General features: G+C 41.3%; 11 protein-coding genes across 28 annotated transcripts; 5 read left to right on the top strand and 6 right to left on the bottom strand.

Annotated features, from left to right (window-relative positions):
* Positions 1-59,080: 59,080 nt before the first annotated feature.
* nlgn3a (neuroligin 3a) lies at positions 59,081-190,966 on the top strand. Of its 4 annotated transcripts, none has more exons than XM_034232600.1 (8): positions 59,081-59,392; positions 85,154-85,837; positions 86,897-86,956; positions 95,870-95,929; positions 103,630-103,779; positions 147,221-147,406; positions 176,597-177,386; positions 188,404-190,966. In XM_034232600.1, the coding sequence occupies exons 2-8, from the start codon at positions 85,372-85,374 to the stop codon at positions 189,248-189,250; spliced, it is 2,559 nt and encodes an 852-aa protein (XP_034088491.1). In that variant the 5' UTR covers positions 59,081-59,392; positions 85,154-85,371; the 3' UTR covers positions 189,251-190,966. The 4 variants fall into 4 exon arrangements, with proteins under 4 accessions (XP_034088491.1, XP_034088489.1, XP_034088493.1 ...); XM_034232598.1 differs by having other exon boundaries at positions 85,149-85,837; XM_034232602.1 differs by lacking the exons at positions 85,154-85,837; positions 86,897-86,956.
* Positions 190,967-201,467: 10,501 nt separating this feature from the next.
* Positions 201,468-206,161, bottom strand: si:dkey-27i16.2 (regulator of cell cycle RGCC). Of its 2 annotated transcripts, XM_034232678.1 has the most exons (5): positions 206,009-206,161; positions 203,994-204,158; positions 203,303-203,383; positions 202,624-202,686; positions 201,468-202,040 (listed from the first exon to the last, which is right to left on the bottom strand). In XM_034232678.1, the coding sequence occupies exons 1-5, from the start codon at positions 206,028-206,030 to the stop codon at positions 202,033-202,035; spliced, it is 339 nt and encodes a 112-aa protein (XP_034088569.1). In that variant the 5' UTR covers positions 206,031-206,161; the 3' UTR covers positions 201,468-202,032. The 2 variants fall into 2 exon arrangements, with proteins under 2 accessions (XP_034088569.1, XP_034088570.1); XM_034232679.1 differs by lacking the exon at positions 202,624-202,686.
* A 1,162-nt stretch (positions 206,162-207,323) lies between these two features.
* Positions 207,324-210,907, top strand: pcdh20 (protocadherin 20). Its single transcript, XM_034232677.1, has 2 exons — positions 207,324-207,434; positions 208,215-210,907. The coding sequence occupies exons 1-2, from the start codon at positions 207,387-207,389 to the stop codon at positions 210,717-210,719; spliced, it is 2,553 nt and encodes an 850-aa protein (XP_034088568.1). The 5' UTR covers positions 207,324-207,386; the 3' UTR covers positions 210,720-210,907.
* A 4,073-nt stretch (positions 210,908-214,980) lies between these two features.
* plp1a (proteolipid protein 1a) lies at positions 214,981-221,651 on the top strand. Of its 2 annotated transcripts, none has more exons than XM_034232670.1 (7): positions 214,981-215,124; positions 217,059-217,245; positions 217,372-217,528; positions 217,862-218,030; positions 218,978-219,051; positions 219,162-219,227; positions 221,089-221,651. In XM_034232670.1, exons 1-7 carry the CDS (start codon positions 215,121-215,123, stop codon positions 221,251-221,253), a joined length of 822 nt encoding a protein of 273 aa, XP_034088561.1. In that variant the 5' UTR covers positions 214,981-215,120; the 3' UTR covers positions 221,254-221,651. The 2 variants fall into 2 exon arrangements, with proteins under 2 accessions (XP_034088561.1, XP_034088562.1); XM_034232671.1 differs by lacking the exon at positions 221,089-221,651 and adding an exon at positions 219,632-220,952.
* A 369-nt stretch (positions 221,652-222,020) lies between these two features.
* On the bottom strand, positions 222,021-225,953 carry rab9b (RAB9B, member RAS oncogene family). The gene is made up of 2 exons (XM_034232672.1): positions 225,882-225,953; positions 222,021-225,018 (listed from the first exon to the last, which is right to left on the bottom strand). Exon 2 carries the CDS (start codon positions 224,959-224,961, stop codon positions 224,350-224,352), a length of 612 nt encoding a protein of 203 aa, XP_034088563.1. The 5' UTR covers positions 224,962-225,018; positions 225,882-225,953; the 3' UTR covers positions 222,021-224,349.
* A 1,503-nt stretch (positions 225,954-227,456) lies between these two features.
* fut11 (fucosyltransferase 11 (alpha (1,3) fucosyltransferase)) lies at positions 227,457-231,967 on the top strand. Its single transcript, XM_034232669.1, has 5 exons — positions 227,457-227,649; positions 227,942-228,280; positions 228,419-228,799; positions 229,712-230,334; positions 230,501-231,967. The coding sequence occupies exons 2-5, from the start codon at positions 227,942-227,944 to the stop codon at positions 230,649-230,651; spliced, it is 1,494 nt and encodes a 497-aa protein (XP_034088560.1). The 5' UTR covers positions 227,457-227,649; the 3' UTR covers positions 230,652-231,967.
* Positions 231,849-245,684, bottom strand: znf185 (zinc finger protein 185 with LIM domain). Of its 4 annotated transcripts, none has more exons than XM_034232665.1 (36): positions 245,469-245,684; positions 244,520-244,585; positions 244,100-244,214; positions 243,901-244,008; positions 243,791-243,817; positions 243,604-243,660; positions 243,466-243,519; positions 243,309-243,380; positions 243,132-243,212; positions 242,893-242,955; positions 242,105-242,227; positions 241,619-242,023; positions 240,878-240,943; positions 240,686-240,757; positions 240,365-240,439; positions 240,065-240,139; positions 239,327-239,404; positions 238,914-238,973; positions 238,717-238,773; positions 238,444-238,503; positions 237,921-237,971; positions 237,773-237,817; positions 237,519-237,566; positions 237,181-237,240; positions 237,009-237,056; positions 236,345-236,401; positions 236,107-236,178; positions 235,918-235,980; positions 235,511-235,624; positions 235,196-235,240; positions 234,873-234,908; positions 234,096-234,167; positions 233,919-233,993; positions 233,671-233,727; positions 232,977-233,082; positions 231,849-232,435 (listed from the first exon to the last, which is right to left on the bottom strand). In XM_034232665.1, the coding sequence occupies exons 2-36, from the start codon at positions 244,527-244,529 to the stop codon at positions 232,334-232,336; spliced, it is 2,709 nt and encodes a 902-aa protein (XP_034088556.1). In that variant the 5' UTR covers positions 244,530-244,585; positions 245,469-245,684; the 3' UTR covers positions 231,849-232,333. The 4 variants fall into 4 exon arrangements, with proteins under 4 accessions (XP_034088556.1, XP_034088558.1, XP_034088557.1 ...); XM_034232667.1 differs by having other exon boundaries at positions 238,717-238,770; XM_034232666.1 differs by lacking the exon at positions 245,469-245,684 and adding an exon at positions 244,693-244,969.
* Positions 245,685-248,456: 2,772 nt separating this feature from the next.
* Positions 248,457-254,287, bottom strand: nsdhl (NAD(P) dependent steroid dehydrogenase-like). Of its 2 annotated transcripts, XM_034232546.1 has the most exons (8): positions 254,254-254,285; positions 254,083-254,163; positions 253,815-253,976; positions 251,911-252,057; positions 251,664-251,792; positions 251,028-251,170; positions 249,732-249,834; positions 248,457-249,202 (listed from the first exon to the last, which is right to left on the bottom strand). In XM_034232546.1, exons 2-8 carry the CDS (start codon positions 254,101-254,103, stop codon positions 248,870-248,872), a joined length of 1,038 nt encoding a protein of 345 aa, XP_034088437.1. In that variant the 5' UTR covers positions 254,104-254,163; positions 254,254-254,285; the 3' UTR covers positions 248,457-248,869. The 2 variants fall into 2 exon arrangements, with proteins under 2 accessions (XP_034088437.1, XP_034088436.1); XM_034232545.1 differs by having other exon boundaries at positions 254,083-254,287.
* Positions 254,288-255,274: 987 nt separating this feature from the next.
* cetn2 (centrin, EF-hand protein, 2) lies at positions 255,275-257,587 on the top strand. Its single transcript, XM_034232615.1, has 5 exons — positions 255,275-255,632; positions 255,838-256,002; positions 256,097-256,225; positions 256,491-256,628; positions 256,799-257,587. The coding sequence occupies exons 1-5, from the start codon at positions 255,630-255,632 to the stop codon at positions 256,886-256,888; spliced, it is 525 nt and encodes a 174-aa protein (XP_034088506.1). The 5' UTR covers positions 255,275-255,629; the 3' UTR covers positions 256,889-257,587.
* A 2,181-nt stretch (positions 257,588-259,768) lies between these two features.
* On the bottom strand, positions 259,769-264,032 carry gcna (germ cell nuclear acidic peptidase). Of its 2 annotated transcripts, none has more exons than XM_034232543.1 (13): positions 263,938-264,032; positions 263,484-263,586; positions 262,761-262,953; positions 262,594-262,666; positions 262,411-262,460; positions 262,202-262,268; positions 262,018-262,088; positions 261,519-261,938; positions 261,254-261,419; positions 261,029-261,173; positions 260,796-260,931; positions 260,442-260,646; positions 259,769-260,332 (listed from the first exon to the last, which is right to left on the bottom strand). In XM_034232543.1, exons 2-13 carry the CDS (start codon positions 263,571-263,573, stop codon positions 260,104-260,106), a joined length of 1,845 nt encoding a protein of 614 aa, XP_034088434.1. In that variant the 5' UTR covers positions 263,574-263,586; positions 263,938-264,032; the 3' UTR covers positions 259,769-260,103. The 2 variants fall into 2 exon arrangements, with proteins under 2 accessions (XP_034088434.1, XP_034088435.1); XM_034232544.1 differs by having other exon boundaries at positions 263,484-263,581; positions 263,938-264,015.
* Positions 264,033-264,830: 798 nt separating this feature from the next.
* ogt.1 (O-linked N-acetylglucosamine (GlcNAc) transferase, tandem duplicate 1) lies at positions 264,831-282,438 on the bottom strand. 8 transcript variants are annotated; one of them, XM_034232562.1, is made up of 23 exons: positions 282,273-282,427; positions 282,073-282,153; positions 279,623-279,803; positions 278,603-278,846; positions 278,229-278,297; positions 274,991-275,107; positions 274,813-274,892; positions 274,270-274,465; positions 274,010-274,150; positions 273,826-273,926; positions 273,563-273,716; positions 273,013-273,114; positions 272,717-272,914; positions 272,255-272,413; positions 271,051-271,140; positions 270,811-270,936; positions 270,550-270,720; positions 270,324-270,440; positions 270,005-270,175; positions 267,020-267,172; positions 266,668-266,920; positions 266,129-266,252; positions 264,831-266,043 (listed from the first exon to the last, which is right to left on the bottom strand). In XM_034232562.1, exons 2-23 carry the CDS (start codon positions 282,107-282,109, stop codon positions 265,863-265,865), a joined length of 3,165 nt encoding a protein of 1,054 aa, XP_034088453.1. In that variant the 5' UTR covers positions 282,110-282,153; positions 282,273-282,427; the 3' UTR covers positions 264,831-265,862. The 8 variants fall into 8 exon arrangements, with proteins under 8 accessions (XP_034088453.1, XP_034088456.1, XP_034088451.1 ...); XM_034232565.1 differs by having other exon boundaries at positions 279,623-279,773; XM_034232560.1 differs by having other exon boundaries at positions 282,073-282,438.
* Between the last annotated feature and the right edge of the window lie 5,920 nt (positions 282,439-288,358).

Raw genomic sequence — 288,358 nt, 5'->3', positions numbered from 1 at the left:
ACTGTTTAATCTTCACATCTTGTATTCATATCTATCATTTTGAGCACCAAATTATTGAAAAGTATTGATAAGAGTATCGAAAAATACCGATACCGATACCGCTTATCGGTATCGGTATCGATAAAATCCTAACGATACCCATCCCTAGGTCTAGGTAAACGAGGATTTGAAGGTTCCTCCCATTGACTTCCATGTTAAAAAAAGAGTTTAAAAAGCTGAATATTTCAAAAAGTATGAAATATTTGACTACACTGTGTAGGCAAAGAAACACTGTAATAACTTGTTGATGGCACTACATTTGCTTTCACGTTGGCCCTTTATCATACTGGGGGAGACACTGAAAAAGTCAAATGATTTCAGACTATACGTAGAACCGTATGAGATTGAATGTAACCATTTCAGCTTTCCTGGCATTATTCACCTCCCTAATCTTTCGGCTTAAAAGGATTAAATATACAGTATATGCAATATAAACTAACTATTGTGCCAACTTTAGCAGTCATACGATAATTTTACTATACACATTTCCTTTTGCACATTCTGCTGCTGCACCATAACATATTCCAATATGCTGGAAAATTCAAATGTTTGATATGTGGAAATACAGTGAGGATTACAACGCTGAGGATTAGGTTTAACCAGCTAAGCTTGCCTAATCACTACATGTTAAACAGGATTGTGCTCAGGTGAGTATGTTTATTAACATCCATCTCAACCCTAACAAATAATAAATACACACTTCTGGTCCTTACAAGCTTTACTTGATGCGCTGGGCGAGATGATAATGCTATATGGTTCAGCAAAGTCCAGCCATTTATCACTTGCCTCCTCACTTGTCAACAGCTAGATTGCTAGACTTTGGAATGCATGTGCAGAGTTTGGTTGTTAGTTCTTAAAAGGAGAGCGGTTACAATAAGCAATGAATCGTCCGTGTTGTTCTCCTGTCTCTGGCCAGTTTGTGTATGTTTTGTTGTGGTGGTGGACAGAGTGATAATACAGAGAAATGGCATGTGGGGCTTCTCTAGATTGTTTGCTCTAGCTTATCAGATGATGTGTCCAGACTGCAAAACCTAAGTTAAAAACTGCAGAGTCCCCGGAGGGATACACTTAGCTTCATTGTTTCACTTGACTGATCCCATATATTCTACAACATAATTATATTCTTGTACATACTTGCTAAAATGGCATGTTGCGTAACATACAGGGTAAAAATAATACTGTTCTTTGTAATTACCTGGAGTGTGTTGTCAGCCTCATGACTGCATAGGCTCATGGATAAACAAGAATACAGAGAACTCCTCAGCTTGTTATGTAAGATATGATGAACAGATCATCTGTCATGTTTGTTTTATTCATCAGAACTGAGCTTTGTTGTCACTTTAATGAAAAATAATAAAAATGCTATGTTTACTTTTTTGAGGCTGAGGTTTTTCTCCATTGATTTTATGCAAAACACTACCTTAACTGTAATTATTACAACCAATTATAATAATTACTGCACAATATCCTTAAGATAGTTACTAACTCAGTTAAAAAGATGTGTTTGGTAAAGTGAAGCGCCCCAATGTTAGATAGTGTTGATCCATTAGCTTTTACAGATCTGCTTTGTTGATAAAACGGTGCATAATGCCTTGTGACAGCTATGAAATAAAGTAAACCCGACCCTGCTTTGAGCAAGTATTTATCTATAAAGCCTAACATTTTGATGGCACAAACATTCAAAAGTGATGACATGCGCTCTCTTTCTTCATCTCGAACAAAATATAATTTCATGGTGGATTAACTACATATTGACCAAGAGTAAGGAAGAATAATCTAATGGCACAATTGAAGCCCCTGGGCATGAAGATCTCCATCTATTCACTATGTTTGAATACATTACTGAAAAAGAGAGAAGTGAGAGAAGGAGAAGGGGGGTCAGGTGAGACAGAGCTGAAGGAAAGTTAGTTTGATTCTGACTTGTGACCCGAGGACTGTCACACGGTTAATCTTGACACATTACTTTAGAAATTGCAGTTTACATTGCTTCACAAATCTATGATTAAATTCCACTATTTTAATTGCTCTATTACCATGGTAATTCACAGTGTAGGAAAGACTTACAGGTCTATCATGTTAAGACATCCCTACCTAAGATCTAATTCAAAAGTAGATACAGCTACGGCATGAACAGAAATGTGCAATCATTCATCCAGTTCCTCCAATCAGATTGTGGGGTTTTTCTTTTGTCCATACATTTACATACTATAAAATATATAGCTGGAGAATTCAGACTTGCGCTCTTCAATACATTTAGATGCGACTTGACTTCCCTAAGATTTGCTTTCCTCTAAATTATAAAGGCAAACAGTTGTTGAGATTTGGTAGCCCAGAGCAGTAAATATCAGAAAGTGCTGCACATGCAGGTTTGCTGTTATGAACAGTACATGAAAAATGTATTATGTAATGGGGATGGGCATGCCTAGGTCACCAGGGAATTAAAATGGTGAATGTGAAAACATGTGAAACAGCTGGCTTCAACTCACAAGATTAAAGAAATTAACTTATCACTGTAGAATACATTACACTCGAATTGAAGCTTAATGGTTGTTCTGCCTTATATACTGAATAAGTATGTTACTCAGCTTAATCTAATACATGCATTTTAAAACTCATACTTTCTTCTATTGTTTGTTTTTATACCATGAAATGTATTATATTATTAATGTATGTTCCCCCTGTTTATTCTTCCAAACTTTGGTGAAAAACATGGAGAAGATCTTATATCAAAGTGCCAGGGGTTGTTACAAAATAATGTATATGTATCCATACATTTTGGCAATGTTGCCAAAGCCTGATATTAAGGTTTAATTACAGTAATATATTATTTCTTTATTCATGTCACCCAGCTTTACCAGTGTGTTGTATGGAGCTGGAAATTATCCATAGGTTCGATGCTTGTTTATTTTTAAGGGTGTGCAGGATAGATCAGGCAGGCCGGTGTTAGGGTAGAAAACCAGGAGCGTTGACACCACAGGGCTTTTTGCTCAATGAAAAATGTTTAAACCTTTGTTTCACTGTTCTCAAAAAGTAACTTCAAACATAAAAAAACATATGAATTTATAACTTGCAAATGGTCTTATCTTGGCTGCTGATCATCTAAAAAAAAATGTGCATTGCACTTGGCAAATGTGGCACCATCATCAAGAATACACCCAAGACTTGCTTTTTGACTGACATTTTCATAATTAAACATTTGAGACTTGGAAATGTTTTGTATGACTTTCGGCTTAAATTGTCAAAAATGTTTTGAAAACTGGTCTGATCCAGGCTACTTTTGACAAATAATTGTGTGCATGATTTCCTCATTGATCCTCTAGGTACTGAGAAGGAAACCTAATGGGCTTTGACTTCACTATACCGGGATTTGGCGAGTGTATGGCAGCCGCCATGCAGGGTGCCATTGTTTTGAGCTTTCTGTCTATGTTGTGTCTGGAGCTCTGGCTCCCGGCCCAGAGATGCTCAGCACAACCTGAGCAGGGTTGGTTTTGGCTCCGAGGGGTGACTGATAGAACAGAGATTGTATTTATATACAACCACAGCATGTACAGGAGCTGATGCTTCAACAACTTCAGGACAAAATTGGATACTTTTTCATTACTGAAGCTAACAACCCTCTCCATAACAAGAAATCCATATTGAAAATAAAAACGTATACAGATGTAAAGGAACAGGCAGAATTGCTTCTTTGAGAAGCAACATTTGTATTTCTACTACTGCTTGAACAGCTTTGTTTGATTCATGTTAAAATTATAGGTCATGCAAGCAAAGAGTACAGTCTGTTATTCGACTGCAAAATGCTGCCGTTCTGATTCAGTTGTATCTTCCTGGTTGGCCATTTTACTTTGAAAAACAACAATAAGGGAAATAAAAAACTAACTTCTCTACTTGATAATTACCATCCATCCATCCATCCATCTTCTCCCGCTTATCCGTGGTCGGGTCGCGGGGGTAGCAGTTCCAGCAGAGAGCCCCAAACTTTATTTTCCCTGGCGACATCAACCAGCTCTGACTGGGGGATCCCAAGGCGCTCCCAGGCCAGCGAAGAGATATAATCCCTCCACCTGGTCCTAGGTCTACCCCTTGGTCTCTTCCCAGCTGGACGTGCCTGGAACACCTCCCTAGGGAGGCGCCCAGATGGCATCCTAACTAGGTGCCCGAACCACCTCAACTGGCTCCTTTCGACGCGAAGGAGGAGCGGCTCAACTCCGAGTCCCTCCCTGATGACCGAACTTCTCACCTTATCCCTAAGGGAGATAATTACCGATCTTTTTTATTTTTCTACACGGGTGGCCCCAAGAGTGTTTGTGTGTGGTAATAATGCACCATATTAAATTTAAATTGATCTTAAATTACATACTTTGCTTTAAAAACATAACTTTTCTATTCTTTGCATATCTTTTTGGTCATTATATCTTTATTTCTATACATATATATATATATATATATTAGGGCCGGGACTTTAACGCGTTAATTAAGATGAATTAATTACACAAAAATTAACGCATTTTAATCGCACTTATTTTTGCACCGCGGAACGTTTCTCACTGGATGAGTTTCAGGCGTACCGATTATACTGGAGCACCAACTAACGTTCATGACTTCAGACAACAACAAACCACAGTGAACAACAGTGGGAAATGTTGTTTTAAAAAACGGACGGATGGAAGCGTCGATAAGAGCACGGTTGTCTGCAAATTATGCAAAAAGGAATTCGCATATCACCGCAGCACATCAAGCCTCAAGTATCACCTCAATGCAAAACATATAGCAGCTAGCGTGGACGTTAGCCTCTTTTATCGCGTTCACACCAAAAAGAGCCGGTACTAAAATTAGTTCATGAGGACCTTTTTACCCCCACGAAAGTCCCTGCTAGAGAGCAGAGAGCTGCTAGAGAGCAGGGACTTTCGTACGGCTCTCTTGTGAGAAAAGAGCTATATTTCTGATTGGCTGGGCGGATTGCAAACCATGCCCCGTAAAACTCCCAAAAAGTGTTGTGAAGCCGCCATTTTATTATCCTCGCATTAGCATTATTAGCATTAGCCCAGCGCAGAAACGCAGAGAGACTAACTTATGGCAACACAAAATAAAACATGGGAGCGGTGGAGATGAGGAGGTGTCGGCGTTCTGGCGATTTACTCGGAAGGCTGCTGGGACTCCCAGCAGCTTCTACTGAAGCCAGTCCCCAACTCCGGGGACTTCCGGCCGGGGACTTTGGGCGGCAGTATACGCCGTGAAGTGGTTTGCGGCCTGCCAGTAAACCCAAAGCAGAAGAAGAAGAAGTGACGTCAGCGGCTTCATTTGCCTAATCCCCAGGTTCAAAGAGTTCTCATGAACCTTTGTGGGAAAAGTACTGCGGTGTGAATGCGCCTAATGGTATACTAAAATCCATGTGAAAAAAATTGCTTCTCACTGTTCTTAGGTCAAATATTTATATGTGATTAAAAATGCGATTAATTTCGATTAATTAATTACAAAGCCTCTAATTAGATTAATTTTTTTAATCGAGTCCCGGCCCTAATATATATGTATAAATGATAGTGCAGAATGCCATATAATCAGAACATACGGTCAATGCCAAGTGTTGTTTTGCTGCTAAAGATGAGCCTAACTCAACTGAAAGGAAACAACAGATGTAAGCAAGACTTGGAGGAAATTATTTACAAAAATAAAAGCATAATTCTCTTTTGAAAGATCTTTAGTAAATGCAAAAGAAAGCTTTGCCCATTGCTAAACAGGCATGAGAGCCAATCAGTTCTACACTATATATTCTAGGCTGTGATTCAGGCAATCTGCAGATCATATTTGCTTCACTATAACATTAGAGTTAGTCTTTTCTTTGAAGACATGTCCTGTCACGCCTCTCTGTATTTCTCTGCATCCGTGTTCACACAAAATCATGTTGATGGCTCCAAAGCTACAGAAATCATGCTAAGTAACCGACAATTACTTGTAATGGCAACGGAAGATGAAGAATATGGGCAATTAGCATACCTCTACCATCACAGCGAACAATTTCCATGATCACCAGCTGCTGCCGACTAGCGTGTACACCTGTCTAGCTAAAAGTCACATGCATGCTGTAAGCCACAGTGGCAGTCCGTGGCTACGTGCCCTCTGATTACTCCCAGTTATCCCCGGGTTTCTGCTGAGCTGACAGCCAAGACACACAGGCCAGATGGTCAGGGCCCCGCATCAGGACTAAGAGTTTACAAGGCCAATTCCAGAGCTACAAAACAATGATAATAAAATGGATTAATTATTGGAGGCTCTCCAAATTGCATATATATTTATATTAGTGTCCAATCACTCTACACGGCCCATGGCAATGTAAAGTTCTATCCTTAATATCATCAACATCTCCTATATTAATAGTCTTGTAAGGCTATAAGGAGTTTATTGATCAGCACATTGTTACAGGCTTGAGCGCACCCTATGGTATTAGATATGTTTTTATAGACAAGATAAATATAGTTAACTTTGATTGGTGTCAAGGTGAGCTATGATTCTGGCCTGTGGTCGCTCTGCTATTGTAAACTTCTTTAATTGGCCATAACGGAAAAAAGATGGTTGTCTAATCAAATTTATGACTGGGGTTCAAATTATAATCAGTCAATTAAAGAGTAGTTAAAGGGTGAGTCCTCTGTCGACCTTACATCACCATGCCAAACAAAAACTCCACTAAAACACCCCGTTTAGCTCATCCCATCTACCGAGAAATATCCACTTAGCACTATTTATCTTTAAAAACTTTGAACGTAGTTTATATCTTTCCTTCGCTCTAATAACTCTTATTTTAGAAAATAGACGTGATGATATTGATGGAGCGATAAGTTATTCATTGAATTTCAAGTGGGCATAATTTGGCAAACTTCACTCCACTATACAAGCTCGAAAACAGAGTTTCCCTCTCAGATGTATTAATAATGGAGGAACCATACAGCAACTCTCTTCCTGGACTCCAGAGACATGAGACTATTTTCCTTGAGAAATTAAGGAAATCATTGGCATCTCCCAGCCCCGGGTCAAACTCATCAACATGTCCTACATTGATCAAGGGGGATCTGAATGCTAATGAAGGTGTCCTTGAATCACTCGCATCTACTTAGGTTATATGTCCTAATTTAAGAGCAGTTTGACACTTCACTATTTATTCACCTCTCGTTAGTTTTATTTTCTGGAGTGTAAGGCTGAAATCTTGGACCAAACAGAACACCTTTTTCAAATGCTTCTGCACAAAATAACAATGTGTGTGCTTCTGTATTGGGACAGATTTGTCTGGACAAGAACAAAACGCATGAAAGGCTGCTTAAAATTAGATTACAGTAAGATTTCCTCTGATGCGTCCCGGAACAGAAGCTCTGGCTGCTGAATTGGATTATCCAAATGTATTTTGCATGACATGCAAGGCCATACACAACAGTGGCCTTCAGAATCTCTGTTGTTATTAAAGCCCTTTTTGAAGGACGACGTGTGAGAGAAAACCAGTCCATGGACAGATAGCAAAATACCCACAATTTCCCCATGGCTCTATGGTGGGCAACATATCAAAATTGTGGATAATACATTCGTATATCATTGTATTTCTTGAAACGACCTCCATTTGTAAGGATTCTGCATTGAAAAAGCTGCGTCACCAACGATGACTTTACCTCAGAAACCCATGCAGATATGTTGTTGATACAAACAAATACTTGAAAATAAATACTTGAAAATAGGAACCGTTGAGAAACACCCTGGATTTTTCTGGAGACTCAATGGAGCCTCAGTCTTAAGTCACAGTCCTTCGAAAACATGTTTTAGAATAATTTCAGTCATTTAGCTAATACAGCAGAATTTGAAATGTGTTCACGTCTGAAGCCTCTACATAGGTATGTGCTTACAGTAGTGTTGCACGGTGTGCCGATACTTACCGCGATACCCGTTAAAAACGTTACGATTCCTCCGTTTCATTAGTATCGGTACTTTAAGAATGACGGGGAAAAGTACTCCGGTGAGAAAGCGCCGTTTTAATAAGAGCCGTGTGTGTTCAGCGCTCTGCCTGCAGTCCCTCCCCTCTCAAGCACGCTCTAAATCCCTCCCCTCTCTCGTGCACGCACTATCAGCCAGAGCATGTGAGAAAACGAGAAGCATGGCTGCGAGTGAGTGGGAGTGCAACTGCCGCTGCGCCTCGGCTTGTTGACAAAAATAAGCGAAGTGGAAGTATTTTAGCTATATCTCTGACAGTGAAGGCAAGCCTACGGACACCACGAGGCCTGTCTGTAAGAAATGTTTTAGATCCCTGCAAACCAAGGGAGCCAACACATCAGACTTGGCTAAGCACCTCGCCGACCGGCATCCAGAGCTGTTTTAAAGAATGTAAAGACAGACAGGTTAGCGAATGTGATAGATAACATAATTACATCATGCTCAAGCCCATGCCCTCAAATCTAAGTCAAACACGTGTAATTTATTTTGTGACAAACGAACGTTTTCGTAGTTTGACGAGGCAATTAATGACAATGATAACTGTCTAATATGGCTATCTTTTTAGCTAACTTACCAATGTGGCTAACATCTGCAATGTACATTTGGTCAATAATTATTTATATTACTGTACTATTACATGTTAATAAAATATAAAGTTAACTATCAAAGAAATCACATAAACTCAAGTATAAAGAAGAGACCATGTTGTAAGAAAACACTTAACAGATAAACTACAATTGGATTCATCATGAAAATAATTAAAGAAAAGTATCGAAAAAGAATCGGAATCGCAATTCTTGACTTGGTATCGGTATCGAAACCAAAATGTTGGTATCGTGACAACACTAGCTTACAGTATACAAAGTTATCTGTGACACTTGCCATAAACTGGAGTCGGTACACTCAACTCATAGACCATATGATGCCCTTCGTCTGGGTTGTGTAACTTGTGTTCCTTGTGCGTTCCTTAAGGAATGCCAATCTCTGGAGAGCCACTACAGACGGTTCTCTGTGCAGGAGGCCAGCAGAGCGTGTGATATCTGCCCCGAGGTGCTTTGTCAGAGAGCTATTAATAGGTTCAAGGGACATCCTCCATTCCAACCCCCAGTACTCCCACAAACCTACGGCCCATTCGCAACTGTTCACACATGGGCGCACCTCTCTGTTGGTGTACCCGGTGAAAAGGCGATGTGCAGTCGGGTACAATGCTGTGTTTATACGAGAAAGGTCCCGCGTGGTAAGAGATGCTATGGTTGTGCCCTACAGGCAATGGAGCTTTTATTTCCTACTTATAATATCAAGAGGCTGTTCAACAAACAGTGGAGAGATAATCACATGTTATATATTACAAGAATTATCAAATAACTATAACATTTCTATCATTTTATAAAACTGTAATTGCTCGTACCCCGCCCTCACATAGATTGCTAAACATTTTTGGTACACAGTGTGTCTTGATAATAAAAGATCCCATTTGATCACTTCTGTGTCTTCCAGTTAAAAAAAGTGTTATGCAGCCCACATCCAGTGTAAAGCAGGAATACAATTGACATATTCCCTTTTTTTCACAGTTTGTATAGGTCACCTCAGGCAGGTAATAATAGTGTCAAGAGCCACTAAGGAAATCACATTATTTGGCTCCAATGGAGTGCAGTTTTTTAATTTCCACAACTTGTAAAATCACATGCAGTGAACTTCCTTTCAGGACAATTCACACTTTAAGTGTATGTAATTCTCTTTTAACTGTATTTATATTTTTATACATTGTAGATCTGAGGGCTGTGTGATTTACATCTGCTATGTGTTATGCATACACAATGTATGTTAAACATCTGTTATGGTTTTTTATATGCCTCAAAGTAGCCAAAGGCAAAGGCTCCACATGTGTTGGTCATAAACTTTGGAAAAGTTTACTGACGCAACCTTGTTATTAAGTGAGTTTGTTATTTCCATTCCACCTACACTGTACAGTGTTTACCCACAACAGCAGTCTGACAGAGCTGGCTAAGTAAATGTTTGTTTTTAATTTCCAATGTCACCACAAAAATAGAAAGTAAGACATCTAAAATGGCTTTGAAATAACACAACAAATCTGATGAGCTGATAAAGATTTTTAGACACAGATCCCACCTCACCTCAATCAAACTAAACTGAGGCAGTCAGACAATTGTTGACACATGGTCAATTTCTTTGAAAACATGGTCAAACCAAAAGACGGAGTGGATCCATAAGGGGGAAATTACAGCAAGCCGACAGAGGGACAAAGGCAGAAAGTAAGAGTGGAGGGAAAGATTAATCACTGTTACCCTGCAGCCTTTTTCTCCAAACCGAGCAGAGTTAACTCCCCCGCCTCTGTCCTCCTGGACCCAAGCTAAGATCCGAGCACTCTTTCTGCATTTCACCTAGCAGAACCCACGCAACATCACTAACTTTAGCCTGAAGCACATCAAGGTCAGTCTATGTAAAGGCATTTAGCTGCACTTCAATGTCCTTTCAAAACAAAGCTGACAATCAGCTGAAACTATATAATGTGTCGTAAATATTTGCTGCACCATAATAACTGTCTTAGCTGGATGTTCCTGAGACAACAAAAGTCACTCTGTCGTCTTATTACAAAGCTAATTTATTGACCATGACATTTCTGCTGTGTAAATGTCCGTTGTGCTTTTTTAGAAAAATTTTTCATTAAACAAGAATTGATTAGATGTCGACTCCATTACCACCTGGCCTTTTGGTTTTATCAGTGGACATAAGACTGTTAATCTATGAAGTGGTATTCAACTGTCGACCGACTCATACCCCGAGTTGTTACTCAAGGATGTATCCAATTAATCAACAAATGATTGGTAATTCTGTTCAGAAACGTGTTATTATTTAATCCAGTTGTTCTGCATTTCCATAGCGCTTCATTACATTATCCTGTGTGTATGAAAGCTGACATGGAGGTAAACAATAAATCACTTTCCAATCGGACATGGGCAGCGTGTTCCAAACTAAGGTTGGAATTGTCAGATGGGCCATTAAACTTTAGATAAAAAGGGCCTGCAGTGTGTGCAAGTGTTCAGTCATTACTCATATTTTTGCTGTTCTGTATATGACTTTCTTTACTTTGAAAAAGAATGGACATATGTTGAGTGACTCTGTGATTTTGTCTTGCCTTAAGGCCCTGGTAAATCTGCGCCAACTCAAGTCCTTGAACTACCGCATATGAACTGCCTGAATCCAAATTTAATAGAGCAAATTCTGGCCCCGTTTTACGTGAAATCATGTAACTTCAAATGGTACACAATATTGTTTATGTCAGTGCCAAAAGCAATTACTGCTGCTTTTCAAAGGCAAAGTATTTATTCATGCAGAAATCATAAAATCAGTTGTGATGCTGAGCCGGGCGAGAGGAAGATGTATGGTTATATTAGTATGTCTTTCCATGAACTATCTACATTAGTGGACATTATCAGAATACTAATAATACATTACGGTTCGCCCAGGGAGCACAATGGAGAATGTCTCCTTGTCGAGGTCAGTCCACGTGATGATGAAAACCAGGGACTCAATAATTAAGTATATAATTAACACAATAAATCTAGGAATATAATTAAAATTGTCTATTGCAGTACAACCGTAAGTTGATTATTGCATAGGCTAAGGTTAGCCTAATTTGTCAGTGAGGATCTGTCAGTAATGACAATCCTAACCTTGATTTGCTCTTCTTGAAGTCCAATTACGTCTGTGTGATTGCTCATAGTGTTACTGCATGTAAATCAGTCTATGCTCACTCTGCTTCATTTTTCTTTCTCTTGCTGTGTGGGTGAAGGACAATGTAATTACATTTAAACTGTATTGCATCACATTTGGGTTTCATTACCAAACACAACATCTGAATCAGTTTTCAAGTATTGAAAACCTTGCCTCAACATTTGCCCAGGTTATTATTTTTATTTTAGCCACAGCTTGGGCCAAGTACTTCTGAAATTATATAATAAGATAAATAAAGGGGTGGGAAGGTCTTCGTATTGTTTTGGCGGTTCTTGGTTACTGAATGCTGCATGACACTGTTAACAGCCATGTTACCATAATATTCCACATTCTTCCTTTGTATTCCTCCTCAGAGGGAACTGTTCGTCTGGCACCTGTCTGCTCATCAATCTTTGTCCCTGTTGTTATAAATCAATCACAAAATCTGCAGCACACACACACTGAGCCTGTTGGAGGTATGGCTAACACACAAACAAGCCAACCAAGAGACATGGCCTGAGTGTAATCCGTGTGAAAAATCGATGCCATTATGTGACATGAAACAAGCTACTCTAAATAAATGGTGTCACAATAAATATTGTTTTATTAGATAAGATACTTTTGCTACATCATACCATATTGTGGACTATCGTATAGTCAATGTTCTCCATGCTCAGTCAGTGGAATTACGTCTCTGTGTGTGTGTGTGGCCTAGCATTACTATACTTGTGGGGACCTAAATCTGTTTACACAGTCACGTGTGGGGACTCGCCTCCCTTATGGTGACAAATTGGAGGTCCCCATGAGGGGAATCATTAATTTTAGGGTGAAGACTTGGTTAGGTTTAGGATTAGGGTTAGGGTAAGGGTTAGGGTTAGGCATGTGTTGGTTATGGTTAAGGTTAGGATAAGTCTCCAGGAAATGCATGTAAGTCAATGCAATGTCCCCTGAAGTGATGTATACATGATGGTATGTGTGTGTGTGTGTGTGTGTGTGTGTGTGTGTGTGTGTGTGTGTGTGTGTGTGTGTGTGTGTGTGTGTGTGTGTGTCCCATAGGGAAGATAACATTTAGCTGACTTGCATTAACCAAAATGCAGAGCAATGACAATCTCAATGACTTTATTTTGTAATCCAATGAAAGGGAAGCACTCTGTCAAGGAGAAAATAAAAGGAGAATATGAGTCGTGAAATTGTGGAAATGGTCCTGGGAATAAAGAGGTTGACAAAGGGGGCATCCATTTCAGAATAGGCCCTGTTATTTTCATTAATGTCTAAGGAGGACAGATTGGTAGGAGTAATACGGGAAGGCATGATGCACGTTTCCATTCCCATCACTCTGTCATGCTTGTTCCATGGCAGACTGAGGCTCAAACCCATCAGCGCATTATCATATATGTGTAGCTGCTGTCTGAATCAATGACACGGGCATTATCATGAAAATTAATTGCCAGCTAACATCAATGAAACTCAGACAACTTTCACCACGAGCTTTCTCACTTTTCCTTTTTAAACAGTGTGTCACTGTGGTTTTAGCCTTAGAACATTTTATACTAACGTTTCCCATATGACAGGCACCCACTGGAAAACATGTGCAGTAATGTAATGTAATCCACATCTCGATAGTAATGCTAAACATATATACCGTCATTTTACTGAGATGCTGCTTGATTAAAAATGTATTTTTGGCACCTGCTATGTAGGCAGGAAATGCTCTTCTTCACTTTCAAGCAGTTTCACCCTGAGAGCAGGCACCACTGTGCTATTAGACATCCAAATATAAATTGCAGGTAGGTGGTTATGCTTTTCCGCCCTCTCTGGAAGCTGCACACTCTCCAGATTAGAAGACCAGTGCCACCTAGTGGTTCCACTCAAAGCAAAGGTCCAACTTGTGTTTTGCAGCATGACTGATTCAGTTGATTAAAGCTCAGTTGATACATCATTATCACATTATTAAAGTCAGTTTAAAACTAGCTTGTTCATTGGTTTAGCACAGTATTGTACATGTACAGTGGTGTGTAGTAGCGATGTTCATTACAGAAATTGTAAATGGTCTGCTATGTTTTTATCAATCCCCAAAGAGGACTACAATACCTCCAATATGTGTCAAAGATGTTAAATGTTATGCCTATCAACTGTAGTGTGTTGCCTTGGTACTGCAGTAATATGACCATATTCTAATATAAGTTATTATTAGTTTTATAATGGGGTATAGTGCCATACTGTATAAGCAATAATGTTAAGGGTCAGTGCTTCAAGTCTCGCATCCCATTTTGACTTTATCTCTGCGTTGATGTGAAATCAAAATCTTGGGTGTGGGTTCTACAGCTTTGTGAACTCAGGAAACCACTCAGCCAGTCAGTGTTCATCAGAGTAATTATGTGTTGTTGTGCCCACTGAAGTGACTCACAAAAGAACAGCTGCATGTGTTGTTGGGAATTCAAGACATGCGAATACAGACAAGCACATCTGTGCTCCATCCAGCTCCTGTCAGGTCAGGCAAAGTGTAAAGCAATTGGCAAACTGAAATTTAGCAAGTATGGTAAGTAAATCCTAAATAGCTTTACCCTTATTCCTCTCTGTTTTGAAATCTTACCAAAGATGAGAAGAAGTCTAAAGAAATAAAGTTTTGCTCGATTTTGAGATGGAAATGCAGATCTTCACCTCCTAGGAATGAGGAAGGCCCTGCTAGCAGCACATTGACAAATACAGTACTTGTTCAGAGTTAATACTATTAGTGTCTAAAGAGAATAAACAGATAGGAGAATGCCAATGTGAAATCCTATTACACACTCGCTAAAAGAAACGAGAAGCGATACAACTTTGCTAGGACCAGTCTCATAAATTATATATGACAGGTTATTTTCTTTTTTTTCTTTTAACTACTCTGTTGACACTTCACAAGGTACAGAAAAAATGAGTTGCTTCAGTGGCTGGAATGAAAATGCTTCAGCTCTAAACTACAAATGATCTCTGAGTGCAAATCTGTGTGATTATTATTCAAATTTTTGAACATTGTTCCGCAAAATGCATCTGCTCTATAGCACATACATATTTGTCAGCATAAAAGCTTAATAAACAGGAGCAGCGAATTAGAAACTGATCTATTATCGAGGAATTAAAGGTGCGATGGCATGATTCAGCAGAGGGTTGTACTGTGAGCGAGGGCAAGTCTTATGCTTGTTGCTGAAATGAATATTCTAAATGAGGAATTGATTGGACATTATGAGAAACTAGCACTCTTAATTTGCTTGTAGAAATGTGTCAGAAAACAGATTTGCATATATATTACAAAAGCTTCACGATATAAGTAGCTGGGGCAGAATTCAAAGCAGCGCAGCCGCAAGATTGAATTAAATACTAATTGAATCCATCAGTTATTTCGAATACATTGAATTGTGTTTCCTTAGTGACCAAAAAGTTGATCAAAGAACCAATTATAGACCCTCTCCGGCTGGAGCTTTTTAGTTTCCAAAGACATCTTTTAGAATTATTATATTTGTTGCAGTACTTATTATAGTTATTTGTATTTATTTTAAAGAGATTACAAAACATTGGCAAACATCTTAGATTCCTTTTGACAGAAACTATAAAGTATCTCTTGCTCTCTCTCTCTGACTCCTCTCTTCCCATGTCTCTTATCATACTCTCTACCACGCACTGTATTGTTCAGCTGATGATGAATGACCATGGCTCTGGAAGACAAAATGAGCTCTCGCTGAGACCACACCAATGCCACACTTTCAATACCTCTTCAGAAAGATTCATTACAGTAATTAAAGTTCTGTTTTCTCACATTCTTCCACAGAAGTCAATCCTCGCAATCATTCCAGATTCTCAAAAGAAACAAAGCCTTTCGTACTTCTCTTGGCGTTAGAAGTGGTTGGCTAGACGGGTTTTCTATTTTTATCAGGGTGGACATCACCATCTTGGATAATCAACTCCAACAGATTGCGTTCGGAGAAACAAATTGCTTCATTTAAGCATGAAAATGATTGAGCAAAAAGGATGACAAACACAGCGGAGTGCATTTATCAAAGCTGTTTACACAAGACACAAATCACGGCTGCTGGATCCACTTGAAAAATGGCTTTGTTATAGTTACAATTTATCATTGACATCTTATATTTGCTAAAAAACAAATCTGTGAGATGGAGGTCAAGATAGATTCCCATACGTCAATCATTACCACTGAGTGGAATTACTGAGAGGTCTCGTGTTTGCGGCTCAAAGCATTTTACTTTAATTTCATAAGATCTCCACGTATACATCCACGCTTTTGTTCACTTGCATATCAGTTAAATGTGAGTGGTTCTGTATTTGCATACAGCCACATGACACATTTAGAAAATACCTTAAAGGCAACGTGTGCTGATGCATAGGTAAAGGGAATTTACTGACTTTTCTGATGGAAAATAAATATCTACTGTTTGCAAATGTTATATTTTAAACTTTAAATGAAATATAACATGGCTTTATTTTTAAGAATTTAAACTACATTATAGAAAAAAAAGCTAATTCACATCCTTCACTCTCACTCATCATGAGACTAAAATAACTTTCGTTAATTGTTTCCATTTTCCAACTGCCATATTCAGTTGTCATGTTGGAAGCAGTTTCTGGCAGGAGCCGGAAAGTTTCTTGAGAATTTGGAAGATATTCAAGTGAAGTAAAAATAATAGAAAATAAAGAAGTGTTTTCAGAAGTAATTTTGATTTCTGTCACTCATCCGTCTCCTGAAACAAACACTTTTTTTATTTAATCAAATGTATCTATTCAGTCCGAGTCAAGGATGTGACTAAGACATTTATCTGGGACCCTTAAAAAAACAATTTGCCTTATGACTAAATAAAAACATTGCACATGTATTGCTAGAGGCCTACATGTCCACTATATTTGTGCAGTCACTGTCTGCTGTTAGACTGCCTGATGAAGATAAATTGTCTGGTCCCTGTCCTCTCAGCTCCACCAGGACGCTCTGAGGACAGGGACTGCCAAACTGAGTTCAGAGGCTATGTGGATTGAATGGACAGAGTCCTCCAATAGCACTTAAGCACCTCTAACTTTTGATGCAACTTACAACCACCTGTACTGCTAGGATGAGCTCATCCACCATTGTTACGATTATTATTATTATTTTTAGCTGGTCTTTTTTCAGTAGCTAGGTAGCCAGAAAGCTTTGCAGGAAGAGGATACTGACCCACATAACTGTAATAACTGTAATAACTGTAATTGGTCAACTGTTTCTCCAACCAGCAGAACCAGGCCTGTAGAATAATTTAAAGCTTGGAACATTCTACAATTGTAAAGAATAATTTCTCCCCAGGCTGATATGCAGTGTTTCACTGCATTCATCTCTGACAACACCAAGCATCACTGTTGGTTAGGAGTGTTCTCTTTATACATCTGGTATTACATCCAACAGTGATGCAGTGAATTGTCTATGCAGCAAAACTTAGTTATCTTCATGTTTTTTTTATAAAGGATATTTTTTTACGGTTCTTAAAACTGAATTAAAAGCCATATTAAAGCAGCAATAAGCTATTTGCTATGTCGAGATGTGTTGGAGTTCTATGCTACTAAATAGTGTGACAGATCGTGTAAAGCTATTAAGCGGACAACAATTATAATAATTCCATTTTAAATCACAACAGGATGACAGCAACACCACCAAAGCACTGAATAGGAAACTGATGGAGGACAAGGAGGTGGAGTGGGGAGTGTCAACAACAATGATGCCAGTGTCCACAACGCATTGACCGAGAAGGTCAATCAAGAAATTAAATTGTTTCCCTGAAGCGGGAAAGGAACAGGTTTGTGTCCAGGTTGGCCAGGCACCTGTTTAAAACTGGAGGAGGCTTTGAATCAGCAGCCCAAGAAAAGCACACAAAAAGTATTAAAAGAGCTCCTCCTGTCCATGACAAAGCATCTCAAGAACTGACTGTCACAGCAAGAGAGGAACCGGAGGACTTCAATAAAGACAGGACTGAACCTGATCCCACTCCTCTTTATTGGTTGAGACAAAAGGCTGACCTTTTCCCACGATTTGCAGCAGCAGCAAAACCATACCTACCTCATCCACTCCTCCAGAGCACATATTTTTATAAAGCTGGCTCAATTGTAAGCAAAGCTTGCTCTTTGCCAAAGACACGTTGGTCTTACTGTCAAACAACCTAATGGTGATTCAGTGGTAGGAGGTCCATGTAAAAACTCCTGGTAGGCCTGGCTTTTATGAACCACAGAAGATGTCATATAAAATAGGCCCACAATATTCCCTGTGTACAGCCTCCACAGACAAATGTTGTATATGTTTTTTGATTGACTTACCCTGTTGGCGAATTTGGACCGAGTGAAAAGGCATGTTTTTCTTCATAATCACATATTATTATTTTGGTTGTATTACACATTTTCCTAGGCTTTAATATTTTTGGAAAGATTCAATGAATAAGTCAGTGACAAGGGAACTATTTATTTTTTAAGTGTGACCAATTTCAATTTGTATGCAGAAGCCAATATTGTGAGTAACCGCTGACAACAAAGCAGGTTTTTTTTATTTTACTGCTAATATGGGCTACAGTCTATTTATTCAAGTCGTTTTATGGGCTTTAGCTGTGATGTTATGTGTTCGCCCATGTTGTACCAGTTTTAATTTAATTGAAGGAAAATCCTTATTTCATTTCTCATTCAATTTGATATCATTTAAATAATGACAAGTTTGAATACATTTGACAGCATGAGGCTACCTGGACATTTTTCTAACTTTTACAATAAAGCTCTAGTTTTTTAAAACGTATCCACAAAGTTAACAGAGAAAATGTTGTCTTTTTAGTGGGTTCTTTTTGGAACGGTCAGTTTTATAGGTCGTTGAGGACATTGGTGTATTGTCTTAACTTTTTTAAATGCCTCTGTGATGTGCTGCAACCCATTTTCCCCTTGGGGACTAATAAACGAATACTACTACTATACTATACTACTATTGCCAATATTAGCAATCTTTAAGTTTAAGCGCAAGTCAAATATCAAAGGACACAGAATATACTGCATGTGTTAAGTATTTATATCATGAATGTGGACAAACTCTTGCACGTACACACAAAGCTGGACAGATCATTGAACTATTATTTTGCTTTAAAAGGAGACTTAACACCATGACAAGCTCAGTGATCATTTTCCCATTACAGCTGCATTAAGTGCCAGTACCACACGGCTTTCTAAACTCACAGTATAGTCACCATAACAATCGCTGGGGTCCATCTCAAATCATAGATGATGGTTTAATCAGAGGAGAGTTTAGCCTGCTGCTCCCTGTTTGTCTTTGACTTGATCGTCACGCCACACAAATTATCCACCCGCACTTGGTACTCGTGAGAGATTAATAAAACAATGTGTGAGGAGTCTCGGTTTCTTCTTGCCTTTGTCCTTGAGATTTCCACAGGTGTTACTGCCAGCCCACACAGGCGGACACCCCAGAGCCTGAATCTATACGAATTTGCATGCCAGGCTTAGGCCGCTATGGAGACACTGATGAAAAGGGAATGAAGGTCGAATGAGAACTGTGCTGCGGTGAATCCGCTGAGGGCAGAGTTGCCAGATAGTTCTAGACATTTCAACTGAGAGTGAAATCTACTATTTGCACCAGCAACAACCCACATTACTGAGTGTGGTCATTGCTGTAGGACAAAGACTCTTCTTTCTGATAATGAGTTCTTCTATTGGGACAGGAGATAGGACTATAGGGGAAAGAGCATCTGGCTCTACTGCACAGTGAAACAATTATTTAGGATCATCATGTAGGTGCACAATATAGTCCTAAACTTCAGGGTTTGGGAATGCCCAGTTATAAAATCCCAGCAGAAACACTTGATAACTGTTCCTCACCCTTTGGCTTCACCAAAATAAATAAATAATCTGGTCCACTCATTGCGAAATCAACATCAGTTTGGAGAAGTTAACTTTCTTGCTTATCAGAGCTTTCCTTGAGAGTTTACTACCGTTTCCTGCTCGAGTGAGATTTCATACGACATTGTGTGTTTGAAAAACAAAAGCTTATGAAATTGGCAAGGAGATGAAAGAATGAAGTCTGTGATTTGGAGAGTGGTGTGTATGCTTGAGAGATTTTCCACACAAGTCTCTTCATTTCCCTGGAAGCAACATTAAATCCTATTCAGCCAGGCCAGCCATATTTTTGGGATTGTCGTCCAAACAATAATTTGGAGAGAGCCCAGTTGTAACCCTCATCAGGATTTATTGGCTCATCACCAGTTGGTTTTAAGGTGCAGATGATAATCTTCTCATCAAAATGAAATTCATCGTCCTCGCCATCACAGATGGCACTAAATGCATAAAGTGCTAGTTTCTTACATTAGAAAAGCATTGTGCTTTCTTCACTTCAGCACATATTTGGGTTGATAGAGGATAAGGATTTATTTCTGAGATATTCATACCTAACTGCACAATGGTTATATTAACTTTCATCTGTTTACTTCAACTGTAATGGACAGCAGAAGTACTGAGTTGATACATGTAGAAGCCTTTCTGCTTTTGATTAATACACTTGTAATATTACAATAATTTTCCTGGATAGGAGTGACTAATATGGTTTGTGGGTATATTTACTGTTACTGTCTTAAGCCTTTTTATACCGCTGCGTGCCTGAAAAGGTTGTGTCTAGTAACCTTTTTTTCAGCAAAGAATGTAATGGGCCTCAGGTAGAAATCTACAGGCCTGACACAGCATCATTTGTTGTCGAAAATATTTGACACTGAGCAAGACTCTGTTTCTCTCAGACCAAAGTATAGCTATAAATTGCTTTTTGTGAGACAAGACCCAAGCTCCATTACCCTCGGTGAAAAACCATCTCATGGAAGGAGTTGTCACCTTGAGGCAGATCTGTTCCCACGACTGAGTGACAGCACTCCCCCTCTCTTTCTTATCTGTCTCTATTCCTCTATCTCCTTTTCTATCACTCCAACCCCTTGCTCTGCAGTCTGTTTGGATCAAACCGCTCCTGCAAGCATCTCTGATTCTCAATCAATTTCAGGAACAGCGCACCTCTCACTGTTGTCTGTCAGTCTTCAGAGCACCCACTGCTGGAGGGAGTGGAAGCTGAATCCATCAGGGACGTAAACTGATAGCATTCACCATTTACATACTGAATAATATCACTTCAGGACCACTGCCATCCCTCCTCCCCCTCAATCCTATTTTAGGTATACTGTATATGCAACCTCGTTGAAGAAAAGCAGGAACTTAAAAGCTTGGCAAGTTAAATCAGAGCTCTTTTTATGAGGAATTTATCCCAGGCTTCCTCCCAGCATGCATTCCTGTGATATAGAATACAGCTCTGTCCGCTCCGTGATCACATCTGTCCTGCAGCCTGATTAGATGCCATGTGAAGAGCACAGTGGCCCTTGATACATTTGAAAGGCCTGTACATGCTGACCAATTATACCAGTGTGCCTGCTGGAATCACTCAGGCAGTGATGCTAACAAACAAACAAACAAACAAACAGACACTGATTGTGACTGGAAAGTAGAGAGAAATGTTTGTTGTAAACATGTTTTGATTTGAGTGTTTGCTTTTGTTAGACAGTTTAAGCATTGGACATCCTAAATGAGCAGGCTCATACATTATGAATGTTTTTAACAGTGCTAGTGTTAAAGGATAGATTATAATAGTACCATATACGTTTTGAGCTTGTATACATGACACAACCATTTTCATCATTGTATAAGAAGACTAAGAGTCTAGCGGCACTGTGTGGTACAGTGGTGGTTGACATTCTGCAGGGAAATGTTCACAATGACAATAGTGATGTTTGAATGTGAATGATGTCCACCTTCTAAGTTTAGCTTGCTAGCATGTGCAAATGAGCTCATTTTAGTAGTGTCCCAGTCAGAGGTGGGGCGAGTCGCATATTTTTTGACTTGCTTGACTAACATTGATAAAAGACTTGACTTGACTTTGACTTGGTATTCATGACTTGAGACTTGACTTAAGCTTGAGACAGATGACTTGAAAGGACTTGACTGTTTAAAATTAAATATTTGCGTTTGTTTTTGTAGTGAGATATTACGTTTAGTTTTTTCGAAAAACGTGATTATAGCGCCATGCGCGCAAACCTGGCAACCCACTAGAAGGCAGGAGTCTATAGGTTACTTACGTAACCCCAGTTCTCAGAGTAACATGAAGTGAGATGTCCCACTATGGGATGCGCCTCATCGCGGAGCAAACAGAAGCATCAATCTCATTACGCCAATCCTGATTGGCTGGTGATCTTGACGTCAACGTCAGGGAATCACCCCCTATAAGTAGCTTGCGCCACGACGCATGCGTCATTCAAAATAAGCACCTCTTCTCGCTTCACCATAGCAAGGAGGGCCGTCTGGTGAGACATCTCACTTCATGTTACTCTGAGAACTGGGGTTACGTAAGTAACCTATAGTTCTCATTCATAACACTCCGTTCGATGTCTCACTATGGGAAATTGTAACTCCCGTATTGCCAGACGAGCTTATCTCGAAAATCACCAACCAACCAGAACTTAACAGGTAGAGTCCCGACTCAACAAGGTGCCCAGCACTGCTCGGGCCACGCTTGGAGCGGAGACGTCTAGCCTGTAAAAGCGGACAAAAGTGAGCGGCGAGGACCAGCTCGCCGCTGCACAGATGTCTTGGATGGAAACACCCTTGAACAAAGCCCAGGATGTAGCCAGGCCCCGAGTCGAGTGAGCCCGCAGACCCGAAGGTGCTTGCAAACTCTGACTCGTATAGGCCAAAGCAATTGCCTCCACAATCCAGTGGGAGAGCCGTTGCTTAGTAACAGGCTTGCCCTTGTGAGGGTTAGCCCAGGACACAAAGAGTTGGTCATTAAGACAAAGCTCCTTTGATCTGTCCATATATGTGCGTAAAGCACGGACTGGACACAACAGATCCTGCTGCTGTTCCCCGGAGGAAACCAGCGGCGGAGGAAATGCCTCAATGTCAATTGGGGTACACGAACCAACCACCTTTGGTGTAAAGGCAGGGTTGGGCTTCAACAACACTCTCGTTTGCCCTGGGGCGAACTGAGTGCATGAAGGATGTACAGACAGCGCATGAATATCACTGACCCGCTTGGCGGATGCCAGGGCCAGTAACAGCACTGTCTTGAGTGACAGATGTTTCATGTCAGCTCCTTCCAAGGGTTCAAATGGGGTCATTCTGAGCCCATTTAAAACCACTGCCAAGTCCCATAAGGGCACCAGTGACCTGGAGACAGGGAGGAGCCTGCGAGCTCCCTTCATAAAACGGCAGACCAAAGGATGTTGGCTAGCCGTCTTACCCTCAAAGCCCACATGGCATGCAGCAATAGCAGCCAGGTACACCTTGATCGTGGAGAAAGCTCTGTGTTTATCGATCAAGTCCTGTAGAAATAATAAAATCACCCCGACAGGACATTGAAAGGAGATGTGTCCTTCTTGAAGGCACCACTCCTCAAACACCCTCCACTTACAGTCATAAAGAGACCTGGTGGAGGAAGCTCTCGCACTCTGAATAGTGTTTATCACCTTCTGAGGGAGTCCCACTGTATTCAGATTGTACGACTCACGGGCGGAGCCATCAGGATAAGTGTGTGGCGTTGCTCCTTCACTCTGGCCAGAGTTGGGGGTATCAGAGCCAGGGGTGGGAACGCGTACAGAAGACCCGGGGGTGGGAACGCGTACAGAAGACCCGGAGGTCAATCGTGTACGAGTGCGTCCACGCCTAACGGTGCGTTTAAATCGTGCATTAAAGAGAACAGCTGTCATTGAGCATTTTCTCTTTATGCGAACAGATTTAACGCGGCTCTGCCGTAACGCACCCACAGCGGACTCACGATCCTTGGATGTGGAGTCCAGTCTGCATAGAGTGGTGCACCTCTGGACAGTAGTTCTGTCCCGAGGTACATCACTCCTGGTACATGCGTCACTCTCAGAGAGAGGAGACGTCTGCCGCTCCAAGGGATCAGTTTGTGTGCCAGTGTGTGTGACTGGAGACAACGCAACCTCCCTTGGCGGTTCATACACGATACTGTGGTCGTGTTGTCTGTCCTCACGAGGACATGGTGTGCTCTGAGAGAAGGCAGAAAGCGTTTTAGGGTGGGGAACACCGCTAAAAGCTCCGGGTGATTTACGTGCGCCCGCTGGAGGTCTCTGCTCCAGAGACCCCTCACCGGGCGACCTTCGTAAATACCCTATCAGCCTGTCAGACATGCGTCCGTGGTGGCCACCTTCCGTAGTGCCATTACGCATTTCATAATTACCAATACTCTCCGCACGCCGTGGCGCGCGGGGTTTAGTTTTATTATGAGACCCATGTTGAGCAGGTGCTTTACGAGGACATTTGTCTGCGTAATCTGACTCTGCTCGGCGGGCATTATAGATAAAACCCTCCTTTCTAGGAGAGAGAGAATCTCTCTCTCCAGAATATGGGTTGACTCTCCCCGGGCTTGTGAATACAGATAGCCCGAGAAGCGAGGGGGAGTGACGGTGACTTGGAATCTGTAGCTCCGTGTAACTGTCTTGAGAAACCCAAGCAGATGTCGTGAGCATCTCCCGCTGTATGCTCCTTAGAGCCAGCTGAGATGTCACGTATCTTCCCCTCTGAGTCTCTATTTGTTGTGTTATGGGGCCCTCCAGTGTCTGAGCACTGTGGTGCCCCATTTCGACAATCCCCACCGACACAGCGCATGCGTGTGGCGGTGGTGCCCTTACGGCTCCAGCAGGCACTGCGCATGCGTGGCGGTGGTGCCTTCACAACCCCAGCCGGCACTGCGCATGCGCGTGACGGTGGTGCCTTTACAGCTCCAGCCGGCACTGCGCATGCGCGTGACGGTGGTGCCTTCACGACCCCAGCCGGCACTGCGCATGCGCGTGACGGTGGTGCCTTTACAGCTCCAGCCGGCACTGCGCATGCGCGTGACGGTGGTGCCTTTACAGCTCCAGCCGGCACTGCGCATGCGCGTGACGGTGGTGCCTTTACAGCTCCAGCCGGCACTGCGCATGCGCGTGACGGTGGTGCCTTCACGACCCCAGCCGGCACTGCGCATGCGCGTGACGGTGGTGCCTTCACGACCCCAGCCGGCACTGCGCATGCGCGTGACGGTGGTGCCTTCACGACCCCAGCCGGCACTGCGCATGCGCGTGACGGTGGTGCCTTCACAGACCCGTCAATTGTCCGCCCTTTGAGAGAGACCGTAGCTGCTCTCAGAAGGGGAACAGTTGACGGACTGTTTATTGTTTTTATTGTTTTTCTTTGAATTTTTTCGAGCTGCGCCCTTGGCTCGAAGCCTGGATGCGTCAGCGGAAAATGATTTATGACAGAAAAATCAATAAGTGTGTGACATGTGTTTATGCGGACTTGAGGATGGTGTTGAGGCATCTCTCGAGGCGGCGGGAACACATTTAGAGCTGGGGAACCGTAGACTTCCAGCTCTGTCACAGAGGGGAGAAGGAGGGGCTGTCACGCCGCTCGCTTCTTCTTCCTCGACTGCTGGCCGAAATTCTGGGTTGGCTGCGCCTGGGCTGCAGCCGGAACCGGAGATTTTCTAGGCCAGCTCGCCCTCGTCCCCTGCCTGGGCTGGGGACTCGGGGCGGACTGCGACCTCTGCGTTTTCGGTATTTTGAACCGAGCAGGGTTCGGAGCAGCTTGGACGAAGGGCTGCCGCTGCGAAGGCAGCGGCTGGGCCCTACGAGAGAGGCAGAGGTGGAGGGCCTCGTCCTCCTTCTTTTTCGACTCGCATCTCCTCTGCATGGAGGCAAGAGCGGAGCCGAAAATCCCCTCGGGAACGATGGGCATGTCAAGCACATCCTCCTTTTCCCGGTCTGGGAGGTTGGTGAGGTTGAGCCATCTAGCTCTTTCCTGCACCCCATTGTTTTGCCCGTGGCCTGGACGGCGCAGCGTTGGACACGGAGACAAATGTCTGTGACCGCGGCCAACTCGTCCAGAACGGCCGGTCCAGGATTACTCGACATATCCTCACAGAGATCCGCTTGGTATGCGGTTAGCAGTGAGGAAACGTTCTGAGCCCTGGCGGACAACGCTGCGGCTCTGTAGGACCGTTCAGTCATGGTCGACTGGAAACGGTCCACCTTCGCTGGCAGCGTGGGGTTCCTGCTTGGTGACGGGCCCATCCTTGGTAGGAGGTGGGCCACCAGCAGTTCCATCGGCGGTATGCGGAGCAGGCCGAGCCTCTCCATACCGTCGCAGTCTAGGGAGGAGGCACCCTGGATTGGGGTGGATTGGGGCCTTGTTGGTAAAGGGTCGGTCCCTCCACGAGACCGACACCTCATCCAACATCTCCGGGAAGACCGGGAGGAGTTGCCTCCTTGTCCTCGTTGCTTGGGGAGAATGTTTCCCCTCGTAACGGGACCTGGCGGTCTCCTTGGCCATTTCGGGCCACAGGATGTCTAGCCTGGACGCAGCACGCTGACACGCGGCCTGACGGTCCATGCTCAGACAGGGCGAAGCTGGTGTGCTATCGCCCGGGAGAGCAGCCATCGCTCCCGGCTTTGCCGTTTGAGCCGATGACATGAAGATATCTTCTTCTTGCTCATCCGAATCAGACAGGTGGGACTCAGAGGTGTCCTCTTCGTCCTCCATGTAGTCTAATTCCAGGACATCCTCCGCGGGCGAGACCATGGTGAGGTCTCGCCGGGAGCTCCCGCCTGGTGAGGCGTGGGGCTCCGTTCCCGCGTCTCTTGCCGCCACCGGGTCCCGGCCTGACACGGCGTGGGATCCCGGTTCCGCAGCTGCCGCGGTTAGTGAGCCCCAGACCGACACAGTGAGGGGCTCAGTCTCTGCGGCGGACGCCCCCGTGTCTTGATTGCCAAACGGTGAATCAGTGGACATGAGGGAGTCCTGTTCCAACAAGCTAGCTTGGTGTGCTAGCCGTCGGTGGAGGCTCTTTTGGGTGAAACGGGCGCAATGCCCGCACGAGCCGGGGTTGTCGATAGCCTCCTGGGCGTGTTCCAGCCCGAGGCAGGACGAGCAGACCTGGTGTGAGTCTGTGCCTGCTATCTTCAACCCGCAGCCGCATGACCGAGCCTCCGAGTCCCTGACTCCTCTGGTGTGAGGGGGAGAGGCGTCCATCTTGTTCGCCTCGTGGCGTGGAGAGGACCCGCTCGTAACAGGTACGTCGTTGAGAGAAAAAGTGTTACCAACCCGTCCTTAATCCGGAGAAACAGGGACGGTGTGGGTCCTTTGTTCTCAAAGAATATTGACTGGTGTGTCAATATACTTCTAATCCTTTTCTCCTCCGTGAGAGAGAAAAAGAAAAGCGTCCTCGCTACCGTGGTGTCGGTAGTAAGGGGAAGCTAGCTAGCAACGGGTGCGTAGCTAGCTTGAGAAAAATCAAAACCTTACCTTACTTTCCGGGGAAAGAAACGGCGAGGTCGATTTTAATACTAACTGTTGTTAGTATTACCGTCTTCTTGCGAAGCAGAAGGAGTAGCCGGCGAGCGCCCGTCGACCGAAATGGTTATATTTGGGTTCAGTCTGTGGACTGTTAAGCTTGTCCGGCTAGTATAGAGATGTGCTCTGAAGCGAGAAGAGGTGTTTGAATGACGCATGCGTCGTGGCGCAAGCTACTTATAGGGGGTGATTCCCTGACGTTGACGTCAAGATCACCAGCCAATCAGGATTGGCGTAATGAGATTGATGCTTCTGTTTGCTCCGCAATGAGGCGCATCCCATAGTGAGACATCGAACGGAGTGTTATGAATGAGAACTCAGTTAACATGGCAGCAGCTAGCTTTACTCCACAAATAGTGAAGTTTGGATTCAAGGATTATTTTGTCGATGACGGTAATAAGAAGAGAACAGCGGTATGCAGGGTCTGCAGCATAAAGATCAGTGACACGACCACCACAACATCCAACTTCATTCGTCACTACAAAAAAAAACCACAGAGAAAGGTGCGTGCATGTGTTGTGTTAGCTAGAAAGCTAACGTTAAGTTTAAGCTACGTTAGACTTGGTTTCAAATCGATTAAGCATTGCAAAGAGAAGACAAAACGGTAAATGAACACTAGAACCGCCAAGGGATTCGTTTTGACTAACCCTGATACTGACAGGCTATCAGGAGAGGGAGAGAGAGAGGAAAAGAGATGCCTCGTTTATTTCCCCTGTGTTATTATCAGAAGTTACTGTAAACTTTTGAATAATGTAGTTCTACTTTTAGTAGTTTGTTTAAATGTTTTAATTATGTTGTTTTTGTTTGTAGAAGTACATCATTCCTTGATTTATTGTAAAATGAATCTGTGTGTTTTGTAGTCTACTTAGTTTATAAGGAAATGATGAAGAGGAACAAATTAAATTATTTGAAAATGATATCCATGTAGGTGCTGACGCTGTTGGCGGTTCTGGCGTTAACAGAAATTTAAATTAAATATGTGTAATGGCAAAAGCCATATATGATTTTCTTACCTGGAATTCTGCCTTTTTGAACAGACTTTTTCAGTCCTATAGCTCTATTGTCTGCAGTTCTAGGGTTAATATGAATCTAATATGATTCTCATCGGTCTAAATTATATTTCAAATGATTATCTGTGTATGTAATGAAGATCATAGTGTGGGTTGAATCCATTTTCATAACCACTGTCTTTGAACTGATTTAAATGCGGAAACTGGGCTTATTCATCAGAATTTTGTATGACTTGACTTGACTTGCTTGACCTGAGCAATGACTTGACTTGACTTGCTTGACTCTCACCACAGTGACTTGGGACTTGCTTGATACTTGTAGGTCAAGACTTGAGACTTGCTCATGACTTGCACATGTAGGACTTACTCCCACCTCTGGTCCCAGTATATTAAATAAGCCATAAACCGGTATTGTATAAACATTTTAACTCTAACCTGCATAGTCAGTAGGAATCATTCTGTGGTGACCATGAATGGTGGTACGATTTACCATTCATCAGGGTTGCCAACTTTGGGTACCTGGCTGGAGTGAGATTTTGATATCATGGATTTAATTACACCTATGCGCACTAAATGACTGCTATCATGTCAGCAGCTGGACCTTAGCATATATATAGGATACATATACAATATATATTTATACACAATATTGGACACAGACTATAAAGGGCACAAAGTTTCATTCACTAATGAAAGTCAAACACATGTTTGTTTCCACTGTTTTATTGTGTGCCTGTCGCGATAAGCAATTCATTGACTTGAATTATTATTATATATTATCATTATGTCAGTGGTCTAAAATGGTCATACAACGGTGCCGACAATATTATCGTTTATCGCAATAATTTCCAGGAAAATGTATCCAACAAAATTAATTATCGTGAGAGGCCTATACACAGGGGCGGATCTACCGGGGTGGCATGGGGTGGCAACTGCCACCCTAAACAATAGCCTTGCCACCCCAGCTGCCACCCCAGTTGGCATCTTTGTTTTGAAAGAAAAGTTGTGGCTCATCGGACATTTATGAGAGAAAATCTCTAATGTCCGAGTGCAAGTGAATGCAGCACAATACGCGAGTCTTGTAACCCCTCCCCCGGTCCTGGCGCGAGAGTGGAAATATGATTGGTGGCGAATTCACTTGAACGGGGGGACGGCGCAAAACGAGAAGCCTTTCGGACCCAAGCACTGAAGGAATGAGGTAGTTGCGGTCTACAATGACAGAGAAGAGAATGTCAAGTTTGGCTGTACTCAGCATTGAATCAAAACGCACTCCAGCTGTTGATCTTAATACGTTTGTGAGGCGTTTTGCTGAACAAAATAGTAATCGCCGCATTCAGCTGTAATAGACATGCCAACTTGATGCTCTGCTCACGGATGACTCGATGAGAATAACAAACTGTTAAGATGATGACCTTGTATGCGTGTATATCTTTTTTTCTTTGTGGGGGTCTGCCCCCAAAAAACAGTTTTAAGTCCTGAGAAAGTAAAATAAGACGGTGTGTAAAACTACACTGCCCAGCCAACAGAAAGTAACCACTTTGATTTAACTAGGCCAGTAGGTAAGGGCTTTCCACTGGATAATAACTGCAGCGATGTTTTAGCTGAATACACGTTTTTTTAACCCTAACTGATGCAGTTAGTCACTTCTTTAATGTTTGTTCTTTCTGATGTAAAGTCAAGGTTGTAACTGTATATCAATAATGATATAATTAGTTAATTAGTATAATAGTTAGTTTTTCAAATTTGAAGGAGGGTGAGCAAGCATCTTGATGAACATTCATCATTAACTCCTCCAAAAAATATAGTTTATTCAATAATAAATGAATATGTGAATCATAACAGTTCTTCACTATATCTGTAAAGCTTCTTTGAGCACCTGTAAAAACGCTAACAAATGAAATCTATTATTATTATTATTATTATTATTATTTATTAACAGTGATTGACAGCTGATAGGAATAATATGATTGTTAATAGTATCATATTCATTCAGACAAACATCAATGAGACAGTTAATTAATGTACTTATTGCAACAGTCTTCATAGATTTGGTACCCCTGCTGGTCTAAGAGTGATTTCATTTCATTTCAAACCTTTATTTATCCAGATAAATCCCATTGAGATCATTGAACTCTTTTACAAGGGAGACCTGCTCAAGTAGGTTCCACATGAAACATAAAAACATTAACAGAACAACAAAAGGACAAACTCATTCAGTTATTGTTCAGTTAAAATTCATTAAATGATGTCTGCCACCTTATACTGTATATGTATATGTACGGCTTTACTGATGTGCCACAATAATATCACTTATGTCATTGAGTTAAAATATTAATATTGTGGCTTTCCAAGTTAACATTGATTGTAGGGGTGTAACGGTTCACAAACATTTCGGTTCGGTACGTACCTCGGTTTTTAGGTCACGGTTCGGTTCAGTACGTTTTCGGTACAGCAGAAAAAATTATCACAAAACATAAACTATTTTTTGGGTTTTTTAAATTATTATTAAACTGTGAATAATGTATTCACTCAAATAAATACAAAATATAATAAAATAAACATTAAGGTGCAGCATTTCGATGAACTGAAATAATCTGTATTTGAACTGTACTGTACCTAAACAGCCAGCTTGACATTAGGACTTGCTTGTCATTGTATTTTCATGTTGTTCTAAAGAAAGATGAACTTGTCCACATTGCTTGCTGAAAGGGCAGATCTGCTGGCACTAACAATGTCTCCTGCTGTGGAGAACACCCTCTCGCTAGGCACAGAGGTAGCAGATACAGCCAGGTAGTGCTTTGCTAACATGGCAACATAAGGATACTTGGCGTTTGTAATAGCTTTGGCTTGGTCTGAACTATTTGCGAATGGTGGAGGCTTAAATGCCAGTGGGAGTTGGGTTTGCACTTCAGTCTTTTGGTACCGGAGATATTCACGTTCGGGTGATGCCTTTTCAAATGAGTGTGCAAGTTTGATGTATTGCCAGCCGCGTAACAAATTTTAGTTGAACAATGCCGACTAACAGCTTTGGTTCGGTCCACCTGTCTTTGTCCGTCATCCTTGTACGTAACTGCAAAACCAAAATGTTCCCAAACCGGAGACTTCAATGATGCTGGAGGATTTTCGAGCTCAACTTTATCTGCGTTCGTCATTTCGACAGTTCCTCAAATTACTGACTACATTTGAACGCATCCCTGTGACCAGCTCTCATAGTATGCCTCTCGTCCAATGAAATGACTTGGTCGCTCTATGATATATAACTGAGATTACTTCCAGAAAGTTTTTCATGTTCTCAATTTTTTACGTTTAACGCTATATTCGTTCGGTACACACGTGTACCGAACCGAAGGGCCCGTACCGAATAATTTCAGTACGGGTACGTGTACCGTTACACCCCTAATTGATTGATATGATTGCGATTTAAATCAGCATATACTTCTGCCAGGGGATGCCACCCCTCAAAATCTCCTGCCACCCCATGAATATTTGTCTAGATCCGCCCCTGCCTATACATGAAACACACACACACACAAACAAATCTACAGACTTACTCCAAACTGCCAAATATATTAATTAACACACTCTCACTCTCATATACTCTTTGACTCTATTTTGGTCTAGTAGAACAATAAGCAGCAGACTTTTACTTTTTATCATTTCTACTGGATTTTAGATCTGCGCATGCGCAATACGGGTCGGGTTGACCAACCGGCTACCACTGCTCTGCTGTCTGTTAACGTTGTTAAGAGTGGTGGGAGCAGCTGTCAACTCAACATTGTAAATAACCAACCAAAAACGATCGCCGGTTCATCTTGTATTTGGCGTGAGAATAGTTTGGGCAGCGTGAGAGCGTGAGAGCGTGAGATTGAGAGTGAAAGCGTGTTTTACACGCCAGATGCGTGAGAGTTGGCAACCCTGCATTCATTAGGTTGTGGTGACCACTGTATAATATGTCATTCAAACTACACAGGCTGGTATGGTTCCGCACGGACACATTAGTTGGTACCTCCTGTGTATATAGTATATACTGTGTCCTCCTCCTTTTCTCTCTCTCTTGGCTACTCGGACTGCAAGCCAGCAACATGTCATTTTCTGCTCCGCAATAAAGTTCACTTTTGCACTTCCATTGCACCGCCTCCGACTCCCTATCTCTCGGCACTACATTGGTGACCCCGACAACGTCTCGTGAAGTTTCCGGGACGGACCCGTACACGGCAGAAAAACTCAGTTTTTCTTCTCCAAATGCCGGGGATGATTGGAGATGTCCGTGGCTGCCACCGGCACGCGGAATTGCTGGGGACGTTGCTCGCTCGCCATTCCCGCATCGGCCTTCCGACTACAGGGAGACCATGCACGACCTGCTGGGTAGGGATGAACCCGATTGCTACCTCGTGGGGCTGTTTTCTTCTGGTCGTGCGCCTGCACGTCCAGGCTGCGCTAGCTATCGACGACTAGCAGCTAACCTCGTTGGCTGACGGCTACGGCTAGCAGCTACCGATGGCTGCCAGCTAGCAGCTAACGGCCACAGCTAACGGCTAGCTGCTAACGGCTATCGACCTTTTGAGCTTTTTCCCTGGTACCTGAGAGGAGGTTCGACCATGTCTGGTCGGCCTCGTGTGGATCCTCTCACGATTTCACCTACCTTTTTTGGACCGTGGACAGTACGGCCCTTTTTGAGCTTTTTCTGGTGCCTGAGAGGATGTTCGACCATGGCTGGTCGGCCTCGTGTGGACCCTCTCGCCTTTTCATCACCTCGACGGCGGCTTAGGACGCCACCCGCGCTCTCATCGGCGCCTGGGTGGCGCGCTTCTGGACCGCGATCGCCTCGACAGTTTCGGACGTCGCCCATGCCTTCGTCGGCCCGTGGGTGGCGCGCTTCGGGACCCTGCCTGGATCTCCTCTTACTGCGGCTCACGGTTCACCTCGACGGCGGCTTCGGACGGCGCCCCGTCTGGCCTCTCCCCTGTCCACGGCTCCTTCCCCCCGGGGATGCTGCTCCTGCCCCCCGGGGACACGGCTCCTTCCTCCCGAGGACTTCGTGCCCGCCGCCGCTGTGCCCTCGCCTGCGGCCGGGCAGCGCTCCGTCCTGCTGGGGGCCACCGGGTTATTTTCGCCTTATTTTCGCTCAGCGACCCGGCTTTCACCGACCGGCAGGTGGAGACTTCATTCGCCACGACGCCTACTGCGGCCCCCTTACGACGGCCCGCCCCCGGTGGGGATGCCCTCGTTAGGGCCCCTACCCTCTCCTGTGGCCCCCTTCCGACAGCCCGTTCCATGGCTCGGCCCTCACCTGCAACCCCGCCCTCCTCGGCCCCTGTGGTGCTTCCTCCCGGACGCGAGGATTGTGCCATGTTTGAATTCTGGGGGTCTTGTGTGGTGACCACTGTATAATATGTCATTATTCAATCTAAGAACTACAGGCTGGTATGGTTCCGCAGGACACATTAGTTGGTACCTCTTGTGTATATTCTGTGTCCTCCTCCTTTTCTCTCTCTTGGCTACTCGGACTGCAAGCCAGCAACATGTCCTTTTCTTCTCCGCAATAAAGTTCACTTTTGCACTTCCATTGCACCGCCTCCGACTCCCTATCTCTCGGCACTACATGGTATTATTAAGTCTGGACCAAAGTATTTGACCCACCTGACCGACCTGCAGAGAAAAAGGGTCCCACCCACTCTGTTTCAGTAAGTGTTGAAGTGCAGGTTTAAAATAGAAAGAGTAGACTGTTGCAATGTTTATTATTGATTAGCCTCTCCACCTATATGAGCATCTGCAAGCATGCACAGTAAACACAGGACAGCAGCATTATGCGATGTAAATACATTAAATCTAACTATGAAACGCACTTTTAAATATCACTGTGCTCATGTAACGCACGACATTATTATAGGTTGCTTTTAGGTCATGTCAGAGTAGTTAGCTACTTAATCAACCGGACTCAGTGTCACATTAATAAAGCCCCAGAGAGGTAACAAATACGTTTTTTCCACTCTCATTAGGAGTGTATCCGCACTGGTAGAGCAGGAGGAAGCTGCTGGGTAATGACGTTTAGATCACAAGGTAACCATTGTATTGAAAAGACACAACCTAGAATTAACAAAGCGCGATTTTTCACGCTCAGAATATTATGAACAAAAGGTGAATGCATTTCCCAGTCTTATCAGGGTATTTGAGAAAAAGCACCTTGTTTGTATAAAGAATTAACAAAACGAAGGCCATAGGGTTAGGAAGACAAATATGCATTCACTAGAAAAACTGAAATGCAATGAGGTTGGAAAATAATGAAAGTATATCAATGTGTTTTGTGGTTGTCATTGACGTCTGATGAAAGCAGTGTGAAAATCAAGAAGAGGAATACAAGGATTCATCCATTTAGTTAGGTCGCAGTGGTTAAAGATTTTCAGTTTTATTGAGGGCTTAAAACAAGAGAACAGGGATTATGAACTGAATCCTTTGTAATTGGGTCCACTGGGGAAAAGTCTTAGAAACAATGAACTTCAGAAGAAGCAACAGTCAAGGTGATTGGACAAAGAGGTAGGGCGGAGGAGGCAAACATGTTGACATGATGAGGGGATGAGGGCATTTCACATGTTGCACAAACTGTATTTCTGTCCTTGTTTACCCAAGCTTATAACACACTTACCTTTTATAATCCCTTGCAACACAGAGGAAAGTCATTCCTCTCCTCCACCTTTGCGGAAACAGTTGTCTTCGTTACATGTCGGCCATGAATGAGACGTCCTCCTCTCCGTGCACTGTCTCCAACTACCTGAGCCTTTGCGCCTCCTCTAAACTCCTGCTTTTGGTGCCTGGCTTCGGCTTGAACATCTTCATCCTGCTCTCCCTAGTGTCCAGCCTGCTCGGCCGGAGAAGCAAGATAAAGAAGAACGTGGCGATGTTCATCCTCGGGAGCACCAGCTGCAACCTGGTCAACCTCAGCCTGTGGCCCCTGACCATCCACTGGCAGCATCACGGCCGCTGGCTGCTGGGCGCTCACATGTGTGATGTCATGGTGGGCGCAAAACACCTGACAAGCTCTGCGTCTTTCCAATACATCTCCTTCATTACCTTCTCTATTTATCTGACGGTGGTATGCGGCTGGGGACCCCTGGTAAACAGCAGGGTTTTCCTGGCCCTGCAGCTTATCTTCCCTCTACTTCCTGTTGGGCTCATGGAGCTGATCGAGTGGATCCAGGGCAGCAGTGTCGACCACCTGGATCCTGTCAACCTCACCTGCTTCTCCTTCATTAATGATGAAGTCATGAGGATCCTGCTGATGGTGAAGACGGCCCTGTGTCTGCCATTAAGCCTGTATTTCTACGCCCACATTTTACACACCATCGTCCTGAGTGCTAAGCGGACGCAGAGGAGCCAGAGATCTAATGTGCATCTGGCTAAAGTGTTCAGCCTCATATCTCTCATTACCTTTACGGCACATGTACCTGGTAAGTAAATGTTACTTAACAGTTTTTAGTAGGGTTCCTACAACTCACTAGTTGGATTTAAAGGATAGGTTCATAATTTTATAGTCTGTAATACATTGAACAATTATTGACATACCCATATGTTGTTATTAGTCACTGTGATTGTTCCTCTTGTCAATTGATCCCTTTTTAATTTCCTCATGTTTCTCGATCAGACTGCGCAGGCCTTCATCTGTACTTACTTAAGTGCACATGTCGCACTATACACAGTTTGTGCCCATTTAGCTACAATACATATTTTCATATTTTTTTTTTGTTCATACTTTTTGTATTAAAAAGTAAACTTCATATCTAGTGATGACATTCAGAGCTTGTTATGTTCAGTGTGTTTTCCTTTTAAAAGTGTGTAGGCCATTTTCTTACAAAATAAATAGCTAAGACTTGGAGTTAGTTTTTATTAATGAATAAAATAAATGCGATATGTATCAATAAATACAAAAAGCATACCTTGGCATTTGAAAGAGAAGGTCAAAATTACTATTGACATTACAAAAACATTTGTATTACCAAGCATTCACTTCAAAACATGAACATTTATGAATAAAGTACATATTTGTTGGGTTTTTAAAAATAGTATTTTCTGCCTCTTCTCTTGCTGGATAAACTGAACTAAAACGCATACCTTACCTTTTTTATTTTTCCAGTTATTTCTTATTTTTAATATATACTGTTTGCTGAATATCTTTTAGATTCCATAAGGCGATAACTGCCCTAAGAGGTTTTTAAAATTTCACAAAATGTGAATCAAAACATTCTATGGCATTGTAATAATTACTAGCCTGTCTCAAACTCTCATTCTGATTGTGTGTTTAGGTGCTGTGTTTGCGCTGATGAAGCATACGTCCGTGTGTCAGGAGATGGTCAGAGACTTCCTGCTGGACCTGCCTTTGCTCTCCAGCCCTGTGATCCTGCTCTGTATGAACAAAGAGCTGAGGAACCAGTGTCTGCTGCTGCTGCGGCGCAACCCCAACATCGACTCAGTGAACACAAAGTCTATCAGCAACACAGACAAGTAGCACAAGAAGCTCAATATGGTAGAAACTGACAAGATCCAGCGCTAGTTCATAGAATAATGATTTATTCATACATTAAATCGAACTTCTCATGCCTAGACTACATGTTTATTATGAAAATATATTCAGATTGTGTTGTTCCACAGTAGTAGAAAAGTAAACAAGAACTAACAGAAAATAAAACAAGTTAAAAACAATGTTTTGCAATATCATTTTTTATGCCGGTGTGTGTGTCTGTGTGTTTGCTGTGGGTTGGATGTAGGTCAGTGTGTAACTTCACCTCCTTTTACAGTCTCTCTGAGACCAACATTACTGCCCACAAGTCTACGATCAATATGTCTGAGTTGACGTATTTCATACACAGCAGGACAACATTATTATGTATTCATGATTTACACACCACTGGGTTTTTCACTCTAACAACTACAACTCTGCTCATGTCTGACCAATGGTTATGCAGTGACATCTAGTGGAGATGTTCTAAATTGCACTTACATCAAAATCAGAGGTATATGACAATGAATATGAGGTTAAACAATTCACAAAATCTACTTTTTTACCTACATTTTTTCTTTATTTTGTATTATTTATTATTTTCTACACCTGTTGCAGAACCGTTAACTGGAATTTAACCACTTTCAACCTCTGATCATCTCAGACTTACTTTCTTTCAGGGTGTCCATGTGATTAAAAGAGAAATGTTTGGAATGAGATTTCAATCTAGTATTACAGTAACAGTTAAATAGGCTTCAATAACTCATAAAATAACCCAGATGCCAAATCGATGCCTTTGATGTAGAATAGGATTTCCCTCCAGGCACATTCCAGCTGTGCAGTACTGCTTACGGTCAGTAGGTGATGCTGTCTGCTCACATTTGAAATTGCAGTTTACAGTAAGCCATGAATGACTGAATAATATTCATTAATCTTCGTGATAGATTCAGAGAGAAGGATGCAGCACTCGATAATGAATATGCATAATGAGCTTCCTCACTCATGGTTTAGATAATCCAAGCACATACAAGTTATGTATTTCCCTGCAGCCTGTTCGCCTTAATTTCCAGGAAGTTTCTCTAGGTCACCCACAGCATGGAGCTCCCACCACTCGACCTTTAACCTCGGTAATTTCCCAGGGGTCCCCGCGGCACGGAGAAGCGTATAGAAAATGTTAATTACTGCTGTCTCAGGCTACCCACATATTATGTTAACTAGATGAACCACAATTAACATATTGCCAATATAGTCTCATGTTTTGCACAGTGGATGGCATAGTGCAGTGCAGCATTGCAGCGTTTTGTTAACATAAGCAAAGTCATTCAAACACTGAGTGCTCACTCAGATCACTTTAAGTATATGGAAATGTAAATGCTTGAAAATATTGTGTGATAATTAGACAAGCATGTATTTTTAATAGCAACAATTGAGTCCTCATAATGCTTTGATTTCTCTCTAACCTTAAACAAAAGCATCATACATGAACTCATTACCATTTATTAAGTTATATGGTAATCACTTGGCATACTAAGTCATTCAGCATGAAGTACATGTGTGTTTGTACTCTTGTTTTAAAACCCCATTCTTAAAAGCTACTTCATGTGAAGTTGAACTTGAAAGAAATACTCTTTAGAATGAGTCAGTTAATGGTTTTACCCAGAATGTTGTGCCAACTAACACACTATTACAATAACTCTAATTACTAAGCCACTTGTTATGCAATTATATAAAATGTCTCCCCTGTAAGGCATTATATAAGATCTTTCCTTGAATCAAAGAATCATTTCAGTCTGCAGCAAGTGTCTTCAGTTGCCTAGCAACTCCAGCACTGTTGCGGACTAATGCTGTCTGGTGTGTGGAGGTAAATCGGGGGGCAATCTGATTTCAAAATAGGTTGCATGTAGGCGGGGGTCAAACTTTCCTCATGCTCGAGGAGAGTTTTTCCCAAATGGTGCTAGATTCTTGTTTATTGTGTTGTTTGTCTTGAAAAAAGTGGGAATGTAGCTCACTCACAATTACAAACAGATTAAGAGACTATAGTCCAAGGACAGCATATCAGATAGCATCTAGTGATGGGAAAGTAACATTTAGCTGCTGACCATGTAGGCTAAAGCTTACAAGTTCTCCCAAATGGGGAAATTAAGCATGCTTGCCACCTGAGCTGCCAAGTCCCCAGGCAAGCTGTGGCTCTGTTCAAAGCATGGAAATGTGCTTTGTGGATTGCAGCCATGTCCTTACTCAGTGGTATGTATAATTGCAGAGGTGGCTCTAACGTTCACATGTGAAATGCAAATGCCTATAGGGATTGTTCTTCCTTTCCCAGGTTTCCTGCTTCTTGTCCGTTACGCTTGGCTAAAACAATTCCACATTGCCTTCAGCAAATCAGCCTCTCTTTCGCACTGCTCCCTCTATTCCTCTGTTCATTAAAGTTGCATGACAGATTTTTACTTTGATAACATATGCATATTGTATGTCATGCCGCCGAATGCAGGTAGCATCACGAGGCTGAAAAAGTCCACATTCTTTATACCCTGGCTTTGTTAGCTGTCATGTGCTTCTGCTGTGTCCTTCATATCTTTGTGTCACTGCAAGTTGTGACACACTTCAACAAAAAGAAGATACATTTTATTGTGATGTTAAAACTCGTCCATCAAGTGTTATGAAAGGGCCTGCGTGCGTTATCGGATACGCTATTTGAATTTCCATAGGTTGTCATGCTTCCCATCCTATCTACTGATGTCAGGCTGTTTTCCCAATGAACATGCAATCTGTGATGTGCCATCTCAGAGATTTGATTGCAAAGAATAAAGTATAAGGGATTCTATAATTGGACAGATGGGAAATGCAATTTTTCAAACTTGACAGCCATATGTTTAGTGTTTTCCATATTGATTTCTAATCAAAGTATTTTTTTGTTTGTTTACGTGTAAAGAACCATCTTATGAAAGATTTCAGGATAGAATATCATACAATGACTACCCACCAGCTTTTGATTACTGAAGTTACAGCTGATTTATATGAAATAATAACACAGTACACACCAAGACAAAATATAAAAGCAGACCGAAGTTATGTTCCATGAGAGCTAAAGGTGTTAGAATGATTTGTTTTCCTGCACAGCTCAGCCAGTGTAAAGAAAAAGGTAGAGCAGTATAGAAGTGATTTATAGCACCCTGATGTTAAACAATTAGATAAAATATATTGGTGTTTACCAGCATATCTGAGGCGAGGCCCGACAGGATAAGTAATTTGATGCTGTTGAACTCCATGGGAAAGTCCCAGCCTCTCCCTTCTCTTAGTCTCACTTTTTTTTCTTCCTTAAAGCTTTCTGATGCATTTGCGCTACTCTCTTCTTGCCCCGAAAAATCACTTTGTCACATAGCGACGCATCATTTCACATGCTACATTTTTAAAAACTGGAACTGGAAATCCTTTCTCAGCATGCAATATCCATTAGGGAGGAAATTATTCATATGACTCCCCCTGCATTATTAAACACTTAATGAAGAGAAATATGTGCCCCTCACGCTCTCACCATTGTTAGCCGCCAATACTTCTCTCTCAGGATTTCAGGTTCACATGTACAGGATCCCACTGCGTCTATACTGGATCATCTAGAGTGAGAAATTACTTTTGATCACATGGTAATGGGATTTAAAGTGGCCTCATTCCTCCATCACCTCTGGAAGATTCACTTCATGGTGGTCCCATAAATCTCCTCTCTGGAGGTTGTTGGGTCTACGTTGATGCTTTTTACTACGCTTACGTGTTATCGTGGGATTGTGGGGAAGGTTTTTTGGTCTTAAGGGCAGCCAAAAATGAATAACTAATACTGAACCAAAAGCTGCACTCACCCTCTCTACAGTATGTGCTTCGGCATCTCTTACTGATGCACTGCAGACCACCAGTTTGAAGGGTTGAGATACAATATAACACACGGGCGAAATGCAATTTGGACAGACAGAAAAATATCTCGGAGCATCATCCAATGCATTTATTCTTGAGACAATTGTAACCGCTGAAAATAACTGCAACGCATCAAGTGGATATGCTTGTGTCAAATACCAATTGTCATAGGGCATTACAGTCAAGCTGGCTGTGTATGGCGTGGTGGAGCTTGTTGTTGTTGTGTTGTGCAGCAGGAGCAGATGGAGACTTTGCAGGTGGGAGAATCAGGCTTCTGTTCTCAGTAGCAGTGGGGAGAGGAGGAGCTGTATGTCTGCAGCTTTTACCCCTCCAGGGTCCCTAATATTGCAACATCAAGGGGGATAAATGGACCTGTGAACGTGACACTAACTAAGTTCAAGGTTCAACGATTTGGTCGCTTTGTGTAGTTTTTTCTCCCAGTGTACACGTTTAACAGAATATATAATCATTAGTAAACATTCCCTAACTGGAGCGTACACATGTCAGTGTATGTTGTCTCTTTAGCATGTGAATTCATTTTTTTGTGTGCAAACAAAGCCGTGTACGCATTATGGTAAATGCAATCAAGTTTTGACAAGTTGCCAGAGACATTGTAAATGTGCAGATGCTGACCTTTTACCATGTATAAACAATGCTACTCATGCTGCAGGGTTTTCTACACCCCACAGCTTGTACGGGTCACAAAGAGCACTTTAATCTGTGTACACATGTGGAAAACACTAATTATTTTGTCGGGAATGTGTGGTTAAACAAAATAAAGAACGATGAATAACCTTATCTCGGCTGCAGAGTGAGTCGGCTTGGACTTGAGTGCTGGACCTTCCTTTCGAGCTGGCCTCCATTGGCTCTGTCTTTTTCTGTTTCCAGCAGCATCCTGTAGAACCTTACCTTTGTTTGCCCATCTGCCCTTGTGGGTTTTCCTCACTTTGATAAATAATTGACTTGCTCTCCTCCTTTGATATGTACTTTAATGCTTTTTTCACCAACCTTGCACTCATAGTGCTCCTTCGCCTGCTGAGTTTAGAGTGCACCTCAGCAAAGTCCCTGATTTCATGGTGACAGCCTCCTAAATGTAATATTCACATACTGTTGAATCAATTTTTCATTTTCAAAAAGAAATAGATAAACAAAAACACACAAATTGCGTGCCTTGGGTGACTCAAGTATTGCTAATTTGCCAAAGCAACAGTGAATGGTGCCTTCTCTCGACTTCTCTTTGTGCCTGGTACGCTGCCTCATTGTCAGTACAAAGGCGTTTTATGTTTTTGTTTCATAGGATGTTGTTAAACTACATACTGCACATCTACAGCTCATAACATTTAGTGTGTTGTTGACAAAAGTTATTGCCTGCTCACCGGAGCCTCATTTATTGTATGCTCCAGGCAAGAAACATTTCAAAGTGGAACAATTGCCTTTTAGAAAAGCGTTTTTTATTTGTTGCATTGGCAAGTGATGTATTTTTAATGGCATCGCTTGACATACACTCTTTATACACCCAAAACAGTGCTTTGAAATGTTTAGATGTTCTCTTCCAGAAATCACATAATGGTTTTAAAGTCTGAGTTACAAAACTTCAATTAATAACTAATATCAGTTATTCAGAATGACACTGTGGATCCATACTGGACACAGGCTGTTGATTCAGCTTTTAATTGCATAAGCTGCTAAAAGAACATCTTCTTGAAAGAAGGGGCCATTTCAAAGAGCTGACAGTTAAATAAACAGTGATATCTGAGAATGCAAAAGTTTGAGACACCGATGCTTTCTTCTCCACCTGTGAGACTTTGCTTACGCTCATCTGGTGGCGCAGCAGACAGAGGAAACCTGCCAATTAGTTTCCTCTGTAAAGCTGTCATTACTGCCAATGATAAAGGGGATGGAGGGCCGCACAGGGGATACGCTGCTCTAATTTGTCCTTTTGTAACAGAAGAGTCGAGAATCCATTTTGAGGGGTGTTAAACATATGATTGAGTTTTACAATAATTCCTCGTACAGCACAGGGAGCCCTGCGTTTAAGTCCAGAGAGCGATGAAAACCGCTCTATTCATTCCTCTTATCTTGTGTCTAATGAAGAATATAATGCATACAAACACGACATTGCACACTTGAGGTAATCCCCACAAGAAACAAGAACACCAACTCTCAGCTACATTTTAGAAAGTATAATCAAAAAAAAAAGGAAGAAGAAAATAACTGCATATTTTTCTGCTTAAGACAATTTGACACAAAAGTGATTACGCATCCAGGCTAGGAAATGTGAAATAGGAGCACCAACGGGACGAGGATTCATAAACAGGTAGTGAAAAGTGATATTCTGTTGAAATGCTAATTTTTGGAGGGTTTTGTTCCAGAGGCATGCAGGGTGAAATTGGCCTTTTAACACATTGGCATACTAATATCTTGAAGTGCCTCCACCTTCAGCCCGCTCAGAGTAACCACAGTGCTATAATTGACATGCAGTTCACAATGGCAATGCCTACATTTGCATCAGATAGAATTAGACCTTTCTCTAAGGTGTGTCACATGTTTCTGTGTCTTGAGGTATGGAAAAGAGGGACTGTTGTTGATCGCTAAGTTGGTGGTGCCGCTGCTCAGGTCTGTTGGTTTGCATTGACCCCCGCTGTTTGATTTACTACAAATGCTGTTGTTTATTCCCCTTTTTCCTTCTGTTCCTTTCTTTGTTTTTCTTTTGAGATAAAGGTATTTGTGATACAAATAATTGCACACCGAAAAATTGCGCGCATTGTCTGTGAAAATAGCTTCTTGACAACGAAGTAGAGACATTAATTCATGTGATGTAGGACACTTCTACACTCTAAAAACGAATTCAGGCGACCTTTCACCTCCACTTAATTAAATGCATGGTTGCAAGATAAAAATGTGAGTTAATTGATTTCGATAAACATTTGAAGTTGCAAACATTAATTAATAATGTTGGTAATTACATCAACTTAATATTGTGTGTAATTTGAACTCTGATTTCTGCGTTAATTGACTTAAAACAAAATTCAAGTTGTAGTAAGTAATGCAATTGGCTTGATAACTTAATTGTTCTACACCTTGAGTTAAGGATTTCAAGTCCACTCCCACTTAACATGCCGGGACAAGTTCCGACAGTTAAGACAAATAGAAATATACAAAGGACATTTTAAGGTGAGTGTCATCTCTTGTCATTTAAATACAGTAGATAGCCTTGTAGTTGCACTGTATAGGCAAATTGCTGTTTGACCAAAATTAGCAGCCTTTGAACTGTGAATAGTTCTGTGAGAGGATACAAAGTAGTAGAGGCTACTGTGAGAGTAAAAATACTTTGGTTACTATTGTGATCTCGCTTTTTATTAAAAATGAATCTCGGTGAAGCAGATCAAGGACATGCTTCTTGAGGTAGTATCCTTATTTAGAGTTGTCATTGAAATGCAAGTTGTTGGCAGTCACCCATTCAGAATATATTCATTTAGGTCATTTCTCTTTTTTCCCTTTTTCAAAAATAGCACAATACAAATGAAGAACGCAGAGAACTATAGCTATCCGCTGCCTTGTCGTGTACCTTAGAGAAAAGGAAGAGGACCTTTTCAAGGAGTTTAGCGACGTAATTAAAAATCTTGAAATAAAATAAAATCCACGGGCACAGTGTAAAAACACAGGACAAAAGCACTGCTCTGTTACATTTTGAAGCATATTGCACTTTTGGCCACACCCCAATCAATAATATCTTAGCAACGTTCAGCATGGATAGGTGTTGACAGCAATGGCATGGGAAAAGGATTGTGTAACATTTGAAAAGTGGCTTCTGCTCTTCACTTAACCAGTTCAAATATTGTATGGAACCTGCAAAACAGATGAGAAGATACACTAACACTTGCACGGTTGTGATTGACAAAATCTGTCCACATGCATTTAAAGTTTTTAAATTTTAAACACCAGGCAAAGTACTCAAAAGCACCTCTGTGTGTCTTCAGGACCACATTGCCATGACGACACACACATGCAGACTCAATAGGTGAAAACAATACCAGCGTTGCTTTAGCAGCTGGTAATAATGGCTCTGAATTCGCTAAGAGTGACAGTTTAAAAAGTATGCATTACCTAATTCATTATCTCTTATACGCTAACCTATTATTTAATGTGCTTCAAAAGGACATGAATATCGCCATCATCAGTGACCGGTCCACCCCAGGATCTGACCATACGATGGCAACCATCGTGGTGGAGGGAAACAAATGAATGAGCAAGCATTCTGCGTTAAATGTGTTCATGCTGTTTGAAATAATGACTGTCGGCAGTGTAAACATCTTTGTTACATCTTTTGTAAAATGGATGTGTGTGATCTGCAGATTGGTGGCCATTGAGAGTTTGTTTCTGTAGTTTTACAAACACTTTACAGATTTGACATATTTGGCACTGGTTTTAAATATGCAAAGGCCTCTAACTTCGATGTGATGGCAGCATTTATTTGCTGTGTCCCCATGTCCCATGGTAATATGGCTAATGTGTTTATTTATTATTTGTGGGGAAATTTAAATGTGTGTTATTTATCTTTTTTTTCAAGATTGAAATGAAGCTCAGCGCAAGTTCTTTCAGGAAGACTGGGTGTATATACATTCACTCTGCAGCTGCATATAATCAGCTCATCACAGTCGTTCTCTTTAACCTATTACATTTCACCTCATTCTCCAGCAGCCAATCAACGTGCTGCAGCCAAACTATAAAATGGTTCTCCTCTCTCCTGCAGTCAGCTGTGATTTCAGGTGTTCATGCACCTTATCATATGGCATGTGTCAATAAATGTTCAAACTAAATGAATTCTCTCCTGATTGAAACATCATGTGTTGAAATAAACAACTGCAGTTCAAAAATAAAAAGTGAATTGCCTAATATTTTTGTTGTGGAATCAATTAATTTCTTTCTTTAAAGGCAAAAACATGAAAAAGCTAAGAAAAAAAACTATTGAATACAATATATTTGGAGCAACTTAATTTATAAATGGTTGTCAACTTAAAAACATGTGTTCACAATGATGGTAATTAAGTACATACAACTTAAAATTCCTTTTAAATCATGTGGTAAAACAAGTCGGAACAACTTAATCTTTTGAGTAATCAACTTCAAAACGTGTGTTTATGCTACCAATTATTAAGTAAGTGGTAATTAAAAACACCTCTGATTGTAGAGGAAAAGCCTTCTCCCCTAACTCAAATAACTTTGTTGCTTTAAGACAATTTCATTAGAAGTTGTCTTAACTCAATAAACATTGATGCAAACTGTTGCGTTGATTTTCTTTGTTGAGCCAAGGCATTTGTTTTTAGAGTGTAGTCAGTTGTGCATGTCAGTTGTTTTTGTGACCTTATAAAACAAAACGATGTCTAGGTACTTGGCCTCCCTCATCATAAGCTGCAGGTTTTTGAAATGTAACCTGAGAGCATTACAGAAGTAGAAAACAGTTATGTTGATTGGTTTTCAATGTAGTGAGTCGACAGCAAAAACACATGGATGTTCTTTTCGTTTTAAACTATAGGTTATATGTATGTGTTTTTAATTTATTGGAATATTAAACAAGTAAAATCCCAAGTCCTCAAAGGCCAAGTTAAAGTGAAATCCACATGTTTACATCCTATTTTTAGCAGCATAATGTTTGGCAGCAGCCAGTGTGTTTCCAAAGTGCTGATTCTCTGTCTGTTACTTCAGACGAAAATAAGGAGCCCCTCCCCACGCCCCTCTGCGAGATATTTGGTTAAAAATAACGCAATGGTGCTCTAGGAGGAGATGCAGGTGATGGGGGGGGCTAATGGTTACACAAGCCAAATAAATCGTTATGTCATCATAAGATGGCCAAAATCTGATCAGCTCATTTTCAGACAGGTTTTTATATAAATGGATCAGGACAAAAAGAGAGAGAATCTTTTTCCTGAAACTTTCAGAATCTCTTTCACAGAGGGGACACATGTTGACGTAGAAAAGACATGAATAAGTGGATTTAGCATATTAGGTGAAATATGTTACCTGGGAGTTATCCTTACTTTATTTGAGTTTTTGTAATTTATTTTGTCTTAGAATACTGACATTTGTCTTAAAACGATATGCTGCCTTGTGTGAAGCACTCTCTAACAGCGGTTAGGAAAAGCTCTGTATAAATAGAGATTATTGTTGTTGAAAGAACAGCAGCCCCTGGGGTTTATCACCGTTTCAGTGCTGACACAGTGAGCTACTTATACCTTAACATTCAGCTTGAAAAGGTAGATTTGAATCAATCAAGCATCATACAGCATGGGCTCTGTGTTGTAGTGTGCAGGCTGTGGATGCATATTTGTTTCAGTGAGTCAGCTCTACGATTGGCATTCAGTTGAACTCCCTGCAGGATTTCAGGCAATAAATATGGAAATCTGAGCATGAGAGCCAAGCTCTTGTCTAGCTGCCTTTTTGCCTATTGCACAGTTTAGTCAAGTATCACTTCAGCATAAACAGACTGATAGCAAACAGTAAGATTGGAGCTTTCTCAACTGGCAACTATTTACTTCAACGTGATTACCCGGAGAACATTTTACACATAACAATTAAACCTTTCCAATTTGCACAATCCTGGTTACCTTAGTTTGTCAGTAATTAAACGTAGAAGATATGATAATGAGTACAGGAAATCATCAGTGCGCAGTCGGTTTTGCATGTTGGATGTAGCTTCTTTTAAAGACTTGTGTTAGAGAGGGACCAGCAGAGCCCTGGGCGCTTGGCACAAAAATATCCCTAAATCCCCTCTCCCACCCTGGGCAGTGACACATGCTGTGACTAACCCTTTTCTGCAATAATGGCGTTAAGATGATTGTACAGAGGAGCGTGTCTTAATAAATACAGTGTGGTAGTAAACATTGAACCAGTGAAAAGTGTGTCTGATGAGGACATTAGTATTAAAAGCATGCATCAACAGCTTGATTATAAGTCTTTGTTTCCTTGACTATTGGGGTCCAGGGGAGATCTCCTGATTTTCGAGGTTACCTGCAAAATGCCTGTTGTGGCGCGCTGTAATCAGCCTCTGCCTGAGACCCAATCACTGCTGGAGGAGACTGTCTCATACCATACCATGAATGTGTTCTGAAAGCACAAAAAGCAGTTCAACCAAGCTGAAAATGGATGTTTACGAGCAGAAATGATGAAAGGGTATGTACAATAAACAAGGGGATTAAAGTGAGTTGACTGTGGATATGAACTGGGTTTGAAACCATCAGTATTACAGCACCTTCAAGATTCCCTGAAAGACTGAAAAGCTGAATTTTCTAAATTGCCAAACAGCCTCTTTATGGAGCTTGGACAGGAAAAACATCTTGGCATCAGATTGTATTCATTTAGCCAATATTTCTTCTTATTTTAACCTTGCTTTCTTCAGATCATTTAGGGTTATAGTCATCTTGTGACTAACTACTGCATCACCATGTTTTGAATTAAACTGTTGACCGTGGGTTTGTAAATTATGCTAATATATGTGTGTGTCTGTATGTGTTCTGAGCGGTTTGTCCGCCATTGAGATGCATAAGCAGGAAAACAACAATCTGAGAGGGAAAGTAATAAATTACAAGGTCATCATAACATCACATTTTCAGCCCGACTGCCAGGATGAGAAGATTGTCCGTTGAAGAAGAAAACATTTTGTCTGGCATAATTTCACAGCAAGATAAGGATGAAAAGAGTTAAAATGCATGCTGTGGTAACATCTGCACCCTCTTCTGTATTCATATTCGATCTGCAAACTAAAGGTTGAAAGTTGCTGGGTAAATTGGTCAAGCTCCAGCAGCGATTACAGTGTTGATCTCTGGGGTAATGCTACGAAAAGGGGAAATAAACAGGCTGCAAATTACTCAAAATAAAGCTGGAATGATTGTATAGTGTTCATGTGAGAACTGTGTAATGCTTTGCACTTGACAGCTGCTACAGATAACTGACGGAAGCACTCGACAGAGCAGATCAGGAAATCCTGATTCATTTGTAACGGGTTCAACTAAAAATACATTTTGTCAGCTTTGAAGTATCCCAAAAGTCCAACTCTGCTCTGACTAGTTTCCATGTGGTGCTTCATATTGAGTTTAACTTTTTTGATTTTGTGTAGTTCTGAGTTTTCTCAACAATCTTTATAGCACATAATTCTTCATACAACCTTGATCATGTTGTATAATTATTACTCCTGATTTACACATACTTAAGTTCATTCTGTATCAGTACATACAGACATGTATTATGCAGGGTGGTACACAGTGCCTATAAATAAATATTCTCCTTTAGAGTCTTCATGTATTATCGTTTTATAAGACTGAATTTGAATAAATTAAATACGTTTTTTATATACACTGATCAACAGAAAATGGCACTTGAATGTCAAATAACAAGAGAAATAGAGAGAGAGATATACAGTATTCTGTAGAAATGGTTTTAAATGAATTCTTATTTACAAGTGAATCAAATATACAGTATATGTTATATTATATAATCAGTTAAAAGGCAATCATATGAGTGGAGTGAGTATGGTAGCAAAACAATGACGGAGGACTCTTCAAGTAGCTCCACATTAATCCCTTATGATTCAGTTTTGTAGAAAGATTAAATGGGAATTTAAACTTTTTGTTTTTAACATACTGTACAAACACATTAGCTAAATGTACCCAATAGCATATACTAGCTCCCTGTTGGAAGTCGGTTTTGCCTGTACCCCGATAATGTTGCAATATCTTCATATAGAGTACTGGGCTGTTGATGGACAAAGCTTCACGGGTCGCAGGTTTCTGTCGCTCTCACACCGCTCGGTTTGCACAGGCCATGTCTTGCCTTGTTTTTCAGTTTGACTGTTATCTGATTATGTTTGGCTTTCATCCATGTGTGGATAAAACAACCACTGTGACTGTTCCCTGCTGAGGGAGTATTGGACTGTGGATCAATTTTTCACCCCACGGGCTACAAAAGCGACAACAAATGAACATGCAGCAAAGGAGAGCCCAGCAAACTTGTTTAAGCATTTTAAGTGTGAATTCACGTTCAATGGGTCACCTTTAAGCTATAGTCTCTCTTCAGTGCTTTAATCCGAGCTTCTCCTATTCTTTTGGGATCCCAAATGTGTTTTTGAGAACCCATTTGTCCAGCTGACAACACCTGAGCACACAACATGAGAGCCGAGGGCTTTATCTGTTAACACTAGCAATTTTAAGCGGCATTATCCTGCTCATTATGTGCCCGCTTATCAAACATATTAATCGGTTCACAAAAGATATCAGTTTTAATGATTTTATAACAAGCTCAAGTAAATTAAGAGCATCTGGGGAAAAGGACTTTCACAGAATTAAAACCACTAACACACCAGAGGCTATCCAAAACGTTTTTTATAATGTATCGTTTTTCACAATATTACTCTAAAAGCCACATTTGAATTGTTCTGCATAGGAAATGTGTCCTTTTACTAGTCCTATTAAGGCAGGCACAGCTCTATTAACAATTTGAATGGATGACAGGCTTCAGGAATGTGCTGCAAGGACACCAGCACAGAGACACTGAAGCAGAGCGATATAAAAAGTGAAATGTTTTCTGAAAGCCACAGGCGTCATAAGACCCAAGCACAAGGCACAGCTTGAAACAGAAAACTAGATTGTTCCAAAAAAAACTAGATTATTGCTACATTAGCGGGTTGAACTCACCATGAAATCCCTACAGGCCTATAAATGCAACAATTAGCAAGTGAAGTGTTAACCTTTACATTTGTTCTAAGAAAAAGGAACAGATGGGTACAATAGTCTTTAAATTAGTATCTTTAGACACGGAGATCAACTGGACGGTATTCTAATTAAGTTTGATGGTTTACCAGATCATTTTGGGTTCATTTTAAATGTTATTTTGCTGTCAGGAGAGATGGCTCACTTTCCAAAGGATCAATGGTAACCTCTATTGCCTGCCTAACCTGCCTCCAGTCACACAAGGTGATAATAGAGATCAATGTATAGGGAAAGCATGCTTTTGAACCAATCAATGCTTTAGAAAAACTTCATAATACCGTCAGGACTTATATTGATGAAGGCTCTACATTCACATTAAAGTGACAAGAAGCCTAGAGCAGTGTGCATTGTAAAATACAGCATGAGTATCACTTTGCTTTCCATGATCATTCATCAGCGTTGTAATAAATGTCAGGTGAACAGGCCCACTCTTCCTATAAAACATGCTTCAAACAAATAGCAGACTCTTGACCACAGCAGGTCATAATTGTACTTACGTTTTCATATTTTTCTCCACAGTGATTGGTTTACTGAAAATTTATTATACACACTGTGACCTACTGTACTGATGGTCAGTAATAAAGAGGAGAAAGAAAATGTGGGTTATTTTCATGGAGAAGTCACCTTTGGATCCTGAAACCTTTCAAAGTTCTATTAGCGTTCTATTAGCGTTCTATTAACGTTGTGATTCTGACATCTCTGTCTTGATTTTCAAATCTTGCTGTGAGGATGTAACTAAACCTTTTTGGGAGGGTAACAATCCCATGCAGCATTAACAGATTGAATTATTGATCCTCCTGCCAAGGATATTGTTGTTCCAGCAGCCGGAGAAACAACATAATTCAGCTGGGTGAAAGATGAGCACATTAAAACAGACAGTATTTAAAATATATAGCGTCACCGATGCAGAAATAGAGAGTAACTGCACATCAGGTAAATGTGTTTGTTTTACTTTGGAGGACAAGGAAAAAGATGGTCCCCTTTAGATAACTTTAAATTCCTTTACAGCTGAAATAATTATTTATTGATACATATTCATGGTCATCGGGATGTCAGTTAAGATCTCTTGTTCTGCTGGCCTGTCTTGTTTATTTATCTTTACCCCTTCCTGCATCTCCTGCTTGACATTTCTCCTTATCTTGACTGTACAGTATTTGACAGACCTGAGCTTTGCTTTTTCTCCTTCCTGTTGTCTTCTTTTTTTAACTCTTCTGTGCCTCTTGTATTCTGTGCTGCCTTGTGCTTTTATATTTCACGACAGTGTTGCCAGCACGATATATATCACAAATGTCATTTTTATGTTCCTATTTTTATGAGACAACTGCAAGATTTGCCATGTAGGTAACTCTTACTCATTTACATTTTTATCGTTCATAAATGGCCATTGACTGTAATTAACAAGCTTATCAATTCTAATGAATCCTTAATAAATATGCAATTCTTCTATAGCAGACAGCACTAATTTCCTGGCAGTTTACCTTTGTTTTTTAGAGTGAAAATACGTGGAAATAAGAGCAGTGTTAAACCAACCAACCTAGAGACTAAATCATTTTCAAATATATTCATAATCCCACCCTGAAAAGTGTTCTGTGCAGTCAGCTCCATCTGTTTCATTCACCACATGAGGGCAAATCAATTTGAACTTCATGTAGAGCTCATTTGGAAAAGTATAATTTAGACACCATCCACCATTTATTTTAAGCCCGCTTTTTGACATTGTTATCCTCACACTTACTTATAAGGTGTAAATATTATTCTCCAGCATGCTTTTGAACTAACCCATTGCCTCAGGCACAACATTCCTCTGCTTGCCACTGAGCTGACACTCTCCTTGAGAGAAAAGTTGTCCTTGTGAGAATGAATGACTCGCCTGCACCTGTAAAACCTCAAAACAACCAACGCGTTGTTTCTGTACACTGCACGATTAAGAGCTCATTTCGATACTCATGCAATGTTCTCCTGTGTTTCTTTATTGTATTTGTGTTATTAGTCTGTCTTGCTAATTCAAGTCAAAGTTTGGTTTTGGTCTGAGCCTCTAAATAACAAGATATGTTACGGCTGCATCGCATTCTGGCCTGGAGGAGCTTTCCTACCTCCCTTAAGATTTGTTCTACCTGTAAGAGTGTTGAATTGCATTTGAAAAAACCCAGCTACATTGCTCTTCAGTTGTGAAACTGGTTAACCCTGGAGGATGTACTGTACCCCGTTTTCTGTTCCAAATACTACATTTCAGCTATCACCAAGTTTAACATAAAAGGGGTATGAGTGATTCTGTAATGTGGCTGTAATTGTTGCTTCAAATGACCTCTATTTAGACTTGAACTGGTCCCTTTTATTGTATATTTTTATATATAGAGGACTTTTGAAGATACATAATGTTGGCCAAAGTCTGGCACAACTTTAATAAACAGATAAACACATAGAGGACAAAACAAACATAATATCAGAGACACAAGGACGATGGAGGAACGACGCAGAAAGACAAAGCACTGATGATGCAGTAGTGATCTTAATTGGATTTAAAGGCCAAGGATAAGAGATGGGTTTTCAACAAAGATCAAAAAGTGTCAATGGGGAGAGCCGACTGATGTGGAGGGATAAACTGTTCCATAGGATAATGCCGCCCAATACTGTGGGTTTAAAATAACGCAGAGTCAAAGAGATGGCTTTCTTTCCACAGCATTACACTAGACACATATCCACAGTCACAAACATTTCAGATTGTTAACATAAAAATAAATCCATTAAGCCCCTGTCACACTGTCCCGAAATTGACACCCGATGGACACACGAATATGGAATTGTGAATTTCGCACGAAGATGGCCCCGAACCACACACAAAGGCAACATTTACATTACATTTAAGACATACAACTGCAACGAAAGTACCAAAAACAATTATGTTACAGTACTATGATACTGTACTGATATCTTCAGACTTTGTTCTTTACTTTATCCCAGAGCCGTATAATAGAAGAGTTACGACAACGGAAGTCCAAAAACGGTTATCGTCACGTGGTTCATGTAGAAGAGGATCGTTCCCCGGAAGTTCATGGCGGGCAATGTGAATGCATTGATAACAGGAGATAGAACTACGATTTTTGGTAATTATTAGTGAATAAAGGTTTTGATTTGCAATATTTATACAACAAATCGATATGTGTATGTATTTACATCAATATGTTTTAAAAAATAAAATAGAATTTGCTAATATTAAGTGATAATATTAGGATTAGTGTGAACAACTAGTTAACATGTTAGGCTAACAGTGCCTTGGTTAAAGAGCCTGTTGCTGTTTATTTATAGCTTTGAATTCTTTAAAACCAATATTATCTTCTTAAACTTGTATGGTAGTCAGGAGCATCACTTTCTAATGTTTATTGATATATTTAGAGGGAGGGGATCTAAAGTAATGCTTTAAAATTCAGATTAGATTAATGTCTACCATTTTCTTAAATTCATGGTAGTTTCAGTAATCCTATGGTAATTGAGGACACAAGTTATCTAAATGACTAATGTCATCTTTATGGCTTTCAGAAAGGACAGGAGACCGACAGGTGACTATCAAAGGACTAGCAGCAGCAGCATGATGATGTTAAATGTGTTGTTTTAGGAACATCCATTGCAAATACATGGAATTCAATAAACATTGAATAGCATATCATGCAGTTTGTCTGTGCCTTTTCCTCCTTGTTGTCCTGGTTTGCTGTGCTGCCTCCTAGTCGCCACCATGGTTTGCTGTGCTGCCTGGGGATGCTCCAATCGCTCAGAGAAAGGAGTACGAATGTACAGCTTCCCCACTGACACAGAGCGGAGGAAGCAGGAGCAATTTCACGACCAACAGCAAAAAAATATGTGATTTATATACAAACACTGCATTTGCACTTTTTCACAAAACGAAAACCACACCATTGGGAAAGCTTAATGTTTTGTTTAATACAAAAAACAGGGAAAGGCTTGAAAAACACTGAGAGTTGAGACTCAGGGTGCAGGGTGAGGGTCTCAGTGCAGGTATTCAGGCTCCATTGAATCCCCCTCTGGTTCTTGTGCTAAAAGAGGGATAAACAGACAGGAGAAAGGGTTATACACACACAGCACACCTATTGGATGGGAAATTGCCTTGGGGAGATAAGGTGTGGTCTTTGTTCCCAACTGAAGTTATGGAACTTTATTATTTGTGAGTTTAACAAAGTATGACAAATGGCATCAGTAACATATGTGATATGAATTTCTATAAAGTTGTCTCACATTCTTGGTCATATTCTATATACAGTATGTAATGAGTGTAACATGTCCAGTAAGTATAAAGTGTTTCCTAATACTGTGTATTCAACCACTATGGAATATGTATGTGGGCAGACAAGATTCAGACACAGTTGTTCTGTGTGTGAAGTAACCTCAAGTCACTCCGCAGGCACATTTTGATGCAGACCAGTTTGTCAAGACAAAAAAGGGCAAGACTAGGCTGAGAGCAGAGGCTATACCCACCATCTTCGTGCATCGCCCTGTGGTCAAAAAGAGAAGGGCCCCTGCACCACGATTCACCCCGGGACCTGTATCTACAAAGCCCATAGCTCATGATCACAGCGATAGTGTGAAAGGTGACACAGGTATAATAAGTATGAACTCTTAGTAACAAAAGTAATATTTCTTATTTTTAAGTGGTATAATATTTTAAATGTTCGAACATTTACAGTGCCATGTCTTCTACTTACATTAGTCTCAAAGATTGAGGGAAGAGGGGAAGGGATCACTGCCCTCCACCTGCCAGAGGAGCGCAAACAACAAAAACAAGCAAGGTGTCCCGTCATGTACCTGGAAGTTTGGGTTGGCAAAATGGAGTAAGAGAGGGACTTGAAAAACCTTGGTGGCTCTCTACTCCTGTTGTTACAGTTGTCTTGGTTACAGCTCTCACGTGTTTTTTTGTTGCCATTTCCACATCTTTAGAAAATATGAAATAAAAAATTGAAGTGAAATCAACCTCATCTCTGGAGAACAAACTTTGATTTCTCTGTCTTGTGAGTTTGCAGTCTTGCTCCTCCACCTGTAACATCACTGCCCCTCCACCTGCCATACAGTAGGTTACTAACAAGATTACTTATATAATACAGTGATAGAATACATGTTTAGTATGCTTACTTATATAAAACAGTAGTATTAAACTTACCTTGTGTTTTCACACTCACTTAAGTTCCTCTCCCTTTGCCATCAATCCAAAATCAGCTGAGCTGCAACATTATACAGACAGGTAATAATCAACATAATCACAAGGACACAATAGGCTTGTTTGAGACAAGCGAGACCTGCGCAGCGATCAACGTCTTGCTAGTGCGTTGCATGATGGTTAGTCATTTTGTCCGACTTGCTCTGGAGGCTCGCCTACATGAGACGTTAAAATCTCGCGGGACAAAGACGCCCGCAGCCTTGAGAGCGAGGCGCGGCGAGGCGGCGCAGTTCCTCTCCACGGGCTGCGGAAGCTAAATGCTTGATGGGAAACGACTCGCTGGTATTTCGAGCTGAGCGCTCATTGGTGGTTTTTACCACGTGCTGGTGATGAAACTCTCCAATTGGCTCGGCAAAAGTTTGTTGTTTTGTCAGTTTTACGTCGCCACATCCATTCACATTTTTCATCATTGTTCCACAATGTTTATCATAATGAAATTAATATCCATATATTTTATACTATACTTGCACTGCTTACCGCTTTCATACTTTATATATCTTAGCATATTCATACACACTGTTCATACTGTTCACAGGCTGATATCTAGTGTATTCATACCCCTCACTGTTTATTCATCATTCAATTCATTCTATATTTTATTCTGTCTATTGTGTACATTACTTTTCATTTTACTGCTTGTTGCACCTGGTTAGAAGCTAAACTGCATTTCGTTGTCTCAGTACCTGTAATATGTGCAATAACAATAAAGTTGAATCTAATCTTGAGCAGGAACAAATGTATTTACTTAGTACATATCTGACATTAACGATTAAACACATGTGTGCATTCTTTATAAATGCAAACCGAGTCAAGCCGACTCCGGAGGTGGCGGTATGCACCTTAAAGTTGTTTGCAATCCGCCAAATAACCGAGAGAAGAAGAAGAAGAAGGCGAAGAAGAAGATGAAGAAGAAGAAGCCGACTCGTAGCTGTCCGACTTCAGGCGAGCTTTTTGAGACCTCCCCCGGCTGCGATCGGCTACTCTCGTCTACTTTCGAGGCGAGCCGCAACGCGTCTCAAACAAGCCTAATATGGCTCTGCTAAAAACACTCACTCTTACACGCACCAAAGTTATATTTATCTAATATTTAACTCCCTCCACCCCCGCATACAATCCCGTTTAGAAGCCCCTCTTCTCTAATTCAACAACGTTGGACCAAATGACATTAAGAGAACGGAATTTACAATTAAAAGGTTGTTCAACGTCTGTTGCTAACTTGCTTCGGTATCCTAGCTTGATCTGTTATCTGTAAACGTTAATGTAAATCAGTAGATTTAGGGATAATCCACTGACATCCTTTAATACACATGTTCATTTGAATCAGATGTACTGATAATATCCGCAATATAAATCTTTAAACTTCTTCTTACCTTTAAAAGTCCGTCACGAACGGTTATTATGCTGCAACTCTACCGCTCTGCTCGCCTTGGCGCTAACTTCCGGGGAACGATTGAGAGGCTCCACAATCCGCCATTGCTGTAAAAAAGTGGTCCATTGGAGTGAACGGAGATGTCATAACTCTTCTATTATACGGCTCTGCTTTATCCGTCGTTATATGTAGAAAATATTACGTTTTCTCCGTAATGTTGTTTCCATAACAACAACAACTTCCTGTCAACTGTCCTTCAAAATAATATATTATATCCTTTTTAGTTTCACAGAACACAAATTGGGTTATTTACATAATATGTTTACATGATTTTGTTGTGCAATAAAACAACCCGATGGACACACGATAAAGGAAATGTTCAAATTCGGCTGTGATCGTAGCAACATCGGGCCATTCGTGAGGGCATCTTAAGCCTTCGTATGACCGCCGGTGGAGTTTCTCAGGCTCCGGCAGCAACTTCGTGAGCGGTGGCAAAATCTTTGGCATACCAAAAAATTGCCGAAGGACCTTGCGAAGGTTCATTTTCGTGTTGAATTTGTGTGTCAATGTTGCCCTTCGTAAGGCCATCGTGAGGGCATCTTGTTATCATCGGTGCCATCGGGGCATTCGCCCCGATCAGAGTGAGGATGAATGCACCGATGATAACACGAAGATGACACGATTTGACAAGATGCCCTCACGAGTGCCTTACGAAGTTGCCGCTCACGAAGTTGCTGCCGGAGCCTGAGAAACTCCACCGGCGGTCATACGATGGCTTAGATGCCCTCACGAATGGCCCGATGTTGCTATACGATCACAGCCGAATTTGAACATTTCCTTTATCGTGTGTCCATCGGGTTGTTTTATTGCACAACAAAATCATGTAAACATATTATGTAAATAACCCAATTTGTGTTCTGTGAAACTGAAAAGGATATAATATATTATTTTGAAGGCGAGTTGACAGGAAGTTGTTGTTGCTATGGAAACAACAACATGACGGAGAAAACGTAATATCTTCTACATATAAAGATGGAGAAAGTAAAGAAAAGAAGCCTGAAGATATCAGTACACTATCATAGTACTATAACATAATTGTTTTTGTTACTTTCGTGGCAGTTGTATGTCTTAAATGTAATGTAAATGTTGCCTTCGTGTGTGGTTCGGGGCCATCTTCGTGCGAAATTCACAATTCCATATTCGTGTGTCCATCGGGTGTCAATTTCGGGACAGTGTGACAGGGGCTTTAAGGAATGTCAGCTGTAATTATAGAACACTTCTCAGAAAAATAAGGTTTATTATGGGGGTGTGGCTGAACTGTTACAAAGCCTGATGAATGGCACTCAGCATCTGTTGTCGACACACACAGGCAACCACACTACATTAATGTATGACATTTCAGTCGAGTGAATAGGCTTTTATAAGCTTAAATATCATTTGATCAAATGTATAAAATCCCTGATTATCCCTCACAAAATACTGTAATTAATTTAAATTGAAATATATTTTCTCTCACCTCCGTTTTAAATCTTCTTCAAAGAAGAGTTGATTGTTTAAAGTTTTCAGCCCTTGTTTTTCTTGCATTTATTTATTGGCTCACAATTACTACTGTGGAAATCAAATAAAGGTTTGGAATTAGCTTTAATAGCCTTGAGGTAATTTATTGAGTGAGAATTGCAGGATCAAGCGCATCCCTGCAAATAAAACCTATTTAGTTTAGCTTCTAACCTATTCAGCGTTTAAGGAACTTTTGCATCACCTCTTCATTCATTAATTTTCTCCAACCTCATAAAAGACCAATTGTGTGATCTTAAGATTATGTTGTTTTAGCATATTTTAAGTAGGCTAGAATTGAAGGTTGATTTAGAGGTGCATTTTCTAAAACGCAAATGTAAAAATGGACGCAGCTGCACTAGAAGGAAGCATGCCTTTTAATAGTGTGTGAGAAACAGTGAAGAAGGGCCCTCACATGAAAAAGCCTATTTTGATGACCTGTCAAAGACGGCAGCTCATAGTTTGGAGGCATAAATCCTCTGCTCCTTTTCATGTATCATGCGTGTGCCCTTGGTTACCTTAGTAACTCTCCTCTCCATCTCCAATCGGCGCTCCCGAATGCCCAGCCGAGAACGCGCCGCGCGCTCCCGCGAAGCTCGTGTTGAGCCGGAGTGTCTTGGCAAAAGCATCAAAACGCACCAGGACTAGAAGGAGAGCTTTCCGCTGAAAAAACAACAACAACACGGGACAAATGCAGTGAAATAAGACTGGAGTGAGGATATTGAAAGACGGTACCGCTTCACAGGAAGGTCATTCCCTGAAAAAGCTAAGCAGTGCGCAGACTGTACGGATATTTGGAGTATACCCGACTGCAAGTGAAGAAGACCCCGAAGCTGTGGAACATTGTCCCGGCTTTTTATTTTCTGAAAAGCAAGGCATGGGGGGATCCACATCTCGACAAGGCAGGTGAGTCATTTTATGATACTACTTGATGAGCATTTGGGGGTAAAAACCTGAAGGCTGCGTGCGTAGTGAGAGAGTTAGATGCAGGGGCACCGGGATACTTGGATTACAATTATACCAGTTTTGTTTTTAATTATTACTTAAATATGATAACAGGTATTTTTGTTTTAAGCTACATCGACGAAGCGCAGTACACCGGCACAAGGCACGTACACTTCCAAAACGCATTTAGATTTGTGTGACTTGAACGGACTAAACCGAGGCTCATTAGAGGCAGAAATGTGGGTGCAGGGTAACTGTGTCTTTTACCCACTCTGCCATACGTAAGATGTGCAAACACCCCGCTGCACACGTTAATGCAGGGAGTAAAACACATGCGATAATTGATCAGAGCACTTGTTACTTGGGCATGAATATATCTTGTGTGCGTGATGGAGCAGTGACGCGCAGCCAGGCTCTCTCTCCTTCCCTCTCCCTTTTAACGCAAATGAAATAGCCCGGTGGCTTGCTTTAGGCAAATTAAAATGTAAGCTCTAAAGTTTAGGGGGAATCAAACGAAGAAGTAAAGAATCAAATCGCCCAGGATGACATCAGATCTAAAGATGTTTGTTTGCATAACGCGAGTGCGATCTGGCACTAATTTGCAGCAGGCTACCTCCATCTGTTGTGGTGATGGAGCAGGATGGTCCGCCACAAGCGTACCTGGGGGTTCCGATTTTCCTATTATTATTTTTTAAGTTTTGCTAATAAGTTGTATATTTAGTATTTGTCTAGCAGCTATAATGATAGTGCACACTTCTTTCTAATTTAGAGTGACACAGAGTGTATATGATCTTTTATTATATGCATATTTCCATGCCTACTGATCACTGTAATTATTTCTGAGGCTGCAGCATAAATGTAGGCCCTCTTCATCATTGATCTTGAGTTGTGTGATGTCTGCTACATTCTAGTGAGTAGCCTTACTTTGCCATCTTTATAATTCCCATGACAGCTGTAAAAAACACATGCACACACTGCTTGTGTAAAAACGGAGTATATTGATCATGCAGGCCCCCATGTGCCTTCTTCAAATCTTAGAATTCCTGACACATGGGAAAATAAGTGTTGTTATAGTCAATAGAAGAGAGAATAATTAACTGAGAGTTGAATCCCAAAAAATGGAAAGAGGGAGCGAAAATGTCAAGCAAGAGTTGTCATGGTGATTGATTAAGTACGCTATGTGTCCCTGCGTTTGGGAAATGATCCAGTTTTTTTATTTGGCATGCACACCACACTATTGATGAAAGAAGCTCTTAATGGGCGATAATAACTCAGACTCATTGAATTCACATGTTGTTGTTGCACGCATTTAAGAACCACCCTATGAAATTTGATTAGCACCCTTTGGAATTTGATTTGCAAGCAAATTGCATTCATTTATATTGTATGTGTGCCTTCAGTATCATGTGCAGGATTATGCATGCTGCTGCTGCTGTTGCTGCTGCTTGTGAATTCTCTCTATGGCCTTTCAGAGTTTGTATTCCAGTCCAGCAAAGTGCTATTCTTCAAGTGCCCTGCTGTTTTATTATCCATTCCTTATATTCTTTGCTTAAACAAAATCTGGGTTTGTGCTTGTGACAATCATGGCTGCTAAAAACCGAGCTTTGGTGTTTCAGCTGTTGGAGTATAATTACCGAGCTGCTTGCTGAATGTGTTCATTAGCTGGACATTTTGGACCTAGGACCTAGGACCTAGAGAGGAGGTCAACACGTGATCACTGACAAGCCCAAACACTCAAACACACAACATTTCAAAGTGCAGCACGAGTCTATTGTTTATCCTGTGAGTCTCAGAACTGCTCAAGAAAACCTCCATGAGACTCCCTGTCTGCTGCAAAGGTCAGCGAGGCTTCGTTCTGACCTAAAGTGAATACACCTGAGTACACCTTGGCCTGACTTAACATGGACGAGAGGCCTCTTGTTCTTAGCCTTGAGTTTCTTTCCCCGCATTTTCTCGTTATTGCTCAGACGCTTGGATGGAAGGTGTGCTAGCGCTTGTGCGTGTTGGAGCGCGTGTGCAAGTGTGTGCTCCTGTGTGTATATGCAGAGGTGTGTTGTTGCACATATGAGAAAGACTGAGGAAGGTTATTTGTGTTTTCTAATATTCTTCATTGTGTTTGACGTGTTGTCTTGGAGCAGCAGGAGCAGGAGTTGAATAATTTCCCAAATGGATACCTTCTGACCTTCTGAAAATATGTCCTATCGCTGCCTATCCCACACCGCAAGAAAAGCCTGTCATTGCTCTAGCACTGTTTTCCCTACTTGGCAATGTCATACACACACAAAAAAGACAGTTGTGTAATATTTGGATTTAATGCATATAGGTTTAGTCTACATTACCAAGCAAACGAGATTCAGAATTGCATGGCCTTGATGAAGGATGGTCTTAAGACACACTATAAAAATGTCATATAAAACAAACATATACAGAGCCTTTCATCTATCTTTTTTTCTCTTTTTGCAAGAGTGGGGATAAGCACTTAAATCATACATGATTTAAAGTACTTCTGTTTTCTTATTCGGCTAAACAATGGCTCTAAAAACTGTCGGGTTAAAGCAACAAAGTAATTTATACCGAAGTAAATTTGTATCATGGCGTGGCTAAGCTCTCTCAGAATCTGACTATCCACAGATATGTGGTGACTAATGAAGGAGGATAAACTTGTCTCTTCATATTTGCTCAGGAGGATGAGCTTTCATCGTCATTAAATCACACGTTTTGTCACGAAATTACCGAAAAACATCCTGATTGTTTTCTTAAAGTATTACTTGAAACCAGTGACATCCACTCGATACACTTGTGTCATATTAGTTTTAATAATGAATAAGACGAATTTGTTAAATCTGTGAAAAGATGAAGGAGTCTTTGTTTGACTAACAAAATGGTTTTGGCCTGAGGCACAAAGATACGCCTCAAGTCTACTGCACATAACATATTTAACAGAGATTTTACATTGTTCATGGCCCAACAACATCTCCCCTGACTAACAGGTTTCCCTGCCAAAGACCAATGTCTGCTTAGTGAACAGGATTCTCTTCACCATTCTAACTACAAAGCAGATGTCACACAGTATGTCTCCACTCACTGTCTGCCAGAAGTTATCTATTCATTATTTATTTATTAATCATAAAATTCACACTCAATAATCACAGACAGCGGACAGAGCCTGCTGAGTAAAAATCATGGACCTAATCGAATAAGCGGCAGAAGTGAGGAGCAATTTTCGATTGTTTTCCTTTTGAAAAGGAGACTTTTAAAAAATGCATTACATGGAGAGAGGCAGGGAGAGGAGGGGGCGGGAGGCTGCGATGATAGGGAGAGCGGCTCTCGGATGCAAATCTGTACTTTAAACTTACATAAGCTTAGCTTGGGATGAAGCTCAGTTCATTTCATTCATGTGGCACATGCGAACAACATGAATGACCTTTCTTAACTCTGGTGTACAGGATTCAATCCTGTGAAGCAGTGCATGCAAGTTTGTTTACATCCCATTGATTTAACTTTGTCAAAGTGTCACACTTTCTTCCAGACTAGGACTGTGGTTTGCACAGTCTACTTGCACATGTGGTATGACATGACACAACAAATAACTCTCAAATGTGTGTATAGATTTCTGAAGCCCCACACTTTTTGTCCTCTAAAAGTCCACATCTGCAGCTTGCCAGCTCATTTGAATTTTAAATGATCTGTCAAAGAGAATTTAAGGCAAGTCTGAGAGGAACAAAGAAGCAGTCACTCTGTCCTTACTGTACTTTGTGGCTGACAGGGTGAAACCCTGCCTGTTTGTTTTTAAAAAGTCTACCTTAATCCATATGAATCAAATTGCATTTTATTCCTCTTAATCCACCCTGAGATTAGACAGACAAGTGACAGGGAATCAACATTTTAAAATCCCTGGGATGAATGTTACTGTCCAGGTAAAGTTGATGTGGCAGAGTGTGCCCCCCTGTCAATTCCCTGGTTTCTTATCCAATGAAGTCATCGCTAAGCCCCGTTCTCTCCTCATTTTTCTTAACATAAGTGAGTACTGTGTGGGTCTGGCAGGACACAGAAGCAAGGGCCCGTCTAATTCATGGGGTAAATTAGTGAAGATAAGGCCTGAGTCAGTACCTCCAGCTTCCCATAGATCCCCCTGGGGCCGGCTCTTAAGGAGCTTAGTAAAAGCCTGTCGTATGAAGACATGACATGGAGCTGGCTAAATGGGCTACGTTGGAGTGTCTTCCATCAACCTAATATTCATATATGGGTCACTGTCGTTCAAGCTTTAATCCCATTCAATGTATTTATTCTTGGTTATTAATTCAGAGTTTTAGGAAAATAAGGCACTATGTATAAGAAAGGTGAAATAGGCTGTATTAGTGAGGCTCAAATGCATACGCACCAAACTGACAGAACACTTAGGCCCACTCATAAGACCGTGTTGTGTAACAGTGTGTGCCACCAAATCAATAATGAATGCTGGTTTAACCGTAGTAAAAGAACAAGTAAGAACTGCTCCAGAGTCACTGGGTCACATACACTGGGGAAACAATTAGAGGCTTCCTCGCGCATCGCACTGCCACAGCTTGTTTTTTTTGTTTTTTTTCAGCAGCGTGCATTTCCCGTAAATGTTCTCTAGGGTCCAGCAGCATCGCAGTATGGCTGCTGGAGAATTACAGACACTGGTCTGTCAGAGTCTTTCCCAGACTGAGCTACAGAAAAAAAGGCAGTGTCAGGTCCCTGTGATGTATGTGGGGCCACGTGAAGTGGAAAGCATGGTGACTGATAGGACACCAGTCTTGCGGGTGTGTGTGAGTATGTGTGTGCGTGTGTGTGTGTGTGTGTGTGTGTGTGTTAACCTCATAATGCTGACAGATTACAGATTTAAATATTTTAAATCTCACAGAGCACATGCTGCTGGTGATGAAGAGAGTGGAAATGACTGCAGTAATGCAAGAGATTAATAGAGATCTTTCCTCACTCTCCCACACACACACACACACACACACACACACACACACACACACACACACACACACATACCATGTATACATCACTTCAGGGGACATTACATTGACTTACATGCATTTCCTGGAGACTTATCCTAACCTTAACCACAACCAACACATGCTTAACCCTAACCCTTACCCTAACCCTAATCCTAAACCTAACCAAGTCTTCACCCTAAAATGAATGATTCCCCTCATGGGGACCTCCAATGTGTCACCATAAGGGAAGCCAGTCCCCACACGTGACTATGTAAACAGATTTAGGTCTCCACAAGTATAGTAATGCTAGACCACACACACACACACACACACACACACACACACACACACACACACACACACACACACACACACACACACACACAACACACACACACACACACACACACACACACACACACACACACACACACACACACACACACACACACACACACTCAAATACACACATGCAGAAACTCTTACTGAAACTGGGTAACCATTGTATACTCTATACTCTTGAGACTCTTGAACTACAGTTGTTTTATACTCTTTTGTATATTAACTTCATATTTCACACAAACACACACACTTACACACTCATATTATTGGAGACTTGTGATTTAGATACTAAATGTAGCCAAATTAGTGCTGACATTGACTCCAGCGTCTGTGTCATGCTGCTTTATCTTTCTTGCTTTCTCAAGGCAAGTTGTAAATATTGTAAAAGCCTTTTATTTGTATCCCTTTTAAAAGATATGTCTTAAGGCAGACTCTCCGCTGCTCTTTTGACCTGTATTTGGGACAGTACACAGAGAAGGCATTAGCCACAGATGTTCAAATATATGGCTGACTGAGATTACTGTTTTAGCTTTTATATTTTTAGATCACTATTTTGACTACTCAGGAGACCGAATGAAAACGTATTGTGTATAATCAACCCAGTCTCATGGCATTTCGTGTTCACCAACACGATTTTTAATCTATTGATTCGTGTTCACCAACACGATTTGCCCCTTTTTTTTCGTGTTGCACAGCACGATTTTAAAAGCAATGTATTTCTACTGCCTGCAGCACGTCTTTTTCTCCGGTCGGGTCGTGGGAGACCGGAAGCTGTGTGGTTCATAAAAACATGTTCTTACTCAATATCAAGCCACAATTATTGCTTTTATTTTAAATCGTATAATTTCGGACTTTTTTTGCCGTCTGTGAGGAAAATAAATGGGGCTCAGAGCCTCAGAATACTGAAATCTGTATTTTTAAATATTTTTTCCTTCTAATTCTTTATTCTTTTCAAAATAACACACTGTTATTTACTCACCAATAACACACAATTATCCTTGCTTTTATTTATTGGTTTAATTCCATAATCTCTGGCTTTTTTGGCGTCCGTCAGGAACTGAATTTCAAAATAAAAATAACCGGAAACAGACGTAGGCCTATAAGGGACATTTCGAGCATCATTGCGATTGTCAAAATGTCTGAGTTTAGGATGGCCGAAGACACTACACTACCCATAATCCCCAGCTATCGTTTAGGACTACAGTCCCCGTAAGGTTACGCAGAGCATCAAACAGCTGTGTGAAATGGAATGAAACCACGCCAGACTATCCAAAACTGGAATCGAACGCCCCCCCAGACATGCTGGCTATTGTGTTTCGCAAAATGTTCTATGGGACGTCTCTACTGAACGTTTTTGTTTTTCCCACAATTAGAAGTTGCCAGTATTAAACACATTGGTGTTATCAAATGTAAAACATATAATTAATAAATGGGTGAAAATCGCTTGTGTCCATAATGCGCAGCATTAATACCCACATGACAGCTCATTGTTACTTTGTAATTATACTCCACTACAATTCAGAGGTTAACCTGGTATTTTTACTCCACTGCATTTATTTGAGTTACTTTGCAGATTCTGATTAATTATGTGAAATATAAACAACCCTTAAATCAGACTTTAGTTACACCTGAGTAAAATTCAGGTAAGGTGATTGTCAAGTGCCAACAATCAGGAGAGATATTTGATAGTTGGTGCTTGAGAAGACTAAACATTTATCTGCAATTGACATGAATGGAAACGAGTAATAAAGTATATTCATTACTCGTTATTCTCTATTAATAGTTAATTAAAGACTGTATATTATGGCTATTTTGCACATCCCTTTCAAGATTTCAAGATTTTCAAAGGTTTATTGACATATCATATACACAACTACGGTGTAGTTATGCAATGAATGAAAAACTTGGGTCACAGGTTCCTCAACAGTGCATTACAAGACATCTATCAATATGTGTGTACCTCCACCATTAAACTGTCATATTCTGCACATTTCTTATTCTATCTACATACATAAGAGTATAATTAATATGTATAATATCAGTTAAAATAAGTGCTTCAACATAGTTAACATTGCAGGAAAGCAATACATTAGACGTTAAGTACTTTGTCAGGATTAATATTTATCTGTAGATAGATACCCCCAAAGTGTTTTTCTTATTTAAAAGAAGACCTTAATCTGTTATTTAATGTTTTAAATAAAGGTTAATTCGTTTTTCTGTTTTGCACCTCCTCCTATTAATACCTTTGTACATCCTGCACTAAACTGTTTTATTGTTGAGATCACTTATAGTATCTTCTTGATTTTTTATATTCTATATTTATACTTTCCCCCTATGAAAGTATGTACTCTTAATATTTTTTTAATCAAATAAAACACAATAATTCAATAACGTGCTTTAACCACTAGGAGGTGCACACAAGGTACACACAGCCATAATAACTTTGTATTATTAGTGTAGGACACTTGTGTTTTCGTACAACATCTGAAGATGTGTAGTTTTATTCATGCTTTCACATAATTTTACAGCATATTGCTATACTATTTCAGACTCAGTATTTACATTCTTACATTCAAAGAAAATCGGTAATATCTTTAAAAATTACAGTCCTTTTATATCAGCTGTGCACCGTTATGGTGTAAATATAACCTATCTGTGAATTAGATCAAATGTAAAAGTCAGCCGAATTAGTGTTGATACTGCAAGGAGACGTATTGTGTGAAGAGAAATTGAAGATGTTGTTTAATTGTTGAATATATTTATGATCCACGTCAAGTATTCAGTTTCGGCGGCATTTTCTCAGTTTTTCCAAAGGTCTTCTCATCAGGGCTCTATAAATAAAGAACTACGGCAGATCTGTAATATACAATGCAGCCGAACCGTGTATTACAATGCCGTTATGTGATGACTTTCAAAGAGAAAAGCAAGAGCGCTCGGAATTAAGTATTATTTTATTCTTTTAAAATGTTTTCCGGATTTCATATCATATAAACACCAAATCCCAGCATGCATTGCGGCTAAAACATCCAATAAGCGAGCTTAAAACCATAGCTGAGGATCTTGGGTAATCGCTCGAAATGCCTACGTCTGTTTCCGGTTATTTTTATTTTGAAATTCAGTTCCTGACGGACGCCAAAAAAGCCCGAGATTATGGAATTAAACCAATAAATAAAAGCAAGGATAATTGTGTGTTATTGGTGAGTAAATAACAGTGTGTTATTTTGAAAAGAATAACAAATTAGAAGGAAAAAAAGATTTCAAAAATACAGATTTCAGTATTCTGAGGCTCTGAGCCCCATTTATTTTCCTCACAGACGGCAACAAAAGTCCGAAATTATACGATTTCAAATAAAAGCAATAACTGTGGCTTGATATTTAGTAAGAACATGTTTTTATGAACCACACAGCTTCCGGTCTTCCTCGACCCGACCGGAGAAAAAGACGTGCTGCAGGCAGTAGAAATACATTGCTTTTAAAATCGTGCTGTGCAACACGAAAAAAAGGGGCAAATCGTGTTGGTGAACACGAATCAATAGATTAAAAATCGTGTTGGTGAACACGAAATGCCATGAGACTGGGTTGGTATAATGCATGTAATTTATGTAAAGCATTGCATATTAATGCCTTTGGTTGGCCTCTCTTTGGACTATGTTGTTTTTGTACTCGGGGCTGTAGCCAGACTTTTAGATAAACTGAGGCAATGAGTCCAAATGATCGCACTGCAACCCCTGCCTCCTTAGAAACGATTGACTGGCGCCCTCAAAAAATGAATAATGATTTTCTCCTGCATTTTCTTCTTTCATTTGATTGTTTGTAAACTGTAGCTTTAACACCTTCTCCCCAATGCCAGAGATACAACTCTGCCGGAAAAATACTAAATCCCTTGGTTTGAGCTTTTAGTTCAATCCATTTTTAGAATAAACACGATGCAAGAGTACACTTAAAAAGCAGTATGATTTGAGGAGTAAAATCCCAACTTCCCCAAAATAATAGTGAAAACATGTCCTCTGTGTCTTCAGTGGTAGTTACACAATCTTTACTGCTGCTCACATTTACTCAAACACTCCACATACATGCAAATCAGGTTGACTGGAGACTCTGAACTGCCTGCAGGTTTGAATGTGAGCGTGAGTGGATGTCTTTGTGTGTTAGCCCTTTGATGGATGTCCACTGTGTCCTGATGTACTCGAAGTCTCCAGTAACCTCAATAGGGATATGTGAGTAACAATGTCTTTAAATAGTAAGCAAGCACATCTAATCAGAGTCCCAGAATAGTATCATGTTTTACAGTGTGGGAGCTTTTTATTGTTCCTTTATGACATTGTAAACCTTCCTCCTAAATAGGATAGTACCTGCTTTGGGATCACTTTATTTTGGTGCTTACATGTAGACCTGCACCTGACTGCGGTCTATTTATATCTCTTGCCAGCTTGGCAATACTTCCTGGTAGCCTTTGAGGACAGAGAAATTCCTCCATCAAACTCAGGGTCCATCTGTGCCCACATTCCTCCCAAAAGGAGCCATCCTCCACAATTATAGCGTTCTTCCATCACTCTGTGTAAGAACAGGCTCCAGGAAATTGACTTGATATTAATCTGAAAAAAATGACCAAGAAAGGAAATTAGAAGGGGGAGTTTTCTCTGACATTGATTGGGTTTTAAAGGAAAGATGCACACATTGCATGGCTCATGGAGCTTAAATAGATATTTTAGTTTATTGATCATTTTAAAATTCATAGTATATGTCGAGCTCTAAAATCCATGCTGAATGGAGTTTATTTGACCTAATATGTTACATACCGATCCAGATTCACCTGAAAATCTGGGTCACTACAAAAATAGCTTTGTGGCTCACTCTCCCAAGATGGCAGCTCTGATGAATTTGTGGCTGTAGGTCACTAGGACAATGGTTTGAGTGAAAAAGTAAGGATAAGGGCAGGAGCTTGCTATTTCATTCCTGCCTTTAATCTAGAAAAAAGTTTTCTTTTGGGGGAGTTTGTTGATGCGGGCAAACACAGAAGACTAAAGGGATCCTTCAGGCGCTTTCTGATCCTTTAAGAAGCACAGATTTGTTTTGCGCTTTAAAATCCTTAATCACATATTATCTGTAGAACACATATGTGGGATGCAATCCGAACAATGATTATTAATATACTGTATATTCTTCATGGACTACAGGTACTGTGTGTCATATTAAATACAACTTGCAGTATTTTTTTTTGGTATCCTGTGAAGTGACTCTTGTTTTGTCTCTTGAGTCACTCTAACAGGAAGGTAGATCTACGATGAGAGACCCTAGAGTTGTAGTTCTTCTCATACGTCCTTTTCAGCCTGCAACCAATATGAATTTTAGCTGGGTTTAGCAGGTGTTGAATGACATAATAGTGGTGGGCAGTTCAGTCCTGAAGCTGAGGAGTGCAATGATACTGTTGGATAGAAATGGTTCTCTGAGAGCAGCAGGAATGGAGCAGGGATCAGAGTGGATAAGAGCAAGGACAGAAGGAAGAGTTGAGATTGAAAGGAAACAAGAGGTTGGACAAAGGTAAGCCTGGATAAGTCTTTGACAAGTGAGCTCTGGATTCAAGAAAGCCAGTCAAGTTTGTTTTATTCATGCTGTGGAGAACTACCGCTTTACCATCCATTTTTTTTACAGCGATGCACAAACAACAACCAGAATACCAATGCTACCAAATTGTATTTTGTACTCCCTCTTTTATGTGAAGATTTCTGATTGTGGCAGATCTCCCTGCCAAGCTGAACATTATTTAATGATTCAAGGTTTTCCGACTCCCCAGAATTTACTGGCATTCTCATCTCTTATTCTCTTTAATCACATCCACTTTGAATCCAAACCTGCTTCACACACATTTAAAATTCTCCAAAAGCCTTTCTGTAACTCCAAAGCAAACTATTTGGTAGCCTGGCACCCAGTAATATGTTAACTAATGGGGTGTTGAATGAAGTTATTTGCTATTTCTGCTGAAGAATAACAATCCACTAAACAGAATATTGAATTCACATTATTGTAGACTCTCCTTGATTTGTATGACCAAGATATCTCCCAAGTCTACTTCTGTAATACATTATTGAAAGGAAGAGGCATTGTGTATTTCACTGAGCAAAAGGCATCCGAACTGCAAAACATATTTCAGCAAGACTGCCAAGCTGCTGCGCTTTATTTTACTTGATTTTGCTATTGAAGAAATAGCTAAAGGAAAGTCATTACCCAGCGTACACACACTTGCAAGCTGCACCCGAAGACTCCTCGGGGTTGATTCTAATGATACCCATGTGATTTATCCAGCAGATCCATGATCAGTGTGTGAAAAGAAATACAAAACTGACCTAATAAGCCATATCTGTGCCTTTGTATCCCACTGCTTTTTGAAAGAAGAGGAATCAGGGAACCTTATCACAAAAGACATCGAAAATGTGACATATTTCCTCGGGGATAATTGTGCTTTGTGTCTCGGTGGCCCACTTTACTCCATATTGATGCTTTGCTCCTCAGCTGCATCACATATAAAGTAATTTTTTAGGCGATCAATTAGCAAAGGTTTAGAACACACAACGTGACGGCATAATGTCCTCTATTGAGGAAATGTTTACTCTTTGCGTTTAATTGTTTAGCACAGTGAGAAAATACGTGTCATATTGGGTTGTATGAAGATCCTCAGTTCCCCTTTTAATCTGAGGGTTGCACCCTGTACCCATGCAAAAACACAACGCTGCTAAAGATAAAAAGCGACCAAAACAGTAGAGCATGTATACAGTGTTGAATGGCTCATAGAGGATATTTATGTAATCTTGTGGCACCAGGGCTGAGTCAAACCCGACTCAGAGCCGCTGTAGCAGAGAGAGGCCCAAGGACAGTAGCAAATGTACTAAATCCCTCGTAGACACAGAAAGTTAAGACACGCAGTGCTGCAATAAAACAAAGCCCAACCCATTTATCTGAGCATCCCACACAACCCCTGGCCCAGATTTACAGCCCCAGGCATCCAGAGCCACCAAATCTTCTGGCAGCCACTGCCACAGATATTGATAGGAAGAGCGGGAATCCCACCAAGGAATTCTGAGCTGAAGAGGTGAACTTTCCAAAACATGAGCTCTCCCTTAATGGTTCAGAAACAAACTATAACATGATATTAAATGTTATGTACTATAATCACATTGTAAATTGGGATACAATGTCCTATTGATTTTTGCTCCTTCTCTGAACTTGTCTAGCAAGTATCTTGTACTATGTGGCATTAAGAGTTTATGGATTGTTTGACAAAGCCCGGTCTTTGATGAGCATGTCTACCCCCCGGAGACGGAACACAGCCGCTATTCTATCAAGAGCAAAATGCCTGTTTGGAAACAAATAAAAAACAGACCCTTTCTCATCATTAGATCTAAAGCACTTAATCCTGCACAAAGGCAGCACTCCTCTTCCGCTAAAAACATTTGCTTTGTTTCTATCACATATGGATTTCCTTCTTGGAGTAAGTCTGCATACCAAGTTGCTAATGCTAGCTTGTGGAGTCAGAGTGCAATCTTCACCATTATGACTTTCTTAAGGTCAACCCAAGGGTGTGTTAACCGTATACAGATGCCTTTTAAATAATTCAAAAGTAGAAGTGTAGCGCTGAGATAGAAAAAGGAATGTGTCTTAACAAATGCTTTTCCTCCTGAAAACTTAAAGCATTGCAATTTGCCACTGTCATACGGCCGGCTTTGCATAAAAATCCGGATTTCATTCGAGTAAAAAATGTTCCTGATTTATATTTTTTCACTGGCAACTCATAAAACATGAAAATGTACAATACAAATCACCCACACACATAAACTCAAAATGAGACACACCTACACAGGCCAGTATTTATGCTAGCCAGGCTTTCTGTTCACTACAGAGATGAATATTGGTAAGTGCTCATGTGCTGCTCTGGCTCTGAGGGCTTTGCTTTTAGTGGCTATGAAAATAGCAGGGAGGCCTTGTAGTCACATGAAATTTTACAGCAGTTGTGTTTGCTCCTCGCAGAAGCTCCAAGGCTCTTCAGCTCGCGAACAACAATGGCCTTGTTGTTCCTTCTCATCTGCGTTCATGCCTGGTAAAATGAACATAAACTCTCTCCCCTCTGCAAGCCCGGTAGTAGCACTTGTATCTGCACAGTTCAGGCACAGAGGAATAGTTTTTCAAAGTGTCACCGTTTAGGGCATGGTTTGGATGTCAGCAGCCAACTGAATAAATAATGCGCCCTCAAGTTGCATTTGATGTAGCAGGATCCAATCTGATATGACTTATCACTCAAGGTAGCTAACATCCAGATGTTAGAGGAAAACCCTTTTTTCCCCTCAGGTTGCTAATGAAACATGGAACAGGCAGGATGTTTATAGCTGCTCCACCAACAAAGACATTAGGGGGAATGTTGAAAAAAAGTAGATGAGAGAAGTTGTTTCACAACAGCAAAATTGATTCAGAAATCGTTCTTCATGTGAAAGTCTGCTTGCATGCAAGGAGTTTGAGTACATATACAGTATCTACAGTATGTGTTGTGATTGCTCTAGGCGCATTTGCTTCAAAGTAGGCAGAGTAAAGGAAGAGAGATACAGTAGTAGCTCACAGTGCGTGCTGTGTGCAGTTTTTGAGGAAGTACAGACAACCCAAGGCCGAATTTGCCTGCAGTGTTTGGACATGGCCTACTTCTAAGCATTCAGTCATTAATGTGGTATTCTCTGTTTAAAATACACAAATTGGATTTTAATTCATTCCCAGAGTTCTGTGTTCAGAGGGTCTTTTCATCCCAATACATTCAGTGCTGAAATTCAACACAATGTATATACATTATGCTGTTGATCAAATATAATGGATTTTTAGAAGTGTTGACATCCTGTACGTGGTGCCTTGCTAAATGACCTTGAGTACCCTCAGCTTCATAGGGTGTGTGTGTTCGATACCGTAGTGGCCTACTCTTGTCTCACGGACTTTGTAGTGCCTGTGTGTGTTTGAATAATGTCCTGCAGGAGACACTCTAAGTGCAGCGTCTAGGACTCAGGCGTCAGCAGTAATATCAGGGCAACCTCTCCTCTCTCCTCTCCTCTCCTCTCCTCTGTGTGCAATGGCATGGGGGATAGTGAAGCATTAGAACTCATGAATTATAGCCATATTGTTAGCTCAATGTCACGGGACATAGTCGTGTTTCTGGTACCACCATGGCATCCGTCAAGCACTAAAAAAGGAGGAATTAGGGATTATGAAATGTGTATTAAGGGCATCACTGTGCACACTGTTTTGGACTTTCTTGATAAATTGAGCCAATTTCACTGAATAATGCTGCACTGAATTACGATGCCACATTTGCCACAATCTGTTGTGAGCTTAAGGCTGCTCTCCTGTTTGATCTGTAGGCTGCCTGGCTGTGCTATCACAGAGCCAGGTACGACGCTGTACTCTGTATCATAGTAAATGGATCTGTGCGTTTCCTAAAGACGGGCGGGGAAAAAAAGAGAAACCGGTGCAATAACAAAAGATGCATTACCTAATAGATTTGGCAGAAATACAGAGTTCAGGGCGGTCTGATAAAGCTGGGTTACAGAACTTTAATCAATCACTAAGAACACGAGCCAATTTAGGAAGAAGCTTGACATTCAAGATAGGCTTTCAGACAGGATTAGAAATAGTGAATGGAGAGTAGACATATCTGCCAGGGCGAACCCAAAGGACTGTTGTCAGGGGACATGTTCCCTCCTCCATGTGTGATATTGAGGCACGTCTCTGACTCACCCCCTCACACAAACACTCCCACCCCCTTTCATATCTGAAAAGTCACATTATGTCTTCCCGGTCTTGCCCCTCAGTTACACAAATGCAGATTTGGTAACAAGACAGCGCTGGTCTCCTCTGTTGTTTACATACTTCTTCAAGAAAGGGCGCTGTCATTTAAAATGTCCCTCGGAGCTCATCACAGTCTGGAGGAGTCTTTGGCCTTTCTAATAATATCTAGAATATCAATGTGTAAATGCAGTGAGCAATAAGACGGCGGCTCTTCTATGCAGACAAATGGGAGAGTCTCTGGAGGGAAAACAGCTGCTTTCTTTGCCTCGAGGACATGGTTCTGATGGTTTCTTTCTTTTTTTAACCAAGCTACACAAATGAAGCCTTTTCATTTGCTCTGCAACACATTCAAATAACTGGACACCATAAACATGTAAAGATAAATGTGAATATATCCTTAAATTGAATTGTTAATGAATCTATCTTTTTTCAAAAGCTTTCAGATTCCCTGAAGGGAAAACCTAGCATTTAGCTTCAGCCCTATAGCCTGAGGTTCAACTCCGGTGATTGATATCACCTCACTAATCCCTCCACATCTCCTCTAAATCCACCTGGCTGTAGCTCGGAATGAGCCTGTAATGTGATGAATTAACATGTCAATGCTCCAAACCACATTAACATCTCCGATTGTCATATTTTTTTTATGTGGATTATTAATTGTTGAAATGAAAGCAGTCAGGATTATATTTTTTTTTAGATTTATAAATCTATTTTACGGCTTTCCTGATGCTGTGAAGTACTATACAGCTCGTTTTCAAGATCAGATGGCATTTCACAGCAAACCTTTATCTGAAATGTCAAATATTGTATGCCATATAGTGGATAGATATTAAAGAGCTATTCACCTCTTATTAATAGCTGATAGAGGCCATGTGGCGCGGCATGTATTCGTTTGGTCTTTGTTTACGCTGAAGATGAAGGTCACCCCCTCATTAGTGCAGCAGCATCTTTTTTGATGTTGTGATATACATAGTAATCAAGCGTGGCTCACATCGCTGTTTACTGTTGACCTTTAGTTAAAAGCACATCACTGTCGAGTCGATTCCAAACTTAATTATGCTCCCATAAAACTCCAGGCATCATGTACAGTGGACAGACCCCATTTAATCTGCTGTCATTAGGCTACAGTAACCCTGTGCTCCCTCTGTACTGTAAATAGCGCCAACACCATAATGCTCATGAACCCATTATGCCTGTTTCATATAAGAAAATATATGCTGATGGTTTTGCCGTGTCAAGCTCACTTGTGTACAACTGGGCTTTTAGCTACAGTATGTATTCAGAAATCCTGCTTGTCACACAACAGTACACTTTGGCACCTCTCACTTCTCTGCAACTAGACATTTGCATGTCAATAGCATCAGTCTACCACTGTGCTTTTGGCTTTTGTGAACACTCTGAAAAGAAGCCATGTATTTGGGGGTCTTTGAAAGGAAACATCAGAATAATGTGTTAGGCGTTGCCGACTTCATTAACATGTTATTTTCTCCAAATTCATCACGTCTCATTTGATCATCGATCACGATTAATGACTCTAGGGCGTACAATTCAGGACAGTTTGTAAAGCACATGCACCATTTAAAGCATATGCCTCAAGGGAAATGGGCAGCTACAAACTGCTCTCTATGATGCAACACTCAGTGATACTTATAAATCAGATCGGATTAATGAATTCCCTAAGACTAGCAGTCTAACAACATGTTTTACCTAAATGTGGAATGTCTCTGGGTTTGCACATTACAGTAACTGCTGCAAATGCTAACGCACCTAATGCATTGTTAGCTCATTAATTTTACAGGCAGCATCTGGGTCATGTCTCCGCTTGGTAAATGTATTATTCTTTGGAGCCCTTTCACACCTACTGATAAAGCTGATCTTTCAATTTTCCCTAAGAACTGCAGCCTAGTTACCTTAAATTAAAGCTGTTATTTTGCTCATGAGGCCATGAACAGATTTATTTTCTCAACATATTAACAGTACATAATACACACACACAAATGCCCAAAGCTTTTACATTTCACAGTGAAGAGCCAACAGCGCTTTATTGTAAAACAATAAAATAAAAAATAAATTAATGTTACATTATTCTGGACAAGTTGTTCTGAATTTGTAATCATTGTCTGCAGAAACATAATTCAAAATGCAGTGGATGAAAGTGGTGAATTACATGCACTCAGTGCAGGGCTTCACTGCTTTTGAAATGGTGCATAGCTAAGTGTTGTCCTCAGGATGATCAGTTCTTCAAAGGACTGGCTTTGTATGGTTTATGAGGATACTTCTGTTTGTGTTTTAGCTTATGTGATGGGGTGTTGGTGGATGGGCAGCATATTAAAACCGCAATACTGCATTTTCTCTATCCTAAGCAGGACATATCCACCAAATTGTAGAAATTACTGCTTTGTAAATTACGCACATCCAGTTTTAGATGTATATTGTATGCTGCAATGACGATGTCAATCACGTTATCATTAAAACCATTCCTCAGGCCTGGGGGAACTCTTTTATTCTGTGAAAATAGTTGCTCTGCAGTGGGCTTTACTCTTAGTTGCATATCTGCATTTGATACAAGCTCTACAAATGATTATTCAGGCCAAGGACGACTACATGGTCTCCTTAACCCAGAGTAGAAAGGTCAATACTAGCCATAGGAGCCGATCCATCTAAGATTTTATAATGCAGTGCCAGTGAACTTAGAGCTCTGATTGTGAGAGATCAACTCCCTGTTGTAATTACCAGCCAGACCTCAATTAACTCACAGTTCAACTCTATATGTTTGTCAAGTGTAGAAAAAAGAGAGAAATGTTTCCCCCACTCCCATCCCTGTCAATTATTTGGTATGGCTTGTATTATGTTCAATGTGCTGCATAGTGTTAAACAAATTACTTAAAAAAAGACATGCTTTAAGCATTCAATACAGAGATCAAATTGGAAATAGGGATTCATCCAAAATTCATACTCTCATTAATTTCAAACACCAATCAATATTAATGTTAAGTGAGTTCTCTTCTCACGTAGTAACTCCTATCAACTGGCGGTGAAGTCCATGGAAAGCAACATTTTGTTACTCCTGCTGTAACATTACATCACGAGTAATACACAGCAAATCGCATTTGAAGTGATTGTAATAAACTTTGATTTGCTTGAAATACGTAGAGCCATGCCAGCGCTGTTCAGGATCCTTGCACTTGCCTGGATCTTTATTAGGGATGCATCCCAGAAGGCTAAAAATCCATCCTCCTTTCAACTGTAAGCCAGAAATTGATGTTAGTGCTGCCATGTTATACGTGCTGTCCTCACAGTGAAGGAGATGAGAGCAGCAGCCTGAAATATCTGCTGAATTCTCCTTGGTATGCTCAAGTGTATCCTCTCTAGGAATTCAATCACTTTTCACATGTTCTCACCAAGTCCGATCAAATGTGTATCACTTTCGTAGATGTGTGATGATATGACCAACTACATTCAGAAAGGTATCTGCGTTAATAATGCAAACATTGAATATCTGATTCACTGACATTTTGTAATAATATGCCTGATGAAAATGCTCTTTGGATATTTACCCAGTCATGATGCTGAAATGAAACACATTGAAGCAAAATCTGGTCCACTCTTCTTCTCTTTGACTCTGAGCAATACTCATGTGAAATTGGTGTTGAAGATGATAACACTAAGAGTGTACAGCCATTTACAGTAGGTAGCTTTCTGTGGCTGTACTTACACAGCGGTGCTTTGAGCTGAATGCTGAAAAATCCACATGCTTACAATGAAATAATGCTGCACTGTTCAACATACTAACATTAACTGAAGCACTTAAAACTAAGTACATCTGAGGCTTATGGGAAGGTCAGTTGGATATCATTCCATGTCAACCCATCCCTCACATTTTACTGGGATATTTTACCGACCAAACCAGTGCTGAGTTCAATAAAATGCAACAATATGTGCAAACGGTAAGTAGACTGCATTTATTTATCTACAGACCAATTAAAACCCTTAACAACACAAGCCAACAGCCACACACTCATTCATACACTGATGGAAGAGGCTGCAATGCAAGGTGCCCACCTGCTCCTCGCTAATGGTTAGGGGTTCATTGTCTTTCTTTAAGGATACCCCCAGCAGAATCTTCTGACTAGACCAGAAGTCCTCTCTACCTCCTGAGCCAAGCCGCCTAGATATCCAATGGGAAATGGTCTGTACTGGATTATTTGAAATGAGTAGAATAAACACAAGTGTCCTATTTTAATTAGACTTCCCTTGTTTGTGGTAAATGATTTGACGTTGTTTCTTGAAGACATCACAAAGACCGCTTTTACCTCTTTCGTTAGCAGCACTTTAGAGCTGTGTTGGCAGGGTGATAGGAATCGCACACAAAACACTTTGTCCCGAGATCAGATCCCGCCCTGCAATTGGCATCTGTTGGAGGGTGGATAATAAGTATACCATGTGTAAGCCCTAATGTGTTTACATACAGCAAAATTAGAGACAGACCCAATACTAGCTTCTCTTCTCAAAGAATCCCTGTGGGCTACTTGAGTGATTTGCTACTTTGAGTTTTTTCAGTAGGACTGTCTAGTGGGACTCTGCAGTGGATCAATAAGAGTTAGGATGATGAACTGTTGGGGAAATTTCTTTATTTATCAATTTAAAAAAGAAATAAGTACGCTCCCTAGTGCTTTTCCGTCTAATTGAGTCAGTTTGCTTTGATTAATATCCCTATTCTCCAACATATTGTTTCACATATCGTATCAATGCCTAAATCGTATCTGACATTCTTAGAGATGCACAACCAGTCAAGAGAAAAAGAGGCAATATAGATGTAGGGACAGGCCGACTGCCTCAACCTGCAGCTTTAGGACTTCTAGATCAAATCTGTCATTTTAGTCACCAAGAGCAAACAGTTGTTTCAAGCACCGTCAGCATTTAACAGAATGGCCATTATTTATTTGCTGTGTAGCCGCACGATTCATCTCAACATGTACTCACCTGGAATCTGTCTTTATTTGGCCTGCCAAGCTCACCCCTCCGTGTTTCCTTGGCTGTTTGGCTGGTAATGATACTCAAGGCAGCCTTTATCCAGCAGCCAGGAGAAGGAGTGGAGACACGGCTTAGCAGGCGTCCACAGCAGCGGCGCCTTCATTCCTCACCATCTCCCTTTCGTTTCTTTAGAAATATGTCAGCATCTCCGCGGTGATTAGCAGTCAGAATGTGCTGTGTCTTTGTCCTTGATTTAATGCCAAATCTCCTAAGTAATAATGACTGCACAGGCTCTGTGTCTGATGGAAAAAGCAAAGGAGCGGAAGTATGGGCCCTCATCCCTCACTGTTACTGTATAGTAGCACTGGTTCCCAGCTGGAGCCGTATGAAGTCCCAGTTTGCTTTTGACATTTTATGAATGCTGTTTCTGAAACATGCCAATCTCCTTGATTTAATATGGCGGACTGTTGTTTGTCAAGGCAGGGAGCTTGTATGCGGAGCGTGCCGGTGAGAGGAGACGTGCAGTATGTACATTCCTTATTGATTTCTCTGTGTTGAATTTCATGTTTGCCTATTTAGGAATAAACATGTGTGAGCGGACAATTTACAGATATATCTACCGAGTTATTGACAAGTAGGAGGCAGGGAGCAATCCTAACGTAAGCTAAGCTTGTCTCAAAATGGAGCACCGATTTAGACTTTCTGGAACACAAATTGAACGTGAAGACACTAAATTAAGTTATGTCGTTGCCTCTCACATTTTAATGAGTTCAGCTGAGGTAACCACCCAAGTACATAGGTTTCTGCTTCCTGTCTTGTTGCCTGTCTCTTATCGTTCCTATAATGGCACTTTCAGCCTTTGTTAAAATGTAACAGCACCAGAAGCATTTGTAATCAGTGATTACACTCTCTCAGGTCAGGATGGCTCACTTCATTTGAAGTTAGATGTTCCGGAGGACTAATGCAGCTTTGTGAATGCCTTTGTTGCAGTCTAATAACAGAGCGGTGAGAGAGTCAGAAACTCCATCTACTGAGAACTTTTATTGGTTCCTTTTTTAACAGAGTCCATTCAGCCTCTCTCTAAGGGATGTTGGGGCGTAGGAGTACATTTGGCTCTGTGCTCATACTTGTATTGCAATGCAGAGATCTCTCCACTGTAAAAGAACAAAGGGTCTTCTACACTAAGCTTACACGGCTGTGGGCTCCGACCAAAATAAAGAGGAATAAAGTCTCTGTATTTTCTTCTAAATACAGAATCTGCATGGGGACAACTCACGTGTTGTACTGTCGGGGTGCTTTTGAATATTGATGAAGTAGGATGGGACTGGCAGAAATGAACATTTCCTGTTAATCAGGAGCCAAAGAATTGTGGAGGATGGCGTTTAACGGCTTTTACTCGTGGAGTGCCGTCTTGCATTAAGGGCTAATAACCTTCCTTAGACTCAGCTCAGCGCCCCTCTATCCTCCCCCCGCCCACATCACCGGCACAGTTGTATTTATTATGTGCAGCAAGGCCACGGTGATGAGACGATCAATATTTCTGGGATGATGAGGGAGAACTCATGCAATCTGTCTCTTTCTGTTCCTCCCTTGGCAGTGCTTCAGCAGGTAGAGAGATCAGAGCCGAGAGGACCTCTGAGATGCTGTTGGAGGGGAGACTGATGAAGTCCTCTGTGCTGTGTGTCCTCTAAACACACACACTCCATCACACTGTCCTATGTCCTTGCTACGTCCTGATTAAAAATGTTGACCTGATGTATTTTATCTCGACAAGAATTAGTGTTATCGCACTTATTCTGCTGCTGTGTTTGCAGATCTAAACATATCTGGCCTCAGTCGTACTGGAAATTGAAAGTCGTGTATCCATGGTGAATAATAAGGTGCCCTTTTGGAAACTTTTCTTGGGAAGTCACATTTCTCTGTTAAAGGAATCAGTGTTGATTATTAATTGTATTAATTTCAATTCAAGTTGAACATTATTTTAAGAGGACATTTAGACAAAGGTCATCCAACACCTTCTTCAGTGTTATTTGTTTACTAATTCGCCTAAAGTCTTTCCCACCATTTTCTCTCTCTTCGATGTCTAACTATTTTCTATTATTTTATCCATTATCCATTGTTATTAGTTGTAGTTTCTGAGAAATCATGTTTTCCACATAATTTCCTTCAGACGACAGGTCTCAAAACTGGGCAGCGGTTGCCATGGCGAAGAGCCCAGTCACAATCACAAGTTCAATACTATGCTATTGCTATACCTGTGAATATAAACCACCAGAAGTGCAATTTTAACCCCCAACCCCAGAGCCCCCACCTCCTTGAAAAAGGTATTACCTAATTTCAGTCAGACAACTCCCGTGTTTCTTTAACATGTTTATTAGAAGCAGCATATAGTTGAGTTTGGCGTCTAGGCTCGGGCCTCATCACTCCACATATATATACATAGCACGATGAGTGATGATTAAATAACTAACAACGAGCCTACAGGTGGAAGCTGGGGTGGAAGCTGGTGGTGGGGCAGGCAAGCAGCAGCGACGTAGAGGTAGCTGCAGCAAAGCAGCAGCAAGCAATGCATAGAGAGAGATCTGGCAGGTTAAATAGAGCGGCATATTAAGGAGACTCTGTTTGGTTGGTTGTAGAGTGGCAAGGGGCGTTAGGTATGAATGCAGCATAAGTGCTCGAGTTGACTGCCTGAACTAGCTCGCAGGCTTTGCCCCATTCATGTTTTCAATTCAAGGCTTTATTGTCATTTGCACATTAGCTACAGTGTAGATAATGGCAATGAAAAACTTAGGTCACAGGCTCCTCCAACAGTGCGACATGTTTTAAACTTGTACCTGTGCATGCAGGCATTCTGAAATGTACCCGCGGTATTCTGTCAGGAGATGCAGTTACTTAAATCAACTAATATTAGAAGAGCTGTGTGTAAAGAACAGGTTGTTAGCCGCTAGGCTAATTTATGCAGTCTAAAATGCCTTAAGCTTAAACCAACCGTCGGGATTAACCCCATGCATTCGCCCCTCCCCCTCCAGGTAGGCCCATTCGGGCCCCCCTGTTAGTCGAATCCCTAACGTAATATAATCTAGTGAACTGATGTTTGTTGCTCGAATTCACCTCGGTAGCCATAATTAACATCTCTCCAAGTTTGAATGTATCCAGGGATGTATTCAAGACCTTTTATCTAAGAGCCAGATATGTCCTGTTCTTAATGTTATTTATTGATCATTTAAGCAGGAGCATTTCATGCTGATCCGCGCTATAGAAGAGCTCTAAATGTGAGTAAAGTGATATTAGCTGTGGGAGAAATTCCAGCACCAGGGGCGCCTGAAAAAGCTTCTCTCACTTTGCAACTCTTTAATGTTCAGTTTTAGTTGAAACTGTTTTGGAGAGGTGTTTATTCAACTTAACGGTCATTTTGCTGTAGTTTGCGGGGCTATTTCATTTTATAGCATTATACTGACAGGTGTTTCCAATATTTTGTCACTGATATACTGTAAATAGGTTTTATTGATGGAAGTGGAGTGAATATAAATGGGATGGAATACATGTTATAAAAATCTCTGTGTATAAGGCGATACAATTAAACAGCACATCAAATACAGCCTTTTAAATGACCATTACGTTTGATGAACACTTTTATAGAATAGTTTTTTAACAAAAGCTGAATCGTATAACTTATGTGGAAGTTTTTGTTATGTAATGTAATTAAATAGTTAATATATGTTTTTGTAGGTGTTATTTGTTGAGCGGTTTGTACTCTGATAAAGGTCCACCTAGGTTCAAGTGTTTCACTGTAGCTGAGCCCATAAATGCTGTGGTATGTAGCACTGGTCAATACTTTACACTTGTCTTTTATGAAAAATAAACAGGATAGAATAACTTTCAACAATATAGTTCATAGTCTTTGGATATGGCAGAGTCATCTGCTAGGTTTTCAGCTCCTGCTAGAAAGGAATCCCGTTGAGCAGTGAGGGACTTTGTTAGCTTGACTCTTCTAAATGTTGACACCTTTGCAAGCCCTTAGCCTCCAGCAATGCATGCCTTTTAGTCCCCAGATTGGATATGGATGGCTTTTCATGTATTATCACTTAGCAGGTGCTCACTGCACCAGAGCCGAATTGTCCACCACACACATGCAAGTGGTGTGGCCTCAGTGAGAGTGGGTTTACCTGACATGTTTACAAAATGTACTGTATCGGTGGACTTTCACAACTTCCACAGGCAGGCTCTCCATAGCTCCATGTCTGCCGCAAATAGGGAAAGCTGCCTAGCGGTAACAGCACCTCCAGGAACGTCAGGATTGCTTTCTCTCAGTGGTTAGTGGCCTTCCAACAGCTTGTGATACATTATAAATCATTTACACAGTCATTTTGGAATGCAATATCCTCCTCTAAATGCTGGCTTTTCTTCTCCATTGTTATTAGAATGAATACTGCAGTAGGCGCACAAGGCTGAGGGGGACCCTTTAGCCACAGAAATTGAAAATTGATCAGACAGTGTGGGAAGGTGTTGTCCCTGACACCACTGGATCACCATGGGACTCTTTATTAGCATTTTAAGCAATGTCATTGGAGTTAGCTGTGCAGCCTGTAGCCTCATCCTCCTCTGGTTCTTCTCCTGTTCATCCCAAAAAGAGATCTCTTGTAACTGCAAACAGGGGAGATTACATTTAAATTGTATCTTGTTCATATCTCTACCGAAGGGAGGTGTAGGGAAAAGACTGCATGACATTAAGCCGGGCATGACATTTTTATCATGCTCTTATGTTTCTGTGTATGACTCCTGCTCTTGGATTTTAGTTATGTTTTCCTAGTAAATGAAACTAATCTTAAAGTAAATGTTCACAACTTCCTTGTTGTCTGTTGTCCATACATTTTGTACAGGCTTTGCAGGCTAGAATCTGTGTTTACTTTCAGACAGGCCTTTAAAATATCTCACCACTCAGTTTTTTTTGGTTGCAAAATCCCTTTTTTTTTTTTACTACTATTACTTATTGTACTGCATCTAAACAGAGGAACACTGTTTGGTAAAAGTTAAACTCAAAAGGATGTAACTCTGGATGATACCCACTTGATTTGACTCCGACTGCAGAAGCCTCATATCAGCTTCACATAAACTTTGCAATTAATTTTTCTGCAATTTCCCCCCCCCATCACTTCCATTGTAAGCATTATGAGAGATGGTATGTTAAAGCTTAGCATAAACAGTAGGAATGATAACATCAATCAAAACCTCGTTTAGTGTTCTTACGGACATCTGACATTTGTTTTAAGCCAGATGTAAAGAAAAATTGTCCATCTATCTATACATTTTGGCCTTTGAAGTAAAGAATAATTAATTACCCACTGATAGTTGATGCCTTTCACATTTTACTTGTCCTAGTGGAATTATTACGCACATCTTGAGAAGTTGCCCAGCAGTTAATTGCAATATCAAGCTAAAGGCAGGTTGAATTTGTGGATTGATGATAACAGAAAGAGCTCTGTCATGTTTATGTGAGCTGTTTTATGTCATGCCAGAAAGGGACTCCACAAGTCAATCAAAATGAGTGAATAAAATGGGATTGAACCGGTGGGCTGTCAGGGAGATGTCATTAATTGTCTTGTCCTCTTCTCTTGCAGCACAGGATAGAAGATAGAAGAGAACGGTGAATGAGGACTTCCGTGCGGAGAGGCATCTGTGACCGTTTCTCCTCGTCTGTAAGTCGGCGGGCTCCAGTATCGCAGCTGATGACTGTCCCTCAGGTGGCTGGACTGCAGGGCTGAGCGGGACGTTTTTTTTTGCTGAGGGGGGTGCCCCGGCTTGTATGTTGGTCACTTGCAGTTGCACTCGCTCACAAGGACCATGTGGTTCTCTCCAAGGAGAAGTCGTCTCCCCTCGCAGAACTGGCACAGTGCCCACAGTTGCACCAATGTGTCCTTGTGGGTGTTGAGCTTTTGTTGGTGTTTTGTGGCCGTGAGAGGTCAGAACTACCACCCAACTGTAAACACGCAGTATGGGAAACTCAGAGGGGTAAGGGTGCCCCTGCCCAGTGAGATTCTGGGGCCCGTGGACCAGTATCTGGGGGTCCCATACGCCGCGTCCCCAGTGGGAGAAAAGCGCTTCATGCCCCCGGAGCCCCCTTCCTCCTGGTCAGGGATCAAGAACGCCACTCACTTTGCTCCAGTCTGCCCACAAAATATTCACAACGCTGTGCCAGAGATCATGATGCCTGTATGGTTCACCTTCAACCTGGATATAGTCACGACTTACATACAGGATCAACACGAAGATTGTCTTTATCTCAACATCTATGTTCCAACTGAGGATGGTGAGTGCGTGGAGTAAACAGGGCCCAACTTTTCCTCCTACTCTTCTGTCTCTGCCTCCTTCTCGCTCTGTCTTTCTTCTTTAATTTTGGGTCACCTCTGTGTTTTGCGCTGAGCATGACCTGTTGTCTGGCGCATGCCGTGTCCGTGTCCATCATCTCAACCTCCCATCTTGACTTGGTCTTTCATTTAGTCTTTTCATCAACTCTCCCCTTCCATGCCACTGTTAGAGGTTCCTCTTTTGATGACTTAATGACTTATTAATATGACTGAATAAAAAAAGAAAAAAAAACAAAGAAATCTAATCATACAAGGAACAGATTGGAAATACTTGGTGCACCTTCCTACCCTCACTGTCTTGACTGTTCTGGGGATCTTAGCCATTAGTCATTTGTAGCCTGCCTCATAAGTGAATGATCTACTACTGTAGGGTTGGTGAAATATTCTGTCTGGTACACGAGAGGCCTGTGGCATCAGCCTGACCTATGTAAGACCCTTTACTCTCCTTGCTTTATCCAGTTTGTCCTTGCACAAAGCTCAAACCAGGTTTTGTGCAAAAGGCAAACATAGATTGGGCTCCACCTTGACTAAGATTTCTAGATATTGACTCTTTTTAATGGCCCCCATTATTTTTGCCACTTTAAGGAGACACACACAGGAAGAAAATGGGCTTGAAATGTTAAGTGCTCTGAGAATCAAATGTGCAATGTCAAATAACACTTTCACTTATCAGATTACAATGCAAACCGCAAAACGTTGGAAATCTAGCCCCTCTGCCTGCTGTGTGGCTGTAATGGGTCTTAAATAGAAGTGCATGTGAATATGGGCTTCCTGTGTCCCAGGATGCAGCAAATTCATTCTACCATTTTGGAATATTTCTGCAGCAACACCCCAGTTACTTTCTCAACAGGTCCTCTGTTGTTCTTGTTGTTAATGATGACTGGGATGGGGAGGGAAGAGGGTGAAGGTGGGGGGTCTGACTCAGTCTGAGCTGTTGCATGTCACATGCAATCTTTTCCAGAGTTCTCTGTTATTTTGTAGTTTTTCCATTCATTTTACAGTCAAAAGAATATCCAAGGAATGTGCCAGGAAACCCAACAAGAAAATGTGTAGAAAAGGAGGTATGTAAAAAAAAAAAGAAAGACAACACGGAACGAAAGAAAGGAATTGAAAGAGTGAAAAGGGGAGGAGTGATGGGTGCATCCTTCCAAAGCTGACAATATCACCACCTATCAACTCCCAAATCAAAGTGCTAATTGAGATGAACGTGGGACTCGTGACTCAGATCAACCTTGACATGAGTGTAAGAGATGTGTGCGTGTGTGTGCGTGAGAGTGTGTGTGTGTGTGTGTGTGTGTGTGTGTGTGTGTGTGTGTGTGTGTGTGTGTGTGTGTGTGTGTGTGTGTGTGTGTGTGTGTGTGCGCGTGCTGAATTGTGGTTTTACTACAAGAGTGTGTGAGGCAATGAACATGCCAGTCCCTAAATAAATAATGACGCTTTGTCAAGCAGTAGATCATGATGTCTAAGAATAACATGTATTTTATTTATTTTACATGATTGTATGGCTTTTTCATGTTCAGAGTGGAATACTGTTTAAATCCAACGGTTTATTAAATCAGAAGCATGAGTGCCGCTTTGAAATACTACAAGATAAAACTCGACTTGGTATGCAAAAAACTTAAGTAATGTTTCAGACTGCTCTGACAGCACTTAAGGACACCAGCTTATTGGAAGTATTTGTCAAACATGACACCTGAAAGCGTCAGAGCCTCAGCCGTTGATTACATTTCTACTCAAATCTGGAGGGCCACCTCTGTCTTACATTTATGATTCACAATTGTTCTAATAGGGGGTTGGTGGGGTATTTTATTGGCATGACAGCTTTCATCCATCCATGTGGGAAATACTAAAACACACAGTCATGGAGAGACACAGCCCAATTTCATTAGCTACAGCTAAAGTCTCTGTTGATAACAAAAGAGGGATCAATCTCTAAGCCTGCCTGAAGGCACTAGGAGACCTTACAAGTTGCCTGAAGACTGACCCTGAGCATACCTCGCTCCACAGCAAAGATTCCGTTTCAGCTGAGACCTCGGCTGTTGATTTCCATGGAGGCAGGAAGCAGCTATTGGCCTGACTCGGTGCTCTCGTACATTCTGCTTTGGTAAACCAATTTAGTTAGAGACAGACTGGCCCTCCAGGCACTTCTGCTTCTGAATTAGTCCCAGTTGTGGAATATACACAGAAATATCTCTTTAATATTCCCCTTCCACGTGGAATTTTTCAATTATCTTCCCCATGTCTGGTAATGAGAAAATGGTTTATCATAAGTTTCATATGTTGGTTTTGTGACACATTATTGTGCATAAAAATGATTGCTGCATCGTTCTTAATGCACAAACACAAAGGTTGTAATTTTCAGTCTGGCTGGAAACTCTCTTTATTTCAATTGCACCGCTTTTTACACTGCTTTCTACTAATCTTGGCTTATGTTGAATTAGCGGTGCAAATGAAGCATCATTTATCCTTCCTAGGCAATGTAGCAAGCAAGCTCTGAAGCATACTTTCTTGTTTTTGTTAAATGTTTCCAACGAGGAAGTTAAAGTCATGTTTGACAAATTTAAAGGGAATTGGGAAACACTTTAATGGTTCATCATCACTCCCCCCATTAAATATTTTTAATTAGTGCCATTTCAACAGTTAGATATCTTCCATAAAATTGGTATTAATAAAATGGGTATATATTTAAAAGTATATTTAAAGTGTTGCGATGCTTTCAATAGAGACCTGTTTAATGGAGTAGAGTCATACACACCGTGCATATTCAGTACTAATAACACCTTCACTACCAATTTTACAATCTGTATCTCTATGAATGTGGTTCCTCTGGAGGAGAGAGTGATTAACTTACACAAAGAAGTATGATATTTGACTTCTGATTAAATGGTTGTGTGATTGTTGCCAAGCAACAGTATGCAGTTGTGACTGTAGCGGAGGAAATGGCTATCTTACCTAGCGTGAAGCACCTTTGTAGCAATAGTGATTATTTTATGCAAGCAACAACCTCCGGGTCTAAAAAGAGAAGCCAATAAAGAAGTATCTTAAACCTGCATTCTCTCTATTATCCAGGAGTCTAAAAGAAGTTGATAGATAGAACATTGTGTAGAAATCTGTAAGAAAATGACTTATTTATAGTTTACTTGTCTCCGTACACATTTTCGTGATGAGTTTGTTATCTAAGTATCTAGTCTAACGTTTTCTTTTTCTTTGCATGTTTCTATTCAGAGAAACATCGTTTAGCGCGTGGATACCTTGTCATCTATATTCATTAATCATTACATTATTTCAGTCTGTATTTAGTTTATTTAAGTTTATTTTGAGATTTTTGTTGCAGTTTATTTTAACCTAAAGCTTTAAATCCGAAAACCCATTGGTGATGCCATTATCACTTCGTCCACCTGTTACATACAAGACAGGAGGCTAGTATGTTACCATTTGATCAGTCTGGAGCTTGTGTACATCTAGATAACCCTTTAATGAATTAGAGGTATGGTTGTACGAATACACTTGAACAAAATCTTGTTTTACAAGAGTTTGAGAGTTATTAAGGAAGTCTGCTTTTCAGATCCTGTGCTATTAGCATCCTACTGGGTATTGTGCAGGGAAACCACTTATTGTGCTGTTATCAAATATGTAGCTCATGTTCCTTCATTAAACAGGGTGAAAGCCCTTAAACTGCACAGTCGTGCCCTGACAAATAATCAGAGACTCATTAAAAAAAGAATGGAAGGCTCTATAGTAGATGTTCCTATATTCAGTATCGTTTGTTCAGAGCTTGGATTGTTGTGCAGCTAATTTTGGCTGTGCAAAATCAACAGCCCACTGGTCTTTGTTCAGGAACAAATTGATGTTTACACCAACTAAAAGGCAATTTAGAGAATGGCTGTCCTTTCTTTAGCTAGACTAGCGCAGCACTGCGTGTCCAAGATGTCTGAGCAGGTAGTCTAATTTGCAAGATCAGCATCGCAGCCCACTCCTCTCTCTGAAGTCGCCTTATAGTGTGCACACAGGGCACATAGCAGCAGACATGTAAGCCTTGGTTATATCACTCAGTCATTTTCTCTTCTCTCGGTCAGAGTGAATGGAGTGAAGAGAGGGGTAATGATGTGCAGCTAAGCACTATTCAGCCTCAGAGTGCTAGATTGGCTCGAGATGGGTCCATTTTGTGAGGACAAAGCCTTATGAGGTCAATCGCTTCTTTAAAAGAGGTTTACATTGTACAACTGATTGTCAAACTGTAAAAAGAGATCTATAAATTCACATCCTTCTGATGAGATCCTCATTGAGGCGTTTTGCAGGTTATAAGGAGCACTCACTGTGCTGCATGCTGCCTGTTTATACAATACGAGCATTATTTTCTACGGGGTTTTACAACATCCCGCTTGTAAATAATGTCCTTAGGGTCCTTCACACTGCTCTCGCTGTATATCACAGTTCTGAGATATATCTGAGATCAACCGTCCTGACTTCTAAATGCATGCCTCATCATGAGTCTATTTGAGATATGTGCGGTGGAATCTGTTGTACGCTTTGGCTTGATTTGGACCACTTAACTATCATTCTTATGCAGCCCTCACAGGCAGCAGGCTGCCATGTGTTATAGAACCAGTGCCAGTACTGAGCAGCCCTATCAGTTGCCAAACCTGTAGATTAAGTACCCGAACAGAAACACTAGACAATTTTTTCCTCTTACCAGGATGACCTCCAGATGCTAGAGCGCTATGAAAGCTGGAAAAGGAGCCCTGATCCCGGTTAGCCTGCGTCTAGGCCATGGCGCTCAGTTACACACCATGGTAATCCCGTTCGTTGGCCAACTCACCCCTGCCTCGGGGAAGAAGGGGGTGCTGCCGAGAAAATCTGTACGCCAAGCAGACAGCACAAAAACTTTCCAAGAAGAAAAGAACAAATATTGGCTTTTGCTATTTGACAGAAAATCACTTCCATAATCTTCTGTGACCATCTATATGGCACAGTTTGTGACCCCAGTGAGTGTAGGCTACCCAGCCAACAGCAGATACAGTCACACACTGACTTGAGATGCAAGACGCGACCTAATCAGGAAGTGCCTATTCAGAAGCCTTCTGCTGCTGAGCTGTCCAGCTTCCACGGTCAACCCAGGGCTCAATATCTCAGTTCTGTTTGTTGTTTATCCCAAAACAAAGAGGGATTGAGGACACAGCCTGTGGAAGCTGTGTTAAAGGAGAAAACACAATTGATGTTGTACTTCCGGTATCTTTATTAGCTTTATTAGACGTGTGCTCTTGAACTTGAATGTCTCCTTTAACTGGATTTAATCATTCACCACATGTTTTCCGTGCATTTCCTTCCTCACAATACCTTTGTAAAGATGCAGCACAAATCAGGTTTGAATGCTAACAGTTCTCTTCTTTACTGCCGTTGGGGATGTTTTGACACATTTCTTGGTGTGTTACTGCCTCCAATGTGTTAAAGGCTAAATACCTGCATTGTTCTGGCTTTCAAAGGCTTTGAATGAATCTGAAATCAGTAATTATGCATATTCAACTGTGGTGCAGCAGTTACTTTACTGACTGCTGTGTCTTACAGAAGATTAAGAAGCCTGAAGCCTGGTGAGTCTTGATAGTTTTTCTAAGATATTTGTGCAGCATAGTCTTTTTTTCCTAATAAGGAGAACAAATGGTTCATTAAGGATCCGCTGCCGAGGTAAGAGACCTCAGTGTGTTAGGCTGCCACCATACTCAGAAGCCTGCGGTCTGTGTTAAACATGTCTCTTTCCATTATGGAGCTTTGGACAGGCAGAAAGACAACTTGGCTGCCTTTTATTTGTTTGTTTTTTTATTTTGGGAACAGCTGAAGCACAGTGTGAGTTTTGGCTGTCCTTTACTGCAGGATTACAGCCTCCTTAACCTTTTAGCTACATTCTCCATCATTCTCTCTTATGTGTCCCTCCCAAGCTGTTCCTTAACCTCTAGACTGGGAGAATGACTGAGAGAGCTGGAGAGAGACAGACGGAAAGAGAGACACAGAGCAGGAAGACAGGAGGAGAGAGTGATCCGGGCCCTCTGAAAGAGAAAAATGGCCACCTGAGGATTAGAGACTGAATATAACTGCTCCAAATGGTCAAGGCTGCAACATTTCACATTTCACTAAATCCCTTTCCACATTCTGACCTTTCTGATATTTAACTCTAAGGCCCATCTATTGTCAGCAAACCTTTTTCCAGCAAAGGAAAGGCAGTTAACATTCAGCCCTTCTGCGATGTATTGAGTGAATTTTGGATTCAGTGAAGAAGTCTCTAGAGCCTGAAAGCAGTCTATTTCTGTGTGTGCGTGTGCGTGAACATGCTTGGGGTTATTCATGTAAAAATACAATCAACTAGCATATAGGGCTGCTCAATTAATCGTATTTTAATCGCAATTACGATTATGGCTTGCAACGATTACGAAAACAACGTAATAAAAATAAAAGGATTATTATTATTACCTTTTTTTTTTTTTTTATTACTTTTTTTTTTTTTTCTCAGTTGAATTAAACTTAATGTTCAGGGTAATCAACTGTTAAAAACATAATATTCACGTTTTTTCTCCAACAAATTGATGTTTTCAAAGTAAATGGATAATCGTTTTTAATAATCGTGATATCAATTATTGACCCAAATAATCGAGATTATGATTTTTGCCATCATCGAGCAGCCCTACTAGCATACTATCTTTTGTTTGCAATTCCAACCTGCTGAATTGTTACATTTTATGCAGCATTTACGTAACAAATCAGCCCATCAAAGGTGTTTTCTTTGAACCTGATTTGAGAAATACGACAGGTTTCTATTTTGCTTGTCGAGAAACATGAATAAAAGCTGTTATTGTAGATGCAACCTGTTTTCAAAAGATGCAAATGTTGACTCCTGGAGGCCGGCTACGCAAAGAAACTCATCAATCCATTGTTGTTTAATTTAAACGTGTCACTCTTTCGCTGTGGCATCGCTTTATCAGATTCAAGGTCAAATATAGGCTCACATGCTGAGTCACTGAGGATGTCAAATGTTTGAAGCGCCTGTTATAGATCCAGCGTCTGACACACACAGTTTCACAGAGAGCAAGATTCAAAGTGACAGAGCTTCCCTGTCGACACCTACCATCTAATCTTTGCCTGTCTGAAGCGCGATCACTCAATAGCATCACTGTTTTACCAGCACTACAATAACCTTAATCGCTAACAAGCCATACAAAAGGCTGTTTCAGCAGGTGAAGCATGTTTATTTGCCGGGCTGCTGACTGTTATTTGGCTAAAACGTTTTTGAAGCCCATATGAGAGAGGCTTGACATCTGATAGCTTAATGGCAGTCACTTCATAACGCAAGGATGATGCATCTGACTGACCTGGTGCTGTCGTAAACTGTTCAGTGGCATTTCTAGACATCAGCACTTTCTAGAACAATGCAGTCTCCTTCACTTCAATGAGATCCCCCTAAGCAGAGGGCTTCATATGTTGGGATTGAAAAACGACCTCAATTTTTGCTGCAACATTCAAATACAACAAACCAACATTAGATTACTTTGTAATGTGAAAGCTAGATTTCTGCTGGGGGATTGTTGCACCAAGAGATTAAACAATCCAGAATTTTAAAATCCAGTCCTGTATCTGAAACCACTCACTTTAAGCTATTTTAACCAAAGTTGCTTTTTAATCGAAGTATTGAAGTTGATGTGCCACAACAAGGACCAATTTGTCTTCAATCCATGTGATGGATTTCTACCTTTTCTCGCTTGCTTGCCATTAATTCAAGGGAACAAATGCAAACTAAGTATTTTAGATTGTATGTTGTTAATTGATTATACATTTTGATTACATTAGTAAATGACTGAGGAGAAAGTTGCCTGCCACACCTGGCAAGCCATTCACTTTACCCTCTCTTATGGCTTAATTAAATCCCAACCGTCAAACAACTTGCTGATGCAACATCAATAAGTTGCCTTAGTCATATGGTGGTTTGCTTGTCTAAAGCTGATATAGCAGCCCATAGAGATTGCATTATTCATCACGCACAATTGTTAGACTGAACAAGGTCAATGCACTGACTGTGGAATCAACACATTTAAAAGGCTTCTGCACTTTAAGAGCTTGAATGTACTTGGTAAATGTCACGACACTCAGCCTGTTACATTATGCAATATATTGCATCTATCAATTAACAATGGATGAGATGTTCAAACACGCCGGTGCATTCATTCAAATAAAAGCTATTTAACTAGAGCCTATGCCCAAGAGGGTTTTATCGCGTCCGACTCCACCCAACTGACTGGCTTGCCAACATGAAGACTCTTAGAGACTTTTAGGGAAATATTAAATGTAGCGGTTGTCATTATGATCCTTTGGGGAGGGCTTCATGTGACTAGCAATCCAGAAAAAAGAAAAAAAATCCCAGAATGTTCCTATTTGTAGATCATGAATACTCACAGCAAATGCAATGATACACAGGCTATTAGTTGTCTTGAAGAATAAGGTTTATAATCAAGCCTAAGGGTAGAGAAAGAGTGAAGTGTACATAGACCATGGTTATCCCCTAGGAAATGATTTATCCATGGAAGCAGCTGGATGTATCTTGATCTCATGATCAATGCACTCAGTAGATGACGTAAAAGAAAAGCCACATGATGTTAGATAAGGTGTTTTTTTCAACACTCTGGGAAACGCTAAGAATCTTAAGAAAATCATGAATGCTTTAAGAAAGTTCCTTTACAGTCAGGCCATTTTGTTTTGATATTAACTTGTATTCATAGAGGCCTAGTGATTGCACCAGAGGAACAGTTCAAGGTCACTGAAACATTAGGATTAACTGTGTCAAGCATGGCTCGGGAGGAAAATCTGATCTGACTGTGTTGCTACATAAAAGGTCAGGGTACCACCAAAATTAAAACATTGAAATACAACATTTAAAAAAAAAATTCATGTCAGAAAAGGATGGATTGTTGATTTGATGGAATGTTAAGATTGGCCTACTCCATAAGCAGCATTGGTATCAACAGGCTCTGCTGGTGTAGGCTTTAAAAAGTGATTATACATGGATATCACACAAACCAGTCTATAATACAACTAAGTAGTAGGTCAAGATAAGGTTCGTTCACTAGAGGGCTAGATTTCCATACTAACATGTAGCACAAGGACAACAGCATACTGCCTACTGTTCAGGGCAAAGAGACAAGTAGCTGCACACATCACTGAGTATATATAATACACGCAATCTTCTGATTTATTAAAATCTCTACCTCCTCCAGGGAAGTTTCCACCCTGCACATGCTTTTGCTTGAAGTTAAAAAACGTGGTTCTTTTAACAGATTTTTGTTTTATTATTCTTGAACTTGCCAGTAACCACATTTATTTTTAATATAATTGTATTAGCATTTGTATGGTCTCTTAAACTCAATGTCCAAGTTAGAAATTGACGTTAGTTACCGGAGGGAATATAAAGTCACAAAAGACTTGTTTAAACACACTAAAACCCTGTTCAAAAAGCCGTTTAAAAAATGCAATTACAACCCCTCGAGTTGAATGTTGTAGCTGTTCATTTTTACAGCAGTCTCTTAAGCTAAGGGTTTTGATACGCAAAATAATTCAGGGCTTTATGTCTGATCAATCTAAACATGTTTTACTCGAAATGCCAATGGTGTATGACTCTGCTCCAAATATGCTCTTATAAAAGTGTTTATTGTTTACGTTACATTTTGCAAGGGTTGTTTTGATTCTTTTGTACCCAGTGTAGTCTTTTCAAATGTCTATACTATTAAAATGGCATTTTTTGTCTTATTGTACTTGAGCATAACAAGAAATGCCTTTTTTTGCTGGGAATTGTGTTTTTGAGTCAACATTCTTATTCATCACAAAGGTCTCAAATACTGCTTTGAATTAAATTGCCTCTTTTTCCATCTGTGTGTTGCCAAACATGCTATTTTGAATTTCCCTGTGCCTCTCTATGTCTCTCCCTGCTTCAATAACAGGGGTCCATGCAAAAAAACAGGGCGAGGATTTATCGGATAACGACGGTGATGAAGATGAAGGTATTTTCCATGGTGAACAAAAATGGTGCATGATTATTAAAACAATGTCATCGTTTTCAGATCATTCATGTTTTTTTGTTTGATTTATCTTTGTTTTTCTACTTGCAATTGCAACCACTAAGCACCCCCTGTCACATTACAATCTTTAGAACAATGTTGTATTTAATCAACTGTTGGTGTGTGTGTGTGTGTGTGTGTGTGTGTGTGTGTGTGTGTGTGTGTGTGTGTGTGTGTGTGTGTGTGTGTGTGTGTGTGTGTGTGTGTGTGTGTGTGTGGGTGTGTGTGGGTGTGTGTGTGTGTGTGTGTGTGTGTGTGTGTGTGTGTGTGTGTGTGTGTGTGTGTGTGTGTGTGTGTGTGTGTGTGTGAATGTGAGGTCTTCTGGGTATCAACATCCAGCCGATGAGTAGTGTTTGGCTTCAGAGTCAGATCGGTTGTAGTAGCTGTCTAGATAACCAAGTCCGGGTTGTATTTTAATATCTCACAGTGACTGGAGCAACTGTTATTACAAGGGCAGAGGCAGTGGTACGGTGTGGCCAGCCGCTGTGTTTCTGGTGATAATGGCAGAGGGAAAGTGAAGCAGCAGTATAATATCAGACTGTTCTCTGGGTCTACCAGCAGATTTAGATGAGGAGCGGCAGTTCAGGAGTGCTGCCGGAGAGGATTAGAGGCGAGAGGTGTAGAAAATGGGAAGTTGCTGCTCAGCAATCGCATTGTTCACTTTCCATATTTATCTTGGGATATTCCTGGCTCAGGGTGGATCTTTGCCGAGATTAGAATGAGAGACGATTCTTGTGCTGCAACAGAAACGGCTTAAGTCTCTGAATCTAAATCAAACCCTTGATATCGCCCCGCCCTTGTCTTCCTTTGCCACAGTAGAGCAGGTGATGCAAGCCTGATGTCGGGTATCAAGGTAAAGCCCTGAATTTATACTGTTCGGTATGGACAGATGGGATTTTTGCACATTATGTGTATATTTGGTGTGCAAGATTGTATGTCTGGAGAAAAGCTGCTTGGGACCTTACCGCCTGTTTAGGGCATATGGACTCGTTACTTGGCAGGGAAGCTGAGATGTCACAGCAAGTTGGCATATTCCCTCACTTATATGAGTTGTACATTGGCTTAATTCATGTCGGCCTCGCTGTGGGTCGTGCATTGGATATTTCATCCTGTGGCGTCCAGGCTTCCTCCCAGATGTTTACGGGTTTTGTAGTGAAACTCCTTCCTCTCTGCCTCTTGGCTCTTCTTTCAGAACGAAAGCTGACGCTGGCCTTGACCACTGAACAGGAAGCGTTGCCATGGCACCACTTTGACACACAGGTGTTTCTTCATTCGAGCTGTTGCAACTGAAGCCAAATTGCCTTCAGTTTTCAGCTTGACTGTATGTATATAAGCGTGCATGTGAATTGTTTGTGTTCCTTCGAGCAAGCCCACATGCGTCAGTGTATGTAGCCCTAAGTCCGTTTAAAATTGCTGACAAGTGCCGATCCCTTTGTCTGGCAAGTCTTTGCATGCGCTCACAGAGGCTTGGACTCCAAGCTGTTGTGCAAGACTAGTCTTACTGAAAATGTGACAAGTCTATTCTTCACTGAGCGCGACTAATGCTATTTACAGAGCATCACCGTAGAAGCACAATACGGTCCCAGCAGAATCTCTGCCACAGCACTGTAACTAATGCATGTGTGACAGAGTTGGCCATCAATCCCTAAACATGATCCAGAAGATTTTCATTGTTCTGCTGAATGTCTTTGTTTTGAAGTGTCATGGCCAATAACATGATTCTAGCATTTAGTGACAGCCCTCTGTAACTGTCCCCAAAGAGCACTGTTACCTCTGTGAGAAAAATACTTAACGCTGAAGGATGGCCGAGTGCATTGCACAAACTACAAAGTCCTTCTAGTCTTACATACTACTGCTCTCACAGTTGGCTGTACTGTCATAGCGAGTAATAGCAGTCTCATTGTCTACAGTAAATGTGCTGCACACATTACTAATGAAAATCAAACATTTGTATTCAAGTTAAAAGCCAAGTAGAATCAAAGCACAAGCAGAACTCCCACTCTCTCACTCTTCAGCTGATGCATCTCTTATCCACATATTCTCATTCAGTCCAGTGAGCTGCCGTCTTGTCTGTTTTCTGTGTCTAACCCCCTCCATCTCTCAGTCTGTTCATCCCAACATTACCATGCTGTCTCAGTTGGCAGTCTGTCTCTCCTGGGCTTATTCCCTCCATCCCTCCCTCCACCATATTTGAGCCACCCTCCTGTTATAACCCTCCAGACACGCTTTTAAATTCGTTTTATTGGAACAATAAAGGGTTTCTCAAAAGTAAGTGACATATGTAATGGACAAGCGATACATAAATTCACAATAAAAAGCTCCAATAAAAACATTCTACTAAGACCTGGAGATAGGCAAAATTAAATAGCGAGTAATATAATGACCTTTTTTAAAACTCTATATCTCTCTCGGTCCCCTGGCTGTCCCACAGGCTCTCCCTCTCAGCATCCTTTCCACCAATCTTTCCCTTCAACTTTCTATCTGTTCCTTTTGTGTGTCCGCCTGTCTGTCTGAGCCACAGTCAGCCCCCTGGCACCCCCAAAGTGCATTCAAATTCTACGCAACACTCCCTCCAGCAACACAAGCGTGCCGGCCAAGTTGCTGTGATTTACATCGGCCCACAATCAAGACTCAATTTTACAGAGGCTGTTATTGCACTGTAAAAAAGCTGTGCAAGCTTTCAATCAACTACCTGCTGTTGTTAGATAAAGGTGGCCATGTAAATAGAGGAAGTCAGGCTGTGTAGGAGCTAAATCTCCCAGGTGGAACATGGCAGTGGTGCTGAGGTACTGTGCCCAGTGTTCGGCAGAGAGCAGCCGTCCCCCACTCGCACCACTGCTGCCTCGGCCCTCTCCCACTGATGAAAAATAGGTGTGTGCATGTGTGTGTTTGTGTGTGTGTTCTCAGTCTGTCATTTGGCACTTTGAGACTCTAGCTCTAATCAGGAGGAAGGCTTCCACCCAGCATGAGCGTGCACACACTCAGACACGTACACCAGCATCCATTAAACCAGTGATGCATGCACACGCGCACACACTCGCACGCATAAACAATGCTTGCATCCAAGATCTAGAAGCAAGCTCCGAATACACAGCATACACACATACCCCCGCCCCCAGAGGAGCTCTCCTTGGTTGCTGTGCCAGGAAGCAGAGCTGAGCTCCACCTGCCTGGGTATTACCATTAATTCCATTGCACAGGCCTGACTGGATCCCCATCCAGCAAAGCCCTCAGCTCAGGCAGGCTGAAGACTGGTGAATCGACAGCGGGGGCAATTCACACTCCATTCTCTCCATTCTGCCACTATCCTATTCTCTATGATGTGGCAGGGTTGAGGAATCATGTCCCTTTGAAGCCCATTTATGCAGAGATATTTGGATGATACTGCTCAGCTTCTTTTCAAGATAAGCATTGCTGCTAATGGCTCATCCACAAGGGCATCAGACGAGCCATTTCAAAGCATCGGAGAACCACACTGTCTATGTTTCCCAACTTGTCCTTTGCTCTTGAGTGGCAGGAAATAATTGGGAAGGCAAAAACATGTAAAAACAGGCTGCTTTTGAACATTCTGGAGAATGGAAGAAGAATGGAGATGGACTTTGAATTTGCTCACTGAGGCTGAGGGAGTTTGTGTGCACATCTGTAACGCCTTTAGTGCAGTAATGCCAGCTTTTGTGGCTTGCATCAAGGACAACAGCCTTCCCTCAGAGACCAAAGAGTAAGTCTTGGTTCAGTCAAGGAGTAAACAGCTGTCTGTGAGTCTTAGAGATGACAGCACCTCTACAGCCTCCTCCTCCCATTTAGATCCAGGCCAGCTGTAGGAAGCTTTTGCCAATAGTCTTGTAGGCTTGCCTTTTATTTTACTCCTCCAGCGTCTATTCTGCTCTCTTTTCTCTCCATCCCCGCACTCACTGCTCTCTGTCTGCCCCGTTGGCAACATCATATTTAACACGCAAACACACCAGCCAGTGAGCAGGAAGTCACCTTCACACAAAGGTCATTCCACCTATTACTTTAACTGTAGCAATGTCAAGATTCATAGCAGAGGTGCACACTCTCTCCTTCTCATATGTCATGTTTAGATTTTCTTTATATACATAAGTCATACCTCTCAGAAATGTCAAGTGTTGTGGAGAACACGGTGAAATCTGACACGCTCTTTTCCTGCCATCCCGTCACTCCTGATGATGTGCAGGTTCTGAAAGTCCACTAGCTTGGAATAGCAACCGCAATTATTATTTTTTCCTTCCGTGGTTTCCTTCCAGTTTCTCAGAGGAGTCCAAAATAGAAAATGTATTACTGTGTGTTCTTTCACTTCAGCCTTTTTCCCCCTCCAAGGCCTAGTCACACACAGAGCTAGCTCATTTGATCCAGTATAAAGGGAATATTAAACAGACATTCGGTGACATTCAGAATACTCTTAGTGACTAGTACAACGGCACACACTACTGTATAATTCGCTGTAATTACACTGCCTGTTTTGCAAGGAGCTCCACAGTTAAACTAAATGTGCTTCTCAAATGTGAACATTTCCAGTAATGGACTTGTCGTGAGTGAAGCGTGAAGCTTGGCATGACAAGAGCACTACAGTAGGGTGCATGTCATGTCCCTGCCACATCAGGACATTGTCACCGTCCTCCACCCCTCCCACCTCAAACCTCACTGATAGCCGCTGACAGCCACCATGTTTCACCAAGTGTTGACACAGTGAATGCCACCGACAGTTATCTCCACTCGCCTTTGTCCCGTCCCACTCTGGAGCGTCAAGGCCGGTTCTGGGGCCGCTTAACGTCAGATATATGACTGACTGTTTTCAGTGGAGTGTGAGGCAAAGGACAAAAAGGTTGAGGTACAGTGAGGGGAAGAGGAAATAAGGATATGGAGGAGGAAGGAAGGAGTGCTCCCAGCCCTCCTGGTGGGTTACACTTGCAGCAGCAACACTTAGAGGATCGGCTCAGGCCTGAGTTATGCCTCCCACTGACACTCCAATCAGTCCAGAGCCACTGTGGTGGGGCACCTATGAAAGGTGGTGCTCAGGCCCTGTTGAAACTCATGCCCTGTGTCACATATGTTGACCGTCCCCCACCCTTAAGCCGGTGCAGTGAACTGGCGTTTTCTATTTATGTATTTATTTCTCTCTACTGTGTTACAATGCTGTTCGTATAAAATGTGCTGGGAGTGTACTGTGTGTCACCGTATAGTTGGTGTTGCATGATGTGATTGAGAGGAATATCTGAGCAAATGATGCGTTACATGAATAATTGTTCTGTCCAGCTCACTCTTCATTGAACGTCAGCTTTCATCTGCATTTCTGTCACGTATAGATTTCTTTGTTCATCCCCAAAACATGAGTGTATTTTTATTTATTTATTTTTATTTTCCAACTCGTTGTGCATGCGATATGTATTGTAAATATTCAAGTCTGTGCATTAATGAACCTCTGTTTCTTTTTCTAGCACAAAGCAATGTGCTACTGTTTGATGCTGTGAATATGTGTATCGATGTAATTATGTGTTTGCCTCGAAGACGTTAGTGGATACGGAGGCAGCTTTTCGAGGTAGCCACTTAGTTACCTGTTACACCAGATGAAGCCGTCCGCTGCAGCCGATAAAGCTCAGATCTGATTGGTTAAGAAGAGCAACTCACCTCATTACCTCCATGTCATGTGGTGCTGCAGCCCGCATGTGGCTGGAAAGGATTATTATTCCTCACTTTTAACTGGAGTCAAATTAAGATCTGTATATTTCCCTCTGACACAGTGATAACTATATATCACATCAGTGTGACGCCCCCCACATCAGATCAAGCCAAAAAATAGATTAGACCAAGTTCAGTGTCTTGTATCGCTCACTCAAAGGGATTTAACTGTTGTCATGGCGACCCGATATGAATCAACAAAAGAGGTGACTGATAACATTGACATGACTAATCTCTTTTTCTTATTTCTGCCCCCTGTTCCGTCACCCTCTATGCCATTCTCTTGTATCTGTGGCCCATTTGTTTAAGTAGCTTGTGTAGGATATGCTGTATTTCTCCCTCTCTGACTGTACCTATCATGCTTCCTCACCCCATGCATCCCCTCCTCTTGTCTAAGATAAGTGTGTGCATAGAGAAGTGTCAGCTATAAATCACATTTCACTGTGTAGCCTTCTCAGATACCAGCAAGATAAAGAAAGCCATAAATAAGGGCACATCATATACAAGTTATTGCTTTGCTTTTAAACGTAACGGGGCCATGAATAACCAAGGGAATAACGGGAAGAGAAAGAAAAACATGTGAATCAAGGATGAGCTCTGCTATAGGGGGTACAGAAAAGCTGTCTCTCTACAAAATGCATTTCAGTAGTTGTCCTTGGTGTTCGGCATGCTAATGTGATGGGGTGCATAACGACGAGCGCTGCTGCAGATGGATGCAGATTGGGCTATGCAGGATGTGGTCGGCGATTAGCTGTTCTTGAGGATTTTTAATTTTGGCTCTCAGTCGCCATAGCAACCAGAATACAATACCGACCTTTTAAATCTGAGCCCATTGCTCCCACTTTCTTTTTTTCCCCTCTGTTTCTGTTTTATAGCTTTATTATTTTCTTTCCTTTTTATTTTTTCTTCCTTCCTTCCTTCCTTCCGCTCTGTTTTTCTCCCTCCCTCTCTATCTCTCTCTCTGTCTTCCTCACTCTTTGCCCTCCCATCTCTTCCCTTCTCACCACTCTCAGAGCTTAGGGGGGAAAAAAGAGAGAGGCAGGGAGTTGGACAGAGATGGAGGGAAGGCGGGGGAGAGACAGGGGAGAGTCTGTGAGTGAAAGCGATACAAAGTAAGGGAGGGGAAGGCGAGAAGCTACACAGAATGCGGGGGGGAGCAGGAGTGAAAATGAGAGAGAGTTTCTTGTCTTCCAGCTCTAGCTAGCCAGCCAGTAATTCAGTCAATTCCTCAAACAGAGGCTTTTTTCTTCCCCTATACCTCTGGATGTGCTTTATCTGGCTGGAGTGTCGCTCCAGCTGGGTATCAAGCCCTGCTTTGGGTATAGAATAAACAACACTTTAGCAAAAACTGAAGCACAAATGTAACTGCCTGCGATGCCAAGCAGGGCCGTGCAAATAAATTGTTGCACAGAGATAGGCCTGTGTAAAAAAGAGGCGCATTGTGTAATTAGCCGGTGCGTTTTCCCTGTCACTGTCAAGCCAGATTAGCCTTCTCCCTGGTTAGAAGATGTGTCAGCGTACCTCTCTCTTTATTCTCCCTAATGGCTTCCTGTGTGTCTATATCGGAAAGTGGGTCTGCCCCCTGGAAGGCAACACAAAACCAAATATAACCCTAATAGTTTGGTTTAAATAGGATAAATACTTGATATGCTAAATGACAAGCCGCATTTTCAGCTGAAACGGCCAATTACTATAATAGAGTAGAACGCATCGTAATGAGTGGGCATTAATTTGTTTCTCATAGAGCAGATATGAAAGACTATTGCCTTCCGTTGCTTTAGTAAGCCAGCAGACTGTATCCTTACAGCTGGTATCTGAGAGGTGACCGTCAGCTTGTCTGTTTGTGGCCACCATGCACTGTATCTGCTGTTTCTGAATCTGAGCCGACCCTTGATCGGAGTGGGTGGACGACATTGTGAATGTGTTAATGATGGCCGCTCTTGCAGACATCCGAGACACTGGGGCCAAGCCTGTGATGGTCTACATTCACGGAGGATCCTACATGGAGGGGACGGGGAACATGATCGATGGGAGCGTCCTGGCCAGCTACGGAAATGTCATCGTTATCACTATCAACTACCGCGTCGGAGTCCTCGGTAAGCAGCTTTCCTTTCTTCTTTTTTCACTTCACCTTCTCCCTCAAGGACATTTTTCTGGGCCATCTTTATAGGGCAGCTAGGTGTAATGAGCACTGCTGATTGCCACACACACTCCAAATAAGAGCAGGGAAGGAGCACATCACTTAAAGGCATCGACTGGTTCCTGTGCTTCTTGTTGATGCGGTGCTCGTGTATCAAAATCACAGTAATTGAGTGTGCTGAATGTGGGTTTGTTGTTGTGACTGGGGTAAAAGAATAAATTAAGAAATTATTGTAATGAGGTTGAAAAAAATGATGAGATGGGCGTGATGCCGGAGAGATAGATGAGAGGAGGAGAGTCTGTTAGAGAGCGAGGGGTTCTCTCCGAGTTGCATTTGGTTGCAGATTGACTCACACAGCTGAATCCTCTTTCAGACACTTGTGAGTGTGTGTGTGTGTGAGAAAGAGAGAGAGAGCTCCATGGAAACAGCTGCAGCTACACAAAATGGAGTTTGTTAGCACACTTCCCAAGCTTTGCACCTTTTCCATCCGTCTCTCTGACACAGCGGATTTCTCTCCTCACATTTCTATATATTTACATGTGTCATGTACCGGCTACAACACACTTTGCATATCAAATCAAATGTCCCTTTTTGGAATATATTGCCTGTAAGATTTGGTCTTTTGCAGGCCGCTGTTTACATAAAGGATAAGGAAAAGAGTACTTTTTTTAATGTTTCCTTTGGTCAACGAATCCCATGAAATAACCTAAACTAAAATGAATCATCTGTGCTCTTCGCTGTCTGTGGCTCACAACCCAAAACCTGTTGGTTGTAACTAAAGATGTTAATCGTTCATTTGAAAAATATATCATTTCATTTTTCAGCTTTAATTTCAAATAATTCCTCAAACTGTGGATAATCGTTTGGTTGAAGCAATTTATAACAAATGTAGTTTAACACAAGCGACGTATAGAGTAATATGGAACCAACTCGTTGCTGTCTTCAAAGCTTTATCTCAAGTGTGCTAACATTAGCTAGCATGATCCAGTCTATGTGTACTAGAACATGTAAGAAGTCATTATTACTGTAAGGGAAACTTCTGCAGCAATGGAGAGTCAGGACTCAGAGAGACACGAGGAGAGTTGGAGCTTTGATGTCAAACACTGGTGGTTTATTACAAGTATACGGCCGGAGGGTTCATATCACAAGTCACAGCAGCCAGAGGTTCTGACTGCACGGGTAGAGTTGCCACATCAATTCTGAAGCGCCTCTCTCTCTCGATAGCTCTTTTAACTATTACAGTGAGTTAATCAACATATTGGGGGAGATAACGTAAACATCTGAGAACACTGGAGATAGCCCTAACATCTGGAGACACTGAATAACTTGTCTGTGGAGCTTAGGCTAGAAGCCAGCGTTCTCACAGTCATAAACTATCTGTGACCGAGAGTTGACCGGTCATAAACTGGGAATATCAGCATAAGCTGAGGCCTCCCATTCCTTAAGACAGATAACAGACGTCAGGGTTGGTCATAAACGTCAACGGGCAAAAAGGTTAGATATCTTAGGAGTCCAGGAGAATTATTCCCTCACAATTACTATAAATATGCTATTTGTACTTAAGTGAATCTGAATATATAACAACATCAATAGTCCCAGCCTGGGATGTATAGGTCGCTTCATGAATCTCAATGTGCACAGGATGATAAACAAGAAAATAAAAGAAGAAGAGAGAAAGAATATGCTAAATGTGGATGCTCCCAGTCTTTCTAAACTATTTTATTTAAATTGTTGTATATTGAGTTTTTTAACTTGTTCAGGCCTCTTAAATGTATTCTCATAAAAATGTTTAAAGAGTTCAAAATTACTATTTTTTAAACTTTTAAAGCTGAGAAATACACAAACTCTGGCAAAGTGGCACAAATAGAGTCAAAAGGAAAACATATAAGGGACACTAACATATATCAGGCTTTGACGTTGGTACTTTCATGGCATATGTTGACAACAAGAAAAATATCAATATGACCAGCCTTATCCTTAAAGGAGCGTTCTGCCTCGCTTTGCTGTTGAGAGAGCTCCACGTGTCACAAAGAGGTGGAAAGTGACTGAGGACTGCTGCCTCCTTATCCTCCAGGACATTGAAATTACTGGTGTGGTTGAATCACTCATTCATCTTGAGACTCTCTTTTTGATGGAGATGAGAGCGCTACGGCCTATCGATTTTGTCATCAGGAATGCTCGCCTTGAATGCGCTGTGTTTTTCTCTGTCATTTTTTGTGGAATATCATTTTGAGTGTTGTAATCAGCCTTCCGGGTGGTAAGGTAGTTGGGAGCACTCGCTTCCTCGAGCTGCTGCCGCTGGTTTAACGCTGATCACGTAAACCCAACACAGATTCATGATCATATTTCTTTCATGGCACTTCAATTATGAGTCAGATGTTTCTTTTCTCGCTGCCACATTTCGCTAAATGTCATTCTACATGCATGCACACACACCCTCAAACACCACATGCGAGAACTCGGAGCATGTGCATGCTCACATACATGCTAATAGCACACATTGAGCAGTAGGACCAAGCAAAAAATAATCTTTGGACACGTACATTCAGATGTGGATTAGCACAAACACGCACACACTCGAAAACATGCACAGACACACACACATACGTACAGTTCACAAAGCAGCTCTCTTGGTGAGTTCCCCAGCAGCCATTCGGAGAGATGAGCAGAGAAGAAGTGATGCATGTAGTTGAGCGATAATGTCCATCGCTGAAGCATGGTCTGATAATCTCCCCATGGTACGGCTTTAAACTGTTATTACAGACGCACTCACATAAACCAAATAAAACCAAGGCCAGAGAGAAATAAGACCGTGATGGGCCAATCAACACTAATCTGTCTGGAGATTTTCAGTCATAAACAGTGAATACTCAGAACATGAGGAATCATAATTACATGTCTTCATTTTATTTGTGTTTGCAGTGTTTTATTGAATACGGGTGCCGCTAAGAGTTTCAGCACTAATCTAGTCTAGACAGCATTAAGGGGAGTAGATAAGCGGTTTGTATTGGACATTAGCCACTGCACACTCAGTTGAAAGCTTGCAGTGAAACATCAGGACTTACGACAGATAGATGAGAGCAAATACTCCAGATCTTACTATGGCGTCCACTCAAGTACTGTGCAGCAGGACATCTTCCATTTTATAGAAGAAGAAGAAACTCGTCATTTAGATTCCACTCTGGCAGTTTCTTGTAGCGACGCAGAGTAAATAAATAAATAAATGAATATTAATGAACAAATGAAAGCTCTTTTAATTAGGCTGCTTAAAGGGATGAGGGAATAATGGCGGCAGAGAGAATTAGACAAGATAATGAGTTTAAAGTGAAAGCAGACAAGGCAACAAACTACGCTTTCTGACACTAATATAGCTCTCCCACTGTCCCTGGGCAATCTGAATATGGCATTAATAATGCAGTAAACACCTTTGGAATACACACGACAATGTGAATAGTAACTCTTCTCACAGAAACAATAGGTCCAGACTGTTGGGCAACAACAGCCCTCACAAACAAATCTGTGCTGAGGGGATTTTTAATGTGAAGTATGAAAAAAAAAATTCAGCAAGCAAATTTCAACAAATTGGACAGCGCCAAAACCTTGGTAAATGTCAGCGATGAATGTTTTATGTATCTATTGCATTCATTTCATTCCCCTTCCACCATTTTGGCAGCAAGACCTTTTCTTCCAGCTTTTCAACGGAGCAAAGATATTGAAAGATGGCGCTCAGTGCGTCATGAAACATAGATTTAGCATTTGTTTGGTGTTTTCCGAAAGACGGGCTGCAGTGGATTCCATTGTGGTTATATAATATATGCATGGTGTCTTATGATTCTACAGTGAAACACAAACACTCGCAGAGAGAAAAAAGAAGCAGAGAGAGGAGAAATACTGTATGAAGAAGAGGTAACATGGCAGAGAGTTGTAGTCGCTGCCACTCCAGTTCCAATTAAAGGAGTCCACTACGTTTCTAGCTGTGCTCTATCATACCCCTGCAGCTTTATGCCCTACGCTGCTGTAATGGTAATTATTGCTTCAAAGGGTGGCCCACAATCCTCCTGGGGCCCCATTTGGAAACTTTCATATCTGAACCTTTCACTATTTAGATGAATGAGAATTCATTTCAGATTGAATCTTTAATTACTTATTGACCCACCGCAGTATGAGTAACACCAGAAGAGATATGCAGAATAGAGTTTTACGCTGTCCGCGCAGGACTTTCCAGTCGGGTCAGCGCGAAGAGCAGAGTTTGTTTACCAAAGAGAAACAGTGTGTGTTCATTGATCTGTGTGTGTGTGTGAGACAGGTATTGTGTGTGTGTGTAAGTTGTGTGAATGTGTGTGTGTGTGTGGTCTGTAATGCGCTAATGATGTGTAATGAGTCCCAGTCAGAGGGGAGTATCTTGTATCACTGCTCTTTACAAATATAATTACTCAGTGGCTCTCCAGAGCATGTCAATTTCCCAGTCCATTGGGGGGGGGGACTTAATTACTAGTTTCCAAATGCATTTAAAATTAACAAAGGCTGTCTCTCTTGCCAAAACTCAAGGTGAGATGCCTTCCCTTACTAAAAAAAAATAGAATGGTCAAGTGCAGTTGTTGTCACCATAGACAGGGTTTATTTGTGACCTTTGATGTCTATCTCTCATATCGCTCTGATCGCAGCCATTTTATGGCAGGGCCGGCGTCACAGCTATGGACTGCCACCTCAGTCCACCAAGTTATTCAGGCCTTCAAAATAATAGTTTTAGATCCAATCAGAATAACCTCAACCTCACTGTAGGAGTGTACATGAAAGCAGCGCAGGTGCTGCCGCATTGATTAGTTCAGGTGCCAGAGTTATCCTGCGAGTTGTAAGTGACTCTGCCTTTCTTGCTTATGTCCCTCTCCTGAACTAAAGATAGTGACTCTTGGTAATACAGCCAGGGATTTAGGGAGCAGAGGAAATGTGTGAACAATATTGCAGAGCAAAATATAGCCTATCACACACGTTTGTATAGTTGTTTTTCACTTACTGGAGAATTACTACTGAGCTCCAGTGAGAGCCGAGCAACTCCACTGAGAGCTGAGCAGCACACAGTGTGCTCGTGGCCTCCTGACCCAGACACTGTAGTCTGCTGATTGTTGGTTAGTAGTAATACTATGTCATCAGGATACTTCCTTTCTGAGCTTCCAAACCATTGCCCTCATTTACACGTGTCCTTTCAAGTGTCTCACATCCAGATTGAGTCCAGATGTGATTTAATACACTTTCATTTACACTGATCCACATATATGCATCTCCATTGTTGAGACTACACATCTGCAATCTGCTGTTGTTTTCACGGGCTTCAGGCCTATCAGGGCGGCCCCTTTTCCGGTCAGGAAGGAGAGGTAATGTACATAGAGTTGTTTAGTAACAGCAAACACATTAAGAATAAAACCAGTTCCTCTTGGATGCATCTTGAATGTCTTTACACTTAGAAGCGACTTCACAAAGATTTTATTGCGGCTGCTGATGAACTGCGCATTACTTGAAAATTGTATTTACCTTGTCTCAAGGTCCGATTCACAAAATACATTACGCTAATGATATTACAACACCAACACAGCCTTAAAGTGTAGCGGCTGAGTGCCATTTGCCCTTTTTCGTCTGATCCCAATTATCCATGGCAAAGTGTAAATGTGGCCCTTGTGCCTATAACACAGTAAACATAACAAGGGCAGAGAGAAACATTAAAATGATATTTTTAGAGTACCAGCTACAGGTCCTGGCCGACGAGGTGCAGAGGCATTCCTCAACACTTCATACACAGAATGTAAACGTAACAGCTAAAACCCTTTATCAATGGGCTTCAGTCACCATCCAGCCCTGAGAATATTCAATCATTTCACTGTAACTGCATTCAGATATTAGTGCTGATCTTGCACTAACTGTTTGCATATTAACTTATTTAATATGTGCAAATAGCCAAGAAGCACTGAGGTGTGCGTTACACCCTTTAAAGGGTGCTTTAAGAATGACAAGATGTGTTGTGTTTTATCTGTGCAGCGTTATCTGCCCAAAATGCTGTCTTATCTTTTTGTGAATGTCACCTCTTATTGTCCAAAACACATTGCGTGTCTAGGAGAAAAAAGGGGACTCTGTTGTTGCCGTGTATTCTGCATTGATTCTGAATACTCGGCCCCTGCTTCCATGATTTTATTGAATTTGTGCACAGCTTCTTTTCCCATGATCCTATGCGGGAAATAATCTGTCTGGGTGCGTCTCCTTTGTCACATTTGATGTCTGGGAGCCCAAAAATCGCTCTGTAAGTTACTACAGAATTAAATTCGGCGTGACAACCTCCTGCGTGGCGAGGGTGAATCGACATAAAATAAAGACAAGAGCCTCCCTCACAAAATGTTCCCAGTCTCAGCCATTACGGTTATCATCTGATATATGAGCTTGGCGCCATACGGAGGAATACTCAAGCAGTAGGTGGAAGAAAAAGCGAAGGCAGAGTTAGTTCTCTTTGTGTTCTACTATCAGGAGGAGAGCTGAGATGGATATTTACTTGTTTTCATTTGGATGAATTCATCCAAATGAAGCAGAGAACAAAAACATTTATTCATCCTATTAATGTCAGGGAGTGAGGGATTGAAGTAATGGTTTTCATGCTCCAGTCTGCAGCAGCTTGTTGATGCTCCTCTCCTACAAATCACTGCCAGGGAATTAACTCTTAAGCCGCTCTTGCCAAACTCACTGCAACAAACGTCTGGCTCTGTAAGACAGGGCCGAGATTGGGGACCCGGCACTCGGATTTACACCGTCCCCTAAGAAGATGTTTGCTGTCTAGCTTAAAACTCTTGAAAAGTATTGATTAAAACCGAAGGGGAGTAGCACTGAGGGGCATTAGTATCCCTTTAGATAGTAATGGTGCAAACAGCACTTACACAGCAGGACATCGAATCTTCATGTAGCATGATCTTTAAATATAGAACTGCTCAAGCATTAATAGGCTCTGCGTTATTAACTTTTTTAATAAAATCGTTTTGGAATATGTTGTTTCTTAAAAAGCACTTAAAAATAATGATTACAGTCTTGAAGTATGTCCTCAGTAACTGCTGTGGCGCTGTGCTTTAATTTGCTCACAGCACAATCTGCACCACATCCAGGCAGTGTCATTTCAAATGCTGGAGACTTTCCTGGTTGAATGAATTTCACCGATTGTTGAAAGAGGCGAAACTAATCTAGACTAATTTTGCTGTCGCTCAGTGTTGGAAACGTCCACCTGGGTTTCCTTGTAATGTTGACCTCATGCAGTATTTCTTAAACCCTGACAGACATTTTCTTCAAATCTTTTTTATGCTACTAATTGTGGTAGTCAAAAATAGCCCGTTGATGTATTTAGGTTCCATATTTACCTCTCTCTATATAGTGGTTTATATTTTTAATGGAGGGGTTCGCCATTAAGATTACCCAGCCACATTTAATGCAGCGTTAATGATTACATGTTTTATTGTTATCAGCCCTGTTGTTTGGTAACTCCCCTGCAGTCTTATCAGAGGCGTTTTAAGTTATTGCTAATGCAAATCAAACATTTCCTACTGCCATGAGCCCAGTTTAAAAACAACTAACTGGCAAAACCCACTGTGGCATGTACAGTATGTGAAGCAGACACAGAAAATGCGTTGAATCGTAGTAGGCACTGACCTGACTAAGATAGTCTTCACAAAACAAGATGTTATTTTTAAAGGTACAACGTCCCTTTGTAGGGGATCAGCTTAAAATGTCATTCAACTGAATATTTAGATATCTTAGGGTTTTTTTCCCCCTAAAAACAATTACCTCCTGATTGTCTTTGCTCAGCTGTGAATAATTCATTTGTTGGCTGTTGCTGGATTCATCTGCAAAAAGAGTGTGCGTTACAACATTTTAAAGCGAAATATGGACATACTGAGAGAGGAGAATAAAAGCAGTCTTTAAAGGAGACCTCTCATGCAAAATGCACTTTGTGATGTCTTTTATACATAAATATGTGTCCCTGCTGCGTCGGGGAACTCACGCAGCGTCAGAAGATAAAACCCTCTCTCTTTTCCTCCGTACCCAAATCTTTTTAAAACGGGTGTACAACGAGCGGATACAGATTCCATCCGAACTGACGTGTCCATCCGAACTGACGTCGGCGGACCCACTGACCCCAGAAACAATGCCTGACGTGTTTTGGACGTAATCTCATCTTTGTTTACATTAGCAAGCCTCGCTAACACTCAGAGCTAACCTGTACTGGAGAGCACATGTGTTTAAAAAGCAGGAAATAAAAAAAGGAACCCGCAAGAGAAAAAGCATTTGAGCTCCATCCTGTTTCAGAAATAATCCTTGACGTGGTTTAAACAGGATGGCGTTTTATCACAGCAGAATTTAACTTTATCTCCGGTATAATTCTGATCAGGCATTAGCTCCGCCTCTTTTTTCTTTTTTTTCAAGCTAAGGACCCAAGATCCGCGTTTCTCTAACAGGGCTTCAAAAGAGGGGTTTGAGCAGTATGAGGCATGGCTACAATGGGTGAACTGTTGAAAAAAAAACTTCACAGACATGTTTTGTATAGGTATGGCCCCACAATATATGTTTCACATATAGCATGATAGGTCCACTTTAAGATAACTTATTTGTTTACCTTTTGATCAGTTCTAATCAAGTTATTGGGCTGATTTCATGGATATTCACTCAATTCAAACTTTGACACGGTCAGCTCTACCTTGCTGACAGACAAAAGCTTAATTACTTTTTCCATTTTCCATTGTGATGAAGCATATCCACTTTAAAACAGCTGAAGTAAAAATACATTCAGGTACTATTGAGTTATTGTTTCTGTAAGTGTAACCACCTGCTCAGGAACATCGGCGTTGTGTAAAGATGTTCCACGCTGACTGAACAACAAATCCCCCCCTCACTTGAACCCATATTGCTGATTTACTTTTAATGAGAATGTGTCCTTCTTTTTCATCTTACAACAAATGGAAACGGGAACAAAGCTCATTATACTTCATAAGCATGACATTTCAGAAAACTGTGACATTAAGAAATCAATTTCTACGGTACAGTAGTGATTTCCACTATGCAAAACAAGCTTTGGTGCCCTGAGATGAAAACATCTTTAGATGATCGCAGCACTTCCACCAAAACAGTAAATATGCATTACAAAAACATCAAAGAGCTAACCCGACAATTGCTTTCATCTGGTCAAGGGGTCCTCTGCTGCGGCTCATGTAAAAGTGGAACACTTCACCCGGAGACGGCAATATGAAATGCACAGATGGAAAGGTTCACTGAAGGAAAATGTCAACCTTGTGTCAGTGTTTGTAGTCGAGATGCTTTTCTGATGGATGTTTGACCTTTACTATCAGTGATGGAAGATTCCTGTGAAGCTTTCATTTGCATCCTTAACATTAGTAAACATTATTCTTACTGGTGGCACGAAGAATTAGGGTTTTGTGTTTGGAGATTTGAATGCATCCTCAAAGAAGGACGTAATATTTACTGAGCAGCTGTTTTGTACTCTACAGCAAGAGATTACAACCAGTTCCTCTTGGATGCATCTTGAATGTCTTTACACTTAGAAGCGACTTCACAAAGATGTTATTGCGGCTGCTGATGAACTGCGCATTACTTGAAAATTGTATTTACCTTGTCTCAAGGTCCGATTCACAAAATACATTACGCTAATGATATTACAACACCAACACAGCCTTAAAGTGTAGCGGCTGAGTGCCATTTGCCCTTTTTCGTTTGATCCCAATTATCCATGGCAAAGTGTAAATGTGGCCCTTGTGCCTATAACACAGTAAACATAACAAGGGCAGAGAGAAACATTAAAATGATATTTTTAGAGTACCAGCTACAGGTCCTGGCCGACGAGGTGCAGAGGCATTCCTCAACACTTCATACACAGAATGTAAACGTAACAGCTAAAACCCTTTATCAATGGGCTTCAGTCACCAGCCAGCCCTGAGAATATTCAATCATTTCACTGTAACTGCGTTCAGATATTAGTGCTGATCTTGCACTAACTGTTTGCATATTAACTTATTTAATATGTGCAAATAGCCAAGAAGCACTGAGGTGTGCGTTACACCCTTTAAAGGGTGCTTTAAGAATTACAAGATGTGTTGTGTTTTATCTGTGCAGCGTTATCTGCCCAAAATGCTGTCTTGTCTTTTTGTGAATGTCACCTCTTATTGTCCAAAACACATTACGTGTCTAGGAGAAATGGAAGATTCCTGTGAAGCTTTCATTTGCATCCTTAACATTAGTAAACATTATTCTTACTGGTGGCACGAAGAATTAGGGTTTTGTGTTTGGAGATTTGAATGCATCCTCAAAGAAGGACGTAATATTTACTGAGCAGCTGTTTTGTACTCTACAGCAAGAGATGACTTTGTATTTCTTTCACCCCTGCACATGACCTGATACTGACTCAGGGGTAGAGCTGCAGTTTGCAAGTTTGACATACTTTTTTCATTATTTCAGGTGGTCTATAATTGAGTGTATTTGAGTGTGAGACTAAAAAAAAAGTACCCGCAATTGGTGATGCAATGCATGCACAGTGGCAGGTGTTCCCAATGCAGCCATTAAGCTATTCTTTCACCTTTGGTTCACGTGGCAGAGGCTATTAACGTGCACAAATAGACGTTTCAGAGTTGTGTGTGAATCTCTAGCTGGCCTTTGCCTTTGCTTTGAGAGCCAGATTCTCTTTTAATAGTCATCCCAGTAAATCCCCAAATATATTCACACCAACAGGGGCTTTTGTGTGACCTGCTTTACTTGGTCGTGTTTGGACCGGTTTATTGCCACGTCATTTCAAAATGACCTTGCTTTCTCAAGAATATAAATTGAAGGTTCTTTCAATCTTTATTATGTCATTGCATAACATATGAGCTACATGGAATTTATAGATGTTGTAATTGATGAATTATCTTCCCCTCTGGGTCATACTAAACTACTTAAATACCAAAACTAACATTTCTAAACATATCTGAACAAGTTCTACACACTTAATCCAACAGTGAAGGGTCAGATTGTAACATTAAATAGCACAAAACCATTCACACTATCAAGCTAAGGTACTTTCAGGGGCACAAAATGCTACAGAAGAATTATTGCAGTCTGGGTAATGGGAACTGCAAATGACTGTTTTGTTTCTCCACTGAGATATCGACTCCAGGACGGAGAATCAATTAAATGAAAACAATACATATCATTGTAGGAACTCTTTGAACAAATACCACTCTGTCAGAAGATAGCACCAGCGAGATCTATTGTACACCCGAAGGTGAATATTTGTATTTCTGAGACTTTTATAACTTGATTCTTTTCCCAACTCGTATTGGGCTTCTTGTTTATGGAAAGATCTATCTGCGGAGATTCATTGCTTGAATGCTTTGTTTGGCTTTCCACTCTGCTCTAGGAGGGAGTATGGGGCTCCTAATGGCAGCAACTGCTTTTCTTCTTAGTGCATTTGTCCTTGAGGGATTTTTAACTTCACAACCGAAAAACACACAGGCACTTCTTCTTCCTCGGGGCAAAGAATGTACAGGCCTTATCGAACGGAAGCCAGCATGTACACCTTCAAGATGAGCCCATTGCGGCGGGTTTGATCATTCAGAGAGGAAAAAAAGAAGTGTGCGAATATAAAACTCCCACTTTTTTTATGTTCCTTACTCCTGCTCAGCAGCTGTGTGAAGGGTATTAAGGGGGAGAATTAGAAAGCGGGTACAGGAAGAGGAAGGACGGGGGGGTTAGATTTGTCCATCATCAGGTGTGCCCTGAGACAGGAATGATGTGTGTAAGAAGATATTGGCCAGGCTGGTAGAAGTACTTGCTTCTTGTCTTGTAGAGGCATTAATCATCGCAGTGGCCAAGCTTAACCGCCAAGGTCAGCAGTCCTCGCATATTTGGGAGGCGCTCTCTTCAGCTGCCACCACAATGCACTGCTGCAGGGAGGCTAACAGGGGAGGGAGGCAGGAGAGGGTGAGGAGCAGGGTGTTGAATTGACAAGGTGAAAGGAGGAGGAGAAGAAGAATGGGGAGGAGAACAAGGTCGGATTAGTGGGGACCCCGGGGGGGCGTGGTCAGCAAAGAGTGCCACTTGAGGTGATAGTGAAGGAGATTGCTAAGCAAAGGTAGGTGGACATTTTGGGATAATGGATTAAAGTGGGCAGCACAGCTGGGGAGGGGAGCAAAAATAACAGCCTGTGATGCACTTGTGCTGTGGGTGGAACTGCACCAATCAGAGGGAGGAAGGCTGGGAGGGACTGTGTGAACGAGGTCTGTTCACAATGCTTTTAATCACACCTCTCGAGTAGGAGTTTGGTATTATTAGAATAGGACAGAGGTGAGAAGGACTGCCCATTCAGAGAGAATCGTGACTGCTTGTTGCTTTGTAGCTTTGTGAAAGATGCCGGATGATAAAGGTGCTGCTAATGTGGCAGAACTTAGAGCCAGACATCCAGTGTAGTACGACTTGCAAAACAAACTATCCACCAGCGACGTGCAGTCAGGGGAGGCAGGGGAGGCAGAGCCTCACCTGTCATACTCCAATGTAACGGAAAAACAACTAAAGAAAAACTAAATAGTAATAATAATAATAATAACATGTCTCCACTGATCTGTGTTGTAAGTGTGATTTCTGTATGATTCCAATCGCTTCTTATAGTCAAAATCAGCAAATTGGCCGAGCTCCGCTACAACTCCTACATGGGAGCGATGAGGAGTGAGGCAGGGACGAGCTCTGCCTCACGTAAGCCCACAGTAACTGGCTGGAGCGCGGACACTAATGTAGCGCGGGCACTTATTTTGTGAGCGCGCTCAAGCCAGTTACTTGTGTGGTGAGGTGAGGCACAGATGAGCTCTGCCTCACCTCAGAATGCGTCACCCCTCAGAAACTGGCTGGAAAGCGGGCCCTAAGCGCATGCCTGCACCATCTCACTGTATGTCACCAATGTAATGTTTGTAGATCCCTTTATTACATTTATCCTCGCCATCCATAGTCTCTAAATAACTTATTTCACGTATGATATTTAGGCCCGCTGGTCTCATCATACAACGGCAATGAAAAAAGCACCAGGAGAGGCAGCCATAACCTCTGACGCACTGAAGTGGGCGCACGTGAGCCCACAGGTTCTTGTTGCTACTGTTATTCTACGCAGAGACGGTAGACAAACAACAAACTAGACTTTTGAAACTAGAGGAAGATAAGGAGGACTTTTACAAAAATGTAATGGAGATTGTTGTCCAGAAGGATAGCATGGACTTCATCTTCAAGTCAAGGTAAGACCACAATTGTAATGAACATGGGATCTTACTAAGAAAGAACAATCCAATATTTAGATTTTGGGTATCCTTTTGTTGAACAGTCTGTTTAAAATGAATCGAAGCATCAGACTAAAAATGCTTTTGAAAATAACCGAACATTTCGATTAAGGTCAAAATATAATATTTGTAAATCTGACTCTGAAAGAGTCAGTGCCTCACCAGCCATGAACCTCACCGCACGTCACTGCAATCCACAGAAGCACCATAGTAAGAACTAATGCTGTCAACATTATCGCGTTAACGGCGGTAATTAATTTTTTGAATTAATTGCATTAAAATATTTAACGCATTTAACGCATGTGCAGAATGGCCCGCCCCATACATCCCACCAGTGGCAGCGCCAGGGTATGGCTGGGGTAGGCTACACACCCATACCAAGAAATGGCTTAGCCCCACCATGAAAAATGATGTTAAAGTAAGCAAAATAAAGTCCGCCAACTCGCGACGAGTAAATTGCACAGACAGCAGTTAGTAAGATTGATTTCAGTAGCCACTTGTCTGGAAATACCGAAGACCAGAAACGGTTTTGAAAACTTTTGTCACGTAGTGATCGTCTTCTCAATAGAGCATCTTTGATAATGTCTTCTGGCCAATCAGAATCAAGATAACGGCGTGGTGTTGTTGCAGGAAGTCCCGACGGAGAATACTTTTGCTGTAGTACAGGGGTGCACATAACTGGTACGCAGGTTATGTGCGTAATCTGAAATGCGTACCGTCACTTGTGTCACAAAGCGCATTTGCGTACCGACGTACTTGTGAAGCTTTTCCAGAAGGCGGTTAGATCACCGGACGACAGAGTCGGTCTCCGTGTGCACACAGACAGGGCTGCTGTTAACGTCGGTCTGTACAACGGAATTGTGCCAAAAACTACGCCAACCGGCTGCGGAGGGAGACTCCCCCCCTTCACTGGAGAACTGCGCTAAAACAGCTGATCACAACGTTCACACTCTGTGGTCACGAAGTACTCCACTAGCCCCCCCCCCCGTCGACTTTCCTGAAGTACTCCCCCGTTGATAGAAATCAACACGTAATAAATTAAGACCCCACGGTTTGATGATTGATGGGTGCTCTCTTTCATTTTGACACACAGACAATTTTTACAATAAACATGTTAAATGGATATATCCGCCTTCTTTCATTTATCTTTCCATTCCCACAACAATATACATAAAGAAATGGCATAGTTTGGACATAGTTCGAATGGTGATTAATCATGATTAATTCATTTTAAAGCTGTGATTAATCTGATTAAAAATTGTAATCGTTTGACAGCCCTAAGAACATAGGCAAACATCCAAATTAGGTTATATTACACATTAGGATAGCTGTATATTTCCTTTGAGAGAGTCTTTTATAGGGCTATATGTGTTTTTGAATGTGTCATAACCTCAAGGAGGTCCATCAAACGTGTGTAAGGGCAAATCCTCTCAAGCGCCAAGAAGAAAAACACAATCATTTTCTCTGCGGTGGGAAACAGAGGTGCAATATATCCTTACAAACTGTGGTGAACTGAGCCGTGGCTGATGTCCAAACTTAGTCCAACTTCATCTCCTACACTATTTAGGAGCCTTGATTGTTATACAATTGATCCAAGTGGGATTTTCCACCATCTCCTCTACCCATCCATCCTTTTCAACCCCACGAACGGGGAGATAATCTGGAGGGAAATGTAGAGAATTACAACACACTGGAAGGGCTTTGTTGTAGTAAGCCAGTGTACAAGGAATTGTGCAGGCACTGCCTTTGCCTGAATGCCTTCTGCTTATGTAACTTAAGCAGGCATTTGGAGTAGGTGAGCGATGTCTGTATCCTCTGCCTGTCTGTAGGCATCATACATCAATGCCAAAAATAGATGATGTATCAGTAGTATCCATGTGAGCATTGTATTACGTGCATTGGACATGTTAGCCTTATTTGTATGACAGAGCTACATCAGTGATGCAAATTAGTCGCTTTTCGGCGCCTCTCGCTTTTTTAACGCTGATTTGGGTGACTTGTATAATTCGTGGAGAACTGAAGAGTTTTCGTTTTGGGGGGAGGGGGTGGGTTTGAAGTCCGTCAGTCCGACTGACGGACAACTTCTCACTTCAAAAAAGAAGAAGAAATCTAGACCGCAAAATAATTAAACAAGGGAGTGCTTGTTTTTCCTGGCCAAGGACAGGTTCCATGAACACAACACGAGCGTAACGTGTCTTCACGTGGTATATGTCTCGTCTGAAAGGAGTGCTGACGGAGAGCACCGAAACACCGCTCTAGCTCTTCAAATATTGCAGTACCCATAAGGAGCCGTACACATGCCGCAGTGTTTGCGTGGCTGCAGGGGCGGTTCTAGGGGGGGCCAGTGCCCCCTAACACTGACCTCTGACCCCCCTGTGGCCCCCCTAACAATGAAACGGTTTTTTAAAGTTTTTTTAATGTATATTTTCTGGTACTCGGTTTGCCAAACACCGCAGGATTTTGTTGCTGTAATGTGAGATTGTGCAGACACCCTTATGTAAAGTAGAGATGTAACTGTTCATTGCCTTTATTTTTATATAAATATGGTGTTAGTGCAAACATTGCACTATAACTTAAGCTGAAGCTAACAGTAATAACTATAAGATCTATCTGAAATAAATAAGTGTACTGCAACAAATACCAATAACTGTATTGCATTGTTTTCTTATGCGTAATTACTTCATACTGTCTAGTTCTCTTTTTCGTCCTGCATTTATTATGCCCCCCTCAGAAAATAACTGGCCCCCCAGTGGCCCCCCCAGTCAAATTGGTCTAGAACCGCCACTGCGTGGCTGTGTCTTTAGTTGTAAGCACAGTGGCGATCTGTTGTTATTAGCATCTGGTTAGCTAGCTATGCTAACGAATTTAAAGAGTTTTTCTACAACCAAGTGGAAGAGAGCTCTCTCATGAGAGGCTCAAATAACCTCAGCTCAGTGAGGTTAAGGCACACCTTGATATGATCATTATAGTTATTAATGAGACTAAATGAAAAACAGGTATAAAATACTATATGACAGTAACAAAAAAGTTGTTAAAAATAACAATAATAGAGTTTAAAAGGGGAGTGATTTGTAAAATATCCAAAAAGAAAAATCTGCTTACAGTTCTGTTTAATATGGGTGTTGAAAGATGTATCCATAGATCTCTTAATTTTGCTCTCAAAGTGCACCAGATTTATTCTTTTAACTTCAATATTTAAAAAAAAAAAATCTTCCCAGGGGGGCATGCCCCCGGACCCCCCTAGAGGAGGTGAGGTCCCCCCCCCAACTTAAATCATGGATAGGATACTAAATACATTTGCACACATCTTGTGTCCATATCTTTCTGTTTTGGTGGTCATGCCACACCGTGCACGTGCATGCATGCATGAGTCATGGTAAGATATCTGGATTAAGAGGTTGCTTTTTCTTTGCACAGAATGAACGAAAGGCCAAATGAATGGGCTGTGATTTTAGTTTTTTTAAGCAGAGGTTGAGTTCAATAATTTGTACGGCCCTCGGAGGATGTTGTAAAAATTGAAAGGAAAAAGGTTCCCCACCCCTGCTGTAAATAATAATAAAAACCCTTGATTTATAGCTTAACATCTCTGTCTCCTATTGATCTGAGTATATTATAAAAAATAGCCAGTTAATTGAAGCATTATAGCACAGGCCTTTGTCAGATGGTTTATTACGCTGTTTTTTTTCTGCTTCGAATAGTTCTCTCTTTTTTCACCATACCTGTGTTTGCAGGTATGTCCAGGGAGCTTGGAAAACACTGGATGGTTAAGGTCAAGGACAGATTGTGCAACATTTTGAATGAAATACCAATGTATATTTTAAAGGTTAGGAGTGGCTCCTTTAGAAATGTGCCCATGGTCATAGGCTAATGTGTGAAAGGGAATGGTGGATAGTCCGGAAAGTTGGAAGAAAAAATGAAATTCAAGATGGCCATGTAAAAAATACTGCAAATGCCAAAAATACCGAATACTATATGTGTTTTCTCATGATTTCTTCTCATTTATTTCACTTTTTAAAATGTAACATACAAAGTCAGAATGTTTTTCGGTAGAATACAATGTGCAACTTGAGGGTTCAGTCAATACCACCCTGTGTTTGTTCACTGCTGCTTAACTGGACCCGAGTGTAGACACACACCATATGCATTATTCCTGACTTCAAACAAACCTTTCTTTTAGTCCTTGCTCAAGCAAATATAAAACAATAACATCTTCTGCCAGAATGGGAAGGGGAAATTCACTGAAGCGGCCACAGACAAAAGATAGTGAAATAACTAAACAAAATCCTCTCTTAATGAGGCAGGACTTACTAAAGTCCAGGGAGCTTGGCGTTTAAAAGACACAGCATCCACAATCTGGAAATATAAATATCTATACAAGCTTGGCAGTGAAAGCAAATGAAAACACTGATCAGTCAAAGCAAAATAATCAATTCTTTGGGAGTCCTTCATGTCACAGCCCCAGATTCAGCACCCTGGACAGCGGTCATGACTTTCAATGATTTAACTTAGTGGTGGCTACACGTTTGTGTAAATGATGAAACATATATTGAGAAGAAAGAGACAAATGGAATATGTAAGTGCATATGATGCCTTGAAATAGGTCAATGCGTGATGTAGTTTGAGATATGTTCAATTCAGAATAATGCTGACTGAGAGTCCAACTGTTATATGTATATGATTGTTTAATGATTTAAAGTTCATTGCACCATTGTCCAATCTCAGAACAAGTAGAACATCCTTGAAACATGAATGTCATCCTGACAGGCTGACCTAACTTGGGTGCTTCATGTCCAGAATTTAAAATTCCTCGTCAGCGTATTGTCTAAGATTGATTTGTTTTGATTCTTCTGTTTTTAAACATTAACAACAGCAAAGGAAAGGTATCCCCTAACAGCAGCCGGATGGTGAACATCCAAGTACAGCTTGACTCACAGAGGAAGGGAAGTAGCGCAGATTCGTTTGAAAAGGATATTAACAGAGCAAGTCTGACGTGCCTGTAGATAAACCAGAAGAAAATATGTAAGACAAATATAAAGGCCATGCTGACATGCAAAAGGAATCCAGTTGAAAGAAGGAAGCTTTCTGCATGCACATGGTTAACGTGCATGCTTGCAAGTGTAGATGAACACTTTGATTCTGCACACGTCAGACAGTCTTTTTATGCGTAATGTTTGTCAGAGGATTTAATGGTTTTCAAGAGTCATATACATATATATATAAATATATTATACAAGTTGCAGTTGTATGAAATTGTAAAAACAGAACCATTTCATTATAAATAATTTAAATTCAATTTAAGATTTTTTTATTTTTTTTATTTATTCTACTAAAATCATACAAAAACAAAAACGTATAATTCATACACACAAATGAACATAATTAGTATATGCGGGAGGGCTGAAGCATAGCTTATGGGGAGTAGCCCTCCCGTGCATCATCATTAGCATCAATATAATAATGGCATTTATTTCGTCAAAAACGTATAGAAATTAAGGAGTACAACAAAATAAAGAAAACTAATGAAAACTGGAAAAAAATAAAATAAAAGTTAGGGCAAGAAAAAAGTAAATGCATATATAAATAATACTGGGAATATCCAATATGTGTTAGCTGGAGTAATCTGCAAATAGAATTGTTTTTACTTTAGTTTTGAATTGTTGATGACTAGTAATACTTGAAATGTCTGGGTGAAGTTCATTCCACGTTCTAACTCCGATTATGGATAAGCTGTGTGATTTGATGGTTGTTCTACAGGGCTTGCTACACAACCAGTTAGGATGCCTGGTTGGGTATTTCCTGACTGTGGTTTGGAACTGCTTTTGAATGTTAGTAGGCATTTTGTTATGGTAAATGTTGTGCATAATCAGTACTGTTTTAAGCTTAACTATATCAACACATTTGAATAGATTGAGTTTTTTAAATATGGGAGTTGTGTGTTCATATTTACCAACACCACAGACTATTCGTAATACTTTTTTTTTAGATGTTATTATTTTTTGTAGATTTGTTGAGTACGTGTTTCCCCATATTTCGGAGCAGTAATAAAGATAGTAAATGAATTAGCAAAGTGTTATTCAATTTCATGAAAATAAAGAGTATACACAATTATAATGTCCTCTATACCTAATGCTGTTGAATTGAACTCTTTTTCCACAGTGTCCATCCTGTATTGATTTTCCAGAACTGTGGAAAAGGCTCCTAATCAACAGCAGGGCTTAATTGAGATTAGTCCTTAGAACAGGGAGAGGCTTTGTTCCTCGCAGGCAAAAGAAGTTCAAGGGATTCTTGTAAATATCATGCAGAACTGATGTGAGCGTCAGGTACTGCCGAATGCCAGTTTTTCATGAATAATAGCGGCAGAAATGTGTTGATAAATCCTAAATGTCTTGTTGGAGTTGCATGGCTTCAGGTGTTGGCTGACATTCTCTCTGTGGAGCTGCCTGTCAAACGGATGCTGGGCCTCTGGAGCGCCTTCACTGTCTCTTTGGCTGATATTTTCCAATAGCTGCTTCTTTTCAGCGATATGAGTGTAATACTAACAATCTACAACCTCTCTAGCATATTGTAGCAATAACCCCCCCCCCCCCCCCCTGCCCTCCTCCCTTATGTTCCAGGGTCTCATTTGTTCCTGTTATGTTTACACTGATAGAAGCCTTGCTGTGTTTCCCATATCAAACTGTATTAGTTTCTGTAATCGCTAACACAAGGTAGCGGGCTAATAAAAGCATCAGTGGAGTATGCAGCGCATGGCAGCCGCTCGGGGAACGCCCGCCGCCGAGTAGCAGCTCTCATCACGTCGTGGAGGATTGTGGGTTCCTGCTCCCTTATATTGGCCAGGAGCCCATGTGAGTTGTGACCCCATGCCACTTGTCCTTTACACTCACTGGCTGCATGCTGGCAAGCTGACCTTTATCATTAACCCTGCTGTGTGCTTGTCATTTGAAGTCTTTATTATTCACGCTTCCCTTTGGGTATATTGTATACCAGGGAGCATGGACAAGGGCTGCAGAGCTACTTAGCACATTTACACTCAGTAATTATAGCACTTAGCTGCTGCTGAGAGAAACCAAGCAGTGGACAGTAAGAAATATAAAAACAACAACTCTCATACAGGCAGAAACACACATGCGTACCTCATTTATCTGACACAATGCACACATTACTACTAAACACACCCACATGCATTTGCTTCAGCACAATATTTGCAAAGAATACAGAAATGCAAACAAACGGAAGCATCATCTGCACATGTGTTCATATTATTAATTAGTCTCATCTCTTCACTTTAGTCACAGCTCCTCTCATACAACAGCATTTCTTCCATTTGTTTGTCTTTGATGTTTAAAGCCCAGCCACATAAGAGGCGCCACACACTGTGGCTGAGGCTCGGTTGATATTCGTTGGACACTCGTCTTTATCCGCGGCCGTGTTAATCAGCAGTTATTCTAATTAAACTCAGTTTGCATTCGAAATGCTTTAAAACATGTTCAAACACTTTTGAACGACAACTGCTTGATAGCACACATTGCTGCTTCCTTCCTGTACGTGGATGATAAGAAGAGCGTGTGCAAAAATGAGTTGGCAGGGATGTATTTTAAAGTGCAGTTTGACTGTGTTATCAAACCACGTCAATCCGCGTCACACACGTTCCCAATGATATTATTCATGAATGTTTTCTACCCCGATCCCACATCCATTACATCTTTATCACAACTATTTTCATTATCATGCGACTCTGGCACTTGCCTTCACTCACCCTCATTCTGCTGCGTGCAAAGTCAGCAGACTCCAACAAAAAGTAATCCGCTGCCTTTACTGATGGGCTGAGATATAGCTCTCATTGCTGCAGAGACGGCCGCTGAATGTGGCACGCAGGCGGTTGACACCCCACTTCTGCTCTGTCAACTATTCAATTTGAGCACGACACTATCAACGTGAATCCTTCCAAATGACCTGATAATGTTACACATCCAATTATAGTGTTTTGGTGTGGCTATCACCAAGGCATTTCCATTTGTAGCTTTGGATGTAGGAATATAAACTTTGTACTTGGAGCCAAATGATACAGCTTAGTTGTGCATACTGTTTCCATGTGTACTTGTTAGTAGCCCTGTCAAAGCCGTATCTGCCCTGCATACCATATTACATCAAAGTTGGCCAAAGGACAAATTACAGAATGCTTTCGCCCTGCAGAATTTCTCATCATTAGTAACAGAGCGGAGGAATGCTATTTAGATTACGTTGCAAATGCGTTTTTTCTCCCCTCTTTGAGCCTGTCTCAATCAATTGAACAAACCGGCATGATATTTGATGGCCTGTGAGCTCCAATTATTAGAACAATATTATGGTTGGGCTAAGTCAGGGGCACCCCACTGGAATTCCAATAGTGTTTGGAAGCTATTTGTATTGGTGTTAGTCCTTCAGGGCTTGAGAAGGGCATACAGCTCAATAACTCAATTCTTAACAATTAGCCCCTGACATGTCCCCCAGAAAACAGATAGAGAGGACTCTAGTGGATGATCATTTCCAAAGTATAGACATTATTGTTTTAAAGCCCCAAACAGCATTGCAAAAGAAGTCGCAGCTCCGTTTTCAAATCATACTTGCTCATTGATAAGATCGTAGCTGATAAGAGTGTGATTCTTCATTGCTCAGGCCTTTATTTTGTCTGCATCAGCATGGATCTCATCACAAGCACCAAGTCGCTGCGTTTGTGATTAAAAAAAAAAGCAACCGGCGGTTCTCCAGGGTCACTAATTATCAACAGCACACTTGCAACATTTGAAATGGCACAGACCTTATCACTCCCAATTATACATGTATTATGCTGTAATCAGAAGGGCTCATAGATGTGAGATCAGATTGCCTCTACCTCTGAGTGTGCCTGCTGCTCTCTCCCCCCCCCCCCCCTCCTTGCTGCACACCTCCTCAGCCGCGGACCCAGCAGAGAGTGTGACCTTGGACCGGGGCCGACCTTGCTGCATCACCGCGGTTTGATGTTATTAGATTGTCCAGGAAGGAGAAAGGTTGAAAAAGCAAACGCAGTCCAACTCGCCTCCGTTTGGTCTTCGGTGTACTTGCAAGGGGACAGGGAGAACAAATAGAGCTGTCTGGGGGTGTTTGACTTTAGTGTGCGTGGGTGCAAATGTGTGTAATGTGAGGTTTGCACGTGTACAATGCTTTTGTATGGGTTTACGCACTTAAAGCATGATTTGCTAACATATAAGAGGTTGGCATTGCCATGTCAGGTGAGAGCTGCCAGGCCTGAGGGGATGGTTCTCAGCCGGGCTCTCCTTTGGGTCCTGGTGGGCCGTGCGCTGTGGTTCGATCGTAAAGAGGTCATAGCTTTGTGAAGGAAGCCCCAGAGGCCAGCTAGAACAATTAGAAATATCTGTTTCTGGGTCACTGGAGCACAGTGACACGACTGGTAATGCTATCCAATGCTACCCTGAGAGTGAAAGTAGAGGAAGTTGTTTCACTTTGGCTTTTGTCTGATTTGCGATGTGATTTGGTGCTGAAAACACCATGCATGCTGCCTTGTACACTCGCCACAATCATTTCGATTTCCAGGGTTTTACTTTAGACTGTATATTCTAATCTTATTCTCCACATCTCAGCAGTCCTTAAATCTGTGCTGCAAACACAGCAGAGACAAAACAAATGCATGAACCCGGCTACAAGGAAGCTAAGCCTAATGTAAACATAGCCATCATTTCATATAGGCACAGCACAGCATGTACCAATGTGAGTAATATTGCCACCAAAATAGACCTCAGTATTCTATAAATATTTAATGAAATCTAAAATACAGGGTCCATACTGCTCAAGAACACATGTGTAATGTAATTCATTGTTGCTGTAACACCGCTGTGAGTCTAATGCTTTCATTGGAAGCAAATTGCCACGGGCCATAGTCCTCACTCTGAGGCAGCATATCTAGTGCTTAATATAGCAGTAAACAAGTTAACAATGCTTGACAGGGATTAAAAAGGATATGGATTCCTGAGTGGCAGAAATGTAATGACACAGATCATATTAGTTAAACATTGTAAGCTTAATTCAGATTTTAAGATGCGTGTCCCTGTTGTTTCTGACTCACACAGGAACCGTGTAATTCTTCGACTTTCTTGGAGCTCGATTTATGAGGTTTCCCCCCCCCCGGACAACGCTGATATATGTTGGATGTTTCACCTTTTATATTTTTGTTCCTAAAATATTCAAAGGGCACAGGGTGGATGAGTCACACTGTGCCATCTGTTATATATGAGTGTGAACATGAAACGATATGAATTATCATAAGTGGTATAAGGGCTGCATCCAAACAGATTATCTCCTGACTCAATAATTTTTGCAGGATTGTATCACAGCAGTCTAACTTGATCATCCGCCCCCATCATTTTAGACATGAATTGTGAATCAATTATCCTCCCAGCCAGAGCCAGCAGGGTTCTAAGCACAGCCCGGTATGATTTGGTATCCCAGCTCTGGCACCTCACTAAGGTAACATTTTTCATGCAGGATTATAAAATGCTGACTGCATGCTTTTATGTGCTGCATTTGCATTTTAATGTAAACCCCCATTTACATTTACTAACAATACCACAGTGGTCAAAATGTAAATGGTAATACCAGCAATTGGGTAAGAATAAATAGTTTGGAGTTGGAAATAGTACTTAAAGTCCTTTAAGGACAGGGGAACTCACACTTTTTCCGAGATCTAAAGCTAACACATTTTTCTGTGCAAACAAGTCAAGGTCCAGTGCCATTAGCTGGTGGCACGACTGCTCTAATGCCCATTTCCCCCCATGTTGTAAAGGGCTAAATTAGCCTCCTCTGGAGCCAATTTAGCTGAATTAAGGAGCTTAGAAAGGTCATACTTACATCTCATTTGAACCCTAACCATTGCAATATGAGTGCTTTTCTGTGTTTGCTGACATCACCAGCATATAAATCCAAACCTAATAAGACCAAATATTGAGTGATTCATTCCTGATCCAACATCATCCAGAAGCTTTACAGGTGGCGGGGGCAAAAGTTGCAGGTATTCAATATCTTTGTGGTATTTTCCTCAAATTAGCCCTCCTATCCACTCTATGTGTGGCCACTGAGCCACCTCGTTAAGTTAAATAATGAATGAATTGCACGGGTAATTATGAAAAGTCTCACACTGCTCACAAGCGGGACTAATGCTTCTGCAGGTTTAAATAGAGCTGGAGCCTGCCACTCAAGGCTGTTTCCCTACGCCATCCTGAGGACAGAAAGGTGGACTCTCAGGCTGAAAGAGATCGGTATGGAACAAACCTGCCACCATTGCTGCATGTTCAGCCAAAAGGTAGAGATGTTAGTGACAGTGAGCCACCACTCACAGACAGGAAGAGCAGTTAACCACCTGTCTCCCAACACGGGAGCGTAGTTAACCTACAAAAGGAAAGGCGGTGTCATCAGCATATGTCTTGAGAGCATTTATAGACATAATAAAGCATTAACCATAGCACAGCCAGTTAGTGGACACTGAAGTGAAAGAATATATGTAGGGTGGCAGAATGGGGGATGATTTGATCATGACAATTGGCTTTATTCCTGCTGTGCACCTGCTAGCCGTTTGCTGCTGATGCTATCATGGAGCCAGAGGGGCTACTGAGGCACTGACTGAAACAAGATATCCTGCTAATAAGATTCACAGTCCTTCCTTCCATTAGAACATGTCTGTTTCCTTCATATTACTGGCATTGTTGTTGGGTCAGTAATCCACCCTCGTAACCTCTAGGCAAACTGACTCCGATGGACACGGAGTTAACAACAAAGTGTGTCAGCTCGGAGATGGCTAGCGGGGGCTGGGAGACGAGCTGCAGTGCTTGTTCAGGCCGTGGCCAGACTGAGGAGAGGTGACATTGTGCCTTGACTACCCAGAAACGCTACAAAGCAATCTGTATAATGAGTGGTTTCCCCTCTGACTGAGAAGTCATTCCATTCATACGTCGTAGCTCGATACATCCTTCCCAGCTCGAGTCAGCCCTCACAAGCCTGAGGGGAGAGGAGGAGACAGGGGGGGTGACACTACACACAGAAAGAGAGAGGAAGTGTTCACCAGGAAAATGGAACATACACTGTATTTAAATGAAATAAATTATCACATTGATTGAGTTGCTTTGATAATAATATTGCAATTACCGAGTAACCATGTTAGTTTAAATGTGAGAATTTAGTGTTTGGAAGTTTTTTTCTAATATGCTAATACAATTCCCTGAGCACATTTGTCAGAAATTGGTTACACTTATTTGCGTCCTTGGTGTATAACAAATATCTGAGCTCATGCTGTTGTTTACACTATGTCTGTTTTGAAAAGTGTGAGCAAGTGCCCTAGATAAGCCCACAGGCTTATGCGGCACGCAGCCGCGGTTCAAACACATGAACTCATGAACGTCTGCCATCAAATGAAGCAAAATAAACTCAATTAAGGGAAGAGATCTTATGGGGATATCATCAAATTAAGTGACTGACAAGCCAAGTAATCTGGAGCATAGCATAGCATTTTTCCATCTGTACCACTCAGACGTGTCCTTGGAAAATGGTGTGTGTGTTGATGCTCAGCTGATCCAACGGGAGGAGAGCGTAGCGACCGGGGCGGGGGTCATGTACGAGTACAGTGACAATATCTTTCGACAATGTCCCATCCTAGTTTTGCTTCGTCAGCGCACTCTTTAAAGCAGGGATGTCGTATTTAATCAAATTACCTGCGAGAGCTGCTCCTTGCTTTATTAATTTATTGATGCGGGGTGAAGGAGCGCCGATGAGCTCCTTTGGGATGAGAGTGTTTGTGCTCTCGGAAACGTGAACCAGAGAGGGGTGAGCTAACACGAGCTGACAGTGGCAACCGCCCTAGTGCTCGGCTGGGAGAGGACCAGTCGGCTTTTTCACTCGAGCGTCGTTAGGGAACCATTGAGAAGAGTCATCTGAGGCTCGGTGCTGCTGCCGTTCCAAGAGAAATGGGTCACGTTTTGACCGTGGATGTGGAGCGTTTAAGGCTCAGAAGCTGTTTTGTTAGGAGATGGTGAGCATAGCGTGCTATTATCCACTCACATCTCCCTGCAACAAAGGGCGCCGTTGAATTACTGCTGTCGATAAAACATATATGATTTGATGAATTGTGGTTTAATCTTAGAGCTCCAAGGTTAAAACCCCTAATCTCATTGTCAATCAAAGCTTATTTTGTTATGAGAATAAAACGCAAGCAGTCAACAAATTGTCGCACATGAAGCAACATTAAAAAGACTGGACGCTGTTCTCTCGCTGTGTGCTTTGGCCTACGGGCTCTCAGGTGTACAGTGCATCTGGCCGCCTATAGGGCGCGTGGAACAAAGCCACGGTGACATTTTATCTGACGGTAGCTCCTGTGGGGCCTGAGCCATGCTGCCGAACTGTCAGGCAGATTTCAGCACGATGAGGAGGGGGAAGAGAGCCAAACAAACAGAGCCCTAGCACAATCTCTCCTCGCCAAGCAGTGCAGACGAGCACAGAAAGACGTCCCTGGGGACCGCAGGAGGCCGAGATGAAACAGAAAGCGAGATCTAACCTTTTTGTTGTTGCTGGAATCTAGTTCTTTAGTGCCGCTAGATTAAAAGGAAGAACGGCGGAGTGAAATTAAAAAAGGAAGAACTTCAGCTGTTCCATCGTGGGCACCCTCATTGGAAACAAGACTTCAATATCAATTGAAAGGGAAGAAAATGAAGCAAATATTGTCATCTTTTGTATAGTGCATGCCCCTTGTGTTCCATGCAACAATACATCACTCTCCCTCTATGGTAGAAGTGTTATGGTAATCATACACCCTATTTCAAAAGCTTTTCATCCATTTTTCATTTCCCACTCTTCACGGGGTGAGGGAACAGGCATGTTTCATCAACAAAGGAATATGTGAAACCAAGCCAGCCAAGCACCCTCTCAAGGTAGAAGGTAATACATCCTGCATATTTACAAACCTGATGGTTTCAGTTTCTATGAGACAGGAAGACATTGAACCGCCATTATCGACTTGCCAAATATGTTCGGTTTTGCTGAGCATTGTCACCACATTGATTGCTTTTACTTAAAGTCGGTTGCATTCTAGTTATCTTCTTTTCATTGTGTGATGGGAAAATGGGCACAGTTTAAAAGGACTGACACACAATTGTCTTTTGGAACATCTGCAATTGGAGCTCCTAAACATGAGGTGAGGAATCTTTAATGTGATAAATGCAGATGTATAGGGGTCTAATTAGGTCTGCGGCACAATGACGTTCCTCCCTCCTCTGTATAGGGTTGGTATTGACCTCCTGATGCCTTCACGGGCAGATGAAGAGATACCCACCACTGATGTTAAGCTGGAAATGGAGCTGGAGCCCCAGGAGGCTCTGATCAAATCCCCAACTTAGCGCTCCACTGTGCACTACGTAGCTCATTTCAGTCTCACATGGCCCAGTCTGCCCTAGCTTATTCCAAAGTGATCCTTTTGCAAGATCCTCCTGGTGTGAAGAAGAGTGGGGTCGCAGCAGAGAGAGGCAGAGATCAGATGGAGATATAAGAGGGAGGAAGCAGAAAGCGAGTAGGTAAGATAGTGTTTGAGAGGTAGTTTAACATGAACAGTAGAGGGGTAAGTTAGCTATAATGAGCTTCAGTGCACACTGTTGTAATGGGCTCTAGTGCACCCTAGTTACTAGTTATGAAGCAAACACCGTGACATCATCTTTTCAAATGGTCAAACATTGGACAATATAAACATATATATCACCCAGCAACCATCAGTGTTTTTGCTACTCACTATTTTACTAAAGAAACATGAAGGAGATGGGTTTTGTCTTTTCAAAGGGCCTATAATGTATGGCAAATGGCAATGTTTGAATTTTCAGTATACATAAATAAAAAAATGTACTCCTATCTAATCACCTTTAAAATACTCTCCTTAACAAAATACATAAAAGGCACTTTCAAGAAATAAAGATAGAAGTAAGCATGTTCTATTACTGTAGGTAATAATAACAAAACTGCTCAAAAGTTAAAAGCGAAAAAGATATATTATTTATGAATACTTTTGTACATAAATGACACCATTGTTAATTTAATTTCTGTTCTTCTTTTAACACCGGCATATTTCCTAATCACTCACAAATGTTCGTTTACCACCCAACAAAATAATGAAGCTGCTCTCTCTTCTAAACCTGACACACACACACACAACTTAATGTTTTGCCTTGGAGCAAAGTCCACAGTAAAGTGTCCTTCAATATCAAAATTCACTTGAAGGAGTTTGAAGGTTTACTGCTTCAAACATTTGAATACTGGGCTTAACGCTGGTTGTGTCGGTGACAGACACTTCAAAATCAGCGCCGGCTCCATTTGTTAATGGTGTCAGGCTTTTAAGAACAGGGCGACAAACAGCTGGTGAGGAGGTGGAACCTTTTATACCTGAACTCAATTTGTCAGCACTGCTGCTCGCTTGTACCTCTTTCCACATCAGAGAGTACATGTATGCTATTACCGTTGGCCCAAGTGACTGCTCATATTGCTTGCATCGTTTCTGCACTTCATCAAATTGATATTGTGGGAAAGCACATGGGCAGTGCCCAATCTTTATTTCGTAAACACACCCAGAGCCTCTGCCAGCTCCCACTGGCTAGTGTGCTGGCCGTAGACCTAGTCAGTGCGCTTGGCTGATAATATGAATGGTAATGAGTGACTGCTGGGATTGAAAGCAAAAGTGCTGTCATAATTGAGTTAGATTAATTAAAGGAGCTCCACTGTACTCTTACAGATCAGTGCATCTTGTTAGAGCGCTGTGCTATGGGTTGGGGCACCGAGGGGGGGTGTGTTTGTGGCCAAAGTGTTTGTGTATGTGTAACCTGCAGATTTTGGGTTAGGTAGTTTGTTGTGTGAGGAACTAATTGAAATGAGAGGCGATGTGCGAGTCTCAGCCAACATGGCCGGTCCATTTGTCAGAGTGACATCACTGCACTCACACCCCATCCATCTCCGCCCGGCGCCACAGAACCATGCTCCTCCTGGTGATTAATATCCATACCTCCCTCCCAGCACTGCATACACCCCCCACTCCCAGCACTCACACACTAGCTGCTGTTGCTGCACACATGCAAACCCACAAACAAATACACACACACACACTGTTGGAAGCCCTCTCTCTTCACTTATGCTAACTGTGGCTGTGCACTAACCCACACTCAGTTACCCTCTCATACACACGTCGCTGGAGCCCAGGGCACAGCCAGCCACACATACACTTCCTAATTGTTCCAAGAACATACTGTCCTTGCTCTGGGGGGCATATACTTGTTATCGATCCTGGTTGTTCTTACCCATTCCAGTTGTTTATTTTAATATTCGTTCAAATTACTCTTAGTTCTTATGCTTTTCTAATTTGAATGCAAAAAAACATCTTTATGTAGTTTTATTGATATGTGGGCTTCCATAAATAGTGATGTGTCCTAAATAGTCAGGCAATTTGTTAATGTCTTTGTTAAAAGGGTCCATATTTGGTAATTGCTAATATGTAACATTATAACACTACACAGTACTAGCTGTAATCTTATATGATGCATTAGAAAATACTGCAGTTATGTTTAATGGACCCACAATCATTTTCATACAATGATTCAAAGCTGCTTCTAATCATTATTTAAATCAAAGATTAATCTGCAGATTATTTTCTGGATTAATCACTTTTGAAAATATTGTGAAAATGCCAATTTGCAAATCATCTACCTATCAGATTCAAACCAAATAATATGAATCAACTTTATGTTAAATAAGGCAAAGACAAAAAGATAATCCTCCCAAATTAGAAGCTGCAACAAGAGGAATTGGCACACAAATATAAACTAACAAGATTTGATTATCAAATTGCTTAATATGTCTCTGTTGATAAACGAATCAAATGATACTCTAATTCTTTCAGCTATGCAATGATAACAACATGCGGTATCACTAGTTTTAAACAAAGGCTGGTGATCATTTATGTTTTTGCAACCGTCACATTAAAAGACCAGAGCCAACAATGTGTCTAAGGTTTTTAAGGTTACTTCATTTTCTTAAAGAAAAGCTTATTTCTGAATTCATCTTTAGCACTGCAGTTTTTTTTGTAAATGTTACGATACGATATACTTTATTGTCCCCGTAAGGAAATGTGTTCTGGACTCCGTCCTGCAGTTCTGCATACATGTACATATACAAACATAGTAAACATTCAAATACATACACATATCATCAGTCATACACCGTTTGAACAAACACAATACACACTGACAATGGCGACCTATTGCACAACCCTTATGGCCAACATTTTAAAGGTTTTCATTACATGTGAATGTTAAGAAGCTTAATGGACAGGTAGGAATGAGTGCTTATAGCGGTTCAGCCTGCTCTTGGGAACCCTGAATCTTCTACCAGAAGGTAGGAGCTGGAATTCTGGGTGGATAGTGTGGGTGGGATCAGACACCATTTGTTGTGCCTGTCTAATAATGGACTAATCATATATGTTTTGGAGCGATGGATAAAATGTTACACACTAAAGTAGAAAGTATATATGTATATGTTCAGGGACTTTTTCTGCTTAAGATTTAGTGTGCTCAAATGTACAGCAGCAGGACAGTTTATGCAAGATTGATTTGAAATGAACAAGTCTCAGATTTCATCATATTAAAGGAACATGTCCTCCAGTGACACACTGTGGCTGAGTAATGGGTTCTAATATTATTCTGACAACAATGGTCATATGGAAAAAAGATATATTAGACTACACAGACAATACTTTAGTAAGACCAATATATTGCCCATTTTCCTCTTTTCATTAGATATAGTATCAATAAGAAAGATATTGAATACCACCAGATCCATCGTTAACACTTTTTGATTGCTTATTTTGGAATGGCACAAACACTTACAAGTGGAGCAGGTCCAAACTTTGCATTCAGTCTGTGATAAGCATAATCAAAAAGCAGGTTTCCTTACAAATCCTTGCTTCTTGTTCAATTTGGAGTCAGTTCTAAAACAGAACACAACCCCACTGGCAGCCGCACCTCTTTTTGTAGCCAACAATATTATACTCTTCCAACGACAAATAAAACATCACTCACACGTTTCACCAGAGTACTAAACCTCAGGAAAACAGATGTTCATTTAAATTGCTGTCGTTGATTTACAACTAAAATTGGCAGGGTTTTTACAAATGAACAAATATAAGAATAAAGGATTTACGGTAGCAGGAACAAAACCTTTAGAGTTGGCTGCCTGGGATTCTGGTGGGTAAGGGTCAACCAAAACTAAACTCATTATGGGCAGCTATCAGAGCTACTCTAACCTGAGGAGAGGGCCTTTGAAGATCCTCTGAATGATGACCTTTCTGCACTACCCTGCTCCACTGATGTGCTTTGATAAGCCAGCCTCTGATCTCCTCTGTGGTATCACGGCGCATCACTGCACAACTGCTCCGTCCTCCCAGAGCTCTGTGTTGCTAAACTTTCTCACCAAGCTCTCAACATCACCCGGGCTCGTTGTCATATTTCACACCATGCCTTTGAACTTGTGCAGCCACAGGCCAAAAAGACAGAGCACCATATAGTGTTGTTTTGCTCCAACAAAGAGAGTATAAAGTAAGAAGGCATTTTCTTATTAATGTTGGACTTATTTAAAGGCAAATGATTGTTTATGAAACATGTCCCCAGGATGCATGTTCCTCCGAGTGGAACCAAAGCGCTGCTTAACCTCACAGTTGTGAATCTCCAGCCCCAGCGCCTCCCCCTCCCTCTGTGGGAGCATGCAGGCCCGCCTCCGCACCAGCTGTGAGATGCAAAGCTTTCCCTTAATGTAAAAGCATTTCGCTGTCTTTGAGAATCCTCTGTCTGTGCTACTCACTGGATGGAGGGATGTGGAGAGAAAGAGAGAAGGTGATAAGTAGCGGGAATAGAGATGGAGGCAGGGACGGAGAACAGAGAGAGACACTGAGAGCCGAGGAAGACGGGAAACATGACAGGGAGCTGGAGCAGAGGGAGAGTTGGTGGAGGGAGGGTGGGAGGGCAGCAAGGGGGAGATAAGAAAAAAAACTGAAAGCCGACAGCCGCTATAGCCGATGTGCGATTGATTGAGTGGCATGCAGGTGCCAGGGGTCATACATATGCAAACTGCTCATTTGTAGTTGCTGCCAGGGCTGCTGTTCACGGGAGCCCTTGAATAGTGTTGCCTGACCACCGGGACACATCACACAATCAGATTAAGCAGCCCCCAAGTCACATGCAGGACGACCGACAGCTGCCCAGGCACCATCAGTGCCGACTTACAGTCTGTTTGTCCTCCCTGTCTGCTTTAACAGGCCCTTGTCTGTCTGCAGGAGATCTGGGTTTTAGGGGCTCAGATATGTGTCAGATGAGCTTTCGTGTTTGTGCGGCGCAGATTTTCCCTCTTGACATGTTGTTGTTTGTATTTTTACCCAGCGCTTTGTTGCACACGAACCACATTTTCCGTTTGACTGGCTCGGTCTGTACACTGCAGCACAGTATACCAGATGATCTTCAGCATCATCAGACCAGCAACATTTCTCAGGTGTATAGTGTAGTCTCCGTGTTGGTTCATGCTTAACACGCTGCATCTATGTGTGTCCTTTTGTGCAACGGAGATAAATATTCATGCTGAGCCATTTAGGTTTCTGTTAGTCATCGGCCTCTTCACATTTACAGCGCGCAGTTTAGCGAGCATGTTATCATTCAGTTTGAACTCGCCCAGTGTCGAGGGGCAGGGCCTTGAAACATCGGAGGACTTTCTTGCTATTTAAAGCACTCGGATATTTTCTTAAATTATTGATCGGCGATGAGCAAGAATCAGGCGCTTTTTCATCATTGTTCCCCAGTTTGATTCCTCTATTACGCTACAATTAATTCATACGGAACTAGTAACTTGTAGGGGTGACAATCAAAAAGTATTGGGTTCTTTATTTTCTCTTCCACCGGAAGCAAGCATGTGGAGTTGGGTAAATGGCCTCCGTTGTTCAGGCTACCATAAAGAGGCTTTCTTGTGCTTGCCTGCCCCTTCTCTTGCTCTCTGTTTCCCTATCTATCCTACCCTCAAACCAGACTGCGCTGCAGCCATGCTATTGGGCAGCGAGCTGTAAACAGGAGCTGTACACTGATCCAAGTGGCAATCACCTCCGTTCAGACCCACGCCCCCTTCCCTTCACCCAAGTTTTTTTTTTAAGTCTTGTTGGAGTGCTGAAATGTTCACCAAGAAAAAGAGAATGAAAAATCTTGTGGGAATGGTTCCCTGCGCGGAGGATGGTCCGCTGGGTATGTCCTTTGCTCATCATGAACTCAATACACAGGCCCTTTATGTGGCTGTGTGGAGGGTGGCCCCCTTCCCTCCTCTGCTTCGCATCCACACCCAAGAGGCTCCCATTCAGCCCAGGCCTGGCTGGGGGGAAGTTGGAGCTCTTTTGTAGTGGGGGATTCTTAGGGGAGGCTGTCAAGGCTGCAACTGTGTGGGCTTTTATTTCCCCAGAGAAGAGAAGGGGGGAGAAACGATGGGAGAGAGAGGGCAAGAGGGAGACGGGAGGGAGAACCAAAGGAGAGTTTAGACACAGACGGCCTTGTTAACGGGCACCCCCAAAGAGCGAGAGGATGAGAGGAAGAAAGAAACAAGGAGAAGGCAACGCAAACGCAACAATGAATCCAGCAAAAAGCCCAAAAAACTTTCCCTCAGTTACGTCACCGCTGTTATTCCCTCTTTTCCTCTGCTTTTCCCTATCCGTTCCCTCCATCTGTCCCTATGTAAGCGCTCTCTTCAGCTCAATAACAAGCTTTTGGCCTCTCCCTCACCCTTCCTTGCCCTCTTCTCACCCTCTGCCATTACTTTACACACATTCCATTATCCGGGAGACCAGGCTAAGAGAGATGTCTGGGGTCGGAGCAATCATTATCATCACCTCTTTCCGCTACACTCTGAGTTATAGCCCACCGTATAGGAAACAGATATTTAAATCATAATCAATAGAGCAATATCAATGCTGAGAGGCACGGCTAAAGGAAATCACTGCTGGGGCTCTGCAGGAGACGGAGGCGCTCCGTTTATACTGAGATAGTGGCGCATGATTATTGATAAAACATGATCAAGCCAGAAAATGCATTATGTGGCATCCCGCTCTGCACAGTTTTGGGGGTCTATCTTTGGAAAATAAACGTATCCGCTGATGCAATGATTGTGGCGTGTGTGTGAAAATGTGTGGAAGTAGAAAGGTGTGGAGATCTCCAGGTCTCTGCTGCTGCTGCTGCTGTGTGTGTTGCTGCCGGCATGTTGGCTAAAGCACAAACGCTGCAGAGAGGGAGCGCTGCCATGCCGTATACATTAACTGACCCTTCTGCTCATGTTAGGGTGACACGGGCAGCTTGGTCCCTCGTAGGGGGAGCAGCAATACACACATAATGTTGTGTCCCGCAAGGACGATGCAAGGTGACAGGTGCAACCTGACCTGGCTGCGACCAGACCGAGGTCTCTGCTGCCACCACAGCTGATATCAGGACTGAATCTCTTGACTCTATGCGGCCACAAAGAGAAAGTCACGTCTTCATACAGCGGGAGTGCACTGCATCACCTGGTCCTCACTTATAAAGCCCTCCACCATCTGGCCCCCCCCTACCTCACTGACCTCCTCACCCTCTACCAACCACCCCAGTAGTTATACACATGCCACTTCAATCTCATTAGTATGCATATAAAGTGACAGGTGGTGTGACAGGTCACACCTCTCCCTACTTATTAAGCCCCACCCCCTTCCGGTATAAGCCCCGCCCCATCCAGCGGAAGTCCCGCCCCCACTTCCGGTTTTCAAAATAAAAAATAATAATTTAAAAATTAGAAAAATAAAATGCTGCCCCTACCGGTTTACAAAATAAAATAATAATTAAAAAATGAATCACATTAGTATGCATAGGATCAATGTCCCGCCTCCTAACCACTTCCTGTGCCCCCTAATCCTGTATACAGTATTGACTGTAACTTACAAATACTTGCAAATAACATGAAATTTGAAGAAATTAAGTTAGTTTTTTAAAAAGAAATAAACTCAAATTAAATAAAAACAGCCATTAATTTTCACTCACCAAGACATCTAAAAACATTATTGTCCTCTCTAGATTTGATTCAGGGTTTTTTTTTAAATGGTGTGTGCTGGCTAAGGATGTTTCTTTTCAAGTTTTGGGAAACTGTTAAAGAAGTATCTGTTTTGCAAAGAGGTTATTTTCAAAAGATCTTATTTAGGTTTTAATAGTGATACCTAAGGGTATTCTCTTTTAGTATAAGGATTTGTGAACTAATGTGTAATTACTTTTATTAACTATAATTGCACAGGATCATTCTAAGAAGAGTGAGAGGGCTAATGAGCCAGCACCATACCTCCTCTATGCATTTTCTTGACCTGTATCTGATCTTGAAAAACTTGACTCTTTTAAAAAAAGTTATTTTTCATCTATCATTTTCAACCATGCAGCAAGAGATCAAATTTAAGAATAAGTAATAGTTTGTCACGATTTTACGGGAAATAGTCAGTGCGTGATGTCACATCTTAAAGACAGCTTGAACTGGATAAATGGTTAGTCTTTTTTCAAACATACCGTACGTTCTGCATGTTAGTATATCTGGCCAATCGATTTAGACCCTACTGCCCTAGACGCACGCACTTGCCCTCAATAGGGAAGTCACGCTTTGGGAAGAGGTGTTTCATTTCACAGATCCACCTTGATTGTTGTGTGAGAGGTGAAGGAAGAGGGACGGGGGAGGACAATTCAGAGGATGAAGAAGCAGAAAACATAACTTGTTTTGTAAAACGGACAGCACGTCAGTTTCAAGAAAAGACGACACCGTGTTTATGCATGACATGCAAAATATCTTGAAGCCCTGTAAAAAAAAAAAAAGGTACAAGTATATTGTGTTGAAAATATCGCAAAAAAGTCGTAATTTGTATAATGTATTAGTTGCATGTTGTATTTTGCTAGAAATCACTATGTAGTTTTTAAAAATATATAATGGAAAAAGGAGAGAAAGACCAAAAACAAAATATCACAGTATGTTGAAAAAATATGAAAAAGTAATGTGTTTAAAATAACATGAAGAAATCAAAGTAACGCTTCTAAAAAACATATATTTTAGAAAAGTAATGTGAGTCATGTCAAGTTATCAAGACTGCTGTGTTTCATCGAAACAGTGTTAAAATCACAAACTTGCCTTTTAGAGAGACATAAAGAAAACAAATTCCTTACAAATTAATGAATATTTTACCCGGTTAAAAAGGTTTGCATCCATTAAAGTGTAACTAAAAGTATCTTAGTAACACAAGAAAAGAGAATAAAGCATTGAGCAAATAACTCTTAACACTGGAAATGTTATAACATATTAAAAGGGCTTCTTGTGCTATATACACAATTGTCCTTCATTCAATTTGTCACTTAGGTTGCAAATAACCAACATACCCACTGACAATGGGGCATAAAATCAGGTTTTTCCCCTCTTTTGGGTAGACTGAGCTTGTGTCTAATCCGTTCGAGCCAAACCAAAACACGAGTAAAAGGAGAACAAGACTTTTTCACAGGCTGTGGAGAATGCTACTGAATAAGTCAAACAGACCAACACAGAGCAGAAAGGGGAACATTTTGTCGCCACATTAACATACCGACTCCTCTATCAGTTTTTGCATACATAAAAAGTGTATCTTACAGTTCCTTTGTGAGAGAATTACACACAAATCTGCAGTGTCACTAAAAAGTTTTACACAGGGACTGACATTCTGTATGGGGGTTTCACACGGACACAAACTACTTCATTATCTACTTTTCAGCTTTTATACACAAAAGTGTATCCTTCAGTAACTTTCTCCGAGAATTTAAGCATAAATCTGCCAAATGTTTCAAAAAACAGCCTTGTTTCACTGAAAATGACTCCCCCCATTCAACGCAATAAACCCCACCCTCCACTCAGCAAATCATCTAAAACGAAGGACCCCACTAAGACGACCGTTGTAAACTAGACATGGAGCTGAGAAAGACTCCCCCCGCGAGTTGCAGCCAGGAACAGACTCCTGGACTGCCACCATCATCACTACCATTTTGGACACCCGAATCTTGCAATACTACTGCTGCTGATTTTGCTCCTTGGGCCAAAACGTCACTTGTTCGATACATTGACTTTTTTCTTTAAAGTAAAATAAAAATGGGAAACTACTATGCAAAACGCTCTGTATATATTGATCAGAATGTAGTCAATACCCTTTTAATAAGTGTGGTGATGAGGACGATTGAAAACAGAACGAGTAGTGACCCCTGTGTAAACAGAATGGCTGAAGTTTGTAAACTGGAAGACATTTTGGATATCGTTCGTTCTGGCAGTACTATTCCGGGTCATTGGGAAACGATTGTAAACGAAACATTTAAAGTGGTCCTGGAATCTTCATTTTCCGAAACATTCTGTAACATTATCTCAGAAATGAAACAAACATCAAAAGTGTATCATGTGCTCTCAGTGTATGCTCTGTTTGTAGATGTAATGCATCTATGTGTAGAAAGCAGCATACACATGAATATTCTGACTGAAGTGAAAAAACTCCATCACAATATCTCCAGTAATATGGGGAATTCTAAGCTGGAGACGGTCCTGCGGATGTTGCAATCAGTATAACTATTTGATTTTTGTGTGTGTGAAAAAATAAAAAAGTGTTTTTTTATATTTAAAAACTGTTGTCTTCATTATAGCAAGGGGGAGCGTGTCTGATACATGTGTATTACAGTCCTTCTTTTTGTGTTTTTCAGTGTTTTTCTGTGTGTCTGTACACACAAAGCACAAATCATTTCAAACAAACCCTGAATCAAATTTAGAGAGGACCATTAAGAGTCAGATTAATGAAATTAATGGCTGTTTTTATTTAATTTGAGTTTATTTATTTTTTAAAAACTAACTTCCTTTCTCTCACAGAGAGTGTCTTAATTAACATAGGCATTTACACCCAGGCTATCTCACCCCCCCACATCTGGTTGTGTGTGTGTGTGTGTGTGTGTGTGTGTGTGTGTGTGTGTGTGTGTGTGTGGTGTGTGTGTGTGTGTGTGTGTGTGTGTGTGTGTGTGTGTGTGTGTGTGTGTGTGTGTGTGTGTGTGTGTGTGTGTGTGTGTGTGTGTGTGTGTGTTTGTGTGTGTGTGTGTGTGTGTGTGTGTGTGTGTGTGTGTGTGTGTGTGTGTGTGTGTGTGTGTGTGTGTGTGTGTGTGTGTGTGTTGTGTGTTTCCCCTCCCCTCGCCCACCATTTGGTCTGACAGCTCCGAGGTTTTTTATGATTTCTCCCCCACATGTCCTGACTTGTCATATATACAGGATTAGGGGGCACAGGAAGTGGTTAGGAGGCGGGACATTGATCCTATACATACTAATGTGATGTGTGTCGGAAGGGGGCGTGTCTTAATAAGTAGGGAGAGGTGTGACCTGTCACACCACCTGTCACTTTCTATGCATACTAATGAGATTGAAGTGGCATGTGTATAACTACTCACCCCGGTCCCTCAGATCCACCTCAGCCGGTTTGCTTTCAATCCCCAAGGCCAAACTCCGGAGCTTCGGGGACAGAGCCTTCTCTGTGGCAGCCCCGAAGCTCTGGAACTCACTCCCCCAAGACCTCCGTGAGTCTGAGTCCCTCACCCTGTTCCAGTCCCGCCTCAAAACCCACCTCTTCAACTCTTTATCTATAAAGCCCCCCCCCCCCCCCCCCCTCTTAATCAACTTCCTCCTGACTGCTTTTCTGTTGTGTTTTGTTTCTTTTTGGCTTTGTCTCTGTTTTTTGTTTTGTTTGTATACCCCCCCTCCCAAATGTAAAGCGTCTTTGGGTCCAGAAAAGCGCTATATAAAATTAATATATTATTATTATTAATATATTATTATTACTGTCGAGGAAGAGCAGCTTTAAGACATGAGACAAAGACACATCATGTAAACAATCAGGACAAATGACAGTTCTATCATGCGCGCACATAATCGATGTTATTAGTTCATACAGTTTGTTTGCCATGAATATTTAACTTTCATGTCTTTCATGTTTCCAGCGTGTTAGTGTATTCTAGAACCCCGAAGGCAGGAGAGACTAAAAAGAGTCAAGGGAAGCTTATAAAAGTTAACAGCATTTAATTACACAAAAGATGCGGTGGAGTACAAATGAAATGTGCGAGTGGAGGCGCTCTCCTCATCCGACGGGTCAGTCCAGGTCACAGGTGGAAGAGGTCAATCCTTGGCTTGCTCTTCCTGTTGTCATCGAAGGTCTTCTCCTATTGGCCGGCGTCGTCGGGGGCGGGTCCAATGCAATTTCTGCCTTTTTCTGTTGTTAAATTATATCATTCTGGTGTCTGTGGTTATTTGAACATTCCCTAATAAACGTTATTCAGCGGTAATAAATGAGTGCTAAACCCAGTGTGCTCAGTGTACAACATCACATGTAATTGCACCTTTAATTCACGGTTTGAAAATGGAGCATTTCGCCACATGCTAATGCTAACCGGAAGTGAATAATTTTCAGAATAAAAGTATTAAGTTAATAGTTAGTGAACTTCCGGTTTTTCAGAATAAAACTGATTTAAATTAAATAGTGTATTTAATTCAAATTACGCCATACCAACATTGATTTTAATTTCTAACAAGCGTCAATTTCAGATGTTATTTGCTGGCATGACCTTTTGCAACTTATATAACCGGTATTCTCAACAGATCTTGGTAAACACATTTTGGATTTGGCATACATGACTCAAGAAGGTTAAATGAAGATCAGTCGTATGATTTATTTTCTCAAGTGTAGTTTATCTTCAAGGCATTTCTTTCCATTTTTAGATTTCCCTTTTCCTTCGAGAAACATAATGTTTACCATTTGAGCTTGATATCCTATTTTAGCAGCAAATCATATTCAATATTCGTATTCAGCCTGAAGGTATAATGCTTGGGCTTTGCTATTGATACAAAAAACAAAGCATCCTACATTTGATGTTGAGGTTCTCACAGAACTGGCATTATTGGTTATGTCACAGAGAAAATTAACTTAACACAAATTGATTTGTATGAACTTGACTTTCAACTCAGACTATTTACTATCTATTGGTCACTTTATGTTTGTAGAATCCACTTGACTGTGACACTCATTGTGTATACTGTGTGTGCCAAAGTGAATTGGTCAGATCATTTAAATGAGAATGTTTTGAATTCAGGCAGCTAACAAAGATGGATAAAAAAGTATTATACTTTATAATTAAATGCTTATGGTAAAGTGATACCTTGTCCATAGTAATAATCTCAATTGAATGTTGGGTTGAGTAGTGCAGTCAAGCAAATAGCCAACCGGACCAAATACTTGAGAGGGACAGGTGGCGCAGTGGTCTGTGCGTTTGATCATCAGATCAAGGGGGCGTTGGGGAACTCCAGTTCGAAACCCGCTCCCGCCCCACTGCGTCAGGCCGTTGTGTCCTTGGGCAAGACACTTCACCCGAATTTGCTCCTGTGGGTATTGTCCACAGTAGATGACCATTATCTGTATGTGTAATTTGTAAAGCTCTTTGATAAAGCGCTATAATAAATATAAGGATTATTATTATTATAAGCACTGAGCTACATCCCAGAATCCCAAGGTCCTGTGTAGGAGTGAGCTGTGAGCAGATAGTGCTCTGCCAGAGCCCACGCAGTGCTGATGAGACAGAGATCATCTGCTAGATCTGGAAATCTATAACCCTCTCCCTGGTGAGTAAGGATGTTCAGAAATAAGATAACTCAAACCAGTGCCAAATGCATAGTGTGTACCGTGGCATTATGTAAACAGCCAGTTCCTGTACCTCATTCTAGCAAAGTAGATTGAAGGTCCGGAGGTCATGCACAAAACAAAAACAGACCAAACACCTCCGGAGTACAATCATAAAGTCAGCGGTCTGCTATAAATGTAAAAAATAGAAATAACCATGCACAAAAACAATTACATTGCTATCTTAATTGCTTTCCAAAGAAAATACTTTCTGTCACCTTTCCAATTAAAACATAACCAGTAGCTATATTAGATGTATTTTTAAATGGCGCCTGCAGCATGTCTTGTTGTCTAAAATATTGGATTCTACCTCTACATTTTAATGACCAGTTTCATTTATAGATGCAGGGGAATCAACACGGCTAAACAAAACAAAACAAATACAAAAATAATAGAGAATTGAGCAGCGCTTTATTCAGCCAGCTGGGGATCCAAATCCATTTACATGTTGTCATTTAGTAATTCCTCATATTACATTGCCAAATGGGTAACATTTGCTATATATTTTTTCAATTAGGCTAACAGTTGCACAGAATCCCTTTTACATGCCATTCTCCTGACATTTCCTAACCCATGTGACATACACTTGGTGAAGTGTGAACCATTTCGCAAATGAGGGTTATTCTGGGAGAGTCATGTCTCCTCTCTCTCCACGGCACCCGGGAGAGGGTTGTAAAAGCTGTTGTCCTTTAGTTATGGCGGAACACAAGGAGGAGCCGCGAGAGGGAAAGGAAAAGCTCTTCAATTGGAGTCCTCCTCTCCCTCTCTGTCTGCGTCCCTCTCTGTTCCTCTGCCTGTCTCTTTCACTCTCTCTCTCTCTGCGTGTGCCCTGCTGCTCTGTCATCCTCAGGGATGTGTCTGAAGGAGACCATCTGTTGATCCATTTGTCTCCTGCTTTGCTTCCTCTGCCACCGCCTCTCTCCTATCGATGATCAGGCCTGGCCTTTCCCCTCTTTGTAACTGCCAACAGGCACTCGGGGCGAGGCGGGTGTGCTGTCGGGGTGGGGCAGGGGCCTGTGCCCTCTGTAGACTCACACAAAGAGAGAAAATCAGGATTGGTGGACATGCCATCCTTTTTTGTTCACATGAGCCCGGAGCAGCTGCTTTCTAATCAGTGTGTATCTAAAGTGAGCATCGCTGCTGCTGACCAGAGTCAAAAAACACACTTTTATTTATTTATTTCTGCATGGTTGATAACAAAACTATTCCCTTTTCCCCCCTTAGGACTTAAACACAGAGCTCATCATTATATAGAGGCATAGACCATGAAATAGATGTTAGAAACAATGCTGTGTTGCTGAAAGACCATCACTGAAGGCTGGCAAGCATTTACCACCAACACAAACGCATGCGAGTGTTGCCACTAAAGAGAGGAAAGGGGGTCTTGGTTTCCACGCACATCTTCTAGCTGTCACATTAGCATGTCTGTTCAGGGGTTTGATGGACACTGAGTCCACCGTGGGGACTTCATGGATTGCTTGCCTTTGATCTTCTCCCACGACTCTCCATTACCCATCATTCAGCTGGGTTTAGGCCCTGGAGAGCAGCTGGGAGAAGGTGGTGTGTTAACATGAGCTCTGACGCGCCCATGAGAGACCCACTGTCCAACTCAAGGCATCATAAAGCTGATTACACAGACAAGGGAGGAAAGAGCACATGGATGCTGCCTTTTGTGAATGGTTAGACTGAAAGTATGTGTAGTTCCGAGTGGAAACACTGAAGCATGTCAGAGGAAGGTGGTGTCTGATAGGATATGTAATAAGGTTGCAATCCATATGGAGGGTTTTGCAGCATCAAAATGATTGTAAATCTTATTATCACGTATTTTTCTCTCCCCTCTGTGGAGTTTTCATAGATTCCTGTGGTTTCCATCAGCACTGCTCAATATATCCGATGATGGGTGCTCACCCGGGGAGACATGCCATTGATTTCCCATAAGGTGCAGATGACATGTGGTCACACGTACTCCTATTTTACCAATAGCCGTATCATCCAATAAGTCATGATTTCAGCGCTGCTGTCACCCGGCGTGACGGTTCTTCTGACCAAATCGAGCAGCGGTTAGTCCCTGCGGATAACCTTTTATGCTGCAGGAGCACAGGGAGGATGAATATCTGTGGCATATTTAATGTGAAAGTTGCAGACTACCTTTTTATTGTAATTTAGTTTGAAGGCAAATCACTGTATGCATTGAGGTGACTTTTTTAATGGTGTAATATCTGTATGTGTTACAGGCTTCCTCAGTACTGGTGACCAGGCTGCTAAAGGGAACTACGGGCTCCTGGACCAGATCCAGGCGTTGAGATGGATCAGCGAGAACATCGGCTTCTTCGGAGGAGACTCCAACCGCATCACTGTGTTCGGTTCTGGGATCGGAGCTTCCTGCGTCAGCCTGCTCACCCTCTCCCACCACTCTGAAGGTAAAGTACGGCAGAGATGTGGAAGGAATTGGGGGGTGGGGGATACAGCAGCTCATGCCTGCTAGTGTGTAGGCTGGCGATGCAGCTTGAGAGTTATTGAGTAATGTATTCTACTGTACTGCACAGCATGACGAAAGAAGCAGATGTTTGCATTTAAATGATTGTGATATTCATTACCATCCGGAAATTGAAACTTCTCGGCAGATTTCAGACCAAATGTGGGTCTTGATGTACTCTACCTCGTCTGCTCTCTCTCTCTCTCTCTCTCTCTCTCTCTCTCTCTCTCTCTCTCTCTCTCTCTCTCTCTCTCTCTCTCTCTCTCTCTCTCTCTCTCTCTCTCTCTCTCAGGAATGAACATGTAGGTATAATGTGTCTTTGTAACGTAGATAAAAAGGGACATGATTTCCCAGTGAGAGCTTTTCGGTGGCATGCTAAATGACACACACGCTGTTCTCTTTTGTAAACAATGTTGTTTATCTGCTGGTTACCTTAGTGCTGCTTCATGATGATTAACTGCCCATCTCGACCAAGTCTTTAATACTAAACCTGGACATGTGATAAATATCCCTCATGTTATTACTTATAGGTAAGTTCATACATGAAGTGATTATTTTTAGCTCCGTCCATGAGGTGCACCCTGCAGAGCCAAAAGGACATAGCATCATCTTTGACCTGGAGTAATTGCACTCAGTCACGTATTCAACCAGCCGTTAAAAAAGCCGGCTGATTGTTTTGCGTTTAATTGATTGTAGCAGTGGGTACATGACAGGTTATTAGGCTATTGAGGTGCTGTTGTATAGCATGCTGTTTTTGTTCCCGCTGTGTTTATGTGGATGTAATATTCCAAATGAGAAATCTTTACATTCAGCCACGCTCACAGCCTGCTTGTGAACATGTTCACAAGCCACAAACATGCTGCTTTTGACAATCACGGTTGCAAATGTAACACAGGTCTTTTACTCTGCATGAAATGCAAGTGAATAACATTAAAGCAATCGCTCTTGCACGAGATAATGAATGGTCTTAGGCGATATTGTGGTCAAGAAGCTATTAGGTGGCTAACGCACAACCACCACACACATACACACACACACACATCTGAGAGTAGAATCTGTGTTCTCAGATTTCTGATATTAGACTGACGTGCATTTAAAAGAGGTCATTTGAACTCCTCTTCTCCGGTCCCTATTACAGTGCCAGGGATTTGTGATGTGTTTTGCATTCTCCAATTTGCATTAAAGTGTTACTAATTGCCTTGATTTCCTCCGATGAATGATGACTGCTTTTGGATTGAATTTTTACCATAAATGCCTTTTTTATTCATACTCCATAATGTTACGCTTCATGTAGCATGTTATTATACTGCCAGTGAAACCATCTCCTCTGCCTCCCAGTAAATTGGATATTACCGGGTCTGTTTTTTCCCCTGAATGGAAATGTATGCCCCACTGATGGGATACAACAAAAAAAAGGAAGTCAAATTTGAGGGATCCAAGGAAATTGAAACAGGAAGCCTTCTATCAGGCTAGGACTCTTGCTGCGAACGTTACCAATGGCAATCAGATTTCACACAGTCTCTCTCAGAGCACAGATTGTTGTAATTATATAAAGTTTAGGACTGGAGTGGGCTGCATGATGTGACAGGAAATCCGAGTGACATTTTTTATTTTTGCACCTGCTTTCACAACCGCCGCTGTACCACCCCTGCCGTCGTCCTCCTCCTCTCCTATAGTCTTAACGGCTGAGGTAAAAGCATGTAGGATGTTCTTGTTGCCAAGACTATGAAATTAACAAAAAAGGAATCAAAGTGTCTGGGTCTGCATGGCAGTGTGAAAATTGATGTTAAAATCTATCATCAAGTGAATTACATACTGTGGCATGAGCAAACCTGGTCTCAGATGGCCTCTAATAATGGAGTTGTGTGATCATCTCCTCTCCATGTTAGCAGACTGGAGTTTTCTACTTTGCTCTCTAAATGAAAATTGAGTCAGGAAAAAAAGATTGTAAACAATGCGTCATAGTTCCAAATTCATTTCCTGATTGTGTTCTTCATTGCAGCGTCTAGATATAGAGACCGTGGTGTCTTATTGAATGCGGCATGTTTGAATTCAGAAGTAGCATGCGGTCGGATATGATGAACATAGAATATGACTCACAAACATTTCTTTTCACCTGATGCTCAGATTCAGGATAACGAGGCCCAGGTATAAAAGAGAAAAAGTAAATCAGTGATGACACACTGTTCTGGAGCTCCCTGGTATGTCAGTGTATTTAATGACGGTATTCCTGCTCTTACTGTACACAGTCTGTCATTACTGCCTACAGTGCATTGACTCTCCATCTAACAGAGACTTCCTGTTATGCCTGTTGGTGGCATAGTGACAACTTACTTCAGATGCTCCATGCTCCTCCTGAAGCCTATTTAATAAGCTGGATCCTCCTATATCATCCTAGCCCTACGGCCTCTCTCTTTGATTGCCTTCTCCTCTGGCCTGGCCTTGGTGGCGTCTCCATGTGGGCGTGCCGAGGGATCCAGTCACACAGGGTACATCCATCACCTCCCCCCCCCCTGACCTGCGTGGATGCTGCCCTGGACGTCCTCTCGTGAGGGCTAGATCTTTTAGACCCCGATCCCTGCCCTGCCTCCTCCATCTAATCTCCTCCTCACTGCACCCATCTGTCTCCCTGCCTTCACAGACAGTAAAAGCATGCAAGGGACACACGCTTTCTCTCCATGTGCCAGTGTGTCTCTCTCCCTCTCTCTCTCTGGGTTTCTGCTCCTTAGTCTGCAGCATGTGTGGTGCGTTGCTATTAATAAGATGGCTGCCTTGTCTTCTATATGCCAAGCAATCTAGGCGCACATCTGAGACTTTGGAAGCAGAGTGGTCATTAAAAGTGCAGTCCCTCTCGGCAGGAGAGTGTTTTTGAGCAGCTTATTAAATGTAGCTCAACAGTTGTGTTCCCAAAGAGGGAAATCTATGTCCCCATCTTCTTTTTCACCAGCTTCAAACAGAAAGCGGCGGAAGAAGTTCAGGAGCAAGGACATTAGCCAGTCCCATGTATTATCTATCTGGCATCGCGCAGGCACTAATTGAACATGCAGATTTGGCTTTTTTCCCTATCTCCTAATAATCATTACGATATAAAAAGTGAGATAGCTTCTCTGCACATGAACAGAATACCAAGTAGCTTGTGACGCAGACCTCTGGGTTTGTACATATGTATCTTAGCGCAGTTGTTACATTTGTTTCTCCATTCACAACCTACTTAGAGAAAACATACTGTGTATCTACGCAAAAGTGTCTGCATTAGTGTGCACGCCGACCCCTCTCTTCACGGAGCACACACAAGGGAAGGGCTAGTTGTCGAGCTGCTGAAGGTCGTTTGGTTTCTTTTTTTCTCTTCTCTTCCTGTAAGCAATCAGGATAAAAGCTCCGCTTCTGAGGAAGTGCTCCCCTTTTAATGGAACGTCTTGGACATTAAAGACAGCTAGTGTGGAGGATCCTTCATGCCAATGTCAGCTTTCATTTTTATTAAGACTTCTGGGTTATTGAGGACCATAAATGTGCATGTTAAATGCTTATGTTTTATTACAGCAGTGCAATGAGTACCAAGGCTTTTTAATGCAAGACACCAGAGAGCAAACAGTGAAACCCCTTGAACCATGAGTATCGAGAGGGCAGCGTGACAGGTGCTCGGTTTTTAGCTAAGGGTAACAAGTTTTGAATCCATTTAGTGTGAAGGATAGCACAGGAGGTGATTAAGTGAAGGAGTGCATTGTGGGATGTATAGAGATCGAGGATCAGAGAGATTGAAAAAATCAAATGGCGTGTCAGGTAATTCTTCTCTAATCTAAAATGTTAACTTTATTAATGGTGGCTTCTCGTAGTGAAATACTGCTGTGGATTTTGGACTAAAATTAATGATTCATGGAGTCTTGAAAGGGATGTGAGTTGGAAGTCATATCAATTAATGTTTTTCAGTGTAGTCTCCTCCAGCTGATTAGATAAAAACTGGAACATCTCTTAGAGGGACTTATGATTACAGTAAGGCACAAACTGTGGTTTCCTTTATGACCAAATTTGATAAAGTATGTGCAGTCAGTGAAACATCTGAAGGCAAAATGGCTGTCAAATAAAAGTTTTAACAAACTAAAAAGAACCATAATACCCCAGACATTTAGAGCGGCACTTTTTACTTAAATCGGATATTTAGCTTGTTATTTTTCAGTGCTATTCATCCCTAATACATTTATCACAACAATTGCACTGGTCTGACCTTTTTTCTTTAACCATCTGTTGTTGTCGGTGTTTCAATGATAAACTTCCCCCAGGTTTTGTTGTTTCTTTTAAAACACCTTTCTCCTCTCACCCTCTACGCATCTTCCTTTGAATGGTAAACAAGACAAACACTTAAAACGATACTTATACATAAGCACAAAAACAAATAGATAAAAGCACTGTAATAAAGAATTACGAATTTTGAAAATATTCATAGTAATCAAAATCAAAATGAGAATTTGTAACATGTTAAATTGTTAGTTTGGGCTGAATATTTCATATTATTGAAATTGACTGGCCCCCTCATTAAATAGTAGCAATTGCTTTATCAATCCTAAATGTGCTTTACTATTACATAAACTGGCTTTAGGTGTTTATATAAATCAAATGTGTTAGAGCGGATTCAGAGGCTGGCATCTTTTATTTATATTTTTTTCTAATTTCCGTGTGTCACCTCTCAAACCTAGATTTTTTGGGAAGATAAAGTGTAATTCATTTTGTTGTTTTCATTTATTTAAGTCTATTTCAATTTGTAACGAATTCCTTTCCTCTATGGTTTAATTAATTATTAACTAAGTAACTATTTTCATAATGAAAAGATTATTTTAGTAGCTCCTTGAAGCAAAAGTCAACAAATATAATATAGTAAATCAAATATCTCTGTTTTTCTGTGGTTTTACAAAACTGGCAAAACATTGAGAGGTGAATGATCCTTCACTCTTTCAAATATTATATTCAACCCTTTGATGCACAAGCTATGCAAACCCCTTCTAAGGGACAACATGGGTCAAAAATGACCCGTATTGACCTACAATGTTATTTTGTGAGTGTTTCGTAGCTATATTTTTGGAAATCAATGTATGTAATCAATTCATATTCTAAGTATTTATTTAATATCTTGTTTTTGATCACCACACATCATTATTTTCATTCTACATTTCTTGATTTAGGAAATAAAACCGTTTTTGTACTTCTACATCAAGTTTGAATACATGGGTAAAAAATGACCCATGTAAGCAATGTGTTATAAATTATTAAAATAAACATACTATAATAATAATAATTATGCTATAAATAATTATTTTAGCAGTGATTTGAACCAAACAATACATGTGGCTGGGGGATTTGTGCATTTTAGTCTTTTGCTCCTGTCCATTGCTCCTGTAATATGCTTTTGGAGGCAGGGGCGTGCCATCCATGCGCCTCTTTATACACAGTATAGACAAAAGTATTGGGCCACCTACATTACACCTACAGGAGCTTTTATGACATCCCATTCCAAATTCTTAGGCATTAATTTGAAGTTGGTCCCACCTTTTGCAGCTATAACGGCTTCCACTCTTCTTGGAAGGCTTTCTACAAGATTTTGGAGTCTGTCTGTGGGAATTTTTGCACATTCATCCATAGTAAATACATGTTTGTTCCAAATCACTGCTAAAATGATTATTTATAACAAAATTATTATTATCGTATGTATTTTTTTCATTTTTATCACACTTGTATACATGGGTCATTTTTTACCCATGTTAGTTCCTAAATTAAGAAAGGGATAATGAAAATAATGATTGTGGTGATCAAAAAGAGATATTAAAAGAATACTTGGAATATTAAATGACTAAATTAATTAATTTCCCAAAATATAGCTAAGAAACACTCAGCCATGCATGAAATAACATTGTATGTCAATACGGGTCATTTTTTACCCATGTTGTCCCTTAGAAGGGTAGTGATACAAAAATGATTTTTATTCAAATATTAAGAAAGGAAAAATGAAAGTAAGAAGTTGTGATGATCATAAACAAGTTAATTGAGGAATAACTGGGATTTTGAATTGTTAAAGTAATTTGTTGCAAAGATATTTACAATTAAAACTCACTCGGGTCACTTTTGACCCATGTTATGTATTAAAGTGTTAAATCTCTTAATATGTTGGTTGTTTCAGTGCATTTTGATTGACTTCACCTGCACAACATTACAAGGCGGGTTAGTAACAGACCTCTTTGTAAGGTGTTGTGAATTCACCACACAAATACAGTGCTGTCTCTGGCATGTATTTACCACAAGGGCCTATAGAGGAAGGAAATAAGACTGACAACTATGTTTATTAGAGCACGGATCAATCTGCCTCTGTCAATCTTGCTGATACAGTGCTGCCGTTGTGGGATTCAAAGCCTGTGTTTACCGTGATCACCTAACCTCTGCTCTGACAATAATTTACCATGTACATGCAGGCTCGTAGTTTTCCTTTGAGGGAACAACACAACTACTTGTGTAGTAAGGCTGCTGGGAATTGTGAAGATGTGTTGAGCTTTGTAAACTTGTGTAGCCATTCATTGCTGTATGTTGAGATATCGACAGGTAATCTCAGACTAATGTAAATGCTGCTCCAAATTACCCTGTCTCACCGAGTGGGGAAGGAAGCCAGCAGGCCATATAGATGAAGAGTGGGTGAGCGTTACACTACATCACTTCTTTAACTGTAATGTTACATCTGGCTATGACCTTTGAAAATAACACGTGTGGGTTTCCTTCCTGAAACGAGACCCAGGGGAGGTTCTCCATGTGGAATGGCCTACAGGCCTGAGCGCTCTTTAATGCCCCTGTGCCGAGCTGTCACCATACAGATCTGGAGGTGTGATCCATCCACGCTTAATTTCTGTGGGCTCGGGCATCCCGTATCATCCATCCCTCTCCTGTAGTCAAATAAAGGCACCTTGCAGGAGCTGGAATGTGAATTGGTGTCAGAGGGAAAGATAGCTGCATAACCACGTCCCTGGGATGTTATTCATACACGATTCAGCTGCCATTGTTGTGCAAATGCCTTGTGCTTGAGAAAACCAGGGACAATTGTCAGAAGTTCAATAGACCCTATTTCTGAGATGTCAAAAGCATTCAGCAACTCGACACTGTAAAGTTACCTGGGTGTTTGGGGCACCAGAATGCCTCCATCTCCAGCTTTGATTGGGCTGTTTGCTGAAGGGTGTCTGTGCATCTCTGGGTGTGAAAAAGGGCTATGCGAGATGAGAGAATGGGGACGCTCCTTGTCAGGTGCCGTATTCTTCCACCTCGATTGACAAGAGCGATAATTAAACCAGGGGGATGCCATCTCTGTGGAGCAAGAATGCTTGTATTTATTTACGCTGACTACTTGGCTTTGTTGTCTGCCATATAGTGCGGACGTCATTGTGTGGAAGAAGCAAACTGGTTTTAACAAGTGGCCTATGTGGCATTTTTCAGTCACTCTTTGAACGGCAGTGTGTATGACTTTGTATAGCAGAGAAAAACCAAATAAATTGCTTTATTCTTTTACAAAACAGAATTCATAAGAAATTGGAAAGGGCCTAATGCAGGTACAGTAAATAGGTTTTATTCTCTTCACTACTCAGCGTAGCAAAGAGAAAATGAAGCCAACGTTTTGAAGAAAAAAAGAGTAGGCCCTGTAAAGTAATGTGTGGGGGGAGGGGTGTTATTGGGTTAAAGATGGCTTTGCTGAGGTCAGATAACCACTTTTAAGTAACACTCTGGAAAATAATATCCAGTAGGGCTGTCCATCAGAATGAGGTAGCTTTACCTATCCCTAGCCAGAAGAGAGCCGAGGAATGAAGAATTGACAAATGGCCCGAAAACAGTGAAGGCAGTTCATTCAGGTAGTCCAGCCATCAGTCTGTCTCTGCTTGCAGCAGGTAGTTGAGCCTATAAAGCGTGGAGTTATAGGTGTTAAAGAGCCGAGCAGCAGGTCAGAAAAAGAAGCAGGGGATAATTGAGTACTTTAGTAAATCCATGCCTCCATCAACCAAGGTAATAGCTCAGAGCATTGCATATACCTATAGCCTCAGATCCACAACCGTACAAATGGGCTTCAGCAGCTTGAGCGACATGTGGCACACATGGGCTGTCTCAGCAATATTCTCCAAGACAATACAATAAGGCCCATCTGGTGATGTATCGCTGAGATTGCTTTTGGAATCTAATCGCAGCTGATGAACGAGGTGACTACAGAATATGTCATCTGTTGATGACCCGCAATCCCCAGCGAAGACGCCGGAAAGTCATTAGTTCAGGTAGATGCCATCTATGAATCATTCTTGATAAATCATTGTCAAGGGCGCATTCATACACCTCCTAATGAACAGTGACAGCAGAATGTTGGAGGGGGGACGCTGGGTGCTCCGGGCTGTGCCCCGCCGTTCTTTGATCCTGTTAGGCTTCGGATCAATTAAACCAATAGCTGCATCATATTGCTCCCAGACTGTCTCGTCTGTTTCCTCTCTTGATTGGTCTAATGACTTGATGGAGGTTTCTGTTTGTCTGTCTGTCTGTCTGCTACCTCGACTCCACTGCCTTAATCTCTGAGGCATTTTCCTTGGCTCCTTTTTGCTGTTCCTCATAGCAGTTTCTTTCTCTTTCCAGTACCCACCCTCCTCCATGTCTCTCTTTCGTCTTCTCACCATGTCTCCCTCTCTCTGCCTCGGTCTTTCTCTCTCTGGCACCAGTGTAAAGCATCCATTATAGAGTGATGCATGGGTGTCTGTGTGAGTGGGAGAGAGGGACTTGGCACTCCTCCTGCCCCACCTGCAGAGGAAGCACTGACAGCTGAGCACTGGGGGCTCATCTCTCCCCCTCCTCCTCCGCCCATCTCCACATCTCCACTGACCTCCCTCCTCCTCTCACACCTTCTCTATCTCTCACCCTCCCTTTATTCCCTGTTGTTCCACACATATTGGCCCAATTCCTGCCGCCACTCACTAGTTTCCCTTTCGCTGTTTTCACATTTCATTATGTCGATCCATCTTTTCCTTTGTACAGTCTGTTCTCTCTTTTTGTTTACTTCACTGCACATTTGTATTTGTTTCTTTTTTTGCGCAGAATTGTATATGTATTTATTTATTAGGGCATTCTGCACTAGGCAACACGGCTGCCTAAATGTGTCTTTAAATAGACTGTTTCCCCGTTTGTCTGCCAGATGAACAACCATGGTGTAATTAGCTGAACTTTGCCCTTTAGCAATGACCACAAGCGCTCTGTGTTTGCTTGTTGCTACTGACAGCTCACCTCTGCGGCTAGCTGGGTCAGTCGTTCAGTTTCCATACATATGATTATCCCTGCTAAGAGAAAAGCACTCGTTGTCTCTCCATGAATAACAAAATATATTGTGGAGCTGCTATGAAGCCACACAGGTTTTGATAACATGTGATTTATTTACATCTTCTGCAGCAGAAAGGGAACATTACTGCTACTACATAACTGTTTCTGAAACTACTGAATTACTTTTGAAATAGGAAAGGAATGGCTATGTGCACACTAATTCTGGTATAACCGCTTCATCTGCACAGAGAGGAAAAATATTTACTGCATGATTATGGGCCTCCAGGAATATATCATTCAGTTTACACAGAGCCTGCTTGCTACAGTCTGCGCTTACAGACAGAATGATTTGAAAAGAAAATTGTTTTTCAATTTTTGATAAGGAGGTGTCGCATAGGAAAAACATCATTCCAATTACTTTGCTGTACGACAAAGCTTGTGTGATGTTCTTACTGCGAGCCTTTACTGTAACAATGTGATATAAAGGATGGAATTCATATCAAATCAAATCAAATCAAGTTTTATTTATATAGCACATTTATAAACGATATAATAAAAATAGCCTACAGTAGAGACACTTTACAGCAAATACAACAGCACAGATTGTTCAGAATATCAGTATGAGAAAAACGACACCCTCTGTCCTTAGACCCTCACATTGTACAAGGAAAAACTTCCGGAGAAAAACCCACAGTTTAAGGGGAAATAATGGGAGATCCATCTGGATCGTGATCACTGACTTGATGTGCTTTAAGTGCACACTTTCACTGTCCACTGTGTGTGTGTGAACATGTGCACGCGCAGTCACAAGCTGTAGTCTGCCTACCAAGACGTTCAATTCTGGTCAGTGTAAATGCATTAGCCTTAACCGTGAAATTTGCATAGTCTGAGCACAATGAAATCCCCAATGAGAGGAACTTCGGCAAACATGCTGACGAGCTGAAACCTCTACTACAAAGAGCCAACATTGTGCAACCTGACAAAAAGACTAAATCTTTAGCTTTCAGGCCGCAAGGCTGTAATATATTTTTAGCTTAGAGAGGTAACATACTCTATAGATCCCTTGCAGTGGTAAAAGAGAGTTACTCGCGAATGCAACTGTCACAAGACAATATTGCAAATTGGCTACTTCACAATTTTAAGGCAATTTCTCAAGTTGTCAAGTTACAAAGCTTGTTTTGGTTAATACCTGGACAGGGTGGTTACCTGTTGCTGAAGACTGCAAATACACAACTGCAATTTGACACTTCAAAAATGCATGTTACAAATACAAAGGTATCATCTCAGATCAGAGTTTCCACTAGCGTTATGCTTTTAAAAAACTAGCTAACACAACACATCATCCAACCGTGTGTGACAGTGAATCATTCACACCTTTTCCAAATTGAAAGTGGGGTGAGAATCTGTCTGACATAGAGAGGCGTTGGATTTTAACATGAGAAAAGAATGAACCTGTTCACCTCTGGGGCTACTTCTGGAGATTTGTGTACTGTTTTTAAGGTCAGATATAAAGCTCACTATATTCTGCCAAAAAAGAAATATCGAAAAAATTGTTCCAGTATTACATTTTCATATTATTATGTTAGCCCACAGTGGCTGGTTAGCTACAGCTGCTAAACTGAAAAAGCCTTCAAGGGCACCCTAAAGCCTTCATGTGTAGGATTTTAAAGTGTCTGATGCTTTTAACTGCTGAATCTGATCTGGGGGAAAGAAAGCATAGCAACCATTTGAGAATAATCTATTGTCCTTGTATATTTTCTGTGAATATTTAGTTTTTTCCGTGACCTGGTGTGGTTTCATTATAAACTAAAAAGTGTTAACATGGTGGCCATTTTCTTAAGCTGAAAGAAATAAATGATTCATTATCTCTTTGAAACAGCAATGCTTTTACTGGAAAATATTTGTGTAATTTGCTACTAATTATAGGGAAGATAGAGAAAATGTGTTTGGGCAGTGTGAGCTAAATTAGGTCAGTTTATAAGCAGTTGAGTAATTCCCTCATAATAACTTTTTCATTTAAATAATAGTTTTAAACCTCGATTGTCTAATTTCTATAACAAAAATAACATATATCATTAAAATATATCATTAAAATATATCATTAAAATATATCGCTAAGAAGCGGTTAACACGTAAATCATCTACACTACAGGTTTTAATGTTTCCAGGCTTGGGTCAGCTATCATTAAGGCGTTTTGGTCCCATATGATTTCAGAAATACAAAATACAAACAATCAAGGAACAAGAAAGAGGTTCCTACAAAATGATTGAAGCTGCCGGAAGGCTTTTATTTTGAAGCAGCTGCAGGAAGTTCTGAGGAATAGTTTGCTGACAAAGCACATCAGTGAAGTGGATCAAAAACCAGTGAAGCTCCTATCTGTTAGATACAAGGTTAGAACAGGAATGTAGGAGTAAAACAAAAGTCCCAGTGTGACTCTTACGATATCCATGAGCTAACAAATGCAGATTAAAGCAAACACTAAAAGGAAAAATGTTCCTCAAAGCCATTCACGATGAGCAGTTTAGTATTCAACACAGTGGCAGACGTAGCCGTGTGAAGAATGAACAAAAAAAGAAATTGCAGAGTACTCCAAACTCTGTATATTTTCACACCCAAGCACACCTGGCTAATTGCTGCATAATATAAATGTAGGCTTTCAGAATGAGAAACTCTGGTGCAGTCTCGTGTTCAGAAAGGCTCTAGATGTAATGCTTGGACTGCCAGGGTCCTACCTTACCCTACAACTGTCCCCCAGAATGTCATTTCATTGTTTGTGTTGACAGGCACATCAATAATGCATTTGTGTGATGGCTTTACTAGAGGTTATGGGGAATAAACAAACAGAACCATTTGTATTTTATTTTTACTATTTCTTAAATATGCATTTATTTATTCAATCCGTCTCCCATGCTTATCGACCAATGTGCTTTACACTATAACACATCGACACCAATATATCACTTTTAGCCTACAATATTATGGGGTTCAGCAGAAGTATTTCATATAGGCTACCATGTACTCTGGAACGCTGCATGCCAGAGACTTACTTCTTGCCCAGAAGCTATCTGTGTTGCCGGCTCAGGTGCAATCTTATCCCTTTTTAAAAGCTTTGTAATCCAACCTTAAACTGCAGTGACTTTTTGGAGTCTTCCGTAAAAAGAAAAATCCATAACGATAAATCCAACACTAAGTGATTAAGTGTTTTTATGAAATCATTTATCAAATGTCCCCTGTTGAAAAGCTGTGTAATTATATAAATGCTCAGAATCACGCTGGTCTTATTTTAGGAACTTTTAAGCCTCAGAAAACACACTTTGAAGAAAAGTTGTGGGCTGAAAGGCTCGTAGCTTTTATTTAAACAGAGCTATTTGCATTACAAAACCCCAGACGGTATGTCAGACAGTCAGTGTTAAAGCATGCATCAGCCTTGACAGCTAAAGTGCTCAACAAAAAGAAAACAAAATACCTAAACGTTGACGCATGTATCATTTGAAGGTGACCTGGGCCATTGTCAGACACTCACGTCTCTGACAGACTCGACATTTAACCAAAATAAATGCTGCTTTTTCCTCACAAACATAATGCCGTATCAAGTTTTGATTTAATGAAAAATAGGCATCGCTCCTGGAATCCTTGTTAAAGTGAAGGCTGTTTGGAGAGCGTGCATCCTCAACGCAATATTTCAGATGTTGACATACCCATATGGCACGCCACTAATCTTGATCAATGCCCACCACTGAGTAAACTACTCACACTGTAGAGGATCATTCAAATGTAGCAATGAAACTTTTCACAAAAATCCCCCGAGTGATCTGTTATTATCCATTATGAAAGGCATCGGGGCTTCTGCTGTGTTTCCACTTGGAGAAAAAAACAATGCAATGGAGTGTTTGCTTTCCAAATACAGCACAGCCCAGAGTGCTCATCAAAATGTCTGCACTCGCTCAATGTGCTATTCTTAGGGTTTCCCTCAGAGCCACTGTCTAATTGGAGGTTTGGCTGTCCTATTGGTGAAGCTGTCCTCCACACAGCCGTTTTATTAGGCCTGTAAGTGACTGAGATTCCCTGTCTGTGGCTGTTCACAGGCATGTCCCAGGACTCCTACTCATCGGTGAGGGCTTCATTAGCCGGGGATGGGAGGTGGCAGCAGAGAGAGAACAGCTGTTTAGCTAACAACTTGCATTGTTAGCCAGCCTTCTCCGTATGCCTAACTGCCTAAATCCGTCCCCTTGCTGCTAATAGAATGCTCATTAGGAGAGGGGAGGGAGACTGGATGGGAAACAGCGCCACTGTGCTACAGCCCGACCAGCTTTCACTACTCCTCCTCTCCCTCTGGTCTCATTTAAAGCGCTGTACAGAATAAGCCCTCCCCGTGTGGATAGACTACATACCCAGCCCACCTTGACATCTCACCCTGACCTCTTGGGAAAGACCGGGGGGGTGTATGGGTACCTGAGATCTCCTCTGAGACAGCCACCAGCTTCTGTGATACCAAAACATGGTTCTCGATCGCAGAGATAGTGAAAGATACAAGATTACAAAATCCCAGAGGACAGAAGCACGATACCTCCTGCTTCAAACCCTAAAGAAAGAAGTGGTTAATTTGGTGCGTGGGTTTCAACCCCCCCCCCCCCCGAAGTGGCACAGTGTTAAATTATTCATACACTGTAGATTGTGCTGCCGTAATTTGTCAGTAACCCAAAAGCACCAGTCTATTTCTCTGTGTCAAAACTGATGAAGCTGGCGAGGAGGAGGGAATGCTGCGACATCAGAGATGGCGCTGTGAATATCTGATGGTGTTGATGGGAACAGCTGAAGATCAGAGCCAAAAACTGCACTCCCCTGTCACAGCCAAAACACATCCCTGGCACAAAAAAAAAGGGTGGCCTATGTTTGATTTAAATCCAAACAGGAAAACATGTTACCATGGAGGTACTTCATTGAATAAACACTGGCCACTTCCTAACATTCCCCATGCAGGAAGACAGGCCGACAGTGTGCACAGCGACATGGGGGGAGACAATGTGAGGCAGAACTGATATGCTCCAAGCTATTTACAGTAAATGACAGCAACTGTAGAAATCAGTCACATTGACCCGAAGATACATTTTTAGTTGTATTGACTGTTGGAAAGAGGATATTCCTAGCTTTCTAATGATATCAGGATTGTTTTTGTACTCTAAATATTAAGCAAAATATGTCACATTATATAATGACTGTCACGAGTCATCATTTTGAGAAAAAGGCCTTCAAAGTTTCCTCTTCTCTGGAATCCATCGATCTGATTGATTATTAGCAAATGATCAAAATACTACGGAGGGAGGATATTTTTGTTTGGATTACTGGTCTAGAGGAAGCTCGCGAGTGTGTACGTGTGTGTTTGTGTATTTTTGCGTTTGTGTGTATTGTTTGTTTCCCGGGGAAAACACTCTGTTGTTGGCTGTTGTTGTGCCTGCTGTGACGTCAAGTTACTTCGTTCTCCGCTTGTAATTATGCCGTTACAAGCTTCAACGTTGGATTTATCATCTGAATTTGCCGAAACAAGTTTAATATTCTAAAAGCCAAGACTTTGCTTATTTGAAATTAGATGAAAACAAACTGTAACGGACCCTATCCATGATTACTATACGCCTTACATTCATAATTTCAGCCGTATAAATGTTGCTGCGGAAGAGCAGAGTGTGAGTGAGAGCTGTCATCTTCCCTTTACAAGCTTCAAAAATGAATTTATCGTGTGATTGGCAGGTTGGAAATAAAAGTCTTATATTCTGAAAGCCAAGACTTTTTTTTTTTTTTTTTTTTTTTTTACGCAAATCCAGGTTTATTTTGAAATGAGCCGTTGCGACTTCCGACTGATTTCGATAGAGTGGGTCACAAATAAAGAACCCTGTCAGTACAAAAAGATCATGTTCAAATGTGCGTGAAACATTTACTTAGAGCACAAAACGTGGTCTTAAAGAGGCTTTATCACCCCCAAAATAAAAAGTTGTGATCTATAAACAAATATTTGGAAACATACATGAGATAATGTGTGCACCTGTATGTGAACCCTGCCCCATTACTGTAAGTAGATGAGAAATTGGTTACGCAGATTGTTTTGGTTAATGAAAGGCTGATTGAAGAAATGTATTTTGAGAGTTTAAGTATAATGATGCCTCTCACACATTTCATTTCTTTTTATCACACGTTACTCCCACATCCTCTTAGCGGTGTTCTTTGTGAGTGAGCCACAGCTATTCCATAAGCAATTGTAAAAGATATAAGCTTACTCAAATCTCAAATCAAAAATCTGTTCAATATTTCATCAGCGCTGTCTCAGCAGAGGGCCGGACAGTTTGCACCGCAGAAGATATAATGCTAGGACGATGCCAGGATGTGGCAGGATTCAGGAAAAGACGATTGTTTTCTATGATATTGAGAATAACTGAGTCCTTTACACCTGACCCACATTAACTACAGGAGGTGAACTGATTACATTATCATCACTGGTTGTAGAAATCCGAGTAGCAAAAAAATAAATAACAAAGAACTGCATAACAGAATTTAAATAGTTTTTGTGAATATATAATTACTTGAGGCACAGCGGTGGCTGCCACACAAGCTCTGCCGTCTCCAGGCACATCTTCACCATCTGCACATATGGATTGTGTGAATTAGCAAAGTATGGCAATACAACGGCTATCATATTATACCACATATCCTTATTAAGAGTCCTAATTCTATAGCAAACATTCAATAAACAAACTGTGTTCCCCTATCAAACTTCCATTGTTGAAATGATATGCCAGGGTGGGGGATATTACTGATTGTTGCAATCATTTTGGCAAGTAATGAAGTAATCAGTGTGATTGCTGTAACCATATAAATACTGGGGTGAAATGCTGCATGATGGACGCTCTGCCACTGCTAGAGGACAACAGGAATGGAAGAATGATGAGGGAACGAGTGTTCGGGGACCACAAAGATTTCCTGGCTTGTGATGATGACTAATAAGCCGATTTCAGAACCCCTAGAGTCGTGCTTCTGTGTCAGAAAATGTCCTTTTTCTTGGTTGTTTGCCGTGATTCACTGTAAAGAACCATTGATCAGCAGGCTGCTTTCTACGCATCAATATTCATGAGGTGCTTTGCATTAACCTTTTTATGGTTGAATGTGGGCGTGCAGACAGCGGGATATTAGGCCGATCCATGTGCGCACATTACCAGGTGGACTTTTATAAAAAAAACATCGACTGTAACATGATTATATTTCGAAGCACACCATTTTCAGCTTTTTGCGCACGTCCACTTTTAGTATGGATCCTACGCACTGTCTTAAAAAATGAAGCCCAAGACCTGTGTGTCATTTCTTTATGAGGTGATGGGAGCCGACAATGACACATTCTATAGTAATGGCAATAGGCTTACCGATGCCACTCTGAATGTGTGCTGGGAAAGAATGTCTGTGGGTGAGATTATGTGTCAAGTGTTCTGACGTTAGTTGCTGTTGAATGTGTGTTGGGTTGACATTGAGAAAGTGGAGCGTGCCAGCATGCAGCCTAACTGATAGACAAGCACACTCTGTCACACACACGCGCGCGTGCCCATACACACGCATAACTCATCTCCACAGACCCACATCGATCCTGCACAAACACCGCTATACACATTCTGAACACACACACGCACACACACACCGCTATAGCAGGTCCAGGCCTGCCGGATTGACTGTCGTTAAAGGTTGGCCTGTGTAAATATTCCCCCCATGCTCGGCTCATCCCTGCAAACACACACACAGACTCACACACGGACACACACACAGAGTCCATGTGTACATGTTAGTCCACATACTCTCACACCCCAGGGAATTTCATGTGGCTACAGCTGTGTGCCTGCTGGCACTGGCAGCAAGAGACACAACAGAGCGAATATAGAGGAGGATATGGAAACCAACCGATTGCATTGAAAGGCATGTTACCATGGAAAAAAGGACAAAAACATAAGAAAGGAACCTGTGCGCTCTCTCACACGACTGTAATATATATATTTGTTTCATTTATTTTTTCTCCTTCACTACCTACTGCCTTCTTTGAATGTAAAAGACTGATCTGAAGTGTGACCGCTGAGGTGGAAAGGCAACTATTGAATGCTTTTCTTACCTCGGCGATGCATTTGCACAGCTACACAAGCAGCAAGGAACGTTCACCTGAATGCAGGCGAGTTTGAACGCACAGGGACACACACAATGTAAGCAAACAGAATGACGCTAGCTAACATGGGCAGTATGCGTACACACTCATGTAGAATAGTGAATGAGGCTGCCCGGGCGGGGGGGGGGCACTGATCCTCACCAGAGCTCGGCTCACAGCTCTCTGCCCTTGCGCCGGGACCTCCGCCTGTCACTCTCCGTTTTACTCCCTGCACCAGCACTCCTCTGTGTAAGCAGCCAACACAATGTATGGGGTATTGAGGTGATAAAGAAACTGTCCACCACTACCAATTTGGTCTTTTCAGAGTTTGACAGAAAGGACCGAAGGTAAAAGAAAATATATACTGCATTATATAGCCTACTGCCAAAATTGAATTGAAAACGGCTGGAGTGCTGCTGTGAAAGGGGAATGTATATAGTCCTTGTTATTAGGCCTGCTGCACTGAAATTATGTTGACCCAGTGCCAGACATTGAGATGTTTACTGTCACTCTATTATTTTTTGTGTAATCTGAAATTCAATATGATACATTAGTGTCCCAAATGGAGTCTGTGCAATATATATGAATTATTTGTCCATTACGGTTTGTGACACTATCAATCTGTTATCTGCTGGCTACCCCAATGACTGAAATGAACGGTCACTTCTCAATATCAGCCAAGTCATCTACACGCTTTATTGCCTTCATTACAATATACTTTTCGTAATTGATATCCTCATGTGATCAGACAGTAACTAAGACATTGGCAAATAGTAATACAAAAACACAGGTGTCACAGCATGTTTATATGAACATGGTTGGTAAATATCAAAGTAAATGTCAATGTTGGTAGGAAACACCCCACAAAGCACAATAATGTGTTGTAGTCTTGAGGAAATAATGGGAGTGCAGCGCAGCCATATCATGATTTCCTCAGGTCCATGTATATTTGATAGGGCCTGCAAGATGTGGCCTTGGAAATGTGGATGCGTATCGGCAAGCAATCTCTCTCTCTGAGCTCCCAGAAATTAGATTTCATCTCTGGCCCTAGATCTAATACACTGGCTTATATTTACTCACAGTTGCAGAGCATCATAAGCCAATATGACCCTATAGAGGGGTGGCAGAGCTGCGCAAAATACAGTTAAATGAAAATGCTTTGAGCAAACTGTTCCGAAAGCCATCGAAGCCTTTTAGCCATAAACTAGCTCAGAAAACTGTTGTTTCTCCACTGCATGGGCTTACACTGTCATATAGGATCAAACTACCGACAGCACTTTGACAAACCAAATAACATTTATAGATTTATCGTTGTCTTAAAGTTAATAGAAATGAAATTGTCGTTGATTCGATCTGTCAAATCTAATTTGGAAGAAGTTGTCTTCAGTTTGAGTAATGAATATGTGGTGTATATTTCTTTATAGAACTATCTTGGTGTTCAGAAATGTAATTCAACCAACATCAGAATAAGAAAATCATTTCAGAGCCTTTGTATTGAGCTGGAGAACAGCGCATATTTGAGATAAAAAGGTTGCATGAGTCACCAAATGCATTGAGATGCCTATGTTTCCTCACAATGAATACAAAGTCACAGTTAGCATGCGGAGTGCCATTTTCTTATGCAGAGAGCCTTTCCTTGCCATGAATACTCTCCAGGGACAATAGCACCCACTGAGGATTTTTGAGTCTTGCTTTTTTCCTCTTTTTTTAAATGTATTTCCCCTTCCTCTCCTATCCTCTCATGACCTCCCCATGTTCCCCCTCCCTTCCCTCTCTGTCTGTTACACAATGAGAATAGATGTCGACAGCTTACTTCATCCATATGTCTGTCTGTTTGTCCTGGTAAGATTTATTTTCTAGTTTGCAGCACAAAGTGTGTAGTCAGCACGCTTTTGCTCCGAGAAGGCAGAAATGACGGATCTCAGTCCGATGAACACATTTGTAATCTCTATCACTGACGTCAACATCTCAGTGTATTTCCTAATCAAAATAAAAACATTAGAATTGATTGATTTAGATACATTTTGCAGCAGATCGATGCTCAGTGGCTGAATGCTGAGTTCAGATCGGCTGCACAAATGGCTCCTAATTGTTGGGATTTCCAGTTGACTTGATTTGTTGTAGTAGAACCTGTGCTACCAAGTGGACATACAGTAGGACATGTCATAACCCAATTGTGTAAACGTCCACTCACAGTAAGTGGCCATGGTGGCTAAAGAGTCTGCCACAGTAATTGACTCAATGGGAGGTTACAGTTTACAGCATGAGGCTGGGAAGGGAGACATAGTGCTCTCCAGGGATGGGCTGTTGTGTCAGTGCTGCTATAACCCCCCCCCCCCCCCCCTGTGTTTCTCTCAGTGCACAGTATACAGGCCACAGAAGCACACACTCAATAAATGCACAAACACAGCAGCATTCCTCTGGGCAGGTAATTCCACAGTCAGGTGCTGAGGTCACAGTCTGAGCGCCTTGCCGTCCCGGGCCTGAGTTTCGCTTTCAATCCTTAATGTGTTTCCAAGAATGAGGGCGAGGCGACGCACATCCATCCTATTTTTGTCCGCTGTATGCATGGTGTGCCGGCTTGAATTAGAGCAAGCCTGTGTGGCCGCTGGCTGCAGGGCTACTGGCACAATGGGCCAAGCCGGGAACAGTGGTGTCAGACACAGTGAGAGGGGAACGCACAGAGTGACATAGGCACAGCTAGAAGAATATGTTTACACTGTGGGAGCATGTGCCCAGCCTGGCACGCTCATGCTTTGCACAATAGTTAATCAGCTCGGACGCTGCTGCTGCTGGTGTGACCACTGACCCTAAAGGCGTCAGAAACAGGGGGACTCTCTCTAATAGGAACAGCACTGTAATTCCAAGTGGGGAGCGAGAATTACAGCGCATCCAGGGGAGTATTCTCTTTCTAATGTATCCTCTGGTTCTGCTTCATTAATGGCGGTTTAGTTTCAAAGAGTTGCTTATGTTTTTGGTCCGAGGAAAAAAAAGCGTTGTTGTGAGGTGCTCTGTGTGTGATGCCTAATGAGCTTCCTGAATGATGAGTGTGTGTTAGTTTGTGCATGTGCGCTGGTAACACTTACGTGGGTGTTTTATAGTAGACATTTATTACATGTAGCCTGTAGGTATGTTGTGTGTTTTTATAGTAGGCTTGGAATTCCCTGGAGAAACCGTTGATATTTAACAGAAGCATCTTAGCCAACACATGTAGGCTGTGCGATTGCATGAACATTGTTTTGTCTTTGTATGTAAACTACAATCAGATGTAATCTGGGACATATCCTATTGTGAACCAGACTCAAAAGGCTTGTAAGCTAGTGATCTTCTGCATTTGAAGAGTGTGAAAAGAGCCAGGCTAAGCAGTAAGCTTCCACCCACCATCTGCTTTTAGTTTGGGATGTGCGTATCCATCCCAGTGTCACCTCCCGTACCCTAACAGCTCACAGCACATTTGTTTCTGCAAGAATTAGGCACTTAGTCCGAGGTCTCTCTCCCTTTCTCTCCCCTCTCTGTCACTCTTTCTTTCCCTTATGCTCTGAATCCCTCTGATTCCCCCCTGGAGGGTGTACACCCCTCGCGATAATTTGTGTGTCACAAATGCAACTGCGCCCTCTTTTCAGCCATCCCATCTGGCTGTCAAAGGCAAGATGTCGCCAAGAATAGAAGCTTCCCATCCTTCCACATTTCATGGCTGGATTGTCATATTTGTGTGTGACTTATATCTCTGACCCTCCCATGCAAGACATACTTTACATCTGATTTGTACTTGTGCAGCCTTGCTTTGTTGAAGTGAGCGCATACTGGCTGCATATATAAAAATGAACCAAGCTTTGGGGGCTGCTATACAATGCAGATTTGGGTGTAAAACATGGAGCATATTTTTAGAAACAACAGGAGTCGGATGTTTGCACTCTTACTAGACAGCAGCCACATGCACAATTCTCCTATGAAATCCAGTATCTCTGGGAGCTAAAGGCGCTAATCATTTCCTCTCAGCACACTGATCTGAAATCTATTTGTGGACGCAGTAGGAGAAGAGAGAGGAAATCAGAAAACATCTTTAACAACTTGTCCCACCTAATGAGATTAGCAAGCCGCTTACACAGTCATGACATGGAGATACACACAGATAACCCGTAATAACTCATTATTCTTCCCATTTCCACATCGACGCCTAGTCAAGGCTTGCTGACAGTGTGTATGTTGTTGTTGTGTACACAGCTATCGGGCCAATCTATGCACTGCTGCAGTGTGGTGTGAGCTCGCCGAATACTGCCTCGAATGCCACAGCACTAAGAGAGCTAGCAGTAGAAGGACACAGAGATAGCATTCTCTGCTTTTCAGAGGCTGCAGCATTAGTGACACATGCATGAGTGCAAATGGAAAAAATCACCGTGCAGGCTCTCTGTTTCTCTCTGTTTGGCTGGGAAGCTGTGAGAGGAGCACAGGAATCAATTCAGTTTGTATTTGTGGATGCATGTGTAGTCATGAGACTGCACAGATGAGTTCCCAAAGAATACAGGGAACTGACAAAGGAAAAAGGTATGCGGCAAAGAGAAAATTGCTCCCCTGTGATGTCCTCCTTGCTTTGCTATAATTGAAAAAATTAACTTTGATAATAATGTCTCTATTCATAGGTTTTGCATATACTGAACATACTGAACAAACCAAATGTCAGCTAAAGAAAAGCCTACACTGTAATTGTCCATCAAACACTTTACAGGCAACTACAGCAAAGTACTTAAAAGCTGCCCTAACGTTTATTTACAGTACGTGTCATTAGACGCTTTGTGTCTCCAACCGCTAATAAGTGAGTGGGTTAATGTCAATTTATGATTGTTCCTGAAAGGGCACATTTAACTGGATCATGTCGAATTTTCAAATAAAAAGCAGCGCAAATCAGATATAATTTGTCATTTCGTACAATACAAGAAGCACAAATTAAGTATTTAAATGTTTAATCGTATCTTTTAGATGTAGTTATTAGGGCTGTGTTGCGACAAAATCAGGTAAAACACAATGTATTGTAATATATTATACAGACATAAATCTGGAAAATATTGTTCCTTTTTATGCAATCATAACAGTCTGAGATTTGTATTCATCATAGTCCTTATAACATCCAACATCATGGCACTACTTTTTCTGAGCCCCTGTCAGACAGGAATCTTTGCATGTAATCTATTAATTAAAAATCAATACATTGTTTTTCACAGTCGATACAGTATCACAAAAGCTAAAATTGCAATACTCAGGTCGATTGATATTTCCTCACCCATGCCAATTTCTGTGCTGAAATTAATTCGGTGAATAATTCCACATATAGAGTTCGACTCAGGTGTGGTGTGCATGCCTGTGATTAGCAGGCAGATTGATGAGTTCAAGAAGGAGCAGTGGCCCTGTGTGCTGAGGGGCAGAGGGGGGCCCGATGATGAGGCCTGGAGTGTGTGGTATTGACCAGTGGATGTCACATCGTGATTAGTAGGAGATATCACACTCGTTGGGCTCTGATGCACATCGATCCTGAATCCTGGGCACAGCCTGTCAATGGGGTCATTTTAATCCTTCCCTCCTTTCCTTCTTTTATTTCCTCTCCTCTCATACCTTCCCCTTCGGCCTCCTGCTATTTCCCATTTCCTCTCCTCTCCGTCACTCATACCTTCATATTTCCTCTGTCTTCCTCTTCCATCCCATCTGTCTTTTTCCCCTCTTTTCTATCTCTTCTCTGTTCTGATTTCCCATTCCCTCCCTCTTTCCCTCCATCCACCCCTGTGGATCAAACTCTTTATCTGGCCTAAGCCACAGCCTGCAGGCAGTCTCTGCAGAGGCTGGAGCAGAAGACCAGCAGCTTCAAACAGCATTATATAGGGCTGGCATGAAGCATGTCCCACACTGATGGATGAAAACACTGGCCCCTCAGACACTGTCTCCATATGTAGATGATGAAACATGAGCATGGCGGTCCTTCTGTTTCAAAGCCCTCTTCACTTGAATGTTGCTACAACATCCCGGGATGTAAGACCAACTTCAAGTCTGTAGGAATTAGGCAACAGTTCGTTTCTGTGTTCTGCGCAATGCAAAACAAAACAGTCAGTTTCTGGGAGAAAGATGCATTTTCTTTGGCCGCTATCCAGCTGGATCATCTGTTATGAAATCAGCCCAGAGTAAATCAGGTTTAAAGAAAACTTATGAAGCCAGGTAACAGTAAAAGTTGCAGCCACATAATAGAAAGACAACAAATCATGCATCCAATGAATCATAAGAAGTAAGTCTGTTTTTGGGCTGTTTTAATTTGTAATATTGAAGCATACATGTAAGGCAAATACCAGCCTTGCTGAGATTATTGCACACACACTGCCTGGATTCTCCTTTGCTTTAACTTGCAGTGTATCCCAGCAGCCCGAGGGAATCCAGGAAGTGTATTCAATGACACCACTGTCTCAGAAAGCAGCCCGTTGCCCTTTTCCTCATTCTATCAGTGCTGTGTGAAGTCGTCAAGTTCGATGTTGGGTGACCATTTGAATGGAACAGAAAAACAATGTAGGTGTTGTTTCAGGGCTGCCAGACCAATGTGAAATTATCCATGGACTAATGCATGATCAGACCAGAGGCACTTATGTTCAAGTGGATGCAGCTTGTGGTACTGTAGGCTGTAGCCATGGAGACAGCAGCTTTAACCCTGTATTATGAGACTGCAAGTGGCCAAAGATATACAATTAAGCAACATGTATTAGTGCTCATCTCCCAATTGGCTAAATATTTGTATGTAGGATTAGAAGGATGCATATACATTCATCATTTGAAAAAACAACAACATTCTGTATTCATGAAAGGCAATCAGAGCTAAGCAATAGGGGGAAAACACTGCAGGGAAAGAAAAGAAGAGTGAAGAAGAAGAAGAAGAAGAAGAAGAATGAAATGCAGTGAGGGAAGCAGAGCAACATTTGCTGAGTGTGTCCAACTGCTAGCCTAGTTTGACTGTGTACGAAGAGAAATGTTTGCAACAGAGGAAGCTCTGCATAGTCCTCAGGTCTGTGGAGATTTGCTTACAGTAAAGTGATGGTAGAGGTAAGATGGCCCAGAGGATTCAGGCTTATGTCTAATAATCAGCAGGGAGGGACTCAGCGTGGTCCCTCAGAAAAAGAGACATGGAGAGTGAGATGGAGGGAGACAGAAATACAGAGCAGACGAAAGATTGAAAGGAAAGGAAGAAGCATGTACAAGATATTGTATGAGGTGTGGGATAAATAAGAGAAAAAGATGAATCCCTGTGACCAAGTGGTTTCTCTCATGTTTCCTTTTATGTTCCTGATTAAAATGTTGTTATGATGTGGCTGCTTTACATATTTGTTTCCCCCTATTAGCTCTTAAAGTCATGTGAAGTGGTGTTAACAAATGAATCTCTGACCTATTAAAGGGAACTTGGCCAATACCAACTTTCAAGGTCATCTGATGAACATCTTTAAGTTTGAGTTTTTTAACATTAACATGACATTGTTGAGGTTGTAGTGGTTTTTGCAGGATGCATTTCACAGTCCCAGAGATACAACTCAGCGCTGATGCTTCAGAGATGTTTGCCAGCTGTTCCAGATTACAAAGTACAGTCATTTATGGCGCTTACTGGCATCAACACCAACAGAACATCCTTGTCCATTAACACAAACTGAACACTCACACATGCCCAAAGTTGACACGTAATACATTAGCAGGGATCCAGAGCACAGCCGAGTCATGTTGCTCTCTCTCCTTGGCATTGGCTTGTTAATATGGCCTAAACTGTGTGTGTGTTTGAGTCCAGTGTCTGTGGTGATCATCATACCCCCAAGGTCAAGATTATTTTGTTGTTTCCTATCAGCGGTGAATTATCCCTGCAAGCATCTTAGCCAATCACGGGCCTGAACCTCTTGCCCATTTAACGGGTGTCTAGTGAGGGGGCAGCGCGGTCGAGGTCGGCAAACCGCAGAGCAGAGGCGTCTGCAGAGCGACCCGACAGCATTTTAGCAGGGACCCGATGAGTGATTACCTCGGAGCTCCAGTCATAATTCAGCGTGACCTCAATCTGCCAGCAGCAGTTTGATGGATCTGCTCACAGTTTGGGTGTCGGGTTCTCACATGTCAAACACAGGCAGATAATGATAGGGCTATCTGTTGCTCTTACAGAATAAAAACATGCATGATATGAATTTGACACTACACAGGTGTTGCGTCATGCCCTTTCTGTTTAATGTTTTCGCTGTGTTGAGCGGGGAATCGCTCCCTATGTAGATGTCAGTTTAGATACTGAAGACAAAACAATGTCACAAATGGTTAACCCCCTTTATGATGATCCCTGGCATCTGTTGACATATTCATCATCTCTGTGTCTTATCAATCAAAGTGAGCATAAATACACGTGCACGCACACACGTACACTCGCAGACACACACGTACACCTCCCAGTGTGGATAATTAGTGGATTCCCACAGTGGGGGATTGAGTGTGTTGTGTGTGTAGTGTGCTCTCCTCTTTCTCTGACCTTCCCCAGTGAGCTTCCTAACACAGTGGGGCTCATAACACACAGCGCTAATGCATATTTATCGGCCTGTTGGCAGCTCATGTGCGCTGGATTTATGCGCTTCTCCACAAACAATAGTAAGGCCTCAGTCACTCTTCCTCCCTTTCATCAACCAAAGCAGGAGATAAATCTGGTCATGTCAACCTGGCAGCATCCTCCTCAGCAGCGGGCCATCTGTGGGTTCAGATGCACACGGGACCCAGGCTAGTTGCTTTCAAGCCGCTCTCCTCAATTACGGCAAACGGATTTGATATACGTATGTCTGTCAAAATCACTTTGGCAATCACAAGAGCTGCCCTGCTGGAAAACGTTTTCCCATGGCAACTTTCTGATCAAAGGCATTTAGAAAGTGTTCGGCAATGCTGTCGGGTTAGGCATTGGGATTCAGGACAGACTCCCTGCACCATGACTGGCTCTGTTTGCACAGCGCAATCTGAGTTGAGATGTGAAGAGAGGCAATACCACTAAAGAGTAAGGGGAGGGGAAGGGAGGGGAGAGGAGGAGGATAGGGGAGGGATGGCAGGATTAAGCCCCAGCCCGCCCTCTTTGCCTCTGAGCGGCCATCTTTCATCCTGCGGCTGCCCCTCTAATGCTTTCAAGTGGGTGAACTCCTCAACATCTGCTCCTGCTCCCTGGGAACCGGCACAGGCCAGCGTCCTGCAGAGGCACACAACCATAGGACAGCGGGGCAGCGTCCTGGCACGACCACATAAAGCTGAGGGGCTCATCCACGCAGAGTTAGGCAGGAACCGAAACAAACAAACATTTAAATCGAAAAACGTATTTTGAGACGTGCGGGGAAATCTCTGCTGCCAACAGCTGCCGCAAGCAGACCCAAACTCATTGATCAAATACACAAACTGTGGCTTGTACTAGTAAACACACTCACCACAGAAACATTTCACAGTTCACTCACCCAGACACATTAATTCTACTTACTACTTGCGAACAAATAAATGTAAATAGCTCTGTAAATAAACGCTTCATCTTCGCCAAGAATAAATAAGCCCCCCGCCGCCTCTGATTAAGACTACCAAAGTGATATATCTGGCACTTAAGTCTGCTGTTTACCTCATAAACACAAAGACTTCAACGCAGCCACCCACACTGACGCTGAAATAGCTCAAACTGCGTCTGCGTGCCTGTATATTTCTCTGCTAGTCTTTGTGGCCTCAACATGGAGTGTTCTAATGATCCTTTTTTTTAATACATGATATTTCTAGATCATTTCATATGCTGTGGCTTTTAATATCACGAGTGCAGCGGTGTTCCATGACTCTGGCAGTAAAATGACCATGAGCAATAAGGAGTGGGGCTGTCAAGACTATAAGGACTCCTTTTGAAAGAGAGGATATCATTCCACCTTTACTCCACTGTCTGTGAGAAGACATTTTGCAAAAAGGAAACGCAGTTCAATTATTGTTGGGCTAAATCCGTTTGTTATTTGGGATCTGTTCCTTGTGGTGAAAAGTCATTGTACATTTCCTTCACATTACACTGGGACTCAAATGTAGTTACTGTCACGATCTGTCTGTGTTGTGTTGTGTCTTGTTTAGATCTGTCTTTGGTTTTCTGTCTGCGTTGTGTTTTGTCTTGTTTAGATCTGTCTGTGGTTCCCTGTCGTTAGTTTCCCTGGTGTGTCTAATTTACCCGATTGTGTTCACCTGGTGTCCCTGTGTTTTCTCCTCCCTCCTCACCTGTGTCTTGTTTGTATGATTAGTCTTGTGTGTATTTAAGTTCTGGTTTTTCTGTCTGTCTTTGTCGGTTCGTCTTATGTAATGACTTGGTCTGCGGTGAGTGTTCTGTTCAGTCTGTGTTAATGGTTTAGCCTTGAAATAAAGGAGTTATATTTGTCACTTTAATCTGCATTTGGGTCCTGCTTCCTACACACACCGTAACAGTTACATTTGTCAGAGAACCGCATGAGACTGAAGATTTGTTCATCTTCATCTCCGAACCCCCTCCACCCCTTTTAAAGCCCACCCACGCACAAACAAGAAACTTCACATAATAGATGGTGTGTTGACTTTTTTCATTTTTGGTACATTGTAGGCAGGAAACAGTTCTGTTCAGCTTCTTTCATTGTGTGCCACCATGTTGCATTGCATTGCCAGTTGAATGTAGGGAGTAGGAGTCTAGTTGTATTTATAGCAACCCGCCCACTAACTAGAATTTAGAGACCTTTCAGGTACAAACTGACTTTTAACATGCACACGGCATAACTAATGGTGTGTGTGTGAACTGCTAAACACCTGGGCTCTGTTAAGTGCCTCGATAAACATTCATCTGTTTGTCATCTTGCAATCTACTTATATATCTAAATAGTTATCACCGCAATAAACCATTTTTTATTCCGTCTTAATGTACAATATTTAATGTCATATTCTGTTCTATATATCATATTCTATTTACATGTATATAGACTTCTTGCACACTTATATTTCTGTATTTTATTATATATTTGTCATGGTTGGAGGAGCTCGGATCAGAATAATTTCATTGCCATTTCTACACTGTAGCTTATGTGCATATGACAATAAAACCTTTGAATCTTTTGAAGTGTGTAAATAAGTGTTTTAGGGTCATCCTATTAAAATCACCTTGAAACGCATTAGCTGTGTGCAGGGTTTATAATACTCAAGAAAGCTACAATCTGGCTCTTACTGCATTTCATACATGTACAACTACTAATGTTTGGTGAAGTCCATCCTCTATTTGCAACAAAACCTATTGAGCCATAGTGGCAGCATCTGCTCCTGACAAACATACAGGGATTAATATCGAGAGTGCATATAGAGATGGAAGAGGAGAAGATGACAGGCAGAGGACTGATTCCCTCCTCTGTCTGCGAGCTGTCTGAGAGACCAGGCCATCTGCACATTCATTATCACACTATCACATTCCATTATTGTTCTGTGTGGCAACAAGGACTTGTTCTGTCTGGCCTTTGTTATTCTTATCAACTGTGACAGCCCCCTTTTGATAATGGCAGCAACAAAATTAACAACTATACATGTCGTATAGCACATAACTGAATTATTGTCGGTGATAGTGACACACTAAACATGAGCCTGTCTCTTCTCTCTGTGTCCTTGTGTAGGTCTGTTCCACCGAGCCATCATTCAGAGCGGCTCAGCCCTCTCCAGCTGGGCAGTGAACTACCAGCCGGTCAAGTACACACGTCTCCTGTCGGAGAAGGTGGGCTGTAATGTCCTGGACACCTTGGACATGGTGGACTGTCTGAGGAAGAAGACCTCCAGGGAGCTGGTGGAGCAGGACATACAACCAGCAAGATACCACGTGGCCTTTGGACCTGTAATCGATGGGGATGTTATTCCAGACGACCCCGAGATCCTGATGGAGCAGGGCGAGTTTCTTAACTACGACATCATGCTGGGGGTCAACCAGGGCGAGGGGCTGCGCTTTGTGGAGAACGTGGTGGATTCAGAAGACGGCGTGTCTGGAAATGACTTTGACTTCTCTGTGTCAGACTTTGTGGATAGTCTGTATGGGTACCCAGAGGGCAAGGACACGTTGAGGGAGACCATTAAGTTCATGTACACGGATTGGGCAGACAGAGACAATCCAGAGACAAGGCGCAAGACGCTGGTGGCTCTGTTTACCGACCACCAATGGGTGGAGCCATCGGTGGTGACGGCAGACCTCCACGCTCGCTACGGGTCTCCCACTTACTTCTACGCCTTTTACCACCACTGCCAGAGCCTGATGAAGCCAGCCTGGTCAGATGCAGCCCATGGGGACGAGGTGCCATATGTTTTTGGAATTCCTATGATTGGTCCCACTGACCTTTTCCCCTGTAACTTCTCAAAGAACGATGTCATGCTCAGTGCTGTGGTCATGACCTACTGGACCAACTTTGCCAAGACTGGGTGAGTAAAGTTTTTGAATAAGTTATCCCAATTGTTAGAGGTTTATCTATACAGATACTGCTTATTGGTATCGATTCCTACTGGTACTATTTTGGATAATCCTTCTTAATTTTAATGGAATGATAATGTTATACTTGGCGCAACGGTTACCTTTATTTATGTTTTATACGATCATGGTATAGAGGGAATTGCCCATTGGGAGAAAGATAAAATGACATTGTTGGCTGCTTGTCTACCGCACAGGTGGTTGGTAGAGGAAAAATGAATTACCATCTACTCCCCAAAAGCATTGATTCAATATCTGCACACAGATTTAAAATAGAAAAACACATTAGGAGCGAGGAGATTTGTTTGATTTTGATCACTCTAGAAGATACTTAGATCATGTTTTGTTTAAAGACTAATAAAGTAATTACTGTGTAGTTGTCTCCTCTGATATTGAGTGTTACCTTGACTTGAGGTCAGCCTGCTGCTAATGAGAGGGTGGTGGACTGGCTGCATTGATCAGAAAGTCAAACACCGTAAAGGTATGGCCTTTAGATACCATTAGGTCGCCAATGTTATGCCTGTTATACACATCACTTTGTATAGGTGGGGTTAGCTGTGTTTACTTTCTCTTTGCCAGATTTAGCCCAATCTTCAGAGCAGGTCAATCTCTCTGCTGTACAGTCCTCAGAATATAAACAACCATGATGTAGTCCAAAAGAACATCATCATAAGCAGATGGCTGTTGGGGAAAAAATAATTAAACGGTAGGCTAATTGAAAAAACATTGCATGATTGAATGCCATTTAAATACTGACAGCAGCACTGAATGCTGCGTGATCATTACATTATAAATCTGAGAAATATGGAGTATCACTACCAATTTAAGACCAGTATCTCTTTTCCCAATTTAGATCAGACTGGTGTTGTTTTAAATCTTGAGTCTAATAATAGTAGAAACTAAAACTATTCACACATATTATAGTAGGTATTTTAAATGAGTTTTAACATCAGTACTTGCAAATTAGAATTAAAACCCAGAGATCCCACGATTAGAAATGTGTTATAAACCGAAGGTCACACAGATCAATCACATCTCAGTCCTATTAAAAGCCCTTCTGTGCTTCAGAAAAGAAGCTGCAGGATAGAAGAAGCTTTACACTGGATTGTATGGGACAGAAAAGGCATTTTTGAACACAGATTTTTTTTTTCAGAGGTGTTATTTGCCTGGACTTCCTGGGTGCTACTCTGAAAACCTGAGACATAGCCTGAGACATATTGAATCTGAGGAAGATTAAATGGTCCTCCAAAATGTGTGCAGTGCTATTTGTGCCTGGCTGCGTTATTGGGTTGAGTTTGTGTGCATGGCTGCCTGCCTTTCTGTGTGTGTGTGGTGTGTGTGTGTGTGTGTGTGTGTGTGTGTGTGTGTGTGTGTGTGGTGTGTGTGTGTGTGTGTGTTGTGTGTGTGTGTGTGTGTGTGTGTGTGTGTGTGTGTGTGTGTGTGTGTGTGTGTGTGTGTGTGTGTGTGTGTGTGTGTGTGTGTGTGTGTGTGTGTGTGTGTGTGTGTGTGTGTGTGTGTGTGTGTGTGTGTGTGTGTGTGTGTGTGTGTGTGTGTGTGTGTGTGTGTGTGTGTGTGTGTGTGTGTGTGTGTGTGTGTGTGTGTGTGTGTGTGTGTTACTATCTATGCTCTATTACACAGAGGCCCCAAAGACACAGAGACTTATCAGGGAGACATATCAAACACTTGCCCTCAGTGGTATTGATTCCCCCCCCACAATGCTCAATTTCCCCCCACCCGTCACAAAACCTGGCTATTTTGTATGACTACTTGTAATCATTTCAAACGACTGAAATGTAATTTGACAATCCTCGTTCCCAGAGAGGTATTGATCCCATCCTGAATGAGACTTGGGTCTGAAATCTTTTTTTATCTCTCCCTACATCATCTGCTGTCCAATCAGGTAGCATTTACATCTAGCTGATAGGCCGTGCCGCCGGCTCTGCTAGATCCTTGAACTCCTAATGGCAGAATAGTGCAGATGGACTGATGTCGGCTCCTCCAGGGAAGCACTGAGGTCCATCAGCGATGTTCGGCCTAAACAGCTGTCTCCTCTGCCTGGCAGCCATCTTGTGTCAACACATACAAAGCTGCAATGTGAAGATACAGATGGAATTTCTCATGCGCCCTTTCAAGAATATTATCTGCAGTTAAAGGACGAGAGCACGTGATTCATTTTAATGAGAAACGTTTGAGGCCGCCATGTTGCAATGCACAGTGCTGAATCACTCTGAGCTTGGATCTTGCTACCTCAGAGAAATTAACTTTAATGGATGATGACAGCCTACCCATCTTACCCAGAACCACTTAACACACCAGCGGGAAGCCTTTCGTAACCCTGATCTGGCCTCAGCAGAAGCCGAAAAACAAATCGCACTTTTACTCCTGACCCCATGTCAGTTTTGTTGATTGCAGTGCCATTGATTTATTGAGTCTATGAGCTAAATAATGGGAAAGTAAACCGACTGTACTGTTTTTCATGTTATGGGTCTATCTGCCCTGTGGTGTGTCGCCTTGGCGTAACTCCAGACTGGGGGATTACATGCAGACCACAATTAGGCACTCAGATGGTCCGGGATTAGATGCCAGGATAATAAAAAACTCAGTGTGCTGCTCCAAAGGGTAATTTTAACCCAGGCCAAGAAAAGGATTCTACCACCAACAAATGGGGGGGGGGGGGGGTGAGGATCTGAGACTTTTCTCAAAGATTCTTAAGATCATCCTCCTCATTTAGACCTCACCAGGGGATATAGATCTCTCTTCCAACACCACCCAACCCAATCTGGCTCCAGAGGACTTCCTTTTAATTAAGGCACAGCTGAATTCCATTTTCCGTCCAACAACCATCTTCCCTATATCTGTAAAGCTTCCCTTCCAGATGTTCGTAATGAACTGACCCAGATTGCATTTCCTGCCCCCTCTCTAAATCAGCTGTAGCAACATGTGTGACACGATGTTGAGACACTTGGGCTGCATGTCAACAGTGTGTATCATAGCAGCATTCGCCTCAAAGCTCTTCCTTTCCCTGGCTCTCATGTGTGTCATCTTTACAGGGCAAATCTCTGCCCATGCGCTTTTTTTGTATTTACCTCCATCAGTGTCAGTGCATGCTGTCAAATATTCTTAGTGTGTGCAGGATTGTGAGAGTGTGTGTTTACACTATGGGCCGTTCTTTCCTGAGAGTTAGGGATGTTTCACAAGCCAGGGATTTACTCAGCTCAGAGTTATTTTTCTGGCTGCAACATTTGTTTTACTATTGACAGGCAAAAATTGCCTGGGCTTTACAGCCACAACAGTTTCTCCAAAACTTTTGAAACAACTCCACATACTTCTCCCTCACAAACACAAATGCAAGCACAGCTGCCCGACTACAGACACAAAAAACTGGCAGAACACTTCAGAAATAGAGAGAATGATGAAAAGACTGATGATCAATCATCACATATCATTAGTGCCATAAATATGTTGGGCCATCTTCCCACAGCTTATTTTGTTCCTATCTGGCTGGTGCTTATTTCCCCTGTTTTGTGTGCCACATGCTGCGCAGGGCCTTACTAGGTAGTTAAAGAGCAGAGCGCTGTCATGTGTTGAAATGTTTTCTTCATTCTCCTCCATACCCCTCTCCCTCATTTAAAGAAAAAAGAAAGTCTACTCGTGTTTTATGTTCACAACATGAGCAAAAAAATGCAGTATTGATTGCTTTGTCTTTAGTGACAACGGCTGTCGACCAAACAAATGTAGATAGCAGTAACTACAGTGTGTTTGTAGTGCCGTTAAGCAGCCAGCTCTTTGATTTACAACCCTGCTAGTTGATTTTTTTCTTTGTTCTTCTCCCACTTGTCAATCGAACAACCCTCCCCGTAGGGTTAACAATGCAAATACATCAACTGTTTTTCCCCGTCTGACCTCATTCACGCACTCCTTCAGCCTTTCTTTTTTTACCCCAGCTGTCTAGTAGTTACATCACTCATCTCTGATCTCCCTCCTCTTGTCCTTCGTCCGGATAATCCCCCGTTCTCTTCAGACTCCTTGGTTAGGACCGACTCAACCTGTACCAGGAAGCGGTGAATGCCAGGCATTGTGAAACCGCACAACCCCGTACAGCCACCTAGCTACTCCATTAAAAAGGCACTCACTTGATAGGAGATTTGTAGCCAATACCCTGATTTGCATTAGAGAAGGTAAGGAAGTGGTGTGGCTTGTTAAGGGGCCTGGATCCCATTGATCGGTGTCCATGCTGTGTGCTGAATGTAATGAGAGGAGGGCAGCGAGGGAGGAGGAGAAAAGGAAAGTAGATCTGCATGTGTATCCGTAAGTAAGTGGGTGTCTGATTAAATAGGGATAAATACTATTTTGTTACTTACTAAATATTCAATAGAAGTGGTCAGACGCTGCTAATTGGTTAAAAGAGGGAGAGAGGTAATGTTAGGCAGGTGATGCAGGAGAGGGAGGTGTTTGGTTTGCTGCCACTCATTTAATCAGACAAATCAATAGCGTCCATATTAAGGAGTGGTGCGAGAGCTGTGTCCTCCAACACTTCTGCACGCCCCAAAGTCAGAGCGCCTCGCCCTGCATCACTTAGCCTGCTGAACTGGAGGCTGCCATAAAATATGAACCGCGCATCACTCAGCCCCCTGCCCCGGCATGTAACCACATGAAGGGTAAAAGAGCACAGCCTGATCATTTGCCCGCTCAGTTCTGAAGCTACCCCCTACCTCGAGCCGAGCCAAATGCTACTAAAGAGCGTTACATGAGTGTTTTTATGATAAATGTATACAGGATGAAGGGAAAGGTGTCAGAACCCTTCTTTTGTAAATTAAAATTAGCTGCTTACTTTGTTACCTGGTAAGTAGATAAACAACTTCAGGGGATGAATTTGATACACAACAATAACTAAATGAAAAAAAAAAAACAGGCTTCAACTTTGCATATTTTAGCAGCTTAGCAAAATGAGCATCTGTGCCGCTGAATTACTGCGTGCTCCTTGTTTTATATTGAGAAGCTATACTCCGCTCTGGATTCAGGGACCCTGAGAGGGGGGGAAATAGATTCTTGTCTTCTGCCTTAGGGCACCTAAACGTGTCTTTTCAGATTTGGTGATGGCTAGCTCTATGATCATTCAAGCGCTTCAAATTACATCAGGATGAAAAGGGAAAGGAGGTACATGGGAAACGGAAAAAAGGAAGAAATGATATTCATTCTTCCCCCTTATCTACCTTTTACATCAGAGCATGCAGATAGGGCTTGGAATAGGTAATGAGTTTAGGTCCCCTTTCTGCCACTTGTGCAGGTAGATCTGGTAGTCGTGTGTAATTCAGGTGCTGCAGCATCCTACATTAGAGCAGCTTAACACTCACAGATGCCTTTTTTTCTTATATCCGCCTGGAGGGGCTCGTCATCATCACTACACAGCATATATACTGCTCGGTGAAATGTCTTGACATGTCTTGAGTTCAAATGCTGCGCTTGTGTGGCCCCACAGGTCATCGCACCGTGATGCATCACAAATACACACACTCACATAAACACACACCTACACCAGTTGACGGACAGGAAATGAATTACAAACTCCCAGTCAATCAGAGATACAAACACACAGGAGTACTTGAACACGCATGGCAGGCCAAGGTTAGCGGGGGTCAGCAGGTCATTATGAGGGGGGAGCTGAGGAGAACATGAAGGCGATGGTTTATAGTACTGCAGCCATATGAACACATCAGAGGAAATCTGAAAGGCCATTAAAACGCCTGCTTTTATGGGTGTAATAATCCCTCTCCTCTGCCTGGGAGTCCAGCCATAGCTCCAATGACCATCCGGATTAAGTGGGAGGTCTGACAGGAGGCAGGCTATCAGCTAATGCAGGGGAGAGCCCAACAGGACCACAAACATCACATTATGCCAGGACTCATTCCTACAAGTCACAACAAGGCGCCGGCTACAGAGCTGAACACATACGGCGAGCTCGGGAAGTGTCAAGCGTTTTATCGCCAGACTGTTAAATATTTGGAATGATATGATGACCATGAGGTTCGGGTGCCTGATGTAAGTTTTGCGTATTCAGATACATTAAATGAACAGGCAAAGCAATCCTTTTGTTTGTACTTGAACCACCAGCACTCCTCATTTCATCCTTTGATGTTTTTGATAAGGTTCAATAAGTGTTTTAATTTCTTTTATCTTTCTTTTATCTCAATTAAAATTATTTGCTGCGCGGTGACATCTAAAAGTAGTCGATCCATCAAGATTGGTAGACTTTTTTTTTTAATATCTTATCGTCTACGGTTCCTTTCCAGCCGTTTTTAATTTAATTTAGCTTTGTCTGTTTTTCTGAGTATTAGGCTGTGGATGGTCTCGGCTGACGTCATAGTCATTAGTTTTAAAAGCACAAACAGAATGTCTCTGTTCACACGCTTATGTGGCTCTGTGTAGAGACACTGCACAGTTTAGGAAGAACATCAAACCGTCTTTATTTATTATCTACAAACACAATAATATCTTGGGAAGCTTATAATTTTTTCTGTGTCATATTGTGGCTGTTACAGAGAAATACTGTGTGCTTTGTAGTTGTTTTGTTCTGAATTATATATTCCCAATATATGCATGTCCTCAGATGCCTACAGAATAAGAAATGTTATGCTTTGTTACTACGGAAACTACAAATGTAAGCCATAAACACTAGTACTGTTCAACCCCAGTCCCTTTTTCACAGGGGAGTCTACGCTGTTGGTTAAGAACTTTAACAGCAGATCATAAACAAGAGATCCTGCTCTGACAATTACAATATTTTTCAGACCAGTGTTAAGTCTGTCAATACTGTCTAAAAATGAACAAACTTTTCTAGTTAGAATTGCAAAAACATTCTTTTAAAGTAGTTTGAACTTTTTCTAAGTAGCTTCAAAATGTCAAACACAGTTTCTCCCTGTGAAGGCTTTGCTGTAGTTCAACATCTCTTAAGGTGAAGTAATTGGTAGCTTTCAAAGCCATGCTTTCTAAGAAGCTTTCCCATAACTGCTTGTAAGATGTCTGTAAGATTTCCACTGAAAAAGTATATTATTAGCTTGACTCAGGCAGTATGCAACTGTGCTATAATTTCCCCCACCTGCAGAACATGTCAGCAATGATTTCAGAACAATTTTAATATGTGCAGATTGAAAGCAGCACAGCACTAACGACCAATTTAAAAGTTTAACGGACTATGGTGCGTCACACAGAGGGACCATTAAGCCTTGTTTCATATCAAACGGGGTAACTTAGTAGCCCTCACCACATCGAGCAGCAGAGATCACTTCTTCCGACTCTGCAGTTCAGGGCAGGACTTCAAAGCCAGTATGCAGCAGGGTCGGCTCTAGAACAAATCGAATGGGGGGGAAATCATTTACAAAGGGGGGGCACACACTGCCGTCAACAACCAACACACAAACACCAACGCAACTTCAAAAAACATGCTGTAAAGTCTATTGTCTTTCACACACATTGCAGAGTGTAGTGCTATTGTATAGCGCACCTATGACCTGTGCATACATGCACGGTTGTGGCACGACCACCAAAACAGAAACATATAAGGACATAGGCCACCATATAAAAAGGGTGCAAATGTATTTAGTATCCTATCCATGTGAACATGTTTTAGGTGGGTGTGGACCTAACCTCCTCTAGGAGGGTCTGGGGGCATGCTCCCCCGGGAAGATTATTTTTAAAATATTGAAGTTAAATGCATCAATCTGGTGCACTTTGAGAGCAACATGAAGAGATCTATGGATACATCTCTCAACATCCATATGAAACAGAACTGTACACAGATTTACTTTTTCTTTATGGATATTTTACTAATCACTCCCCTTGTAAACTGTATTCTTGTGTTACTGTCCTATAGTATTTCATACCCGTTTTTAATTTATTCTCTTATTCTTTAATAACTATAATGATCATATAAAGGTATTCCTCGCAAATACTTGTTTACATAAATGGTGACCAACCCGTTTGAGACCCACTGAGATAACTTACACTAAAGTGAACTATCTAAACACTGAGAGAGTCCTTTACCTCACTGAGCTGAGGTTATACGATCCTCTCAACAAACCTGGAATTATGCATTTGGGACGTTTTTTTGCTTTTCCTTGTTGTACCGAACCCGTACCGAACCGTGACCCCTCCTCCACTTTGGTGTAGAAACAGCTCTTTATATCCGTTAGCATAGCGAGCTAACCAGATGCTAACATCAACATTCCACGTTACCGCTCGCGCACTCACAAAATGCGCTCGTGCCACACACACACAGAGCCGAGCTTGAATGAAACACAGAGACCCAGAAGTAGGATACTTGTACTGTACTGTATATGTATATCATATTATTTTCGATGGCTTTACTGTATAATCACTAATCAGTGTAACAGATGAACAGATCGCCACCGGGCTTTCATCTAAACACACAGCCACGTAATGATAACAAAACAAAGGTCGGGGGTCATTGGTCAAGCAACACACCAATCAGAGAGCAGCAGTGAGCACAGCTCAGGCTGTGTTTTATATTTGTATTCTTTATTTCTGACGTATTTCACACAAAAAACCTTTAGTGGAAACGTTTTCACTTATATGATTTTTTTTTTAAAACGGCAAAGTGGCTAGGCTTGCCCACCCTGCGTTGGGGGGGCACAGTGACTCATTTGGGGGGGCATGGCCCGCGAATGACCCCCCATGACGCCGACCCTGGTATGCAGCCCAAAGTTGAGCAGCGGTGCTAGAAAATTGTTCAAAGGAATGCAGGCTGTTTACTATTGACTTTGCAACAATTACCCAAGCATATGTGTGTGTAATTAGATAAGGCAGCCAGTTGTTCTATAATGCGGCAAATCAAATTACTAAAGATGCCACATTGATTTCTTTGTGTTCCTTAAATTATTCATCTTCACTTGCACTGAACCAGACAGCCAGCCACCAAAGAGCTTTTCTAACTCCTTTGCTCCCTGCGTACACTGATTGTTTTTTGAGATCTATCCAAGTACCTTTTCAATATTTTTTCCGTAACAATTCAGCAAATTGACCCTCCTGAAAAGAGAGCATTGCAGTGTTATGGAAATGTCCAGAATTCCCATTAACTGAGATTGCTCCGACCTCTATCATTGTTGTTGTGTATATGTGCGTGAGAAAGAGAGGGGGAACAAATGCTGCTTACATGCACTTGTGTGTGTGTGTGTTTGTGTGACAGCATGCACAACAGCATGCACAACACTGCTGTGAAAATTCATGAAGCACACCAGCTGCAGACAGCCACGTCTCAGGCTGCTCCATTGACGTCCTGTTCTCTGGCATGTTGCACACAGGCAGATCAATATGACCTTACCTCCACCACCCACTCCTTTGAAACTTAATTACTGATATTCAGCTACAAAGTCATCATAGTCTGGCTGTCAATATTCATTGGGGATCATTACGGGCCTAATAAAAGAGGTTATTTACGGGCTGCTCTGCTGACACCGGCCCAGGTCCAGATATTCAGCTGCAGCCATCTCAATTTGCTTTACCTCTCTCCCTCCCTCTCTTGCTTGCTGTCTCTCCCTCTCTCTCACCTCTCCCAGAAGCACTGACCTGAAAAAGAAAAATTGACAGCAGGGAAACGAACGGGAGAGAGGATGGAGGGTGAATTCTTCTGGCATGGCTTTTAATTCTCTTGGCCGTGTTTGGAGGTTTTTCAGCCTGTGCCAAAAAACCACTATAGGCGCACATATCCCAAAATCCCAAACTAAATTTGAACTTTGCTTGCCAGTGACATGGCAATCATAGCCACAAAGGGATACTTCATGACATTTACAGAAGTTGTTGCCAAGATCCTTGCGACAACACAGTTTTCAAATTCCTCAACTCTAACATTAATTATTGTGTTTTCAAGGCCGCATTCTTCAGGTTCTTTCACTGAAAGTCATTTCCTCAGCACCAAAAGTGAAAGCAATGTGCTGCAGCACTCCCACTCCTGACATTGTATGGTGACAAAGCTACATGGAGTTTAGTGTGATTGTGGGAGATTGCTATATGTTCATTATTTCAATAAATCAAAAGCTTCACTGTAATTGAAATGGTTGGCTGTCCGGTGTTGAGGCAAGGTGTCACAAAACTGAAAAGTGGAACACTGAACCCTGTAGATGAAAAAAGGTACTGCAACCAGAAAAATCTCTCAGTCTCACATTCTCACACATCCTTTTTGTCTCTCACTACAACTCTCACTCACGCACTCACATCCTTGTTTCCAAGCACACACGCACCTCTTCAGTTTCCTCTTAGTGTCTTGATTAATACGGTCCACTCTACGTCAGTACGCTGGATGCCGATGCACACTGTGCTGCCTTCCCTTAGCAATTAGCAGAGGGGCTCCACCAGCGTTGGATTATCAACAACAAGATGCCTCCTGATGCGAGCCCTAAAGCCTGCTGACTTATTCATATGTGTTTACTTTAAAAGCCTCTGCCTTGGTTTTTTGTTGGTGGGATGCATCAGAAATGAATTAAGAACAGCATGTGGGGTTCGAGGATGGGGGGGGGGCAGCCACATTATACCCAAATACAGGTGGCCGGAAGAGAACAGGGGCCGCCAGAACTTGTGGTACAATTAGAAATGTAATGGTGTATTGGGAAATTAAATTTGATTGAAGATAAATCAGTATCTGTTGATGCAGCTACAGGAACTTTACCACAACATACACACCTTGATCAATTATTAACTGCAGCCTGTTAGTTGCTGTTGTGGGTTTGTGTTTTCTCTGTTGTGGGTTACACCGAACAAGATCAATAAATTCTCCAGTGGTGGCTGAACCCCTTTCACACCAAAATATAGGCTGTGACTGGTACTGTTGTGTTGTCTTTTCAGTATTGTGATGTGCCTCCTACTCCCACATGAATGTACGTGCATGAATAATTAAATGTTCATGTCAGAATTTCATTTAACACTCATCACTTATCATGTATGTCTCTTCTCTTTCCGTAGGGATCCTAACAAGCCGGTTCCTCAAGACACCAAGTTCATCCACACCAAGGCCAACCGCTTTGAAGAGGTGGCGTGGTCCAAGTACAACCCCCAGGACCAGCTGTATCTGCATATCGGCCTGAAGCCACGTGTGCGGGACCACTACCGCGCCACTAAAGTGGCCTTCTGGAAACACCTAGTGCCCCACCTGTACAACCTGCACGACATGTTCCACTACACCTCCACCACCACCAAAGTGCCGCCACCAGATACCACGCAGAACTCCTTGTCCACCAGGAGGCCCAACGGACAACACAACACCAAGCGGCCCCCCATGTCCCCGGCCTACAACAATGAGGACAAAGACTCTTGGAACGACGACGAGGAGACAGGGCCGCTGGTGGTGGAGAACCCTCGGGATTACTCCACAGAGCTCAGTGTCACTATCGCTGTGGGAGCGTCGCTGCTGTTCCTCAATGTGCTGGCTTTCGCGGCCCTCTACTACCGCAAGGACAAGCGCCGGCAGGACTCCGGCCACGGGCAGCCCAGCCCACAACGCCAGACCACCTCCAACGACATTGGACACCATGCGCCCGAGGAGGAGATCATGTCGCTGCAGATGAACCAGACGCACCATGAGTGTGAGGCGGGGAACAGCAACGAGGGGGCATTGCGCTTGGCCTCGCTGCCCGACTACACGCTCACTCTGCGGCGCTCTCCGGACGACATTCCCCTCATGACCCCCAACACCATCACCATGATCCCCAATTCCCTGGTGGGGATGCCCAACCTGCACCCCTACAACACCTTCACAACCGGCTTCAACTCCACCGGCCTGCCGCACTCCCACTCAACCACCCGCGTATAGCTTTAAGGAGGCCTGGGGCAGCCGGCGCAGGCGGGGGGGGAGGAGGCAGTGGTGGTTGAGGAGGAGCAGGAGGATGAACGATTGGAGGAGAGGATTGTGTTTTATAAATATCACAGGGAGGGGGGAGGGGAAGGGCATGAGTCGGATTAAAACGTGAAGAGATTTAACTAGACTTTTACTACGAGGAGAGTTGCTGTGAGCTCTCTATGGATGTCAAGTTGTGCAGAGCTGCCAAAATCAAACTGCTTTCCTTCTCCTGATTGGGGGAGGGGGGGTCTTTCTGCAGTGTTTTTTTCTAAAATAATCATTTTAAAAGCCTTTTTAAGCAGACTGAGGAGATATCAACACTGATCTTCTATACATAACAAAACTAAGAGAAGTGCTTTTTATTTCCCATACCTTCCTCCTGCGGGAGACACATCTCGAACAATGGCCTCTACGTCAATATTCGCAAAATGTTTTTAATTGATAATTTGTTTTATTTTACTTTTCAATGCCTTACAAAGCTTGTTCTTTTTTGTCATTATTTCTATTCCCTGAGACTATTCCAAGTGGAGTGTGTTACAAGCCGATGAGACTCAAAGATGAGAGACTGAATACCGGGATGAGAACCTAGAGGATATGCAGATGTAGAGATTTTAAACCCTTTTTGGGCAACTCATATTTTCTTTCTGTTGTGTACCAATGCAACAGCCACACAAACGGTGTTATCTTTTTTATCTCGTATAGAAATGATTTGTCTGGGACAGCTCCTGACGGGAAATGAGAAGGCAGAGATAAATACTATGTTACTGTGATTGTTTTGTTAAGAAAAAAGTGCATCTTTTACAGACAATTTATCTGTTAAGCTATCTGATATTATCTCCACAAAGTGTGCACGTACACATGCTGCTTAGAGCACCGGTGTGTTTGTGTGCATGTGAAAATGATTTCTCGTTCCTTGCGTGGTAGAAAGAGGCTGAGATAAAGGAAGAGACACATTGTCGGAACTTGCAAAAGCAAGAGCGGCGAGGGATTGAGTCTGCGTGTGTGAGAGTGTATTTTGAGAGTGTGTGTGTGCGTGTGTGTGTGTGTGTGTCCGTGCACCTGTTTTTTTTGTTTGTAGGTTGTATAATGTGGTTTTTTGGGGGGAGGGGGCTGAGTATTTTCTTATGTTGTTGATTTTGGTTCAGCACCAGTAGTGTTTCTGCTGCGTGTCTGGGTGTCTGTCTTTGCAAAATAGCACTTGTTATTTTCAAAGTTATATATGTCTAATTTTGCTTAAAGATTACAAAATAAATCTATTATTTTACGTGTAAGAGAAAAAAAATAGCTAAAGATTCAACTGAACTAACTGACATGATTCCATTGACTTTGTAAGAGTTCCTCTTAAAAAGCAGACAGTGGCCTGTTTGCACTGAATAAACCTACATCAGTGCACACTTGTATTTCTTTGAATATATATATAAATATGGGCATACATACATATATGTATTGAGCTTTTATGAAGATATCAATCTCACTTACAAAAGAATTAAAACACTGTTCAGATTGCACCAACAAATACATTCTAAGCACTGTTGTTGCTGCCAAGACGTCCGTGTCTTTGTAAGAGCTCTATATGTATATTTATGTATACCATATTTAATATTTATGTATACCAGATGCATAGATGCTGATTGTGCCATGTGCCAAATTAAAACTGTAAAAAATGAAGAATATAAAAGTTTCACAAAACTTTTTGCTCTCTTGATCAGAATTGTTTTCCTCCCTTTTATGACTTTTTATTATTTCCATTTTGAATAAGTTGGAAATGAAACATTCTTGTAGCAAGTGCAAGTCTCCCCCCAGGACTTCCTCTCTACCTCCCTCCTTCTTTCTCCCCCCTTCTTCCTCCCTCTCTCTTTTTCTCTCGCAGAAACCTTTGAGAAAAACAGGCTAACAGCTTGGGGTCTATCCGCGTGCATAACTCCAGATTTTACTGTAATTCATGCAAAGCAGTGCTGCTGCTGCAATGGGAGATTGTGAAAAGATTGCCTTGATGTGCTCACATTGCATCCTATTATATGTTATTCACAGGAAAACTGGAGTTATTGATTCTGCAAGTAAAACTGACAATTTTCATTAAGTGTCTTGTCATAGCGCAGATTGTCTCTTCTGCTAGAGTGAGTTGCCGTAAACCTGCCGTGACCTGACCAAATCTGTGTTACAATTCTTAGATACTTCATGCACATAGACCTCAACATTTTTATGAAGTTCCATTACAACTTCCCCTTGTATTTAATGATTGGAGACGCAGCAGAGCGAGAAGCACAGTCTGGTCAGCTCATCACTGATCCTGCCACGAGCAGAAAGAGAGGACGGGTTATTTGAGGGAAATTGCTTGGAGACTGATCCATATGAGTCATCCTGTTTTTGCTCATCCTGACTTATATGGGCCTGACCTCCTAATCAGCCACCATCTTCAACTGAGCAGCAACCACTTAGAGAGAAACAGGCAGTTGGTTTCTACCTGGAGCTGTCTCATTCGTACAGAAGCATTTATTAATGTCTCTGTGCGTATGTGAGGAGCAAGCTTTGCAAACAGTCCAACTGGTTTCAGTAGCAGTATTATCAGAGGGACCGTGTTTTCCCACAAAGAATGAACAAACGGCATTTTAATGAGAGAAAAACAAACATTTTATAAATGCCCCTGACTGAAAATGGATGCAAACCTTTCTCATTGGATTATGTCCTAAAGATTTGATTCACCTAAACCACTTTAAATGGCTTTTTGTCATTGTTATTGTGGCATCCAACCATGCAGACATTTTGATATGTCAAGGTTTTAAGAAATCTCTTTAAGCAGTCACTTCCATATAATAAAAGCTGATGGAATTTAATTTGCAGTGTTCACACGATTAAATATGATATTTTTAAAACTCAAAAAGTATTTAGTTATTGCAATCTATTTCTTCAGTACAAAGTAGTTTCAATAAAAACGTTTTAACAGTCGTGGACATTGTTTACGGAAAGATACAATTGGTGTTAAATTCCATAAAGCTGCTATTATTAATATTCATATGTTTCAAATGACAAACTCTTACAAAGCTATCTCCCCACCCTGCAGTTACCCTTAGTTCTACAGAGCACGGTCTCTTGGCAAACTGTTTTGGTTAATGGCCCACAACTTCAACCCTTTGGTTCCTTTCACTGCACTTGTCTTGTCTTTTTAAGACACAACAGCCGTTCAGCAAAAACAGCCAACTAATCTGCATGCTACCTGCCCAACACCACACAGCAGATAGACTAAATATAAGACAGTTGAGCATGTAGCAGCTAAGAGTCAGATCATTCCCTCATAAGGGTTTGTGGGGAGCAAAACAAGTGCACATTTGACATTTATCACGTAATCATAAACAAGACCCCAAATGAATGTTGCTCCTAAATGTGTGAACCATTAAAGGTTTGCCAAATTAACTTTAATGTTTACGCTATGTTAATGATATGATATATATTTAAATCAGTCTAATGCCTGTTTGCACCGCAAAGCCATGAGATGTTTCTGGCAAACAAATGTTGCCTTTTTCTGATATTGTTTGTTTGTTTTTTGCTATTTGGGTGACCCGCCCTTTAACACAGAATATAACTTAAAGTAGTCTGATCCATCTGCAGTGGTGGGAGGTCAGTTTCCATTTGGCTCCAACAAACACACATACAGTGGCACAGGGCTAAAATTGAGTTGAGAAGTTGAGAGCGAGGTATCAAAGGGAAGAAATGTCATGGGAGGGCAAGTTGTTTTTTGCCATGTAATTTTCACATATGCCGTTAAAGCAGAGCAGATGCCACTGAGTATTGGCAGGGGTGGACCTGGTGGCCTCGGGGACACCGTTTGTGATACATGATCCTGTGAAGAGCCACATAATTAGGTGCCGGACCAAAGGGGCAGACCGTGGAAAGTGCAGTGAGAGAAAACGGGGTCAAAATCCTTCACTTCAGCCATGAGAAACCCAAATGCTGGACTAAATTAGCCAAAACTTCCTTTGACAAGAAGTAGAAAAATTGCACAGTTATGAGCAAACTCTTTTCCACCAGTTGAGATTTGTTTGCAGTTCAGTGAATGTTTTTCGAAAGTGACATCATTCAAGGATCGGCTGGAATACCCCGATGGGGTTTGTGACTGCCTCGACAGCACGGGAGACAAACCCAGCCTAGGAAGTGGATGTGCCATCCCGAGAGAGGTGTGTGTGTTGTGTGTGTGTGTGTGTGTGTGTGTGTGTGTGTGTGTGTGTGTGTGTGTGTGTGTGTGTGTGTGTGTGTGTGTGTGTGTGTGTGTGTGTGTGTGTGTGTGTGTGTGTGTGTGTGTGTGTGTGTGTGTGTGTGTGTGTGTGTGTGTGTGTGTGTGTGTGTGTGTGTGTGTGTGTGTGTGTGTGTGTGTGTGTGTGTGTGTGTGTGTGTGTGTGTGTGTGTGTTTTTCTCTTCTTCACACAAATGCATTCTGAGCAGCTCTACCTCTGTCTCATCATTTGCCGTCATTTGCTCATGTTCTCTTTCTTCTCCTTCTTAAGTAACATAATCTGGTCCGCTCACTCATTTCCAATCATTTAACATCTAATTTTGTTGAGTTACTATGTTTCTCTGCTGACTAGGACACTAATTAACAATTGGGAGGCAGAGTAAAACTGAACCAGAACTCTTGCAGCTAAATAGCCTGATTTTCTCTAAAGGGAAATTATTCTGCTTTCCATCAAAACCCAGATAATCTCTTATTTCCATGTGAAAAACAAATGTCTTGTGTTGCCACAGAGTATAGACAAATCACTGGCATATTTTCAGGTTTTCCCAACAAGGACCATATTGCAGTGGAGCCTTTTTTCGGTGGCATCAAAGCCAGATGCTGTAACACATTTTTCACTAGAAACTAGGACTGATACACAAAAAAGAAATGGTGTTTGAGCCCAAATACATCATGAGAAATCTCTGTTATCTCAGTGTCATTGTACAGATTACTAAAGATGCCCTGTTACTTCTATGTTTATGTCCATAGAATGTATTTATAATCTCGCAAACTGGAGTAATCAAAATAAAATATCTATTCTTTCTGTATCTTATTGTGGTTCTCATGAATATAAAACATGACATCCATTTTCAGTTAGCGTGAGACCAAGAAGTTTAGTGCTGATAATATTGTTTTTGTATATTTTTCATCCTACAAAATGACTATCCAGAGAGCTTCTCTGTATGTGCTGCATTTGAGTGCCCTATTGTTCCCAAATACAAAATGATACACAGCTTTAAAGGATAAGGACAGCATATTTCATCGCTTATTTTACAATAAAAAAATCCCACCAACAGACCTAAACCAACAATGAATTTATCCTGCTAACAAGTACCGAATTCACAGCCAGATATAGCGTATGCCTCTGTGCCGTTGAACTCATTGCTGTCCAAAAACAATTAAAAAGACAGAGAAAAGAGCCAGACCGGTGCATTGGGTGACATATTCCTTAATTACAACGAACACAGACAGTGTAGCCCTTTCCTCACAGCTCGTCAAACTAGCAGAGCGAGGAGCCCCCGGCATGCTCTGCGACGTCTGCCCAACACAGAGCTACTGTCCAGAGAAAAATGTTGCTGCAGAATTGTGTAAAAATAAAGCAATAGTATCACCAAACAGTGTGGCTTTTTATGTATTTTTTATGGTTTTTAGGGGCAATGGAGTTCTGTGGCACAGAGGCATAAAATATAAACTGTGGCTGCACAGACAACACTTGTTAGCGGGATAAATTCATTGCTGTTTTTGGCTATTTTAATATGGATTTGTTGGTAAACACTTTTAAATGCAGCAGGGGTGCAAACTGTGGCAGCATTGCAAGAATGGAACAACTATAATGTATTAGTCCACACTAAAACATTTTTTTTTTTAAAGGGTCTGGTTTGTTGTTTATGGAGGTCCAGTAAAGAAGAGTAGCAGCCTATAGTTCATGTAGTACAAGCAGTCCCACCTGCCCCCAGCCTAAAGCTTCCTGTCGACTGCATAATGATCTGCCCTCTGTAAGATGGATGGCCTGGAGATACCACTGGGGCTGCTGAGACTAAAGCCTGCACGTTCCCAGTGTGTGAGGGAAGTATCAGCAGCACATTTTAGGCTACAAAGTGTATCTCTTTAGTTTCCTGTCTGGAAACCTGTGTAACCTGTGTAACCGGCTTCTACGTCCAATTCTGATGGTGGGTTTAAAGAGGACGTTTCATGGCAAGATTCATAGCTTCTAGGATGTTTGATTCCCTCTCTAACCGCTCCCATTTTTCATTGCATTATCTTGCAGATTTAGAACTATTTTGAAAGGGCTTTCCTCATCAGCTGAGGCCAGGCCCACTCCGCTATCTCCCAGTTGCATCAGCTGGAGTTCACCATCAGATGGCAGTCCACTAATGCCTTTCTCAGATGTGGGTTACTGGTGGCAGGCTGGGGTTGCGTCAGTGGACCTTTGGTGTATGATCTCGCTGGCCTGTGCTGCTCTAGCACAGACTACAGAGGACTCCCGGTAGACTTCCCCAAAGTAACTTATCACTTCTTAGATCACATTACAATGACTTTCAGTGGCACCAATTTGATCTTAAGTGCTAATCCAGGCTACCGGGCTTTTCACAGATCTTTCAGATCAAATACACTGTGAGTTTGACTTCAGTATCTGAGTTTATATTCTAAAAACATCAGTACCATTTCTTTCCTGTGAAACGACTGGAATCATCCTTCGAAGTTAAGCCTATTTTTTCCCCGCGAGGCTGAGACATTCCTTCGTCAGTGATGCCTAAATGTTAGTCCTGTGAAGTGAATTCTTCAAGTGAAAATATGTTTTTGTGATACATGTTTTTGATAACCCAAATAGACCTAGATATTGTTAATACTTAATCAAAGAGTTTAATAAATGTCTGACCTGATAAAACTTTTACAAATGTATTTTTAAAGATGCAATAGTTTTGCTAATTTACTCTACAGTATCTCAAAATGCTTTCCCAAAGTCCATTTGCCGTCAGTGTTTACACATCCACAGTCCAAACTGCAAACACATGCATTTTAACGTATACCGCCCTGCTTTCAAATAAATATGTGTTCTTAGTTTTGTCCTAAGGATGTCAATTATAAACAAGTATTATGGACAACATTTTTTTTAAAACACTTCTTAACCCTCCTGTTATCCTTGGGACACCATTCAATGTTTAACCTATCTAAAAAAAATGGTTCACATTATATTTTTTGTTTAGTATTTCATGACTTTTCCGAATTTAGTGAGGACTAATGGGTAAACATAAAATGAACATGAAGATATTTTGTAAATGTCCTGTACGCACTTTGTACGCATCGGTGTTCCTTGGGGTCAATTTGACCCCAGGCTGTTTTAGTAGTATAAAACATATAAACATTTCAATATTTTACACATATTTGTGTTGATTGTGTAGGATGATATTGAGGTGACTATTGCATGCAAATGTATCATTGTAAAACAAAACTACCCTCTGCTTTAGTTATTGGTCCTTTAACAACATCAAAAAGATCTTAATTTAACATTTTATTTCAATCAGTGAGATTTTATGGTGATTTATATTACATTACATTACATGTTACTTGTTTTCGACAGTCACATAATAGGAATTCTGGATGTATAAAGGGCTCTGTGGGGGGGAAGGTTGGGGTAATGTTTTATTTAAATGGTTATTTAGGTAGTCAACTAAGATACCTAAAGCACCAGAGACATACAAAATGTTGAATATGATCATTGTCTTGAGTTTTAAACTACTGGGGTCAAATTGACCCCAGAGGATAAAGGGTGTAAAGTAAATCTGAGGATAACAGGACATTCAATAGCTAGGCAGTCTGGTAACAGGTAAGACAGGTAACTCTTGAGTCTTAAAATGTGTATGCTTTCTATTTGTTCTCCTAGAAGTACTTACACACCGGAAACATGCTGTTAAGATGGGACCTCCATGTGTGACTAACAGCTTGGTACATCTCAATACAGAACACAGTCTTTCTTGCCCTCTATGGCATTTGCAAAACATTATGTTCACTGTCACTTCCGTTCACACATCTGTAACTCCTCACAGCACTCTTGTTTTACTCCCTATTCTCACTAGTGTTCAATATATAACTAGCACTTAGATTGGAACATTCAAAGTACAGACGCTCTTCCCAATCCAAGAATCTAGTGATTTCTATATTTGAGTACTTTGATAAACTCTATGTTGTTTGCTTGAGTTTCAGAAATGAATTCAAGTAAATTGCCTGTCTGAGTTGAAAGAGGAAGGGTGAAGTGGCGTCAAAGAATCCCCAGTCAGCAGTGACGTAACGGCTCATTTGAAGTCCAGGGAAGGCTGCATGTGTCACATTCTTTGGGAATGAATTCCTCTAACAGTCATTATACTGGTTTCCTGTCCCATACAATGAGGTCTGAAGATTCAGAGACCAAAACAGGAAATGACAATAGCTAGAGACTTGGATTTATGCGAGAGAAACCACAAAAATCCAAATAAGCCATTTAAAATGTTCCATTGCACTGATGACTTTAAAATGAGGGAGTAGTGATTTTGTTTCTCCTGAGTGAGTCGAGTATTGGTAGATCTATTTCAATTCCTGCAGAGGACTTGAAGTTATTTATGTTTGTGATGCTGTTAAACGTTTGTTTACAACAGGTTTTTTTTGTCAAAACAAGCCAATATGCTTAATTAAGATAAGTTTACGAACACACACAATGCTGATTTTGCGTCGTTGAGGTAAACTCTTCAATTTGTAAACAAATATCACTCAAACTTTGCATGTCATAAACAAAAGCTCTATAGTTCTAATGTGAACTTATACTTAGAGGCTAGTTAACATTTTCTAAATAGCACTACGGGAAATACTGATGGGAATGTAATTAATTTGAGGCATAAAACAAGTATTAGACAAACCGATATTAAATCAAATTGAATGAATAAAAAGTCAGGAGATTTCCCAGTTCATTCATTCACATGTGAAGAGCACAACAATTTTGTAGAAGATGTCTTTTCCCTCCAGTAGTTGTTGAGACATTTCACAGAAAAAACCCTTTGCCACGCCCTCACATTGTTGTTTGACATTTTATGACTTATTGTTGACGAAAGTTAGCAAAATCAATCAAATGTAGGTAAATGATGCTTGTTACTTGAATATGCTTTAAGAACAGCCTGCATTACAGATCTCCATAGGGTTTCATTTATTTTGTTGGCAGCTCATTCCTTAAAACAGAAGCCTCAGATTGCTTAAGGGGAAATATGAAGAGTAGATTTCAAGCTTGTTATACAAATAGGTTATTGGGCTTTTTTCTTATCAACTTAGATTTGTTAGAAATTGTTTTAAACTTTAATTGACTGAATTTATTTGAAAAGTGGACATATTAACACATGAATACTACTGAGTAATGTAAGTTTAATTTGTGGGCCATATTCCATCATACTTTTACAATCTGCTGAGGGCCGATAAAAAATGGCTCGCGGGCCGTAGTTTGGACATCCCTGAACTAGGCTGACTGTCAGTTTCATTTCTTAGCAAAAGGAGACCACAGTCAGTCAGTGTTCTAAAACATTCCTGTTATGTCATCACATTATATCAAAATAACAAAAGAAAATGTTTTACAGTATTTATGGCCTATATTAATATCTATCACGGCTTTGAAGTGGTGTAATATGAGAGATATTATTTTACACCATCAAGTCCTTTTATGGTTCAATGTCCTCATTCTGCCTTTTGTGAGATTCGTGCAAGAGTAACAAAGCAATGATCCGAGTCCTTGATACTGGCTCAGGGACTGACTTGGGTTACGTAACACCCAGTCAGAATCGGACTACTTAGAGTGTGTGTGTCTGTGAGTGTCTTTGTGTGTGTATGTGTTGGACGGTTGAGCCAGTTAATTCCTTGGGAGAGTGTTGTTAGCCTGGACCGTTGGGGGGCTCTCGGGGGAGAGGCGTTGCTCGGTCTCTCATCAGGCAGATGACAGAAGACTGCGTGCTCTGCATGCTGCACTCATCTCGGCCATGATAGCTTCACTGCACAGGCCATATCTCCGCCCCATTTACTCATTGTCTGATAATAACAAGTGCCTCCTTTCTGCTATACTCAATTACATCTTCATTAGCTTGCTAACTAGTTTAAAGCAAACCAGCATTGTGTGCACAGATTTTAAGTTGATGTGACATTTATAACCAAGATGCCTGGGTCTATAGGTGTGAGGGTCAAAAGAGGTGCACCATATTTATTATGTCTTCATCTCTCCAGCCTATTCACTCATCATGACATCAATTCATTTTAATTTATCAAATAATGAACTGAGCGCATTCATAATTTGCTCTGTTATCTAAACAAGGCGACATATTGCCCTCCTACGTTGATGCACTGCCAATCAAATACTGGTCTCATAGTAATTAGCTATACAATGGGGAGTTATTCCCATAAGACCAACTGAAATATAATGTCAGATCCTACTGAAGAACAGTCTAATGAAAATCATACAGAATAATTAGCTGTGTATAATGAAAGGACAATTCAGAATAGAGCAGGTTTGGCAGCTACCAGACTGCAGATCTCAGAAATACAGTTAGAAAATCGTTGGACACACAAAAGAGGAATTCCAATCAAAAGCCTTTCAGTTTTGTCTTTACTACACCATCACGTTTCCTGCATTGTTGCTTTCCTTTATCCTCTGAAAAACAGGATATGCCCTACCTTTGAGGAAAGTTCCATCATGTCAAAACACACTTTTTTTGTTACCATGCTGAACAGCTGTGGCCTCAATCAGTCATCGTCACCTTTCTCAAAGTGGAGCAGACAAAACAGGAGGAGAAGGTTACTTTATACCACCCCTGTGTATTTTCCCATTCTTTGAGCAATCTTATTTTCCCTTTTGGCACCTTTCTATTCCCAGGTTTCCTTTATGCTTTACAGTAATGTCACATTTTAAGATCATTTGCTCTCACTACTACACCCCACTCTCCACAAACCGGCGCCAACTCTTGTCCGGGGCAGGAGGGTTATATAGTTGGCCACAGTTCAACACAGTGGACTTTCTGAACAAAGTGTCTTTTAATGAGACATAAACAGACAAGGGACAGTATCTTAAATGTCCAGCCTTCCTTCCTTTGGCTGCTACGGCTGACATGATGTCAGTCCAACTATAATATATCACCAGGGCTGCTGGCTCAGGTGACGGGTCGTATCAACATGCTGTCTGGATCTTTTTTAAGGAGAAAACAATGACAATTCAATAAACTGCTGGTCCATTACATTTCTGTTTCCATGAGGGCAAAACTTTTCCTTGGCTGTCGTCGTTCTGAAAGTGTGATTACAACTAGCTGTGCAGTAAAATACTTCAAAGATTGTTGACTGTTGTTTCTCATTCAGCCTCATCCTCAATTCAAATCTGGCTGTTCTCTAGCAGTGTACTAAAAATAATTTTGCATACTTCAGCGGGATTATGCAGCTGACGCCACTCAATTTAAAAGTCAAAAGTGAAAAATCACATTTTACAACCACAACATTCACCCTGGCCTCTGCGGTTTCTCTAAGCAGTGTGGATTTGACAACAGGGAGGAGACACCTGTGAGTGGATGAGACTTGTGGAGTGATTTGACAGCGCACTGTAAACACAACCATGTTGGAAAAATAACAGCAAAGAAACTGTTAAGGCGCTCTTTCACAGGGAAATCAAACAGAGAAAAACTATTTCCTTCCTGAAGTTCAAACCTTGGATTTGTGGTATTAAGTTACAGCAGAGTCAAAGCCCCCCAGACATAATAAATGAAAGCTCAAAGTGTAGATGAGCATTGTTTCTCCCAGCACCACTGACGCACTTCCTCCTTAAAGCTGGCTTCACATTGTGTCTGAGCTACATTTGTGGGTTTCCTGAGTTGGAGGCAGAAGTGAAACTCAAAGCATAATGAGAACAGACATTCAGGAAGCATAGGTACAAACCAAGGAGAATGGGTGAAGGGCCCCAGAGACATGTGGCGCGACAGTACCAACAGTCAATTTCAGGGATAGTGAAGTGTAGGAACACTGAATACAATTTAATGTCAGTACTGTCAGAAGTATTCTTCAGAAAAGTGAAAAGCTTTCAACGTTGTGTGTGTTTACGATCAGATGTGGCCAGCAAGGTCAGCTTTGTCTCTGCACTCAATATGGGACAACATTTACAGTAAATGTAGTTTCATATAATGTGTCAACAAAGAAAAAGGAAATCTATACGCATTCAATGAAAATGTAACTTTATTTATATAAATCTGTACAACCATTTATATATATATCTAAAAAAATAAAGGAATATTAACAATAACTATACACTGGAAATGTCTGCACATACATAACTGTTGATGGCCTATTACACACAGATCTGGACCTCTTGGACTTTAATTAATTTAAAACTAAAGTGCCATCTGTCATTTGGATCTGCTTCCTTATACAATAAATAACACTGAGGATTTAGGGCCGTTGTACTTATTGGAAATGTACATTTTGCAATAGCATGCTTCCTATGCTCTGGGAGTGTTTTCTCGTACCTCCAGAGGGTTTAGGGTTGGTCTATTTTCAGGAATTTGTCGCATATCTCTGATCTTAAGCTGTCTTTCCAGCTTGACGAGGCGTCGCCAAAAGTCTGCATTTTGGAATGGAGTGCCCTTCTAATTTCTGATGTTAACCTTTTCCCCTGGTGAAGCATTTGTTCCCTCAGATCTGCTCTGGTGTAGATCTGCGGTAGCCAGCCAAGTCGCCCACGGCCTGTTTCTCCCCATCTTCGTGTCTCTCTTTCTTTCTCAGTTCACATCTCTGCAAAAGAGAGGGGAAGAAAAATAAACTACAAAAGCCAGAATAAGATAAAAAGGCACCACACAGGAATATTAACACACATACAAACATGCACTGACTAATAGCTGAGCCTTGTAAGGATACAGGGGGAGTTAGGATTCATTGGTAACATTAATTCTCTCAGCGTCAAAACCACTGATAGCAGCGGATGTATGTTGTTCTTTGTGGTTTGTGTGTGTGTACGTGCACAAAGCCATGTGTTCACAGGCCTCTGAAACAGCACTGCTTTAGTGCTGATAGCAGGATGTTCATGTAGTCAAGTACACTATTATCACTAAAGGTCGTGCAGATAGTCCACCTGAGTCCCCAGACATGGCATTTACACACAAGAGGTGCTCCAAGATAAACAGGATGGGGGGTAGTACAGGGTATAAACATGGTGGCTGGCTACTACTACGCACTCTGTCAATGTGTAACAAATCATGCACTCCAATCCGGGTCTCTGCCCCTATTACACCCAGCAGCCTGCAGCTTGTCAGCTTAAGGGCAAACGGAATAAAGAAAGGGCCAAGTAATATGGGGGTTAATTATCTTAAATACACACCTGCAAGTTCTCGGTCCAACATGTCGATAAAACTCTCAAGTTCCCTTGTGTCTCCCAGCTTGGCTGCAGAAAGAGGACAGCGAGAAAAGGAATTGTAGTAACTGACGTAAAGCAATGGAACATTTCTGTGGGGAAATGCGGCTCAGTTGGGGGGTATTTTCCCTTGGACCAGAATCTGAAAACTAATCTCAGAGTTACATATGAACCAAAGCTCATCTTTTTTTCTTAGAACTGAGATAATGCTGCTTTTAAGTAAATCCCAGACACCTTGATGGATCCCACCAGGATCTATGTAAAATCATGCAAATATCTTTGAGGTTATCTGCATAAACCCTGACATTTGTGAATGACAATGTCTTGTTTTAGTCCATATAGATGTAACAGTTGCATCTACATGTCACAGAATGCAACAATTCTCATTCATGTATACACCCAAGTGAATCCTAGCTACACAACAGCACAAATAACCCCTGCAGGAGGCTTGGAGAGGGGGGGGGGTGGGGGTGCTGAGATGTTACAGTCGCAGCGGCAGGGGGCTTTGTTGTGTAAAAACAAAAGAGCTCCTAGCCTGAAGTAGAGGGTTTTTGTGTGGATGCGATAGTGATCAGAGTAAAAGTGATAGTGATCACTGTAAGAAGGAGGGCTATCTGGATGGAGATGGGCTGATGGGAGTTAGTACCTTTCGGTGCCAGCGTTATGCCTGCTGTGTGAAGCTCCTCCTCGCTGGCGTTCAAACTGTTTCCCAAAGAAGCTTCGCTGCCTGGGGGGAGAGGGAGGCGAGAAGGGGGTGAGCGGAAATAATAAACAGGAGACAAGCACTAAGGCCAGCCCATGCAAATGATCAAACAATAACAAACAATTTTAAAGCAGATAATGAAATAAGATGCAGCAAAATGAAGGTAAACGCGTATTCACTGTCGGCTTTTAAAACATTAGGGGGGCAAAATACTTTCAATAATGATGACGCAAGGGAGCAGAGGAACACACAATCTTCTTTTATATCATAACCCTCGACAAATGCACAACAGCAGCAACAAAAACAAAAAACAGACAATTACAGAAGATGGGTTATTCATAATTGGAGTTCCTTCTGGTACCCAGCTATTGTCATGATCAAAACAGCCCCTTTCATAGAAGTGTACATACAGGGATGTGTCCCCTTGTAATACTAATATCATGCAAATTAAAAGAGTCAAGCTGCAGTTGTTTTGGCTGATAAAGGGGCTCAACCGGCACCCATGGGGATAACCTCACTCACAACAAAATGATGCACTAAATAATGTCCTTCTTTATCCACACTTTGTACAATAAGCAAACATTATCTTATTAACTGCCACATTGTTCTAGTGCGATGGTTTTGTGTCACTCACTGTAATCCGAGTCCTCCACTCCGCTGTCGTCTCCTAGCCCCGTGCGACTTTTGGCCTCCTGCAAGACGTGCTGGTAAGGATGTGGTTTGCTCAGAGAGGGGGCCTTCAGCTCCTCCACCACATCCTGGAACTCCTGCAACAACCCATCCAGCTCCAGATCCAAGTCTGTGGAAAATGTGACAAAGATTGGAAAGAAACCATTTTATTCCACTAAAGGAAAATGTTAACATTGCTAGTTTTTTAAGAAAGCTCAAATAAAAGTAGAAAAGTTCTTAATAATGAGATTGAAGCGTATATTTGGAACATTTTTTTTAAATAAAACAAAAAAGTACATATCTTAGACTTTGTGATACAACTTTCAACACAAAGATATTTTGGGTGACTCTGAAATATAATAAAAGCTAAAAGCCAAAACCTGCAGTACAACTTTATGTCAGTGGGTTTTATCAGGTCACTTGACGAGTGAAAATAAAATTAAGAGCCCATAAGGCATATAAAACATCGAATAGCCTGTAAAAGACCTGGTCTGCTTACTGTGATACATAAATAATACATTTTTATCTTAAATCTAAGCAACACTTTTGGCCAATTCTTGAATAAATTCCTAGTCATTAAAGAACGGATGACCACAACTCAGTTTACCCACCATTTTATGAATATGATAACACTTTAACAGTCCCCATATGCAATATAAAATAGTGTTTTAAAGATATACAATGAAAAGTATAAGCAGATAGACACATTTAAATATGTATTAGAATTAGTGCTGTCAAAATTATCGCGTTAACGGCGGTAATTAATTTTTTGAATTAATTGCGTTAAAATATTTAACGCATTTAACGCATGTGCAGAATGGCCCGCCCCATACGTGCCACCAGTGGCAGCGCCAGGGTATGGCTGGGGTAGGCTACACCCATACCAAGAAATGGCTTAGCCCCACCATGAAAAATGATGTTAAAGTAAGAAAAATGATGTTAAAGTAAGCAAAATAAAGTCTGCCAACTCGCGCAGAGTAAATTGCACAGACAGCAGTTAGTAAGATTGATTTCAGTAGCCACGGTTTTGAAAACTTTTGTCACGTAGTGATCGTCTTCTCAATAGAACATATTTGATAACGGCGTGGTGTTGTTGCAGGAAGTCCCGACGGAGAATACTTTTGCTGTAGTACATGGGGTGCACATAACTGGTACGCAGGTTATGTGTGTAATCTGAAATGCGTACGGTCACTTGTGTCACAAAGCGCATTTGCGTACCGACGTACTTGTGAAGCTTTTCCAGAAGGCGGTTAGATCACCGGACGACAGAGTCGGTCTCCGTGTGCACAGACAGGGCTGCTGTTAACGTCGGTCTGTACAACGGAATTGTGCCAAAACTACGCCAACCGGCTGCGGAGGGAGACTCTCTCTCCCCCCCCCCTTCACTGGAGAACTGCGCTAAAACAGCTGATCACAACGTTCACACTCTGTGGTCAAGAAGTACTCCACGAGCCGCCGCCCCCCCCCCTCTGTCGACTTTCCTGAAGTACTCCCCCGTTGATAGAAATCAACACGTAATGAAATAAGACCCCACGGTTTGATGATTGATAGGTGTGTGGGTTGTCTTTCATTTTGACACGCAGAAAATGTTATAATAAACATAGATACTGTATGTTAAATGGATATATCCGCCTTCTTTCCATTCCCACAACAATATACATAAATAAATGGCATATTTTGGAAAATAGTTCGAATGGTGATTAATCATGATTAATTAATTTTTAAACTGTGATTAATCTGATTAAAAATGTTAATCGTTTGACAGCCCTAATTAGAATACAACTTTTCAAATGTGTAAATATGTGCAAATGGCCCAAAACATAACAGGCTATCTGATTTACATAACTGCCTTCTCCCTCAGTGTAACTTTGATTTCTCATGTAACAGGATTAAGTCATGTGTAGAGGTGAAAGCAGTTAGTTACAGCCTATGATCACCATCACTGTGTCATCATTTAAAACGAATGGCTCATACACTCACCTGTGTTAATGTCTGAGGTCATGTTGGAGCAGAGAAACTATACACCACCACGCTGATGCTGCTGCTGCTTCTGGGAGACTGGGTTCACAATGGTTTCAAGCTTACCAGCAGGACTGTAGTTTTATTATAAAGCCCTCCCAACACACACACACACACACACACACACACACACACACACACACTCACTCACTCACACACACACACACACACACACGCTGAGCTAGCAGGACGACACCAGCCAATCATGTCGCAGAAGAACCTCAGAGGTTTACTGTAACTGGAAAAAAAAAGTAAGCGGAAAGTTGAGAAGGAACCCCATACGCAAATGAGACGCACGGAAATAAGCCATTACGTAACTCAGGTTGCGGTTTGCATGATTTAAAATAAAGAAAATGTGTTTAGACTTTAAAGAACATGTACTCGAATACTGTTGATAATACGTATCGTGTTTTGGCACAAGGAAGTTTTATACATTCGGAGTCATACAATTAAATTAAGCTTTATTGAAAAATAAAAAAAAACGGCGATGATGATCACTCTAAGAACTTTGTAAGGGTCCTGTGTCACCTCGTATCACATTAAAATTAATGTATAGAAAACGGGATATATTTTACTTACATAGTCTTGATTTTATGAATGTAGGCTATACCTTTACAGTCTATGATTCATACCCATTCCCTGACTCTGGGCAGACTTGAATAAGTGGCACTTAAGTTGAAGTAGGCCTATGTGTATGTGTGTGTAAAACAAAAGTCTGAAATATTATAATTGTATTTATTTATTTACAGTTACTTTAAAGCAAAAACATGTACAATTTTGTTAGCGCATGTTGGAAAGGGGCAGCTATGGAGAAGATTATTATATAATGTTGTTGATAGTGACATCAATAGAAGCCTTTCACGAGAAATGTCTGGACAACTGTAATATTCATTATCCTTCACTCCAAGTAAAAGTTATTTCCTGATTTAAAATACTCAATCGCAGAAATTAAGGCTTATACTTAATTCATCAAAAGTGGTCGCTATGCAGAATAGCCCCTTTAAAAGTAACATTATGTGTATTCTGGTGTGTAGCATTTTATATTGCAGCTAATCCTGGTTGCTTTAAATATTGGTGGGAAATTCATCATGTTTTAAGTTTTCTATTTTTTTAATAAATCTAAACCTACAAATAACTTGAGCTTTTAGACAAATTTATGAAAGAAGGCAGGTAAACCTGTTCCTTCTCTGACCTATCCGGTGTCCTTCCGACACACCAGGTAAATATTGTAGGAGGGGCATGTCATTCATGATGCCTTCAGCTGAACAGGTTAAGGTTGCTTCCTCTTTCCTCAGAGCACATTGCTGCTGGGAGAACCTAGGTGGTATGTGTGAGCGAGATGGGCAATGGGACTCCTATTAATATGAGCTGGGCTGGACTAATGCAGGTCAGTGACTCAAAAGCAATGTGAGGATTATCCGTTCTGATAGTTTACTTATGTGTATCTGCAATGTTTTTCTGTAGTAGGCCTATCAATCAATCAACAACTTTATTAATCCCGCAAGGGGCAATTGGTTATGAGCAGCAGCTTATGTCATGTCTATTTGATGTTGTAGTGAGTACATGGAGAGGTACTGAGGAGTTTTGACAAATGAGTTTACTGACAAATTAAAAACTGTTACACTCATCCTTTGTTTAAGTGTCATGACTGGAATGTGAACAAGTGTGTGTGTGTGTGTGTGTGTGTGTGTGTGTGTGTGTGTGTGTGTGTGTGTGTGTGTGTGTGTGTGTGTGTGTGTGTGTGTGTGTGTGTGTGTGTGTGTGTGTGTGTGTGCGTGCGTGCGTGCGTGCGTGCGTGCGTGCGTGCGTGCGTGCGTGCGTGCGTGCGTGCGTGCGTGCGTGCGTGCGTGCGTGCGTGCGTGCGTGCGTGCGTGCGTGCGTGCGTGCGTGCGTGCGTGCGTTGTATCTGATCCGGATGGTTACTAAGTCATTTTTGACACCATGGGTGACTAAGTTGACTAAATCATCCAAAATGCAATGAAAGTGGTGATCAGCAATTGTATATGTTCAAATGTCTACTGTGAAGGATATCATAAAGCCTTAATGCAATCGAATGTAAAACAAAAAAGTTATGATTGATGAAAGTAGTAAATCGGTCAGGTTCGACCCAAAGACAACAGGAGGGTTAAAATAATTACTGCTCACAGTTTGTTTCTTCTCCTGTCAGATTCTGCTGGTTGTGGTCCATCTGCAGCAGATAATATGTGGTTCTGTCCGGTTTTCCATCCCAGAGGAACAGGCACCAGGTGTCCTGGTGGGGTCACTTAGTGAACACTTTCGACCTCCGTACCAGCTACTGACGCAGAAGTATCTGTGGATGGACAAAAACACTGGAGATTTCTACACCACTGAGGAAAAGATGGACCGCGAGGCCCTCTTCCCTGAGGAAACAAAAACTGAGGAATGCATTATTTTACACAATGCTGTCGTGGGGCCCTCAGGCGACCTTATACAGTTCGCAGTGATCATAGAGGACATCAATGACAACGCGCCTCATTTTGAAAACAGTGAAATACACTTGAAGATGTCTGAAGACGTGTCTGTGGGGACCAGTTTCTTATTGGATGACCAGGCTCTGGACAGGGATGCTGGGTATAACAGTGAGCTGTCGTATCAGCTTGAAGATTCTGATGGAGTTTTCAGTTTAACAGTAGAAGACGGGCCTGTCATCATGCTGGTTGTGCAAACAGCTCTGGATAGGGAGACTCGGGACATGTATCAGATGACGCTGGTGGCCACTGACCGTGGCACAGGCCCTTTAAGTGCTACAGCGACTTTAATAGTCACAGTGACAGATGTTAATGACAACTGTCCAAGCTTTAGCCCCGACAGCCCCCGCAGCGTCAGAATCCCCGGAGACTCCCCGAAGAACATGCTGGTTGCTCAGGTCAGGGCCACAGACCCAGATTCAGGCTCGAATGCTGCCATTGTGTACTCCCTCAGTCCCAAAGTCTCAGAGCAGGCCAAGAATCTCTTAAGCCTTGACAGCCTCACTGGGTCCATCAGACTAACACAGGACCTCCAGAGTGACAGCTCCGAGGAGCTGCTGTTGAAAGTGTTAGCTAGCGGTCATCACTGCCCCCCAGCAGACACTCAGGTAACTGTATCCGTGCTCCACAAGGCCAACCAAGAGCTGGCAATCAAGATCGGGTTCATAGTGGAGCATCAAAATGAGACTATGGTGTTACCAGAGAACCAACCCCCCACTGTCTTAGCTGTTTTAGAGCTTGAGGGTGACAGCAGATTTGAAGGCTCATCTATTGCCATTGAGGGCGAGGTACCTTTCACTCTGAGCCCACAGAATGGCAAATATCTCCTTTCCACATCAAAGGCCCTAGACTATGAGATGAAAAGAGAACATCATATTTTTGTTGTAGTGCATGCTGAAGGATCTGTGATCACTCATTCCAGGCGTGCGATCAGGGTGTTGGTGGCAGATGTCAATGATAATGCTCCAATTTTTGTCCAGTCTCACTGCAAGCTGGAGGTGGAAGAAAACAACCAGCCAGGGATGTCACTGCTGAAGGTCTTGGCAACCGACGCAGACAGTGGATACAACGGCAGGGTGACCTACAGTCTGGACAAACACACATCTTCCATCTTTAACATTAACCCCAATACAGGTCAGCTGTCTGTGTCAGCCATTCTGGACAGGGAACGGCAGGATGCACACACACTCACTGTGTTAGCACAAGATAGCGGCTCTCCTCCATTAGAGTCAGCGGCCACAGTATCCATTCAAGTGCTGGACCAGAATGACAATGCACCCGTTTTTATAACCCCTCACTTTATCTTTTTCATGCCTGAGAATGTAAAACCGTTTGCCCAGGTGGGGAGGGTTAGGGTGACAGACCCAGACGAAGGAGCGAATGGGAACACAGAGTTGCATGTTGTGAGCAGCAGTGGACCTTTTGTTTTGGATAACACCCTTGGGACACTGCACACCACCACCGACTTAGATCGCGAGACGCACGACCGTTATGAACTCTACCTGCTGGCTAGCGATCACGGGCACCCGGTCGCTTTGACTTCCACTGCCAGGGTAACTATCTTTGTGGAGGATATAAATGACAACCAGCCGAAAGTTGTCCTTCCAAGCAGCAACTCCTCCTGCCAGACTGTCTCTCAAACAGCCGTTACAGGCACCATTGTAACAAAGGTCTTTGCCATTGACGCGGACTCAGGGCTCAATTCGGAGATTACTTACACTGTTGTGATGCCAGACCCAGTGCAAAACACCAGTCCCTTCCGAGTAGATTCAATGTCAGGAAACATTACTGTAGCCCAGCAACTCCTACAGAAAGACCTGGGAATGCATCACCTGTTCATTGTGGTCCGAGATGGGGGGAAGCCAGCTCCACTTTATACCACTGTCTGGGTTAATCTGTTGGTCAACGAGAGCGTGGGGCCCTGCCACTTGGACCGGGAGCCCACCTGGTCAGGGACAGCTGACTTGGTTCAAACCCCCCAAAAGACCCAAATCTGTGAGGCAGTGGACATCAGATCTGCTCAGCTGACACTGTTGGTAGGCCTTGGTATGATACTGGTGTCCACATGTTGGCTTGTGGCGACAGTTGTTTTACACCTGAAGCAGAGGAGACTTCATCATAAAAATAGGGGGCACATTGAGGAGAATGAGATTCCACTCAGGCTTCAAGACAAATATTACTAACAGAATAAAGCAAGCAATGTGTGTAATCCTCACTCGCACTTTGTCAAGGATGAAATCAGTCTGTAATTCAAATACATTCTGAATATTTGTCAAACTCGTCTTGCATTTTGATATTGAGTTATTCTGATACAATGTGTGTTCAAACTGGGACAAATCTGTGAAAATAAAGTTGATACATTTTCTGATAACCTGCCTGGTGAGTAAATATAAAAAGGGTGGTATGATAAGTGAAGTATTTGAAGTTACCAGCAGAGAAAAAATTGACAATTGTAATTTGACACACAGGTTGTGTGTAAAGTGTTAAAATGCCACTGCAAGGCATTGCTAATGAAAATGTGATACATTGATTATCTTAAGGGATTATTCTCTATAACTCCAGCAGAGAGAAGAACAAGACTGAGATAATAGTCTGCTACATTGATTGGGTCTTTCTCAGATTTCAGAGTTGTGGGAAGTCTAAAGTATTTTGACACACAAAAGGGTTTATTGTTCCTCCGGTGTGGAGATAATGCAAGTCTCTCAAGAAGCAGCCCTGAGAGAAACTCAAGATTCAAGGGTTTTATTATCATATGCACAGTAGCTACAGTGTAGTTATGGCAATGAAATTCTTAGGTCCCGAGGTCCTCCAACAATGCAACATATAAGACATAAGACGTGAATAATAAGCCAGGAAAAGGCTAGTCAAAGCCAGGAAAAGGCTAGTCACTGTGACCTTTTTACCTGTGCTGGACTATGGTGATTTGATTTATATGAATGCACCTGCCAATTGCCTGGTCAAGTTAGATGCTGCGTATCATCACAGCACTGAGATTTGTGACAAACTGTAAAGCATTAACCCATCACTGTACCCTGTATGCAAGGGCTGGTTTGCTTTCACTAACTGTACGGAGGCTCAGTCACTGGTACATTTTTATAAAGCCATTTTAGGGAAACTTCCATCCTACTTCTGCTCCCTGATCTCACGGCGAATTGTAAGTGGCTACTGCCTGAGATTGCATGCTGTGTTTTTATTAAATGTGCCAACTGCTAGGACTGTCTTAGGGAAGAAAGCTTTTAGATGTGCAGCTCCTCTTTTTTGGAATAGTCTGCAATTGAAATGGAAACTGAGCAATCTGGTGTCACTAAATGTTTTTAAAGCTCGGTTGGATGCTACTCAATCGGAAGCTGTTGGTACCTGCTCATGTGGATAGTTATTGTAAATTGTAATCCCTGTAATGATGCTGTAAGATGTCCTTTTTGTTGTTCTGTTTATGTTTTTATGTTTCATGTGGAACCTACTTGAGCAGGTCTCCCTTGAAAAAGAGATCAATGATCTCAATGGGATACACCTGGGTAAATAAAGGTTTTAAATGAAATGAAAATCATAATAATAATATTAATAATAATAAAAAAATATTAGCATTTTACAACCAAGTTATCTGTAGTTTAATTAAAAAATTGTGAAGCAATTGTTTATGTACTTTGAAAATATTAATGTAGAACGATTTTTTTTATAAAATGTTGCATATTAGGAAATGGAGGCGAGGCGCAGCTGTGTGCAGGTGAGAGGTGGCAGAGGGACACACATAACACAGTGCTGGATTTTATCCAATGAAAAGTAGACAAACCTGCTATAATCCAAACAGAAAACCCCACAGTTTCGTTTTGACGACACATGTTTCAAGAGAAATCATACTATAGAAAAGTGGCGGTTCTAGACCAATTTGACTGGGGGGGCCACTGGGGGGCCAGTTATTTTCTGAGGGGGGCACAATAAATGCAGGACGAAAAAGAGAACTAGACAGTATGAAGTAATTGCGTATAAGAAAACAATGCAATACAGTTATTGGTATTTGTTTCAGTACACTTATTTATTTCAGATATATGTTATAGTTATTAGTTAGCTTCAGCTTAAGTTATAGTGCAATGTTTGCACTAACACATTTAACATTTAAAAAAAACAACAACAAAACGTTTCATTGTTAGGGGGGCCACAGGGGGGTCAGAGGTCAGTGTTAGGGGGGCACTGCCCCCCCCCCCCCCTAGAACCGCCCATGCTATAGAAAGCAGTTAATCTCATGGGTTACATTTGTATGCAGGGGAAGAATTGAGATATCAAAACTAGGATCAGGTTAAAATGTGTTTAAAATACAATTACACAAAGAGGGTAGATTCATTGTTTAAGCTTTTAACAATACAACATATTTGCTTTGTCTTTATAGGCAAGGCAAGTTTATTTATATAGCACCTTTCAACACAAGGCAATTCAAAGTGCTTTACAAAAAACCAAAGACATTAAGAAAATGGCATTTAAAATCAGTCATTAAAAAGAAAAGATAATAAAATGAACATTAAAAGAAAAAATACATGGATAAAAGTTACAGTGCAGTTTAAGATGTGAATAGTTCAATTAAAAGCAGCGGCAAAAAGAAAAGTCTTTAGTCTGGATTTAAAAGTAAAAAAGTTTTTCTTTTAAGAGCATAAACTATTGAGCAATCATTTAAAGATATACCTGTGTTAGAGGTGGGCCAGAGTTGTAAAACACACTTTACAACAACCTGGAGAGTGGAGAACAAAGCTTGTATAACATGAATGGTGTTCCTCTGAGAATTTCTGAGCAAGTGGCTTGAAGCAGGGGTGACTGTGGCTGCGAGGGAGTGCGGTCGTCTTTCAACCAGAAGGTTGTGGGTTTGATCCCAGCCCATGCAGTCAACATGTCGATGTATCCTTGGGCAAGATACTTAACCCTGAGTTGCGTGTGTGAATGTTTATGCATGTTAGTTCCTAGAGTAACATACACTGCTCTGTATGAATGGGTGTGAATGGGTGAACGACATATATGTAAAAGCGCTTTGAGGAGTCTTAAAGACTGGATAAAGCGCTATATAAGTACAGTCCATGTGAAACTAAATGATTTGATAAGGTTGTACTGTGACACCAACTCCATTAACAGAGAGAAACAAAAGAGCTACAAAATAAATCTACAAATAAAAGAAGCGTAATGACATAAGGAATAACAGATTCCATTAAAACATTAAATCCATTAATATTCCAAATTTGAAAAAACACTTGTGGTTCAACAGACATTTTTGACCTGTTAAATTAAATATCTAGCTATGCTTCCAGACTGTATTTTTGGAGCAACATGTTTTGATTAGCTTTCTGACAAAATTGACTTTTCTCAAAATATAATTTGTATTGTGGGATTAAACTCCTCATGTGTCTGCCACACTCACAAATGCTATGGCAGGAGAAAGCCTGCCATCTGCTGGACACTGGTAAAGCCAAATGTTGCTCTTTATTTCTAGTATTTTGCCAGAGGGTGTGTAGATGAATCAGAGGACAGTCTCTCACTCTGTCACAGTCGGGTCACCTGAGATCAGTGATGCTTCTCTGCTGCATGCTGCTCTGCTCCGCTCACAGAACATCTCATCTTAATCAAATCCAGTTTTTCTTTTTTTACTAAAGCTGAACATTTAATAGTGGGTTATGGGTTTCATGAGCTGACATGGACAAAGAAAACAGCTGGCACCAACCCAAATGGCCAGTGAATTATTGGCCATTTGGGGTTGGATGATCCCATATGACATAACAATCCAGTCTAGTTAAAATAGCAGTGATGCTTATCAAAGGATCTCACTGTAGTGATGCTCAGAATTACCCCGGTTTATATAGGCACTATCTGAATCAAATAATCCACATATTCATGGTTTGTGAACGCCACTTTAATCTTTATTTTATAAAATGAACATTCCAGCAATAAATAGACCCACTTAAGAGATATGATAAAGCATGTCAGCTTTGTTAGCTGGGATCTGGCACGTTCAGTACTGAATTTAAGACACTTCAGTTAAATATATGACACTTTCCTTAGTCTGGAGAGCATCACCTGACTTTCCACAGGCTTATATTTGAAAGTGAAACGCTAGACCACCTTCACTGGTCATGGACATACAGTGTCATCCTTCCCTAAAGACTATGATCCATTAGCTGTATTAAGTTGTATTGATCAGGCTCTAGATGTTGGCTTTAAAACAAAAGGCCGTTGAGAACCAAGGACTGTTTGTCCTAGAGTTGGGGTGGCTGACTCACAAAAGTTGTTTCTTTCGTTTCTTTCTGTATTTGCATATGAAGTTGCTCTCTGTACGTGCAAATGTGCGTCAACAATGAACTAAGAACATTTCTGCAAGCGTAAGAACCTTGACCTCCTCATTATTCTCCGCCACGAAGTTAATTGAAAAGAGACATTGTTTCTTTAAGATTGCCCTTGCAGTCATCAGTGGGTCTGTCCATTGTTGGAACAGAAAGCGAGTTGAGGTTGATATACGGGGGCCGGAGACCAGTTGCGCATATCATCAGCGGATCAGCTGCAGAGCAGGCAGCAAACAGTAGACGAAAGGTCCTCGAACGCATCATCCAGACATGGGTAAGAAACTCCGGCCACGTATTAACTTTGAGCAGACACATTACATCATATTATCAAATGTGCTTTTTATTTCATGTGATTTGCTCGCAGATATGAATGGGACTGTGAAAGGGCATCAGAAGTCATTACTTTTTTGGTCAGTTTAGAGGTCGGATACTCACCGGCTGATGCCGCACTGATATCAAGAGATTTATGTCATGCTTGAGATGGCAGGGCTACTTTCACAGGAGCCTTGTCGCATTTGCTTTCAGTCGCAATCTTTCTCAATTTTTAAAGTGCTGAACTTGTCCTCAGCTTTGCATTTTCAACCAAAACGAGGCCTGTGTTTTCATTTGAGTCACAATTGACATAGTGGGTGCAGCTTTGTTTCAGCTCTTTGTTCCGCCTCGTGAAGTCATTAATTAGTTAATTGGTACAAGGTGTCAAGGAATGTGGGCCAATGTTGGCTAGACTGAAATGTTTGGATTTATGTGAATGCTGCTACTTTTTGATATTATGATGACCACAGCTTTTTGTGCACGTAGTAGAAAGTGTAATTTGCACACTACAATTGCCTTCCCTATAACAATACTGAAAAATTCCTTTTGCTAGTTTTCTCACAGTTTATCTATCAAAACTCCCTCTTCCACGCTACAGTAGTGATGCCATCTGAATGACAGTGATCCCAGTTTCTCTCTCTCCCTCACACACACCCACACATAGAAGTGCTCAATTAAAGAGCTATCTATTTGCCCCTCCTGCCATCTGTGTTTACTGTAATGGTACCAACCGTCTGTCTGCTTCCATTGTGCATGCTGTGTGGATGCACGCTTTCAAGCATGTAATGGCACACATGCACACAGTCGCATTGTTTGTTTATAGATTTGCTTTTTTCCATCCTCTTCCAGCACAGACAGCTCCCCACTATCACTGTCTTGTTCCTGTGTCTCCCCCAGAAGGAAGTCTCTGAGTGTGTGCGTGTGTGTTCGTGTGTGTCAAGCAAAGAGGTGCCTCTGGCCTTTGTTTGCATGACATTGGTGGCCCTTGTATCCCCATGATGCCTTAGGACAAAGACGGTTGTCTCTGCAGTCACAAAAGCAGCCTCTCTTTCACTTTGTCTCTCCTCTCCATCCTCCCCCTTTTCTCACACTCTCCATGCTGGTGAATGAAGTCAGGGTGCGAGCCGGGGTCAGAGCAGATACATCCCCATGCCCTTGGGCCTTTGGCATCCATTCAGACATCACATGACTATAGGGGAGAGTGCACAGCTTTACCAAGGGAATTAAAGTGTTAACAGCTGCTGCTCAGTCAACAGTGTCATAGAAACATGAATTCAGCATTTCAATGAAATCTCACTCAAATCTTGTTGTTTTCTAATTGTGGAGATATTTGTGTTTGTATAGAACAACATTTTTGAGGCATCAATTCCAATATGTTCTGTCTTAAACTCGATTCTATGGAATTTCATGTTCACACCGTTTTAATATGGTTCATCTTTCTCTGGAAATTCCAACTCATTGTGCTCCCCTTTTTTATGGGAACGACTTTCCAAAGAACCAGTCACTATGGAAACAGTTGGCAGCAAGTTCTGTGAATCATCCAGCATAACAGAAACACATATTGAATAATTGATTTTTACATCGCCAAACATTGAATTGCCAACAACTTTGATAATCAATTCATAGCATTTATTATCAAACATCTCTTAGGGTATCTAGCTCGGAAAAAACAAGGATATTGAGTATGTCAGTTTGGGCTCTAAGAAACTGTGGAAGACATTTAAACACTATTTATTGACTAAATAAATATAAAATTATCATGTAAAAAAGATCCATGTTTTAGTAGTGTGAAGGAAAAAACTGACAAAGGGATATCTCAAAAATAGAAACAGAGTCTGTGTCATATTGAATCCGTTGATGATGTGCATTGAATTTCATGGTGCTGCGTCTTGACAGGTTGCTATGATTGCTGTATGCGCTGTTTGGGTGGGGTGCCATACTGCTCCCTGGTCGCTACACTGCTATGTTTCTCTGGCATTGCCCTCTTCTGCGGTTGTGGGCACCAGGCACTCACCGAGTCGGAAAGACTCATCGAGACGTACTTTGCTCGTAACATGCAGGACTACATCACCCTCGCCTACATGTGAGTGGTAAATCTATGCATTTCCATGATTACAGTGACATTTGTAACCTTGTCATGGGATTTCTTTGTATGTATTTAGAAGGTTAAGCTTCTTGTAACAATCTTTCTTTTTCCTTTTTTCTTCAGCATCCAATATTTCCAGTATTTCATCTATGGTTTGGCCTCCTTTTTCTTCCTCTACTGCATCGTGCTGTTGGCGGAGGGTTTCTACACCACAAGTGCTGCCAGGCAAACCTTTGGAGAGTTCAGGAGCACTATGTGTGGCCGCTGCCTCAGCTCCTCGGTGAGAGGGCCTAGAGTGGGACAAGTAAAGGGGATTGGATGGGATTAATACACATATCACTCCCTGGTGGGTGCTGAGCTGAAAATCTTAAGGCTGCTAAAAACCTTTGAGGACATGCAAAGATAAGCATACATTGTGTGTTTGAGTGGGTGGGGATAAAAAAGCTGAGTGGTTGGAAGAAGAGGAGTAGAACACAGAGTAAGATAATAAGAAAATCAAAAAAAAAAAGGTCACTTAGTGAGTCAATGCTCATAAAAACACTCACCAAGATTATGTGCATCAGTTTATTATGATGATGCAACCTAATGTTTATTATACTTCTTCTTTGCACAGTTTATAGTAATGACTTACGTACTAGCCGTGCTGTGGCTGCTGGTGTTCGCCTTCTCGGCCCTGCCTGTCTACTTCTTCTACAATATGGATGCCACCTGCCACACCATTGATGTTCTGACTGAGACCCCAGCGAGTATCAACCAGCTCTGTGTTGATGCAAGGCAATACGGTAACAGGACAACTTTGATGGCAACCTATTGGACTGCTTTATCACACTAAGTTTATCATTCATAAATCCCATGAAAATGCCAAAAAGTTGTTTTCACTAACTGACTGTGAATATTCCATCAGCACATGTTCAAAATGCTAAGCTAAGCAGGCTAACATGCTCACAATGACATTGCTAACATGCTTATCTTTGGCAGGTATTATGTTCACAATCTATTAGCATGCTAACATTTGCTTATAATTAGCACAAAGAACAGCTGAGGCTGATGGGAATGGCATTAGGTTTGCAGATCAAAACTTGGACCAACTTATTTGTTACATTTTAAAGTTGAGAACGTTTTGAAATGTTTTGGCAATATCCTACATTTGAGATTTCCCCAAATATCCTAAAATGCTATTCTCATTGTGGAAGTAGAGGAATAAGTTAGGAAATTATCAAAGCAAATGAGGATTCATGACATGCGCACCATGGACGTCAGAACAAATGTTGTCGCAATCCAGCCAATAATTGTTCTTTCATTCTAGAGTCGCGGGGGAAAGCTCAACATTGACCTCCTTATTGTGTCTAATAACTAGCCATACAATGACCCACTCTGTTTCAGTGGATGACATGTTCCTAACCATGTTCATGGGCGCTTTACTTTTTCACTTCATCCCACATAAACAATCCTGATGGTGTAAAAAAAAGTGCCCAACAAGTACATATATGGTATGGTACAAAAAGAGTTTGCCTAGCTGGTAATGAAAAGAGTTTTAACTTGAAAGATTTCCATATTTAAGTGCCTCAAGGCATATCTCAAAAAATATGAAAAACGTAGCGTTGTTGGTCTTTAGGTCTTTAGGTTTTAGTAATATTGGAAAACAAATATAGAAAAATGCCAACATTGTCCTTTGATAGTATTTTGTGTTTGAAAGATCAAATAAATAGATAAATGTTATTTTGAACAGGTCTCCTGCCATGGAATGCGGTGCCAGGGAAAGCTTGTGGTATGACTCTCTCCAATGTTTGCAAAACCAGAGAAGTAAGGACCCGGGAATAATAAAAGCTCTGCAGTCATGTTCTACAATTTGCTTGACAAGAAATGAAGATGTATGTCATCACCACTAATGCAGCTCTCTTATCTCCGATCAGTACCAGATGACCTATGACCTCTACATTGCTGCCTTCGCTGGTGCTGGCATTACTCTCTTGGCTCTGGTGAGTGATTATTCCTCAGATGGGGCCCATTTGTCTGCGTTTCCACAGTAGGGTACAATAGTGTTATGACTCATGTGACTCGGTGACGCTCAAAGTGTAGGCGGCGAGGCATCTCAGACCTCCATGAGTGATGACTTTTGTACTATTGCTCTCTGTTCCTCTTTCTCAGCTGACACAAACATCATAATAGTGCTGTAATGTCTGGTGGTTTTCTAGCCAGGCAAATGGAGCACCCATTATACCGGCATGCTCCATTACAGAAGCCGTTATACGGATGGAATCTGTTATCAAATTAATGCCATTAGCAGTTAATCATATATTTTCTTATGTCTGGTTTCTGGATGTTCTGGATTTGTCACTCTTCCATATTCTGACACCTCCTGTCTCTGCTTTTCCTTCCATAGCTAACCTATACTGTCTCGACCACCTATAACTTTGCGGTTCTTCGGTATCTGGGGAGAAAGGGCATGGGTGCACGGTGTTAGTCTCACCAGCTCTTTCACTACCTCACTATCAACATGGGGATGTAAAGGGACGGCAACAATTCTCTCCTTCTCATCATCTGCACAGAACCACCTGTGGTCACGGACTCTTGAAATGTTTATATTTTTACTTTTCTTGTTGGGAATAATGTTATTTTTTTCTATGCTTGTATGTTTTTCTACTGCCTTAATGCAGTACATCTTATTTCAGTATGTCCTATGCCATGTTACCAAAATATTTGTAAATTATTGCTCTTTTTTTCTTGTTGAGAATATAATTAATTCCTGCTTCCAGTTGCTCTCAAAATAGAAATAACACATCACTAATAAATTAACAGGTGTAAGGAATAACCACCAATTTGCGACACATGTGCTGCGAGAATGCAGCTGTTGCACAGAATAGGGATTATGTTACCATGACTACCATCCTTCACATCTGGTTGCCATGGTGGCAGACAAGCATGCATTTGCAGTCTCACGCTGACCTCAGGACTTTTCTCACGGGCTGGAGAAAAGCCTCAACAATGAAGTCATGGCCGTTCTGAAAGCCAACCAATAAGGAGCCAGTTGTGGGGACCATCTGCGCTCCGATTCTCTGCCAAGGGTTATATTACATGTCAAGGGAGAGGGTCCAGCAAACAATGAGAGGGTTAGACCTCTCTGAAGCCTAAATGCAGCCCATCTGAGAGACACACACACACACACTGCATGACCCCCACCTCCCTCCAAACAATTGAAGTGATGGATTCAAAGTGAAGGAATTTTAGATTATTTGGAATTGTTCCTTTTGGACAAAGGGACATACTTGTTTGGTTCTGATCTAGAAAGGTCATAAATTGTTTCTCATCTTTTTGAGATTAGATTGCAAAAGCACTTGGTGCTAATTTATCAAGTGACTTGGTATTATTTGACCTAAAGCACATTGTTGAGGTGTGATCCCCTCGCTGCTCTTACTGCATGACTGAGGTACTTTTATAAAGATTTGTTTTGTCTCCTATGCTTTAGGAATGTTGTTGTAGTTATTGTATAACACATCTTGTTTACTTACTTTAGATGTTTCTACTACCACTTTTACACTTTGGGTATTTCTAACAAAACCTTTTGCAGCATAATAAGAAGATTATTCTATTTGGTGTGAGCTTTACCCAGCTGTGAGTGGTGCATTTGTCAAATGGCAGCTGGCTGTTTGATGATTATTTTTGTGTTGGTAAAATTTGATAATAAAAAGAAAATGATGTGCAGAGTGCCTTTTGAAAAGATTTGTTTTGTAGTCTGTGTAGTGTATGTGTTTAACTAGTGCTCCAGCCTTGGCTTTCTGCCATATGTAGGGGCCAAGGTGTTTTGTAAGGTGTTTGTATTCTCTCCTCTTGTGTCTACAGGTGCCCTTCTCCCTGCACTTGGCTGTGAACCAGGTGTACCACAGGAAGCTGAGGCACGGTGAGAGAGAGGAGAGGAGAGGCTATGATCTGTACGGGAGGCTTCAGCGGGACAGAGGGCGGACACTGTGCTCCCCGTACCCTGCAAACACATCTGACATCTCCTGACTGCGCTTCTGGTGTTGCTGCAGGAGCTTTTCATGACGACCATCACAATTAAGCTGCTCATAAAATAACGACATATTCAAGTGAAGTTTACCACTTTGATAGTATTTGGTTAATTGATTCCCTTCATTAATTCAATGTTTTAATTAAATTATGTGTTCACATCTAAAGTAGTGAAATTGTACAAATGCAGTTGGGAGCCACGACTGTTCAATACTTTATTCTTATATAACATTCTCTATTTGACAAAGTCTATAGACTCTATACTTTGTGTATATTTCCTTAAAGACAGAGATGTAGTTTGAAAGGCATACATGATCATTTGTTGTTTTGACCTCACAGTATGCGGTGCATGCTTGATATATTTTTTAATGAAGAGGAAATAAACTTTGTTCACCATCTCAAGGGTTCCCCCTACATACTTGGTCCTTCAATCACAATCAAGGTCTTGTGTAAAGAAAATACAAACAAGGAGGGTGTGGGGATTATATTTTCAGAGCTGTGTTTTTAGAACTTGCTAAGACATATACTAAGGCTTCATTTTAACACTGCTACTTTTAAGTGGAAACAGAGGCAACATTTTTACTTCATTTGAAATGGCTGTTGAAAGGTGGACCGAGATGAGGTACGCTGATTAATTTGAGTGGCCTATTTTAGTTTTTAAATGCTTTGAAGCTTTTGGTTTCCAAACGTAAAAGCTATTTCTAAAGCCACATACTTTCATGTATGTTCAAGGCATGAGCACAAAGTACCACACACACACACAAAGGTAGTGTCTCCATTTGGTATGTTGCATGTTTTATTTGTAGCCAAGCATGATGGGAGAGTATTTGCCGTTTTGCCAGCATGTCGGCACGCCAGCCTTTTCCTTGGTAGTGCAAAAAGAGGAGAGCGGGAAGTTGAGATGAATAGTCTGACTTTCACACTCATGGGATTGAGCATGAGTGTGACAGACGTTCAGTGTCATTATGGACATTATTATGAAATGAATGCAATTGACATAAGCCATTCATTTGGACAGCCCAATGAAATGTGTTTAACATTCATAAATAGTACAGCGACATAAAAAAACACAACACAAGACGTTTGCAGTGAGATAAGTGAGAGCAACACACTGTCGGGTTATGCTACCAGCTTTTAAGTACCCACTGATTCTCAGGTAAGTTAGATTTCAGGTAAACACTGTGGTTACAATATGTGAACAGGATAAAAACTGAAAGGTAAAGTTAAGAGACAGTATTCGGTTCAACCCAGGAAACATTAACACTGACGAATGATACGCTAACAGCTAACACTTTTGCTTTGAATGTATGAATGCTACCAGTTTTTGTAAGATCACAGTTCATACGGTTTCTCTCATACTGCTACTACTAGTGCTCAACACACCTTTACAGTAAGAAAAGCGTTTTAATTCAAGGTCTACATTAAACCATGTAATAAGTAAATATGACCGTACCCAATTCTGTTCATTTTTACAATAAAGCTCTTGTAATTTGAACCATTAGTCTGCACACTGCACCCAATGAAATATGAGGCTTTTTCTTTTACTTGAAAGGCAAATCTCAAGCTGAGAGAAAACTCAATACCTCCAACATAACAGAAAGATGAGCAAGCACTATAATAAGAACAGCGATGGCTTTGTGCACTCAGCAGATGAAGACATTTGATCTAGTTTATGCAACAGTAGACGCAGCATAAAATACTATTAGGCAGCGATCAAAAATACTGGTGAGAATACATTCAGACTGAGTTTAAGAATGAGTTTGAAGCATTGCATATCAGCATATTATTTTTCCTGTTTGAAAAACATTAAAGTTAAGTACCATTTAGCTGAGAAAAAGTAAACCATGTAAAGTTGTCAGAATACTCAGTTGTATTTTCACTCAATACTGTACGAATGGACGGGAGAGATGATGCACACTGCACACATGAGTAAGAAGGCTTGTGCTCAGGCTTTTCACATTTAACAGAGACCTGGAATGCCCAGACAGACAGAAGTACAATGTGTATGTAATAAATCCAACAACAAAAAGAGACTACAAGAAAAATGCCAAGAAAAAAAGCCAGCACAAGATTACAAACTTGCCAAAACTGTAAAACCTATTGTTATTCTGATAATTACAAATTCCTCTATACATCCAGAAAACAGACTCATATCAGACAGAATTCCACCCAAAAAGTAAACGCGTGCGAATACGGAAATGCGCCTCACAGAAAAAATAAACAGTTTATCAACAACAGCAGCAAAATTATTATTATTTTATAAGAAACACTGATCCTTATGTGGCAAACAGGCCCATGTACACAAATCATGGGAAATAAATGAATGCCTAACGTGCAGTGTGGTAATACAAATAATGGACAGATGTTCATAAGCTCGTACCAAATGCTTAGTCACAGCTGCAGAATTAAAGCTTAAAGTTCCCTTCGCATCGAAGACCCCTGTGTTAGAGAGCAGCAATTATTTAAGTTCCTCGAATCACAAATCATATAATGGTCATCACACTAATATTGGAAGCCCTGATGCACAATACCTGCCTGTATAAGGAACACTGTCACTCATAGACACTGTTTGTACATTAGCTCTTTACTTCTGCTGAAAGATTTAATAACAAAAGTGTGAAACTGCGTTCAAAGTCCCTCAGGAAAATGTGTGTGCTCTTTATAAGGGGACTAATATAATGTCTCGTCCACTGTATTATTAATTGTTATAATTCAAATTAAAGCTTTAAGCAGCGATGAATAAATGCTCTGTAAACACTATTAGATACAACTCCTGCATCGGCTGAAGCTGGCTGAAAATCTTTTTGTGCAACAACACGACTGAAAGCAGACTCTGAAAAAGAGAGTGCAAAGGATAAAGGTGTTAAAGGTTGCCTGTACCTTTGTTGGAGCACTAATTCAACAATCTAGCAACAGCTGAATCCTTGACCAGCTCAGAGCAGCTGCACCCTATCCACTATTATCCTCCTGGGGATACTGTCCTCAGTATCCTGTACCTACAGTTGTTCCATTAACAATATCTGACCGACTCTCAAAACTGCCACAGGCGAGTTTCAGCCAGAGAGATTAAGACAAGGTGGATTCACACATGAACAATCAGCAGCAAGACCCGCGAGATGTTTTGCGGTTGCCATGGAGATCGATAGTACTACCCAGTAGTGCGTGGTCAATCTGGTCCTCAGCAGCCAGCACCACTCTGACAGCTGCCTCGAACGCAGCTGTGACATTAGTGTCATCCTTAGCACTCGTCTCAAAGTACGGGCAGCAGCCGCTCTCCTCACACCAGGCCCGAGCTTCGTCCCCCCCCACCTCCCTCTGATCCATGTCCACCTTATTGCCGAGCACCACAAAAGGGAAGCGCTCAGGGTCTTTCACATCTGAGTAGTACATGAACTCTTTCTTCCAGCCGCCGAGGTTCTGGAAGCTCTGCAGGTCGTTCACAGCGAATGTGAGCAGGCAGCAGTCTGCGCCTCGGTAGAAGGGGGTGCGGAGGGACTTGAATCGCTCCTGGCCTGCTGTGTCCCAGATCTGAAGAGTGACCAAGCGCCCGTCAACCTCCAAGTCCCGGTTCAGGAACTCCACGCCGATGGTGTGAAAGGACTGGGAGTCGAAGCGGTCGGTGACATAACGGTTCATGAGGGAGGACTTGCCCACCCCACCGTCTCCCAGCAGGATCACCTTCAGGAGTAGGCTCTTACCGCTGATCATGTTTCCTCCCACCCAGCAAGGCCTCCACACCAGGTGGCCGACCAGGGTTGATTTAACCTAGAAAGAGGAAGTAACATAACATTGATACTTACTACACAATTAAAGAGAAATGTAAATCACTATAGGAACTGAAACCTAGTATATTTTTAGAAAACAGCAGAACACAAGTCTGTGGACTTTACTTCACATATGATCCAGTGTAGATAACTAGGGAAAAAATGCTGTTCTTGCAACATTTGTATGAAAAAAAGAGATGTGTAATGGTTTACTAGTTTCAGGGACACAGTGACAGGGGTGAAGGACCGAGATGTCTTCCAAAGGTCTCTGTTTAAAGCTCAGGGAGGACTACAGCCTTATGGTTTACTCCATGGCTCATGATAACCTACACAAGCCATAGCGTAAAGACCTAAAGATTAACGTGCAATAATTAAGATAGTAGTTTTAATGACGTAAATAATAATTCCTACGCCACAACAACAGGGGCGAGTCAGGATCATGAGATGACTCTAGGGACAGCCTCTGCACCTGCGCAGAGCCCCAACATGTACCAGCTTGTTGTCAGATGTTTACTGCTGGCTACCCTGCATCTCCAAGGGTCTCTGCGAAACTCTGGATGAAGTGCTAGAGCAGAAGTTAACTAGGAACCAAAAGAGATAACAGGTTTCTAAAACCTCCAATGCAATGCAACAGGCAAAACACACTGCTAAATCGTGTCGCGGCTTAGAAAAGCCTGACAGCCAACTAACAAGCTAGCCGGCTACTCTGGAGGCTTGTTGACATGCAGGCTAACCGCTAGCATCAGTGCAAGTGCTAATCAAAACTACTTTAAAAGCAACAAAAGAACAAATGTTGCACTGAGATGATTTACCTCTGATTGTATGCGTCTTATTTCAATATAAAAATCCTGTATTTTGACTCACCCTGTCACTATCGCTGATATCGCGCTGTCTGCCCTCCTCCCCTACATCTGACTAACTGTCGTGACATGCGCGCCCCCATTGTGAAGCTGCACGTGCACACCGCCCAGACAGAGCGAGGTCCTAAAGCCCGTTCCGTATCGCTGTGAGATTACATAGATAGATATTTACTTTATGTATCCCAAATTGGGAAATAGTTTTGTCACTAAAAATTAAATTAAATACAAATAAAAAAAGAAATATTAAAAGCAAATATATTTGTTGAATTATTATAGATTAGTGTGAGATGTACACTGTAGCCTGTGAGGTGTATGCATGTGTCTTTATAAATTCATCGCACACATGTTTTTAAGTACATTTTTAATTGGAAATAGGACTACTCACTTGAGTTTTTGTTTGCTATGGTACTTTTGCTTCACAACAGTTCAGGAAAATATAGTACCAGTGGTACCAGTGGTTTGAAATAACTAAATACTTTCACTCAAGTGCTGTACGATTTTGAGGGATTTGTTGAATTGAATATCTCGTTTTTTTTGCTGTAGGCCTATATTGTGTACTTTTACGCCATTACATTTATTTAATACTTTTAGTTAGGCCTACTTTACAGATTTAGATTAATGATGTGAAATATAAACAACACTAAAATAAGACTTTGGTTACACCTAGTAAATTCACAAGCTACCCTGCCCTATACAAAGTCATAAACTAGCTGCACCTTTACCAGCTTTGATAACTTTAATGCATCAATAGACCAATCTACACAATGAGTACTTGGTACTTTTACATACAACTACATTTAGCTGACAATACTTTTGTACTTTTACTTAAGTAACATTTTGAATGCAGGATTTTTAGTAGCAGGAGTACTTTTTCCACCTCCACTTTTAACTCTGTTACATTTATTTGACAGATGTTTGCTTATTAGTCACTTTGCAGATTAATATATGCAACAAACACCTTGATTGATTATATTAAACTGCCCAACATAATGTAGCATCAATTAGATCTTTATTTTATTTTTAATTGAATGATTAAAAAATATTCAGTTTTACATTATAGGACATTTTCATCATACTTCTTTCAATATACGTTTATTAATATTATCCAGTGACAAGTTCAATTGCTTTTTAAAGACATGCTATACTATGAAAACATTTTAATGACTTATTTATGATTTTTTTCGACTTTTTCATGACATTTTCTTGGTCATACCATGCTATTCCATTTTGTAATGATATTTCTAATGACGCACTTCACTAATGCTTTTTACAATGATATTGTTTTATTAAAATGTGTCACATGTGTAATACAAATGTATATGACACTCAATTCCAAAGCTATTTTGACACGAGACTAATTTATTTTTTGTTTCTGTATTAAGTGGCCTATCTTGTCTTTACGTTACTTTTATTTTTATGTAAACACCTTAAAGGTTCCTCATTGTGCTCTGGTGTTTTTGTAATATTTTGCCACCAAATAAATGTAACTTTGAATTAGTCAGAACTGAACGTTGTCATCATACTCTCCGGAGCTGTAGGAGGCGGAGTGCAGACGTGAGTGGTTTACGAACCACAGAAGAAGAAAAGAAGCAGCGTAGAAGAAGACTGGGGCTGTTTTTATTATTCCATCTGTGTACCGTTGGCTGTGTGTTAACAGACTGCACTCTGTAATCACCGCTCTTTATAACCAACTTATTCAAAGAGTAGCTGTATGTGTTCCGTTTGAAGAATCAACTCAAACGCGCCTTGATGCGTTCGCTGCAGTGTTAAAGGTAGGAAACTGGAAATATTGGGATATTGGTGCATGTTTGGGAAACATTGACACGTATGATGGAAATGTTGGAGTAAACTGCTTATGTTTGTTCAACAAAGTTTGCATCCCTTTAACTTTAATCTGGGCTATAAGAACCAACATATACTCTATTTTTATTTGCAAGATTTAGAAAACACGACTTGTTTGAATAAGAAAGTTCATTGATTTGTGAGTATTAATGATAACCTACTTCCGACTAATGCAAAAGTCTCTAAAATGTGTTTTCTGTTCTTCTCGACTTTTTTTTTTAGATGGCAGGTAGGGGCAGGATGGTGCCCTGTGCTTGTCTGGGGCTGTTTGGTGTCCTGTGTTGGGTCTGGGTCTCCTTTGCATCCTTTCCAGATGATCAACTCCCCCTGGAGGCTTTGGATGCAGTGGACCGAGCAGCCTTTCAACCCCAGAGTGCTCTGTCAGAGATGGAGTTCTCCTCTATTTCTTCATACAGAGGACCTGGCAACAGAGACCGCCGCATCAACAAGGAGCTGCCCATTCTCCTCTGGTGGAGTGGAGGACTGTTCCCACATTTCCCTGGTGACTCTGAACGCATCGACTGTGCCACATCCTCCTGCCTGGTCACAAGCAACCGCAAGGTACCAGATATATTTAACCTCATTAATGAGCCTTTGACTGAAACTCCTGGCTTAGACATACAGACGATGCATGCTCACATTAATAACATTTACCATCTGAAGTTGCTCTGCCAGTAATCTTGAGTTTGATCTTGAAAGGTCCAGATGTACAAGCGGACTGCATCCATCATCTTTTATGGGACAGACTTTCGGGCATATGAGGCGCCACTCCCTCGTCTCCGCCACCAGACCTGGGCACTGTTCCACGAAGAGTCCCCCATGAATAACTACTTCCTCTCCCATGGACCGGGAATCAGGCTGTTCAACTACACTGCCACGTTTAGCAGGGAGTCGGATTATCCTCTGACCCTGCAGTGGCTGCCCTCTCTGGATTACCTGCTGCAGCCTGTGGCCGTGCCCCTGGGGGAGAAGAACCGTCTGAGGAGGGGGGGGCTGGCTCCTGTGCTCTACATGCAGTCCCACTGCGACGTACCCTCGGACAGAAACAGATATGTCCAGGAGCTCATGAAGTATATCCAGGTACAGCACAGATACAGAGATGTTTTTCACAAAGATAAGATAAGCTTTTGTTGATACCCTCAGGGGAAAATCAGGTGTTGAAGCAGCACAAGAGGGGTTCAGTCAAATAAAATAAAATAACGACAAAAATAGGTTAATACAACTAGTAAAGGAGTACTAAGGTACAAAGTCATGTACGAGGTTAAAGTGACATGTTTTGATCAATAGCAGCAGGTCTAGTAAATGTAACAACATAACAATAAAATATATACTAGATATGTATTTGATCTTTTGTTGTCTGTAATGATATAGCAACATAATATATTCTATATGATGTGGTAAGATGACAGTATAATATGTTTTCATACTATAGCATGATATAACAGTTTAGGTTTTTTTTCGTCCTTTTTTAAGACAAAAAAAACCAGAATGGTAGTAAAATGTAATTTGTTGTTATATTTACTAATCCCCTGACATTTTGTTGTCAAAGATAACAACAACAATGTAAAGACACATTTCTGGTTGAGGGTAAACACCATTTCCAGTAATTTCCTCCAATTTCCACCCTCTCATATTCATTCTTTACAATAAATATCACTTGGATCCCATGCAATAAAATAATCTGCAGCGTGGCATCTTTCTTGCTTCCACTTGAACTTACTTGTGCGGAAAAGGTCAAGAGGTCAAATATAATTAATGCTAAAGCAGTCAACTGCAGAAACACTTTTGTAAAGGCTTTGTAAATATAGCCCTCAGTGCAAGTTTTGAGAAATCCCATCAGGGGATAAAATGTTGGAGTTTAATTAGAAACGTCTAATCAGGCTTTCATGAAAAACTTAGACCATTAAAAGTGTGACTACGTCTCATTTATAATCTAACGTTTCCTGAATGCCCCATCTCTCTCCTTTGACTCATTATTTAACCTCTCTGCAGGTGGACTCTTACGGGAAATGTCTGAACAACAAACCTCTACCTGAAAATCTCGAGGACACAGCCACAGCGACCGGGGAAGAATCCAGCTTTATGAATTTTGTTGCCCGCTACAAGTTCCACCTGGCGCTGGAGAACGGCCTGTGTCCGGACTACATGACGGAGAAGCTGTGGCGGCCCCTGCACCAGGGCTGCGTGCCCGTCTACCGGGGCTCCTCCTCTGTGGCCGACTGGATGCCCAACGACCACTCTGCCATCATCATAGATCACTTCCCCTCTCCCAAAAGTCTCGCTGAGTTCCTCAAACGTCTTGATGAGAACGATGATGAATATGCAAGATATTTAGAATTCAAGAAGCCCAGCCGCATTACTAACACTCGTTTGTTAGAGGCGCTGGAGACTCGCGAGTGGGGGGTTAATGACATGAGTAAACCCAACTACCTGAATGGATTTGAATGTTACGTGTGTGACCAGGAGAATGCACGACTGGCGGCAGAACGCACATATAGGAAAGCCCCCAACAAGAACCAACCTCCAAAGCCTAAAATGGCAAACAACTCTCACATGGGGTGCCCCCTGCCCGGCCCGGGGTACGGACATGTCACAGACTTACCTGCAGATGATGGGTGAGTTAGTGTTACATTATTCTCTGTGCCAGGTGTGAAATCATTCTACCTTCTCTACTTTAATGTGTATAACAATGTCCCGAAGGTAGAGACATCAGTCCAATTTAACGGTCTAATTAAAATAACCTCTGTGATGAGCCTAATCTGCTTTTGTATCTGTCTGCAGATGGTTGCAAGTATGGCCTCAGGATTACTGGCAGAGCCTGGACCAAGCAGAGGGGCTGGAGTCTCTGATAAGACATAACGAGTCCGACCCTTCGCTGCTGTGGAAGCACATCCAAAACATGGCTGTGAGCAGAGCCAGAGGAAAACACTGACACAGGCCTTACAGAGGATGGAGCACGTCCAGAATTGCAGAGGTGTCCTATATTATGCCTCCCCTTTGTTTAAACAAGGGAATAAACCAGAAATGACTAATGTTTTTTCACCTGAGCCAAAAACACTTTATCCTTTGGTGCCACTGTAACAGATTTGGATATCGTGTTCAGCTGACATGAGTCGTTTGTCCTTTTATCCCTAGTTTAGTAATGGGAAAATAATGTTTTAGAGTTCTGTATGCCAATATTTTTAAGTTGTTTGATTGCTAGAACTGAGGTGCCATCATTGCCTGTACTCTGCCTTGCATTGTTAACATGAACTGGAGGCAGATTTTCATTGGGCTGCAGCAGAGCCAGGGGACGGTGCTCTGCTTAACTGTGTGGAGAACATTAAGGCTGGAGCCGATGAAGTGCATTAGCTTCTTTGTATTTCCTCAGCAGGTAGCTGATGGTTATGAGCTAAAGTTACATTAATGTACAAAACTATTTTAAATGACTATGCAAGTAAAATATTCACTAAGGAGTGAAGAAAGGCACATGTAAAGTAAAGGTTAACTCCCTTATGGAAAATCATCACTGGGTCAGGATCAGCTAATGCATTTCTGTGTACTCTATAATATATAGTGCCTGTTTTCTGTTACATAATGCTAAGATAATGTTTGTGTGCAATACTTTTCTAATCATGTGTTTTCTAAACATGTTACTGCTTGTGAATCCATGACAGTCCATCTGCCTGCATTCTGGCTGTGTTTGAAGTTGCATACCATTCATACCAAGTATGACGTTACGGTCAAATCGTGCTCCGATTGCATAGTATGTGCATTTTGCATGCACTAAGCACACATTATTGAGAATGTGACATGAGCTATACAAGATTTAACTGTGCTTTAAAAAGTATTGCTTTCGAAAAATGAGGAGCTTATGTTTATAATGTACTGACAAAAACAAACACTAAGATACTTACTGTTTTGTTTATTCTCCTAAAAACAATACTGGAGCAGCGAATGTGGAATTAGAATTGTGGTAAACGATTTTCATTTCATGGAAGCCTAACCTGGTAATGTGATACAAAAGGCTTCATCCTCTGTCATTGTGAACAGTCTGCTGGTAATGGCAAACGGAGTAGTTAGTAATTAGCAGGGAGTATGCAGTGCTCTGGTATGCAATTTGGAGCACAGCCGTTCTCGCAACACATACCAAGATAATACAAATCATTTTATTTTTTTAACAAAGCATCATACATGTGAATACACTATTTAGTATTAAGAAGAGCAAAAGAAGTAAACATTTTTGTAATAAAGTCATTTTATACTGTTGCAAAATAATAATATTGTTCCCCACTTGCCACTATTAGTCTGTTCACAGTTATATGGAGCACACCATGTTGTACAGACATATCCTTCATAGTTTACTGAGGCAGATACAGCTTTCACCACCAGAAAAAAAGAAAACACAAGCTTGAATTAATTTCTTTGAGAGATTTGAAATTGTACCTAGTGTAAGAAAAAACATTCAGTAGTCATAAAGTTCGCTATAACTGTCTTTTTGATCATCCTGAACCACATCCTTTCTGAGTTCAAACCGAACACAGTGAAAACTTTGTGAAAGACCAGTTCTCACTTTATATGCAAATGGACATGAAGGGAAAGGTCCAATAAGAGGCTGCTGAAGAGCTTCTATAATCAGTCCAAAGCTTTGCTGTAGCAGGTCTCGCAGTGGACTTTCCCTCCATGCAGGAACATGCTGTCGAGAAGGTCTCCCATATACTTATTGCACACACCGCACTGAAAAATAAGGAGAATGTTATAAGAAAATGCAATAACGAGAAAATACTGTGAAGAGCAATGGTGTTAACCTTGTGACCGACATGTCTCCCACATATACGAAGCTACAACTAGCAGCGGATTAGCATAGCTGAGCAAAGACTGGAGAATGGGAAATTACTGCATCAGGAAATAGTTTTGTTCAAAGTTTTAAAAACGATATCTGCCTACTAGCATCTCTAAAACACACGTTGGGTCTGATTTGTCTAATCTGTACAAAAACACAGTCTAAAAGCGACAAATTGCTGTTTTACTGGGTTTTTGTGTCAGACTAGCTGAGATTGTTTATTTTTTTAACCATTAGAGATTCCAGTATTTACGCTGAGCTAAGCTATAAATGGCATATTTACCATTTCCTACAGATAATCTTGCCATTCAACAAACACATTTAACCAAATATATTTTGAATGGGAACAAAGTCTACCTTCCTTAAAGTCCTTCCCTTCAAGGACTTTTTATTTTATTCAATAAATACTGAAAATGTGTCAGACATATGAACTACCTTGAAGCAGTGGGGGTGGCAGTTGATGTTGAGGTGATCGATGGTGATCTTGGCATCACTTCCCACCAGTTCTCCACAGAAGGTGCAGGCAGATGACAGCGAGCCACTTGGGAGACACAGCAATTAAGACTAGTTAGTTTGGCCACTGAATCAAGCAGCTGCAGCTCTGGCTGGTTAAATAACCTGTGAGGGAACTTAATAAGTGTAAATAATCCTTTGATGTCCCCGCTTAGCCTCCTAATGAGCAGGCTTGGTGGAATTTCTGCCCTACTGCTTACACATATCTAGTTTCTTCAGAACTGGAAATAACAAGGCAGAGGGAGAAGGGCTTAGGCTTATAGCTGGTTTAAAACAGGTTTATGTTAATTGTGTTTTTACCAGGGGTCAGTGGAAGGGCTTCTTTAGAGAAACTGACAGAACTTGATGTCAAACAATCTGATCTGACCAACTAAAGAAACAAGAGCAACTACAAAAAGAAAACCTCGCTGCTGAGAATTGGCAGTTTATACAGATGAAATAGCTGGAGTTAAATTCAAAGAAGAAATAACAATACAATTATTGAAAGTACCTAAAGTGGCAGTTGCAATGCAGATATGGAAAGTAGGTACATTGAAAATAGAAATGCAGTTTCAGTTGAATACAAGCACCAAATGTAATAAAGTTTGTATTATTTAAATGTTATTAGTGTTATTACCTGGAGGGGCTGCTGTAAGAGTAACTGGTGGAGCTTGATGTCAAATAATCTGACCCACTATGGAGAAAAAAAGCTATGAGTAAATCATCAAAACAGCATTACAATATAGGATGTCACATCATAAAATACAAATATCATCACAATATCATTCATTATTTAGGCTAGGATAATCGTAACATAACATCTCCATATTATCGCATGCAAAATGATGTAACAATTTGGTTGTGTAAATGAAGTATTGGTCCTACGTGTCGGTGTTGTCTCTGGCATTATGCATGGACATCTCTGTTGCGTTGACATACTCCTTCACGTACACAATGCCCCTGGGGAAGAGGCAGATAAACAACAGGGTGAGTTAATATGCATAGTTCAAATATTAGCTGTCACTTTAATTTAGATGTCTAGTTTGTAAAAAAAACACTCACTTTTTGGCCTCGGGTTCCGGTGTTTGGACGCGAGGGTCTTCTTCCATTACGGTCTTGGAATAGGTTTCATAACTGGAGACAGAGTGCAGCAGCATTAGCCTCATCTTTCACTCACTGGCAATGGCAGTGTGATGGCTCATACAGAAGGACTATACATCTGTCAAATGTAACTCAGGAGGTAATCATTTCCTGCCATCGCTTGTTAATGGCAGGCTGTTAAACGGGCTGTGATTTGACAAAAGGACATCTCTAATACACATCATTAATCTGACATCTGGAGACTGATAATTAGAGGGAGGGAAATGAGGGCAAATTGAAAGACAATGGGAGAGCAGATCTTGTCATTTAACTTCCGTAATAGTCATGAGTTTAATCAGGATTCTGTCTAACCAGCGGGAGTTGCAGGTAACTTTAGATCCGTACTGCAGTATTAAGATAGCATACAGCTGCGTTCCCACGGGGTTTGGCCTAAATCTCTCACCCTCTAACAAAGACTTCTGTTTCACAAACACAGAGAAAGAAGCCGATCTGGTATTTGAAACTAGATGATGTAACAGAAGATGATTTGATTTTAAAAACGTTTCCTTAAATGCCACACTTATTCTATAAGAATATTTCGGTGCAGTAACACACCAGTGCTTAAGCCAGAAAGCTCCAGATAAAGTAGAGTTTCTTAGCTAATGTGAGAAAACCAACAGACCAAAATAGTAGAAAATAACATTCTGTAGAAAGTACTTTTGCATTATGTTGCGTCTGACATTAAGATCATAAACTTACCGATCCATAACGGGCTGCTGTTCACTGTGTGTCTCCCTGGAAAGTAAAGAAAACTATATTAGACTTTGAGTGTAGGCTGTAGCAGTCAATACGATGGACTCAATCCAATGAAGAATTATGTTTCTTTTAAAGTGAATGAGGCTGATCTTTCTGACTCACTGCTCCAGATGGCTGTGGATTTATTGACAAGGTGTGGTTTCTTTTCTATTGTGCTGCAGCACTGCCTCATTCTGAGCCCTCCTCCCCATGCATTGTAACTGTGATCATCACCTACATTAAGCTTTTCTCCATAGTTTTTTATCATAAGAGGTAACGTTTCAAACCTGATAGTGGTGATGGTGGTTGTGACCGTCTCTGTCTGTGTATGGCTGCAAAACAAGAGGACATTTCCTGCATTATTAAAAATAGTCTGGCAGAACAGCAGAAGAAATGACGGTGATAAAGTAAAATAACAGGACGGAGTTGATTATTCTCAGACTAAGCCGCTGTGGAAGTTTCAACTTGTGTTTAGCTTGCTTTCAATTAAATGGTTGACAGGCCCTGCATTTTAAGATGCTATAATGACATCCTGCGGAAATTGTGAAAGTAAAGTGCTTTAATATGCATTTAATGAGCCCAGCCAACCACAGTATATATACCTCTCATCCTCCTCCTCCTCCTCGTCCTCCTCTTCATCATCATCCCTTTCTGTAGTGATAGTATAGACAGTGGGTGAGGTCCACCTGTCCCATGGGGAGTCATTCTCTTTGGACCTGGAGCACAAACAAAGGCATTGTAGCATGAGAGGATGACACATTCACACTCTTTATATTGTTAAAAACAACAACAACAACACAAAAGGCTAGAAGGGATCTGTTTACAGCAGTTGTGAGGCAAGATGAAACAAATATATATCTGATCTATTTTCATCAGCACCAGTGCACAATGTTTTCCAGCTCAATGCGTAGATGCTGCAAGAGCCTACTTACTTCACCGTTGTGAAAGGGAAAGAGGTTACGGGGATAAAAGGAGCAGACACAGGCTTTTAATAAAAAGGATGACTTACTTTCTCTCAAACTTGACCAGCGTCTCTTGATCTACGGTTTGACCTCCTGGCACAGCTTCTTGGCTGAGAGGGGACATACATTGAAAGGCTTTTAGCGCGTAATGGACATGGATGGGAGCATGTAGATGAATGAAACATAGTGGACCCCATTGTGTGGAAGTGTAAGCGTAAATCAAAGTGTGTCATCACCTCTCTTCCGTGTTAGCCTGCTGAGGTGTGTTGGTTTCCCACGTGCGTGCCCATGACCGATGAGAGATCAGACTGCAGAGACAGAGAATCCATGTAGACGTTTTGACAGGTGAAGCATATTATACGGTAATGTGTGCTCTTTGAGAGAATCATTTCTGCATGTCCACAGCCTTTCTTTCCCCTGAATGTCTCACTCATACATTCATAACACAATTATGCACTAAACTCTGTTTAATACCTTGTGGTGTCAGTGCTGATAGGGATGACGTTGTCTGCAAGGGATTCCAACGCATTACTGTCAAACACACGCACACACAAAAAGGGGGAGAAAACATTAAAAGAAAACATTAACATGTCATGAAGGGAGCCCAGAATTGTTTTGTGTTAATGTATATATTTTTTAAATCACACAATTATATAATACAGAGTGACACAGAAAACATTAGGATAAAAAAATAATCTGAATTTCAGAGAAATTGGGTGCCCTGGGGGATTAAAGCACTGACTATGAACCGCAATGTCCCCGGAGCCCAGCTGGGGAGCCCCCTCCCCCCATGTTGCAAAATGACAGAAGGCCAGGGGCCATAAATAAAATATATAATAATAATTCATAATGGCACTTTTATTTAAATGTGAATAAACAACCTGTATTTGTCTTTCTTATGTTTTTTTAATGCACACTGGCAACATATTTAAATTAAAGTGCAAATTAAACACAGAAATAAATTCCCACTGAAATACAGTTTTCTTTATTTGAGTATAGCTGCTATACTGTCAGCTCTCTAATGAAGGGTTACATACCAAAACATCTTTCAATAAGAAACTACAGGTGCACATGTTTGTAACAAAAATAAGTTATTTGAAAAAAGTCACTTGGTTTGTTTTGGATGAGTGCAACTTACTTGGTTTTTGGACTTTGATCATTGTTCTCTATTGGACTGTGAAGCACACTGAAGGAATAAAAACAATAGTGTATCAATAAGGTGCAGCCTCAGTACGTTTGTGTCCGATATTATTTTGTAACATAATGCATGCACTTCAACACAGACATCCACATGGTGGTAAATAAACTACCTTGAATTGGTGACTGTGGTCGTCACATGTGAGCTCCATGGATCTGCGTTTTCCTCTTGGCTGCATGGAGGCAAAAATGAATTGTAAGAAGGGTGGTGGTAAGGAAGATTGGCCTCATGAGTAGGTAAGTGTGTTCATTTATCAAACAAAAATACCAAACAATTATTCTGTCTTTTTAAATAATAGTAATTTGAATACATAAGTTGAATACTACTTTCTGACTTGATGAATCATAATTGTATAAACAAGTTGATAATGAACATAATTATTAGGTGTATCCCCACTTAACCTAAGAGTCAGCTTGATCATAGAGAACATTCTGGATTAGTTTAATTTACCTAGTCTCTGGACTTGGATCTTTGTTTTCCATTGAGGTGAAAGACAAACTGAAGGAAGAAAATGAGAAATAATATGACATCAGTGTATGAATAATCTGGAGGCACCATCTGATACGCTAGCTGCTGAAAATGAATCATTTTTGCAATAACCGATAAAGTGAAGCAGTTGTAGTTACAATGATAATATGTGGTAACGTGATAGTTTCAGTGCTATAAACAGCAGTTTCACTATATTTGCATTATCATTCCAGTACCTGTTCATGGAAAAATCAGAGAGAGGCTGGAGCAGGTCAGATGAGCTGCAATAGAGAAAAGTGGCTCATAATCAGAATCTGCTGCATTATGCATGTCGAGATGCTATCAGGCTGGAAAACAGCCACAGCTCCAAACCAATATGATTACCTGTTAGAGGATGTGGTCCCTATCGGATATGGATCAAACGGATCAGCCGAGCTGAAAAACAATTTCACACTGATTTCACTCTCAATTGTAAGCATGGCCCATCTTGTGTCGGAGGAATTCTGATCACATTGACTCATAATGGAAAGATTTAATGCAGTTTGAATGGTAAACAGAAACACAGAGGAGCCCAGGGCCAAACTCAATCAAAGTCAGAATCGGGATGTCTTTGACAAATGTAAAAAACATTCTGCGGTTGAATGACGTAATCAGAGTATGTCAGGGTTTTTTCACCTAATATTAACCCTGATTATATTCTCTGTAAATAACCTCAAACTAAAAAGATTATAACCTGAGTGAATCTGCTTTTAGAAGAATCAATTATTTGTATCAACTCATGTGCCTTATTAACCGGGGAAAGAATCAATTCTACAAATAAATGCACTCTTTCAATCAAGATTTGTTTTAATTGTCAAAGGAATAGAAATGTTTAAACACATATTGTTGCATTCAATCAATACGCTACCTTGATTCGGTGACTGTGGTGGTAGAATGTGAGCTCCATGGATCAGCACTGTCCTCTTGGCTGCATGGAGGCGAGACAGAGTAAGGAGGATGGTACGGATGAATGGCATGATGGGAAGGGAAAGGAGGGCAAGCAAAGGTAAGTGTGGTTCTTCTCATACACTATTTACATTGCCAGTCCATTAGAAAAGCCTGAAACCCACTGAACTATTTAACAAGCATGAAAACCATCTGAATATAGCAGAGAACAGACTTTCTGTGTGCGTTTTCTTACCTTTTGTCGGAGATGATCACAGTTTTGGTGGTTACAGTGACAGTCTCTGTGGTGCTGCTGGGCAGAGACACAACATAGATGTAGGCAGAGTTAGTATAAATCATTACGAGACATATAAGGAAATAATGTATCTCATAGTAGGAGCAGCTCTGAAAAGATGGATCATTGTTTAAGAGCAGCCTGTCATCTCCCTCTACCTTTGTGTTACTTTTGGTGTCTCGTCTGTCTGTTTCTCCTCCTCTCGCTGCGTGCTTAGGCTAGTGGAGACAAAAACAAAGCCGCAATACTAATCAGTACAGAACATTCTCTTCTATTTCCAGTCGCAGAACACAGATAAGACGTGTCTTTCTCTTTCAAAGTATTCCTCAGTCGCTTCAGGAATCTGCAACTTTGTTTTCTATCTAACAGAGCAGGGGGTTAAAATAGAACGCTGGATGTGGAGGAGCCATGATTTATGAATCAAACTTCAGGCCGGTGGGGTTTATTAAAAAATGTTACACCTCATGGAGCTGGGATGCTTGGCCCCTTCATCTGCAGTGACAAGAATGAATGGTTTGCAAGGAGGGAGGGATGCAGAGCAGAGGCCATCATAAGTCTGTCTCTTTCTCACCTGCGTTCGTCTGTGTTGATTGGAATGACATCAGCCAGCAGATCAAGGGAGCCACTGGTCTTCACTGGGTTCGACTCACTGAAGAAATGAAACGCAAAAGTCTGATACAGACAGTGGTGGAAAGTACATTTACTCAAGTACTGTGATAAAGTACATATTTGACGTACAGTCCCCTTATGCTTCTTTATACTTCCTTTGCTCCATCTCATTGTGCACCCAAATGTTGTGCTTTTTACTCTTTGAGATTTTTAACAGCTAATTACAAGCTGATTTAGATTACCAAATAGAAATCAGCTAATAATGTATGATACATCATTATAGATGAAGCTACCCAGAACTTAACATATAAAGTAATTCAAACAAACCCCAATGTTACCAACATAAAGTAATGAACCCATTAATGCATCAATAATTGTAATCCAATAATTTAATATATATGATTCTAAAACTGCCAATATTGCATAATGAATATTTTAACTTTTGTCACATTCAGTTTATTTTGGTGAAAATACTTTTGTACTTTACTTCAGTAACATTTTTTGATTTTACAGAGTATTGCTACTGTTACTTGAGCGCACAAGCCCCCTGGAAAGGTACTCTATGTACTAGGTAAGTTAAGGTAATGCCACTTCCTGCTACAAACAAGAGAGCTGTTGGTTTTCTGCTAATGAAAGGATATTTTTGTTGTATAACTTGTTTATTTGGGGCTTGGCAGGAAAAAGATCTCTCTTTCCACACCTGTCTAGTCCGCTCAGCAGATCCTGACTCCAGCGTCCTGGGCTGGGGGGAACCGGCTCTGCTGACTCCTCTGGACTGTGGAGGAGGAAGGATGAGAGGAAGAGGAAGTGGAGAAGGTGATGAACAAAGGGGGATTTATGATTCAGAGGAGATTTCAGAGCAAGAAGAGGCCAGTTAAGGTAGAGGAGAAGGAGGGGGAGGAGATTATTAAAAGTCCAACAGTGCCACCTTGTGGGAAATATTCAGAGAATTTCTAATGCAAGGAAGTGCACAACATTAAGAATCCATTTTTTAACAAACCCATTAGTGAGAACCAGGAGATCGTCTGTCATGTGTATACAGTTGCTGAGCTCTGGAGCTGGCTCCTTAGCATCACTGCAGACAAGAAGAGAAAACTAATATGAGAGACACGCTTGCACACAATCCTTAATTAGATTTATTAAGCACCACATTAAACAGGTCTAATTTGAGATACCCTCTTGTGTGAGGTAGTTTTAGGCACCTAAAACGGGTATGTGATTTGTTTTGTATTTACTTTGAGTGAACACAGTGGCAGTTAGCCATTATTCTTTTTTTGCCAACCTTGCTATGACATGAATGAGGAAGTTTTTGTTTTTTTACCCGTCCTCTGCGGTGGGACTGTCCCCTGGGCCTTGTTCCTTCTCTGCCAGCACTCGCTCATCATCCTTAGAGCTGGAGAGAAAACAAACTCTTATTATCAGATGGTTGCTGAGGCTGTCTGTACTAACATGACAATATTTATTTTTTTATCATTGGTTTCTGCTGATTTCATCTTTTTCTATGATCCATTACCTGGTTGAACTTGTGTCGAAAGAAATGAGAGTGTCAGACAAGGCTGTGAGCTTGTCAACACCGGAGCTGTGAGAATAGATGGAAAACAAACACAGGACATTCCTTTAGCGTTCAATCACACACGGGAAAAAGAACGAGAACAAACATTCACAAAGAAAATCACATGACAGCACTGTCCAAACTTTGCTTAAGAATGGTAGAAAATATCTGGGCAAACATAATGTTGATGTTTGAGGCTCTTACTGATGTTAAAGCTATGCAGGAATGAAGATCCTGCACTGAAGTAAAAATAGCACCTGAGTAGAAATACTGTATTACAAGAAAATTACCCTTTTTCCGAACTTCACATAAGAAAAATACAGCAAGTGTGAGACATTGTTTTTATTTTAAGGATAAAAAATGTTAAAATATTAAGGGCTTAACGCAACAACAAAAAAAGTATGGTTATTCATACTGTTTTAGGTGGCCAAAAGGAGTCATTTTTATTTATAACGTGGACAATAATTTATATTTAGGTCAACATTTAGTTGATATTTTGAAATAAAAAGTAGTAAAAGTTGTGAAAATATCTATAGTGGAGAAAAAAGAACCCAATTTTGACATGTAGCAGAGTTTGAATAAGCATGTGATAGTTAGGACAGTACAAGTATACCTGCTGAGTTAAGATACTTATTTACTTCTCACTACTGATAATATTTTACACTATGTGGCAGCACTGATTTTGGCAAGTTGGAATCTTACCGTGGCTTTAGAGCTGGTGGTGTTTGATGTCTAGGTTCAGTCTTCACTTTGATCTCTGTTGCCGCAGACACTGGGACAGTATAAGCCGGGGAAGAGGGGGCTGAAGCAGATGATATTTGGATTGGTGAGGCTGGGGTGAGTTTAACCAGAGGGATGTTTACTTTTCCAGAAACATCTGTCTTCTCAGGTTCTGGCTCTGCACAGACAGTTTGAACTAAATTTGGGAGGAGAATAGGGAGAGGAGTGTCCACCTTGGTACACCCTGGTTTCATGCCTTCAAATGGGTCTTTAACTATAACCAGAGGAGGGTCACCCTTCACAGGCTCTGGGGCAGCATCCTCCACCTTTGGTGCCACAGGCTCATTAACAGCAACATCAACAGCTGTTTTCACACTGGTGCCACGTCTGTAAACCACACAAGTAATGAAATCAATCAAAGGAACACAAAAAGCACTTGTTGCACTGGAAATAGAAACACAGACTTACAATTTCCATGGTTTGGTCTCAGGCGCTGGGGCAACAGATGTGGCAGGAGCGACCGGGGAGGGGGCCGGAGTGCTGGTAGGAGCTGGAGACACCGCACTCTCATCATCATCTGTAATCTGTACCCTGCAGAGTTGGGAGCATGTGAGCACACTCATGAATGCATGTGGGGAGTTAGGTGTGCACACATAGAAACAGACGAACAGACTCACACACTAGACTCACAGGTTTGTGTTTAAGAGGGACATGAGAGCATTTACCTATTAAAAGACACAATAAATAGAGTCGCACACTAGATAGTGCTCTCATGAACATAACAGCAGCTGTGTGTGTGTGTGTGTGTGTGTGTGTGGTGTGTGTGTGTGTGTGTGTGTGTGTGTGTGTGTGTGGTGTGTGTGTGTGTGTGTGTGTGTGTGTGTGTGTGTGTGTGTGTGTGTGTGTGTGTGTGTGTGTGTGTGTGTGCGTGTGTGTGTGTGTGTGTGTCAATGAAGAAATGTGGTCCAACCAAAAGAAGCAGACTACTTTGCAAGGTGTGTCTCTTCTGCTTGTCTATGGACACATGTTGTTAATATAAAACAATTGTGGAGTCAAATCAAAACAATGCCCCTGGAGATTTTGCACTGCGGCTTGTGTAATCCCAGCAAGATGGTCTCTAATGAATAAATTACCAGAAGTGTTAATTCATCTAATTTATGTTCATGGGTGCATTATCTAGTATCTAGACTCTATTCTTTCCATCTTCTACATGTCCTTATTTATCATCTGGACGTGCATGCTTTTGAAGCCTTTACCTTCTAGCCACAAACGATGGACTGATGTTGACCAATGAGGTGTCAGGCGCCGTATCTGAAGATCTGAGGTTTTTCAACACACAGTTTCGATAAAAAACCTCCATAAATGCTCAACATGTATAATCAATGCAGGTGAAAGGCCCAATGTATAAGCTTTTAAAACTTCCTTTGAAATGTAGGAGTTCCAGAAACAGGTTGAGTGTTAAGATTAGTAGGAGAGTGTCATAAACCATACATACTCGAATTTCTTAGCAGCAGAAAGCACATAAGAGCGTTGCCTGGCTGCAGATTGCCTCACTACGCTGCTGGCTGCCTCCGTCCTGCGAAATGAGTCATTATGATGTTAATGTAATCTCTCTTCCGGGACATGCTGGTTCAAATTGGATGGTGTTCTTTTTGCGTGAAGAGAGTCTTACCGTTTCTCCTGCTCCTCAGTGCTAAGTTGGTCCTCCTGGCTTTCTAGAGTGGGCCTCACGGTGTAGGGGGCTCTGAGGAACAGAAACACACCTCATAAAAATACATTCTCACTCAGCTGCCAACGGTCAACTGGGAATCTGATTTATGTGCGCTCACATTTTCTTGTAGCTCTCTGAAGGTTTTTTGGTGAATTGTGTTGTTGTTGTTCCACTGTTAGAAAAACACATGTATATATTAACGTGGGTCTGTAGTCACACAATTAACTTTGCTTGTTCAAATGAGAGAAATTCTTACCTAACACTGTTAGTTGTTGAGGATGAAGGAGTCTTGTCTAGTTTAGTGAAAATGCCTCTGAAAGAAAAACAGAAATGTGAGTTAATAAAAGAAAATGATATTCATATACTTAGATTTTGACACATCTCCTTTTAATTTAGGTATCCTAGTAAAACAGGTAGTCTGAATGTGCAAGTGCTTATCTTACCTCATCAGGAATCCTGAAGATGGTGCTCTAAATTCAAAACAGAGAGTCATTATCAGCACAATCATGTTTATGGGAGTGCTCTGAAGATAACATTAGAAACCTGTGTTTACCTTTCAGCGTCAGGCTTTGTGGGTGGTGGCGTGGGTGTTGTTGGTGACGACACTGGACTGGTCTCAACCGGGGCTCCATTTTCACGGCTGGCCCTTACTTCAGCTAACCTGTATTGGTAAACAGGAACTTGGTTTTGGTCTATTCCAGTGACTAATAAATGGATCATTTGACAGAAACCTTCTTCAACAAGTGCCTCACCATGGTTTTGCCTTGTCATCTTCAGCCTGAGCCTCATTGCGGCGCTGCATCCAGCTGCCATCTCCCTTCAGCTTGGTGCGCACTTTGGTGGTTTGAAACACAGATTCTTTGTCCACTTGGGGCACACAAATAGTCTATGTCAATTACCTTCACACAATCTAACATATAAAACACACTGTGGTCTGCATCATAATGACATTTGAATTAATGTATACTTCATTTTCATTCATTCATTCAAACGCCATCACACACCACATAATCAACACCTTGTATTTTGCATTATTCAAGAAAATGTCAGAAGATCAGAATTTACAGAGTCATCCACCTGGCACGGAGATATATACGCCCTCGGATGCACTCTGTTTTGATTGGAGGAAACTCATCATCTTGCATTCAGATCACATCAGTCAGCAAACTCACCTTTTGACATGCTTGTTCTCTAGAGGTTTCTCTTTTTTTCTTTGTTCTGTTATCTTCACAGGATACCTACAAAATATATTTGGGGCAGAGATCATGATAAAAGAAGTTGCAGGAAATGTAAATGTTTATGACAGCCTAGTTTCAAAAAGTCCTTCCCACGTGATGTTCCCTACCAGAGCAAACTCAGTAAAGCATTCCTGAGTCTCATCCTTTAGACATGTTGGTGATCCTGTCCTACCACTTTGCAAAGAAAATACTCATGTTGCCTAAATATCAATGGACTCACACACAAATATATATTAGGATCCTTTGTGTTTGGATTCAAAATATAACTCGCACTGAATGATTTGTGATTGGATAAATATTCTTCTCAATCATATCCAAATGATTCACCTCTCAGTTATTTACAGACAAACGTGAACGGCTCAGAGGGAAAACTACTTCCTATTGAAGCTAAAGACAAAGAGATAAACTACTAAGGGTACATTATCTTAAAGTAGGTGCGGTTAGGAGCTTATGCAAAATTGAAGAGCCCAATTCAAAATGCAAATACAACCTGTTAAACTCCTGGGGCTGTGAATGCACTCCTTCTAAAGCATGTCATCACAATATCTCTGGAGCATAATGTCTTCATAATTTGTGACTCAGAAGGCATATTTATTTAGCTTTAGCACGTCTGTCCACGCGGCATAAATTATTGATGTTGAACAAAAGCAGTTAAGCAAATGATGGAGCAGGATAGACAACTCTACTGACAAGAAATCATGACATGGAAACACCCAGAAAAATGGCAGGGCAAACACAGTCAATCACCAGGTAACACTTAATAGCATGAAGCATGATTGATTCCTTTTAGATGTCTTCTTACATCTGCTGATCTGAAGCTCCTAAAACAGAATATACTTTAAATCATGTTGCGAATAAAACACCTAAAAGCCTGGGTACCTACCTTTTTTAAGTTTATATCCAGCAGAGAAAAGTCCACTCAGCTCGAGTCGAGTGTGTGTGACCAGTGTGTCCCTCCGAGTGTGAGCAGTCTCTCTCTGTCTGACAGGTGTCTCACAAACAGGTACGGGCGTGAGCATTAACAAGACCAGCCAGTCAAGGAAGGTAACTGTGGGGTGGAGACCTACCTGTGTGTTTGTGTATCCATGTGGGTGTGTGTAATAGAGGTTGCTAAGAACTCAATATTCTGCGATTACTTCATTGGAGACAGCAATCATTTCTGCGAGGGAACACGTCAAAGGGAAGAAGGCGACAACAAGGTGCACATGGAAGACGAAAGGGAAAAGACTCGAGGCTCGATCTTCTGTGGGAACGCTCCTCTCATGCTCAGGGGATAGGAAAATCCAGGAAGCACAAACATCATTAAAATGAGATGACGAGCACACAAGTGAACCGAGATAATGAACAAACAGTGGCCCATACAACAATAAAGATATATAATTATAATTTTAAAATAGACTACAAGCCAAAGCCAATCTAATTTGTAATGTTTTGAATTAAACGTGTATATTTGAAATCAAAAAGTGAGTATTGTCATTAGTTTCTGTACACATTTTTTTTTAAAACCACAATCGTGAAGATATACACCCTAATCAGAGTGTAGTAAAAGGCAAATGGAGCTTAGGTTAACATTGTCTATGAGCCTACATATTGTTGGCAGATGAAAGCCTATGACAAGCAAGATGTATGTCTATATTTGTCTAAGTGAAAGGCAAGAAAAGTCCTGCAATTGTCCAACAATTTCTTTGACAAATTGAAACAAAAAGTACTTTTCATGTGACTGCAATGCACCCTGTGAAAACACTACATGAGATCAGTCGACCAGGTTTCAGTACAAACAGCAATCTCACGCATACTGTGTATACATTTACAAAGTCTTTTCAAATCAGAGGAGGGTGTGAAATATTTCGCAACATATCAGAGAAGGGGAGGAGGAGGAAATTAGCAAGTCTGAGAGGCGAAGTTTCACTCTGCTGAGCACACTGCCGAGTGTAAACGCTGCAGCCTATTATCTAACTGGATCCCTCTCTCTCACTGAACGAGAAACCAGTCAGACGGCCTTGCCCGGTGACGCTGACTGTAGCAGTGAATCATTAAGGTGCTGCTGGCTCGGAATTAAAAAGAAGAATGCAAAGTATCTCAACTTAACCCCAACCTTTCTGAAACCACACCAAGGCACGGAATGGTGTGGAATGGTGTGGTCAACTCTGTGGCAGCTAATAAATATGTATGACATACATACTGTGAGAAGGAGGCCCTTAGGCATTTACAAGTTTTGTTTTATATCTTTGTGATCATTAACATGACAGAATGACAGATGTCGTATGGAAATGGGGGATTGAAACTAGCTTACAATGCATTTTCATTGCCTAGCCCATTATTGTATTCAATGATAGTTCTTGAATAGTATTTTATGAATCCCCATAACTCGAAGAAACACATGCCATCCTGATGATTTACAGTGTCTAATAGCACAGATAATACATCATTAAAGAAATGGTAGTGTTATATATGGAAATAGCGAGTATGGTCAAAAGTATGTGGACACCAACTATTATTCCAATACATAACAGTTATTGCTCATTCCTCCAGTCCATAATATCCATGAACAGATCCATTTCTAAAGCAATTCCAGAGTAAGAGAGAGTGTTTGTTCTGTGTAAAAAGACTTAAGTTCAGCCAGTATGAGACCTCAGCAGCATGATGTTGTTATTTCCACTTCCAAAGTGTCAGTGTTTCAGGACAGTGTTACCGTGCTAAGCTATGATTGATTTGTATCTAAGGAGCAGTTGGGTTTAATCTGATTACAGAGGGTTTAATACAAGAAAACATTTAGGCGAATCATAACAGATGTGAGGGGGTACTTATAGAATGACGACGAGGTCAAGGATTTTACGAGACAAAACTATTTGGGAACCTCTGCTCTAAACTGTGGTTAGTAATATGATGCTATGTAATACAGCCTCCATTCTTCTTTGAAGCATGTGGCATTGTGCATTGGTGTTGTTCTGTAGAAACAAGAGAGTGACAACGTGTTGCTACAAGCTACAGGCTTGTTATTGTAAAGCATCTCTGCATGCTGCTAATTAAAAGAAGAGGAAATGGAGGCTGTCAATTATTTTCACACAAGTAGTATCAGGAGAAACATTTTGTAACGGATCAAGACATTTGACATTAAAGGTGGGGTAGGTAAGTTTGAGAAACCGGCTCGAGATACACTTTGTTATATTCCATGGAATGCTCTTAACATCCCGATAGCAATGAATATCTTAAGTGCTTTGACAAAAAATACATTAAAAAACGTCTTCTGTGGAAGCCGTAGTACTGTAAAAAGTACAACCAATCATTTTAGCCGGCCCGGCTAAAATAACTGGATGGCCTACCTGCCTGTCAGTCTTCCATCTGTGCACAAACGTATCTCGTGCCCTCATTGGTCATGTGTGCGTTCGTGTGTGTTGGAGGAGGGGCTCTGTAAGGAAGTGGCAGATTTTTTCCGGTTGTGTATTTTCAAATTCTGGTTTCTCCAAAATTACCTACTCCACCTTTAATAGCAGCATGTCAAGGAGTGTAGATCAAACAGATGAAATATAGGGACATGTAAGAAGAATATGCCTGTCAAGATGAGTATATTTTTCCCCTGATCATTTAACATTTTAGATTTATCATCTGCAGCTCAGGTGTGAGAATATCTTGGGTTTCAGACGACTGAGAGAGAGGGTTGATGTTGTTGTTACTCACAAATGTTATGTTGCACCTTTTGTTTCTACACATCCTTATTTTTGAGAAACCCAGAATGGCAATATATTGCGTGTAATTTTTTTAGAAGCCTGATTATTTTATTTACATTGGATATTTTAGTGCATTTTCTTCATGGTCCAATTCCAATGTCGGACAATTATTAAGATTTGAAAGTGAATTCCTCTTGAAAGGGTTTACTTGCATTATTATCATTATTTTATTATATTATTGTTACATTTCTGGCATAAAAATGTCTTCACATAACAGTAACATCAATAATCGCAATGCATATGGAGCATATGTTGTCAAACAAAAGCAAAATATGAATTGTAATGTCTTCACAGTGAAAGGTCAGTAGATTGATGCTGTCATATACAGGGGTTTTACTGTTTACTCAGTGCTTACAAACATTGCTAGACTGCAGTGTGTTGACCAAACATAGAACTGTTTGCTACCATCTGCTGGTGAAAAGTACATTTCCTAAAGGCACATATAGTGAGGTTTCTTCTCTTATTCTAAATTGTCCAGTCAGGGTTACGTGATCACTGTATTGTCGGCGAGTGTAACTGTACAGCCTTACATGTCTCAACAGTCTTCATTCTTCCATCAAGCCCCCTGTCTGAGGTGAGGGTAGCTCTGCACGGTGCGGGCTATCCCGTCCTTCAGACTGACCACCGGTTTGTAGCCCAGGTCCTGCTTGGCGCGCTCACAGTTGTAGTAGTGGTGGGTTCCAGCCAGAGCCACTCTCATGGGGGTGAAGGTGGGTTTAAAGGAGACCAGAGGGCGCAGGATGAGAGCCAGCAGCCAGAGGAGCAGGGCCAGGCCGTACACTAGAGCGTAGGGGAGGTGGTAGCGGGGGGCAGCGTACCCCAGACCCACCAACACATCAGACATGAAGTCCCAGAATTTAACGGGCTCGTCATTGGTGATGTGGTATGGCTGAAAGGGAAGCAGGGGATACAAGATGTTTTTAGCTTGACATTCAGTTTCAGTATTTTTTTTTATGTTTATCCGGTCATTGTGACTTTAGAAAAAGTTTATATGATAATGATAATAACAAGAATGATAATAATAATAATAATAATTATAAATACTATAATAATTATAATGACTGTTATCATAATTATCTTAGTACATTTGTTTTACTTGTTGTAAATGTATATGTATAATATGTATAATGCATATATGTTCACCCTGGAAATGGGTGTATGTAATATGTATGTGTATGTATATATAGAATTGTTTATCGGTGTGAGTATTTAATTACGGAATTATCTTTTATTTACTTTATCCTGCAACAGGAAGCTATGCTTTCTGTCCTCCCGCTTCTACTAATTATTTTTTTTTTAATTTAGATTTAGAAAGCATATACACATTTTTATCCTGAAAAAGGAGTCGTGAGACTACCGACATGTTATCTCTAGTAGATTAAATTAAATTGGCTCTGTGTTGGATTCTATTCTCTCACTTTTCCACATATAGGAGAGTCCGGCCTCAGGCGCTCAGCAGCCAGAATGTGGCCATGAACTACGTTTTCCACAAAGGTGAAATCCACCAGATTGGTCCCATCCCTGCATAAAACAAAGAAGGAAAATTAATACAGAAATATAATTAGCAATAATGGTAAAAAAATAATAATGTAGGAGTTCAAACATTTAATCATTCAGCACACTGAGCCACTTTCATAACACTAATTTCACATTTCACAGTGATTATTTTGTCTGCATTTAAAGTGATGTGTTGAGTGTTTTTTGTTCAAAGGTATTAAGTGTTGAGTGTTTTTTGTTCAAAGGTATTAATTTACTAGGTTAAAAATACAGAAATATTGAAGTGGTTAAGAGGGGTATGTGCTGTATGTTTCCCCGTCGGTAACATGTACCCTTTGTAGGGTTTGACTCAACCTTAACTATAACAATTGGGAGGCCTGACCTGACTGGCACCCCAGCAACTTTAGTCAAACTGCTACAAAGTTGATAAGAAGATGTAAAAGTATATACTGTATATAAGAGAAAATATATTTTCAGAATCCTATTTTTGTGAGAACATAATTACATGCAGACATGATGATTGAACAGGTGTATCACTAAAATGTTTGCAGAACTAGCCAAAGCCTTGGGAAACACGTGCTTGTTGTACTAGTTATGCCTTCGGGTGGTTGACGCATTAGTAGTTACCTCCACTTCATGTCAGTATTGTAAGTTAACACATTGCAGTTTATTTTTGACACTTATATGCAGGAAGCCAAATTGAAACCCAACATTTGAGTTCAGGTTTTGGAGAGAAATGTCTCTATCTACTATTTTTATTTATGAAATGCACTATTTACACCTGAATCTTAAGAGGGACATTTCTCTACTTGTTTGTAGCCTTTATTTAACCAGGTGAAAATCCCATTGAGATCAACAATTTCTTTTTCAAGGGAGACCTGCAGCACATTGGTTACACATAAAAACAACAGAAAACAAAAAGGACATCAATACAACATAATTACAGGGGTATACATTAGCAACCTATTCACAATGACAGATATCTAATAACATTTCATCTATCCGAGTTTTAAAATGATGCAAGGGAACCAACATGCTCAGTTTCAATTTGTTTTGCATAGTGTTCCAAGCTAGAGGAGCAGCACACATAAAAGCTTTAGTACCTATAGCTTTAGTACTTGCAGTAATAAGTTATGAAATAAGAGCCTTTTATTTTCTTTCTATTAGTAGATTCAACTAGTTGGATTGGTAGCAATAATTTAACCACTGCGACTTACCCAATGATGAACTTCATCTTGCCCCTGCGAGCTGCGTCCACGAGGATAGGAACCAGCTGAGGGTCCCGAGGGCCAAAGATGCCATGAGGCCGGATAGCAACTGTGAGGAGACCTTTCTCTTTGTCACAAGCCTCGAGGACAAGCTAAAACACCATGAAAGTAGAAAATATTCAACAATATTATTTTTGTTATCGATTTAAATGGACATAAGTCTATCTCCGTGTTTTCAAAGTCCAAGGTCATGTTTTACTTTGTAACTTTCAAATCTAAAATGATATAGTTTTATATGACATAAATCAGGGAAATGCAGGAAATCTACACATTGAGAGGCTGAAAACATTACTTTCTGCATTTTTCACTTGAAAACATTTTTATTGGCTAATTGTTGCAGCTCATATTAGTGTGAGGGATTGTCAAGGGCATGGAGCAGATAACGTCCTTGAGGAATTCCTGAAGAAATGTACCTACTACTGCTGAAGATGATATTCAGTTGTGGTATGATGGTAATACAATTAAAGTGTATAAAGGTGTGTGTATTGAGACAACATCACCAAATAGAATAGAAGGGATGAAACCCTCTTGAATGGTCACACATGCAGAGCACACAGCACACACAGTGAAAATACACACTCCTACCTTTTCCTGCTCAATCTTGGTCTCTGTGTAATAGTCGATGGGCTTCTTGGCGTATGGCAGATCCTCTCTCCCATTCTTAATATCTGTCCCTTCAAACACCACACTAGCACTGCTCGTCAGGACCAGTTTCTGAAAATACAAAAACGACTTCAATGGCATCTTATATTCCTGGAAAAATTCATCGTAGCCATGGAAAAGGATAAAAGCCCAGCCTTTTCTCCCCTGGCTGCCTCCACCTTTTCCTCACCTGTACTCCGGCCTCGATGCAGGCCTGGATGACGATGCGTGTGCCCTGAATGTTGACCCTCTCAAATAGCCCGCGGTCATCACTGGCAGGAGCTGGGGAGGCGCAGTGGAAGACCAGGGACACATCCTTCATAGCTGGCAGCAGAGCCTGGAGCAGAAAGGGACATTTCATAGCTTCGGACAATTGGTTCAGGTCAGAGATTTGTTTTAAGTCTTTTCAGGCAGTGGGAAAGTGTCAAGTGTTCATTGGGAAACTGCAGGTCAGCTGAAAATACAGGTCTCTAAAACCTTGAAGAAAAATGTTCAAAGACTTAAAGGTCCCTTATTATACTGTTTTTCATCAATATATTATAGTTCTCAGTTATATACAAACCATGTCTCTGAAGTGTTTGGCTTCAAATACCAAACAGATCATGCATTGTAGCATCCGAGTTCTGATTCTGTGTCTGTTACTTTAGATGAAAATAAGGAGCCACTCCCAATGCCCCTGTTGCCCCTTTCACACCAACGCGGTTCCAGGGCCGGTTCAGAGCTAGAGCCTGATAAGCACCGTTTTTCCTGTTCACACCGCAGCGGAGCCGGCTCTTTTCCCCGAAAACCGGTTCTTACCAAGCTCCAAAAGATTGTCGGTCTAGAAGCAAGAACCGCATACGTCACGCTTACATCGGGGGCAGGGGCGGGATCAACCTGAGCAACAGTTTATGGCGAGTACGGCAAATAAAAGTTGTAACAAGCCGCAAAGTGACTAGAACGCAACCACACACTTTATAAAGCCAGGCAAGACTAACCAGGCTTAGTGCGATTCTGTTTATGTGTACCTTACTTTGACCATCCGTACGCTGTTATTGATCATTGTGGAGAGCAGGCAGACGTTTTGTTTTGTATTATAGCAGCTATCAGATGGAATCAATACATGGGCTGCACAGACTATCACAAGTAGAATCATAATGAAAAATAAGCCGGTAAAATGTGCCTGTAGAAAACGGCTTATGCCACAATAGAATAGCAACAAGTTGTCAATATAGTCAGTTTAGCTTCAGTTGCTATGCTAACATCACCCATGTTATACCAAAGAAACTTTCATAACGGCGTTTTGATGCCAAACAGCGGGCAGCACTGCAGCGGTCGGTAAATGCCGCTGAAACACATTAATAAACAATAAACCACGGCACTCTGGAGAAAAGTATAAGGGTTGAGAAGTAGTTATTTAATTTAATCTGGCTTCGTATGATTAAAAGCAACACGATCATCGACCCGACGCAGTCCCTCATTGTTGTTGTTGTTGTTGTGAGCGTTGGGGAGAAAATCAGCTACGTAAACGGTGACGTCATGACGCAGCCGCGGCAGCACCAGTCGGGCTCTAAGCGGTGTGAACAAAACGGGGGCTGAAAAGAAAAACCGGTTCGTAACCAGAAGAACGCAAGCACGGAGCGAGAACGGGAACCGCGTTGGTGTTAAAGGGGCATCTGAGAGATATTTGGTTAAAAAAAACGCAATGGTGCTCTCGGAAGAGATTCGGGTGATAAGGTGGGCAGGTGTTACCTTGGTTGGTTATTGGCTAATGGTTACACAAGCCAAAAAATCGTTATGACATCATAAAGTGGCCAAAATCTGATCAGCTCATTTTCAGACAGGTTTTTATATGGATCAGGACAAAAAGGGAGGGGGTCTTTTTTCCACAGAGGGGACACATATGTATGTATAAAATACATGAAAAAGTGAATTTTGCATGATAGGTGACCTTTAAAAGTGTATTTTTAACAAAGCTAAGACCTATTCCTGCAAGCATGGTTTTTGGTTTTGTGTTTAGTCAGATCAGATCCACATGAAATTATCTTTATACATCCATGGCTCGTGTAAATTGTTGTAATTTAAGTCCGACTCTAGGAGGGTATTGGGTCTCACCTGCTTGTCGCACAGGTCTCCCAGGTGGAAGGCGACCCCAGGCAGCTCGTAACTCTGACGGATATCAAACACAGAAACAGAGTAGCCTCGATCCAACAGCTTCTCTACCAGGTGTCTGCCCAGGAAACCCGAGCCCCCGATGACTGCACACCGCTTGTTACTCTGCACAGGTAGCGATAAATGAGAAATGTCAGACCAACAAAAAGCACTATCACCATAAAAAGTTTAAGCAAATGTGTACCGTGAAAAGAAAAACGTTTGAACTCACCGGTCGAACACGAGTTGTCATACTGAGTTAAAAGTGACCAATTGGTGAGCGAAAGTATAACGTTGTCCTACAGGTGGAATACTAGGTAACGAAACGGTGCTCCTAATATTATAACACACAGGACATAAATGTGACACTTTTAACATTGAAGCATGCAAAGGTACTGTTTACCTGCAGTTTCTTGCAACTCAACTCGCGGACCAACCATCTGAATGAGCTGAGTGATAAATGCTCTGTGATTGGTCGAGCCAAAGTTCGGCAGAAAGGTGACGTTTGATTATAACCAATGGTCTACAACATACGTCAAAGAACGCCACAATTTAAACCAACCATTGACCACAGACTCGTTCTATATCCGCCTTCTGGCTCAAAGACCCCGCCCCCCTTGTGACCACCACGTGAGGGAGTGTTCAAAATTGTCCTTCAAAAACGTTCAATAATAATAAAAATAATTGAGTACGTTTTTCTCTACTACTGGTTAATAGTTTGAGTGTTAGTACTTCGTTGTGTCTGTTTTTCTATGTACATTAATAATAAAATACAAGCATAAAGGAAAACCCATAGATACAGATTTAACTAGTGTCCATATACTTTGCAGAATATCATTTGTTGTCAGATGTATCCTTTACTAACAATAGTCCAAATAAAACATATACAGCTTCGAAAAACGTGTAATATGAGGAAAATATACTAAACTGAGCAAATGATAATTTAAAAAGTAGGCTAAAAATAAACAGATATAAAAAGGAAACAACTTTGATATACAACTAGTGAGCACATAGTTATTGAGGTAGTAGGTATACATTATTAAATATAGAAATATATCATTTATTTTGTTATTAATAGCCTACCCTATAATGTAATTAGTCTCTTTATATCTATAATTTTCTTTTTATGGGTAGAGCTCTGACATGAGGTCTGCTGACACAGAGGGTGAATTTATAGGCTATAATACAAAATTATATGTGTTTTGTTTGCATGTTAATATAACACAGATACTTTCCAAATGTCATGCAGTTTCATCGTTTATGTTTCTATGGAAACTCCAGGAAGTCAACAGCTCTGAATGTTCTGATTGTGTCTTGCACCCCGTGATCTTCAGCAGCCAATCATATTTTCGCCCGACTGATGCGTTTGATTTTCACTCCCATTCGTGCCTTTTCGGTATCCTGCATCAGTTTCCCAGTGGTCATGAAGCTAATCTCCTCTCTGCTGGCACAAAGGGTGCACAAATTAAACGCATTGGCTCCATGACGACAGCTCCTGAACAGCGGAACCTGTGCGTGTTCTTATTATACATCCATGGTATTTTCTGCACATTTTAACAGCCGTTCCTGCGAAATAAATAGAACATTTTGAGGAATAAGACACTACCTCTCATTCGGAGGGATTTAACGTTTAATGCGAGCAACTGATGTCAAGTACTGCTAACCTGTTTTTATCATCACCTCCTCCCTAAATGATAGGGAGGCTTCATAGCCAAGATAAAAACATAGATCGCCTAAGATCTGCATTTTCCTTTTTGGCAAACAAATACATTGCAGCTGATGGTGAGTAAAACATCCTCATTAGAACCACAATCGTTGTTATTGTGTTGAATTTGACTCATTAGTGATGGATATAATGTATTTGTGTGCATGTGGATATGCCCATTTTCACCCAGGAGCCTCTCTGATTCTGTTGTTATCATAGGCTCTTGTGTCTGCAATTATTACAATTATTCTGCTTATTTCTCCCCTCCTGTGTCCCCATCAGGCGACCATTGCCAAGAGACCATCCCTGCAGGGTCCCGTGCCCCCTCCTCGCAAGAAGACCACCCCCAAACCAGAGCTGACAGAGGAGCAGAAGCAGGAGATCAGAGAGGCCTTTGAGCTGTTCGACACCGATGGATGCGGATACATTGATGTCAAGGAGCTCAAGGTAAAAGAGCCCCAACGCTGATAACAGTCACACAACAGGTGGAAGAAGACCGTTTTCTATGGGCTTCACTCTCACACCTCTCTCAATGTGACAGGTTGCAATGAGAGCTCTGGGGTTTGAACCAAAGAAAGAGGAGATCAAGAAGATGATTGGCGACGTGGATAAGGACGGCACAGGGAAAATCTCCTTCGCTGACTTCCTCTTTGTCATGACACAGAAAATGGTACTTATCTATATCATGAAATATACCAGATATGCATTCATTTTGTTTTCTCTTGTTTAAAATTGAGTTACTAGTTTGTAGTTTGTAATTGTAGATGCTTAACCTGTTAGTCAGTAGAGCCCCAGTCATTATTCCACCCCTATCAGACACTTTTTGACTATACTTGTATTGTATTTATTTTTGTCTGTTCTCCGACCACTACAGTACACACCCTTGCAGAAATGCAGTTTGAACTAAACTTGCTCTCCGTCTTCTCTGATTTAAGGCTGAGAAGGACTCCAAAGAGGAGATCCTGAAAGCCTTCCGTCTGTTTGATGACGACGAGACGGGCAGGATCTCGTTCAAGAATCTGAAGAGAGTAGCCAAAGAGCTGGGAGAGAACCTCACAGATGAAGAGCTGCAGGTAATGACCATCATGTAGAAAGAAACAAAATTACATTCATATTAGTGCTCAACTCCACTCTCAAAGGTCATGACTGCAGTTTGGCATTATGTAAACACAACATTTGCTTCGAATGCTACCAAAAAAGCTTGTTTTAAATTCCTCTGGTCTCTTATTTTGTGTGTCTGAAGGAAATGATAGAGGAAGCAGACAGGGATGGAGATGGAGAAGTGAACCAGCAGGAGTTCCTGCGCATCATGAAGAAAACCTGTCTGTACTGAAGGTAGAGCAACACATTAGGGACCAGCGGTGTTTTCACATTCAATGCTGCTCATATATAACATTTCCATTCTCCTATTACGTCGTGCCATACATTTCCTCTTACACTTATACGGAGACTATCAAAAGGTTTAGCTGTCATCAACTGCACTGACAGGAGGTTGTTAAAGACGGGTGGTTTACATGATAATCTACAGTACATTTGTTGAAAACAGTAAGAGAATACTCTCTCTCTGCATTTTATGAGAAATACAGGGATTATATAAATGATAATATGTAGGTATTCATTGTCAAGAACTTCTCAGTGCCTACGTCAACACAGTGACAAACACAGTACATTCCTATACTTTAATTGAATATACAGCGTGTGCATTACGTTTCATCCATCTGTATATGTTTGGTTTACTTTCATAACGCCACTGTTTCATGTTTTGTTACCACTGATGATTGGGGAGTGCTTTCACCTCAGTACTTCCTGTGCCTCCTAAAATGGGGAGTATTCCAATATCTTTAAAATATGATTGTGTATGTATTTTTCTTGTAGAATGAAGTATGTATCCCACTGTTATGTCAAACTACTCTAATATATATATACAAATAATCTGTATTCTTGAATGTTTTGTAAGATTCATAGTGAATGTATTGAGTAGATATACAGCATATAAGTGTTTAAGATACAGAATAAATATCTTGAAGCAGTTTATCCTGTCATTTATTTATCATTGTTAATAGCATCATTGTTCCTCTAGCTATCAGTGTTGGAACAGCCTCTTGTTTTTCAACTCACATTAGCTGTTACTAAACAGATTACAGGGGGGTGCTGCTACCTCACTGCAGCATATTGACGCAACTATCCAACCTTACTATTTTAAACAGTAAATACAAAGCGTGATGCAATGAAAAAGCTCCTGTGTTTAACTGTAAGGTAAGGTAAAATGTTTATTATGTCTAAGTTTAGTTGTTGACTTTGAGCACAGATGATAAAGTCCATAAAAAGTAGCTCTCTTCCTTTGAGCATACATCCAGAATTCAGAGCGCAGGGGCTACTAGACAGCTACAAAGAGGACCTCAGTCAGAGCAGTGCTCAGGAAGAGGTCCACCTCTGCAAAGGGAATACATAAAGTAGATGCAGTTCAATTCTGTCAGGGTTACGTGTGGAGTTTTCAAAACAGGTGAGCCAGCAGACAGGCTGTCTGCAGAGTAGAGATGAATTAAGGTCACATACGTCAATCACAGCTCTTTTAAAGGGGGCTCCAGGTCCTATTTTACTATGCACAGTACACAAAAATGATCCTTAATTTAGCTGGAATAATTCACTTGTATTGTCATGGAGAGCAATTATGGAACTCCACACAAGAGATACAATCTGTAAATACTATGAAGTACAAATGCCAAAGCTACAATAAGCCCTCAGCAGTTTGAATGTCACTATGTTTTTAGTGCAATTCCCCTTTTTTGTCACTCCACTGGAGCTCAAACACAGCTGGAGTTTATTGAGCACTACAAAGACTATATATTTTAAGATACCATTCGATGTGGTCAAGAGAGACTGGCTTTGGTAAAGCTCAAGAAGTGATATTTACACAGATCGATAGAATTTAAACCTGAGTGATGGCTGCAGCTGAATCATAAAACAAATAAAGCATGTAATATGCCAACCACTTTTTCTTCACCTTGATGAAAAACACCATGAGGTCAAGGAAAGATGTGAAAGGAGCTTATATTGAAGCACCTTTTCTTAGCATTTAGAGGCAAGGCAAGTCTATTTATATAGCAACTTTAAACACAAGGCAATTCAAAGTGCTTTACAAAAATGAAAGACATTAAGAAAAAGGCATTTAAAAACAGTCAAAAAGAAAAAATAATCAAATAAATATTAAAAGATAAAATACATGAATAAAAGTTACAGTGCAGTCTAAGATGTGAATAGTTCAATTAAAAGCAGCGGCAAAAAGAAAAGTCTTCAGCCTGGATTTAAAAGTAGTCAGAGTTGCAGCGGACCTGCAGGTTTCTGGGAGTTTGTTCCAGATATTTGGAGCATAATAACTGAACTCTGCTTCTCCATTTAGAGAAATGGATTGGCTTTTATCTTGGCTCATTTCAATCAGTAAGGAACCTCTCTATCCTTAAAGACTATTCTACCGCAACCTACACTGAACAAAAATATAAACGCAACACTTTTATTTTTGCTCCCCTTTTTCATGAGATGAACTCAAAGATCTAAAACATTTTCTATATACACAAAATAACCATTTCTCTCAAATATTGTTCACAAATCTGAAAAAATCAGTGATAGTGAGCACTTCTCCTTTGCCGAGATAATCCATCCCACCTCACAGGTGTGGCATATCAAGATGCTGATTAGACAGCATGATTATTGCACAGGTGTGCCTTAGGCTGGCCACAATAAAAGGCCACTCTAAAACGTGCAGTTTTGCTTTATTGGGGGGGTCCGAAAACCAGTCAGTATCTGGTGTGAGGGGTAGGGTTAGGGTAATGTTGTGAATCGAGTGGCCCATGGTGGTGGTGGGGTTATGGTATGGGCAGGCGTATGTTATGGACGACGAATATAGGCCACTTTCCATTTACTCAGCTTCCCCATGTCAGCGTGTCTGACCCCAGGCCTAAAACCTCATCCCTGTGGACAGTGATGTGTCAACAGCTTGGGTTTCTTATCGGGATAACAGTTGCAGGAGTGGTCCCTTTAAGATATGTTATTTAGGAAGTAAATTGACTACTACGTGCTAGTAATGAACACTATAAAACCAGGGATCTACACATAGGTATTTCAATAATGTTTGTAAAAGGAACTTCTAAAACCTATTACATGCTGATTATTTATAAGAACTCAGATTAAATGTCGTAAAGATGTCAATTGGCCATTTCATGAACGGTAACACATTTCAACTTTATTGATAACATTCATAAACAGAAAAATGAAACTAGTCAATTATTTAAAAAAATGCAATACAAATAGATTTCACAGTCCTGTAGAAACCCAATTCTTTAAGAAACTGATCTCCAGTTTATATCAGTGATAAAAGGAGGAACCTTCCAATACCTTCCAATGTGATGAATAGAAGATTTCATGAAAATGGAGAGAGAAAAAAACACAATATAAATAGTCAAAGCTGCTCACTCAGTTGACTGAGGTATTTCATCTTCCTGTTGTTGTGAGGCTCAGTCTGTAGATGACAGTACAACGAGCAGTGAGGTCTTAGCTCTGACTGAGTTTAGTCGAAGCAAACTCAGCACTAAGTTTGCGCATCACATCGCCATGGCTTTGTCCCATGAGCTCCTGTCGCACGGTCCCAAAGTTCTCTTTGACGAATTTGGCAAAAGGTGTGGGAGGACGCTGCTTGGCCGACGTCAGTAAGACGAGCTGTCCTGTGCAGAGGGCACACGCAAACTTCTGAGTGTCCAGAGACTTGGAGTGACGTCCGATCCTGTGAAGAATCATCATAAAATAAGAACAGCTGAAAATACAAGGTGAAAAAAATAAAGAACGTCATGAGTTTAATGATTTCAATCAGTCTGAAAATAGGTTGCACGTACGTATTCTTGCAGCGGGTGCACTGGTACTGGAACTTGTACTTGATGTCATAACTGTGACAGCGAGTGACCATGGGCAGCTCAGGGTGGGCCACTGTGGACTTGCGAGCATACAGCTTCCAGAAGTTTCCATGCCCGTCCCTCACACTGTTAATCAGCCAGGTTGCAGCGTGACACATCTCATGGATCAGCGTGTCCCTGAGGCGATCTAGACGGGTGGAAAGTGAGAATGTGGTCGGGAGATTTGATCAAACGAACATAAATGAAAATGATACTGTGCATGGAAGATGTTTTCACGTATTTACATTAAGACAAAGACACAATTGATTACTTTAAACTGTTTTACTAAAGCAGTACCTGCAGAATCACAGACTTTTTCAGACAGTTCAATGCGGGCGTAGCGGTTCCCTCCACCTCGCTCCTGCCCCGTGATGCAGTAACCGGCAGTTTTACGCAAATTCTTATTCCAAGTCACTGACATATTGACGGGGAGCTAGAAGTCAAGCCAGACAAGTAAAGACAATATCAACCACATGTTAAAGAAGCAACCTAAACAATGTTAAATAGTATGCAACAACAATGACATTCACCTTAGTGTCAAATACACTGGAATTGTACAGCAGGTAAAGTCTACTGGTGAGTTCTTCCTTGTTCTGCTTAAAATTGCGGCCATAGCTGGAGCCTGGGTTTGATAAGGTCTGTAGGAAGCACCCTGGGGTCCTACACAGTGCTACCCTAGAAGAGGAAAGGACAGGGTTAACTAAAGACAAATTAAGGGACTGACAATCAAGATACAAACTGGTCAACAGACGTACCTGCTGGTGGGTCCGTGTCTAGGCTCAGTCTGACTAACCATGGGCTTCAAGATGGCGGGTTTTCCTGGTGTCTTTGTCTGCAGAGGTGTTTCTCTTAATGGTTTGGAGACTAGTGTAGAGAATCCCTTGACAGAAGGGGCTGGCACAGGAGGTTCTTTGTTGTTTTCTACATTTAAGAACAAAACAATTGATATCAGCCTCAAAACTACAATCAAAACAAGAGCTAGAGACTGTTCAGATGCAACAATCTGAATAAAACCTGTACCATTAGTGCTTCTTGGTGAGAAGGACGTGCCAGGGAACTTGTTTTTCTTTTTCAGTCTCTCCAGTAGGGATATGAACTCCTCCTCAGAACTGGACGAATCCTCCATCTTGGGAGGGGCTGAGAGAGTGCGTTTCGGAGAGGCCAGTGATGTTTGAGTTTTGTGGGGAAGAAGAAAAAACGGAGAATGGATGGGAGGGGAACGCAGGAATGGGGAACTGTCGTCTTCATCAAACCGCAGAGATTTTTTCTGGTCAGCCTTTGGTGTGGGCTTAGGTTTTGAGTGACGATTCTTCCAAGTGCTCTTGACCACAATATTTTCCTCATCATCATCACTGTCACTCACAAAGACTGAGGAGGCCCACTGAGGCAGCGGCCTCCTCAGTGGGTGGAAGACTGTTGGAGTATAGCTCTTCTTAGGCACTGCAAAACAGAGGAAAAAAACATCACCACATTTTGCATTGCTTTTAAAAAATATATATAACAGTTCATTCAAAGTTACCTTTAACAGATGATTTGGGCTGAATAAAGTCATCATCTGATGAGAGGTTATCCACTATGAAGTTTTTGAGGCTTAAGAAGAAACAAAAAGTAAAATTGATTTTTCAAAACAAAGTTTATAGACACCGACAAAGCATTTAAGATAAAACTATTAATTATTAAGTAAAAATACATGAAACACTCACCTATCTTCACTCACACTCTCTGCAATTGTCTTTGGCTTGGCTTTTGGGGTTTTCACTCTTTGCAGAACTTCATTATCCAACATTGGGATAAAGGAGATGAAAATTAAACAGACAATATAATAATGTAACAAACAAATATGGTATAACACTGATGTTAGAATGTGTTTCACTTATTGTCAAGGGTTACAGAAGCAGACAAGACCACTTACATGTTTCGAAACCGCCGTCATCGTCTGAGCTCACTACAAGGACATTTGAACTAAAAACAACAAAGATGGTTTAGAACCTGAAACTAAAATGATCAAAACTTTGATGAGACATATGAGATTGAAACAAGAAACAACACAGTGCTGTTGCTTCATGAAACGTTGACAGTGCAAGTATTTCCATACCTGTCTTTCTTTACAGCACTACATACTTTTAGCGAGGAAGGTTTTGCTTTTGGCGTAGCTCTTCCCACAAGAACTAAGGCAAAAAAGATCAAATAAACGTATATATGTATTTGCAAACAGAATCATACAAATTATCGATATGCAAATGTGTAGTTAAACCCACTCACATTGGTCGAAGTCGTCATCACTGGACTCGATCAAATACTTGTTTCTGTAATCGTTGCCCTTAGAGTCCTGGTTCTCCTTCTCTGGATCATCTTCACTGTTGCAGAGGGCCAGCTGGACCGGAGAGGCTGTTGGAGCCAGAGATCCAAAACTGCTTGTAGCAGGATGACGAGTCTTGCCAATTGAGCTTATCAGCTGGAAATAACAAAGACAGACAGGTTGGCGTTACCATTTAACACTGTACAACAATTCACCTCTGGCCGGAAGATAACTCTCTGTCCATAGCTTCTCTTGATAATTGGAATTAAACTCCCACTGTACATTTTACATTTTCTTGCACAATAATATCCTGCATTATATTTTAGTTACTGGAAATTTGTATTTCCACATTTATATTTTTCCAAAAACTTTTTAATGCTATTTTATTTCAGAAATATTTTGGACTTTTTATTTCTAGTGTCTTAATTTCTCTCATGTACATTGCCTTTGTTTATTATGCTGCTGCAATGCAAACATTTCCCAAATTTGGATCAATAAAGTACCTATATATCTATCTATCTTAAGATGCACAACATAGGGCTGATTATTTGTATTATTGATGATGAACGCTTGATTATTAGATTAATTTAAGAATATGGAAACAACTAATACATGGCATTTTTGCTTAAAATTACTTGTTTTTATGTGTACTGATCTTTTTGTTACATTTTAAGATAAAGACAAACCTTTTTTTCTGCTGTGTCCAGTCCTCCCTCATCATCCCAGCCCATCTTTTTCGCAACTCTCTCAAACAATGTGCGAGACTCATTATTCATCGTTTCCTCTGCTCTGTGAAAAAGTTACACAAACCAACACGCCATTTAACATTTAAAGTCCAGCCCTAACGCAAAACCTGTATGCTCACAATAGGCTATATGAGATGGTATAATACATGATTTTCATTGAACCAGCTACTTATTTTAGATAATGCATATCTATTAACAAGAGGTTCCATACAAGCGTTTACTGTTGTAGAAACAATAGTGACCGTTAGCAACGTGCCAGCTAACATACTGTTTGGACTCACGATACATGTCTGAAAGTGGAGCAATATTCCCGCGTTTCCCCTAAGTTAGCTATCTCATTAGAACATTTATTATAATGGTAATTAAAAATTGATTTGACATAACATATGATTACCGAATTCGCTGCTGCTGTTGTTGTAAATAAGACGCAGAGTTGGCAGATGAAGCTAAGCGAAAGAAAATTCAAATTGTGTGCCACGAAAGACCGGAAGTAGTCAGCAACCGTTCAACCAATCGGAGCGCGCTTCATATGGCACGTGACATTCTGTTTTAAAACATTACATGTCATTTGTTAGACGCTTTTATCCAAAGCGATTTACATACATTCAGTACTGTGGACAATCCCCACAGGAGCAATTTGGGGTGAAGTGTCTTGCCCAGGGACACAACATGCTGACTGCAGAGGGACTCGAACTTGCTACCCCGATTCGAAGTTCAGCACACTACTCACTGAGCCACAGCCTCCCAACCCATCATCAATCGCTTATCATATGAAAAGGATTTGTTTTATTTATTATTATTTCAAATACGAGGTACTTGTCCCACATATGGTCACGGTTTATACACTTGCAGTACTTCCATTTAATTCTAAGGTATATCTTGAAACAGAAATTCCAGAAACTCCTAAAATATTTGTAGTGTTTATTGTAATCAGTAAACTCAATAAACTATTAGGTACTTCAACGTGTAATGAACAATACACAACACAAGGAGCTCTGAATATTTAAAAACTGAGCACAATTTGAACACTAGTTCAAACTCATATCTTTGGTAAGTAAAATATATCAAATAATGCTCCGTCTGTAGCCTTTTCTATTTCCCCAACATGGTTAAACATTTCCAAAAATTCCTTGAAGAACACTTGTTTAGGAACAGGTTTAATAACCAGAGCATATTAGACAACATTTCTTTAAATATACCAAAGAAAAGGGCAAAATGTTAATGAATTTGTAATTTAAGAATGCTGCCACTTGTGACACAGTGATCATATATTCAAGGAAAGGGTTATTTACTTGTCATTGTTTATTCCAATAAATACAACCAAGTGAGTACAACAGACAGTACAGAGTTTTGCCATCTCTTTATTTTTCGTATTATATTTAGAACCTCGCGGCATCATTGACAGCATACAGTAACGGACAATACAAAAACCCCTTAGAAAATACTTACCTATGCCGTTCCTGGTTTGAGTTAAAAAAAAAAAAATCAATTTGTGAACAACTCTGACATCTAAACTGACATTTAGGGCCTTTCCAATGAGCTGAAGCGCCTTTGACCATCTGTGTTCAATCTTCTTAAACATATTGTGACATCAAACAGCACAGCCACTGAACATATTCTTTGACAAAATGAATAAAAGTTGGCATTTTGTGTGTGTGTGGGGGGGGGGTAAAGTGTCTGTCAAGACAATATTCCTTAAAAACTAGCACATATATTCAATGCAGTAATTTAATAACAGCTTTATACAAACTGAAGAGCAGTTGCAATCTAAGTTTTACGATTGCATGTTAAAGTCAGAGTTACAATTTCCATGGGGCAACATTATCCTTTTAAAAACACAACAATCTTAATCCATTTATAAATAGATCAACAAGTAATGACGGCTGGGCATTCTCTCCACAAGCTGCAGTTAGTCCTGTACTCACACCGACAGAACACAAATCCACTGATCCAAGGACTGGAGGGGTAGCAGGGCATTCACAATCCTCATGCTCATCAAATATACTGTGTTTTAGGACAAGAGTCTCAGAAGAGGTGCCTAAAAGTCTCAGGCTGCATCTGGCTCAGGAAATGCAGATGTGTGATGTAACAACGGATGTGATGGGGAAAACATTTGTACATCTTTGGGCTCCTTTACAAAGAAGAGTCCCATTAAAAGTGAATGAAAGCGCTGGAGACAATCATTGAGGGAGAGGGCAGGAGTGGACACTGACCATTCCAAACAAGGGTGCAGACAATGGTTTTTTAAAAAAAACAAAAAAACATGGAGGCCTGGACATGGTATGGGTACAAGGAAAAATAAATCGGCATGCTTCCAGTTTAGGCATTTTCACTGGTCTCTACTGAATGGATTTTGACCAGGGGTTCTGGCTTTTTGCCATTGCTATGGTGCTCCCACATCTGAAGATAAAGCTTCTCCAGGTCCATTGTGTACTGCTTGGTGTTGAAAAGAGGGCTGCAGATTCGCTGCTTCCAGACACGAGCTCTGACCATCTTCAGGCTGAAAGAGGAAACGATTACTTGTCAGTTTTCAGATTATTAAAAACAATGTTTTTTTTAAAAGAACAGATTGAACTGCTACTTACTATTCCATGTCAGAGCCGAGTTTCACTGCTATGTCCTCATACTCCTGGCGACTGTGGGCTATGAGCTCAGGGCAGCCCAGGCAGCTGAGCTGTGAGGCAGCCACACGGGAGGCAAGGGTCTCACCTACACAAAGAAGGTTTACCATTTAAAATCAGCCTGCACTTAAAATGTGTTTTCCAATAAGCAGTTATTCGACTATATGAAATGTCCACGATTCCTCTGCAAGTTGTTGCTGTCAAAGCTATAAAATGTCAGAAAATGGCAAAAAACATTGATACGTTTTTCATAAAGGCCAAGATGATTTACATAGTTTTTTGGGAAAATATTCACATTTAATAAGCTGGAATCAAGTGTTTTTTTTTCTTAAAAAAGGACTTTTAAAATACAGGGCGATCAATGTAATAGCTGGCAAATATCAAAAAATCTTTGCAGGACTACTAGTTAAATATACAAAAAAAATTGTTCATATTCAATACATATTCAATTAACAGCCAATGGTTGCAGTCGTTTGAGGCCAATGGTGCCCTCTAGTCCTCACCTGGCATGGTGACCATGGGTGTTCCAGCCCAGAGAACGTCCATGCCTGTGGTGTGACCGTTGCACAGAGGAGTGTCCAGGCACACATCAGCCAGCTGGCCCCTTCTCACATGTTCCTCTTTGGGGGCCACAGGAGAGAAGATGATGCGAGAGGAAGGCAGACCCATGTTCTGGGCGTACTGCTGGATGTTGGGCTCGCCGACAGCAGGGAAGCGAAGAAGCCACAGCACACTGTTGCTCACACGCTTCAGGATCTGCAGGGAGTGAGGAGTTTAAAAGCAGATCTTAAACACTTCAAGAGCTTTAAAGGAACACTTTAAAGCAGTTGCTATAACCAAGTATATCCAACTTACGTTAGCCCACATCTGGAGAGTAGGGGGATCGATCTTGTAGAGCTGGTTGAAGTTGCAGTAGACGATGGAGTCCTCTGGGAGACCATACTGTGAGCGGGTTGTCACAACGATTGTGCGCGGCACCTCCTCCCCAGTGGCAGCTTTGTTGTTGATCTACAAAAGGGGAACAAAACGGTATTTTAGAGCATTGAGGAGCTTAAATGCTTTTATTGCAAATAATTGTCAAGTGTGCCACTTGGTAATAGGCCTACTGATGACAATATGCTGTTTGGAAAGCCAATACAGTATCGTTCATTTCACAATGCCACCATTTCCCTCACCAACTGTTCTGTACTTCCATAAAGACATCATACCTTTAACCTGTTAATCCCTGAGCCTGTTTTTCAGGCCTCAGGCTTAGTGTGAATTTCGTCAGCTATTTTTTTTATTTAGTTTTAGTCTTAGTCCTGTGTTAAATTTCCTTTTTAGTTTTAGTCATATTTAGTCACCTTCATCCTGTTTTTATTTAGTCAAGTTTTAGTCGACTAAAAGTCTGAGCATTTTAGTCTACTTTTTGTCAATGAAAAAATGAGTCTTTTTTAGTCATCAGATTATATAGAACATTTCAGTCAAACTGGTCTAGCCAAAACCAATAATTTGTCATTTTAGTCAAACGTATTTCACAATAAGATTATATCTTGTCCTTATTTGATGAAAAACACAGGTTGAATGATTAAGAAGCTTTGCAGAGAGTATCTGGTCAGGTTTGTGGTGTGTTTACCTGTGTTTACCTGTGTTATGGCCACATTGCTTCCCTTCTGATGAAACAATGCATTTGCTTTTTTTCTCCGCCTCATTGTAGCGAAAAAGGGCCCAAATATCACATTGTTTCTTTCTCCCAAGCAGTGCTGGCGTTAGACTTTTTCGTTGTCAGTCATTTTGACGGACAGGATTGTAAAATTTCCGTCATAATCCATTATTACCCGTCGAGTGCACAATTTATCACTCACTCGCGCTGACGGGGGGGTATTCGGTTAACGCGAGTGCGACCACTGCTCCCAAGCCCTGTTGTTGCCATTTTATTTTCTGTTAAATAAGGTTAGTTAGACCATGAGTTAGACCCGAGTCTTCCTGACAGTTCATATTTTGCCACTGCCCGGTGTAATTCAAATCTACCGCCGCGCGCACCACAGACACACAGCTGCTGCCCAGCCGCAGCGCCGGAAATGGAACTGCTGGGAGAAAAACTGACTATCAGAGATGTAACGTTATCTTTGATAATATTTCGTCAACGAAAGTAAAGAGAGATTTTGGCATAGTTTTTATTTAGTGAACTACATTTTCGTCTCGTCACTTTTCGTCAACGATATTGCATGATGATTTCGTTACAGTTATTGTTTACTGCCGTCGGTGCCGTCTCGTCATCGTCTCGTTTTCGTCATGGAAAAAAAGGTTGTTGACGAACATATTTCGTCATAGTTTTAGTCAACGAAATGATCACTACTCAGGCTCGAAAATGACATTCCCAGAACAATTGACTATATTTTCACTTCTAAAAAGGGGTAAATTAATAATCTTTTTTCTCAAAGCAATGATAAATCTGTGAGTTGGATGTAGAGAAGTCAGAATCAATATAGATGTTTTTATTTTAAAGTAAATTCAGATTGAACACAGTAAAAAAATGTAAATTAGTGTCCGTCCAAAAATAATTACTTAGTGAAAACCACCCTTGAATGATGGGACGGTAGACTAAAAGCTTTAGAAATCCAAACTATAACATATAATAAGTACCCTGTATCAAGATTGATGCAAAACAAGTGAAGTTTGACCTTTTTAGAGAGGTTTAGAAGAGAAAAAAAAACACTTCTGGGGTCATTTGGGTGCATTTTCCATATCTCTGGCCCCCCTCGTTCGATTTTGATGATTGAAAGCTCTTTTTAACCGTTAGAGCCAATAGAATCGAGGGGAAGTTCCTTAAATCCATCTAAACATTACCCATTGGTAAATGAGTGATGCGTAGCCAGAATGCCCAAAACCGTGAGCTGTCATACACTGTCGTAGCAGCCAATATGAAATATCCGTTATTGACATAAATATGAAGATGGATTATCAGTAATCATTTCAAAGTGAAAGACACATTGGACTAACCATTGGATTAACCTTCAGCAGCGTTTTTATGGTTTTAATGCCATTGAACACAACTTTTGATCAGAATAACAGCTAAGGTGAGACGATCTCCCGTGAATGCTCCGTAAAGCTACGTCTGTTTTTGCTTCCCCTGTCGCGAGTTCTGATCGCTCAGTGATGATACTAATACCTGTCAAATCTGTGGAATATCAGCTTTAATCGGATATCTTGTATGTGCAGTTACGATAAGTAATAAAGGTACTTTTACCTTGAGTTCTGTGCTAAATGCTTCAGCATTTTTTCGCTCAGGGCTCATTTAGACGCTTCTTGTGAGACTTGTGTTTTGTTTCGGCAAATATGGTTCGTATTGTCAGTTAGCTGAGTTTCTTCCCGTTAAATGGGTATGACACATTAATAGGTTTTTAAATATTAAGTAGCCTTGAGACCAGAGGTCGCGTTAACCGAATATTTTGGGATTTTTTTTAACGATGACGGACAAATCTGAAAGCAGTCCGTCATTTTGACAGATTAGAACAAACTCGGAACAGCGCCAAAGTTTCCCCGCAGCGAGGCTCCGGTGTTATGCCGTGTTATGCATGCCCTCCAAAAAGGAAATCATACTGTTTCCAAACCTAACTGTGCCGTACAAATCATTGAAATGTCTGTTTTGGCTTTACGCTGTGCACGCTCCCGCGAGGTGCATGCATAACACGGCGCATGTGAACAGTGTCAGAGACTACAACCTCAGCTGTTGAAAAGATCTGGAAAGCAGGACGCTTAATTAAGTGGCTGCTCTTGCATTGCTTTAGTTTTTTTATTGTTTTAAAACAATGCTATACCCCTCAAGATTTACATTAACACCGATGCGTTTTGACATACCTGTGTGGTGGCCAGGCCGTTGCTGACAGTGAATCCATTGATTGTGACCTGGATCTGGCCTTGGTTGATCATATTGATGATAGCTTCAGCTGCTGTGTTCATGGGGATGACGGGCATGGACAGCTGTCCATTTATCTCCCCAGCAGGTTCCTGGTTGTTGTCACACTTCATCTGGAGAACATCAACAGAACAGTTTCAACTGAAATCCTTGATGGCAAATCATTAAATAATGACATTTTTCACCACAAGGTTAATATTGGCATGTTTTTTTTTAACACAGGAAAACAACTTGGTTTTTCAGTTAATTCTCTTCACTCACCTTTATCACCTTCACATCTGGCAGACTGTCCAAGTAGGCCTTCAGATCAATACCATTGAGAACAATGCGGTTGTCAAAGATGTGGCCGTTAGATTTAAAATCAATCACAGCCTTTTTCTGTGAGTAGAAAAAATAAAACCGATGTTAAAAGCACCCTGATTATATTTTATAGTGTTTGACACATTGATCACTGAAGTAAGAAGCAGAAAAGTGAAGATGGACAAACCTTGAGGTGAGGGAACATGTTGGCGTGGTCTCCGATGAAGAAGGTATGTGGCATGTAGGCCAGTTTCTCAGAGTACTGCTCAGCCACCTCCAAGGGTGACGTCTCCTTGTCAGAGATGATGTAGTCCATGAAGGGTGCCCCACTGGTTCCAGGATAACCCAGCCACATAGTCTTAAGAGATCACAATAAAATGACGATGAAGATGCCGTTTTTTTACCTTCAAATACAACTCCATGTCATCAGAAATCATATTATGCTCACCTGAATAGGGGCAGGGCGGAGGGCAAACAGCTCATTTCGGGCTCCCTTGGTGTATCCGTTCATGTTGACCAGAATGTGGACTCCATCCTGGTGAATTCGATCAGCTGCCTTGCCATTGCAAGGAATCTGCAGGAAAGAGGTAACAGTTTCAGGGAAATTGGTTTGACTTTGTCATCACAAAAGAAAAGAAATAATCGCATAGTTCAAGTTAAAAGAGGCCTCTATAGATTATAGAATTACCTGTGAGAGGTCTGTGAAATGATGAGCCTCTGCTACCACTTTCACACGGAAGTTGGTGCTGTCATCGGGGCTGAGCCCATAGCAGAACACCTTGAGGGGAAATTAAAAAAGAAAGTTAACATCAACATAAAAAACTACAACCCTGGTAACCCCTCTTGGTAAGTCTGTACATTGAAAATAAACCAATAGAGAATAGTAGGGATGCTCCGATCGATCGATATTCACTCTCTGACGATCGATCGGTGCTCTCCATAAAGGCCGATCGGGAGAGCCGATCATATGACGTAAAATACATGACACTTTTCTCTGTGTGCGGCAAAACAAGCTCGCCAAAATGGCTTCACCAGTCTGGCAGTATTTTAAGGTGTCCGAAAATGACAATAAAATAGCGGTATGCAACGTGTGTGAAGCAGAAATCCTGCAGCTCCGCCCGCTGTGACGGACCGATGAGCGGAGCAGCACACACACTCAAGAGTTAGACCTAACACACTTAACTATTTGATCTACCTCTGGAACAAGCTAAACTAGTTATAAATATATTTATTCTTCACTGTCGGGTCACTCATTACTGGATCAGTGAGCTGCATGAGACGATACTGACAGGCTGTCAGGAGAGAGAGAGAGGGGGAGAGAGGAAAAGAGAGCGCTTCCGCTCATGTCTCCTGTGTTATTATCCAAAGTTAATGTAAACTTGAATAATGTACTTCCTTTGAATGTAATAATTATGTTGGTTGTTGTTTGTGGAAGCTCCAGTGAATGAGCCCCATTAACTGAGTTTTAAACATCACTTTAAATGGAAGATCCCCATAGGCCCCGCCCACTCGATCGGATCGGCCGATACTGATTCCGGCGATCGGTCCCAAAATTGGCGATCGGAATATCCCTAGAGAATATATAGCCAACTCTTGTACTATAAATCATAGATATTGCACTATTTTTGTCCAGTTGGTTATTCAAAGTAGGAAACATTTCTTTTGACAACTGGCTAATTTGCAGTTGGAGAACAAGATAAATTGAAATGTATATTATTGCAATCCTCAGCATATCTCAAAATGTTAAAAACTGTAATAATATTGTACAGTTTCTAAAGTATCTTGATGATATTGTATTGTGGGGCCTCTGGTGATTGTTAAGACATTACATTTGGAATATGCAATTTAATGGTCAGGTTTGTAATTTCTTGAAATAAACAAGGTTCACCAACCTCAAATTTATCAGGGTTGTGCATGCCAGGGATGGACTGCATCAGATGGGAAGTGGGGTGGTTGCCAAAGTCAGAGCTGACGTATCCCACACGCAGACGGCCGCCGCTGGTCTTCAGATCCTTCGGATGCTCGAAAGCAGGTTTGTGCAGAGCGTTGATCTGTGGAATTAGCAATAGTGTAAGAATACACCCTCAGCAGGATAGCCAATTCTAGTTTGACTGAGCTGCACCGAATGTAGCAATGGTGGACTTAAGCTGAACCACATATTCATCCAAAATCGAACCAACTCAATAACCCCAGCCCGGCAAGCCACCTATTCACTAACACCTTTCACGTATTTTTCTACAAATACATCCAGTAACTTGCCCATCCATCCCTTACCTTCCCCATATCCCTGCAGACAGCCACTGCCATCACCAGCCACCCATCCCGCCCCCCAAAAGGAATTAAAGTTTACTTGCTTTGATCAGTGCGTGTACCTTGTCCAGGCAAAGGTTTCCGTGGCGTTCAGCGATGGCCTTGCGGAAGCCGTGAGAGAGTGGGTACAGCATGCTGTGGTGGGGGTGCACTGACGGCAAGCGGTTCTTATCCAGCTGGTCGGCCACGATGCTAACGAGCTTCTTCATACGCTCGTCGTAGTCCGTCCAGTCACACACAATCTGGGAGTGACAGGAGGAAGAGAAGTTAGAACATGAGCTTCTAATTTAACGTTGGCTTGCGTTTTATATATTTGAAGAAGCTGTTGGCATATACCAACCTGCAGGCAATGTGCCAAGTTGCAGTATGCATCAGGGAAGTCCGGCTTCAGTTTCAACGCTGTGCGGTAAGATGAAATGGCCTCTGGGATGTTTCCAGAATCCTAGTCAGGAGAAATAAATAAATAAATATAAGATCAAAATGTACAAAGTTACAAAACCAAAAACGGCAATCCATTATACCACATACACGGCACATACAGTATATTCATGTATATCAATTGAATGTTGTATGAAGACAGTAATAATGATTTCTCCCTTCCCTAACAAGAGACTCATTCTCATCCATTTAAAACAGGATATCATAAATAAAGTACAATCGTGCATATATAAATGAAACAAGCATTGAACCATTCATTTGTACACTGTTTTAGACTAATTCCAACTGTTGGAACAGAAAAGTACAAACAAAAACATTAGCATTATTGAGAGAAAACAATTGAAATTACATTGCTGATGGATATTTTGGGTCAACCGGGTAAAGCCCTAAAGCGAATTCTAAACAATCAATCATCATAAATGAAAACGGTAAGGAGTTAAAGCCATTCCTACCTTGTGAATAGAGGCCAAGTTACTGTGAGCATCAGCGAAGGCCGGGTTGATCTGGATGGCCCGGGTGTAGCATTGCAGCGCTCCCTGGACATCCTGCATCTCCTTTAGTGTATTGCCCATGTTTGAGTAGGCATCAGCAAATGTGGGGCTGATCCTAAAACCAAACAAATAATTGCATTCAACACTTGTATAAACAACTCCATCATGTCTAATGTTGATTTAGGACCATTTACTTTTGAAAAGACAATTATAGATGTACAAACCTGATGGCCTCCTTGTAGTGCATGAGGGCCTCCTGGAGTTTGCCTTGCTGCTGCAGGACACTGGCAAGGTTAGAGTGAGCTGCAGCGAACTCTGGGAACACCTGATGAAAAAGCAAAAAGGTTTACCAAAAGGCAAGAGGTCTTGTTGAACCTTTCACACCAGAGGAGTTAACTGTTAACTTACCTCTAGTGCTTTTCTATAGAGCTGAACTGCATCCTCAATGTTGCCCTGCTCACGCTTGATATTGGCCAAGTTGTTAAGAGAGTCTGCATGGGTTGGACACAAACGCAAGGCTGTGTTGTAGCACTCTTCTGCTTCAGACACCTGGAAACACATTGGCATTGTAAAAAGTTAAACACATTTCACTTTCATTTTATTACAACCTTTCGAAATCTCAACATTTCAGATTGTGTTGACAGTGGAAACACAAAGCGCTCTCTTACATTGCCTTTCTCCTTCAGGGCATTTGCCAAATTGCAGTAGGCATCGGGGAAGTGGGGCTGAAGTTCAATAGCACGACGGTAAGTGTCAATAGCCAGGTCAATGAGGCCTTGCTCGTAGTAGACACAGGCCAGGTTACCATGCACTACTGCATGGTTGGGGCTGAGACTCAGGGCTCTTAGGTAACCAGCCACAGCTCTGGAAACACAATATGCAGATACAAGTTAAGCTAAAGATCTCTTTTGCTGGAATTAGAAATACCAAAATTAGAAGTTATGTCTTTTAATAACTTCTTGTAAAACTTCTTACAAAGTTGAATTGTTTATAGGTGTTCACACATTTAAACAACGTTGGAATTATTGGATTGTTAAATGTATTGCTGTATAAAACAACAACATGATGGCAGCTCTGCCTCAAGTACTGTTTGCTAAACATAGGATCACGGACAAAGAGGTAAGAGAGCTGACATAGTTCGTCAATGATTTTAAGTTCCACACAGGGTATCATACCATCTACTATGTTAAGATTTTTATTTTTAGACTCACCTGTCAAAGATGCGGGCTTCCTTCAAAACATTTCCTAAATTGATGTATGCATCAAGGAAATTTGGGTCCAGAGTCACTGCCTAAAATAAAAAGCAATCTTAGAAACATGGGACAACACAGAAATATACAAAGACAGAAGGTAGGATTGAATACTGATACAAAATGTTATGATATTGACCTTTTCAAAATGATGTATGGCCAGCCATATCTCTCCTTGGGCATTGAACACACAGCCCAGGTTGCTCCAAGCCACTGCAAAGTTGGGCTGAGTCTCAATAGCTTTCAGGTAACATGCCTTCATTGGAATAATAATGAAAAAACCATAGGACAGGAGGAGAAGAGGTAGAAGGGAAGAGGTATAGAGCGTAGAGGGGAGGACAAGGGATTGTAAAATAAAAACGAATAGAAGATTGAGAATAAAAGTAAGAAAAAACAAAAAGGGCAGAGAAAGCAAAATTAGTGACCATTCTCCATCATGGCAAAAAGTGAGTCTGCAGCATGGGCTCGCTTGCGCTGAAATCTGCCGCGCTAAGCTGCATTGCTTTTTCCTACGCTGCGCGGATCCAACCAACACCCACACGTATGCCCGCATACTTCAGTTATGGCCACATACTAAGCAGATGTAGTAGCCCCCCCACATCCTTTTGCTGTCCCCCTAATACAATCAAGGCTGATTAGTTATAACCCATAGCGATAAATATCAAAATGATCTGCATAAATGTTGCATATTTCATGTGGGCATGATATCTTACAACCTGGGATGCTGGACAGTTCGTGCGAGTGATGGTTCCTGTAATGCGAGCGCAACAAACGCGAGCGCGTGGTGTGTGTCTATTGCCACCGCCACCACAATGCACCATATAAAGCCGTTTGCGTGACATTGCATGGTCATTTCGCTGCCGCACTAGCTGATGACCAGCTACAGACCAACAACCCCTTGCAGAACACCTGACCAGACTGGCACACGCACTCAGCACCCATAGAGCATCTCAGAATGAAAGGGGGGGGGGGGTCAACCAGTGGCTGAAGCAGGGGAGCAATTTGAAGTCATTTTTGATTGAATTAGTAAAAACGTTTTGTTTTTTTTAAGCCAGAAATGTCTGAGATTTAGGGGCATTCGGGAGCGAGGCTGGTTTGGAGTGGGGAGAGGTCCGCAACCAACAGGCCAAAGGGAGTAGGGGGGTTTTGGGTCGCAGGCTGGCGCTTTCCGCCGTTTTGTGGCTTGGAGGATATCGCTGCGCGGCCCCTGCGCTACTGCAGACTCACAGCGCACTATCTGCATCATCAGAACGCTGCAACTCCAAATAAAGAAGGAAAAAACAAAACAAAATAGGAAAAATAAACAACATGTAAGAGTTAGAGGGTTCTTACTTGTTTCACGATTATTGCTTCCACAGCCTAGTTTCTTTTTAAGTAATACAGAGCTGGGTAATTAGTATAGCATATTGTAAGAAATGCTTACTGTAATTTGTTTTGCTACATCTTTCTTTTGCTCTTCAAAGGAAGCCACAAGACAGAGGAGCATGAAGTGAGGTGGTTTTTTTCTTTTGTTGTCAGTTACAAACCCGTTACCATATTTTTGGACTTTGTCAGAGTGGTGGCCGCAGCTGGCTGGAAGAAGAGGAGGACTGAGGCTGCCCTAGTGTTCCTTTCCGCCAGGCACCTACGCAGGAATAGTGTCACCCACCTGAAACCTTCTAAATAACAATATCAGTTGTGGAAAAACCAAAAGAGACAAAATCAGAAAACAGGATCGTTAGTAAGAGTCTTTAAACAATACATTTTTTTTTTTGTATATGGAAACAAAACAGGTTATTTGAAATCACAACAAACCTAAAACAGCCTATACTTTGTTTTCATTCATGCAATGACTGTTTCATTTCAAAGAAAGAAAAAAAAATGCCTGGGGTAACGGGGAGGGAAGAAAGGCTTTTATATGTCCAGTTTATCAGTACAATTTAGGTCAGGTCAGATTTCCAGCTGTCCATCAATTTGGCTTTCACATTAAACTACAGGAGGGCAGTTACTGGCTTGATCTTGCCCAAATGAACTGATCCCATTTATTTGGGAATAATATAACATATTTGAAGCAAAAGGGAAGAAGTATTAATCATCGTCTCTCCTTTTTTTTGCATTTTCATGAAATATTTGCAAATCTTTGTCCTGGCCTGCTTTCCTGAATCCTGGCCAATGGGGGAAAAGGTCTGTAGTGTAATTATTGGAATCTAGAAGCCTCCAAAGCTCTGAAATAAAGAAGTCATCGCTGTTGCTGCGCGTTCCTGTCTTTCTAAACCAGCATCTGACGCAGGTGGTGGAGTGCAGATATTGAGCTGTCTGCCTGACAACACTTAAACCATTTTAAGGCACTTGAGATTTGAGCCCCGCACAATTCAACAGCAGTGGATATCAGAAGAGATAGCCAGATGAGTACAATTGTCATTATTTTCATAGTCAAAAGGAGAATTAATGCATGTGTGCTTGAGCACTGACTGGGCATGGCTAAACGGTCAGGAAGGCAACTCTCAGCGCGCACACTCCACCAATCCTTAGCAAGCGCGCGGGGGGGTGGAGCGACAGAGCAGGGGAGCTTGTAACTCCCTTATGCTCCTCCCCACTCCTTAACCCCCCTCTAGCACGAAATAAGATGGCCTGTAACCACTGAGACAACTCCATATCCCCACCCACCCTGGGAGCCCTTTTATACAAGCAGAAGTCTTATATATGACAGAGGGGAAGTGTAACACTGGGGGGAAAAACCCACACTGCCAGTAACTTTACTGACAGCAAACTGAGAAAAAGCTTGACATTGGAGTGTAGTGGTTAGGGTGGAACCATCTTATCTTTTGCATTGCATTGATAAACTAGCTTCTCATCAGTTCATATATTCTTCAAAGACCGAGCCAGCATTTTCCCTCCAAAATCTATATGAAAATGCATGGGCTGAGGTTAAAAAAAATGACAAAATAGATCAAATTATTCATACTTTAGAAATGCCAGCCTTTCTTCCTGAAAGGGGAGGGGCTGACCTCTGGTAAAAGGTCGGGGTAAAGTATAAGACATCAGGACTAAGAGTGATATAGGGTAGGGACAAAAGTGATAATATAATATAAAAAAAGTAGATGAAGCTGCCTAAAAAGTCATCAACAGAAAATGTGTGTAAAAACGGTTGCCTCCTACAGGTCTTTCCTAACTGTCCAATACCTTTAGAGGTTTTAGTAAGTTAGGTTTGAGAAGCTTACTGCCAATGCTACCATGTCCTGTCCTTCACTAGACAGAGGGTGAAGAGGAAGGACTGGATTTGGCTTTAAAAAAGTGAACTGGAATAATATCTATGGCCATATTAAAAAAGGGACCTTTAAAAATAAATAAAAATACAAACGACACTTATGTACAAATGCCAACGCGCTGTAACATACCTTTGCCTCTTCCAAACGCCCAAGGGCTTTAAGCAAGTTGCCCAAGTCACTGCGCACACAATAAAGGTCCTGAAAAAAGAAGAAAACATTCAAATCTTCTGCTACAAAAACGGCAGATACATGTTTTGCCAAAAAAAGAGCAACTTAGCACGCCGTGAAAATCTTGTCTTTCCTCAAGTGGTTTAACTTTTCACTTTGCTGCAGTATAATACAGATGTGCTCCAGGACTTTGTGACAACTCTATTGTGAATTGACATTACGAGCCACACCACACAATGTTAAGCAGTGATAGGTGTGGTCAGAAGAGAAACAGACTCTTTTTCAGCAGTGTTAGGTTACCCTTTAATGACTGCATCGAGTGGCCTGTCACTTACAGGGTTGTACTGTAGAGCGGACACATAAGCTTGCACTGCTCCCTCCATGTCCCCTGCGGCCACCAGAGCTGCTGCCAAGTTGATGTATCCATCAATAAAATCTGGTTTCAGTCTGAGAGCATGGCGATAATGCTCTATGGCCTCCTGCAGCTGACCACGCTCCTTGTACACGTTCCCCAGGTTGGAGTAGGCCTCGGCCAACATTGGATTCTGTTTGATGGCCAAGGTGCTGAAATGAGCAGACCTGTAGGGCAAAAATGGATGAAGAACGGTCACATTCCTGAGGGCAGTGGCTGGCAGTGTTGGCCCAATGCCTTGTGCAGAGGCAGCAGCGAGGTGGAAGGAGAAACTTGTTTTCCGGCAAACTATCCGGAAAATAAATTAACAGCATATCAAGAATAATATCCCTAAAATATTGAAAACATTAGTACATGACAGACATTTCCTTAATGTCCATTCATAGAGAATCCTTTATTTGTGTGTGGATTATACTCCAAATAAAGATAAGTGGTGCCTATTGCACTTTGATGCAGTTACATGCGTTAGTAACTAATGTTGCATATAGATTTTATTAAACAATGAAAGACCACTCAACAAACTGTTATCCTTTGGTAAAGTATTCATTTCAGAGTTGTCTGCAGTTGCTTCCGATTCATTTTAGTGCATTTTCACTGTAGTATGTCCACAACATTGAAATCACTTGAGTATACTGCTGGCGTTGTGCGAATTGAAAGGCTAGAAAAGTGATTAAACATTTAAAACCTGTAAATCTCAAGACCCGAAACCTTCACCGTAGCACCTGCAACGTAAGGGTAGGGCCACCACCAAAACAGTGTTAGAATCATGAGGGGAAAGAGTGAGCTTGATACAGAGCAACAGCATTTCCAGAAGGCTGCTCAGTTGTAGCATTTGACTCGCTAGGAGAGCTGTGTGCACTGAAAGTGAGAGAGGAGCCATTATTCTCGGCCACCTTCCCGCCACATGGTCAGTGTGCGTTGAGTCAGCCCCCCCACACCTCACCTGTCGAGTCTTCGGCATTGGAAGTGGATGGAGGACAGGAGCAGCAGCACGCCTGTGTTATCAGGCTCCTGTCTCCAGAGCTGCATGCAGTGGCGCTCGGCTGCCTCAAAGTCCCCTGACTGATACTCCCGGTGCGCCAGCTCAGCCAACCCTTGGAAGGAAAGAATACGTTTTGTCGGTTCTGGAGCACCAACACATCCCAAGGAGGGGGGAAAACAACATGTTAGACATGATGGAGGAAATTAAATAGGACAAATGAAAACTACAAATAAAGAATTTGAAGCTTATGCTGTTAAAGGAAAAATATTGCTATACATTTAGGGGGACTAAAAGGTAGTACAGATAACATGTTTTGCAATCATGACATATTATAGGGAATTTTACATTCCGGTTTCAATTCTTGGAGTCGTTATTATATATATTTTTGTTTTAATAAAGTCAGTTACAGTATAACTGTTTTATTATATATATATATGAAAATATGTAAGATTGTCCTAGAACTGCATAGCTCGCATATTATACAGAAGACAATATGAATGCGTGTCCATTTAAGAAAACATAAATGCATCCACACACACACACACACACACACACACACACACACACACACACACACACACACACACACACACACACACACACACACACCACACACACACACACACACACACACACACACACACACACACACACACACACACACACACACACACACACACACACACACACAAGCACACACACACACACACACACACACACACACACACACACACACACACACACACACACACACACACACACACACACACACACAACACACACACACACACACACACACACACACACACACACACACACACACAGTACTGTGTTTAAATGTGTAAACATTTGAGTTTGTGAATCGCTTCAAACTAGTACACTTATTTCTCTAACCAATTTGTTTTACTGATAAGAAAGAAAGGGCAATTTCCACAAAAGAAATAAGTGAATGAGGTGAAAAAATAAAAATAAACGGGGAAGGGAATGATACACTGACGTAAATACAGAAGATATTAACACCATGGATTTAACATTTCATAAGATTAATCGAAACGTGATTGTACAGCTGTCAAGTCATGTTTCAATTCCATAAGGCCCTAAAATGGCGGAAATCTGGGGTTGTAAATATATATGGACATATTTTGTATTATGTATGCATTCATCTTTCCCATGTATATGGTTTGCATTTTTAAAACGTGTTGTGCTTATCTTCTTCCTTAAATATCTATCAAAAAGCAGTGTGCCATAACAGGTGAAACTGTCAGATGGACCTACAGTGCAGTGCCATTCGAGGTAAATGTTTGCAGGGTGTGGCTTAAACCACATCCTGTATGTTTCTCAGAAGGGTGGAGGAGTCTAATGGGTCAGATATGCCACCTGGTGTACAGTGGATACACACGCCTGCAATCTGAGGCTATAATGGCAGAGCATTAAAGATCGCAGTAACGTTAGATCAGGCTCATCCATCTATTACGTCATAATTACATTACATTGCATTTAGCTGACGCTTTTATCCAAAGCGACTTACAATATTACATCATAATACTTGTATGCAAGAAGGACGGATAGTTTATTTTACATAATGCATTCAGTCATAATGCAACAATCAAGTCAGCGTTTTGTGGTAAAGAACCACAAGCAGATACAAGACACATTGTATTGGTAACCTTTAGGGTTATTATAAGGCAAAAGGAGTCATTAACCTTGGGCATTTGCGCCAAACAGTGATGTCTGCACAGCCAGTAGAACAGCAGGAAGCTGCACGACCCTCATTATAACAGTGGTCATGCCGCTAATGTAGTTTGTACAGATATAACAACCAACGGTGGTTTCGCTAATGTAGTTTGTACAGATATAAAAACCAACGGTGGTTACGTATTAACAATGGTAACCATTTTCATCCAGTCACTCAGTAGGAAACACAATACGACAGCAACTTGCTGTCATGGGGGTTAGCAAACATGCTAAGCTAACTTAGCCACATCGTTGTGCGAAACCGTTTACGACAACGTTATTGTTATATATACCTATGAATCGTTAGCAAAAATGATGCAACGTTTATACACATGACAGTAGTCGTCAAATCGCCACTCGTAACTATGGGAGTTGTCTTTGGTACAAATTGATGCTAGTTAGCTATCGTTGTGCTAGCATACCTTACCAAGTAGCACGACCCTGAAGTAGTTATTTGTCATTAAAGGGCATGAACTGGGCCTTATTTTCATTTGTCATAATGTTCACTAATGTGGCGCAAATGTATGTAATGGTGAAAGTCTATTACATTCCTATATTATTTGTTTTAAATGTTAGCTGCATACGAGCCGCTCGATCGATGGGAGCTAACGTTGTAACTCGAGATATCGTTTTCACAGCTTGCTACATTAACGTGAGCTAACTAAAAATCAACCAACCTGTGCTGTCGGCCACGTTTCCCACTGAGGTCGCCATCTCCTCGGTCTTCGTGTCCTGCACGGTGGTCGTCAACGTGGCTCCTGGTAGATTACAGTTTCAGGTAAAAATGTGCGATGAGCAGTCTTCTTTTGTCGGCTTCGACAAGCTAACACGTTGCCAGGCAAGCTAAGAAGCTAACTTAATCTTTGATATTCCTTACAAGTGTTCAGTCAAGATCCTGCATGGACAGAGTAGTTCAACTTGGTGATAACTAATCTCGCTACAATCCCTAACATATATATTTGTAACGGGCATTAAAGTGATGTTGCTTTATGGCTCAAGCAGGCATCTCTTCACAACAAAGCTGCTATGGAACATAAAATGGCGCTATGGGTGGAACTCGTTTTTGAGACAAAATAGATCCAAACATCGCCATTACTGGGAAATTGGCATCTAAATGTATCTCAACCTTGAATGAATAGAATAATATTTCATAGGATGTGGGCTTAAGGTATTGTTTGTGAACCGTGCGTTATACGTTTGATGGTTGAAAAAAAAAAACGATTACAAATCATATAGCGCGGAAGAATACATTGGTGCAGTGAGAGACAGAGTGCAAGTGATATGAGATGTTCCAGAAAAAGCATCATCATCCTCATCCGCACTTTAAAGATTCATGGGTTGATTTTTCTCCATGATTACGACATATAATCTAAATGTGGTTGACATGCCAAAGCCTTTAGTCTATAGGGTAACAGATCTAAGGAATAATACAGGATAATCATAACTAACTCATTATTTGGTCAAAAATACTCTAAAATGCAGTCTTGTATCCTGCAATAGAACTGCATTAATATTGCTAAATTGAGTTTCCTGTAAAAAGCACAAAACTATGCATTAAAGTAATGGAATTTAGATCGACAACATATTATCCTATGATTTTTACCTTGCATTTGTACCCGAGCAGGCACACATACATGCAGAAATGCAGCTTTGTGGTGGTAGTGAAGTTAATAATTGTGCATTTTTAGGAACAGCTGTGCAAGATTGTACCAAAGGTAAACAAATCAAACACATTTTTGTGTAAATTCCTTGCACAAACATGCAATTTTTAAGAAGCAAAACAGACGAATTCAATAACTAGAATTGAATTCCATAGAAGCTGTCCTGGTAACAAAGTAGTGATAAATGTTGTGCCTTTTGTTTAAAACTGTGCTGCAGTATCCAAGGACAAATACAGTATTTCAATTGTTGTTGTTGTCTAAATTGAATTTAAGAACAGTGATATTTCTTAAAACTGACCTAGGTCAACAATGTTTATGCCAAACTGTTTTGCCACAATATGGTTTGTCTGTTTTTGCCATGAGTGTATGGGAACTTTAGCTTGGGGAAAAAAGGGTAACCAGGATTGGCATACATTTACTTGTGGAAGTACTGTAAGGGAGCTTCTGTTCAGAAGGTATACGCAAGATTCATAATCACCAACAGAGGGCGACCTCTGTAAACCTTTTTCAAAGAAGGATTTATAAAGCCCTACAAAGTGGCTTTGACCATGATTTTGCCCTTTATTTTAGTATTTCGGAAGTTCCCATAATTTAATATTTGTATTTGGCAATACTATTCCCCCGTAATTTGTTATTATAATAGTTTGTGTTCAATTATTACATTCTTGAGTTTGATAATACACATTTTGGCCAATGTCACAGTTTTTTTTGCAATTATTAATATCAAACCTAAATCATTGGCAATGCAGCCCATCATTTCATTCCGCTATTGTGTTTGGCATCTCTTTAATTCATTCATGTTTATAGTCATTAACGTGCCATTCTGCCCTCTGTATGATGAAAAGGGGGCTACTGCTTGCTGCACCCCAGTTTTTCCCATAGTCCCTCTATGGGAATGTAGTTGACATCATCGCCCATGTTAGCTTTGCTCTGTGTGCTTAAAGCATGCATAGGGTGCAGGGTTTGTGTACTCTTCCACAAGTTACTCTCCTTTGCCCTCGCTCTTCACACTACTTAGCGGTCACTTGTGCACAGAATGATGTCATGGGCCCTGTGTGCATGGCAATTGCATCTGACATGCTTTATCTTTGTGCAGGCTACAGTCACTAGGAAGGCGGTCATGGTGAACGCATCTTCTTTGCCTAAAGGATCGGTGACAGCTCTCCACAACAGCCATTGCTTTCACACAATCTATTTTAGGAAGCATTTGAGGGCAAGAGGTCCATTCACTCACAGGTCAATTTAACCGCTATTAAAATCTCAGCATAGCCTGGAGATAATGGGAGTATGTTGGGCCATTCAATTGCCAGGCCAGAATATGCTGCTACCAAATGAGTGGCCCAGAATAATTTCCGCCCATTTATTTTAGAAGATCGAATGCAAGCTGATGACCCACATTGTTTGCAGTGTTTATGGATGCTTCCCGACTGTAGAGTTGAATAGGGTTGCTTTGGGATACAGCGGGAGTTATTTGTTCATTAGTTGCATGTTTGGCTCCATTCAGTGACTCAAACTCAGAGAGCTGTTTATTTCTTACAATGCAGCTCAGAGAAACACATTTCACAGTAATGAGGGAATCATCTCTTGCTCAATCACACATCTGGAACAGGCGTCATGGATCTCAGTACTTATCTGCACTTTCAGAATGACTGACTGATCAATGAGTCCTCTCGAGTTTATGGTGGTGTCATTGGTGCTTTCCAGAGGTCCTATAATCCAGAATTGATGCTTCAGCCCAGCAGAGATGCTAAAAATGAATTAGACACATCAAGTAGAAAATAATGGCAAGACGCTATAGTTCAATTTCTGATTACATGACAAGACCTAATGCACTGATTTCATTCATATCTTAAAAGCTTTAATTGTTAAAAGCAACCCTGCAGCTGCTAGGTTTTCTGCAACTTGCATCAATCAATCAAAGTTTATATAGCCCAATATCACACACTTTACATTTGTCTCAGTGGATTTATTCAGATTATGAAATGACACCCTCTGTCCTTTGACCCTCACATCGGACAAGGAAACACTTCCAAAAGAAACTCCACAGTTATGGGGGGGAAATTGAAGAAACCTTGAGGAAACAACTACAACTTGCATGTTAAGGAACAGCCAGCAGATGGACTGTGTGCTTCCTGAATGTGTTAGCCGTCTTCACACAAATCTCAATGATAGGAGAGAAAAAAAACATATACAGCTGCACTTACACGATGGATAGCAAGTGATACACTGGAGGAAGTTTTAGATTAACTCAATGGCATAAAAGAAGACAAGCATTGTGTCTGCATGAGTGGAACACTTTATTGCTTAGCTAGATGGCCTGCAGCAACACACTCTAAAATCCTCCCCTCTGTAAAACAGACAGAAAAAAGAGACATAACAAAGACATTTCCTCAGGATCATCTTTGCTGCTGACACACTAACAGTGAGACAATGCTGAGTCCCTTTAAGATGTGTAAAGCTTTAAAATCATTGTGATTTAGGTTAATACAGTCCCTTTTTTGTGAAACAGTTAAAAGTGTGCTAAGAGTGACTGCACTTTATGGAAAACAAGCAGGCAAATGTTGTACTTCAAGCTGCCTGCCAGGTTAATCATCAGGTACTAGCAGTTTAATTCATGCTCTTGGCCTTTATTTAACACATTTGTCAGGTGCAGACTGATGTTTTATAGCTACGCATTTTGTGGTTGGAAGTTGTGTCTGAACAACACAACTATGTAGAAAAATGCACTGCCGTAAAATATTTGTTTTTGTTTGAAGCAAATACTAATCTGATCTCCTAGGGATTATTGGTTAAAAGTTATTCGACCCAGGTGGAAAACATACTTATAGGCTGTTTCAAGTTGCTTCCACACCAATCTCTACCAGTGATATATTTGAGTGCAGGTGGGGGAAAAACACAAATGGCACATCATCATTTTTCACCATTATTGAAGCCGCAGAGTAAGGTTGAACCCTGTCTGTTCCTGTGTCCATCAGGGTCAGAGGGCAGGACTGGTGTGGGCAGTAAAGGTGTCAAGGCCTGCCTGGTGTCTCCTCTAAATGTCTTCATTCATCACCTGTCGTCCCTCTGCTACTGCTGCAGGAGGAGAAATCCAGGAGAGAAGTGCATTGTTAGACAAACACAGCACTTGTCTTCTAATGTTTAAATAGGGTAACATTATAATGGCATCATCCAAATGAATAGAGGGGCAGTATTTCAGCTCTACTACTGATCGCATACAATCTTAAAGGTCCCCTATTGTATTATACTGTTTTTCATCAATATATTATAGGTCTCAGATATATACAAAACAGGTCTCTGAAGTGTTTGGCTCGAAATACCAAACAGATCATGCATTGTAGCATCCCATAAACCCCTCTGTTTCAGCCCTGTTTCAAAAGTGCTGATTCTCTGTCTGTTACTTTAGATGAAAATAAGGTGCCACTCCCAACGCCCCTCTGAGAGATATTTGGTTAAAAATAACACTTTAGGCACGTTCACACCGGAGTATTTTTCCCCATACTTTTCCCGTTTAGTTCCGTTAGTGCCTGGAATTTTACGTTCACACCAAAAAGAGAACTTAGTTCCGAGAACTTTTACCCCCATTTGTAGTGCCTGCTAGAGAGGTGGTACTATCCTAGGGAGAAAAAAGTACCAATTTGGATTGTCTGGGCCAATTGCAAACCACGCCCCGTAAAACTCTGAAAGGTTTTGTGAAGCCGCCATTGTATTTGCTGGCATTAGCATTATTAGCATTAGCATTAGCCCCGTGCACCAACGGAGAGAGAATAACTTATGGCAACACAAAAAAAACATGGGAGTGATGGAGTGATGAGGAGGTGTCGGCGTTCTGGCGATTTACTCGGAAGGCTTCAGTAGAAGCTGCTGGAGTCCCAGCATCTTCTACTGAAGCCAGTCCCCAACTCCGGGGACTTCCGGCCGGGGACTTCGGGTGGCAATATACGCCGTGAAGTGGTTTGCGGTCTGCCAGTAAACCCAAAGCAGAAGAAGGTCACATTTTGTTCAGTTGGATAATCTCCACATGTCTACCCTACTTTTATAATTTTCGAATCATAAATCTAATCGATAGATTTATGATCGATAGAGAAATTGCATTGCTTTTTTGTCGAGGGCACCGGAAGAAGCTTACTTCCGGGTTTTAGGACGCGTCACTGTGGCATTCTATTGGCTATTACACAAGCCAAAAAATCGTTATGACATCATAACGTGGCCAAAATCTGATCAGCTCATTTTCAGACAAGTTTTTATATAAATGGGTCAGGAGCTAATCTTTTTTCCTGAAATTTTCAGAATCTCTTTACACAGAGGGGACACATGTTTATGTATAAAATACATGAAAAAGTGGATTTTGCATAATAGGTGACCTTTTAAAGTACAGTCATTAGTTATATAAAAGAAGGCCAATTACTGACTGGGCAAGAATAGGCCAAATTTGGGGCAGCTCCACTTGTTCATCTGACGCGACAGTGACTCACAGGCGCCTCTCCAGGAACAAGCAGTATTACAACACAGGACAGGCCGGGGCTAGCTGCTAAACATGCTCATTTCCGTCTCTTCAACAAAGAAGTCTTCGACCTACTGTCCGGACTTAAACCTCTTGGCATTCTGATGATACATTTGTTAATTGTTTTAATGATTTAAAAAATAATTCTATCCATATCTACTTAAATGTTACACCTTATGATGTCACTGGATGTTGTACACATCACAGTGCATTTGAATATATGTGACTTGCCAAGGGTTTAGGATAAGTCTCCCATGTAAAAAGTCTCCTCAGAAAGAAAACTCCACTGATCCCAGCTTTGCCAGATCTAATTTAGATCCACCTGAGGGGGCATCAAGTGGCGTGCAATCTCAGAGACGGGATGTCTGGAGTGGGGAAGGATTAGAGGAGACTCTCCCTGACTGGCTGAGGTCCTGCACTATCTGAGAGGTTCTCCTGTTTGCCTTCGTTGATGTGAGTTGGGAAGCTGATCGTCATTGTTTTCTACCCTAAAGAGTGTGCCGCTTTAGATCAGACACAGACTAACAGAATTACTCACACTCTTAAATCCCTCGTCTTTCATGTCTTTTATTACTTTAAGTTGTACACTACACACTGTAACCATTTTATCCTGCAGCTATTTTCTTCAGATTTAATTTATTTTACGAGTGTGATCTTTACTTTCACTTGCCTGTTAAAACACTTGAGTCGTTGTTTTATAGTCTTATTAACTCATTCTTTTAGATATTCATTATTTGTTTTATAACCTTTTGTTTTATATTGCTTCTTCTAATCCAAAATGAAGTTGCACCAACCAGG

The sequence above is a fragment of the Gymnodraco acuticeps genome, unplaced genomic scaffold (genome assembly GCF_902827175.1).
Source record: "Gymnodraco acuticeps unplaced genomic scaffold, fGymAcu1.1, whole genome shotgun sequence".
In the NCBI taxonomy this organism is placed as follows: Eukaryota; Metazoa; Chordata; class Actinopteri; order Perciformes; family Bathydraconidae; genus Gymnodraco; species Gymnodraco acuticeps.
This window is presented reverse-complemented; position numbering and strand designations above follow the sequence as displayed.

Coding starts and splice junctions, on each gene's coding strand:
- nlgn3a (XM_034232600.1), top strand. CDS start 85,372: ATGTGGTTCTCTCCAAGGAGAAGTCGTCTCCCCTCGCAGAACTGGCAC. Junction 85,838..86,896: donor CTATGTTCCAACTGAGGATG/GTGAGTGCGTGG, acceptor TTCATTTTACAG/TCAAAAGAATATCCAAGGAA. Junction 177,387..188,403: donor ACCAACTTTGCCAAGACTGG/GTGAGTAAAGTT, acceptor CTCTTTCCGTAG/GGATCCTAACAAGCCGGTTC.
- si:dkey-27i16.2 (XM_034232678.1), bottom strand. CDS start 206,030: ATGACCTCAGACATTAACACAG. Junction 203,384..203,993: donor AGTGGAGGACTCGGATTACA/GTGAGTGACACA, acceptor CTCTCCCCCCAG/GCAGCGAAGCTTCTTTGGGA. Junction 202,687..203,302: donor CATAACGCTGGCACCGAAAG/GTACTAACTCCC, acceptor CTCTTTCTGCAG/CCAAGCTGGGAGACACAAGG.
- pcdh20 (XM_034232677.1), top strand. CDS start 207,387: ATGGGCAATGGGACTCCTATTAATATGAGCTGGGCTGGACTAATGCAG. Junction 207,435..208,214: donor GCTGGGCTGGACTAATGCAG/GTCAGTGACTCA, acceptor TTCTCCTGTCAG/ATTCTGCTGGTTGTGGTCCA.
- plp1a (XM_034232670.1), top strand. Junction 217,529..217,861: donor GCCGCTGCCTCAGCTCCTCG/GTGAGAGGGCCT, acceptor TTCTTTGCACAG/TTTATAGTAATGACTTACGT. Junction 218,031..218,977: donor TGTTGATGCAAGGCAATACG/GTAACAGGACAA, acceptor TATTTTGAACAG/GTCTCCTGCCATGGAATGCG.
- rab9b (XM_034232672.1), bottom strand. CDS start 224,961: ATGATCAGCGGTAAGAGCCTACTCCTGAAGGTGATCCTGCTGGGAGAC.
- fut11 (XM_034232669.1), top strand. CDS start 227,942: ATGGCAGGTAGGGGCAGGATGGTGCCCTGTGCTTGTCTGGGGCTGTTT. Junction 228,800..229,711: donor AGCTCATGAAGTATATCCAG/GTACAGCACAGA, acceptor ACCTCTCTGCAG/GTGGACTCTTACGGGAAATG. Junction 230,335..230,500: donor GACTTACCTGCAGATGATGG/GTGAGTTAGTGT, acceptor ATCTGTCTGCAG/ATGGTTGCAAGTATGGCCTC.
- znf185 (XM_034232665.1), bottom strand. Junction 243,661..243,790: donor TCTTCAGGATTCCTGATGAG/GTAAGATAAGCA, acceptor TTTTTCTTTCAG/AGGCATTTTCACTAAACTAG. Junction 243,520..243,603: donor TCAACAACTAACAGTGTTAG/GTAAGAATTTCT, acceptor TTTTTCTAACAG/TGGAACAACAACAACACAAT.
- nsdhl (XM_034232545.1), bottom strand. CDS start 254,103: ATGACAACTCGTGTTCGACCG. Junction 251,171..251,663: donor CCAAGATTGAGCAGGAAAAG/GTAGGAGTGTGT, acceptor ATGGTGTTTTAG/CTTGTCCTCGAGGCTTGTGA. Junction 249,203..249,731: donor ACTCTCCTATATGTGGAAAA/GTGAGAGAATAG, acceptor CTTCCCTTTCAG/CCATACCACATCACCAATGA.
- cetn2 (XM_034232615.1), top strand. Junction 256,003..256,096: donor TTGATGTCAAGGAGCTCAAG/GTAAAAGAGCCC, acceptor TCAATGTGACAG/GTTGCAATGAGAGCTCTGGG. Junction 256,629..256,798: donor TCACAGATGAAGAGCTGCAG/GTAATGACCATC, acceptor GTGTGTCTGAAG/GAAATGATAGAGGAAGCAGA.
- gcna (XM_034232543.1), bottom strand. CDS start 263,573: ATGAATAATGAGTCTCGCACATTGTTTGAGAGAGTTGCGAAAAAGATG. Junction 262,269..262,410: donor TGACGGCGGTTTCGAAACAT/GTAAGTGGTCTT, acceptor TGGATAATGAAG/TTCTGCAAAGAGTGAAAACC. Junction 261,939..262,017: donor GCCCAAATCATCTGTTAAAG/GTAACTTTGAAT, acceptor TCTGTTTTGCAG/TGCCTAAGAAGAGCTATACT.
- ogt.1 (XM_034232560.1), bottom strand. CDS start 282,109: ATGGCGACCTCAGTGGGAAACGTGGCCGACAGCACAG. Junction 272,915..273,012: donor ACTTGGCACATTGCCTGCAG/GTTGGTATATGC, acceptor TGTCACTCCCAG/ATTGTGTGTGACTGGACGGA. Junction 266,921..267,019: donor CTCTCCAGATGTGGGCTAAC/GTAAGTTGGATA, acceptor CACTCCCTGCAG/ATCCTGAAGCGTGTGAGCAA.